The sequence below is a fragment of the Leopardus geoffroyi genome, chromosome E3 (assembly GCF_018350155.1).
Source record: "Leopardus geoffroyi isolate Oge1 chromosome E3, O.geoffroyi_Oge1_pat1.0, whole genome shotgun sequence".
Taxonomy (NCBI): domain Eukaryota; kingdom Metazoa; phylum Chordata; class Mammalia; order Carnivora; family Felidae; genus Leopardus; species Leopardus geoffroyi.
The window spans coordinates 29,663,114-29,949,168 of NC_059340.1; the positions used below are offsets into that span (position 1 = coordinate 29,663,114).

The window sequence follows — 286,055 nt, forward strand, 5'->3', positions numbered from 1 at the left end:
AGGCACCCCAAACAGGCTCCACATCTAGCATGGAGTCCAACGCAGGGCTCGATCTCACGACCCTGGGATCTTGACCTAAGCCAAAATCAAGGGTTGGACGCTCAACTGACTGAGCCACCCAGGCAGCCCTCGTTTTCTTTTTAGATAAAAAGAAATGTAAGTAGGAGTTTCCATCTTTTCTCTCACACCCCCAGTGAATTTGTTCATTCCTTTAGATTCAGGCACCTCTCTATGAAGACTACTGGCTTAGGAAAAAAAAAAAAGGAAAATGAGGATATAGATGATGTCCTGCCTCCTCCACTTCATCTCTAACTGCAAAATGGGTAGGAGGAAGAACCACACATCCTTTACAACAGCGGGTTTTTAAATGAAAGTGGAATTTTTCAAAAAAAGACTTTATTTTTTATTACTTTTTTAAATGTTTATTTTTTTTTGAGAGAGAGATCGAGAGACAGAGTGCGAGCGTGGAAGGAGAGAGAGAGAGGGAGACACAGAATCTGAAGCAGGCTCCCAGCTCTGAGCCATCAGCACAGAGCCTGTCGCGGGACTTGAACTCACAGACTGCGAGTTCCTGACCTGAGCCGAAGCTGGGACGCTCAACTGACTGAGCCACCCAGGTGTCCCAAAAGACTTTATCTTTTAAAAGCATCTTTAGATTTACAACAAAATTGATAAGAAGGTATAGGATTTCTTGCGTACTTCCTGCCCCGGCACACGAATACTCTCTCCCGTTATCGACATCACTCAATGAGCCTACGCTGGTCCATCATCATCACCCAACATTCCTAGTTCGCTTTAAAGCTCACTCTTGGTGTTGCGCCTTCTGAGTTTGGCCAAAAGCATGATGGACCCAGATTCATCATTATAGCATCATATAGAGTATTTCCACTGCTCTAAAAGTCCTCTGTGCTATACCTGTTCATCTCCCCGAACCCCTGCAACTATGGATCATGTTGTCGTTTTCATAGTTTTGCCTTTTCCGGAATATCATAACGTTGGGATCATATAGAATGTAGCTTTTCCCGGGAGAACTTCTTTTCACTTAGTGACATGCATTTATCAAGTTCTTCCGTATCATTTCTCTTTTTCCTTTTTTTTTTTTAAATATATGTTTTTTTAATGTTTATTTACTTTTGAAGGAGAGAGAGACAGAGTGTCAGAGGGGCAGGGGCAGAGAGAGAGGGAGACAGAATCCCAAGCAGGCTCCACACTGTCAGCACAGAGCCCCAATTGGGGCTCAAACTCAGGCACCGTGAGATCATGACCTCAACCGAAGTCGAGTCCCACGCTTAACCAACTGAACCACCCAGGCGCCCCTCCTCCGTATCTTTCGTGGCTTATAGCTCATTGCATTGTAGCGCTGAATACCATTCCATTGTCTGCATGTACCACAGTTTACGTAGCCCTTCACCTCATAAAGGATATCTCGGTTTGTCTCCAAGTTTTGGTCGTTATGGTTCAAGCTGTGTTCAGTTTTTGCGTGCACACGATCTTTCAGCTCTTTTGGGGGAATCCCAAAGACAGCAATTGCAGATCACGTGGTAAGAGTATATTTGGTTTTGTAAATTGCCAAACTGTCTTCCCACTGAGGCTGCACCATTTCACATTCCTGCTAGCAATGAACGAGAATTCTTGTCACTGCACATCCTTGCCAGCATCTGGTGGTGTCAGTGTTGTAGATTTTGGATATTCTAACAGGTGTGTAGAGATACCCCACTGTTGTTTTATTTTTATTTTTTGTTTTATTTTTCTCGCTGTGGTTTTAATTTGCATTTCCCTGCTATAATAGGGAGCATCTTTTCCTATATTTCTTTGCCCTCTGTATATTTTGTTCGGGGAGGTGTTTGTAAAGCCCTTTGGCCTATTTTTAAACCAGGTTGTTTCCTTTCCCCCCTTCCCCCTTTCTTTTTTATCGTTTTATGATCACTGATAAGAGACTCACAAGAACTTGCAAAAATAGCACAGAAAGTCTCCATATACTTTTCATCCAGTGTATCCCAATCATTACATTGTACATAATTATAATACAATGTGAAAACCAGGAGATTAACACTGAAATGATATGTGTATACGGTTGGATGTTATTTTATCACATGGGTAAATGATTGGCTTCATATTTCTGTTTTTTTAAGTTGTTTATTTATTTTGAGAGAGAGAGTGTGCATATGCAAGCAGAAGGCAGGGAGGAGAGAGAGAGAGAGAGAGAGAGAGAGAGAGAGAGAGAGAGAGAGAGAGAGAGAGAGAATCCCAAGCAGGCCCCATGTTGTCAGTGTGGAGTCCACTGCGAGGCTGAGTCATGATCAAGAGTCAGATGCTTTGGGGGGGCGCCTGGGTGGCTCAGTCGGTTGAGCGACCTACTTGGGCTCAGGTCATGATCTCATGGTTTGTGAGTTCCAGCCCACATCGGGCTCTGTGCTGACAGCTCAGAGATTGGAGCCTGCTTCAGATTCTGTGTCTCCCTCTCTCTCTGCCCCATCCCCACTCATGCTCTATCTCTGTCTTAAAAATAAATAAAACATTAAAAAAATTAAAAAAAATAATTCAGTTGCTGGGATGAAAGGTAAATGCATATGTCTTTATATTTATTAAACAACTTCCTCCTTTTTCCTCCCTTAGCTCCTAGTAACCACGAGAATACGAAGTTTTCTAAAAAATTCAAAACGGAAAACCCCAAACTGATGAATATTTCTATTTTTATGCCTTTGTTTTTGTGTTTTTAGAATAATACCAAGACAACTTTTCAATCTTTTTTTTCAATCTTTTTTTTTTAAATTTTTTTTAACGTTTATTTATTTTTGAGACAGAGAGAGACAGAGTATGAACGGGGGAGGGTCAGAGAGAGAGGGAGACACAGAATCTGAAACAGGCTCCAGGCTCTGAGCCATCAACACAGATGCCTGACGTGGGGCTTGAACTCACGAACCGCGAGATCATGACCTGAGCTGAAGTCGATGCTTAACCGACTGAGCCACCCAGGTGCCCCTCAAGAGACAATCTTTATTGAATTAAAGCTTACGGCTTTGTTTCGATTTTTTCCCCCGTCTGAATCACAAAAATTGAGGTTCTCATAGAAATTTGAAAAATAAAGAGATAAAAATAAGATCCAAGCAACTCCAGCCTCAGAAAATAATCAGAATCTGGGGCGTCTGGGTGGCTCAGTCGGTTGAGCGACCTACTTGGGTTCAGGTTATGATCTCATGGTTTGTGAGTTCAAGCCCCGCATCCGGCTCTGTGCTGACAGCTTGGAGCCTGGAGCCTGCTTGGGATTCTGCGTCTCCCTCTCTCTCTCTGCCCCTCCCCTACTCATGCTCTCTCTCTGAAAAATAAATAAAGAGGAAAAAAATGTTTTTAAAAAGTACATTTATCATGATAAGTTCTGGGGATATATAGGATTGAATTACTATATTGTACACCTGAAATGAATATAACACTGTACGTTAATTATACTGGAATTACAATAAAAAAGATAATCAGTGTTACATTTTGATACCTTTCATTCCTTTTTCCTATCTTTCTTTTCCTTCTTCTTCCAGAGAGCCCATGGATCTATGTGCACTGGGTATGTGCATAAAGGCATGCTTATACATGGCTCTGTCTCAGTTGTATAGTCTATAATTATAAAGGTAGGATTATACTGTAACTTTCTGCTTGTTTAAGTTTTTTTTTGTCTTTTTTTTTTTTTTTTTTTTTTTTTTTTTTTTTAGAGAGAGAGCATGTGAGTGCAGGAGAGGGGCAGAGGGAGAGAAAGAGAAAATCTTAAGCAGGCTCCACACTCAGCAGAGCCCAACTTGGAGCTCAATCCCACGACTCTGGGATCATGATCTGAGCCAAAAAATACCTTTCTAAAGTATTTTTAAGGGCACCTGGGTAGCTTGGTTGGTTAAGTGTCCGACTTCAGCTCAGGTCATGATCTCACGGTTCATGGGTTCGAGCCCCGCGTCAGGCTCTGTACTGACAGCTCAGAGCCTGGAGCCTGCTTTGGATTCTGTGCCTCCCTCTCAGCCCCTACCCCCGTCTCAAAAATAAACAAACATTTAAAAAAATTAAAGTATTCTTAAATGGCCACTAAATGTTCTTCAAAAACATCCTCTATTAATTAGAATGGATGTGTATTCTGGCAGATGAAAATCCCATGAAGTTACTACTATCTTATTGTTGGAAACTTAGGTTGTTTCTAGGTTTTTGCTCTCTGGTCGTGACCAATGTGGTGCCTAAATCTTGTTTAGAGAGTTTGATTTTCTTGGAACTAGCCCCTAGAAATAGCTGGGTCAGAGGATGTGGGAGTCTGAGAATTCACTGTTCTGTTTTCCGGGGTCTCATGGGCTGGAGAAAGCACACAGATCCACAAGCTCCCCTTTAAGTGTAGAGAGTTATGTTAAGTGTAGAGGTCATAGAAGATACCCACTTCTGTCAGACAGAAGAAGAAATCATTTCACTTAGCAAACATTGGTAGAACCTTTCATCAATGGACCGGGATGAAACCTGAAGGCGTGTTTAGACTCAGACCTACACCAGGGCACATCTCATTGGTCCATATAACTCCCCCTTGGGAAGTGAGCCCGTTTCTGACTGCATTCCATTCTGCGATATCCCCTCATCTCTTAGCACATTCAGCTGAGGCACCTTTGCACATGATTTATAATTTTGGTTATTTTTAATGTGTTAATGGAGAAGAGCGTGACTTCAGTATCTTTGGGGATGGACCCGATGCCTCCATTGTTTGACATAATTGTGAACCGATTTTCTGTGCAAACCAGCCTTGCAGATGATGGAGGCTAACTAACCAGTTAAAGTGGTCAAGGTTGGGTACACAAGTTCTGATGCTGAGAACAGGTTTTCCTGACTTCTTAATTATAATGGACCTATTGTGGCAACTTGGCTTTTCCTCTGTTTATATTGACTGGGAAATTCCTTGAAAGCGAAAACATTTCTCCCGGGTTTACATGGGTGACTTAATCTCCCATTGCTCGTGGGAGACCCTGAGAAGAAAATGTTTTTTTACCCCATGTTTTGCAAAGTCTGACACCCATACTCCCTGAGTGGGCAAGCCTGCATAGAACACTTTTTCTGTGTCAGGCAGGCCCCTTCTGGGTGTTCAAGAGAGGCCCAGGCCTTGCCTTGAGGGGCTCACTCCATTGGGGGGGACAGTGAACGCAGAGTGGGGCTCACTGCAGTCGGGGGACAGCGAACGCAGAGTGGGGCAGCTGCACGGCCTGATGTCTCAGGCTTTCATAGAAGGAAGCAGACGGTGACTGAGCACCAGGCCAAAAGGAATTTGAATCTGGACCCTCCTAATTCTTGGTTCTGCGCTTCTCTGATCCTCAGTGTCTGTCTGTGAAATGGGGACACTGGGGGTCTGAGGTTGTGATAAGATCTGGTGCCGGCTGCCCTTAGCACACGACAGGTGATGAGCCATCGTCACCTTTGTTACTGTTACCTTCACCAGAGCTCGGCTGCTGCAGGTGGGGAAGGTGGGGGGTTCCGCTGGCAGAAGTAGTTATGACTCAAAATCAACAGAAATTGCTGACTAATTTGGGTAGGGCTAGCACCAGAGACGAAGGAGAACCAACGAGTGTGAGCGTCGCGATTGTCATCTGTCTCCAGTACCGAAAACCTGCTGCTGTGGTCGACCTTCCCAGGCCTCAAGTCGTCGCCCCTCGCGGCCCTTCTTTGCCCCCGAGCAGATGGGAAGCCCGAGGCCAGAAGGGACCTAGGTGTGGGTTTTGCTCAGACCCGCCTGCAGCCTCGTCCCCCTCCCCCACGACTCCAGCTCGGTCTAGGAATCTAGGGCGGGGGCGGGGGGGGGGTCGCGGAGGGTTGATTCCGAGTCACGTTTCCCGCATTTAAACTGTTTAAGATCATCAGTTCGGTTCCGCCCACCCCGCCCAAGACTTGTGCTCCTTTGGGGCGCCCAGGTGAGCGCCGGGGGCGGGGGGGGGGGGCGGCTGCAGGTGACCACCGTGAGCAGAGCACCTCTGTTGCACGTTTGCTCCTGGACCCGACCCGTGCCCTCTCTCCGTAATTCTCCCCAGTTCCCCGTCCGAGACACCAGGGCCGGATTCTCCCGCCGGCCCGGCGCGCCCACTGCCCACCTGGGGGCCAGGCTGCGGAGGTCCTGGAGCGCCAGCCCCGCCCGCCCGCGTGCCGGGGGCCCCGGGGTGGGGGGGGGGGGGAGGTGGGGGCCGGCTGAGGCCGGGGGCGGGGCCAGGCGGGGCGTCCGGGAGCGGGTGCGCCCGGCCCCGAGGCTAGTCCCGCCGCCGCCGCCGGAGCGGCCCGCACCTGCAGCCGTCCCTCAGTCCGCCGCCTGTGAGCCCGCGCGTAATGCTGCCGCTGCTGCTGCTGCTGCTGGTGCTGGGACCCGGACTCGGGCTCGGCGCGGGTGAGTGAGTGAGGAGGGGGGCCCCCGGAGGACCCGGGAGCCCCGCCGCCCCGTCCCTCTGCAAACCCTCCGACCCATCAGCCTCTCCAGCGTCCCCGGAGCCCTACAGCCCCCAGCGCTCGTTCCTGGCCCCACTGCTGCTTTTGTTAACAAGTTTCCAGGAACTCTGTCCCCCCCCCCTCCCCCCAAGCCCTGCCCCAGGGGCGCCCCCCAGTCACCCGGCCTGGGGTCTGTGAACCGATTCTTCACTCCACCTGTCCCTGAGGTAGGACTCCCTGGGGGACGCCTGGGAGGAGCAGGGGAAGTACACAAGGTGGCTTTCTCGCCTGCCCCTGGCCATCACCTTTGGGGAGGTCTCCTCCGCACCTGACTATTTCTGGGGTGCACAGACACAGCCACTCACAGGAAAATACACAGACGTGCCACAAGCAGGGAGACAGGCGGGCACAGGACACCTTCAGCCTCACACATGCAGACACAGGCAAAGATACCTCGGAGGGAACACACACACACACACACACAAACTCACACATACCAGACAGCCCCACATAGACACACACACACACACACACACTCTCTCTCTGTGTCTCTCTCTCTCAGGCCCACGGGACGCCTGGATAACCTTGGTGCTGTCGTGGGCAGACAGAGCAAACAGACCCCAGAATGACCTGCCTCACCTAAGCTGGCATGGAGGGAGTGTTTTCCTTGGTTCCAAACCCAGTGCTGGGCGTCTTCCCCATGTCTTGGTTCTGTGTAGGGCTGTGCCCAGGACCCTGAGATGCCAGAGTGTGGTCAGGTCAGGGCGGAGGACCTCTAGGGAGCGCTTTTGGGTGTGGGGTTAGGACTGGGGCCCTGTTAGATACGCTGGGACTGGGAGTGTTCCAAGGGGCTTGCTGGATCCAGGGATCAAGGGACTTTTTCTGGAAGCCCACTTCGTGCCAGCGAGATCATCTGGACCTGTCTACAGCAGAGATCCGCCCTCAAAGAGCTCCCAGTCCAGAAGGGCCACTCCCATAGGCAGACAGCAGCCCAGCGTGGTAAGGACCCCTGTGGTCACCTGGGGACCAGGCAGATTATAGAAGGAGGTGACAGGTGAGCTGGGTGAGCATGGGGTGAGGGCATTTGCAGCGAGGGGGTGTATGTGATAGGAAGTTTGACTGGAGGAGAGGGTACTGGTGAGCGTGGTCCATGTGGGGGCGGTGAGACAGGACCGCTCCTACAGGACCTCTGGGTCGTGGTGTGGCCCCCGAGCTTTATCTGGAGGGTGGGGGGAGCCACAAGCAGAGGTGTGGGCAGCTGGGAGCAGCACCTGGCCAGTTCGACAAGAGCAAGGACTGATCACCCAGAGAGGAAGGCGAAATTTTGAACTAAACTCGTTTCTACCTTTTCTTTTTATTTAACTCATCACTCTCCTCCTGCCCCAATAAATGTGGTAATTTTTTTTTTTTCCACTGAGAAAAAACAACAGTGGGTTTAATTTTGGCCGGGACTCTTCACAAAAAGTCAGGGTGGGGCGCCTGGGTGGCTCAGTCGGTTAGGCGTCCGACTCTTGGTTTCGGCTCAGGTCATGATCTCACGGTTTGTGAGTTCGAGCCCTGCACCGGGCTTTGTGCCAACAGTGCAGAGCCTGCTTGGGATCCTCTCTCTCCCTCTTTCTCTGCCTCTCCCCTGCTAGTGCTGTCTCTATCTCTCTCTAAATAAATAAACATTAAAAAAAAGTCAGGGTGATGAAAACTTGTTTCAGATGAAGAGTTGAGATGTTATGGGCGGGTGGAATGCACAAACCCTCTCTGGACCCTCAGTCCCTGAGCAGTGGAGAGCAGACGCCCAGGAGTCAGGCACAACCCGGCGGGGGTTACTGCTCTGGGCCTTGCCAGCCCTGGGAATCTCCTACCCTCAGTCTCCCAATCTGTGAATGGGGTAATGGCTGCCCACAAGACAAGGCCGCTATGCTGTTGACAACAGGAGATGCCTGTAAATTGGGGAGCACAGTGCTCGATGGGAGGTGAGGTTTAAGGGATTGGTTTTGACCAAATGCCAGAGAGCAGACTCGTTGCTTCACCAGAAGGAGGAGGTGCTTTGCGATTCACGGATGCCCAGGTCACAGCGGGTTTGGGGGCCCCTAGCCCCAAGCCGTGGCCCCATTGATGCCCCTCGACTCTGTCACCCTGCCTGGCCTCCTTCCCTTGCTGTTATTGGTGAAGAGGAAGGTGTGGAGGTCATAAGCCTGGGCTGGAGCCCCCGGGTCAGATCAGTTTCCTGTTGACTGTGGGGGTCATCCTTCCTACGCGGCTCTCCTGTTCCTCATCTGTGAAACGCAGGGCTGCGTGTCACAGCTGCATGGGGATCCAGAGAATGGCTGGGCACAGGCTGCAGGGCCTTCCAATGTGGGAGCAAGCCACGCCTGGGCAGTGGAAATAAGGAGATGCAGAGGGCCCAGAGCCAGACTCTGGAGGGGACTGGTGGGGGAGGGGGGGCAGGGGAGACCCAGGGACAGCAAAGCACCTGCAGAGGAGCCCTCCTTGGTGGCAGGGACCCTGTTGAGCTCATCTCTGGTGCCCAGTGCCCGGCACAGGCAACTGGACAGATATTTGATGTGGGACTTGCGATCTGACTTCATCTGGAGTTGACTAGGGCAGGAGATTGGAAATCAGGACATTCCAGGAAGAGGGGCCAGCCCGTGCAAAGGCCCAGTGGTGTGCTCTTTCAGATACGGTGGCTCTGGAACTTGTTTTCTCTTTCATGGCTGCCTTGAAGATAGTAATAACAGAGCTTGTCATGTGCCACGTGTTTTACATGTGTGATGTCATCTCATTCTATGAAGCGAGGTCTCCTTGTCTCCCTGTTTTATAAATGAGAAAACCAAGGCACAGAGAGGTTGAGTACATTGTCCAAGGTCACACAGCTAGGAAGGAGGAGAGGCAGGATTTGAACCCAGTCATCCAAGCCCTTCTTGGACTAGTGCCCTTACTCAAGCCCTGCCTTGCAACCTCTGACCTTTGTTTCCCCCTAGCTTCCTGGAGGTCACATGTGCACCGGCGTGGGCTTCTAGAATTGGCAGGGACCATGAATTGTGTTGGCACCCGCAACCCCCTGTCCTACATAAGCTACGGCTGCTACTGTGGCCTGGGTGGCCATGGCCAGCCCCGGGATGCCATCGACTGGTGAGTGCACGCTCCAGCCTGGGTTTAGAAGGTCCCCCACTCCCTGGGGTAGTTAAGGCCTATGAGGAAATACCCACAACTGAGGTTGCTGTTTGGACTAAGAAGATTCCAGCACATGGTACAGCCTTGCAGGAGGCTCAGGGCCTCCTGGGTAACATGGCCAATGAGGGCACGCCTTGGTGTTGGCTGCCCCCCAGCCTGGCTGTGGGCTGATTACTTTGGTTGAGAAAAAAAAAAAACCCATAAAGTTGATCCCACTTATTATGCACCAGGATCTGTCCTGAGAACCCCTCTCATCCTCACAACAACCCATTTCAGAGATGAGGACACTGAGGCAGGAGAGATGAAGTAACTTGTCTGGGGCCACATACAGGGCAAGGGGTGGGGGCTGGGATCTGAACCCAGGCAGTGTGGCTGGATTTGTGCCCCTAATCACTGCGCTCCGCCACCATGTGAGAAGTGCCTGTTCTGTGCAAGGCTGTGGGTTTAGATCTTTCCAGACTGGCTTTCATTTATCCTGGTCATCCTTGGAGGCGGGCAGGTGGGCCGTCCCCGGAGGCTCAGGGAGGCACAGCCACCCGTCCATTTCCACACAGCTAGTAGGTGGCAGAGCGTAGAATTTGACAGTCTCTTCCCTGGCTTAGAGGATTTGATTGTCAAGGACAGCTTTTCGCTCCTCCCTGCCCTTCCCCGGCTCCTGCTGCCGGCCCTGCCCTCCCGTGCGTGGTTGTCTGCTTTCTCCAAGCCCTCCAAGTGCAGCCCAGGCACTGCCCCCTTTGGGAAGACTTCCCCGAAGGCTGGCTGGGCCTCGCATACCCATTCTGGCCTCTGGCTCCCAGAATCCCCATCCCTTTTCCCCCACTTTCTAGCGCTTCTCACCAAGCACGTGGGGTCTGGTGGCTTGTTCCTCCCCCACCAGCCTGGGGGCTCCTTGAGGGCGGAGCGGAATCTGGCCGACCTCTCCCTGCAGGACCCCACCGAGGGCTCCACAGAGCGACTCCACTGGCGGCTGGAGGGAGACAATACCAGTGAATGAAGGAAGGAAGGACAGGGTTAGGGACATTTGTGGATGTTTCTCAGAATTTCGCAACAGCCAGTTATTATTATTATCATTGAGATCCTCTTATGCAGCAGGCCATGACTGGACACGGGGGACACTGTGCAGAATGGAGCAGAAATGGTCTTGTCCCCATAGAGCTCTGGGGCTCTGGCCATTGAGGAGGACAGAAGCTGATCAGTCTTCTCCGGAAAGTGAGGGTCTCATTGTAAACCATTGTAAACCTGCCCTGAAGGGAAGGACCTAGTTTTATGAGAGGGTGTAACCAGGCCGCTGTTATAGACTGGGGAGGCCAGGGGCTGGATGACATCCTGGGATGGGAGCAGTTCTTGGGCTGAGACCTGAGGGAGGAAGGATGGGCGGGAAGCTGCCCCAGGCAGAGGGCAGGTCACGTGCAAAGTCAGGAGGCACGCGGGGCTTGGCTCACTCCCAGCACAGAGAGGCGGCGGGTGTGGCTGGAGCTCAGAGACACAGAGCGAGACAGGCAGGGGCCAGGGGACCGTGCCAGGGCGCCCCACACTGGGGTCAGCAGAATCATTTCCCAGGGGGTGGATTCTCGGGGACAAAGCTCGGCCCGGAAGATGCTGCTGACCCCCTGCGAGACTTCGCTTACCCGGGAGGATGGCCTAGAGGGCATCCCCACCTCCACCCACCTGCTGGCCTGCCCGTCTGCCACCCACAGGTGCTGTCATCGGCACGACTGCTGCTACACGCGTGCCGAGCAGGCCGGATGCAGCCCTAAGATGGAGCGGTACTCGTGGCAGTGCGTCAATCAGAGCATCGTGTGTGGTGAGTCCCCAGCGCCACCCGCACCCACTTCCGTGAGTGGCCCCGGGCCTCCCGGCTGCAATAGTTCACCCCAGCTTCCAGCGGTCGACACCACCCCCTGGGGGGATTTACTACAAGCGATCTTCAACACGGAGCGCTGACAAAAACAAAGAGGGGCACGCGGGTGGCTCAGTCGGTTAAATGTACAGCTTCCGCCCAGCGCATGATCTCGCGGTTGGTGAGTTCGAGCCCCGCGTGGGGCTCTGGGCTGACCGCTCGGAGCCCGGGGCCTGCTTCAGATTCTGGGTCTCCTTCTCTCTCTGCCCGTCCCCCACTCGTGCTCTGTCTCTCTCTATCAAAAATAAATAAACGTACCAAAAAAAAAAAAAAAACAAAAAACAAACAAACAAAGAAACCTATTTCTTTGTTGTCTGGACCAAAGCTAAAAGAGATATCACCAGGTACCTCCAGCCTCCATGCCCATCCGATGGCGCCTGGGTAAAGAAACCCATGAGGTATTCTTACTGCGGGAGACGGCTGTAGCCAGCGGAGGAACAAACCACAGAATGATAAGTCCAGGAAAGCACCATTTCTGTTTAAAAAAAAAAAAAAAAAGCAGCAGCAGCTTGCAAACTAGTAGCCTACTCGCTTTCCGTGGCTACATGCAGACACTTGCAGAGCTCAGAAAAAGGTATGTAAAGATACACTGCATGACGGGATCAGGCTGGGGGTGGCGGTGGCAGAAGGCAGTTTCACGTTCCTGTAATGTTTCCTTCCCCCCTCCCCCGCAAAGAGAATGTCTTCATGAATTACTTGTGAATCACAGCTTAAAAAGAAAAGGAATAGGGGTACCTGGGTGGCTCAGTTGGTTGAACGTCCGTCTTCGGCTCAGGTCATGATCGCGCAGTTTGTGGGTTCAAGACCCGCGTAGGGCTTTGCACTGACAGCACAGAGCCTGCTTCGGATCCTCTGTCTCTCTCTCTCTCTGCCCCTCCCCTGCGTGTACTCTCTCTCTCTCTCTCTCTCTCTCTCACAAATAAACATTTAAAAAAAAAATGCTTTTTGAAAGAAAAAAGAAAAGGAAAGGCATACACAGCCTGAACTGTTGAAGGGTAAAGTGCCTGATCTCTGCAAATTACCCTGACAGGCATTGAAACAAAACACAATAAAAAGATGGACAGACAGATGGGTGGGTGGACAGACGGAGGGGTAACGGGTGAAACAAAATGTCAATGGTAGACTCTACGAGGTAGGTATGCAGATGTTCTCTGAACAGTTCTTTCAGCTTTTTTCTGGGTTTGAGATTTTCTACAACAAAATGTTAGGAACCAAATGCAAATGAAAGCAAAGAGCTTAGTGAGAGGGGCCCAAGCCTCCCTTTCCTCACCTCCCAGCCCCAGTGGGTGAGTCTCAAGATGCAGGCCAGCTCCACCTTGGTGTGGTTTGATGACCCCCCCTATGCCATAGCTCTGAGACTCTGGCCTCAAATGTCCTGTGCTAGGAGGACCAGAGGCTATGGGTTCTTTCCTTGTGAAACGGGGGTGGGGTGGGTCGGGGAGTAGAACTTGGACTGACTTTGTAGTGTGAGTGCTCATGTCACTGGCCCTTCCTCCCTAAGGCTGAACCCGCGAAACAAGTCCATGTTCTACAGACATCTGCCACTCACCATTTGGGGACCCTGGGAAAACCCTTTCCTCTCTCTGGAGCACTGTGGGCTCCTCTCTCAAAATAGGGATAACAGTATCGCAGTTTGGTGTCCCGTGGGCTACGTTTATCCTGCAAACATCTTGCCTCACCTGCACAATGTTTAGAACAGTTTGAGCCAGTATTTAAAAAATCAGGGCGCCTGGGTGGCTCAGTTGGTTGAGCGTCTGACTTCGGCTCAGCTCATCATCTCACGGTTTGTGGGTTCGAGCCCTGCCTCGGGCTCTGTGCTGACAGCACGGAGCCTGGAGCCTTCTTCGGATTTTGTGTCTCCCTCTCTCTCTCTGCCCCTCCCCTGCCTGTGCTTTTTGTCTCTCTCTCTCAAAAAAAAAAATAAATACACATTAAAAAAAATTTTTTTTTTATTAATAAAGTAGGCTTCACACCCGGCATGGAGCCCAAAGTGGGGCTTGAACTCATTATCCTGAGATCAGGACCTAGGCTAAAATCAAGAGTCGGATGCTTCACTGACTGAGCCACCCAAGTGCCCCCTCTTTTAATTCTCTTGATTTTTCTAACTTTGTAGACGAGAAGTTCTCAGTTCATTGCTACTTTAGCTTTCACATCCCTGGAATATTTGCTGACTTTTTTTTTTTTTAAATGTTTATTTATTTATTTTGAGAGAGAGAGAGAGAAAGAGAGAAATCCCAAGCAGGCTCTGTGCTGCCAGTGCAAAGCCTAACGTGGGACTCAAACCCACGGACCATGAGATCATGACCTGAGCTGAAATCAAGAGTCGGATGCTTAATCACTGAGCCACCCAGGTGCCCTACTTTTTTTTTTTTTTTTTAACAGAACAGGCTTCTGGCTTATATCCAAGAACACCAGTTCATCAATTTAATTCTGGCTTGAAAAAAAATTCTTCCTATCTACCCATCCATTTATCTACTTACTTATCTTTACCTCCAAGCGGCATGCATTTAATGAGGATAATTGTAACAGAATCTATCCTAACCTTACTGTACATTTTATAGGCCTAGCCACTTCTGAAATTAAAAGAACAATAAAACAGCAGTTAAAAATGTTAAGTGTCCCTCAGGGCAATCTTACTGGTTTTTTTTTTTGTTTGTTTGTTTGTTTTTTAAACAAAGCGGTAAGAAAAGAACTGGGGCATTTATTTTTAAGATTACCTTCTGATGGATGGATGGTATTTTCAATTTACAGCTTCCTTTCAATTAAAAAGCGGAATCCATTTTATTTTATTTAAAAAAAATTTTTTAATGTCTATTTTTGAGAGAGACAGAGAAAGAGACAGCATGAGCAGGGGAGAGGCAGAGAGAGTGGGAGACCCAGAATCCCAAGCAGGCTCCAGGCTCAGAGCTGTCAGCACAGAGCCCGACGAAGGGCTCGAACCCACAAACCGTGAGATCATGACCTGAGCCAAAGTTGGATGCTTAACCGACTGAGCCACCCAGGTGCCCCTAGGTTCACCCATGTTGTAGCAGGTAGCTAAAACTCCTTCCTTTTTACGGATGAGTAACACTCTGTTTGTAGGGATCAACCACATTCTGTTTATCCATTCATCTGTTGGTGGACATTGGGTTCTTCACACCTTCTGAGTACTGGGAATAGTGCTACTCTGAACATTCGTGAACAAGTATTTGTTTGAGTGCCTGCTTTTATTTCTTTGGGGTACATCACTGCCAGTGGGATTAACTGGGTCATCTGGTAATTCTCTGTTTTACTTTTCGAGGAGCCACTCACCTTTTCTACAGCAGCCACACCACATCACATTCTCATTCAGCCGTGTCTGAGGGATCCAGTTTTTCCACGGCCTTATCAACGCTTGTTATTTTCCATGGTGTTTTGTTTGTTTGTAGTGGGGGTGATGTGTGTGCCTCAGTGATTCTGGTGTGCATTTCCCTAATGGCTAATGCTGTTGAGTGTCTTTTCATGTGCTTGTTTGGCCGTTTTTATATTTTCTTGGGAGAAATGTCTATTCAAGTCTTTTGCTCATTTTATTCATTCATTCATTCATTCATTCATTCATTCATTCATTCTTAAAGTTTCTCCTTTTAAGTAATCTCTACACACAACATGTGGCTTCAACTCGCAACCCCAAGATGGAGAATTGCGTGCTGTACCAACTGAGCCGCCGGGCTCCCCTTCGCTCATTTTTTTTTTTTTAAACGTGTGCTTTGTTTAAAAGAGTTTTGTTTAAAGTTTGTTGATTTACTTTTAGAGAGAGAGGGATGTAGAGAGAGAGAGACAGAGAGAGAGAGAATCCCAAGGAGGCTCCATGCTTGTCAGCACAGAGCCCAACTCAGGGCTCAAACTCACAAACTTTGAGATCACGACCTGAGTTGAAATCAAGAGTTAGGTGCCTTAAAAAAATTTTTTTTAAGTTTATTTATTTATTTTGAGAGAGAGAGAGAGAGCAGGGGAGGGGCAGAGAGCGTGGGAGAGAGAGAGAATCCTAAGCAGGCTCCGCACTGTCAGCACGGAGCCCAATGTGGGGGTCGAACTCACGAACCGTGAGATCATGAGCTGAGCCAAAACTAAGAGTCGGACACTTAATGGACTGAGCCACCCAGGTGCCCCATCCCCTTTGCTCATTTTTAATTGTGTTGTTTTTATTGTTGAGTTATAGGAGTTTTTTTTTTTTTTTTTTTTTTTTCAACGTTTATTTATTTTTGGGACAGAGAGAGACAGAGCATGAACGGGGGAGGGGCAGAGAGAGAGGGAGACACAGAATCGGAAACAGGCTCCAGGCTCTGAGCGATCAGCCCAGAGCCCGACGCGGGGCTTGAACTCATGGACCGCGAGATCGTGACCTGGCTGAAGTCGGACGCTTAACCGACTGCGCCACCCAGGCGCCCCTAGGAGTTTTTTTATATATTGTTGGTCCTGGATTCTTATCAGATATGTGATTTGCAAATGTTTTCTCCCAGGTTGTAGGTTGTCTTTGCATTTTATCAATAACATCTTGAATGCACAAAAGTTTTAATTTTGATCAAGTTCAGTTTATCTGTTTTGTCTTTGGTTGATCAGGTTTTTGGTGTCCTAAGAATCCACTGCCAGATCCCATGTCATGAAGACTTACCCCTCTTTTCTTCTGATAGTTTTATAATCTGAACTCTTACATTTAGGTCATCGATCCACTTTGAGTTCACGTTTGTACATGGTGTGAGGTAGGGGTCCAACATCATCCTTTTGCCTGTGGGCATCCAGTTGTTCTGGCACCATTTGTTGAAGAGATTCATCTTTCTCCATTAAAGAGTCTTGGGACCCTTGTTGAAAATCACGTGGCCCTAGATGGATACTTCCCTGAACTTCCTTTCCCTTATCTGGAAGATGGGTGTTGTACAGATGAAAAACGGGCTTATAACACGAGAAACAGATCCGATGGGGGTTGTTATTCTCTCTCCTCCCTTCTCCAGCTGTCCTCCTGATCTGAACCTCTCTCTGACCCCTGCCACCTCCACCAGAGAAAATAGAGGCTCTGGCATGACTCTCCTTTAAGCCCGCAGCTTCTGTGCTGCAGGGAGGAAACCGTCAGAGCGGTTACCTGAAGGCTGGTCTTAGATATTCGTGGACTCTCAGCTGTATCTCCCTAGCAGGAATCAGCATTTGGCACAGAGCAAAGCTGAATTAGTATGGAGACATGGTATCAGTTTTTAGGAGCCAAGAGTGCCTCAGACATCCTCTCCTTCAATCCTCTTACTTAGAGTTGGGGAAGCTGAATGAAGGTCAGGGAAAGAAGTGTCTCACCTAATGTGGTGGTCACGTGTCTACTCCCAGGCACATCCCCTGTCCCCCTCCCATTGTGAGCAGAGAGAGGAGGTGAAATAGGGCTTGCCTGGGAAAGCTGTTAAAGATCCCTGCCTTCTCCCTCCGACCTGCATGTTTCCCTTGCCCCTAATCATATGAAAGTGGTGTCTATAAAATATTTATTGGTGTGTCTGCTGGTGGAGCCCATGGCTGTTTACAGACCTGTCCTCCCTGAACCAAACGAAAAGAACCAAAATATCTATTCTGCATTTTTGGGGGGCTAAAAATATTCTCTTATTCTGTTTGGAGATATTCCGAACATAGCTGTTTACCTAATTACAGGTGTTGCCCATTTTCCATTTATGGGCCTGGCTTCAGTATATTAACATTTTTTTAAGCCTGTAATAATATTTACTGGCAGGCCTTTATTTTAAACCTTATCCTTGGGGGGCTGCTTTTCCTTTTAAGTTTTTGTTATTCCTGTTTTTAAAACATGTTTGTTTATTTTGAGGGAGAGAGAGAGAGAGACAGCATGGGCGGGGGCGGGGGGGGCGGTGCAGAGAGAGAGACAGAGAGACAGAATCCCAAGCAGGCTTTGTGTTGTCAGTGCAGAGCCTGGTGCCAGGCTTGGTCCCCCGAACCGTGAAATTATGACTTGAGCTGAAATCAAGAGTCGGACGCTTAACTGGCTGAGCCACATGGGCACTCCCAAGTTTTTGTTATTCTTGGATAACCTGATGCTGTTGCTTTCCTAAGGCCATGGAGCAGTTGAGGCCAAGTCTTACTTTTGAGAGGAACTTTCTTGCTCAGGGAAAAGGGTGATAGCATTAGGCAGGTACAGGCATGGGGTCAGCCGATCCTGGGCTGGAATCCGGGTCCCCCCTCTGCTTAGTGCTGTGACCTTGGACAAGTTACTGAATCCTTTTGAGCTTCTCTTTCCTCAGCTGTAAAATGGGGATAATAAAATTTAGGTGCTGGGCTTGGATGAGAATTGGAAACGGCGTATGGCTTTGCTATTGTTCTCCCAACAGATGGTAAGAATCTGCTCTGTGCCCGGCTTCATGCTAGGCTTTGAGTGGGAAGGAGAAGCAGGAAGCTATAGTCTAAGAGGAGGAGAGGGAAATCGTGTCTGTGCTAATTGCTATTGTAAGTGCTGTGTTGGAAAGTTAAGGCAGGAGAAGTATCATACCTGCTACGAGGTGGATGAACCTTGAAAAAGTCATGCTACAAGAAAGGAGCCAGACGCAAAAGGTCACCTAATGTGTGATTCCACTTATGTGAAAGGTCCAGGATAGGGATAGAGACAGAAAGCAGATTCGTGGTTGGCAGGACAGACTGCTGGGACTCAGGTAAGGGATCATGGGGAGTGACTTCTAAATGGGAGTGACTTCTAAATGGGGTTTCTTCTGGAAGTGATAGAAATGTTTCGGATCTAGATAGAAGTGATGACTGCGCGATGTTGTGAATGAACTAAATTCCACTGACTTGTGCACTGGAAAATGGTAAATATTGTTATGGGAATTTTTGCCTCAATAAAAAATGCAGCAGAGCAGGTGGGGGACACTCTTTTCTTTTTAAATTTTATTGTTTGTTTGTTTGTTTATGAGAGAGTGCAAGCAGGGGAGAGGGGCAGAGGCAGAGAGAGAGACAGACAGACAGACAGGGAGGGAGAGAGAGAGAGAGAATCCCTAGCAGGTTCACCCTCAGTGTGAAGCCAGATGCAGGGCTCAATCCTGTGACCCTGGCATCATGACCCTAGCCAAAACCAAGAGTTGGACATTCAACCGACTGAGCCACCCAAGCGCCCCAGGGATACTCTTTTAGACCCTGGGTGCAATTGTGCAGATAAATACCTTTAATCAAGTCTGCTCACAGCAGGGCCTGGGAAGATGATTTCCAGAGAGTGCCTGCCTTCTGCCTCCTGTCATCCTGTCCCTCCCTCCTGGTGGAGCCAAGCCTTCTGGCTCTCATGCTTCACCTTGTGATGGTCTCCGAGGAACATTTTACTTTAATTTTTTTCTTAAAGGAAGGAAGTTCTTTTTTTTTTAATGTTTTTAAAAAAAAAATGTTTATTTTGTTTTTGATTGAGAGAGAGACAGCATGAACAGGGAAGGGGCAGAGAGAGAGGGAGACACAGAATCCGAAGCAGTCTCCGGGCTCTGAGCTGTCAGCACAGAACCCGATGAGGGCTCACACTCATGAACTGCGAGATCATGATCTGAGCTGAAGTTGAACGCTTAACCGACTGAGCCACCCAGGCGCTCCTAATGTTTTTTTATTTAATTATTTGCTTCAGAGAGAGAGAGAGAGAGAGAGCACAAGTTAGGGTGGGGCAGAGAGAGGAGGACAGAGGATCCAAACAAAGCAGGCTCTGCGCTGACAGCAGGGAGCTCATGTGGGGCTTGAACTCATGAACTGAGAGATGGCGACTGAGCCCTAGGTTGGATGCTCAAACGACTGAGCCCCCCAGGCGCCCCTTCAAGGAACACTTTAAGAACGGATCCTTAAGGAGGTCAGCTGCAGCTTACTGAGTGCCTGCTGTATGCTCTGCATTTTACACGTTGGGTAAAATGACCTGTTGGGTGTTTTCTCACTCTCCCAGAAGCCCTTAGAAGTAGGTATTATTAGTATGCTCATGTTGGCCTGAGGAAACATCTGGAAGGGGTGAAATGATGTGTCTGAAGGCACAGAGCTGCTACATCCGTGGCTGAGCCGGTTAACTCCAAAGCTGGTGCTTCACGGTGCCTCTGGAAGGAAATTTGGAAGGATTTAATGGCGGGTGGGTTTTATATTTACATCTATGTGAAAAACTAAAAGCTAGCACTAAAAGGCCATGGGTGGCATGGTTGGGGGGGATATCCAAAGCTGTTTCAGGCATTATGCTTCTAGATTAGTAAGATACCACTTGAAGATCACCAGATCATTCTAGTCCCGGGTCAGGAATCTCTAGTGGGAGGATCACCAAGGTGGAAGGAGACTTTGGGTGGCTGCCTCTGTGCCAGGCAGGTCCTGGGCTGGCGGGGACAGATGGACACTCCAGAAGGAGCATGTGGAAGTGATGTGGAGAAAGAAGGCAGAGATATGTGGGTGGAGCCAACGTTGACCGAGTGTACGTCCTGTGCCAAGCCCTTCTGGGTGCTTTCCGTGGGAGTTGTCACTCAGGCTTCCCAGGAGCCCTGCCAAGTGGGTAGTGCCCCGGGTTTTCCAGGAGGATTTGGCTCTGAAAGCTTAGGCAAGATCACACAACCAAGAAGTAGCAGAGCAGGTACCCCAGAAAAAGCTCTAGAAAGTGCCCGGGCACCTACCTACTGCTTATCAGAATGGATCCTCAGATGAAGGGGTATGCGAATATATATGTGTGTGTATATATATATATATATATATATATATATATATATTCATATAAAATGTTTTGGGGGAGAGAACAGAGAGGCAGAGAGAGCCTCAAGCAGGCTGCACACCCCAGTGTGGACCCCGACGTGAGGTCGATCTCACGAACTGTGAGATCATGACCTGAGCCGAGATCAAGAGTCGGACGCCTAACCAACTGCTCCCCGAAGCGGTGTAATATTGATGCGGAAGAGAAGCCAAAAGGTCGCAAGGACTTAGAACTTTGCATCTGAAAACGCTTCCCTGGCCACTTCGATTTCCTTTTCTGTAAAATGGGTTGGACGCCACCTCCCTCCGGAAGCTGCCATGACGGAGATCACGCGGTGACTTGTCCCGTGTCGCATAGATGTGACGTATGACGCTTCCCGCCTCCAGCGTCATTGGCTTCCCTAGTGCCTGTTCTCGAGTCTCTGCCACCGCCTGCTCTAACTCAGTCTCCCCACTTCTTCCAGGACCCGCGGAGAACGAATGCCAAGAAATCTTGTGCAGGTGCGACCAGGAGATCGCTAACTGCTTAGCCCAGACTGAGTACAACCTAAAGTACTTACTGTACCCGCGTTTCTTGTGTGACACAGACTCGCCCAGGTGTGACTGACCAACCTGATGTGGAATGTTCTTTTGCACGAGGAAATAAAACTCTTTTTCACTCATCAGCAGCTGCCTTCAGTTCTTGGCAGGAGGGAACGGAGGCCGAGTGTGAAAACTGCAACCCTTGTTTGCTTTCTCTCCCGGAACTTGGGCCGGAGCCTGTGTGGTTTCCAGTTGAAGGTCAAAAGTCCCATGCTTATTTTATACAAACCACAACCATGCTTGTGGCTGTATTGGGTTTGGTGCCATTTTTGAGGCTCGCCCTTTATATGCAAAGGGCTGAACTCGGTCTTCTAACCTGCTCCTGATGGCGGGTGGTCAAACGTGAAGGAACACCCACTGTGTGCCTGGCCTGGCTCTGGGTTTCCGGACGAGGCCGTAAACAAGGTGCTCGCTCTTGGGAAGATCTAGTCTAGGAGTTAGGAGCTTAAGAAAGAATATTCTTTCCCATCCCTCTCTGCCTAATGGTTAAACTTCCTGATTACAGAAGTGGTATATAGTCAGTGTTTACAAAGATAAAGGAAAACAAAGACAAATATAAAGGAGGGGAGAAAAATCACTTGAATTTCCACGATCCAGAAAAACCACTTGCGGCATTTCTGTGTGCTACTGTCATTGTTTTCTGTAATGTTCAAAAATGCAGTTGAAACCATCACATGGGATTTTTCTAAGTTTTTCCCCAGGTCATTAAAAAACCTTTGATAACTTCATTTTTAAAAACGTTTTATTTATGAGAGAGAGAGAGAGAGAGAGAGAGAGAGAGAGAGAGAATCTGAAGCAGGCTCCAGGCTCCAAGCTGTCAGCACAGAGCCCGACGCAGAGCTCGGACCCACAAACTGTGAGATCATGACCTGAGCCAAAGTCAGACGCTCAATCGACTTGAGCCACCCAGGCACCCCCAGAATTTCATTTTAAATAATGGTTACCTACTGTTTTATTGGTTGCCGACTTTGGGGTACTGGTGATATTTCCAGTTTTGATCGATTGTTGACGTGATGAGGATGCTTGTGAATCTTTGCCACACCCCACCACCCATGTTTTGATTGTTCCTTAACCCAGAGTAGGGGCCGAGGGCAGGCGGCCCCAGCACGGGCAACTCTGGCCTGAAGATTATTTTGAGCTGAAGCAACAGAGACCCTGCAGGCTCAACAAGAAACCCCTGCCCCTCCCTTAACTACCTCGAAGCATCTAAATTGGGGTCTGTCCTAGAATAAGGGTTATTACCAGAGATAAATTTTATCTGAATGGCCCATCTGTATGGCAGGGCAAACATCTCATTACCAGACACCAACTCTTATCGCCCCGTGAAAGGCATGCCTTCCCTTTGAAGTCCCACACCCCTACCCCTTTCTCCTTAGTTCAGGATGGACATAAAGGCCTTGTTTGGCCCGTCTTTGGAATATCCATGCCCATCTGGCTCCCCCGTATGTACCAAGTTAAATTTGATTCTGTCTCCTATGAATCTGATTCTTACTCCACCTGGAAGGACCCTGAATGGGATCAGGAATTCTTGCTCCTTGACAGCAGATTTGCAGAAGTGGAGTGTTTGCATCAAAGGGTCTGAATATTTTTGACCAACGCCTCCTTCTGATGTACCCAACCCGCTATGATCGAGCAGGTCTGAGGGAGGAGGTGGCCAGTGGCCCTTTCCCTGACTATACCTGTCTCTGCTCTGGCGATAAGAAGCCAGAGTCCGTCCCAGCCTGCTTGCTCTAGGCCAGTCTTTGCCCCTCCTCCTTCACAGGGCATATGTGGCTATTACACATTCATCTTTGGAGCAGAATGTGGGGAGCAGGTGGGGACGGTGTGAGGCCACAGGGTGCAGGTGGGGGCACTGGACCGGCAGCGTGGCCTGGGCCCAGCTCCACCGATGCCGGCCAGCCTCCACGTGCTCATCTGGACAGGAGAACGGTGACTCGGCCAGGCACCAGACCAGCGATGTCAAATACTGTGTGGTGTCTCCAGACCTGTCGCTGTCCGTGAAACACACAAAGTCAGGCAGCCCTGGGGCCTGATGAGCAAACGCAGGAGGTAAAAAACACTGTCCCTCCTTTCACTTAAGACACCTTGGGGTGGCTCCCTGGTTCCACGTTCACAGCAGGCTGGGGGATTTAAGCGTGACTAGTAGGTTGTGTCAGGCAATGCAGATTTTCTGCACAGTTTCTAAGCAATTTTTTCTCTATATAGAATTAAAAAGATTTTTTTTAAGTTTACTTATTTTGAGAGGGGGCGAGGGAGAAAGAGACAGAGAGTGAGAGGGAATCCCAAGTAGGCTCCACTCTGTCAGCCCACATGGGGCTCAAACTCGAACCGTGGGATCATGACCTGAGCTGAAGTCAGATGCTTAGCCGACCGAGGCACCCAGGCGCCCCTAAAATGTTTTTTAATGTTTATTTGGGGGGGGGGGGGCGAGAGAATCCCAAGCAGGCTCCCTGCTATCAGTGCAGAGCCCCATGCGGGGCTTGAATTCACAACCTACGAGATCACGACCTGAGCCAAAATCAAGAGTCGGACGCTCAACCAACTTGAGCCACCCAGGCGCCCCTACAGAACTTTTATCTATATAAAAATCTTTATTTTACTTTCAAGTGATTTCTTCAAACTTTCAGATGCAAAGTTTGAGTGAAATCTTCAAAGATCAAAGGAGTAACGAGTGGTTCACAGAGTCACAAAACGACACCATGGATGCAAACTTACCTCTGGGGCCAATCTTCAGATGGCTCAAATTCACACTTGATGTTTTCATACCAGAAAGAAATAAGGGCCCTGCCTCATCTTATTCATATTTACAACTACAGCACTTGGTGTAATTATACCTTGCTGTTTTATACATCAGAACAGGACAATAAGAGAATACAGTGTGAGGTCAAAGTACAAAATGTTTCCTTGAACATAAGGACTCTCCTGGATTTTACAGATTAAATTCCTGAAAACCAACCAAATAAACCCCCACACAGTAATTTTAAGTGGCACTGAGGCAGCGCGGCCTGATGAGAATGACCCTCCATTACTGCCTGACTTCGTCCTCGACACCCCCCTGGGAGTTAGGGATCCAAAGTTGCAGTGATTAAATGCAGAGAACACGGACGACAGTCTGACCACCACTCCGTCTCAAACCCTTTTAGAGGCTTCCATCTGAAAAACATACCACCTCTTTAATAATACAGAATCGTCCATCGGATTTGGGCTTTTCCTCCGTATTTTTTATGCGCAACTGTCTGTGCCTATGACAAAATCTTTTCCCGTTTTCCTAAATTTGATTCAGAGGACAGGCCTGGCCCCAGCAAGCCTGGTCTCAGGCTCAGCCATGTGCTGCCAACTCGCCCTGGGAGCCTCTGTCCGTCACTGAGGTCAGGGCAAGCAGGACTGCTGACCCAGCAGCCTTCTGAAGTCGCCGGACTGCATCCTCTGGGGACCCCAAGTCCCTGACAGCCCCGGTGGACGGGGCCTCCCAAGTCCCTGTGAGGAAGGCGGCTGGGGGGGGAGGTGCTGTCACTGTGTCGGCCAAGCTCTGGGATGTCAGTCCCCGCTGCCACGATGCCACAGGCAGAGGGACAGAGGACCTGGTTGTAGCCTCTGACAAAGCAGCACCTTGTTCGCAGGGCAGAGAAACAGGAAGTCCACTCCCCCCGCCCCCTACTCGAGCATCGATGCGCACATGTCGAGGAGGCTGGAAGAATCCTTCAGAGCCTGGGAACTGCCAGTCACAACACCTGGGTTTCCAGCCGTCGGACTTCCTTGACCACAAGATCGATATTAATAATTGGGTTGAAGTACAGGGCCCAGTAAAATAGACAGTTGCAGACAAACTGAGGAATGAGGGGCCAGAACATAGCCACAAAAAGCCCCTGCGTCGATACTTTCCAAAAATGGCTCCACATCCTCTGAGGCACAGTCCTGTAAAAAGAAGAGAAGCCTCTGAGAGGTGGACTCGTGACGGGATCTCTCGTGACGACGCCCAAGTGCTCGGACACTGGGCCTTTATCCTGATGCACAGCCTGGCTGCCTGTGCTGCGCCGACCTTGCTTCCTCTCCCCTGGGGCCTGAGACGCACCTCTGCCTGACCGACCCATCTTCCACCCCCAGGAGGCAGCCCCACACCAGGTGAGGACCCCCCAGCACAGCCCCACCTGCTTCATCGCTGTGTCGCACTTGTATGTATCTCACAGACACGGTTTCTCTGCGAGGCTGGAGGCCGTCAGGGTCCAGACTGTCTTCTCTTTTTGTTTTTTGTTTTAATGTTTATTTATGTTTGAGAGAGAGAAAGAGCACAAGCGGAGGAGGAGCAGAGAGAGAGGGAGACACAGGATCCGAAGCAGGCTCTGGGCTCTGAGCTGTCCGCACAGAGCCTGACACGGGGCTCAAAACCATGAGCCGTGAGACCATGACCCGAGCCGAAGTCAGACGCTTAACTGTCTGAGCCACCTAGGTGCCCCCAGACTGTCTTCTTTACCAAAACATCTGCAGTGCCCAGCAGAGAGCCTGGGACAGAGCGGGGGCTCAACTAACTGTGCATGAATGAACCAATAGGAGATTCTTGTCAGGTTTTTGGAACTATTTTTTTTTTTTTTTAATTTTTTTTTTTTTTCAACGTTTATTTATTTTTGGGACAGAGAGAGACAGAGCATGAAGGGGGGGAGGGGCAGAGAGAGAGGGAGACACAGAATCGGAAACAGGCTCCAGGCTCTGAGCCATCAGCCCAGAGCCTGAGCGGGGCTCGAACCCACGGACCGCGAGATCGTGACCTGGCTGAAGTCGGACGTTTAACCGACTGCGCCACCCAGGCGCCCCAAGTTTTTGGAACTATTTATAGGGCTGTTACTGACTGACGAGGCCAAGAACTCTTGGAGTCATGGGACGTTTAAGGCCGGTGCGATGCTGGTGTGGGGCTGTGTTACTTCTACCTGTCTAGGAGCCACCCCCTTTCTTCTGGAAATGCCTTCTGAGTTTTCCTTCTGGGGGCCTCCTTCCTCATTCTTTGCCATGTGGTCTCGGTGGGGCTGATGAAGCCAGCCCTTGGTTGGGGGGTGAGAACAGGTCCTGAGCCTGGATAAGGAGAGCCTGGCATGACTCTGCACCATGTGGTAGGTCTGGGTGGGCATGTGACCCAGGCTGGGCCAATCAGAGCAAAGGAGCGTGTGCCCCCCCTCCCCTTGCCCGACTGTCAGTGCTATGGGGAAAGAAGTGCCCTCTCTCAGCTGCTCAGATGTATGCCCGGAGTGACCAAGGGCCCCGCATGAAGTCAGCTGAGGCTGAACAACAACACAGCAAAGAGAGGGAGAGGCTGAGTCCTGATGACAGCATTTGGGTCTCTGGATCCAGCCATGTGGGAAGCCTTGACTGGGCATTTCTCTTTTTAAGAGAAGCCAATTTAGGGGCACCTGGGTGGCTCAGTCCGTTAAGCGTCTGACTCTTGGTTTCGGCTCAGGTCCTGACCTCACAGTTCGTGAGTTCAAGCCCCGCATCAGGGTCCATGCTGACAGTGTGGAGCCTGCTTGGGATTCTCTCTCCCTCTCTGCCCCTCCCCTGCTTGTTCTTTCTGTTTCTCAAAAATAAAGAAATAAACTTAAAAAAAAAAAAAAAAAAAAAAAAAAGGAAGGAAAGCCAACCAAGAGGCACTTGCAACCAAGAGTCCCGGCCCAACTCTCTCATTTTATGCATTAATCTAGAGAAGTTATTAGTGTCCCGGCTGACGGCACAGCAGGATTAGAACTCATGCCTACAGAATTCCTCACCAGATCTCCTTCTGCTCTACCCCACCGCCCCTTTCCATAAAGCACCCTCTTCTCCTCACTTACGTATTCCTTCATCAAACCCTTCACGCACACCCCCACCCCCGGGAATGACATGGTATGTTCTTACACGGGGAGAAGATAAATGGAGACACACTTGTCCAAACCCCCTCCCCCCCCACCTCCAGACACGAGGAAATTTTCCCATCTGCTGCTTAAGCCACATCTACGAATCAGAGCAAGGAGTGTTTTCACGTGTGCGTAATCAAGAGGACTCTTCTACTACCTGGGACCCTTTCTCAGAAGTGCTGCTGCTCCTGCCACCTCCAGTGTAAACACACACTTACTTCAGTTCACTTCGTGACCAGATCCTCCAAAAGGAGAATAATTCCAGAACCGAGAGTAACATGGCATTGACGATGAGAAAACGTGATGTCCAGTAATGGACCTCCAGCCAGTCCCAAGCAAATTCAGCAATCAGCTGGTATGGAAGGAAGGAGTATTTGACAAGGAATTCTCTCCATTGCTTCCAGGTGGGCTCTCTTAGATCCTTCAGAATAACATAAAAGTAAGCAAAAGGTGGACACAGAAAATCATTAGGATTGACTCTTATGGATTATACTGCAGTCATCACGGTGAACTTTACATTTACTAAAACACACAGATATCCAACAACATAACATGAAATTTTCCACCCATCGACTCACCTTTTAAGAATCTTATACTGGATAAATGTTACTGAGGAAGCTGAACAGAGATGCTGGTTATGGAATTGTGGAAGCTCAGAAGTAAAAGTAAAAAAACTCTGAAGCCTGAGTTATAAATAATGAGGGTGCAGGGGCGCCAGGGTGGCTCAGTCAGTGGAGCATCCGACTTCAGCTCAGGTCACGATCTCATGGTTCTTGAGTTCGAATCCTGCGTCGGGCTCTGTGCTGACAGCTTGGAGCCTGAAGCCGGCTTCGGATTCTGTGTTTCCCTCTCTCTGCCCCTCCCCCACTCATGCTTCTGTCTCTGTCTCTGTCTCTCTCTCAAAAGTAAATAAACATTAAAAAATAAAATAAAAAAAAAAATAAGTAGTGACGTTGCAATGAATGGAAATTAACCAGTTTTAAAATTTCTTCATCACTGCATGGGTAGCTCAAATGATTTCCTAAATTCAACATCTTTGCTGTGGTAGGATAACAGATCATGGGAAAATTAAGCATACACTTTGAAAAAGTAATTTTGGGGAAAATAAAAAACTCACTACAGTTATTAGCAGATAATAAACCAGAGCATTTAAACAACTCATCGAGGCATCCAGAAGGCTTACGGAAGTGTAGCAGGACTGTGCACTATGGAGCAGATACTAAGTATCCCAAGAAGAAAGTGAGCCTCATGAGCACAGGGGTTGTTGAAGCTTGTGAAAATGGAAAGGTAAGAGGTGGGGTCTCTGTTCTCCCAGTCCAGAGAGGGCAGGTAATAGCAGGAAACTGGGTAATTAGGCAAACACTGTGCCTAAGGGCTAATTAGCAGGCTTTCAACTACATCCAAGGCTCAAGTCAGGCAGATACCTGACTTTAGTATTTTAAAAAGGGTTTTTGGAGATTTAGAAATTCGTAGGTTTTTTTTTTTAAGTTTATTTATTTGAGAGAAAATGTGGTGTGTGCACGTGTGAGCTGGGGAGGGGAAGAAAGAGGGGGAGAGAGAGAATTCCAAGCAGGCTCCATGTGGTCAGTGCAGAGCCCGACACGGGGCTTGATCTCATGAACCGCCAAGATCGTGACCTGAGCTGAAATGAAGAGTTGGATGTGTAACCGAGGGAGCCACTCAGGCACCCCTAGAAATTATTTTAACATTTATGGGTGTGGATCATACACGATGATTCCTACATCCATGTGACTTTTAATTTTAACAGATCAGAGGGACTGCCCCAAGAGCAGCAATGCAAAGGACAATACCCTGCAATGACCAAGCAGACACAGAGACAGCCCTGTGTAAGTGGGACCCACCAACAATTCTGAAGACACAAAAGCCAGCGTGGATACCTATCTCTGCCAGGGGCCTATGGTCAGCTGAGGTGACCACTCCCATCAGTGAGCTGGACAATGGCTTACTTTTCTGAGGCCCCAGGATGGATGCTAACCCTCCCTTGCAGTGGGACAAATGATCATCCTTTGGGGATCCTCTTCGAGACAGACCACCAAGCTGGAAGGTCCATAAGTTTAACCCTCAGGCAATCTGAACCTATTCTATCTTCTTTTGTAACAAAAGCAATGCACGTTTCCCCCCCCCCCCCCCCCCCCCCCCCCCCCGTAAATATTACAAGTCCAGAGGGTAGCCTTCTTGTTACGCAATGCAGGAAATAAAACAGGCTTCTGGGAGTGGGGAAGTTCTGCTTGATTTTCTTTTGGAGGGGTTCTCCTTGCAAAAAACAAATGAAGGCTGGGCGTCGTTGGCTCTTCTGCAACAGCTACAGCCCCGTCTCCAATTCCAGACCGCACTGAGGAGTGCCATTCAAGGCACCGTGCAGACCTACCAGAAGCTTGGTGATGATGTCCTCCCCAGAATTGTCTTCCTGCAGGGGGCAGATGGTGTGGATGAAGGGCAGGAAGGTGTCTGTGTAGTCAAATAGGTAGAGGTATAGCAGACCAAGTCTTGGGGAGCTCTTGAGGGCATACAGCAGGAACAGGGACCTGCCTGGGTTCACCGCCTGCAGAGGACAAGGCGAGCGTGGGGTCACATCACAACCACGGCAGCCAGCTCCCCACCCATGCTCCCTCCACAGTCTCACGCCCTTTGCCTTCAGCTTTTCTGTGTGTGGTTTGCACAGTGAATGAATGGATGAATGAATGGGTGGCAAGAAGAGGCCAAGGAATCAATCTGTTGGGCTCTATTTAATAAAGACCCAATCCTTCTCCATGGCTTTGGTGTGTGCGTGTGGGGGAGGTAGGGGGGTGCTGAGACATACACTCCTCGGCGCTGCTAGTAAAACCCAACTTTTTTGGAAAAGAATTTTGTAAAATGTATCAGAGTCTTCAAAATGTTCAATTTAACCAATGTATTAGTGGGCACCACTTAAAAGGAAGTCAGAAATACAGAAGGCTTTATGCACAAAATGTTTCGTGCTGCACTGTGGGTAAGAGAGAAAAAGTGAAATCTGAGACCTAAGTAATGAAGTTACAGTGGATGTTCAGCACAGAGTTCATGCAGCCCATTGAAAAGCGAATACGGGCATTTTTGGATGATGCTCTTGTTACAGTGTTAGGTGAAAAAAGGATTCCAAGACACGTGGCAATCCGATCTCTCCGGTGTCAGCCCCACACAAACCAGGTCTCTTTCATGACCCTTCCTAGAGCAGCACCTGGCTCACAACAGATATAAAGATTTATGGAATGAATACATAAACAAAAGCACAATTAAACTACGCACAAAAAAATTGTCTAAGAAGAAGACAGAGCAAAATGCAACGTTAACCGTGCCTGGCTCTCAGGTGGGATTATGGGCCATTTATTTTCATTTTCATCACTTTGGTCAATTTTGCTACAAAGAACGTGTATTTATGTTTTTCCTGATTGTAAAAGTAACTTCAGACGATTCTGTTTACTTGGTGCCACTAAGCATCAAATAAAATGGTCAAAAGATATGAATGGCCACTTCACCAAGGAAGATACAATAAAATAAGCACATAACAAGATGCTCAAGAGAAAGAGAAAATGGAACCGGTTTTCCACATTAGCACCGCGTACTTGATTTGATGGGGAGGGGTGGGGAGCAGGACTCACAGAGGGGCAGGAGGTGGCTTTGGGGACAGATGAGTATGTTCGTTAGCTTGATTGTGGTGATGATTTCACAGGTGTGTGCAATATGTCCAAACTTACCAAATTGCTGAATGGAGAAAGATGATGTGGTGTATATACACACCATGGAATATTACTCAGCCTTAAAAAAGAATTAGATTTTGCCATTTGCAACAATATGATGGACCTCCAGGGTATTATGTTAAGTGAAATTAAGTCACACAGAGAAAGACAAATACCAATGATCTCACTCATATGCGGAATTTAAGAAACAAAACAAACAAACGAAGAAAAAAAGAGACAAAAAACCCAGACTCCTAACTGCAGAGAACAAACTAATGGTGACCAGAGGCGGGGGGTGGGGTGGGGGGTGTGTGAAGCAGGATGGGGATTAAAGAGTACACTTATCTTGATGAGTCCCGAGTAATGCACAGAATCGTTGAATCACGATCACTGAAGCTAACTAACATAACAATGTACTTTAATTATACTGGAATTTAAAGAAACTTACCAAATTATACATTTGAAATATGTGTATGTTAACTGCAGCTCAATGAAACTGTTAAAACACATTCAACTTATTTGATGCTATTAATGGCTTACTGTTAAATGTTAAGAAAAGAGTCCTTCTCTTCAGAGATTCACACTCAAGTATTTCAGGGTGAAATAATATGATGCTTGGCTATGCTTTAATATAATCCCATGCATTGCGGGTGTGTGGGGTGTGTAAGAGTGGGTGGAGGGGTGTGTAAAAATAAGAATGGCCACTAGTCAACACTCACTGAAGCTGGACACGTGTATACTCTTCTATTTCTGCATGCACCTGAAATTCTATAGCAAAAAGGTTTTTTAAAAAGGCCCAACCTATGAAATGGCTGATTTCAGGTCTGGGATAGAAAAGGTACAAGAATAACTTGAACATCCTGTCACATAAGGAAAGAAAGTATCTGGATAGCAACACGCAAAAGAATGAAAATGGACCACTTTCTTACACCATACACAAAAATAAATTCAAACTGGACTCAAGACCTAAATGTGAGACCCGAAGCCATAAAAATCCTAGAAGAGAACACCGACAGTAACTTCTCTGACATCAGCCATAGCAACTTTTTCTAGATATGTCTCCTGAGGCACGGGAAACAAAATAAAAAACGAACTATTGGGAGTACATCAAAATAAAAAGCTTCTGCATAGTGAAGGAAACCATCAACAAAACTAAAAGGCAGCCTATAGAATGGAGGAAGATATTTGTAAATGACATATCTGATAAAGGGTTAGTATCCAAAGTGTATAAAAGACTTATAAAACTCAACACCCAGGGGCACATGGGTGGCTCAGTGGGTTAAGTGTCTGACTCTTGATTTCAGCTCAGGTCATGACCTCTCAGTCAGTGGGCCCTGTGCTGCGTGTGGAGCCTGGTTAAGACTCTCTCGCCCCCTCTGCCGCTCCCCCGCTGATGTGCTAGCTCACTGCGAAAACAAACAAAACACAGAAGACAAGAACAAAAACAAAAAAAACCCTCAAAAAACGAACAATCCCATTAAAAACTGGGCAGAAGTCTTGAACAGACATTTTCCAAAGAAGAAATACAGATGGCCAACAGACGCATGAAAAGATGCTCAACATCATTCATCATCAGGAACATGTAAATCAAAACAACAATGAGATACCACCTCACACCTGTCAGAATGGCGAACCCAACAACACAGGGAGCAACAGGTGTTGACAAGGATGTGGAGAAAAAGCAACCGTCTCGCACTGCTGGTGGGAATGCAAACTGGTGCAGCCACTCTGGAAAATAGTATGGAGGTTCCTCAAAAAAAAAAGTTCCTTAAAAACAGAACTACCCAACCTACAATCCAGCAATTGCACTACTAGGTATTTACCCAAAGAATACAAAAATACTAATTTGAAGGGATACCTGCACCCCAATGCTTATAGCAGCATGACCTACAATAGCCAAATTATGGAAACAACCTAAGTGTTCACTGGTTGATGAACGGATAAAGAAGATGTGACGCGTATATACAATGGAATAACACTTAGCTGTAAAAAAGAATGAAATCTTGCCATTTGCAATGACGTAAATTGAACTAGAGAGTGTTATGCTGAACGAACAAGTCAGTCAGAGAAAGACAAAATGCCGTACGATTTCACTCATACTGAAGGAAAAAAACCAACCGAGCAAATGGGGGTAGGGAGAGAGATGCAAACTACAAAACAGACTCTTAACTGCAGAGAACAAACTGATGGTTACGTGTGTGTGTGTGCGCGCGCGTCTGTGTGTGTGTGTGAAATAGGTGACGGGGACTAAGGAGCGTACTTATCATGAGTATCAAGTATTGTATGGAGATGTTGAATCACAAGTATTGTACTCCCGAAACTAATACTACACTGTATGTTAACTGGAATTTAAATAAAAACTTAAAAATAAAAAGTATCAGACTTTTGAGGTCATGTCAAAAGGACTCATGGGCAAGTATATTATACCTCAATTCAAATGTTAAATTTTAAAAATAGACTCAAGGGGTGCCTGGGTGGCTCAGTCAGTTGAGCGTCAACCCCTGATTTCAGCTCAGGTCACAATCTCAGGGTCGTGGGATTGATCCCCACGTGGGATCGAGCCCTGCGTGGGGCTCCACACTGAGTGTGGAGCCTGTCTGGAATTCTCTCTCTCTCTCTCTCTCTCTCTCTCTCCCCCCACCCCCACTCCCCACCCCATCCCCCTACTCTCTCTCTCTCAAAATAAAGCTCAGGGGCATGTGGGTGGCTCAGTCGGTTAAGCATCTGTCTTCGGCTTAGGTCACCATCTCGTGGGGCATGAGTTCGAGCCCTGCACTGGGCTCTCTGCTCTCAGCACAGAGCCTGTTTCAGATCCTCTGTCCCTTTCTCTCTGCCGCTCCCTTGTTGTGCGCTCGCTTGCTCTCTCTCAAAAAACAAACGCTAAAACAATAAATCTTAAAAAAAAAGAACTGAAAATAATTTGAGGAGACTTATACTCCAAAAAGATGGGACAATCTGAGCATCAATTAGGGTAATTACTGAAAGGTATTCAAACATATCAAGAATGTTAAAATCCTTAGTTAATAATGATCCTAAAGAAAGAAACTGGTTACCTATCTAGGTAACAGAGAACCAAATCATTATTATGAAACTGGTAAATAAAGGGAAAGAATCCAGCATTTTTTTTTTTAATTTTTTTTTTTTTCAACGTTTATTTATTTTTGGGACAGAGAGAGACAGAGCATGAATGGGGGAGGGGCAGAGAGAGAGGGAGACACAGAATCGGAAACAGGCTCCAGGCTCTGAGCCATCAGCCCAGAGCCCGACGCGGGGTTCGAACTCACGGACTGCGAGATCGTGACCTGGCTGAAGTCGGACGCTTAACCGACTGCGCCACCCAGGCGCCCCAAGAATCGAGCATTTAACTGACCTTTCTGTATAAACTGTGCTTAGGGTAATCAAAATGGTTGCTGAGTGAAATTTTCCTTTTTTTAAAAATTTAATTTGATTTAATTTTTTTAGACGTACTTAGCTAACACATGAAGAAGTGAGAGAATTACAGAATCACCATTTTGCAGGCAAATGATGAACGATCACGGTGGCTGCTACCATCAGAGAGAGAGAGACAATTAGCCATGCTGAGCCTCCTAATGGGAGAAGATGCCACCAGCTATAAAACAGTCTTGTCAAAATACCTAAACCAATGCAAGCCTCTAGATTTCCCTACTGAATTATGGGATGTAACAGGACACATTACATGTCTGGTGACAGAGGAGCCTGTCAGGGGTACACCGCAGAGGGACAACGAACAAAATTTAAGATGAGGGCAAACTACGGGACAAAATGACCTGGTTTCTTCAACCAATAAATGCAGGGTGACAAAAAAAGGGAAGGAGAATCCAGACAGTAAAAGAGACTTAAGGCACATAATAACCAAATGCAGACCTTGTTTGGAACACGTCAACTAGAAGAAGAAAAGATGTGGTCTATTTGAATACCGACAAGTTACCTGATATCAGAGAATTCAGTTTTGTCTTTAAAAGAGTCTTTACTTTTTAGAGATTCCCAATGAAATACTTACCTATGGGAAAATAAGATATCTTAGATTTTCAAAATAGTCAGGGGCGGGAGGTGGAGGTTATCACTGAAATGAACATGGCCGTAAGTTGTTATAGCTGGTAAGGGTACATGGTAGTTTTGTACTCTTATCCTGTTATTGTGTGTGTTTGAAATTAAAAAAAATATATATGTAACTTAAAAAAATTTTTTTTAATGTTTATTTTTGCGACAGAGAGAGAGAGAGCACGCGTGCGCACATGAGTGGGGGAGGGGCAGAGAGAGAGAGAGACACAGAATCTGAAAAAGACTCCAGGCCATGAGCTGTCAACACAGAGCCCGACGCAGGGCTCGAAGTCAAGAACAGTGAGATCACGACCTGAGCTGAAGTCAGGCGCTTAACCGACTGAGCCACCCAGGTGTCCCCCTCAAAACCCTAACTTCTAAAGATATCTTTGCCTCCTAACTTAGATGAGAAATAGAAATGGGGGTAGTTCTTTATCAAAAGTGTTTGCCAACCTGTTTTTTTTTTTTAAATCAGCCCTTAAGAAATCTGTTAGAAACTTTTTGTTTTTCCCCATAATCCTGCCCCCATGAAATGTTAATACCACAGATATACTATAAATCTGTTTATGTACTGTGGTCTTTTATTTTATTTATTTATTTATTTATTTTTTTTAAATTTTTTTTTCCACGTTTTTATTTATTTTTGGGACAGAGAGACAGAGCATGAACGGGGGAGGGGCAGAGAGAGAGGGAGACACAGAATCGGAAACAGGCTCCAGGCTCTGAGCCATCAGCCCAGAGCCCGACGCGGGGCTCGAACTCACGGACCGCGAGATCGTGACCTGGCTGAAGTCGGACGCTTAACCGACTGCGCCACCCAGGCGCCCCTGTACTGTGGTCTTTTAGAGGGGGCCGCAACTCCTGTATTACGGAAGACTTGTGTATTCCACGCCTATTGTCGCCCTGGGGGCAATCCTGCTCTTGCTGAATATGCAAGCTCTCCCGGAGCACCAGTCCCAGAAATAAAGTCTGCGTGTGTCCAACCACATCATGGTTAGTACAAGAGAAAGGGAGAAGACCAGGTTATGGATTTGTAGGTCTGGCGTCAGGGTGGGTGCTGAGGCGGTGAGTGCTTGGCTATTTCCTATCAGATAAGGAGGAAAACCAACCACCCAGTAAGGTGGTTACCGGGAGGCACTTCAATGGGGAGCGGTCTCTTTACCGTCTAATGAGAACAGGAATTGCACCAGGCACTAGGGTGGAGGAATCTTATCACACACCGCGAGGCCTTTTGGCTAGTTGCCAAATTGTCAAATGGCCACCCTCAGGGAGGGGCTGGTGGCACAGAAGAGCCAAAGGAGCCCACTGATAAGATTCTGCCTGCTTTCACACTGGGTGCGGAATCACGTGCCCATTCGCTCTGGTTTAATGCTAAGATTACTATTAATGTTTTTTAAATAGAGGGTCATCGCTGGATGTGTGCCCCACGAATGTTCTGCCAGACACTAAAAACCTACCAGAGGGCTAATATTGGCTACAAAAAGCCCAGAGTTTACTGCATAAACAAAATGGGTAATTTATGATAAAAGCAGGGATTTTCCAAAATTAAACAAATAACAGCGATAACACAAAAAACAACAAACCTTCTACCTGAGGACCTCCAAGCCCATTCATCAAAATTTCTGAAACTAATGTTTTTTTTGGTTTTAAGATAATACGTGTACATAGTAAACACAATGTTTTCCAAATGGCACAGAAATGTGTTAAGTGACACATAAAATTCTCTCTTCCATCCAAGTCTCAATCCGTAGAGGAAAATACTGTAACAGTCTGCGTATCCTTCCAGACACATTCTGTGCATATGACAACATACAGATACGTACACGTGTGGATTTTCCAATGTGCTTTTCCCTACTTTCAGTTAACAATACAACGTGGGCATCGGTCCTTATTAGCACACCAGCGTCACCACCTTCTGCAGTGGATCCACGGTTGGGTGGGCCCAATTTATGGAACCTGTCCCATGACAGGCACTTCGCTTGGTTTCTTTGTGCTGCTGTTACCAACCACGCTGCAGTGAACGTCTTGTTTAATGACGTTTTGGGGCTCAAAGTTCAGCTCTCACTGCAACTGTCACTCTGTGAAGTCATTTACCGAGGAGGAGATGGGCACACAAGGCCCCGGGTGCCTGCTGGTGTCCCACAGCTAGCGTGTCCTGGAGAAGCCCAGCGAGCAGCCCAGGCAGTCAGGCGCCTAGCCCTGCTCTTCACCTTGACCGCCCCCCCCACCCCCCACCATGCCGCCTGTGTTCCAGGTGCAAAGAAGTGAAACGGCAGATCACAGGGCAGGTGCAGTTTGAATTTGAACACTTATTGACAAACTGCTCTCCAAGGAGACTGCGCCAATTTAGGACCCACCACACCCACGAGTGTCTTTTTCTTCGTATCGTAATGCTCTCATCCTTGACAGTAACATGGGTGAAAACGATGCCATCTGGTTGTTTCAGTTTACACGTCTTTAATTATGAGTGAGCGTTTTCTCCCATGAACTTATTGGTTATATGTAATTACTTTTCTCCATGCAAATGCAGAAATTTGCCATGTCAGCACATTCCAGGTATCTTATAATTAAAAAAATATTCATTTTATAGCACAGCATTTGCTAAATCTTCGTGAAGGAGAAATCAGCTGGTGCAGTCAGAGCGAAGAATAATTTATCAATACCTCATAAAGCTGAAGATGCCTATTACCTGTGAACTACTAATCCCCTGCTTCAGTATATAACCATAAAGCATAAGAACTCCCCAAGAATTTCCACAGTGGCACTGTTTCTAAGGGCAACAACCTCCATGTGCATGGACAGGAAAATGCACGAACTAAGATACGCTCAACAGAGAAAATGCGTGAACTGGAGCCAGAGAGGTCAAAGCTCAAAGCTACTTGCAGAAGGACACGCTCAGTTCATGCCTCTCACGTTCAGGCTGAGGGCTCCTAGCGCCTGCGTGTACAGACCCGTAGTCCAAGGAGGGAAATGCGCCCAGTAAGGGCGCCTGGCTCAGCTGCGGGAGCATGGTTCCGCTAGAGAGGGTGGGGAGCCGGGGGCTTCAGTTGTGTCTCCGATGTTTTCCAAAGCAGCGGGCATCGAGATGACGGACGGGCCGTTCTCTCTACTTTTTTCAATTAAAAATAAATAAACAAAGAGCTCACCTTATATTCCCAGAGGTTCTGGGGGGGCTTCACCCCCAGTGCTTTGACACGCTCCAGTTCCAGGAGGATGGCTCTTCTGTGGCTGCTGTTTTCTATGTTATATGGCACCCTTGAAAATTCTTCCTCTGTCAGAGTTAAAAGCAACCTGTGGGGGGAGGGGAGCAGATTTCTTGTGAGATTATACACCAGAAGCCAACTCTTCACACCCAGGGTTCCATCCTATCAACACAAATACTTCGGGCTTCCAGTAAGGCAAGATACTTGGTATATGAAGTAACAGTAATAACAGCAAACTACTGAATGCTTGTTAATTGTTAGTGACTCTCTGAAAGTACTTCCACAAACCGTCACCAATCCACTTAACAATTCTGCAGAGTAGGTGGAATTATGAGCATTACGTGCATGACAAAATGGTTTGGAGGAATAGAGGGGCTCGGCTGAGGCACACCCTGGTCTGTTTTGCTCCTAACTTCTGATCTTTCAGCTAAGCAGCTGAGTTCTCCCAGGGTACTCTGTTTTGCAAAGAAAAATGTAGTATATGTTTTACATAGAATATAATATTCTATATAAAATTATATATATTTCTTTAACATACAGAAAAAAATTGGAAAGAAATCCAATAAAATGTGATGACTCGAATAGGAGCTGTTCTGGGGTGGGGGAGGGGGTGTGCCTGAGTGGCTCAGTCGGCCAAATGTCCGACTCTTGGTTTTGGCTCAGGGCACAATCTCACATTTCATGAGTTCAGGCCCGGCGTCGGGCTCTGTGCTGATGGTGCAGAGACTGCCTGGGATTCTCCCTCTCTCCCCCTCTCTCTGTCTGTCTCCCGATCACGCTGTCTCTAAATAAAGAAGTAAATAAATAGAAAAAAAAAAAGTAGCTGTTTTGGGGTCGTCATTTAATAAAAATATTTGTAGATCCCTTATCTGGTCCCTTCCATTGGAAAATATGACTCCGCCTCCACAAGAGCCAATTGTTAAAACCACCCCTGTGCACCAGCAAGCGGAGACCCAGCAGGCACACAACCACTGGGGGAGGGATGTAAACTGATGTCCTCTCGTGGGTGATTTGGAAACATTGATCAAAGTTATAAAGACTTATTTCCTTTGACGTGGAAATTCCAGTTCTAGGAATCCATCTTCTGGAAGGAAGGCAATGAGGCAAAGATGTATCAGCCAGGTAGACAACAAAAATGTTTTTAACCACAATTCGGGGGAGGCGCCAATTCTTACAAAAAGTAGACAACTCAACTGGGAGCGTGTGGCTTTCCCAAAGGAGAGTTAAGAGTTGAAAGTTCAGTTCGGGGGGAAAATGTGACTGGGGTGTGAGGTGGGCAGGCAGGGGCCTGGATGGTGCGTCTGAAACAAGCAGATTAGCAGGAGTGGCTGTTCTCAGCACTGCGTGGCACACTATACTCTCCCTACACAGTCCCTCCAAGGAAGGAAAGAGCCCAAGAAAGATGGTCAGTGTTCTGGAAGGGGGCATGGGGACATGCTGATGGGCAGAGGCAGGCCTGCCCATTGCCTGGCAATCCCATCCTGGAATTCCTTGTATCAGGGCATTTGCTACAACATTGCTTGGAATTGTCTGGGACAGGAAAAAGGAAACAGCCCAGACGTGCCTTGGTGAGATCAACTAAAGAGACTCTAGTACATATACATATGTACGTACATATGTATATGTATATGTACCTATAATCACAGATCTGTTTAATGAAGTTGTATTTCTAGTTTAAACAAATAATATACACTTATGTGTATCTCTGTATAAACGTGGAAGAAAATCCAGAAAGATGTCCAGAAACATGCTAACAGTGGTTTTCTCTTAAGAGTAGAATTATGAGGGTATTTCACTTTCATACCCTACAGTTCTATTTTAATTTTTTTTTTTTTTCAACGTTTTTATTTTTACTTTTGGGGCAGAGAGAGACAGAGCATGAACGGGGGAGGGGCAGAGAGAGAGGGAGACACAGAATCGGAAACAGGCTCCAGGCTCTGAGCCATCAGCCCAGAGCCCGACGCGGGGCTCGAACTCACGGACCGCGAGATCGTGACCTGGCCGAAGTCGGACGCCCAACCGACTGCGCCACCCAGGCGCCCCTACAGTTCTATTTTAAAATGACTAAAAAATACATGGTTCTTTTCTAATTCAGAAGCAACACACAAAATGCCAGTCACATAAAATGGTTCGGCTGCCCTGGGGAGCGGTGTGACAGCTCCTCAAGGAGGGAAACACAGAAGTTGACTTCAGGCCCCAGCAACGGCACTCGGGCAGACATGCACGGGCCCTCGGAAGCAGAGGGTTACACAAAAACCCACATGCAAGGGATCAGAACAGCTCTGTTCGTGAAAGCCCCCAAACGGAGCAACCTGAACGACTGAAGGATGGGTACTCAAGTGCAGCGTAGCCACAAGTGGGAGTACTGCTCAGCCATAAAGATGAAGGAAGCATGAGGGGTGTCTGGGTGGCTCAGTCAGTTAAGTGTCTGACTTTGACTCAGGTCATGATCCTGAGGTTTGTGGGTTTGAGCCCCACGTCAGGCTCTGTGCTGATAGCTCAGAGCCCGGAGTCTGCTTCGGATTCTGTGTCTCCTTCTCTCTCTGTCCCTCTCTCGCTCGGTCTCTCTCTCTCTTTCTGTCTCAAAAATAATTAAACACTAAAAAAAAAAAAAAAAAAGACGAAGGAAGCACTGACCCACGTGACAACCTGGGATAAACCTTGAAAATGCTCTGCAAGGTGAAAAAGCCAGACGCTAAAGGATTCTGTTTACAGGGATTACTCTAACAGGCAAATCCACAGAGCCAGAAAGGAGAATGGTGGTCGCCTGGGGATGAGGGAGGGGGCATGAGGACCAAAGCGGGGAGGGTAAGAGCTTTCTTTTTGGGGTGATGAAAATGTCCTAACACTAGACTGTGGTGATGGCTGCACATGTCTGTGGATACGTTAAACAACATGGATTGGACACTTTCAATGGGTGAATTTCATAGTATGTGGGTTATGACTCAGTAAAGCAGCTTACAAAAAGGTCAATGACACGTCAGAAGAGCCAGCGTCTCACCTTCCATTCACTCTTTCAGATAAAAACCGGTCTCTGTAGAGAGAGGCCCAAGGGCCCAGCTGCTCCAGCCAGAGGACCACTTCTTCTGCTGTCCATTTGGCCACAGCCTTGTGGACCAGGAGGTCGTGCTCAGATTCCCTGCTGCTCCAGTGATACACGAGGAGGACCACCTGGGAACAAGGGACAGAGGCCTTAAGACACAGAAAAGTCAGAGAAGCCAGCTTCTCACGAGTGTGGGGCAGGGAAGGGAAGGCTGAGCTTGACGGGAATGACGCCGAGTCGGTACAAGGAACCACTGGCACCGAGAGTTGCGGAGGAGAACTCCAGGTGGGCCCCTGTCTCTGCTGGTTGTGGGGCTGTGAGGGAACAGAGATGGGAACAGGACTCGGCGTAGAACATCTGGGAGCGCAGCACCCTGGGCCCCAACATCCTGGCCAGCATAACTGCCTCATGTGCCTTTTCTACTGGAAAATTTGTAACCTTTAAATTTGTGTAGCATGGGGCGCCCGGGTGTTAAGTTAAGTGTCTGACTTCAGCTCAGGCCATGATCTCGTGGCCCATGGGTTCAAGCCCCATATCAGGCTCTGTGCTGACAGCTCAGAGTCTGGAGCCTGCTTCAGTCTGTGTGTGTGTTTGTGTGTGTGTGTGTGTGTGTGTGTGTGTGTGTGTGTGTGTACGCGCGCGCGTGTGTTTGTGTGTCTCTTTCTCTCTCAGAAATAAACATTAAAATAATAATAATAATAATAAATTTTCGTACCAGGGAACCGAGAATAAAACAGTCTCCGTGTGAGATGTTAGTAAAGGGCTATGCTCAAGACTCAACCACCCAGGTAGACACGGTCTCGGATTCCAGTTCTCACACCTTCCTGCATCTGTTCCCTCACCTCTAAAATGGGAATAACTGGGGCACCTGGCTGGCTCAGTCGGTAGAACATGCGACTCTTGATCTCGGGGTTGTGAGTTCAAGCCCCACGCTGTGGATGGAGCTTACATTAAAACCAAAATAATAGAAATGAACAAATGGGATGGGAATAATCACGGTGGCTATTGCAGGGGTGAGGAAGGGGATGAATGAAACGAAGCTAAGAAGAACTGGGCCCTGAATATTGCACTGCCTACTTGAGTACACAGCTTCCCTGAAGAATCATCCGACCCAGCGGATGTCAAATGCGTGCAGTGAATGACCACATACAGGTAAGCCATCAATTTCCACAGAAGTGATGTCAGTGAAAACTGGGAGTGGGTCAGGGGGCAGAGAAACACAGCGGTACACTTACTGCCACACCAGTTAAAGCGGTGAGCACTCCGGAAAAGAATCCCCCACCTCTCTGTGCATTCACTCGGCCTGTGTTGGTAGCTAAAGGAGCCTGATCATTCCCGTATTTGTGAAAGGCTGCAAGACTCTGGATTATGTCATTATTCTGCTGAATGTCCTCAAATCGCATTCTAATGGCATCAGGAAATAATTTTTCAATGGCATCCCTATGAAGAATAGGAAAAAAAAATCACACGACAGTTGTTTGACTAAATATACTTAGGATGTTTAGAGGCTAAAATAAAACTAACAGTCAATATTTAACAACATACAGGCACTTTAGAACAATGGTCAAGACTATGGCCCGGTTGGTAACACCAAAAAGGACTGGAAACAACCGATGTGTCCACTGTTAGAGAAACAGTCAAATTATGGTCTATTCACACAATGGAATGTTACAAAGTTTTAAAAATGAATTTACTGGATATCATTTGTATCGAGATGGATAAATTTAAGACATACATATTGCTGAGCGGAAATAATAAACGATGGGGTCGCCAGGGCGGCTCAGTCGCTTGAGCGCTCGGGTTTCGGCTCAGGCCATGATCTCACGGTTCGTGGGTTCGAGCCCCACGTCAGGCTCTGTGCTGACAGCTAGGAGCCTGGAGCCTGAAGCCTGCTTCGGATTCTCTGTCTCTCTCTCTGCCTCTCCCCCGCATGCACTCTGTCTCTCAAAAATAAATAAACATTAAAAAAAATTAAAAAACAAAACAAAACTGTGGAGCCTTATAGACAGTACACCACTGATGTGAGGAAATACTTGCATTTCCTGCTCGCACACATAGGTACAAAAGTATCGTTAAAATTCTGAAGGAAATCACAACAGAGGCATGACTGAAATGACTCTGGGGAAAAGGAAGGACGTGGTGTAAGATGGGGAGGGGGAGGGCAAAGGGATCTTTATCAGTAAGCACTCTCATTTTTTAAAAAGAATATAAACAGATGAAGGTTATCTATGTATTGCTGATGTCATTCAACATTAATTCCAGAAAACAAGTGGAGCTGTCTTCGTTTTCAATTACACATAATCAGAGAACCTTCCTTCAATTTAAGATCAATCTGCAGGTACCCCAGGCTGAGAGGTGAGAGCAAAGCGCTTGTCAATGTATCTCCCATGAAAAAGAGAATGTTAGGTTAATGTTTTCAGGGAACTTTCTGGTACTCTGTTGGTATCAGGAAGGCAACAGAAGAAAAGCAAGGATTTTAGGCTCGAAGACGTGACAGGTGCAATATACACGCAAGCAGAAAGGAACCCTCTCTCTGAAAGGTCTTGCCATTTGTTGTGTGAAGCTATACACGGGAGACCATCTCTACTGATGTGAAAACTGGAACAGTTTATCAAAGATTATGAAAATCAGCAGCACACCGATTCGTACAGAGTCGTGCGGTGACGCCATTTTCTCTATGAGACCTAGGGTGTTCTCGGCGGATACAAATCGATAAAAAGTGTTACAGGACAAAGCATTACAAGCAATGGTCTGATAACCAGAATTTGTTTTTTCCTTTATGATAAACGAACACAAACAAATCACGGTCACCTGTGAGGAAGGAAGTCTGGCTTTGCAGGTCCTTGAGCCCCCTGACTCCCAGGCCAGCAGATCTAGAATGACCGTGGGGGTCGGCCCTGCGCCTCTGGCCTTCTCAAACATGGCTGCTCCCATGAAGACAAAGCATAGCGCGCAAGCCGTATGGGCTACCGATATGGACCGAGCGTTACCTGAGGAGAATATTGACTTTGGGGAAACCTTCCCATTTTTCTCTGCATTCTGGACACTCTGTTTTCTTCGAAGAGGCCCACCATAAAGCTAGGCAGTGCCGGCAGAAGCTATGCCCACAGTTCAAGGTGGTGGGGTTAATCAGGATGTCGTAACAGCAGTGGCATGAAAATTCACTAACAGAAATCTGAGGGGTGGTGCTCTTGAGAGGGTCACCTTCCTCATGGGTCATCTTGTTCAGATCGTTCTGTGCAGGCCCCTCCATCTCTTAGAAAATCCTGGGGTTCACAAGCACAGAAAATTTCAGACTTAGGAAACTGCTCCAAAGCATCATTAAATCTAGGAAAAAAAAAAAAAAAAAAAGAAAAGGCAACAGAATTAGGACAAGGGTTTGAGATTACTGCCGTTCTGTTAAAGCTGGTTTTTATACATGTTTTTCTTTACATTTTGTTTACTTTGAGAGGGAGTGAGAGCATGAGTGGGGGAGGGGCAGAGAGCAAGAGGGAGAGAGAGAGTCCCAAGCAGGCTCCTCGCAGAGCACAGTCATGGGGCTTGATCCCATGTCCATGAGATCATGACCTGAGCTGAAACCAAGAGTCAGATGCTTAACTGACTGAGCCACCCAGGTGGCCCCATTAAAGCTCATTTTTAAATGTGATCAATTTGACTTCTGAAAATTTGCATTCCAGAAACCAAATAAACCTACTGAATTTCTTTCTGCCCTGTCATACTTCTGAAAATTAGCTGAAGCAAAATAATGCAGTGGAAAGTTCAGGGGACTTGGTGACAGTGGGGAATGCTAGATCCTTCTCTTTCACTAACTTACTTGGAAAATGTCATTCCTCTGGCCTCAGTGTTCTTAATTACATTTCTAAAGTCCTTTCTTGTGTATGATTTTACATAAACCAACTTCTTGGTGGAGGGGGGTGGGTCCCTGGGAGGCTCAGCCAGTTGGGTGTCCAAGTCTTGATTTCAGCTCAGGTCATGATCTCACGGTTTATGAGATGCAGCCCCACATTGGGGTCTGCATTGGCAGCATGGAGCCTGCTTGGGATTCTCTCTCTCCTCTCTTTTTCTCTGTCCCCCTCCCCCAATTGTGTACTCTCTCTCAAAATAAATAAAGAAATAAACATTAAAAAAAAAAAAACACAGCTTCTTGGGCCAGTTAAATGTCTGAAGTTGGCAATAACAGATGTACTTCATGTAAATAATGCATTTTTTTTAATCCAAATGTTTTCCCAGTAGGTAATTATTTATGTTTATTTCATAAACATGTGATTTGAGAGGCTCCCACAGGTACAGTACCAAGAAGTGAGTGAAGCCTTATTTTGTGAGGTGCCCTGTGCCAGGTCAACTCCCTAGAGGCTCAACATACCCTTTCCTCCCAACTCAACCCGGACACACATCATGCCCTCTGGATCTGGCCAGTCGGGTGCCACAGAAACATGCCAATGTCGCTAATAAGCAAATGGCAAAGGACCATCTTCTCGTTCTCATCCGGGTCTTAGGAGACTGTTTCATTGAGAGGCAGGATGGTGCAGGACACCATGGAGTTAGAGTCGCTTGCTCTGTGACTGCACAAGTTACTTGAGCTCTCTGAGCCCTGTGTTCTCAACTGTGAAATGGTAGTTAACAGTATAAAAACCGCCAAGGTTTCTTGTGAGGATCAGAGAGGTTGAAAGTAAAGTGGCAGGGACAGTGTATGGTGTAAACAGGGGTTAATGCAATGACTATTCACACTACTCCTGGTATTAAGACAGTGGAGGCCCTGGTGAGTAAGGGTTTCTCCATCTCGCTACTGTGAAGAGAAAGGAAGTAGTAAATCACTCTCCACCACCCACAGCGATCATGTAGAGAAGGGCTCTTGTTTTTGCAGTAGGGCTGCCTGCGTTCTTACTAAATCTCTGCCATTCGCTAGCTGTAGGGTCTGGACTTCTTGGGAGTCTCAGCTTCCTCGTGTTTAAGTGTGCGTGTGTGTGTGTATGTGTGTGCGTGCGTAAGAATAGCATTTACCCCCACTGGGAGGTTTAAGAATTGAACAGGAGAATGCAAGTGAAGTATCTGATCCTACAGAGCCTGACATGTGGTAAGTAAACCATACAGGGTAGCAATTTGCCTGATTTTCAAATACAGTCATGAGAATCTTATCTTTTATTGAGTGACATATTATGCTTATAGAATACCATATTTTACTTATTTATTTATGAATGTTTATTTATTTTGAAAGAGAGAGAGCGTGCGAATGTGTAAGCAGGAGAGGGGCAGAGAGAGGGAGAGGGAGAGAATCCCTGACGGTGTGGAGCCTGGGGCTTTATCTCATGAACTGTGAGATCATGACGAGAGCTGAAGTCAAGAGTCAGACACTCAACAGACTGAGCCACCCAGGCACCCTTAGACTACCATAGCCTAAATAAGCAAATCTGTAGGGGCACCTGGGTGGCTCGGTCGGTTAAGCCTCCAACTCTCGGTTTTGGCTACGTCACAATCTCAGGCTTTGTGGGTTCAAGTCTTGGGTGTTGCTCTGGACTGATGGAGCCTGCTTGGGATTCTGTCTCTCTGTCTCTGCTCCTCCCTCACTTGCTCTTCCTCTCAAAAATAAATAAGTATTAAAATAAACAAGCACATCTATAAACAAAGACAGAAGAAAATACAATGAAGTATTTGTAGTGGGTCTGGGTATGCTGGGTGAGGGAGGGTCGTGATTATTTTGGCTTTCTGTATATACCAAATTGTTTTTAATAAAAATGTATATTATAATAATTACAAAAACACATATAAAATTGTAAAAAATATACTGTATTCCCTTTGACACAACACTAGTGGGGGATTTTAAACTCCAACAATAAACACAGCTAAATTTTAAACTCAGTGTTAAAGTGGAATAAAGGTCCTCATCAGTACTAAAAAGACAATTAGGTAAAGATAAATATAAAATTAAAGGATTAAATACAAAATATAAAATTTTTAAATATAATAATTACATTCATACTGTTATTCACAATAATAAATTATAGTAAAGAGGGGGACCACCTTCTGTATAAGCCTAAATTGTTGTTTTTGGGGCACTTGGCTGGCTCAGTTGGTGGAGCATGCTACTATTTAAAAAAAAAATTTTTTTTTAATGTTTATTCATTCTTTTTTTTTTTTTTTTTTTAATTTTTTTTTTTCAGCGTTTATTTATTTTTGGGACAGAGAGAGACAGAGCATGAACGGGGGAGGGGCAGAGAGAGAGGGAGACACAGAATCGGAAACAGGCTCCAGGCTCCGAGCCATCAGCCCAGAGCCTGACGCGGGGCTCGAACTCACGGACCGCGAGATCGTGACCTGGCTGAAGTCGGACGCTTAACCGACTGCGCCACCCAGGCGCCCCGTTTATTCATTCTTAAAAAAAAATTTTTTTTTAATGTTTATTTATTTTTGAGACAGAGGGAGACAGAACATGAGTTGGGGAGGGGCATAAAGAGAGGGAGACACAGAATCAGAAACAGGCTCCGGGCTCTGAGCTGTCAGCACAGAGCCCGATGCAGGGCTCGAACCCATGAACCGTGAGATGATGACCCGAGCCGAAGTTGGACGCTTAACCGACTGAGCCACCCAGGCGCCCCATGTTTACTCATTCTTGAGAGAAGACATAGCATAAGTGAGGGAGGGGCAGAGAGAGAGGGAGACACAGAATCCCAAGCAGGCTCTAGGCTCTGAGCTGTCAGCACACAGCCCGATGCAGGGCTCGAACCCATGAATCATGAGATCATGACCTGAGTCGAAGTCAGACGCACAACGGACTGAGCCCCCAGGCACCCTGGAGCACGCTACTCGTCATCTCAGGGTTGTGAGCCTGAGCCCCACGATGGGTGCCGAGATTACTTAAAAATAAAATGTGGCGGGGCGCCTGGGTGGCTCAGTCAGTTAAGCGTCCGACTTCAGCTCAGGTCACGTTCTCGCGGTCCGTGAGTTCGAGCCCCGCGACAGGCTCTGGGCGGATAGCTCAGAGCCTGGAGCCTGCTTCCGATTCTGTGTCTCCCTCTCTCTCTGCCCCTCCCCCATTCATGCTCTGTCTCTCTCTGTCTCAAAAATAAATAAAGGTTAAAAAAATTAAAAAAAAAAAAATCAGGGGGACGGGATGCCTGGGTGGCTCAGTGGGTTTCAGCTGAGGTCATGATCTCACAGTTCGTGAGCTCAAGCCCCGTGTCAGGCTCTGTGCTGACAGTGCCGAGCCTGCCTGGGATTCTCCCTCTCTCTGCCCCTCCCCTGCTTGGGCTCTCTCTCTCAAAATAAATAAACTTAAATAATAAAAATAAAAAATAAATAAAAATAAAATTTGAGGTGCCTGGGTGGCTCAGTCAGTTAAGCGTCTGACTCGATTTTAGTTCAGATCATGACCTCATGGTTTGTGAGTTCGAGCCCCACATCAGGCTCCAACTGTCAGTGTGGAGAGTGTACTCTTTTTCTCTCTCAAAATAAACTAAAAAAAAAAAACAATTTTTTTTAATCTTAAAAAAAAAGCTGTTCTTTTTGGAAGAAAGAGTTCAAATAAATATTCTTAATGACAAACTCTAAATCATTTCTGATCATCATATTTACTTATTAGTTGTATGTTTAGTAACACTAAAAAAATTCCTAAATGCTTTCCTATAGGCAGTCCCTTCACATTGCTAAGTGGGAGATCTTATGCAGATTTTTAGAAAAAGGAATCATTTGCATAAGGTAGTTCCTTTATCTGGCTAATATTGATTAAACAACTGCCACGAGGGGGCCATTATCCCAGGAAATAAATAACTGAAACACTGCTATTAACTGAGCTGGGCACTGGGCTTGCCTTCTAGGTACATTCAGGATCTCATCAGGATTCAGTGTCAGAGGAAAGATCCCAAGTGAAGGAGGGGCAGGGGAGGGGTCAGGAAAGATGGGCCGGACTCAGTGCCTTCGTGGGGAGCAGTGAGTGACCCAGAGCTACCGGTCTGATATGGGGTCGTGTGTGCCTAGGTAATGAGAGGTGGGCCAATGGGAGCAGAGAAAGGTTTCAGAGGCAATGGGATCAGCAAAGCGGTGCCAGAGAATGATAAATCTCCTCAGGAAGGAGGGACGGCCTAGGACATCCTAGAAGTAAAATGTTTCATCACTTCTGGGACTGAGGGGATAAAGAGGGAAAACAGCACAAGAATGACAAGTTATAAAGAAAGGGATCGATGCTATCTGAGGGCTGTTAAAGAAATAACTTACAGGCTCTGGGAACGAGAGAGAAGAAAGACCAAAGAAGCTGGCCAGGTGTCAGAGCTGGGGAGGAAGAGAGGTACCCTTCAGCAAGCCTCAGAGGGAAGGTTAAGTTGAATTTTAGAAAAGGTGAGTTCGAGGTGATGACACGACTCCCAAGTAGGATGTCTAGTGAGCAGCTGGAGGGACCAAACTGCAGCTGGGAGTTAAGAATGAGGCCATTGTACGCACTTGCGAGTAATCTGCAGAGAAATGACAACTTTGTACTGAAATTAGTTTCTCACCAATTAGCCTTTTAAAACTAGAAGGTACCAGTTGTTCCCAGCTTACCGGATCTGAAAGTTTATTTCTCCTGAAAGAAAACAAACCACACGCTGACATCTAAAATGTACTTTTGGGGCGCGTGGGTGGCTCAGTTGGAGCGTCCGACTCTTGACTTCGGCTCAGGTCCTGATCTTGTGGTTCACGAGTTTGAGCAGAGCCTGCTTAGGATTCTGTCTGTCTGTCTCTGCCCCTCCCCTGCTTGCTCTCTCTGTCTCTCACAATAAATTAAAAACTGAAGGGGCGCCTGGGTGGCGCAGTCGGTTAAGCGTCCGACTTCAGCCAGGTCACGATCTCGCGGTCCGTGAGTTCGGGCCCCGCGTCGGGCTCTGGGCTGATGGCTCAGAGCCTGGAGCCTGTTTCCGATTCTGTGTCTCCCTCTCTCTCTGCCCCTCTCCCCCATTCGTGCTCTGTCTCTCTCTGTCCCCCCAAAAAATAAATAAACGTTGAAAAAAAAATTAAAAACTGAAAAAAATAAATCAATAAAACATGTTTTTTAAAATTAAAAAAAAAATTTTAATGTTTATTTTTGAGATAGAGAGAGCACAAGCAGGGGAGGGGAAGAGAGACGGAGACGGAATCCGAAGCAGGATCCAGGCTCCGAGCGGTCAGCACAGTGCCCGACGCGAGGCTCGAACTCACAAGCAGTGAGATCATGACCTGAGCCGCAGTTGGGCGCTCAACCAACTGAGCCACCCAGGTGACCCTAAAGCATATTATTAAGTCGTATTTTGAGAAGCTGAGGTGGTCACTACCTTTGTCTTATGATTGTCTTTAACAAACTAGAAACGGCATGGACTTGGATTACATCTTGGGAATTTTGCTAGTTTCAGCTTCCCCTAAATCCAAAATGTGAAAGCGAACAGAGAAAAGAGTCCACATCTTAACCAGATTCAGTTGATCTTTTCTGCTATTTCTGTCTGCATTTGGGTCACTTCCCTGAGGGAAAACAGCACTTTCAGGGGAAGAAAGTGCTCTTCAGGGATAAAACACAGTTCAAACCCTGAACTTCCAAGGTGTGGGTCAACACACCCTCCCGCACTGGCAATGACTGAAGGCCTCTTGGGAGCACAGCGTTCCCAAGGATGTTTACAGATGTTCTGTATAAACTTGGCCCATGGCAGCAGCAGTGAGAGGCTCTGCTGGCTCTGAGTTCCTGTACAAGTAAGCACACATGAGAACATCCCTGTAGCCTGCTGCCCGCCCCCCCCCGCCCCCTCCCGGTCTGGAAGGCCTCAGAGAGGACGCTGGGGGGGTGGGGGGAACGTAGGTAGGACTGGGGGAGGAGATTCATTCCCTTTTCCAACTCCTGTGCCTGGTCCACACGGATACACTGTGGTTTGTGTTTAAGCATCACGGGAAATGACAAGTGTTAATTATCTAGCTCAAAGCTAAAGGGGAAGAATGCCTGAGTTTGGAAAAGTCTGCAAGACTGCAAACAGAGACAGGATTAAAACGACAGGTTGAACACCGCAGCATTGAAGAGTATAGTAAACCTCTGGGGACTGAGCCACTCTGAAGAGCTGTGGTTTCTGGATAAAAACTTGGGTCTTTAACTGATGTCTATAAGGCACGTCAAGAGGTCTGTGCACGCAAAGAAATTATAAGCCAAGCTTGCGGTTGTCCTTATGAGAATGTAATATGAACTCTTGCCTAAAGGAAGTCGATAGGTTTTACTTAATTTTTTAAAGTCCTATTTAAGTAATCTCTACACCCAACGTGGGGCTTGAACTTACAACCCTGAGATCAAGAGTCGCATACTCCTCTAAGCCAGCCTGGCACCCTGGGAAATCTATAGTTTTTATTAGGCTCTCAAGGAGGACCAAGACCAAAATAAGGTTAAAAACTGTTTATCCACTAGGATAAAGATTTTTAAAATGTTCGCCATCCCACTGGTCCTGGAGCGGTCACGATGAACCCAGGTGAGCCTTTCCACAGTGACGTAGCATCACCGTCATGCACTCCCACCCTCTGGGTCCTGGAACAGTCTCAACACCAGTAGTCACCACTCCACTGTGGTGACATCTGGCCTTCAGGCAGGCTTTCACATGCTGTTTCTCTTTCTCCCTCTCTCCCTTTCTCTTGAATTAGGTGCCGGCCTTTAAAAAAAAATCTGATTTCAGGGGCACCTGGCTGGCTCAATTGGTTAAGCGTCTGACTTTGGCTCAGGTCATGATTTCACGGTTCATGAGTTCGAGCCCCGCATCAGGCTCGGCGCTGACAGCACGGGCCTGCTTGGATCCTCATGATCTCCCCCCCCTCTCTCTCTCTGCCCCTCCCTGGCTCTCCCTCCCACTCTCTCTCAAAAATAAACAAACAGGGGTGGCTCCGTCAGTTGAGCACCCGACTCCGGCTCAGGTCATGATCTCGTGGTTTGTGAGTTTGAGCCCCACGTCGGGCTCTGTGCTGACGCCTCGGAGCCTGGAGCCTGCTTCGGATTCTGTGTCTCCCCATCTCTCGGCCCCTCCCCTGCTCATGCTCTATCTCTGTCTCTCAATAATAAATAAATGTTAAAAAAATTAAAAAAAAATTTTTTTTAATGTTTATTTCTGAAACAGAGAGAGACAGAGCATGAGTGGGGGAGGGGCAGAGAGAGAGGGAGACACAGAATCCGAAGCAGGCTCCAGGCTCCCAGTTGTCAGCACAGAGCCTGATGTGGGGCTCGAACTCACAAACTGTGAGATCATGACCTGAGCCGAAGTCAGTCGCTCAACCGACTGAGCCACCCAGGCACCCCTAAAAATTTAAAAAAAAAAATAAACATTAAAAACTTTTTTTAAAAAGGAAAGGATACATGCACCTTTATAAAAAAAAATTTTTTTTTAATTCAAAAAAAATCTGATTTCACATAAAAATGCAGACTCTTGGTTTCTCCTGAAAAAAATCCGATCAAGCAAGACTGGGATTGGATATGGAGTGACAAGAATCATCGCAAGCTGCGTAACTCAGCAGCTGCACTCTTCAGGGAGGGCCTATCTGCTCTGGTTTGCAAGTCCTCATCCACTTGTGTTCCTCCCCAACCTTGGGGGTATTTGCATTTTCGTGACCCCTCCGTAGGTGAGGTCGGCAGAGTCTACTGATGAGCTTATGATGTTTCTGGGTTAACTGGTCTTAGGCTGGTAAGCTTTGGGAGTTCTATCAGCTGAGAGTCTCCCTGTCTCTGGATTTGCTGGCAGGCTGTTTATCATCATTGCTGAGAAAATGATTGCCTCTGAGGTCTTTCACCAAGTTTTCTGAACTATTGCTTCTATTCTGTTACAGACCCTGAGGTCAGACACCCCTATTCGGCAGACTCTGTGTGTGAAAGGCTGTGGGTGAATCGGAGGGCAAGTCTAAAGACTCTAGGTTGGCTTTTTTTCTCATCATTTCCCCAGAGACCTAGGTCAAAATGAATGAAGAGTTTGTGGGCTCTTCTGTGAACCACATATTTAGTGTACAGGCGTTTAAAATGCCTGTTTTAACATTTTGGAGGTATTTACTTCCGGGTTCTGAGAAACTGTAATTACACCACATTTTTTTTCCTTCTGTTTACTTGTATCATATAACAATGATGTATACTTCTCAGTTTTAAAGTCAGATGACACGTTCTGAGTCCCCTCCCTTCACTACTTATGAGCCATGAGACTGTGGGCGAATTACTCCCTCTCTCCGAGTCTCACATGCGCATATATAAGGCATGGGGTTCCCACTCCGACCTCACAGGGCTGTAGTGAGCATTAAGGAGACGCGTGTGAGCACCAGCACAAAGGGAGTATTCAGTAACTGTGGTCTCTTCTTCCACATCACACTTCCCAAACCGTCCAAGTGAGGAATCCCAAAAGCTGTTCGCATGCTCAGGCCATATAATCAACAACTTATTCTGACATCTCATCAATGTAACTTTTAAATGTTTATTTTTTTGGAGACAGAGAGAGAGGGAGAGAGGGAGAGATCGGGAGTGGGGGAGGGGCAGAGAGACAGGGAGACAAAGAATCCCAAGCAGGCTTCCCACAGTCAGCGCAGAGCCCTTTGCGGGGCTCGAACCCACGAACCGTGAGATCATGACGGGAGCTGAAACCAAGAGGCAGATGCTTAACCGACTGAGCCACCTAGGTGCCCCTCAGCAATGTAACTTTTAGAAACACCTGGAGAAATATTATTTCCTGAGGAAAACGCCATCTCTAAAATTTCAGGGTCAAGAAATGGCATAAAGTCTTAGAAAACACGACATGAACCAACTGGGTCATTGAGCTTTTCTAAAATGTTCACGGGTCAGCTGTTGGCACAACTGACAGGAAACAATTATTACAGCGTCACGACTTGGGCAACTGCAAGAGCTCTAGCACTGGAACCTTTTCCGTGTTTCCGCAAGAAACACCTAACTGACATGGTACAGTTATCTGAAAAATCTAGGAAGGAAACAAAAGGACTGGAATACCATATCCCAGCTATTCTGTGTGATTAAAGAACTGGCAATAAATGTGGCCATTTGCTCCCTCGGAAGGAAAACTGTTTGATTTGGTCAAGTACCGATCTGTAGAATCATCTAGAGGAAGTGGTGGAAGGAGGTGGTGTCACTGCCATTAACTGATTCTTTAGTCACCCCGAGGTCAATTAATACAGTAATTGTCATTGAGTTCAAAGAAGAATGCATTCATAATGAGTTTATTTATTTATTTTTTTAATTATTTATTTTTTTTAACGTTTATTTATTTTTGGGACAGAGAGAGACAGAGCATGAACGGGGGAGGGGCAGAGAGAGAGGGAGACACAGAATCAGAAGTAGGCTCCAGGCTCCGAGCCATCCGCTCAGAGCCTGACGCGGGGCTCAAACTCACGGACCGTGAGATCGTGACCTGAGCCGAAGTTCGGATGCCCAACCGACTGAGCCACCCAGGCGCCCCTCATAATGAGTTTAAATGGAGGATTTTTATACCTCAGCTTATAAAGACTGCATGCAATGAATCACTAAATACTACTCCTGAAACCAAAGCTATGCTACATATTAACAGACTTGAATTTAAATAAATGAAATAAAGATGTCACGTAGTGATAGTTAACTCTTTAGAAGTCATAATCTTCAAACTACTCTGTTCAGTGACATATAATTATGGTTCTACCTTTTTGTTCAACAAGACGTTTATTGTGACAATAATACATACCTAATGTTTTAGGAGTAATCTTTCGGAGGACTAATTTATTGGGATTCTAACCTGAAAAGAGGATCTCAATCACTACTTAGCAAAGATGTTTCCCTGCAAGAATAAAAAGATTTTGCCTTTATATCGTCTTTTAACTAGGTCATTTACTTCTCTTCATTACATATTACCTGACAGCAAAGAAGAATGACAATCACTAGCATCTACTGAGAGCTTATCATGTGAAAGATGATCCTATGAGATAATTATTGCTCTCATCTCCACTTTACAGATGAGAAAATGGAGGCCTAGTTAATAGAGGACAGAGCCAGGTTTTAAAGCATGGTCTGACTTCTGGGGCACCTGGGTGGCTCAGTCGGTTGAGCATCCGACTTCAGGTCAGGTCATGATCTCACAGTTCGTTGAGTTCGAGCCCCGCGTCGGGTTCTGTGCTGACAGCTCAGAGCCTGGAGCCTGCTTCGGATTTTATGTCTCCCTCTCTCTCTGCCCCTCCCCTGCTCATGCTCTGTCTCTCTCTCTCTCTCTGTCAAAAATAATTAAACATTAAAAAAAAATTAAAAAAAAATTTAAACCATGGTCTGACTTAAAGCCTGACCTCATAGCACTACATTATTCCAATAAGGTAACCAATACGTTATTGGTTCAAAGGACTAATTGGCCCCTCTATCCTGCTACTACAAAAGCTGAGAAATCCAAACTGCAGAAAATAAACCAGGAAGGGACAACACCACTGCATTTCGGAACATGAACTCTGGCTCAATGAGCATGGTGTTGCGTGAGACAAGCAGACGCAGTCACAAGAGAAACTGGGGTGAAGGGTGCTGGGTGGCTCGGTTGAGCATTAAAAACTCTTGATTTCTTTTTTTTTTTTTTTTTTTTTTTTTAAATTTTTTTTTTCAACGTTTATTTATTTTTGGGACAGAGAGAGACAGAGCATGAACGGGGGAGGGGCAGAGAGAGAGGGAGACACAGAATCGGAAACAGGCTCCAGGCTCTGAGCCATCAGCCCAGAGCCTGACGCGGGGCTCGAACTCCCAGACCGCGAGATCGTGACCTGGCTGAAGTCGGACGCTCAACCGACTGCGCCACCCAGGCGCCCCAAAACTCTTGATTTCTTGATTTCAGCTCAGGTCACAATCCCAGGGTGGTGGGATCGAGCCCTGCGTCTGACTCTGTGCTGACCGTGGAGTCTGCTTAAAATTCTATCTCTCTCTCCCCACCCCACCCCACCATTCTCCCTCTCCCCCACTAGCACTCTCTAAAAGTTAACAGAAAGAAGGAAAGAAAGAAAGAAAGAAATAGGGATGTGAGGGGTGCCTGGCTGGCTCAGTTGGAACAGTGTATGACTCTTGATCCTGGGGTGGTGAGTTCGAGCCCTATGTTGGGCATAGAGATTCCTTGCATAAACTGAAAAAAAAAAAAAAAAAAAAAAAAAAAAAAGAAAGAAAGGAAGAAAGAAAGAAATAGTGGTGAGAGTAGTTGGGAACTCCCTTATTTCTGGCACCCCAGGTCTACTTCTGGGGACACCACTATAAACACAAGTAGAATACTACAGACATTTTAAATGTCCAAAGAGTGAACACACATTTCTAGCGACTATGAAATGAAATGTGCCCAAATGCAAGCAAGGCAAAGGCCATACATGGCAAAAATAAGAGAATATTGTGTACACCTCTTGTAGGTGGCAGAAAGTGGCTTTCATGAACACAACAGAAGCACTTCCAGGCTCTTCCCATAAAAAATCTTGTCCAAAAATATTTTCTTTCTGGACGGAGTCAGACATTACTAGGGCAAAGGTAGCTAGCTAGCGCACTGGCTGACGTGCTGCCTGAACTTTGAGACCCCGTGATTCACTGCTCGTGAGGGATGTTGGGCAAGACAAGAGAACACTGAGAAGAGTGTCCTGGCTCTCCCTAGAGACTCTTCTTTTGTTTACGTTATGTGGTGTATATTCAGCGACCTATCCTGTATTAAATGCTGTAGATGTCCAATAACTTGGGATAAAAAAAAAAAAAAACTGATTAGAAACCATACTTTAATTATTGGTTTGAGTAGTCTCTCCTTCTCCAATCAAATTCTGAGCTTCTTGAGATGAGGAACCAAGCCACAGAATTCTATCATCGTATTTGAAGTAGCTGGCAAAAGGATGGGTTCTGGATACTTGTAGATGAAAATCAAATCAGCATATATCTGACTCCCTATCACAGTAATTTCTTAGAACCTCTGACATAATCATCTGAGTTTTGTGAAGCTGAAATGAAAAAGGATATCTGACACAGAGGCTCAAGAATGTACATTTTATTTTATTTTATTTCATTTTATTTTATTATTTCTAAGTAAGTTCCATGCCCAGCATGGAGCCCAACGCAGGGCTTGAATTCATGACCCTGAGGTCAAGACCTGAGCCAAGATCAAGAGTCAGATGCTTGGGGTGCCTGGGTGGCTTAAGTAGTTAAGTGTTTGATTCCAGCTCAGGTCATGATCTCAAAGTTTCATGGGTTCAAGCCCCGTGTCAGGTTCTGTGTGGACAGCTCAGAGCCTGGAGCCTGCTTTGGATTCTGTGTCTCCCTCTCTCTCTGCCCCTCCCTTGCTTGGGCTCTCTCTCAAAAATAAATAAATAAAAAAACCCAAAAAACAAAAAACAAGAGTTGGATGCTTAACCGAAGGAGCCACCCAGGTCCCCCAGAAGTGTACATTTTAAACAAGCCCCTTAGGAGATTCTTAATGCGCACAGAAGTTTGGGAACTAGAGAGTTGTTACATACAAATAAATAAACACGTGTGTGCCTAAATATATGTTTCAGACAAGGTATAGGTAAGGTGTGAACAAAATAAAGTTTAAACAACATTTTCAAGCTCATTTCCTCTACTCTCCAATCTCTCCTCTCTCCAGTGCCTGAATCATCCTGCTGTAGCAAAATTCTGATCAAACATTTCCTTTGCTCAAAACCGTCTTGACCGTGAGAAATTAAAACCCATAGTTGTAAGCTTGTCATTTAAGAATCTTTATGGTCCACAAATCAACAGAACTTTTTAATGAGGTCTTTTGTTTTTGTTTTAAGTAGGTTACATGCCCAATGTGGGGCTTTAACTCATGGCCCTGAGATTAAGAGTCGCATGCACTACAGCTTGAGCCAGCCAGGTACCCCAACACAACTTTTTAAACAAGAGCACATCATAAAAAAACAAAACAAAACAAAAAACAAGATCACAAAGTCTGGAGCCAGAATGATCGATTTCAAATCCCAGCTCACCAATCACTAGTGTGATCTCAGGCAAATCACTTAATCTGTGTGCCTCAGTTTCCTCATCTGTAAAACTGGGATATTAATACTACCTTACTGATGGGGTTGTTGATAGGATTAAATGAGTTAATAATATACACACCGCACTCAGAATAGTGGCCAGCACATTAGTGCAAAGTAAATGTTAGTTATTACTATTATTACAATTATCCCCTACTACTCATCTACTCACACACTACACTTTGGTCCCATCTATTAATTCCTGCTCCTTGGGCATTTTTCTGTCACATTGTTTCCTTCATCTGTAACCCAGCTATGCACCATCCCTGGGTCAAAAGTGTTCAATTGACAAGACCCGAATCACCTGCCACTACAAAGTCTTTAATGGCTAATTCCACTCACACCGAAATTAATCCTTCCTGCCTCTGTGCATTACTGTAACTTTTATTTGTCTGTTTCCTCATCTCCTAGACGGCTATTTCCCCTGAGAGGCTTGTATACTTAAAACGTTATCTTCCCAGGAATGGAGACCTGGGTGTCAAACAGGTCACATTTATTCTCCCTAAGTCTCATATTTCTCATTCATAAGTTCAGGATAATAATATCCACTCTGAAGGAGGTTTAAAATAACAAACTCTATCCATAGGTAGTCAAAGAAGAGTACTGAATAGTGATAGAATGGTTAATAGCTGCCCTTACTGATGTCAGCTACGTTACTGGCGTCAGTGCCAAGCACTGGAGGAGACAGTTTTTCCATCTCGTTTATGGAAACAGGCAGGGAAACGCAGAACACACCATACACCCAGACAGGCTGTTTACAAAACAGCCGGGACAAAAACAAACCAAACTACCTAACTCGCACGTGCGCTCTGCGCCGGCTCTGGGGCGTGTCCGGAGGACAGAGCAAACCTCTTTTCTATTGGCCTTTCAGAGGGTGACATCAAGACCACCCCCAAAGGACCGACCAATGGGCTTTAGCGGGGAGGACCCAACGGCGACAGCTGAGGGCATGACAGTGTCTAACACCTCTCCACCAAAGTTGGGGGGCTGTCTCCTGCCCCGCCAGAGAGCCTCGGCTAGACACAGCCTGATCTTCATTTACCCCTCTTTATATTTTCTTTTAACGAGAACTTTTTGTACAAGTTCCCATTAGAAGCCGTGAGCATGGAATCATAACAGCTGTGTTCTAGCCTAACCCTAGTGCGACTCTGGGGTTTCACTTTCCCTTTTGTGCGCGTCCGTTACCCTGTTTTATAACGGGAGCAATCGTTCCGCGTTAGGGCAGGAACTGCTTCTCCAATCAGACCCGTAGCTCAGTCTAGCACGAACCTGATCAACCCTGGACGCGCAACCAACGGCTGCGGCAGGGGCTCCTGGGGGGCAGGCGTCCCTTCGTTCCACTCCAAAATGTGAGGAAGCGATGCCTCCTCCCTCCCGCCCTGGGGAGGTCTTGGAGCGGTAGGCTCTGACCCTGACCCCTGAGGGGACGCAGGCAAGTCCCGGCGATCCGCCCTGTCGACGTAGGGCTCTCGGGAAAGGACGGGGAAGTTGGCCACGCGAGGGTCCGGGCCCGGTGGCCGAGACCGCGGATGCTTAGGACTCGGGCCTGGGCGAGGAAAGCCCCGCGCACCTGCTTCTCTAACCCGTCCCCCCACAGCCGTCCTCAATACGCCGCCCCGAAATGCAGCCCGGGCCTCCCTTTACCCTTTCCCGCCACGCTGGGGCTTACCACTCTGTTCCTTCCGGGCCCACCCGGCCGCCGCCCGCCTCCCGGACCCCCACGGAAGCAGAGGAAGAGGTGGCCACTTCACTTCCGGAAGTAACCGAAGACTTACTGGGGAGAAGAGTGCCCCGGCCCACGACCATAGAGGAGAAGCCGCACTCTTCTCCCAGCCCTCTCAACCCCGCGACCTCCCCGCTGCCTAGAGCGGCCACTCCCCGGCCGAGGATTTCGGCGCATGCGTGCCACCGCCGGTCCCGCCCGTTCCTCTCTAGAAATAAACTCGGGGCCACGGTGGCGTTACACCCAGAGGGTGAGGCGGTTGTCTGCTTCAGGTTCTCTTGGGAGGTTGTCTCTGTCTGGAGGAAACAGCTTTACCCAGAACTTAAATAAGACCGCACTGTACTCTCCACAAAGATTTTTTTTGCAGAAAATCCCAGGACTTTGGCGGAAGTTCTCTTTGTAGTGTTAAGAACGGGAATTAAAGTGACTTTATGAACGTTTTTTTCTTCCATTGTCTCGGGGCGTTGAGAATTCATGCTGGGTATTTTTAAACCACTGGCCTGGAGTTTGTTAAACTGATCATTTAGAGTGACATTTTTTTTTCTAACATAACAGATTGGCAAGGAATTAAAAGCCTGGTCCTATGCTAGGGCAGGCAGTGTGTGAACTCATTTTCTGGAGGGTAGTTTGTGTCAGTGTCAGTGTGTATGTGTGTGTGATACGACATAAAATTTACCATTTTAACCATTTTTAAGTGTACAGTTTAGTGGCATTCAGTACTTTCACGTAGTTGTACATCTATCATCAGCATCCATCTCCAGGACTTTTTCACGTTAGCAAACTGGAAATCCATGCTCATTAAACATTTCCAACCCGCACTTTCTCTCCAGCCTCTGGGAACCACCTTTCGACCTTATGTCTTGTCAATGTGACTTCGCTAGGTACTTCACGTGAGTGGCATCATACTGTATTTGCCTTTTTGTGACTGGTTTATTTCACTTAGCATAATATCCTTAAGGTTTATCTACCTTGTAACGTGTCAGAATGTCCTTCCTTTGTAAGGCTTGATAACATTCCATTCTAAGTATATACAACTTTTTGTTTATCTGTTAACGGACACTGGGTTGTTTCCACCCTTCGGCTATTGTGAATAGTGCTACTAAGAACATGTATGTGCAAATACCTATTCAAGCCTCTGCTTTGAATATTCTTAGGTGCATGCGCAAAAGTGGAATTGCCGCATTACATGATAATTCTATGTAAAAAATTTTTCAAAATCTCCATACTGTTTTCCACAGCGGCCACACCATTTTAGCTTGCCACCAACAGCACACAAGGGTTTCAGTTTCTCAGTGAAGGGATGTGAAAGGATTGGAAAAAAAGAAAGCTAGCTCTTTCTGCCCACAGGTCCTGTCCCAGTGCTTTAATAGAACCACGCTTTTTTTGCGTCAAAAAAAGGGGAGGGGATGGGAAAGGATATCTCATTACTGTTTTGATTTGTGTTAGTGATGCTGAACATCTTTTCATGTGCTTACTGGTGATTTGTACATCTTTGGGGAAATGTTTATTGAAGACCTTTGACTATTTTTTAATCAGGTTCCTTTTTGTCATTGAATTGTAGGAGTCCTTTATGTATTGTGGATATTAGTCCCTTATCAGATATACAGTTTGCAAATATTTTCTCCCGTTACATGGGTTGCGTTTTCACTTTGATGATAGTATCCTTTCCTGCACAAGTGTCATAAATTTTGATGTCTGATTCATCTATTCTTTTGCTGCCTGTGCTTTGGGTATCATATTTAAATAATAAAATCATTGCCGAATACAATGTGAGGAGGCTTTTGCTTTATGTTTTCTTCTAAGAGTCTTATAGTTTCACCTCTTACATTTAGGTGTTTCATCTATTTTGAGTTAATTTTTTAAAATGTTTATTTATTTCTTTAGAGAGAGAGCGAGCATGTGTGAGCAGGGGAGGGGCAGAGAGAGAGGGAGAGAGACCCAAGCAGGCTCCCCTCTCTCAGTGCAGAGCCCAATGTGGGGCTCAGTCCCACAAACCTTGAGATCATGACCTGAGCTGAAATCAAGTCAGACACCTAACCAACTGAGCCACCCAGGTGCCCATATTTTGAGTTAATTTTTATTTTATATATAAATTTTATTTGGTATAAAGTAAGGATCCAACTTCATTCTCTCCCATGTGGACATCCAGTGTTCCCAACACTATTACTGGCAAGACTGTTCTTTTCCCACCGAGTGATTTCAGCACACTTGTAAATCATATGTCCTTAAATGCAAGGGTTTATTTGGGGGAGGGTCTCTATTTCATTGGTTTCTAGGTTTTTCTTTATGCCAATACCACACTGTTCTGACTACTGTAGCTTTGTAGCAAGTTTTGATATTTATTTATTTAAATTACTTAAATTTTATTTAAATTACTTAAAATTGCTTATTTAAAATTATTTAAATTTCTTAAAATTTAAATTTAAGTGCCATATATGTTTAGTACTTTCTGTATTTGACTTTTTTTCTTTTTTTTAAGTAGACTTCACACCCAGTGTGGAGCCTAAAGCAGGGCTTGAGCTCATGACCGTGAGATGAAGACCTGAGCTGAGATCAAGAGTCTGACACTTAGCTGACTGAACCACCCAGGCACCCCCTGTATTGCACTTTTTGAGCCGAAACAAAAAAAAAAGCAGAGAAATATTTCAAGCCTGAGGTTCGACTACTTATCATATTTTTCTCCTTCCCATTTCCCTGAACTCTAGAATTCACATTTACTCTCTGCTGTTCACATTAAGATAGTTGACATAATTACCTATATGTAAATTTCCACTGAATGAGGCAAGGGAAATGAATTTGTTGAGGGAATTGGTGGGGGAAAATATGGCCAGACTCTTATGTGTTCTTTAGAATATTTAATACTGCATTTTGGTGGAGAAATGGTCATCTTTTTTTTTTTTTTTTTTTTCAAAAAACAGAACGGATTTTGTACTCAATAAATGTCAAAGTAAGGTGTGAACGCAAGGGAATTGTGGCAAGGCACAACTCTAATCCTGTCTTACATTGACGCAGCACTCTACACTTCACAGACATCATCACCTATCCTCAACCCTATTTAGTGGATGAGAAGATCGAGGTTTAGGAATGATGAATACGTTCCGAACCTAATTAATGGCAAAGGTAGCCTTTGAAAGCTGGTCTTCTAACCAACTACATAGTCGGCTTTTGTGAAAGATGAAAGTGAATTCATTCACTTAGCTATGTTTATCGAGCATCTACTGTGTATCGACACCGTTGTAGGCTCTGGGGATCCAGAGTATACTCCAAACCAACCAAACCAAGACTTCATCTATTTTGTTCTCCAGTCCCAGTGGCTAGTGCAGTAGGTCTCAGCTTTGTATTCTCTTCACCTCTCTTAGGTAACCCTCCCTCCAGTTATCCCCCCCCCCCCATTATTTTTATTGCAGCACCGGGCTCTCCCTCTTCATAGCGCTGATTGTGTTTCCAAGTGGCAAGTTTGATACCTGCCTGACTTTCCCCCTTTTCCCCCAAGTTAAGCTCCAAAGGGGCAAAGATTTTGTCTCCTCTGTTCAACACTGTATCCCCACCCGTTTGAGAGCGCCTGGCGCATAATATCGCCAGGAAATATTTGTTCACCAATTGGGCGTCAAGACATGATTATTTCTTAATCTGAACTTGCTGTCCCACGTCTGGCCTCGCAAGTTAGCCCACGTCTTGGCGATTTCCATAGCCACGCCCCTTCTCCAGCCCTGAAGTAGTGAAAAGAGCCCAGGCTGGCCCCGCCCCCGCCGCTGACGCAGACACACGTGACGCGCGCCGGCGCGCGCTGTTTCCGGAAGTCGCCGCCGCGGTCTCCGCCGCTTCTGCCTTCGCTGCTGCTGCGGTCCCAGCGGAACTTTTCGTGTAGAACGGCCGAGGCGGGCCCAGGCGGGGCCGGGGTTCCGGCCACTCTGCAGAATGGAGATAATCAGGAGCAGTGCGTGTCGCGCCGTGCATCACCCCGAGACTCAAGGCCCCCTCACCCGGCCTGCTAGGCCCAGACCAGCGCCGGTGTGCTTGGCGGGGCCTGGGGCTGAAGCATCCCCTCAGGGGTTTGCCTCCCCTGAAGTCTGTGAGCTTTAGGGGGTCTTGTCCCTGCCTTGTCCTGCCTTGTCCTGCCCGGGCGTCCCCCAGGGCTGTGTGCCTCTGTGGCCCGTGCACCCTCGGGGCTGGTCTTCCTCCGGCCCGCGCACCCACTGGGGACTTGATCCCTCCCACCATGCACCCCTCGGGGACTTGATACTCTGTCTTGTTTATCCCTCTAGGACTTGTCCTCCTCCCGCCTGAGGCCTCAGGATCTTCCCAGCCCTTCCCTTTCCCATTAGGAGCTCTTGGGCAGGAAGCCCGGCCACCGGTTCTGAGCCTCTTCTCGGTTTCTCCGCAGATTTTAAGAGTAATCTTCAAAAAGTGTACCAGGCCATAGAGGAGGCCGACTTCTTCGCCATCGATGGGGAGTTTTCAGGTATCCCTCGCTTGCAAGCTGGGGGCTAGCGATGCATAGCCAAGGCTCCTCGTGACCCTCTGACTCCCCGACCCCCTCCCCCCCCCCCCCCCACTGCTACCTGCCGGCCCCTCCTGTTTGTGGCCTTGGGCGTTGGTTATACGAGTCTCAACGATTTCTCTTAAGCGTTTCAGTGGCATGGGAGACGTGCACTGGGTTTGTGAGGGTTACAGATAGAGATTATGGTTTTGGTGCAGCTTAAAACTGACATGCACGTGGTAGGGTAAAGGTCAGGCTTTTTTGTGCGTATGATAAAATATACATCACTAAAATTTACTGTTTTATTTTTTCTAAAGATTTTATTATTTTTTAAGTAATCTCTGTACTCAGGGTGAGACTCGAACTTACAACCCCGGAGATAGTCACAGGCTCCACCAAGTGAGCCAGCCAGGTTCCCCTAAAATCTTACTATTTTAACCATCTTTAAGTGGTTTTACAGTTCAGTGGCATTAAGCACATTCACATTGTCTTGCACCCATCTCCAAAACTTTTCCATTTTATCAAACTGGTATTCTGCTAATTGGACAGTAACTCCATTTTTCCCTCCCCACTGCCTCTGGCAGCCATTATTTCTGTCTTCTATGAATTTGACTGTTCTAGGCACTTCCTGTAAGTGGAATCATCCGATATTTTTCCTTTATGACTGACTTTAGCGTCAGGCTCTTGGAGGTAATGAAGGTTTTCCTTTATGCATTAATGGAAGTGTTCATTGCCTACCTCCGCATGGGTGTATATGTGTGTGTAATGCTTTACCAACACTTACAGGTGCAAAGTTTTTTTCTCCCCCTTTGGATGAAAGACTAATTTCTGAGTTTTTGAAGTCAATGTGAACAACTGCTATAGATAGCCACTTTTGCTAGCAGATTTTATATGTTAAAAACACTTCAGACCTTTCTACAGGAAATATGTTCCTTACCTTTAAGCATGAAGCGTTTAGCTGGAGTCAGTTCACTGAGAAGCTGCGTTTTCACCAGAAATAAGTTTTCTCTTTGACCTTCAAAATTCCTTTGTCGTGTATAGATCTTTCTCCAAACTGTTAACCAAGACTTGTACTCTAGCAATAATATACGTCATGATTCCTTGATGTCTGATTATGCTTTAATCCTTTTGAAAGCAGAAAACTTAATTAATTATAGAGATTGCTTTCTTAAGTCATTACTGTGTTTTGAAACCTATTTTAGACCCTGGAACTGGGTCTAAATTGAAGCATTTACATCTCTGAATTCGTTATTACAGAGTTCAGCTTGGTGGCCAGTGAAATTAATACTAATTTTGAAAAAGTAAAGTAAGGAGTGCTTTCAAGTAATCTTAATTCATAAGAAAATAAAATTACACAGCCTTTGAATAGTTGACCTTTTTATATTGTGTTTAAATTTTTTATTTATTAAAATTAGGAATCAGTGATGGACCTTCAGTCACTGCATTAACAAATGGTTTTGACACTCCAGAAGAAAGGTATCAGAAGCTTAAAAAAGTAAGTGAAAATCTTTTCTCCCCCCACGTTGGTCTTCCTTATGTTGAATCGTAAAGAAACGTTGTCATAAACTTGCACGTTAACTTCTCTACCCCAGCTGTGATATGATATTTTAGTGATGTTAAAAAACAACAGCAAAAATAATTGTTTGCTGGAAAACATTTGGGGAAGGTTTAGTATTTCCATTGTTAATTTGATTGATAGGAAATATGATGGGGTGATAGTAATCATTTGCAGATCGGCCTACTGTGATGCTCTGGTTGGTGGATAGGTGGTTAATCAGGAAAAATATTAAGAAGCCTTTATAACTTAACGCTTCTGACACAAAAGGTGTAGCCTGTTGTAATCGGAAGTATTCTGCTAAAAGTCCAATTGAGTAGTTAGAAACCCCACCTGACTGAGTGTACTCTTGTCACATTGAATATACAGCACTGATTTGACAGGTGTTTTGTTTCTCTTTTCCAGCATTCCATGGACTTTTTGCTGTTTCAGTTTGGCCTTTGCACTTTTAAGTATGACTACACAGATTCAAAGTAGGTTGTTTTAACAAGCAGTGGATTTCTTTTCTCGTGCTATAATGTAGCCCACTAAGTCCCCTTTTATCTTATTTCCCCCAGGTATATAACGAAGTCATTTAACTTCTATGTTTTCCCGAAACCCTTCAATAGATCCTCGCCAGATGTCAAGTTTGTTTGTCAGGTTGGTAGCAGAATTGATTTTCTTCTGTTATGAATTGTTGATGAGGCAGTAACGTGGAATCAGAATTCTTTTTTTTTTTTTTTTTTTTTTTTTAAATTTTTTTTTTTTCCAACGTTTATTTATTTTTGGGACAGAGAGAGACAGAGCATGAACGGGGGAGGGGCAGAGAGAGAGGGAGACACAGAATCGGAAACAGGCTCCAGGCTCTGAGCCATCAGCCCAGAGCCTGACGCGGGGCTCGAACTCACGGACCGTGAGATCGTGACCTGGCTGAAGTCGGACGCTTAACCCACTGCGCCACCCAGGCGCCCCAGAATTCTTTTTTAAAATTCGGTTCTACTACTACCTTTGGGCTTTCGGCAAGCCATTCCGCCTCTCTGACTTGTAGTTTTAGGGTTGTGAATGAACAACACTGCTGTCTTCCTCTTTGCTTCAGAATCAAGGGATAAGAGCAAGAAACAGGCAGATGGAAACCAGAACACGAGGTGTATTGTGAGCAAAGCTGACTTTGGGAACATGGCTTTGTTGGGGACTTTTAATGTCTGGCCCCTGATTTGAACCCATAGATCTGGTCCTTCAGGCTTCTTCCCACCCCTTTATCTTTGTTTCCATCTCTAAGGGTGGAGCTTTATTTTCCAGAGGAATAAGTATGTGTGTATCTCGTTTAAAAAGAGAGAACCCAATTGGGATGAGCACTGGGTGTTGTATGTAAGCCAGTTTGATAATAAATTGTATTAAAAAAATAATAAATAAAAAGAGAGAACCCAGAAGGGGCTACACTGCATACATATGCTTATTTCTTTTTCCCAAGTTTCCCAGTTAGGAAAAAGAGTCCACGGTTTGCCCCTGAGGAGGAGAGGGCATACTTTCTGAGCCAAGGTAAGGATACAGGGAGGTTTCCCTTTAGAACATCACCTTTAGAATTGGAACCCATCTGTTTGACACTAAATATCAGTTTCCTCTTCCTGTATTCTTTTTTTTTTTTTTTATAAATTTTTTTTTTAATTTTTTTTTCAACGTTTATTTTATTTTTGGGACAGAGAGAGACAGAGCATGAACGGGGGAGGGGCAGAGAGAGAGGCAGACAAAGAATCGGAAACAGGCTCCAGGCTCTGAGCCATCAGCCCAGAGCCTGACGCGGGGCTTGAACTCACGGACCGCGAGATCGTGACCTGGCTGAAGTCGGACGCTTAACCGACTGCGCCACCCAGGCGCCCCTCCTCTTCCTGTATTCTTAATAATCTGTGATAGTGATAAGGAGGGTGTAAAAAAGCTGTGTAGTATATGGAAATGTGATTAGGGCTGAGGGTCGATCTTGTTTTCCCTTCCAATCTTGTGTCCTCGCTTCTCTCCGGGTGGCATCATTAGTTCATTGAGTCTTGCCATCCTTCCCTTCTCCTCCACGTAAGTAGGAACACAGCTGGGAAAGCCTGGGGGGTAGGCTTCTGAGTGACTGAGCCGTACCAGATTCTTTGTGTACTATGGCAAGAGAGAAACAAGTGAAATAATGAGTTATTCATATGTCTGGGGCTGAAGAGAAAAGGTGAAGGCAGTTTTGGTCTTGTAACCTGGCTTCTCAAATTACCAAGTAGGCCTTTATTCAGCAATTGGTTGATAACTACTTAACAATTCCCTTAGTAGGGGATACTAATGAGACAGTATTTATAGATTCTAAAGTTTTCCAGCGGTACCAGGAGAAGACAGAAATGTAAGTGGGTTCTATGGCTTTAGCCGGGAGTCAGTCAGGCAAAAGTGGACATTGGCCATGAGACACCTTTGGATGATGCTTTGTTCTAAAATGCCACCACAAGTACAGTTATTCTAGGAGACCCACTAGAAGTGGATCAGAAGAATCTACCTGTTGTACAAAGCTATTCTGTGGCTACACCTGGAATATTTAATGCAATCTAGTTGCTAGCCACTCCCTAAAAAAATACGATAGATTTGAACAGGCTAGAGACCCCTGTCTAAAATGGACAATGGGATAAGCATGTTAACAGTGTTTTAGTCTGAAAAAGCAAAGGCAGAGAAAAGATTTACACTCAGTATGAACTTGTTAATTGTTTGGCTGGAGTGAATGATAGTATTTTTGGGGCGTCTGGGTGGCTCAGTCAGTTAAGTGTCCGACTTCGGCTCAAGTCATGATCTCATGGTTCGTGGGTTCGAGCCCTGTGTGGGGCTCTGTGCTCACAGCTCGGAGCCTGGAGCCTGTTTCAGATTCTGTGTCTCCCTCTCTCTGTCTGCCCCTCCCCTGCTCATTCTCTCTCTCTCTCTCTCTCTCTCTCTCAAAAATAAACAAACATTAAGGGGCACCTGGGTGGCTCAGTTGGTTAAGCGGCCGACTTCAGCTCAGGTCATGATCTCGCGGTCTGTGAGGGCTGTGAGTTCAAGCCCCGCGTCAGGCTCTGTGCTGACAGCTCAGAGCCTGGAGCCTGTTTCAGATTCTGTGTCTCCCTCTCTCTGACCCTCCCCCGTTCATGCTCTGTCTCTCTCTGTCTCAAAAATAAATAAATGTTATAAAAAAAAATTTATAAAAACAAAACAAAAACAAACATTAAAAAAATTTTTAAGTGAACAATAATATTTTTGAATTTTCTTTTTTTTGGTTCTCAATCTAGGGTGGTTTCTGTTTTGTTTAAAATTCTTTAAAAGAATTTTTTTTTAATGTTTATTTTTGAGAGAGAGAGAGAGTGAGCAGGGGAGGGGCAGAGAGAGAGACACACACACAGAATGGGAAGCAGGCTCCAGGCTCTGAGCTGTGAGCACAGAGCCCTACACAGGACTTGAACTCACGAACTGCAAGATCATGACCTGAGCTAAAGTTGGATGCTTAACCGACCGAACCACCCAGGAGCCCCTGTTTTGTTTAAAATTCTAAGACTGCAGCACTTGCGTCTTACAAGGAAGTTAGCTTCTTGACTCACAGAGCAGGGTGAAAATTGTGTCTGGTCAAAAACCACTCTTGGAGGGCAGCTGGGTTCACGAGTTCGAGCCCAGCGTCAGGCTCTGCACTGACAGCTCAGAGCCTGGAGCCTGCTTTGGATTCTGGGTCTCCCGCTCTCTTTGCCCCTTCCCTGCTCACACTCTGTCTCTCTGTCTCTCTTTCCCTCTCAAAAATAAACAAAACACTAAAACAAATTTAAAAATTAAAAACAAAACAAAATATGAGATCATGACCTGAGAGCCAAAATCAAGAGTCAGACGTTCAATCCACTGAGACACCCAGGCACCCCCATGTTTCACTTTCAATATGGTATTCAATAAATTACATGACATACTTAATGCCATATTATAAAATGCTTTGTGTTAAATGATTTTGCCCGATAGCAAGCTGACGTAAGTGTTCTGAGCACGCGTAAGATAGGCTAGGCTAAGCTGCGATGTTCAGTGGGTCAGGTATACTAAAAGCAGTTTCAACTTAACACTATTTTCGACTTAGAGTGGGTTTATTGGGGCATGCACCATCGTAAGTGGAAGAAGTTCTGTGTATGTATACATGTATGTAAAAGCTAGAAAAAAGGAGTGAGATGGGGAAGGAGGTGGCACGTAGAAGAGGGTATTAAAAAAAGAAACTCGTTTCTTACTCTAGAGTCAGGAGGAGTGTTTTCATATGTCACAGTCGTTCACGTATTATTGTCAGTGAATTCAACATTTGATGTTCAGCTAGAAAAATGGAGAGAAAGAGATGAAAACAATGTGAATGCCTAAATATAGATGGTTGCCAGAGGGGAAGGAGGTAGGTGGATGGGCAAAGTGGGTGAAGGGGAGTGGAAGGTACAGGCTTCTGGTCATGGAATGAGCAAGTCATGGCAACAAAAGGTACAGCATAGGGAACACAGTCAGTGATGTTGTAATACTTTTGGAGGGTGACACGTGGTAGCTACCCTTGTGAGCACAGCATGACATACATACAGAGATAGTGAATCGCTATGTTGTACATCCGAAACTAGTGTGATATTATATATCAGCGGTACTCAAAAAATTTTTGAAATAACGTAAATACCTGCCATCCCACAGGATGGGTACCTTCCCTGGGAGTGTGTGTGGTTCTCAGTCTGCCCGTTCTTCCATATCCTGCCCAGTGTGTGAGCATCTCCCTGTGTGTACAGACGCTTATTTTGCAAGGAGCACCTTCAGTTGCTTTGTTTCCAAACTCTATCTGCTTTAACAGTGATAAGAGCTTTCCAAGAGTGACTTTTTAAAAAAAAATTTTTATATTTATTTATTTTTGAGAGAGAAAGAGAGAGACAGAGAGCAAGCAGGGGAGGGGCAGAGAGAGAGGGAGACACAGAATCCGAAGCAGGCTCCAGGCTCTGAGCTGTCTGCACAGAGCCCGATGCAGGGCTCGAACCCACAAACTGCGAGATCATGACCTGAGCCGACGTCAAGACGCTTTATCGACCCCCATGATCTCATGGTTTTGTGAGATTGAGCCCCGTATCGGGTTCTGCACTAACAGTGCAGATTCTCTCTCCCTCTCCCACTGCCCCTTCCCTGCTTGTACTCTGTCTCTTCTCTCAAGATAAAAATAAATAAACATTAAAAAAAGAAAGTGAAACACAGAATGGTTGTAAGTGCTGGTGTTTGCATGGCTGACCGAGAGCTGCGGCTGGTGCCGCTGTCCAGCATCGTGAGAGAGTCTTGTACTGTGTATCACTAGTCTGGAAAGGTCCAAATTCAAAACTCAAAGTATAGTTTCTACTGAATGCACCACCATGAGGTGGAAAAATCCTGAGTTGAACCATTGTTAAGTCAGGGACCATCTGTATCTGTGTGTCTACACACATGTATGTAACTTTAGTTCTTTTCTTTAATATACACAGAAATCTGATACTCATACTTTAAATAACTTGCATTTTCCACTGAACACAGTTTGTACATATTTCACAGCGTGGATGTGGGTAATTTATTTAATTTGAATTTAAAAGTTTCCAAAGGTTCTCTATTTTAAATAATGTTAGAGTCAACATTCATGTGCAGTGTATCTTTGTGTATATGTAGGAATTAAAAAAAAATTTTTTTTAATGTTTATTTATTTTTGAAAAAAATTTTTTTTTTCAACGTTTATTTTTTATTTTTGGGACAGAGAGAGACAAAGCATGAACGGGGGAGGGGCAGAGAGAGAGGGAGACACAGAATCGGAAACAGGCTCCAGGCTCTGAGCCATCAGCCCAGAGCCTGACGCGGGGCTCAAACTCACGGACCGTGAGATCGTGACCTGGCTGAAGTCGGATGCTTAACCGACTGCGCCACCCAGGCGCCCCAAATGTTTATTTATTTTTGAAACAGAGAGCACGAGCAGGGGAGAGGCAGAGAGAGAGGGAGACACAGAATCTGAAGGAGGCTCTGAGCTGTCAGCACAGAGCCAGACGTGGGACTCGAACCCACGAACTGCAAGATCATGACCTTAGCTGAAGTCGGACGCTTAACAGACTGAGCCACTCAGGTCCCCCCCCCCTCCTTTTTTAAGTAAGCTCTACATCTAATGAGGGGCTCAAACTCATGACCCCGAGATCAGGAGTCGCACGCGTGCTCCACTGACTGAGCCAGCCAGGTGCCTCCTGTATGTAGGAATATTTTTATAGGATAGATTAATTAGAAGGGAAATTGCTGAATCATAAGGCATATGCATTGAAAATTTTGATGGAGGCTTGAGATTGTCATCCCAAATAACTGTGCTTATTTTTTGAATCCTGAAAATGATACATTTAGGATAAATCAAAATTAGTGGATACTAAGCACAAGTATATTGTGTAGGTTCAATGGATTTTTTTTTTTAATTATGGTAAGAAATACGTAACATAAAATTCACCATTTTAAGTAATTCTAAGTTCAGTGGCATTAAGTACATTTCTCTTGTGTAACCTGAAAGGTGGTATTTGAGTGGAAAATACAGAGCTTCAAAAAGGGATAGATGAAATTTTTGTTTTACATTTATTTATTTTCGAGAGACAGAGACAGAGCACAAGTAGGGGAGGGGCAGAGAGAGAGGGAGACACAGAATCTGAAGCAGGCTCCAGACTCCAGACTGTCAGCACAGAGCCCAACGCAGGGCTCGAACTCATAAACTGTGAAATCATGACCGAGCAGAAGTTGGGTGCTTAACCAACTGAGCCACCCAGGTGCCCCGGAAAAGAGAAGCAGTTTTAACTGGATATTTATTTTATTTATTTTTTTTTAAAGTTTACTTAGTTATTGTGAGAGAGGAAGTGAGCATTCGTACCACGTGGGAACGGGGGAGGGGCAGAGAGAGAGAGGGAGAGAGAAGGAATCCCAAGTAGGCTGTGCTCACATCACGGAGCCCCATGCAGGAGAGACCCCAACAACAAGGGGATCATGACCTGAGCTGAGATCAAGAGTCGGATGTTCAGTGACTGAGCCACCCAGGCGCCCCTGACTGGATATTTAAAGGAAAGGAGGTTAGGGTGTTTTGGAGTCTAGTGAAAGGAGGACAGAAATGCCTTTCCGTAATCCATCTTTCAGCTCCTCTGTTAGTGGGGGAATGTTTTGTGGGCAGAACTGCAAATACTGAGGCATGGTAGACAGAAAGGAGGCTTGTGGCCCAAGCCAGAAGACATTGGATCTTGGTTCAGAACAAGATAAAAAGAGAAGATGTGGAGGGAAAAGTTGCTTGTTCTAAACCACAGAGAAGCTGAGATGGTGAAAATAACGTGCATGTACCCAAGTGTGTGTGCGTGTGTGTGTGTGTGTGTGTGTGTGTGTTTGCGTATGTTTGTGTGTGTGCACATTTATGTGTGTGTGTGTGTATGGTAGGGGGTTAAGATTGCCATTTACATCTCATCACTTTTTAAGAAGAATCTGTTGTTGATAAAGATAAATACAGTGTTTACTTCTTAGCATAAGGCTTACAAAATGAGTCAAGGAAAAATTGGAAGAAATAAAAAATGAAGACAGGATTCCTACAGTATGAATAGAACACAGAAATTTGTGCTAAAGAAAGTCTCTGCGCTTCCTAGCAGCTAAGACAGGGGAAACACACAGTCGCTTCTGTGGTCCACAGGATCAGCACAAACCAGGGCTCGGAAGTAGAGCTTTGCTCAGGCTAGAGACCTCAGGACGTGTGCCTTTCATTATCGTATGGAAATCACGTATGTAGAAACCCTTGTCTTCAGCTGTAGCTTAGCGTGAACACCGTCACGAGTGTAATGGGGCCGACACAGTGTCCCTCATCTGGGCTGATGGTGTCCTGTCACAGTACAGGTCAGGAAAGGTAGTTCTGTGAGGAACCAGATTAAAATGGCCCAGGCGTGTCGCCCTCTCGTGTTCTGATGAGATATTAGAGTAGCTGCGGTCCTTTTTGTGGCTCTTCCGTTAGATCGAGTCCAGAGCTTTGTGGTGTTTGCCATTCTTGTGTACCATGTGTGGTAGTATCTTTAATATTTTCACTGAAATTTACTTCTGTATTGTTGCTCACTGCATATTTGAGATGTGTTGGTTTAATAGGTCGTTACCAAGAACTTTTCTCTATTTTAATCTCAAGTGTGAAGAATAAGTTATTAGAATCTACCTTGAGGTGGATATTGATGTGTTAGGATTTCTACATGTGAGCTACTTTAAACTTGAACTGAGTGTGGGGGGGGGGTGGGTCAGATAATATCAATACATTTTTTTTCTTTTTATAGTTTCCTACTCAGTACAGCGATCAGGAGTTTTCCGCTTCTTGGAAGGCTGTGATGTTTACCCAGTATATTTTTCTTAAATATTGTGAAACAAAGGATATTGTTTGTAAGCCATAAAGGAGAACAGCCCACCTAGTTTAAGTGAATGGATTATATGGCAGCCTTGGAGTAGAAATCTTAATTTTCTGACCTTTGACCGGCTCCTTCGTTGCCTGGCTGCCTTTGTTTACTTGTCTGAGTTATCTGTCTGTGTCTGTTCACGTATCTGCCACCAACATCACCAAAATGTATGTTCTGTTCACTCTTGTTTCAGAGCTCAAGCATTGACTTTCTAGCAAGCCAAGGATTTGATTTTAATAAAGTTTTTCGCAATGGTAAGATTACATCTGACCTCTCCTTAGTGCTTGTAAATTTGGGTTTGATTGAGAATGACCTTTCTGTGCCTGCTGTCTGAGACAGAATCTCAGGGTCCTGCCATACCATGTGTAGCCTTAGAGTTGTAGAAAACTCTTTTATCGTGCCTTTGAAAACCTTTAGCCTCGTCAGGCACGAACGGGGAGAGTAGACAGTACTTCATTTTGCCCTAATGAGGCCGTGCCAACTCCTCATTTTATTTTATTTAAAAAAAATTTTTTTTAGTTTATTTTTTTATTTTTAAAGTTTATTTTTGAGAGAGAGAGAGAGAGAGAGAGAGACCGAGTGCAAGTGTGGGGTGGAGGCAGAGACAGAGGGAAGCACAGAATCGGAAGCAGGCTCCAGGCTCGTGAGCTGTCAGCACAGAGCCCGACGCGGGGCTCGAACTCACGAACCGTGAGATCATGACCTGAGCCAAAGTCGGATTCTTAACTGACTGAGCCACCCAGGCACCCCTGTTTATTTTTTTGAGAGACAGAGAGAGTGAGCAGGGGAGAGACAGACAGGGAGAGAGAGAATCCCAAGCAGGCTCTGCCCTGGCAGCCTGGAGCCTGATGCAGGGCTTGAACCCATGAACCACGAGATCATTACCTGAGCCTAAGTCAGACGCCCCAGCAACCGAGACACCCCAGTGCCCGATTCCCAATTTGATTGAGTGGAATTTATTCTCCTGCTGGTGTTGTGACTCAAGTGGCCTAACAGACCCTCTGTGGAGAGCACAGTTTCCCCCATTTTCTTCCAGTGAGACAGGTGTTAGAGGACTTAAGAAAGGACCTGCGTTCTAGTAAATGCTGTAATGAAAAACTCCCTCTTCCAAGTGATGCTTGTTTATTATTCAGAGAGAGTTGCTTAGTTCCTCACACACAGCGCAGTCATGACAGCTCACCGTGTCGTGTGACAGATGGGCGAACGTGCTTAGGAAAGGGACTGCGTCTTATACATTTCATGTTCCCAGGGCATAGCCCAAGTCGTCTTCTGTGTCAGGGAGGTGACCCTAATACTCGATGAGTGAATATTGGCCGTGAAAGTCCCGACCGGAGTTTTTCCCTTCCTTTTGTTCCTGAAAAGTGTTTAGGAAAGCCTCTGGTTTTCCCAGCAGTTTTCAGCACCTGCTGCTGTAAGGTCAGTAACTTTTACCTAATCTCATAAATTGTATTTTTTTCCATAGTGAACGCCCAATTATTGAGTGAGTTAAGGAGGGAGATTTTTTGTAATACAAGTGTTGGAACACATATTCAAAAACTTATCTTCCCCTCACCAGGATCTCCTTGTGAGCCCTTCAGAACCCACACCATAGTGTTTTTTAGTTGACTCAGTGGTGCTGCACCTTCACTTTTTTTTTTTTTTTTGTTTATTTTTGAGACAGAGAGAGTGAGCATGAGTGGGGCAAGGGCAGAGAGAGGGGACAGGGGATCTGAAGCGGGCTCTGCACTGACAACAGAGAGCCCAAGGCGGGGCTTGAACTCACCAACAGTGAGATCATGACCTGAGCCGCAGTCGGATGCTTAACTGATTTAGCCACCTAGGTGCCCCTTAACTTTTATCGATTTTTTAAAATGTGTATTTAATTTTGAGAGAGAGAGAGAGCATGAGCGGGGGAGGAGCAGAAAGAGAGGGAGACACATACTTGAAGCAGGCTTCAGGCTCTGACTTGTCAGCACAGAGCCCAACTTGGGGCTCGAACTCATAAACCAGGAGATCATGACCTGAGCCGATGTTGGATGCTTAACTGACTGAACCACCCAGACACCCCAATGTTTTTGACTTTTTGGAAAAAAAAAAAAAAAAAAAAGATTTTGGAGCCCAAAACGCTTAATGCAGTGAGTGAACCAGCTGGGCAGCACAGTTTGGGTATTCTAAAAATTTTTTTCCCTTTGGCTCAAACTTGACTCTGAAAGCTGTTATCAAATACAAGTTCCAAATGTAGTTAGAGCGCTCTATTGGAATAAGTGCAAAAATCTGTTGAAGGAACTGCTTTAACCAGTCTCCTGTGGATGTATAATTTCCAGCCTGATGGTTTTATTTTCATAAAAGGAGAGAAACAGCCAAGTTGGAATGTGTGCCTCATTCTCCTTGTTTTATAGTCAGACCTCGGAGTATTTTCGTCACAACTGAATCGGGACTCCCAGGACATCTGTCATTGCCAGACTCTTAGCCCCACACTGTGGCTGATACTCTCTCAATCTGTTCTCGACCGTCCCTTCTCTTCCTTACCAGTTTTTTGCACTCGGGCTCTGCAAATCCAGACCCTTTTCTTCTGGCCGTCTTCTCAGAAGTGCCTTTCACTTCCTTGCGTGAAAGGGAATCAGCTGACTCTTGCTTCACTTCCCCTGCACCCTCTGGAGCATAGGTGGTTTTACCTCTCTCTCTCTCTCTCTCTCTCTCTCTCTCTCTCTCTCTCTCTCTCTCTCCAGGCAGGCATCGGTGGGTGTCCTTGTTCTACCATGCCATGTGACAGCCACGTGGATTCCCTCTTCCCAGGAGCCACGGGATGTGTCACGGGCTCTACGGCCCCTCTTTTTGCTGATTTCATGGGTGTGGCATTCACGACAGCCTTGGCTTCGGCTTTCTGTCTTCTCTCCATTCCTAACTCTCTCCTCATTATGGGCGACATCACCACCCACAGGGATGACCAGCAAATGCCCTGTCCTGTCTGTTTCTCGACCAGTTGCTCAGAGGTCTTTGCTTCCAGCTCCCCTTAGCCATCTCTGCCCTTGGGAGCACCGTGGGTCTCATCACCAGTAACTGAACGCACCTCCAGCCTTTCTTTCTGTGACAGCACTACCTCTTGTCCTTCTCAAGTACTCAGTCTCATCACTGGTGGTGTTACCTTTTTTTTTTTTTTTTAATTGTGGAAAAATGCCATAGGATTTACCATCTTAACCATTTTTAAGTATTCAGTTCAGTGCTAGTAAGTACATTAACGTCGTGCAACTGATGGTGTTATTAATGTTGATCGCCTTTTCTGTCAATTAGTTTTAGCATTCACCGATGATTCTTGCATGGAATGATTAGTATTACTGATAAATGGTGATTTTTCTAATTCTATCATCAAAAAAGTTCATTACTGTCCCATGGCTTTTAATGCCACCCGTATTCTGATGATACCTAAATTTATATCTCATTACCTTTCTCCTGAGCATTAGTCTTATATCCACAGCCCTTAATTCATAGACACCCTTAGCTGATTTATGTATTCAGATGGTAGGGTTTGATTTTCATGTCTTGGGCCCCAAAGCTATTCTTTGCCCGGGGTTCCCTACCTCTATAAGTACACCTGCCGTCTTCCCAGCTGCTTACACCTAACACCAAGGTAGCGTTTTCGATTCTCCTCTTCCCTTTATCCCTCCCTTCCAGTATATCAGCAGGTTATATCTCTCCTATCTCTGTATTCATCTTCTCTGTCTCTAGTCTAAGCTGGGTCACAAACCAAGACCCACAGCCCATTTTGCAAATAAAGTCCTATTGTAAATAAAGCCATGCCCATTCATTTACCCGTCATGTGTGGCCATTTTCATGTTACAAGAGCAGAGTTGATTGGTTTCAACAGAGATTCCCCATGTGGCCCACAAGCCTAAAACATATACTTTACGCTTTAAGAGAAAGGTTACTGACCTCTGATGTAAGCAGTTATCTCTTGCCTGGATAATTGCTTTTAACTGGCTTCTCTACTTCAATCTTCATGGGAGTCGAAATGATCTCTTTAAAAAACAAACAGATAATGTAATTGTCTTGCTTAAAACCTTCTAATGGCATTCTGTTGCTCTTCGAATAAAACAAGTTCTTTTTCTTCAATTTAAAAAATAAAAAAAAAAATTTTTTTTTTTTATCATTTTAATTTATTTTTGAGAGACAGAGAGAGACCGAGCGTGAGTGGGAGAGGGGCAGAGAGAGAGAGGGAGACACAGAATCCAAAGCAGGCTCCAGGTTCTGAGCTGATAGCACAGAGCTTGATGCGGGGCTCAGACTCCCCAACCACGAGGTCACGACTCGAGCCGAAGTCACACGCTCAACAGACTGAGCCACCCAGGCGCCCCTTTAATTTTTTTTAATGTTTATTTATTTTTGAGAGAGAAAGAGAGTGAACAGGGGAGGAGAAAGGGAGACTGAGACAGAGTCCAAAGCAGTCTCCAGGCTCTGAGTTGTCAGCACAGAGCCCTGTGTGGGGCTCAAACTCACAAAACCGTGAGATCATAACCTGAGCCAGAGTCTGACGCTTAACTGACTGAGCCACCCAGGCACTCCCAGTGCCCCTGAATAAAACAAATTCATATCACGATCTGTAAAGGCCTGCACAGTCTCACACCACCATCTCCATGCTGACATTGTGCCATTCTCCTGTTCCCTGTGTTCCGGTCACGCCAGCTTCCTTGCTGTTTCTGGAGCTGTCCACACCATTCCATCCTCTGGGCGTTGATCGTTTTTCCCCAGCCTGAAATACTCTTCTCCTGGCTCCTTGCTGGCCTGACTCCTTCTCACCCTTTCGGTCTTTGCTCTCAGTGGCCTCTGATCCTCCTGTCGAAAGTCCTTCCCTTCACTATGGAGCAGAAGGTGTCTGCTTTGTTCCCTGTTAGATCCCTTGGGCCCACTGCAGTACCTGGCCCGGTGTAAGTGCCAAAGAAACATTTGTTGAAAGAAGAATGCATGGTGTAGAAGCAAAGACCAGTGTATGTCAAAATCATTTGTCTTTTCTGTTGATTTTTTTGGGATATAGTTAAATATGGTAAGTCTTGCCTGAACATTTTAGATTCACTGGTTTGCTAAAAAAAAAAAAAAAAAAAAAAAACACCCAACTTTTTATGTTGAAATTTTTATGTTTAGTTACCTCTGCTAATGCATTCTTTTTCAAATTACACTTAGGAATTCCCTATTTAAATCAGGAAGAAGAAAGACAGTTAAGGGAGCAGTATGATGAAAAACGCCTACAGTCCAATGGTGCAGGAACTCTGTCTTACGTATCTCCCAACGCGTCAAAATGTCCTGTGACGATTCCTGAGGATCAGAAGAAGTTTATTGACCAAGTGGTGTAAGTTCCCGGACTAGAAGAACGCATCACGCAGATATGTTGGGGCAGGACTGACGTCTGTATCTCAGGCTTGTGCGGCACGAGCACTGCACACACGGGTGTGATATCGTGAATGGCAGGATTCCACTGGGTCATGTCTGAATTTGTACAATCACAGCACATTGTAAAATAGAATTCTGTGTGCTGTACTTAGACTTGTAGCGTGTCACCCGGAAGAGACTATCTCAGTAAGTGGGCAGACCTCCCAGTTGGATCGAGTAGGCATGGATCAAGATAGGCACTGTCCAGTTTCCCCGAAGGCAGAGGAATGAAACAGGCCTATCCAAGTACTTACAACATATCCACATTTTTTAAAATTAAAAAATAAGTTTATTTATTTATTTTGAGACAGAGAACCTGGTTAGGGAAGGGGCAGAGAGAGAGGGAGAAAGAATCCCAGACAGCCTGTGGGCCAATAGCAAACTGTGAGATCGTGACCGGAGCCAGAATCAAGAGTCGGATCCTTAACTGACTGAGCCATCCAGAGCCCCTCGTTTTGTTTCTTTGAATGAAGTTTCTGACAAGTACGCATGCCTTTGGAGGAGTGTCTGGTTTCACTGGGTTTTCAGTATAACTGCCTTACGAGGAAAGTAAAAATTAATCACTTGATTTTATTGGAGTATAGTTGACATGTTGTTAACGTTAGTTTCAGGCGTACAAGGTAGTGATTTGACGGGTTTATATATTATGCTGTGTTCGCCCCGAGTGTAGCTACCATCTGTCCCATTACATCACTGTTATACCATCATTGATGGTATTCTTTTTGTTCTCTTTTTATTGCTGCGACTTACTCATTCCATAAGTGGAGGTCTGTATCTCCCTCTCCCCTTGACCCGTTTTGCTCAACCCTCCACCCTCCTCCCCTAGAAAAGTAAAAATTTAAGTTCCTTGTATCAATGAATCCTTGAGAAGTTGTCACGAACTCATGAATAACGACAATGAAAAGAATACGTCCAAATAAAGTATTTTTCTTTAAGGGTAACCAGGTATAACTCTAAGTATAACTTACAACTTATAACCTGATTGGGTAGAGTTACATTGTCCTGGGTTCTTATATTTAAATTGCTTTGGAGTATGATTAATCTGTTGGCTGGTCGCTTCATTCCTGAAAGGTACTGATGGCGATGTTTTCATTTTAACTCCTCAGAGAGAAAATTGAAGATTTATTACAAAGTGAAGAAAACAAGAACTTGGATTTAGAGCCATGTACTGGGTAAGTTGCCCTAAATATTTTCACATGTTCTTTTTTTGGAGAGTGGATGATTTCTGGCATGTGCTCTATTTTGGGTTTTTAAACCCACATTCATAAACGGCCTTTTTATTATAGGTATGTTCCCAAGATGTAAGCCCTAACTTTAGCATTAACACATTGGGGACACTGGTATATTGCGACACTGAGTGAACAGTTTGTCCTGTCCTGGAGGGGAGAAACCCCTTGTTGCATCTTTGACTTTACGTTATGCTCCAGCTATGCTCTAGCGTGGCATAGCTAGCTACTTGAGCCTCGAGGGGTGCTTAATACACAAAGGCTTCAAAGAAAAGAATTTGCCGTCGGGCTATGTCTATCCTTTTAATTTCTCTCTGCAGTAGAAAACATCAGTGTTTCAAAGAGTCAGTGGCTCAGATAATTTGTGCCTAGCTTCACAAAAGTGTTTCAGTGTGTGTGTCTACTTTAAACTCCTTGTACAGCCGCAGGCAGTAACACTGGGGTTGGAGAAGAACTTCTCCCTCTTCGACCCATGCGATACAATAATATTAAAGAACATTCTGATGAGGACAGATGGTAGGAGATCCTGCCACTCAAACATCCTGCCGGGTTTTGTTTCTGTGAGACCTGTCGCTTCTCGTGGAGTCGCTTTGAAAAATTAAATGTCTTTCCTAACCAGTGCTTGATCAGTTAGGATTTTCTTTTAATGAGCCCCAATCAGTACCTTCTCTTTTGTTTTTATAGGTTCCAAAGAAAACTAATTTATCAGACTTTGAGCTGGAAGTAAGTGTTTATGTTCTATGTGAGAGCTCTGTGAGGGACCCAGGATTGAAAACTAAGTATTATGTCTTAGCTCTCCTTTCACTTCTGGGATTCTTGGTGATCTGACCATACCATGTTCTTGGGCAGTGCTGTGTTGAACTTCCCCTTACTTCTTAAGTTCCTTGAATACCCACTGATTTTCTTTGTTGTTATTTCGTAGCGGATGCTTTTAAACGTTTTAAATTTCCTTTCAGTTGTCACTTTGGCGATAGGTTCATTAAGTTCCGGATGTATAGTGTTTTGTTCTTTGAAGGTTAAATGATAAAGATTGGGTTTTAAGATCTAGGAAATAACTCAGATGAATGCTCTTTCTCAGGCAGGGGTTAGACCATGGGTACGTTTTAGGCGGTCTGTGAACCCCCTGAAATAATATCCAAAATTGTGTGCCTGTATTTCTCCGGCGCTGTATCCGTTTGTTTCACTGTATTTTTGAGCAGACCTCTAACCCCAAATTGAATATCGTTGTCGAGCAGGGGGAAGTTTGCATTCGACTTTATTTGGGCCTCTTGTTCTTCCATTAGAATCTACCAGTGATGTATGTACCTGGAGTTTACTTTGAACAAAACTGGAGAAGGGCCACTGTCCTCTGACTAGGCTCCTGGCCTGTCATGTTGTCCTTTCAGTGGACTCCATGGGGGTTCCAGATCCCTCTCTTTGGCTAATGCACGCGCTGGTGCCAGACTATAGTAGAGTTACTCTTCTCAAACCTCTGTGTATGCCCCATACCATTTAAAACAACCTTCACAATTTCACTTAGGAAGTAAACGTTATTGCATTTGGGAGCAAGATGCCTGTGTCCTAAAACGTTAATTTGAAATCAGATACGCTCTGCATTTTTTTTTTTTTTTTTTTTTTTTAGTTTTTATTTTTTTTAATGTTTATTTTTGAGAGAGAAAGAAAGAGCACGAGTGGGAAAGGGACAGAGAGAGAGGGAGACAGAGGATCCAAAGGAGGCTCTGTGCTGACAGCAGAGAGCCTGACGCGGGTCTTGAACTCACGTCAACCATGAGATGATGATCTGCATCGAAATCAAGTCGGACACCCAACTGGCTGAGCCACCTAGGCGCCCCTACACTCCTGCATTCTTAAAGCAGACATAGGGAAACATTCAGTAGCTGAAATATTATGGAATAGGTTTACTATAAAGTCTTTGTTGTAGTAGTATTTATTTTATATTTAATAAAACTTCTTAACATAGCTGTCAAGTTGCTTTTTAAAACACCTAGGGTTTTAGCTGTCATTGGCTCATCTAGTGATGTCCTCTTGTCTCTCTCTTCTTTAGGTATCCCAAAGGCATTCACGTTGAGACTTTAGAAACTGAAAAGGTAACCCCAAGAACTGTCCAGGGCCAAACACATACAATGATACAATGACGTGCTGAGAGTCAGAATTGACTCCTGGCTCTGCTTCCTGTGAGCTGGGTGACCTTGGGCAAGTCACTTCACTTCTCTAAGCCTCGTCTTCCTCCTTTGTACCCTGGAGATGAGCATGGGGATGGTGATCTGTGCCTGTTTTGATCACAGCTGTTTTGTGGTGATCAAGCAGGTCAACAGATACAACATGATTTGTAAACTTGAAAGTATGTACATGTTACTTTGTTAGTACGTTAGTATGTGTTCTTGTTACGGCAGAAAGCTGTAGTGGCCTGCATGAAAAACTGGCTTCCTGTTACGTGGGCACGGGAAATGAAATTCTAGAATCTGGGGCATAAGCATGAGCATTGCGAATACATTCAGGCATGTGTTCCCAAGGTGCGCTGATGGAACCGTGATGGGTAATGGGAGGCTGAGGGTGGGTTCCTTTAGCAAAATTTTAGAATTTTAGAATTTTGTTGTTGGTCTTTTTTTTTTTTCCACTCTCTATTGTTGCTCTTGAGTCAGATGTCAAATGAGAGATGAAGTAAATTAAAAAAAAAATCTTGCTTGAAGATAAATCTCAAACTTTGACATAGAATGTGGTGTGCTTACTTGATTCAAAACGGAATATAGGAGAAAGAAGGGACTAGTTTTCTGACAAGTTACCTGGAAATCCAGGATATGTTTCTAATGTCAATGAAATGAGATAGAGACATTTTATTTTTCATTGAAAAAAAAATTTAAATTGTAGTTAACATATGTGCAATATTGGTTTCAGGAGTAGGATTCAGTGATTTATCACTTACATACAACACCCAGCGCTCATCATGACAGGTGCCCTCAGTCCCCATCCCTCATCTAGCCCAACCCCCACCCACCTCCCAGAATCAACCCTGTTTGTTCTCTTTCGTTCAGTCTCTTGTGATTTGCTTCCCTCTCTCCCCGCAACTTTTCCCCCCTTCCCCTATGTTCATCTGTTTTGTTTCTTAAATTCCACATCTGAATGAAATCATATGGTATCTATCTTTGTCTGATGCAGTTATTCAGCTTAGCATAATACGCTCTAGCTCCATCCACGTCATTGCAAATGGCAAGATTTCATTCTTTTTGATGGCCGAGTAATAGTCCGTCGGTGTGTATTCACACACACACACACACACACACACACTTGCGCGTGCACACATGCCTATACACACTACATCTTTCTCCATTCATCGGTATGGATATTTGGGTTTGGGTTCTCTCCATAGTTTGGCTATTGTTGATAACACTGCTGTAAACAGTGGGGTGCCTGTGCCCCTTCGAATCAGCATTTTTGTGTCCTTTGGGTATCTAATAGTGCAATTGCTGGATTGTTGGGTAGTTCTATTTTTAGAAGTAACTCCATACCCTTCTCCAGAGTGGCTGCACCAGTTTGCATTCCCACTAACAGTGCAAGAGGGTTCCCTTTTCTCCACTTCTGCGCCAACACTGGGTTTTGTGTTGTTAATTTTAGCTCTTCTGAAAGGTGTGAGGTGGTATCTCAGTGTGGTTTTGATTTGTATCCCTGATGATGAGTGAGGTTGAGCATTTTTTCATGTGTCTGTTAGCCATCTGGATGTCTTTGGAGAAGTGTCTATTCGTGTCTTCTGCCCATTTCGTCACTGAGTTATTTTTTTTTTGGGTATTGAGTTTGATAAATTCTTTATAGATTTTGGATACTAACGCTTTATCACATATGTCATTTGCAGGTGTCTTCTCCCATTCCGTTGGTTGCCTTTTAGTTTTATAGATTGTGTCTTTCGCCAGGCAGAAGTTTTTTATTTTGATCAAGTCCCAATAGTTCGTTTTTGCTTTTGTTTCCCTGGCCTCTGATGATGTGTCTATTAAGAAGCTTCTTCAGGGAGCCTGGGTGGCTCAGTTGGTTGGGCATCTGACTTTGGCCTAGGTCATGATCTCACGGTTCGTGGGTTTGAGTCCCGCATTGGGTTCTGTGCTGACAGCTCGGAGCCTGGAGCCTGCTTCCGATTCTGTGTCTTCCTCTCTCTCTCTCTCTGCCGTTCCCCTGCTCACACTCTGTCAGTCTCTGTCTCGAAAAACAAATAAACATTAAAAAAATTAAAAAAAAAAAAAGTTGCTTCAGCCAAGGTCAAAGAGGTTGCTGCCTGTGTTAGAAATTTTATTTTAAAACTGACTATTTAGAAATTCATGTTCAAGAAAAAAAAATAAAAAAAAAAAAAAAAAAAAGAAATTCATGTTCACATGCAGTGTGACTTCTTAGTGTTAGTCGTGGAAAGTGTCTTATTCTCATGGTCTATTGATACTTCTTTATTTTTTTTTTTAAATTTTTATTTCAACGTTTATTTATTTTTGGGACAGAGAGAGACAGAGCATGAATGGGGGAGGGGCAGAGAGAGAGGGAGACACGGAATCGGAAACAGGCTCCAGGCTCTGAGCCAGAGCCTGATGCGGGGCTCGAACTCACGGACCGCGAGATCGTGACCTGGCTGAAGTCGGACGCTTAACCGACTGCGCCACCCAGGCGCCCCTATTGATACTTCTTTAAAAAAAAATTTTTTTTAATTAAGTTTATTTATTTTGAGAGAGAGAGAGAGAGCACAGTAGGGGAGGGGCAGAGAGAGGGAGAGACAGAATCCCAAGCAGGCTCCACACCATCAGCGCAGAGCCCGATGCGGGGCCTGAACCCATGAACTACGAGATCATGACCTGGGCCGAGATCAGGAGTCGGACGCTCAACTGACTATGCCACCCAGGCGCCCCTCATAGTCTACTGATACTTCTGATGTCGGTGGGGGTGAGTTAATAAACTGCAGGAGGATGTCATTTCGGCGCAGAGGCAGAATCTTGGTTTGTAATGCATCAACTCAGTTGTCGGCGGCGTTTCAAAATGCTTTCAGGGTATTTAGCCCATGAAAGGCTGTGTGGTGATAAAACATATAACTTCAAATGGTAGCAGTATCTGAATTGCTTGCCATCCGGTTGCTTGCAGAAAGTTGTACGTCTGGCTTATGTCTTTCAGAAGGAACGATACATCGTCATCAGCAAAGTAGATGAAGAGGAACGTAAAAGGAGGGAGCAGCAGAAACACGCTAAAGAACAGGTAGTGGAGTCATGGTCCCGTCGTTTGGGTGAGAAACAGCATCTAAGTACTGATTTAGTCCTTTCGTTGTGTTTGCAGATCACGTGTCACATTCCAGTGTAATGAATAGTTTCCTGTAACGGTAGAATTGAACTGGCAGAAAAACCTAGAACGGAATGAGAGCAACTTAACGGTGAAAAGTGTAGACATAGCCACCATCAGGAGTCTGACATGGTGGTTTACCACCGTTCCCCTTTGTGAATCTGTCTTGAGGGAAGTGTTCTTGGTCTGCATTCAGATTGTGTGGCACGGAACCTCATGCCCGTTAACTGTTACTGCTGTGTTGAGCCTCGGCCACGGTTGCTGTTTTCCTAAAACGAAGGGTAGTACGTGTGATTTGACAGGTTAGGATGGCTTGGTTGGATCTGCGTCATTAGCAGCCTCCTCCTGGTTGCTGTTATGTACTGTGGAGTAAGTCACCTGGCCAAGAGGTGTCGGTGGGCGAGAACAGAACAGTGAGTGAGTAGCAGTTGAGGTGGAACCTGGAAGCGCTTAGAAGGTCGAATCGGTGGAATTTGGGATGGGTTGTGGGTGGCGAAAGTGGAAGGGGAGAGAAGAACGATAGGCCAGAGATTGGAGCTGCTGAGACGGATGGCAGGTGGGGTGGCCTGGAGTGATAGGTGGGTGGAGGAGGCCAGGAGGTGACCCAGGGGTGAGTAGGGGCCACACCTGACCGATTGAACCAGTAAAGATGCAAAAAGCCACTGTTGGATTTAGGCAGCTTATTATATAAAGAAGGAGGATCAGCCAGTGGTGCCACCTACATCTGGTCCCTGTCCCACACACCAGAAAGACGACACTGAAATCAAAGGGGCCAGGGGACTGCGGCGTGAGTTGTGGCTACCCGTTACCGAATAGTCAATTCTAGACCACAGCTAAGTGCTTTTCTGTGCCGTAGCTCCATTCTGCAAGGGAGGGTGGGGCAGAAAACCCACATGCCTCATCAGAACCTGAGAAGTGGTGAGAAACCCATATGACAGCCTCCTGGGAGAGAGAGGGAGGCGGGTGGGAGATGGCCGCGTAGCAGCTCCTCACAAGCCCCTGCCTCCCACCCACCAGCTCCCCCTGGGGTGTTCCAACAGGAGATTGGTCCTGACTCAGGCCTTGGCCTGTGTGTCTTCAGTGGATATGTGCAAGGGTGAGTGTCCTGTAGGCAGGCTTATCATTCTGGAGCGCAGGAGAAAAGGTGAGGTGAGGGCTAGGTGTGGCTGTCGCAGGCGGAGAGACTGGGCCTGGGTTGGAGCACCTCCCATGTGCTGAAGAATGAGAGTAAGATGGTCTGGGGTGGGTTCCTGAAAGATCTAGCATTTAAATGTTAGGCAGAAGTAGAAACATGTGCCCAGAGAGTATTGTGGCCAGCAGCCCAGGAAAGAGAATGTTCAAAGAAGGGGATGTAGGCGTGGAGGAGTAAGGATAAGGACTGAGATGTGGCCGTTGGCTTAGCCTTGGGAGGAGTTCTTTTTTTTTTTTTTAAAGTGTTGCAGTAAAAGTTTAGTAACAGTTTTGAGAGATAGAATTCCAAATACCTGTTATAGTTTGCCAGAGGACAGAGGAGAAAGAGACAGAAATCTTGAGACCCAAGGGAACTGGGATATTTAGCTGGGACCCCATCCCAGCACTCCCCACCACAGGAATTCATGCACTTGACGAGAAGGACCTCTGGTCACAAGGAAGAATCAAAACTTTGGTATAGGAATTAGGGTCAGATTATTCACCATTTATAACATATTCCCCATATGTTCAAGCGTTATGGTAGGTACAGAGGGTATAAGAATAAATGATTCCTGGCTTTCCTGTCTAAGAGCTAACAGTCTGTCTGGGAGGAAGCCATCAAAATGTCATTAAAAATCTGCATAGCGATGTGAAGTTTCTAAAAAACGGTCTTAAAAGTTAAAAAAAAGTTTTAATTGTGGCAAAATACACATAAAATTTACTACCCTATTTCTTTTTTTACATTAAGAATTTTTTTTATGTTTTATTTTTTATATTTGAAAGAGAGAGAGAAAGAGAGAGAGATGGAGTGCGAGCAGGGGAGGGGCAGAGAGAGAGGGAGACACAGAATCTGAACCAGGCTCCAGGCTCTGAGCTGTCAGCACAACCTGATGCGGGGCTCAGACTCACGGACCACGAGATCATGACCTGAGCCGAAGTCGGACGCTTAACCCACTGAGCCACCCAGGTGCCCCTAAACATTTATTTATTTTTGAGACAGACAGAGAGAGAGAGAGAGCGCGAGAGCGAGTGAGCAGGGGAGGGGCAGAGAGAGGGGGACAGAGGATTAAAAAGCAGGCTCTTTGCTGGCAGCAGAGAGCCTGAGGCGGGGCTCAAACTCACAGACTCAAACAGTGAGATCATGACCAGAGTGGAAGTCAGACACTTATCTGACTGAGCCCCCCAGGCGCCCCTATCCTATCTCTAAGTGTACATACAGTTCTGTGGTAGTAAGTATGTTCACCTTATTGTCTAGCCGTCACTGCCATCTGTCCTCGTAACTGTTTTCGTCCTGCAAAACTGAAACTCTGTCCCCATTAAACACTGGCTCCCTGTCTACCCGCTGCCCCAGCCCCTGCCACCCACCATTCTACTTTCTGTCTCTAGGAGTTTGACTACTCCTGGTACCTTCTCTGAGTGGAGTCCTACAGTGTTTGTCTTTTTGTGATTGGCTTATTTCACTTAGCGTGATGTCCCCCGGGTTCATCCATGTTGTAGCAGGGATCAATATTCCCTTCCTTTTTAAGCTGAATAATAGTCCATTGTCTGTATATGGCACATTTTCTTTACTCATGCATCATGGATACTGGGTTGCTTCCACCTTTTTGATCTTTGTGAAATAACTCTGCTGTGATCAAGGGTGTGCAAATATCTCTTGGAGTTCCTGCTTTCAGTTCCTTTGGGTATATACCCAGAAATGAAATTGCTGGAGCATATGGAAATTCTTTATTTAATTAAAAATATTTTTTAAAAACATTTCTTTATTTTTGAGAGGGAGAGAGACAGAGTGCAAGCAAGACAGGGACACACAGAATTCGAAGCAGGCTCTAGGCTCCAAGCCGGCAGCACAGAGCCCGACATGGGGCTTGAACTCACGGATCTCGAGATGACGGCCTGAGCTGAAGTCGGACGCTTAGCCGACTGAGCCACCCAGGCGCCTCTATATATTTAATTTTTTGAGGAACCACCATACTGTTTTCCGTAGTGACTGTGCCACTTTCAGTTTCCACCAACAGGGCACGAGTGTTACGGTTTTCTCCACATCCCGGCCAACACTCATTAGCTTTGGGAGTTGTTGAAAGAGAGGAGCAGCTTCAGTGAGGGAGAGGCCAGAGAGCAGAGGGCTGCAGGTAGCTGGCAGTGAAGCTGGAGCTAGTGAGCGAGGGAAGACTTGAGTTATGTAGCCATGATGAGAGCAGACGGGGCTGCGGCTGCTCGCAAGATAGAGAAATTTACCCATTTACCCACCACCGGGAAGAAAGGAGGGACGAAACCGAATGGGGATGGGTCTCAGAATGTTGTACTATAAACATTGTGTAAAAAATGCATTTGACGAAAAAGCCGGGAGAATTTGGAGAATGCTTGATGGGATCCGTCAACTGCTGGATAGGTTTCCTCAGAATTTAATGCAGTGTTGAATTTGGTCAGCAGGTGGCAGCTGAGAAAAGTTTGTGGGTTTTTTTTTTTTTTTTATGTTTGTTTATTTTTTGAGAGAGAGAGACAAAGTGTGAGTGGGGAGGGGCAGAGAGAGACACACACTCACACACACAGAATCCGAAGCAGGCTCCAGGCTCTGAGCTGTCAGCACAGAGCCCGATGTGGGGCTACAACCCACAAGCTGTGAGATCATGACCTGAGTCAGATGCTTAACTGAGCCACCCAGGCACCCTGAAAAGTTTGTGTTTTTAAGACTGCTTGCTAGCCATAGAAATTTCAGCAAACGTTGTGCAGTGATGGGTAAACCCTAGGCACTGTTAGTACAGTAACTAATAAATAATTTGCTCCTTGCTAGTTCCATGTTCTAAAACAGAAGAGTGGTCTATACATTGATCATTTAAGATGCAGTTGTTTAGGATGATGGAGACAGAATATGGGAAACTAAAGCTGTCTAACTCGATGTAACATTTCAGTGCTTTTTGGGGGCTAGGTTTTAACCTGTCCAACTAAGGAATATATGTACGTCAATAGTTTCCTTGGTTTGTTTCTCTAAATTAGGAAGAACTGAATGACGCTGTGGGATTTTCTAGAGTTATTCATGCCATTGCCAATTCGGTAAGTGAACCAGGGTCTATCTATTTTCCTTCCTTCCCTCCCTCTTTCTTTCTTTCTTTCTTTCTTTCTTTCTTTCTTTCTTTCTTTCTTTCTTTCAAGTTTATTTTGAGACAGAGAGAGACCGTGCGTCAGAAAGAGGGAGGGAGAGAGAATCCCAAGCGGGCTCTACACTGTCAGCATGGAGCCCATTGTGGGGCTTGAACTCATGAAATGTGAGATCACAACCTGAACTGAAACCAAGAGTTGTACCTTTGACTCAGCCACCCAGGAGCCCTTTTCCTCTTCTTCTTCTTTTTTTTTTTTTTTATTTATTTTGAGAGAGAGGGAGCGAGAGTGGTGGGTGGGGAGGGGTGGGGGCAGGCAGAGAGATTATCACAGGCAGGCTCTGTGCTGTCAGCATGGAGCCTGATGTTGGGCTTAAACTCACAAATCATGACCTGAGCTGAAGTCCGACGCTCCACTGACTCAGCCACCCAGGCACCCCCAGGCTTTTTCTTTTTAACTAGATTTCTTAATATAATATCTAAGGTGAGATGCTTAGTTATGATTGTGGATTAGCCATTTGGTCACGTGTAGAATGTTTACCTGGTATGGAGGGAGACTGGTTATAATGCACCGGGTGGGACATTGTAATTGTTGATTGGATCCACACCATTTTTCGGAAGGTTTTCTCGTAGGGGCGCCTGGTTCCTCAGTGAGTAGAGCGTTCAGCTCTTGATCTTGGGGTTGGGAGTTCGAGGCCCATGTTGGGTGTAGAGATTACTTTAAAAAATTGAAAAGAAAAGGTTTTCTTGTAAAATGCATAGGATTATACTACAATGTCTTTATATGGCTGCGTGAAACTAACATTTATTATTCTCAAAACTAGTAAGAAGTGGAATAAGAAAGGACAGAGTGTGGGGAGAAATAATCAGGTTTCTGACTGAGGGCGTTTTTGTTCCTTAATTAGAAGAATCTAGAGGACAAAAATAATGGAGTTCTTTATAACTGTAACTGAATCTTCTATCTTGATAGCTTTGATGACATTTGATGAGTTTTCAAAATGTGTTGACCATTTGTGTATATATGCTAGAGGGTTCCATGATAGGTATGGTAGACATTTTTGCTTGTTTCCTAAGTTCCTTTGGCAAAGAGGCCTCCACATCTTGCACAGATAAACTGGGTCATGCTGCTGGTGGTTTTGCGGATTGTATATCCGAGTCAGGCAGCTTGCTGGGTTGCTAAATAGCCTGGAGTCTAAGACTTTCTGTTCCTTGAGTGTCGGCCATGGAGAAGGAATTGTACCCCCTAGAGACGGAATCATCTTGTCCCTTAGATGCTCAGCTTTGTATCAAGGACACTTTAAGGCTGTAGAGATCCCCCCAGAGTTCCGTGGTTGTCCCACCACCAGGTGTGGGCTTGTCAGATCAGGTCTTGAGGGCAGGCCTGCCACTGTCCTCGACTGGGGACAGACAGCAGTGACAGAGCCCTGAGCTCACTGGGAGCTGTTGGTCTGAAGTGAGTGAGGTAGTCAGAGTGGAATAGAAAGCCAGATGAGTCTGGAGAGAAACAAGGTGAGAGTCTGTTCAGAAGTGGCTAGGATAACAGGTATCCAGAGGAGCAAAGAGGGTCTTCTGGTCACATTTGCTTCCATTATACACCCTCAGCCTGCGGACTTCAGTCAAGTAGTTAATTTGACTGAGGCTGGCCTGTACAGACGTGGGGCGTCAGTTGGCTTTGAGCTCTGGTAGCCATCCTGAGAGTGTTTGTTTTCCTGGTTCATATTCAGATGCCTTCGCTGGCTGTGTGTTTGTTGGTTTTCCCTCCCTGTTGTCTTGTCTCCTACAGAATAATTCATAGCATGTCGATGACCGTTGGTAGTTAACGTCACAAAGCCTACTACTGAAGAAAATTCCTATTTCTTAGCAATCCAGACATTTAATATTTCTGAGCCACGTCCCTTAAAAACAGAGTCGGGCTATGTAAGGCCAGTGAACACTGAACACTCTTAAATATTTATATGACACCACATTCTCTCCCTGGCACTGTTCGTAGTAAATATGTATTTTCTATAGTTTAAGAAACTATAGACAAGTTGCAAAAATAGTAGAGTTTCCGTAGATCCCTCGCCCAGCTACCGTTACACTGATGCCTCATATAACCACGGGGTTATCAGAACCAGGAAATTAACGCTGGTACAGTATTATGAACCGGACTCTCGAGCTTATTTGAACTTCATCACTCTCCCCACTGACTCCGTTTTCCATTCACAATTCTTTCCAGGATCCTACGTCGCATTGAATTGTCCTTTCCCTTTAGTCTTCAGCCCTCTGAGCAGTCTCTTTTTGTCTTTTGTAATTCGATGTGCTTAAAGAATGCTGATTGTAATTTTGTCAGATATCCCTCAGTTTGGGTTTGCCTGATCTTTTCTCACGATTGGATTGAGGATGTACAGTTTTGGCAAGAATCCCACGGAAATGATAGTTTGTGATGTTGACCTTGATCACCTGGTTGAGCTGGTATCTGCTGGAATTGTGTACTGTGACATTATCATTTGTCCCTCTGTGGCTAATAAATTCCGGGGGGATACTTTGAGACTATGAAAATGCTGCTTTTTCTCAACCTCTTGCCCACTAAAACAGCATGTCGGTGGATTTTTCTGCAGCCATTATTGCTTTGGTGTTTTAATGGAGAGTTTATATTTTCTTCTTTCTTTCTACCCTTGTTCTTGGAATTCTTCTGTAAGGAAGCGATGTCCCTTATTTCATGTTTATGTATTCATTTAAATAACGTTTAAAGAAGCACACACTTCGAGGAATTTATGTTATTCTACAGATTGTAATCTGATATTTTTATTGTTTACTTTGTTGCTCAAAATGTATCACTTTTGGCCATTGGCGCTTCTTCAGCTTGGCTCCTGTGTCCTTTGAACAGGCCCCCATCCTTCTTGGAGCACCTCCTTACTCTCTGGCATCACAGAATGTTCGGACTCCTATTGTGTTTTCCCTGCCTTAGTCCTAGAACCGTAAGGTCTCCACGGAGGCCTGGTTCCTTTTATTGGATAATGGTGTTTAGAAACCAGATCTGGCAGTAGGTTCCTACCGTGGTAGTTACTGCTGTGGCCGAAAGGAGAGCTTGTCTGTTGGATTTGGAAGATTTTGTATGGAATTATTTATTTCAGAGAATTGTGGTTAGCCCTATGAGTCAAGGAGTGTCACTCTGGAGGTGCACTGGGACCCGGTCAAAAGCTCCATGGTAATGACCAGATGCTTTATGTTAAAAATGGTGCCACCTGGCTAGCTGAATGTAGGTCAGTGTTCTATTTTGATAGTTAAATTTTTATCATGATGGAGTAATTGATTGAACACCTATTGTAGTTCAGTTGGTTGAAAAGCAAAGCAGCAAATGGCACTGGAAATGCGCATGAATTTTGACATAGATGTGAAGGAAATGGAAATTCATCCTGTTTAATAGAACTCAAGTTTATTTATTTTTTTTACCTTTCAGCGTTCTTGTGAATGTTTCTTTTAAAAATAAATGAGTTGTTTTAAAGAACACACTCCTAGAATAGATGTTTGGAATCTGTTGACAAATTATTGACAGGTCAAGGTAGTTAGCATTTTCAGTTACTTTTTTGAGCTCTTCAATAAACATTTTACTACTTCTGATTCTTGAAGGTGGCAAGATGAATAAAAAGCAGAGAAAAACATCAATGAAATCAAAGTCATTGGTGCTTTTACTTTGCATTCTGGATCTAATACGCTGGAATTAAAGAGGAAGAAAGCCGGGCCCAACTTATTTATCCACATATAAGGTTTTTTTGTTTTTTTTTTTTTCATGTCAAAAAGTAAGTTTAGGACAAAGTCCTCATAGAATCTGAACCGCACATTTCCGTCTCAAGCGCCAATATAATTTTGTGCCAAGAAGTCTTTTTCCTGACCTTGACTTTCTGTAGGGAAAACTCGTCATTGGACACAATATGCTCTTGGATGTCATGCACACGGTTCATCAATTCTACTGCCCTCTGCCTGCGGTAAGTGACTCAGCCTGGGTCCAAATTTTTTTTTAATGTTTATTTATTTTTGAGGGAGAGAGAGAGAGAGCGAGTGAGCACACGGGAGGGGCAGAGAGAGAGAGGGAGACACAGAATCCCAAGCACGCTCCAGGCTTCGAGCTGTCAGCACAGAGCCTGATGCAGGGCTCAAACTCACAATCTACAGGATCGTGACATGAGCCGAAGTCGGACGCTCAACGGAGTGAGTCCCCCAGGTGTCCCAAGCTGTGTTAAAACTTCATGATTCCTTGCCATGGCAACGACGTTGGCGGAGCTAGAGAGTATCATGCTAAGTGGAATAAGTCAGAGAAAGACAAACACTGTATGATTTCATTCATGTGGAATATAAGAAACAAAACTTACGAGCAAAGGAGAAAAAAAGAGAGAGAGAGGCAAACCAAGAAACAGGCTCTTGACTGTAGAGAACACGTTGATGGTCACGAGAGGGGAGGCGGGTGGGGGATGGGCTAGGTCGGGAGGGGGAGGAAGGAGTGCACTTGTTGGGATGAGCTCTGGGTGACGTGTGGAAGTAGGGAATTACTATGTCGTCCGACTGAAACTAATATTACACCGTGTGTTAACTAACTGGAATTTAAATGAAAACTTAAAAAAAGAAGAGAAAGAAATTCCCAGTTCTTATTACTATGACAGTGTTCTCTACATGAGAGCTGTTTCCTTGTAGGCACCATGTTCCCAGGGAGAGAGTCTCATGTGCTTAGTCGTACATTTTTGAAGAGATGTACTTATAAGCCGTTATCGGGAATCTTTAGTCATCCGCCATTGCCAGAGCAAAGTTGGACCTTTGTTCCGTCTTGATGCCAGTGGTTTGCTCAGTTAGCGCTGGCTGGGGCTTCTTTGGCCACGGCTGTGGTCTCCCAGTTCACTGCTGCTACCTTTAGCTGTAATGGGGCCTTTGAAGGCCAGTTGTGCTGCGGGTCAGCCGAGCTGGATCAGGTCCTACAAAATTCACGATTCCCTCTTGTGGGGCTGCCTCCCTTAGATTCTCTGTCAACCTTGCTGTTTTTGCTCCTGGAGCCAAGTTGTCTCAGTGCACCAGGGCACAGGCTTCTTGGGCCCTGCAGGAAAGGAGGTTCTCTTCTGTCTCTTCCTCCTCTGCTCCCAACTGTGCACGTGGCCTCATCTTGCTTACCTCCCATTGCTCGTCCTCCCCTCTCCTTTATTGGCTCTCCCTACTTTCCACCTTCGGGGATCTCACCCACACTCATGCCGTCAGCTGAAGACAGTGCCATCTTTATGTCCAGCCGTAATCTTTCCCCGGATGCAGGTGCACAGTTCCCGCCGACTCTACACGACTCCATCCGGATAGCCTTCAGACCTGGAGGTGTTTGTAATTTATAGGTCTCAGATGAGATGTGTAGCTTACACTGCCTTTCTTCCCTTCTCACCCTCTCCCAACCAGTTATCTCTCCTTATTCCTTTACTATAAATTATAAATGATACCCTCTCACCAGTACTGTTTTTTGACATTAGTTGGGCCTCTTCCTGGTCACTTACAGAATCCTGACCACTTGTCTCCGTGCCGTCTCTCACATTTGGACCCCTTCGTTTTAACTGCAAGTAGCCTTCTCATCTGGAGCCTAGCAGACCCCAGGCAGGCTTCCTTGTCTTTCAGCTCATCCTTTAAAACAAAGTTTGGCAAACTTTTTCTATAAACGGCCAGATAGTAAGATATTTTAGGCTTTGCAGGGTGTACGGTCCATATCACAGCTCTCAGCACTGCCATTATAGCCCGAAAATGGCCATAGAATGGATAAACAAATGGGTGTGGCTTTGCTCGAGTAAAACTTTGTTTAAAAAATAGGTAATGGGCCAGATTTGGCCTGTAGGCCATGGTTTGCCAATCCCTGCTTTCAGCTGCCACCACATTAATCTTTTATGACTTCTGGACTGGAAGAGCTCCTTCAGAGCTCAGTGTCGCTTATACATAGGCAAAGCCTGAGTTATTTCATGTTTCTTATGAGACGTTATTCCATCGCCGTCTTGATTGCTTTCTTTGGAAAAGTCTAGCAAAGCCCAGCTGAGAATACAGTGGATCTGCTGCTCCCCTTGTCCTATTTCTGTACCCTCAGGACTGTCAGGGTTTTTAGGACAACTGTATCACCCTCTGGGACTCAAAGTTTTCGTAGTGGTGAGTCTCAAAACAAATAGGACCGGTGTGAATTTGCAGTGTATAATCTAAACAGCTAATGTTTATTGCAGATCAGCCACTTCTGTTGGCCAAGTACAGCAGCTCCTCTCGTGATTTTTTTGACCTTTAAACCAGTGAAGTGATTGGTAAGGAAAGAGGAAAGTGTATTACATCCTGCGTCTGAACGCCAAATAGAGCTTGGCACAGAGGAGGCATTGAATGTTAACAATTGAGCTATCTTCCGACTGTGCTAGTTTTATAATCTTCTGATATATGGCTCTGTTCACATCACTGACCCTGCTCAAAAGTCTGAACCTAATCCCACATTCTTTGCTTTTCTATACAGCTGATTCTTTGTAGCCTGGCGTATCCAGCTTCTCTGTGATCTGGCCCAGCTGTCCTGTGCCTTCTAGTCACTTGTTGGTTTCCTTTCGGCCAGCAGGCTCGGCTCATTTGTTTCTGGGAACTGCTTTGTGTTTCAGCCTGTCCGTGGTTTGGTCTACCATTTCCTCCACTTTGGATTTTCTCCACGTTTGCTGTATGCAGCTTTCCCTGTCTTACCAAGGTCCAGCAAACGCCTCTTCCGTGAAGTTTTCCATGCCCGCTTGCCTTGCCCAAGAGGTGATCTTTCCTTTCTCTGAACTCTCACAGAACTGTGTACCTCTTGTGCCTACAGTTTTTGTTGACAGCTCTCCCCCTTTCTTCTAGGTGATCGGCTCCTCCGGAGAAGGGGTTTACGGGTCCAAATGCCTAGTATAGCACATTGTCCACGCGCTTAATAAATGTCACCTTGAATGAAACTATTGTAGTTCTGAATCCAGTTCTAGTAGAAAGGGCATGTGATTTGCCGCAGAGTCGGACATGAGTTAGGAGACTTGGCTTCATCCCTTGCTTTATTACTAAGGCGACCTTAGTAAGTAATTGAACTTTGTGTTCTGTCCGTCAGAAGGAGAAAATGGTTTTCTTCCAGCTAGTTTTGGAAGAAGCATTGAGAATAAATGCGAAAACATATTTAAAATGGGAGAACTTTTGCATGCACTAGTACCACATTTTGCATTTAAAAGTGTTCTGAAGAATCCATGTTTTGGAGCTGCCTTTTAGGGGAGAGTCTCTTCTGAAGAATCTTCTTGGTACTTACGCATGACCTTTTAGAAGGCATTGGTCCAGAGCTCTGTTATATATGCTAGCCCTGGAAGGAGCCAGAATTCTAATTTTTTCTTGCTTTTGAGGCTCTGTGATGGCATTGAGGGGTGACAGCAGTCATTGTATTTTTGTTTGGCTTCAGCACTGAAACCACTTGTTCACGTATTGTCTGTTAATTTAACGACAGCCACTGAAAAGCTGGTAAATATTCCAAACTAGCTAAATACAGTGTGTATTTATAGGCTTGGAAAGCTAATTGGAAGTGGCAGTTTGCTATGAAGCATAAATAATGCTGAAGAGAAGTGTAGTTACAAAGGGTCAGGAGTATGACGATTCAGCCTAGCGTGGCAATTATGTATGTAAATGAGTTCATTCAAAATTGGAGTCGTCTCCTTTCAGCTTTAGACTTCCTGATCCAAACAAACCGGGAAATAAATTGTCTAATTTAGGCACTTGCTACTGGTGCTTCTTTAGCAATTTTCTGAGTAGTTAAAGCATGCATCTTGCATATTGGAAGGTCTGTGCTTTAATGGCCTTTTTAACTAGCATTTCAGAGGCGTTCTCAGTAACGGTATAGCCTAGTTTACACAATGCCCATTTCCTATATAAACCATTCTATTTAAATAACCATGCTAGTCTCGCTGTTAGGATGGATTTGTTGAATAGAGCTATTACTAAAAGCTTTCTTTGTGTAATAGAAACCTTTCCCCATCCTGTTTCAGCCATAAGATACTGGAGTTTGTCTATTTTGGTTATGCAAAGGTTTTATTTCAGATCATAGGATCCCAGTCAGTGAGGAGATTGTGAAGATTTTCAGAAAGTAATTATTAACTGGAAATGAATCTGGCCGTTGAGTTTAAAGGGCCCGCGTGAGTATCACAGTTTGAAGAGAGAGCTGTGAAGCTTGAAATGTTCATGTATGTTTGCAGTATTGTGAGTGTGTTTAGTAAAACCGCAGCAAGTCATCGTCCGTGTTTTGTTGTTGTTTTTTAGGACTTAAATGAGTTTAAGGAGATGACAACATGTGTTTTCCCCAGGTAAGCTTTCTTCAAGGATTCTTTTTGTCTTTCATTCAAAATAGTGCTCCTACTATCTGTGATACAAACAGGTAATAAATAGTAATAATAGTAATTACCCGATCATGGTTACGATCCAGTTGATACAAGCTGGGAAATGTTTTAACAGGTCCAGCTGTGATGGTTTGATTTTATAATCGATGGTTTGTTTTATTCCATTAAAAATCAAAATTTGAACTCAGAGTGAAAATAGACGGCAATTTATTTCTTCTTGTCCCACACCCTGTGGAGACTTCTTGTCCTCCACCTGGTGGAGACTTCTTGGATTGGCTCTTGTCTCTCTGATACGTTGAACCTGCCTTGTCCTTGTCAGGTGTCCAGTTGAGAGTATTCTGTAGTTTGTCAAGAACTTTCTGGCTAGAGATTTTTTCCCTCAACTCTGAGTTTACCTGTTAGTGTCACAGGTCCCGTGTCAGCCACGTGGAGCCTCCAAAGCGAGGGTCTGTGTGTGAGGACAAGTCTGAAGAGGGACGGGCATGGTAGCAGAGCCGTCATTCTTCTCTCTGGGCTAATTCTGTCCTTCACATTTATGTCAAAAGAAACAGCGTTTTCATATTAGTGTCTCTCTCCTTTTTTTTCTCTTTTTTCCTTATTCTAATCTCTGAAACCAAATTCTAACAAATAACAAGAATACCATGAAACTAACAAATGCAGATTTTTCCTTCCACGAGTTTATTTTGTACAAATCTGGGTAGGACAGCAGTTGGTAATGGTGTTGGGGGGCGGGGGGTGGGTGTTAGACCTGCAACCATGTTTGAACCATGTAAAAACTTGGGAAGATCTTTGCTTTCTCCTTGAGACTGACATAGCCCACACCCTCTCGGGGTCCAAGCATATCTAGAGCTGTGCTCTGAGTGTGGTGGAGTCCCGTAGTCTCGTGATGAAGAGGGGTTGAGAGGACGGAGTCCCAGTCTGATGTGGAGATGCCGGCCCTATGTCAAAATGGCTCACGTGTTTAATTCTCCTGTCGGCTTTTAGGACAGTAGGCTTTTCATTTGAGTAACATACGTTTTGGACCGTTTGCCTTATTGAAAATTCTTTTTTTTTTAGACTCTTGGATACAAAATTGATGGCCAGCACACAACCTTTTAAGGTATTTTTAAAATTTGAGCTATCACTGATAAGCTATGTTTTGATGTGTTTCGAATTGCCACTAGGAGCTTGAAATTCCGGTCTATTTAAATATCATTTCCTTTCTTTTTTATATATATATATATATATATATATATATATTTTTTTTTTTTTTTAACATTTATTTATTTTTGAGACACAGAGAGACAAAGCACAAGCAGGGGAGGGACAGAGAGAGAGAGAGAGAGAGAGAGAGAGAGAGAGGGAGACACAGAATCTGAAGCAGGCTCCAGGCTCTGAGCTGTCAGCACAGAACCTGATGTGTGGCTTGAACCCAGGAGCCCTGAGATCATGACTTGAGCTGACGTTGGACACCGAATGAGCTACCCAGGCTCCCCTAAATATCATTTTCAAATATACCCAAAAAAGAAAAAAAAATTGGAAAAAAACTAGAAATAAATATATCAAAATGTGAATAATGGTTGTCTTTGGGTGGTGGAATTATTTTTTTCTCCTATATTCTTTTTGAATATAAACGTTTTTATTTTTTTTTAATTTTTAAATTTTTTTTTTTAACGTTTATTTATTTTTGAGACAGAGAGAGACAGAGCATGAACGGGGGAGGGTCAGAGAGAGGGAGACCCAGAATCGGAAGCAGGCTCCAGGCTCCGAGCTGTCAGCACAGAGCCCGACGCGGGGCTCGAACTCACGGACCGCAAGATCATGACCTGAGCCGAAGTCGGCCGCTTAACCTACTGAGCCACCCAGGCGCCCCTGAATATAAACGTTTTCAATGTTAAAATATATAATGTGTTTTTTTGAGGGAGTGCGCTTGGCTGGCTCAGTCAGTAGAGCATGTGATTCTTGTTCTTGGGGTTGTGAGTTCAAGCCTCATGTTGGGCATAGAGCCTACTAAAAATGTGTGTGCGTGTGTGTATGTGTATAATGCATTTTTTAATAGGTTACACATGCACACACTTCATTATTTTGCTGATTTTGTGTATTTTGGTTCTATTTTCTAATCAGGAAAATTCAGGTGAAAGTCTAGTTGTCTGCTGTTTTGTGAAGTGACTTTATATAACTGAGCAAAATGAATGCCAGAACTGTATAGGTTTCTGGCCCAAGTTCTGTAGGTATTTAACATGACTTAAAAACTTTTCATGTGGTGATACTTACCAAGCATGGTGAAAATGACACTTGGCTGTCTTTCACATTGAATGAATGATGACTCTTGTGTTTCTTCAGAGAACACAAGGGGGCAGTACTAGATACTGGGTTTTTTCTGTTTTTTTTTTTTTTTTTTTTTTGTTTGTTTGTTTTTTGTTTCTTTGTTTTTTTTTTTGGGTTCTGACATTCAGTGAATCTCTGCTGTAAGTTGTACTGAGATGATTTAAGCTCATACATAATTCTCTGCTTTTCTGGTTTGTAGGATATCATTAACAACACATCTCTTGCAGAACTGGAAAAGCGGTTAAAAGAGACACCTTTCAACCCTCCTAAAGTTGGTAAGAATATAAAGTGATCCTGATAGTGCCCAAGGCCCTTGTGATCATTACTGACGTATATCACACAAGGAAGGAGAAGTTGCTCTGGAAACCAGCCGTGCACATTTGTGGATCTTGGCTGAGTTGCCTTGCTCCTGCCCTGTGTTGACTTACGCTTTCTGAACAAAGCTGGTCTCATAATCCTACATCTATTTTAGGTTAATCAGTCAGGTAGCCATGCATTGAGAAGTTTAGCAATTAAAGCTTCAGGGCTTTTATTTCTTAATGCTTGGAATTCTCCCAAAACTTGATGTATCTATCTTTTCTATGGGGCATTGTTTAAGCAGAGACAAAGAGTTGGTGCTTAATTGCCAGGGGTCGAATGGAAACACACTTTTTATCTCAGGAAAGCCCAAGAACTGGGGGTCTAGGAAGGAGGGTCTCCACCTTTGCCTCCCGTCATTGGTGGCCAAGCTATGGAAGGGCAGCAGTGAGGAACACCAGAAGTAGGGAGGAATGTTTCTCAGGGCAGAGATGTTTTACCATGTCTGGTCATGGCCCCTACCCAGGTAGGGCCCTACCAAGCCACGTGTTCCTTCCTTGGTTCCCATTTGCCTCATTTTGCTGCTGATACCATAATTGGCATTCCATTAGCTGTAGTCTGCAAACTTCTGAAGACATTGATAATTGGACTAATGCTTCAGAAATTGACAATGGAAGGTACTAAAGCAGCCAAGATTACAGCCATTTGTTTCCCTTTCTGGGTAATAGTCCAAAAAAGGAATTAAGAAAAGGAGGGAGGGTGAGGGAGGAAAGCCTAGACCTTTTTGTCTAACACTATGATGGAAATCATTGATTTTGGAAATAAATGTGTGTTTCAGTTGATGGTAGAGTAGAGCCTCTTACCTACTTGGCGTCATGTTAACAGATTTTTTTAAAGCTTAATGTCTAATATTTAATACAGAGGTTAAAAAATTCTTGCTTAAAGACCCTTATGTTGACTTAAGAACATTCACAGTCTAGGGGCGCCTGGGTGGCTCAGTCTGTTAAGCCTCGGACTTTGGCTCAGGTCACGATCTCTCTTTTAAGAAAGAAAGAAAAAAAAGAACAGTCACAGTCTTTTTGTTGTTAATTTCCATTCATGCTTTTGGTTTTGTTGCAACATTTTGATACTCATTTCCAGAATGGTGCTAGGAAATATTTATGAGTGATAGTTGTTTTTTTGTTTGTTTTTGTTTTTTTTTTAAAGAGTTAGAGTTTTACCCTATTCTTTCTGTGTAATATTCTGGGACGTGGCAGAGAATTTACTCTAAAGCAGGTTACTCTTCCCAGACACTGCACTCAGCATCTGTGCGTTGATCAATGTGACGTAAGAATCACGTAAAGCGGTCTCTCCTAAGAAGTGGCCCCGTATTTGATGGGCAGCATTTTTCTTTAATGTTGTTTAATGTTTTATTTATTTTTGAGAGAGAGTGAGAGATACAGAGCGTGAGCAGGGAGGGGAGGGTCAGAGAGAGAGGGAGACACAGAATCCGAAGCAGGCTCCAGGCTCCGAACTGTCCGCACAGAGCCCGATGTGGGGCTCGAACTCACGAACCGTGAGATCATGACCTGAGCCAAAGTCGGGACGCTTAACTGACTGAGCCACCCAAGCGCCCCTCCATGGGCAGCATGATCGCACGTTCTGATCTAGTTTGGGAGTTAGTTGTACCTTCATCTTTAGATCCATACGTTTGGAAATGTGGCAGAGGGCAGTGCTGATCATTGGCAGAGTTGCCAATGTCGAGTGGTGTCTTTTGCCTTCTGGGAGGGTTACCTGGGGTATTGATGGATGACAGTTACCAAGCATTTACCATGTGCCAGGCACGATGTGAGAGCTTTACTGACATTAGGTCGTTTGATCCTCACAAAAGCCTAACGAGGGAGGTTTTCATCTCCATCCTGCCAAAGTGGAGGCCCCGAGGTGAGGCGACTTGCCTAAGATCACATAGCAAATAAATGGTGGAGCCAGGATTTAAACTCAGACGGTGGGACCCACAAATCCATGCTCTTGGTCATGACTGAGATACCGATTACGTCTCTCTGTCATCAGGGAAGAAGTTCCTCGTGACCTCAGAAAGCGGGCAGAAGACAGGTCATTGTCATAGAGCAAGTTATACATGATCGTAAATAGCACCCGCCCGTGTGCAGTCGGGAGGCCTGTGGCTGGGTCTCTGATGATGTAACTGAGGCATTTCTCTAGTCGACCCAAGCTCTCATGTTCAGTGACCCCTTTTTCTCATATTGCAAGGTCTTGTGTGGAGAGAATGAAGAAGTAGATAGCCTTTTCCTGCTTGTCCGGGATATTTATACAGCACATACCAGTGCAATTTGGATGTGGTAGGGTAGCGTGCCTACTAGTCTTCATGATGTGTGATGTCCTTGGGAAAACCCTTTGTTCTTTTTTCTCTTTAGAAAGTGCAGAAGGGTTTCCAAGTTACGACACAGCTACTGAGCAACTCCACGAGGCAGGCTATGACGCTTACATCACAGGGCTGTGCTTCCTCTCCATGGCGAACTACCTAGGTACTCACTAGACCTGTCTCCTCCAAACACACCACGGTCGGGGGCGGATCTTGCCTGTCTGCGCTTTACGTGGGGCCCACTTTCCCAGGTAGAAGTGGGGAGGGGGTTGGAGGTCAGAGTGGGAGGGCTTTGCGGTAGGGCGTGGAGAGTGCACGAGGAAGACCCGTTGACACTTAACTGGTGTGGCGCCTGGGGCTTGGCCCTTACGAGTGCCTCTGACCCTTCTGAATGGGAGAGTTGATTGACATAGGCTGTCGTCTGAACTTTCAGGCTCTGTCTCCTTGACCGTGTGTAACACTCTGCTTTTTTTCTTCATTAGGTTCTTTTCTTAGCCCTCCAAAAATTCACGTGTCTGCCAGATCAAAACTCATTGAACCTTTTTTTAACAAGTAAGTAAGCAGAGCCCCAGTGGCCACGTTTTCTCACTGATGTCAGGGTGATTGGGAGCTCTTGTGCATTTTTACATAAAGGATTTCTCATCTCTAGTGACTCACGTGTTTTTTTGAAAACAGAAATTGACCTTCTGGGAAATAATTTATTAAATACATTGGCTTAAAAAGAAAGAAAGAAAACACTGCCAAAAGTAGTGTGTCTCTTCCAAGACGAAGAACTGGTGGTTTTGGCATTTGAATTGCCTTTAAGGGAGACTCTGAGAGAGAGAGAGAGAGGGAGAGAGGGAGAGCGTGTGTGTGTGTGTGTGTGTGTGTGTGTGTGTGTGTGTATGTATACACAGTTGGACCTAACACTGCTAACATACTTTACACATGAGGTTATTATTTATACTTGCATTATTATCTCATTAAAATTCTTTCTAAGGAGATGTTGGTTACACAAATGGCTTTTAAGATAATCTATGGAGAAGTCTTGATTGTCATTTCATCCTGAGCCTTCATCTGCGTGGATTCAATGAAGTAAAAAGCTTGCTCGTGTACTTACAGTTGGAAGAAGTCTATGTGATTTAGGGAGACGTCAAAGTTCAGAGCATTTTCAAAGACTCTCGAGATGATGACTTCAAAGTGTGGCTTGTGCTTTCTTGGCATCGTTGAGACTAAAGTTATGGATGTGACCCTCAGGCCGGCCACAGTTGGGCTCTGTGCCAGAGCCCTAAGCCTTCTTTACCCCTGCTTTCTTAACAGAATTTGTTCTAGGAGATTCTGGGTGAGCCAGAAAGAATGAGGCAGCCCACATCGGTCATTCCCACTGGGAGAAACAACTGTTTGAGCGTTGGGTTGGTTACATCATTTCCTTACATTATACACAACACTTTACAATTCTTTCAGTGAGAACACCATCTCCTTTGGATGTCTATATAAATGCTAGTATCGCAGTGCTTGTACTTAAGTGACATGCTGCAGAGACAGATGTTAATTGCAAACATCTGGATTCCTACAGGTTTGGAATTTGTGTAGTCTGAGTTAGTAAATTTTATCACACTGTGGCTTCTTATTTTTAAATCTTCTTTTATCTGGAAGTTCAGAGGTAAATGTGTTTGATTTTTTTTTTTTTAAATTTTGAGAACGAGGATGGTGGGGGGAGGGACGAGGGGGAAAGAGAATCTTAAGCAGGCGCCACACTCAGCGTGGAGCCCAGCACAGGGTTCACTGCCGTGACTGTGAGATCATGACCTGAGCCGAAATCACGAGTCAGATGCTCAACCGACTGAGCCACCCAGGTGGCCTTCTACTGTGTTTGACTGTCAAAACGTCTTTCAGAGAGGAATGGGAAGCAATGTAGTATATATTGAAAATCAAGTTGAAATTTTTAATTAAGTTTTTAATTTTAATTCCAGTATAGTTAACATACAGTGTCATGTTGGTTTCAGGTGTATACTATAGTGATTCAGCAATTCTATACATTATTCAGTGTGCATCATGCTAATGTACAGAGTTTAATTTCTTTTTTTATGGAAAATTATTTCTGCTAACAGTTGACCCCTTGCTGTCTATCCAGTTCCTTATGGGAAAAACAATATTCTTAGCTCTTAACTTTTATTTTGGGGGTTGTGTTTATCTTTGTAAATCTTTGAAAGGGCAGCTTAAGTCATAGACCATGGAGTGTGCAGGTGACCTTAAATATTGTTTGGGTCATGGCCATTCCTTGCATTTTTATGTGCAGGATGTTAAGTTCATTGTTCAATGATATTTTTCAACTGGGACATGTTTACTCATTTTTTTAATATAATTTTAAAAATCAGTGTATTTTTTATTTTTTATTAAAATAAATTTTTTTGAACGTTTATTTATTTTTGAGACAGAGAGAGACAGAGCATGAATGGGGGAGGGTCAGAGAGAGAGGGAGACACAGAATCCGAAGCAGGTCCTGGGCTCTGAGCTGTCAGCACAGAGCCCGACGCGGGTATTTTTAATTTTTAAATGTTTGTTTTGAGAGAGAGAGAGCCTGCGTAAGGGTGGGGAAAGAGCAGAGAGAGAGAGGGGGAGAGAGAATTATAAGCAGCTCCACACTGTCAGGTGTCAGCACAGAACCCCATGCAGGGCTTGATCTCACCAACCGTGAGGTCATGACCTGAGCCAAAATTAAGGCACCCCCGTATTTACTCATTTTTAAATATTTAAAACAATGATCCTGCTTCTCCACTAACATCAAGTCCTTATAAAATCAGGTGATGGATACAAATTGGGTTTGATAATAGGCTGCATCTAGTTTATCAGTAATCTGTGTGACCGACATGAAGAGCAATCAAAATTAGCTTTAAGAAATTTAACAAAGACTTGATATATTTCTAGATGAATTTGTTATTGCTGATAATATGCAAGGCTATTACTCAAGAGAACTGGACAATTTCATTAAAATTTTTTTTACGTGTATGTGTTTATTTTGAGAGAGAGAGAGAGCGAGAGTGTGTGTGTACGCACGAGCGTGAGTGGGGGAGGAGCAGAGAGAGAGGGAGACACAGAACCCGAAGCAGGCTCCAGGCGTTGAGCTGTCAGCCCAGAGCCTGACTTGGGGCTTGAACTCACGAACCACAAGATCATGACCTGAGCCGAAGTTGGTCACTTAACTGACTGAGCCACCTAGATGCCCCAAGGACAGTTTCAGTTTAAATTTGGAATGTTCATTTATATTTTTTTCCTGAAACCTCGCTGCATAGCGAAAATGGTTGAGGATTCAGGAATCCTCCTGTGATATTGCACTGAAAATTCTTGATTTTTTGCTCCATTTCCCCCCCCCCCCCCCCATCTGTAAAGGAAGAATATTTTCTTCGTCTTTGAAGCAAAAAAAGTCCAGCAGGATTTGAAATGCAAAATAGGAACTATTTTTATTGTGTATTGGAATAGCATGGTCAAGTACAGTCATCCATTTTTCTTTGAAAAATAATTGGTATGCGACGTTGTGTTAGTTTCAGGTGTACAAAGTAGTGACGTTATATTTACATACATTATGAAATGCGGTCATCCCTTCTCAACCCATTTAGAAAGTGGGAAAAGCACTTGCTTCTTTGAACATCTCTTTCTGTGTTAATGACCTCATTCTTAACTTCCATGCATGTTTGATTTATGACATTAACCTTGATTTTGCCATTTTTTTCAAGATACCCTTGTAGAGAAACATCCAGAAATGGCCATCAACATTCCCTCAAGTGGTTGATTTTAGAAAAATCTGTAAATTTTTCTGAGAGTTTATTTGTTTGGCACCAGGCTTTTCTCAGCGTGAGCTTAACTAAATATTGCACAGTCCTAACATAAATTTGGATGGAAATCTAACTGCCTACATATGCAGAGAACGTTTTGTTCCTCTCTTGCCAGATTTATGTTTAAAAAGTAAACCTTGAGGGGGAAATAAACTGCACCTATTTCTGCATTATTCGGAATTAGCATTTGGCTACATTAGTTATGCCTTCTTGGGAAGTTTTTATTGAGAGCTATCGGGAGCTCCCTGAGACAGCTGGCATTGGAGAGGTCTGCAGAGACGGAATGAAGCGTGAGGTGCTTTCTGAGCCATATTTGTCTGGAAGATCGTCCTGTGAGGATTTTGCATGCTGCCATTTTGTCTCTTTCATGGTCCCGGGCACCTCCTACATTTCTCCTTCCTTTGTTGGAAACCGAAGGAAAGTCCTAAAGGAGTAGAGCAGTGGCAGTCCGCATCAGACCACTGCTGACGATTGGCTGTGTGGAGTGTGCCCTTCGTTTATGTCGTAGGCTCTCTGGGCAGGAAGTGATTCACCTCCTTTTAGAACCTTGGTCAGTTTTGATCAATGCGTGGAAAACCAAACTTCGAGAAGATCCTTTGGTCAAATCCTTTTAGGCTGGAAAGAGCTAAAAATACTCTCTGCTTTCACTTCTTTTCATACCACAGAAGGCACAAAATCAGGCTTTTGCCTTAGGTTTTGTTAATAGTCATCTGTGTCTGCAAGGCACGTTGAACTCTCGCTCGATAACCTTTTCTGAAGGTTTTTGGGAAGGTTGTTTTCTATTGACCTCATTTCTTAGAAGGAGGAAGGAAATGAGCAAATCTTTTATTTTGGCTAATCTCTGCAAGTAAGGGAATTAAAAAGGAAGACTTGCCTGCAGTTTGCTGTAGAGGATGGCCGTCTTGTTCTTGACACAAGTGTCCTGAGTAGGAACAGGATTCCTCTAGAAATCTAGACCTTCCTGGGATGACATTGCTGGATTTTGTCCCTACACTCGAGGTGAGGACAAGCCAGAAGAAGGAGTGATAGGCTCTTGGGCAAATTGTTTCCTCCCCTGTAAATTGGGGATAAAACTATTCATCTCCCATAGAAGTTACCAAGATTGCATGAGGTGTTAAAGTTCATTGCCCAATATTTATTATCTTCCTTTCTCGAAGCGTAAGAGAATTTAGCACGCTGGGGGATCTGAAAAGGAGATGCGGTGGTGGATGTGTTTTGGGTTAATGGTTTCATGATAAAGAAGAAGGTTGGTTATCACGTGGATATAAAATTAGAGCACATGGAAAGTGTTCACTCTTTTTTTTTTTTGAATGTTTATTCACTTTTGAGAGCGAGACAGTGGGAGTGGGGAAGGGGCGGAGAGAGAGGGAGACAGAGAATCTGAAGCGGGCTCCGGGCTCTGAGCTGGCAGCACGGAGCCCGACGCGGGGCTCGAACTCCTAAACCGTGAGGTCATGACCTGAGAAAGTCGGACACTTAACCGACCGAGCCACCCGGGTGCCCCAGGAAAGTGTTCACTCTTGCTTGTACCCACCTTTTAGTGTTTGCCTGTGAGAAATCAGGTGGTGAGGAAGTGTTTCAGATTGGTCCATGGCGGAAGCAAGTTTGCTTTGGTTTGGAGCATTTATATTAAAGTTCTATAGTCAGATGAATACAGCAGTTTTTGCAAAAGGTTGTGTAGGTACCAATCAACGTGATTAGCGTAGAGGGGGAGGGGTCATTATGATGCCTGAAATAAAACACACCGTGTTTTTTCCCATTTCCTCTGTGGAAAGCAATCACGTGCTCGCCGCAAGTTGGTTTTTTTCCTTTTGTTTAAAACCTCTATTCATTGTTTTATTTTATTCTACTTATTTATTTAATTTTATTTCTTTAATTTACATCCAAATTAGTTAGCATATAGTGCAATCACGATTTCAGGAGTTTAAGATTCCTTAATGATTCCTTTAAGACTCCTTGAGATTCCTTAATGCCCCTTACTCATTTAGCCCATCCCCCCTCCCACAGCCCCTCTAGTAACCCTCTGTTTATTCTCCATATTTGAGTCTCTTATGTTTCTCCCCCTTCCTGTTTTTATATTATTTTTGCTTCCCTTCCCTTGTGTTCATCTGTTCTGTGTCTTAAAGTCCTCACATGAGTGAAGTCATATGATATTTGTCTTTCTCTAATTTCGCTTAGCGTAATATCCTCTAGTTCATCCACATAGTTGCAAATGACAAGATTCCATTCTTTCTGATTGCCGAGTAATACTCCATTGTGTGTGTGTGTATGTATGTATGTATATCTATATATCTATATCTATATCTGTATCTATATCTATATATCTATATCTTTATCTACATCTGTATCTATATCTATATATCTATATCTATATATCTTTAAAAAATTTTTTTTAATGTTTATTTATTTTTGAGAGAGACAGAGATAGAAGGTGAGTGGGTTAGGGGCAGGGAGAGAGGGAGACACAGAATCCGAAGCAGGTTCCAGGCTCCAAGCTGTCAGCACAGAGCCCGATGTGGGGCTCAAACTCAGGAGCTATGAGATCATGACCTGAGCTAAAGTCGGACGCTTAGCTGTCTGAGCCACCCAGGCACCCCACATCTTCTTCTTTTTTTAAAAAAAAAATTTTTTTTTTTTTTTTAACATTTATTTATTTTTGAGACAGAGAGAGACAGAGCATGAACAGGGGAGGAGGGTCAGAGAGAGGGAGGCACAGAATCTGAAACAGGCTCCAGGCTCTGAGCAGTCAGCACAGAGCCCGACGCGGGGCTCGAACTCATGGACCGCGAGATCACTACCTGAGCCGAAGTCGGACTGAGCTTAACCGACTGAGCCTCCCAGGCGCCCCCACATCTTCTTTATCCATTCATCCATTGATGGACATTTGGGATCTTTCCATACTTTGGCTATTGTTGACAGTGCTGCTATAAACATTGGGGTGCACGTCCCCCTTTGAAACAGCATCCCTGTATCCCTTGGATAAATAGCTAATAGTGCAATTGCTGGGTTGTAGGATAGTTCTATTTTTAATTTTTTGAGGAGGCTTCGTACTCTTTTCCAGAGCGGCTGCACCAGCTTGCATTCCCACCAACAATGCAAAAGAGATCCTCTTTCTCCCGCATCCTCACCAATATCTGTTGTTGCCTGAGTTGTTGATGTGAGCCCTTCTGACGGGTGTGAGGTGGTATCTCATTGTGGTTTTGATTTGTATTTCACTGGTGATGAGTGATATTAAGCATCTTTTCATGTGTCAGTTGGCCATCTGGATGTCTTTTTTGGAGAAGTGTCTATTCATGTCTCTTGCCCATTTCTTCACTGGATTCTTTGTTTTTTGGGTGTTGAGTTTGAGAAGTTCTCCATAGATTTTGGATAGTAACCCTTTATCTGATATGTCGTTTGCAAATATCTTCTCCCACTCCGTCGGTTGCCTTTTAGTTTTGCTGATTGTTTCCTTCACTGTGTAGAAGCTTTTTATTTTGATGAGGTCCCAATAGTTCATTTTGGCTTTTGTTTCCCTTGCCTCCAGAGACGTGTTGAGTAAGAAGTTTCTGTGGCTGAGGTCAAAGAGGTTTTTGCCTGCTTTCTTCTTGAGGATATTGATGGCTTCCTGTCTTTCGTTTAGGTCTTTTATCCATTTTGAGTTTTTGTGTCTGGTGGAAGAAAGTGGTCCAGGTTCATTCTTCTGCATGTCGCTGTCCAGTTTTCCCAGCACCACTTGCTGAAGAGACAGTCTTTATTCCATGGGATATTCTTTCCTGCTTTGTCAAAGATGAGTTGGCCATACGTTTGTGGGCCCATTTCTGGGTTCTCTATTCTGTCCCACTGATCTGAGTGTCTGTTTTGTGCCATCGTTTTTTCCCTTGTAATATATGCGTGTGCATCACTTAACATCAGAGAGATTCAGAACTGAAGGACTGTAGGAAAACAAAATATGTCCTTTCTGTCCAGCCCTTTCACTGACAATGGGGAGAGCCACGCTCATTTGCCCCATTTGCTAGCAACTGCCATTCGTACGGAGCAGCGTGGAGTGCTGGATCACTCGTGAGTTGTCCGTGGGCACAAGTGTTTAGAAGTGCAGACCCTGCTTGTCTCTCAAGAGTGCTACCCAATCACCTGCCAGGTGATTGCTTATCCTCTTCCTGGTGGTCCCTCCCTCATACAGAAGGTGCTGGAATAACAGGAGGACGAGTCTGCTCTGTTCTGATTCCCTGTGTTGGCTCTCAGTTTTTAGCATCCTGGCTGATGGGTCATATGTGTCTTTACTGACTGTTCAGGTCGAGTATAAATTAAGTCTGTCGTTAGAAGTGTTACAGTGATTTCCCCCACCATGAGAGTTCCGATGTCCCAACATAAGTGAGAGTTACAACACAGTTTGTACCATTGGTAAGGCATGGCTGGGGCTGTCACAACAGTCCGCATAATTGGTTCCATTTGCTTCTCAAATTGTAAAAGACTTGTTTAACTCCTCCAGTAGAATTGTTTCATTTTGGGATATCGGGTGGTAGCACAGTGCACTTGTGGTCTGTGTGGTCAGGTACCTGGGTTTGAATTTGAATCCCAGTCCCATTTCTTAAACCTGTGCCACCTTGGGCAAGTTACTTACCCTCTCTGTGCCTCAGCTTCCTCATCTGTCAATGGAGAACGTTCCTGCTCATTTAATAGGCCTGTAGTGAGCTTAGAATGAGAGAATGTGTGTAAAATGGACAGTGGCTGGCAAATCGTGGCGCCCGGTCAGCCTGGGGCTGCTACGCTGCCGTGGGGACATTTATACCTGGAGGATGTGCTTCTCTGACCAGCTGCCAGGAGCACACGTAGGGCTGTTTGACTTTCATAGAAGACACCCTACGATCATCCCTCCTGTGCCGCCCACACCCTGAAAGTGCGGTTCTCTATTCACTTACGAGCGTTGATCAGCAAAGGGAAGGCGGGGAGGAAAGGCTGCCTGTAACTGAGTGGTGTCCAGGGAGAGGACATGAATGTGTTTTCTTCTTTTCCTTATTGCTTTTGTCCTTTGAGGCCTGTGGTTGTTTCTTAGCCTTTGTGCTGTGTAGCATTTCCAGGTGTGGATTTTTACTGGGAGAAGAGAGGAAAGAGATAGCATTTACTTAGTGACCTGTGGGAAGCTGTTTCTTTTTATTTTTTTTTAACAGCTTTATTGGGATGTAAATTCACACACCATATAATCCACCCATTTAAAGTGTCCGATCCAGGGCGCCTGGGTAGCTCAGTCGGTTAAACATCTGACTTCGGCTCAGGTCATGATCTTGCAGTTCATAGGTTCAAGCCCTGCATCAGGCTCTTTGCTCACAGCTCAGACCCTGGAGCCTGCTTTGGATTTTGTGTCTCCCCCTTTCTCTGCCCCTCCCCTGCTCATGCTCTCTCTCTTCCTCTCTCAAAAATAAATAAATGTTAAAAAAAAGTAAATAAATCATACAATCCACTGGTTTTTGGTATATGACATTATTACTTCTTTTAAATTATGGTAAAATACGTGTAACATCCAATTTGCTGTTTTAAACACACATTTTTAAGTGTACAATTCAGTGGCATTAAGGACATTCACAGTTTGGTGCAACCATCATCCTATATTTTCAGAGCTTTTTCCTCACCCCAAATAGCAACTCTGTAACCATTAAGCAATAACTCCTCACCCCTGCCTCCCCTCAGCTCCTGGGACCTTCTTCTGATTTACTTTTTTGTCTTTATAAATTTTGTCCTTTTCGTGAGCTGTTCCTTTTTGAGCACCTCATTGCTTCAGTGAGATTTTAATCTGTTAGAACAGATTACACTTTGCAAACACCTGGGGCATCTTTCTTTCCCATTTGTTTGCTGTCCTCTGTTTTGGTCACTTCTTAGACACACGCGCCTCGAGATAGGTGGATGCGACGTTGTGCGAGTACCTCGGCCGAGGGTTGCTTGTTGGCAGGTCTGCGGAAGCTTGAGGAGCGGAGCAGAGGCCTCAGGCTGGGCCATCCCGCCACGCTGCTGGGACAGTCATCCTTTGCGCCGCTGGGCTTCTGCGTCTGGGAAACGGGGTTAATAAACTTCCTCCTGATCGGGTCGACCTGTGGCTGCACCGCGGCATCGGCGAGGCCGCTTAGCGCGGCGTGTGGTCTGTCGTGGGCGCACAGAGTGCGGTTGTCGCTGTGACTTTGACCGAAGTGAACCTCCAAGAAGGGAACGTGATTCTCGTTTTTCCTGATAGCAGGGGCAGTGGTAGATAAAGCAAGCAGGCTGTGTGTGCGTCGCTGAGTTGTCTTGGGGCCGAGGTGCACGATGCCCATGAAAACCTTTCTCTAGACAGCAGCCCGGGATCTGCTCAGAGAGCGCCGCCTAACTGTCTTCGCGTCAGAGTGAAAAAGGTTTTGCCGCGAGGTTGGGTCGTGAATGGGAACCGGAGACTCTGCCCGTGTGCCGGTCACGCTCGTGCGTGTGGAGACTTAAGAGGCCGGCGAGGCAGGCAAGTGAAGCACACGGTGTCCTCCGTTCGTCCGCCACCGGGAGCGGCTGTGCCGTGTGCGCGTCTCTTGCCCCAGCAGCCTCCGGTGATGCCAGGGCCGAGGAGGTCAGGGAGGTGGGACCGAGGCAGGCCGTGGCAGTGGTGATCGTAGGACCCTTCGTGTCCAGTGGGCTGGCTTCCCCAAAAACATGTAGCGGTTGTCCTTTAATTGTGTATTTGCGGTGCTGGCATGAAGGGGTCATGTCCTCTGCCCCTCACCTTCTTCCAAAACTGGATTTTGCACCAGGGACAGGGAGTACAGTCCACCACTCATTCTGAACTGAGTAGAAGGGGACTGTGGTGCTACTTTGGAGGTGACCTTTTCGTCATGAAGAGCCAAGCAGTAGGAGTCCAGGGGGTGCCCGGGTGGCTCAGGGGGTTAAGCGTCTGACTCTGGCTCGGGTCATGATCTCACGGTTCATGAGTTCGAGCCCCACGTCGGGCTTCACGCTGACAGTTCAGAGCCTGCTTCATTCTTGCTCTCTGCCCTCTCTCTGCCCCTCGCCTGCTCATGCTTTCTCTCTCTCTCAAAATACATAAATAAACTTAAAAAAAATGGAGTCTGGGGGGCGCCTGGCTGGTTCAGTCGGAAGAGCATGTGATGCTTGATCTTAGGGTCATGAGTTTGAGGCCCATGTTAGGTATAGAGATTACTTAAATAAATAAAAGAAAAAAACTTAAAAAAAGAGTCCATTTTCAACTTCTCCAATTTGTGCAAATCTTGGAGTCTGGCACCATGAGGAGTAAAATCGCATCACTGCAAATGCTTAGAGCAACCTCCCAGATTCCAGAAGGATTAGAGCCGGTTTCTCCCTAGCTTCCAGAATGTGTTTTACTCTAGTACACAGGATGTATTTTATCCTCACATACCTTAACCAAAGCCCTTTGTTTATTAATTTTTTAATTTATAAAAAATGTTTATTGGGGCGCCTGGGTGGCGCAGTCGGTTAAGCGTCCGACTTCAGCCAGGTCACGATCTCGCGGTCCGTGAGTTCGAGCCCCGCGTCAGGCTCTGGGCTGATGGCTCAGAGCCTGGAGCCTGTTTCCAATTCTGTGTCTCCCTCTCTCGCTGCCCCTCCCCCGTTCATGCTCTGTCTCTCTCTGTCCCAAAAATGAATAAACGTTGAAAAAAAAAAAAAATTTAAAATAAAAAAAAAAATGTTTATTTATTTTGAGAGAGAGAGAGCACACATGCACAAGCGAGAGAAGGGGCGGGGGGGGGAGGAGGAGAGAGAATCCCAAGGAGACTACGTGTTGTCAGTGCAGAGCCCAACTTGGGGCTCGATCCCATGAACCGGGAAATTATAACCTGAGCTGAAATCGGGAGTTGGACGCTTAACCGACTGAGCCCCCCAGATGCCCCCAAAGCCCTTTGTTTAAACCCGAGTCATGTTTGCTTCACTTTTGGTTCCCCGAGTTACTAGGATAGAAAGAATCTCCAAGAATTGACTTGGTTTGATCACCCCAGAAATTCTTAAGTACGTTGGTTTTCAGGAAGGTAGAAAACCGCTGAGTCTCAGGCACATTAAATTCTTCTCAGGCCTTTAGTCTGGCTTAAGACGGGGACCCTGTGGTTGTTTCCATGACTTCTTCAGGGAAGAGAGGGGTCGCCTCAAGTTAGTATCTCCTTGTCTAATTTTGACCTTGCTGTCTTGATTGCCGGAGATCAGCTGAGATGTGTCTGCGGCTTTATCAAAAGGCTGCTTTTGAAGAAAACGTAAGGGGCACACCGCACACACCTCTTCTTGTGTTGTCAGCCCCGCGGGCCCTACGGCGGCTGTGCACCTGCTGGGCCGTGCCAACCTTGTGTTGGCTCTCCTTACTTTAAACTACATTTCCCCCTGGCTTAATAACTTGTTTATCCTTATGATAAACATATCACCTGTAGAGGTAAAAAAAATCAACCAACCCCCAGGTAGGTATGTAAGCAGCTCCCTCTTCCACAGAAGGGTATTGTATTAGTTTTCCTGTTGCTGCTGTAACAAATCACAGCAAGCTTTGTGGCTTTAGACAAGAGGAATTTATTCCTTATTCCCTTCTGGTCTGGAGGCCAGAAGTTTGAAATTGAGCTGTCGGCAGGGCTGCATTTCCTCCAGAGGCTCTGGGGAAGGATACGTCCCTTGCCTGTTCTAGCTTTCGGTGGCTGCTGGCAGTCCTTGGCTTCTGGGCACATCTCTCCGCTCTCTGCCTCCATGGTTACATTGTGGCTTCCTGTGTGTGTGTGTGTGTGTGTGTGTGTTCTCCCTTTGCCTCTCTTGCAGAAGGACACTTGGGCTGGCATTTAGGGCCCACTTGGGTAATAATCCAGGATAATGTTCTCAAGAGGCTTAACAGTGATTAATTACATCTGTTGGGACCCTTTTTCCATATAAGGCAACATTGACGGGTACCGGGATTAGAGTGTGTGTCTTTTTTGGAGACCACCATTCAGCTCACTATAGGCTGTTAGTAGTAAAATCAGCATTCTTAGGTATTCCTCGCCTTGCTTTGGCGAGGAAAAACCAGGTGGTAGTTATTTTTAAGACTATGTAACATTTCATTCATACAATTCGCGGGTCACCAGTGTACCTAATATCTGATAGTGGCTACCCCAAAATCTTCTCCGTTGAACACTTTCCACTCTTCGGTGAGTTCCCTACATCATTTATTCACATTCGCTCTAATTGCTTCCAGCAATGCTCAGAGGTAAATAATAATGTCCCCACTTTAAGTTCTTAATTAAAAAAAATTTTTTTTAACGTTTATTCATTTTTGAGAGACAGAGTGTGAGTAGGGGAGGGGCAGAGAGAGACGGAGACACAGAATCCGAGGCAGGCTCCAGGCTCTGAGCTGTCAGCACAGAGCCTGATGTGGGTGGGGCTCGAACTCATGGACCACGAGATCAGAACCCAAGCTGAAGTCGGACGCTTCACTGGCTGAACCTCCAGGCGCCCCTTGAGTTCTTACTTTTAAGTAATCTTTCCACCCAAAGTGGGACTCAAACTCACAACAACACCAAGATTAAGAGTCACATGCTGTACTGACAACCAGCCAGGTGCTCCAATCATGTCCCCATTTTATTTTTTTAATTTATTTAGAGAGAGCTCACAAATGGGGGAAGGGTGGAGACAGAGAGAGAGGAAGAGAGAGAATCTTAAGCAGGCCCCACACCCAACATGGAGCCCAATGCTTACAACCCTAAGATCATGACCTGAGCCAAAATCACGAGTCGGATGTTCAACTGAAGGCCCCCCAGGCCCCCCTGTCATGTCTGCATTTTAAGGCTAAGACTGTCTGCCAAGGGTCTCAGAAATGGCAGAGTCGGGGATGACCCAGGTCTGTTCTCGCCCAAGAATGGTTTCTTCCTCCACAGCACGCGGTTTCTAAAGAGTCAGTTCTATGGTGGTTTGCTCATTTTTGTAAGAGACGGTGCCAGTATCTTTGAAGGGTTTCCTTTTCTCTTGGGGTTTGGCCTGAGCAGTGATCATAAACATGTTGACTTTGACCCCTGGGTTCTGCGGGACTAGTTTCCTGTGACATTTTACAGTCCGCCCTTCCATAGGCCGCACGCATGACTTCTTTGTATAATGCTTAGTTTAACGTTTTTATGTGATGCCATTTGATACGGTTCATTTGATGGGGACTGTTCACATGAGCTGCTGCTCTCACCCCCCTTCCTTGTTTCTAGTGTTGTATCTGTTTAAGAAAGGCCATGAGTTGGCTTCAGGACAGATGTCGGGTAACGCTCTATTTGTCAAAACATCAAGTGACTATAGATGGAGAATTGGGTGCCTCCCGCCCGAGTGAAATTAAAATAACTGATGCCACAGCCAGTCCCTTCCAGCCCGCGGATGTCTTCGTATTTTACACGAGAGCTTTAGCGAGCAAAATAAATGAGCTTGTTTTGTGAGAGATGTCTGCATGCTTCCTACCCTGGATGATGAGATTAGTTTTTTATGGCACATAAATATGTATAATGATGAGCCCTTGCATACAGGGTTCTATGAAGTGCTTTTCCCGCTGTGCCCTGAAGGAAATACCGAGACCGTTTGCAAGTACAGGAGAGCTGGCCGCCGTTAAAGGTTGCAGTTTTCCTTTGGAAGGCTCAGGACGTGGGGCGAGCCTCAAATTAATTCACCACTCACATTGTGTAGAGATTAGATTTTACTCCACATCTCTGTATCCCAGTCTTCAGTGGTGTGAGGGAAATGCAGTTTTACTTGGAAAGCTCTTTTCTGAGACAAAGCTTCTTAGGAACAGAAACGCAGTCTGGAAGAAAGCACTTGAGCGAACGCAAATGTTTAACTCATCGAATGAAATCCTGCGTTTCTAGGAAGAAGAGCAAGGCGTTCGGGGGCTGAAGGTTTTTCTTTTTGTTGGGGTGGCGGGGGGTGGGGGCAGGGATCAGATGAGCACTGTTGTACTTTATTCAGACATGCCATAACATTAGAGATCCTTCCAGATCATTCAGACCTGGGTGTTATGTGTACAACTCTGACGTTACAGGAGGCAGACTCTCGTATTCAGGCGCCTATAGGTCTCCCAGGCTGGGATGTGCCGGTTCGAGAGTTTTCCTGAGGGCGATCACCGCGCGTGGGGGCATCGGTGCCTGGGAAACCTGGGAAGCCTGGGAAGCCCGAGGCCCAGGCAGCCCACGGTAGCAGTTCTTCCTGCATTGCAAACAGGGGAAGATTGCCCTTTTCTTTTCTTTGAAGATTATATTATTTATTTTGAGAGAGAGAGTGTGTGTGCGAGTGGGAGAGGGGCAGAGAGAGAGAGAGAGAGAATCCCGAGCATGCTCTGCACAGAGCCTGACGCCGGGCCCAGAACCCACAAACCATGAGATCATGACCTGAGCAGAAACCGAGAGTCAGACGCTTAACCAGCTGCGCCACCCAGGAGCCCCAGAAGGTTGTCCTTTTCGTCTGTTGACAGCCTGGCTTTCCTTGCGGCCTGTCCTTCCCATTGCCTCGAAATTTCAGCCTCCCCGCAGCTCTTGCTCAAACGGCAGCCTCATTATGTGCCTGGGCTTGGTTATAATTTAATCGGCCATTAGAGCATTACCAAAAAAATGTTTCTGGGACCTTGTGTCTGAAGCTCTTGCTTCACCTGGGGCTTGGGTAGTGACTGAGGACTAAAAACGTGACTCGTCCCTGTTTGTTCCTGCTGGGGCTCCAGCCTCAGCATTTCACATCGAGGCTTTGGAAACCGCTCAGGTTACAAGCCACATGTGAGAGGGGTACCCAGCAGAGGCGGGTGGGCATTACTGTAGAGCTGGTAGTGAGAAGCTTTGGGCCTGAGTCCTGTCTCTGCTCCCGTGGCGGCCAAAGGGAAGCCAGTGAACTTGGAAGAACCTTCCTCCTTCCTGGTCTGATGAGACTGGTACTTACCTGCCTGTCCTGCAGACACCAGATGAGATAGGGTAAACGTACACCAATACATTTTGTCTTTCTGGCCAGGCACTTTGTGCTTCATGTTTTTTTGTCTCATTGAAACACAAAATACCCACTCATAATTCCACCAGCCAAAAAAAAAAAAAAAAAATCCCCTCACTTTAAAGCATGTCTCAGCAGTGTGTTTTCTGTGTCTGTTTCATTTACTAGTTGAGATCAGTATGATTCATTTACTGATTGAGATGGTACTCATTTTATAATTTTGTAACTTAAAAAAATACAGTAATGAATTTCCAAAAGATATTCAAGCCAGTGGCCAGCATCACGTAGATGGCTTTCAGTGGTTCGTCAGGTGGATGTATCATGGCCCTCTTACAACCTAACCTTTGTGTTTGGGCCTCTTGTCAGTCACCATGTCCCCTGCACTGTGATGGGCATGACTGTTTTTTGCCAGTTGCTTTTTTTTTTTTTTTGAGAGAGATGGAGTGTGAGTGGGGGAAGGGCAGAAAGAGAGGGTGACACAGAATCCGAAGAAGGCTCCAGGCCCCGAGCTGTCAGCACAGAGCCCGATGTGGGGCTCAGACCCATAAACCATGCCATCATGACCTGAGCCAAAGTCGGACGCTTAACCCACTGAGCCACCCAGGCACCCCCCTGCCAAGTTGCTTCTTAAAGTGGCCATCAACACACCGCTCTGATTTGCTTTCTTTCTCTACCTTTGGATTTAGCCCTGGAAAGCATGTTACTGTGGGAGCAGAATTAAATATTTTCTTTCATTTCCAAATAGAATCATTGATCTTATACATAGTTGTGGTTATGCAGAATTTCAAAGAACTGTAATGATCTTTTCAGTTCCCCGAGATTTGAGCCTCTTGTGAATAGCGTTCCTGAATCACCTTTGGGACTTCTTGCGTGCATTTTTGAATATCACTTTTGCCCTCTTTGTTCGTTCTTTCTTTCTTTCTTTCTTTCTTTCTTTCTTTCTTTCTTTCTTTCTTTCTTTCTTTCTTTCTTTCTAATATTTATTTATTTTATTTCTGAGGTGGGGGGGTGGGCAGGGAGAGAAGGGGAGACACAGAATCCAAAGCAGGCTCCAGGCTCTGAGCTGTCAGCACAGAGCCCGATGCTGGGCTTGAACTCATAAACCCATGAGATCATGACCTGAGCTGAAGTTGGACACACAACCGACTGGGCCACCCAGGTGCCCCTGCCCAGGTCTTTGTTTTCTTTAGCAAGAATTTAAAAAAAAATTTTTTTTAACGTTGATTTTTGAGAGATAGACAATGAGCAGGGGAGGGACAGAGAGAGAGGGAGATACAGAATCTGAAGCAAGTTCCAGGCTCTGAGCTGTTAGCACAGAAACAAGTTCCAGGCTCTGAGCTGTTGTTAGCACAGGGCCTGATGTGGGGCTTGAACCCACGAACCCTGAGATTATGACCTGAGCCGAAGTCAGATACTTAACTGACTGAGCCATGCAGGCGCCCCTGCTGTCTTTGTTTTCTTGAGCTTAGCTGCACAAAATGGGTTAACACTGGCATCAGCTTGGCAATCCATTTTTATTCACCAGACAACTAGGGAATGATGGTTCAGAGAAGCCATAGTCCAAGGCAAGCTGTCGTGTCATCAAAGAATAACCTTTAATCTAAGTGTACTTCTTTGAGCAGCCCAGTGTGCTTTGTGGTTGCCAGAGTCAGAGTCTGACACTTGCTGGTGAGGTCAGAGAATTTCGATAAGGTTAGAGGTGTCTGATTCCGTGTGTCGGGCATGTTACTCATGCCAGGTGTTGGCCAATCTTCGGTGCCGCGTTAGTGCTGAAGTTTAACGCGTGATGCTAGAGGTGTTCATCTGTAGCCAATTCACAGAACCGGGGGGACTTTTGCCTTAAGTTGGCAAGAGAGTCATATTAGTGATCTTTTTGCGCCTTTCTAAAAAATGAGAACCACAGTTGTCAGCAATAATGTCCCCGCAGTTTAGCTCTTGCAGAGAAGCTAGTTGCTGGTCACAGTTGACCTCCTGGTCTCAGGGAGTGGTGGAAGACTTATGTCATTGCTTCCTTGGTTTTTGTTTTGGTAGTTTTGTGTTTTTCTAAGCCAGACTCATTTAATGTACACACGTTATTAAGACTGATGCTTTTTTGGAGCCGTTGGCACAGCTTCTTGGTCCTTCTTATGCTGGTTGATTACTGAATCATTAATGGCAATTAGCACGAGATTGAACATGCTCTTTTCCTGTTCTCTCAATTTGGTGGTTCTCAGTCTGTAGAGTTTCTGAGTCGGTAGGTCTTCAGTAGGGCCCGGGGATTTGCCTTTCTAACAGGTCCCCAGGTGGTACTGATACAGATGGTCTGGGGAACCCCATTTTGATAAGAACTCAAGGTTCTGGGCTGCTAAGAAGTTTTATACCTGGAATGAGCTTCTTCAGTGACTAGCAAGCCTCCTCATGTAGTCTAGGTCCCAATGTCATACTGCCCTGGGCTGGAAAGGATATGGGCAGATGGCTTTTTGTGAGTGCTATGCAGCATATGGGAGACTTTAGAGATAAAAACATTGTGCACAGTAGCCCATTAAAGAGGCTGAGCTGAAGTTACCTCGTCTGATGAGCAAAAGACCTTGGAATTTGCTGTGCTTTACTGTTGGATCTTTCCAGACGTGTTTGAAAGCCGAGATAAACAGCATCATGAATCACTGGAGAACACTAAAAATCTGACAGACGCCCACAAGGGTAAACTTTGTTTCGCGGCATCTAGAATGTGAACTTGAGTTTACGGTTTCTTAGAATAGAATCTTGGTATAAAATTGGCGATTGTACCAAATAGGAGTTTTAATTTTAACCTTTGATGGAGTTAGTAGCGTCAGCCCTTTTAGAGGGTAGGTGCTAAAATAATATTTCATCAGAAAGCTTGCAGGGATGTGGCAGGACTTCTGCCCTGTCATGTCTGTACTCAATTACAGCCATCTTGAATCTTCTCGAAAATAGAAATACCATGTTGTGCAAGTGTTGGTCCAAATGTCTTTGACACCCGCAGATTCTGAAGGCCTTCGGCAAGAGCATTGTTCAGCACAGTTCACGGCCAAGGAACACTCCTGAGCGTATTTACCGGCGTTTCTGCCTGCCCAGTGCGTTGTCTTGTGTGTTAGAATGAACACTGTCAAGCAGATGACCCCTGTGTGAAGTCTTTGGTCACATCGTTTCAGGCCTTTTGACAGCCAGTTTGTATGAGGCAAGCATACCATCAAATGTTGTAATTTTTTACTTCAAAAGGGCAGGGATGTGACCAGAGTGGTGGCTTGCAGACAGCCTGGCACACAGAGGTGGGGGGGCCACCGGGGAGTTGACTTTGGTTCAGTTCCACCAACGCTCAGCTACACTTTTAGGGTCGGTTTCCCAATGACACAGCTTTCTCCAGAGTTGCAGTTGGCCAAGTCACACGCGCACTTGGTTTGCGTGTTCTTCCAGGGTTTAGGGCTATTCGTTTCTCTCTAAAGCCCAGACACGGAGGCATCGGGGAAGAGTGAGAAGCGCTATTAATAATTTATTTGAAAGGGGTTTCTATTTAGTGAAAGCGTTGAGCAACCAAACAAGATAGTGTGGAATTAACTAACTTAAAAAAAAAAAAAATCTTTGTGGAGTCTTTTTGCCAAGAACAGATTTTTATTTATTTCAGTCAGAGGAAATATGAGAGAACAAATAGCCTGTATGTTGGGTGACAAAAGATACCTTTCAAAAAAGGGTTTGAAACACTTAGATGGTGAGAGGGATTGGGGAAGTCTCCTTTTTAAGTATAATTCTTGTTGCAGTTCATAGCACCGTTGATTTTCTCAGTGTGTTAGTGAGGTCGCATGATTTTAGAAACAAAATGATACTTTAAAAAAGAAATCAAGCAATTTCAGACTCAGACATGTGATTTTACTTTATATTCCTCTCTCCACGACGGGTAAGATGGGGCACAAGATTGATCTAAGTGGCATTTTCAGTCAGGTGTCTCTGGCAGTCTCTAGTTATTTCCCCTGGGCCTCCCAGTTCTGCTAGCCTTTAGTTTATTTTTTAAGTTTGAAAAGTAATAGTGGGGGCACCTGGGTCGCTCAGTCAGTTAAGCGTCTGACCTCGGCTCAGGTCGCGGTCTCACCATTGGTGGGTTTGAGCCCCGCGTCGGGCTCTGTACTGACAGCTCAGAGCCTGGAGCCTGCTTCGGATTCTGTGTCTCCCCCTGTCTCTGCCCTTCCCCTACTCATGCCCTCACTCTCTCAAAAATAAATAAACATTAAGCAAAAAATTTTCATTGTTAATTTGGATCATTTAATGCTGTTAGAGAAGATGAGCTATTATTTACTGACAGCCCAGTGTATTATTGAACCTTAAGGTCACTTTTGATTTTTGAGGTGTTTGTGTAGCAATGAACATGTTGATTCAAGCTTTTATTCTTCTGTTGAAATTAGAGTAAACATTTTAAATTATTTTTATGGTGCTTGCTATGTTGCATTAACTTTTAAATTAAGGTTTTTTTTTTTTTTTTTAATTTGGTTTTTAGAATCGGGGACTATCTCTAAATTTACTAAATGGAAAATTGAAAACTTTATGAAGCATAAAAATATTGAGCCTTCTCACCCAGGAGTAACTTCATAGGTTCTGGTCGGCAGTAGTAGTAATAGCTGCCGTCAGTGACAGACTCCTTTGTGACGGGTGCTCTGTGCGATAGTGTCTTCTGGGGTCCCAGGTAGTGTTGATTGAATTGGGTAAAAGGCTCCCAAGGGCGCCTGGGGGGCTCAGTTGGTTAAGTGTCTGTCTTTGGCTGAGGTCATGATCTCATGGTTTGTGAGTTCAAGCCCCGCATCAGGCTCCATGCTGACAGTGCAGAGACTGCTTGGGATTCCCTCTCTCTCTCTGTCTCTGTCTCTCTCTCTGCCCCTCCCCTGCTCACATTCTCTCTCTTTCTCTCTCAAAATAAATAAGTAAAAACTAAAAAAACCAAAACCAAAAACGGCCCCCAGAACCAGAATAGTATATGCTTGAGCCTAAATTAGTGAACTAAAAATAAAATTGGTTTCTTAGCCATAGGATTTGGATTATTAAATTGTAGGCCAGGCAACAAGTTCTTAAACCACAGAGTGCCATGGCTTTGTTTTTTCTGGCATTAACCAAACAGTGTTATTTATACTGATGGTTCCATTTGTAAACTAGATCATGCCCTGCTTGGCGTTTGAATGCCTGAATAATATGCCTTAATTGTGGGTCAGTGAAGCCAAACTAATTGCTTGTTGGGCTCTTGGATTGCCTTTTTAATTTGCTGTATAATGCAGTCTCCACCAGAAACATACCATGTATTGTCGTCTAAGCAAAGCTTATTAAAATCATCTTACAAACAACGGAATGCCTGATATTTTGTCCATAATCTTGCAAATAAAAAAATTAAATGCATTACAGAGAGTTGTAAGTTACAAATATACTTTTTTGAGTGCCTTTGTATCTGTTTCGGAAAGTATACATAAAATGCCTGTTCTATGTTTTATATCAATGTGATTGCTTTCTTTACCACGGATTGTTTCGCTTTGTGCTTTTAATATGTTTTAAATGACAGTAATGGCATGAGCTTCTAAGATGGTCACTTATTTCAGACTGTGCAATTCACCCAATAAGATTGGTATTGGTATTCATCCAGTGACTTTCCGTTTCAGTAAAAAAAAAAAGAAAAGACATGTTTGCTGTCATTCTCAGTTCTCCAAACACCAGTCATAGGAGTTCCCTTTATAATTTGTAGGGACAGTTGTTCAGAAGTCGGTAAGATCGTTAGCATTCTCCGATACTTGTTTTCTCTCAGTTTCTCTCAACTAACAAGCAGACCTGCAGAGGACTTTCTTTTGACTCTCTGGTCACTAATTTCGTCCATGTAGCTAATATTTATTGAACAGCTGCTGAATGCCAGGAACTGTTGTAGGTGGAGGGATGCCACAGGTTGGTGGTTGGTTGTTTTTTTTTTTTTTTTTTCTATTTATGATAAATATTTAGTCCTAGAGAAAAATCTTTGAGGTGAATTGTAAGAGCTTTTTAAAATGATTTTAGAAATGGAGTAATATATTTAAGAAGTGTCTACTTAAGAATTTAATAGATGCCTATGTCAGGTTTTCAGTAGGAATTAGCCCATTACCTGTTTTTCTTTTCTTTTTGTAGGTTATTTCTTATGAGAGTCATGGATATCCCCTATCTCAACTTGGAAGGACCAGACTGTAAGTGAATTTGTATTTTCTCTTTGCATCTGCACATGTAAGTGTGTGGTCTGGAAGGGATAACAGGAAAAGTACGACTGAAGAAAGAGCTTTATTTACTTAAAAATAGGCAGTGATTTTGTGGTGGATATGAATACTATGCTTAACGTAATGGTACCCTTGGGTCTTGATTAACTCATCTCTTGAGTTACATTTTCCAGTTTATGCATGAGTTGAATGTTGAAAAATGTATATCTTCTCTTCATTATTTCGTTTTCACTCAGAACTCTAAATTCATCATTTTCCATAAGCGCACATGATAAATTTTGAGATGTGTTAGCTGTGTTACTAACCATAAGTTCTCTATTTTCCAGTTACTTGAGTATGTATATTTTTTGGTTGGGTAGGGTTTTTTTGGTTTTTTTTTCATTTTCCTTTTTCATTGAAAACCTTGGAAGTCCAGTCCTTTAGGGAGATGGTTACTGCTGCTTCAGATTAGTTTTCTACTTCGTCCTCCTCACCTTCCCACTTTCCTTTTCCATTGCTTCCTTTTTTTTTTTTTTTTAATTTTTTAACATTTATTTATTTTTGAGAGACACAGAGAGAGACAAAGCGCTAGCAGGGGAGGGGCAGAGACAGAGGGAGACACAGAATCTGAAGCAGGTTCCAGGCTCCGAGGTGTCAGCACAGAGCCCAATGTGGGGCTCGAACTCACGAACTGCAAGATGATGACCTGAGCTGAAGCCGGCCACTTAACCAACTGAGCCCCCCAGGCACCCCTCCATTGCTCTCTTTCTAACCTTGGTTTATGGGCCTCAATCCCTGCCTTTGGATATAGATGTGGGAGAACTGTAACTGACGGTAACAGTCCTTGCGGTGATGATCAGAGGACATAGGTGTTGCATTCCATATCACAATTCTGTTTCGGTGTACTCTTGTCACAAGAATTCTGCCACCTCAGTGCCCTCATTCCCGGTTTATAGCCACGAGTAGCCAGAGCGGTTCAGTCCTAGGACTACCTCTGCTTAAACTCAGCCCATTGAATGTGGACGGTGCGTTACCTACACATGCAGACAACTAGATTAAAAGGAGAAAGTTAAACACTTAGTGAAATATCTTGAACAGAGTAGCCTTTTATTTTTCCCCTTTAAATAATTTTCATGGGAATTTCATGAGTTCCTGTGGTCTGAATAGAATTGTCAGGATTCAGATTGTTGTGGGTTCAACAAAGTATCAGAGCCCGAGTCGAGGGTGAGATGGCAGAGTGCTGCCATTCCAAAGAATACTTTTAGGAGTTGTTTGGTAATCATGAGTCCTTCACAGCAATTCCTCAAGTTAGCTTGGAGGCAGTTCCTTTAAAGAACCACTGGTATATCATTCACTTTTCAGCTGTCAACCTTTTATCCAAAACTTGTCTCCTAGTGCAACCAAAACGTGATCATGTTCTCCATGTGACATTCCCCAAAGAATGGAAAACCAGCGACCTTTACCAGCTTTTTAGTGCCTTTGGTAAGTAAATCACAAGTACATATGTACTTTTAGGATTTTGCTATGTTTTTGGTCTGTGCAGGTGGCCACAGGTATATGACAGCTTCAGCTCGGACGTGAAAGAGTACTGCTCTGCAAGAGTTTAGTCGCACTCATGGAGTATTTCAGGGTTTGATATATTGCTATTTTTGTGCTAATGTGACCTGAGGAACTTTTAATAGCGCCCCACAATAGAGTGCTATTATTAATCCACGGAAAGCAGGATACTATTACTGTGACTGCCCTTAGTGCTGACCATGGAAAATAAATCTAGGCAGAGGATAAATCATGTTTAAGATTAAATTCAGAGAGAACGTCTATTTCGTAAGGGCAAGTCACGGCTTGACACTGAATAGTCCAAGCACATGAACACAGATGTTTAAGAGGACCGAGATAGGAGTTATGAGGGCGGTAGGGCACCGTTTTATCAGGTCAGGTGATAGGTGGAATCGAACAGTCTTCCGATGAGGGTTTATAATGACCCTTCTGGAGTCTTCAGCAGTTCCTCTTTAACCAGCGAAATATTTAAACTGTTCTCCTTTGAAATTTTAGGTAAAGGCAGCACGAAATCTGAATGGCCAATACTAAGACTGTCCGTTAATGTTTATGTACCTTTTCACCGGGCTAATATCCTCTAAAATGTAGCCATTTAAAGAATATCTGAAGAGTTTATTAAAAGATGGTAAAGTGTTTATATTTTAACATTTCGTGTAAAAAGCAGGTACAAAGTAGGATTCCTATATAACTTTTTTTGTTAACACTTTGTATAGAAACCAGACTGAAAGGAAGCTTCATGCTATTACCACTGACTGTTTTGAGTTTTTTTATTTTTTATTTTTTTAGAGAAAGTGCGAGCAGGAGCAGGGAGGGGCAGAGGGAGAGAAAGAATCTTTTTTTTTTTTTTTTTTTTTTTTTTGAGAGAGAGAGGGCACAAGTGAGCAAGGGGCAGAGAGAGAGAGAATCCCATGAGGGACAGAGACAGAGAGAGAGAGAAAGTCAGGGCTCATGTTTCTTGCCCCAAGCAGGGATCGAGCTTACCCAAAACGGGGCTCATGGAGAGAGAGAGGATCTTAAGGAGGCTCCACGCTTAGAGTGGGGGTCCGACACAGGGCTCGATCCCACGACCCTGGGACATGACCTGGGTTGAAATCGAGAGTCAGACGCTCACCTGACTGAGCGACCCAGGCGCCCCTTCTCTGACTGTGAGATAGGCTTCTTTATGCTTTTCTGTATTTCCTAAAATAAGCATATATGTATTAGATTTTTTTATTTAAAAAAAAATTTTTTTTTTTCAACGTTTATTTTTGGGACAGAGAGAGACAGAGCATGAACGGGGGAGGGGCAGAGAGAGAGGGAGACACAGAATCGGAAACAGGCTCCAGGCTCTGAGCCATCAGCCCAGAGCCCGACGCGGGGCTCGAACTCACGGACCGCGAGATTGTGACCTGGCTGAAGTCGGATGCTTAACCGACTGCGCCACCCAGGCGCCCCTATATGTATTAGATTTTATAAGCAAAACACTTTACAGACTTAACTTTTAGAAACGTAAGCGAAACAAGGTATGTTTCCCAGTCTTTGCAGCCATCTCAATGACGTCTGAAATTCTGGTCTTGCTTGTTAATTTATTTATTTATTTATTTATTTATTTATTTATTTATTTATTTATTTATTTATTTTTTCAACGTTTATTTATTTTTGGGACAGAGAGAGACAGAGCATGAACGGGGGAGGGGCAGAGAGAGAGGGAGACACAGAATCGGAAACAGGCTCCAGGCTCTGAGCCATCAGCCCAGAGCCCGACGCGGGGCTCGAACTCCCAGACCGCGAGATCGTGACCTGGCTGAAGTCGGACGCTTAACTGACTGCGCCACCCAGGCGCCCCTTGCTTGTTAATTTAAATACAGATCTGGAAATGCAATTGAATTTCATGGCTAATTTGTTTTGAGAGCTTTTGATGTTGTTGCCGTTCTTTCTCGAATTGCGAAGTGCTTACCCTATTTAGTCAACCTTTAATTGGGTAAATTAAGTAGAAGGCTCAGGGGAGAATTTTGTTTTCTTTTTTTTTTTTAACATTTTTTTAAAAGCGTATTTATGTATTTGAGAGAGAGAGAGCACAAGCAGGGGAAGGACAGAGAGAAAGGGAGAGAGAGAATCCCAGGCAGGCTCCACGCTGTCAGTGCAGAGCCCAATGCGGGGCTTGAACCCATCAACCCTGAGATTATGACCTGAGCTGAAATCAAGAGTTGGACGCTCAACCAACCGAGCCACCCAGGTGCCCCTCAATTTTTTCTTTTTAAGTTTATTTATTTTGAGAGAGCGAAAAAGCCTGGGTGGGAGGGGGCAGAGAGAAGGTGAGAGAGAATCCCAAGCAGGTTTTGCACTGCCATCTTGGAGTCTGATGTGGGGCTGGAACCCATGAACTGTGACATCATGACCTGAGCCTAAATCAGACACTTAACTTGACTGAGCCATCCAAGCGCCCCCGTTTTCGTTTTACTTAAAAAACAGATGAGTTGTGTGATACTGGACAGATAATCTCTCTGTGTGTCTGTGTCCTCACCGGAGATGCTGATGATGCCACTTACTGTATTCAGCATTTCACGAGGACTAAATGAGCTAATTCGTGGAAGGCATTTAGCATAGTTTGTGGCCTACAGCGACTAAATAAATGTTGACTATTATTATTTATCTAAAACACACACAGTAGAGAAGGGACTTTAGTCATTGAGGAAGTCATTATGGTACCTTGCTGTGCAACAGGAAGTGAGTTTTTGTCCTATGACAATGAGTTTGCAAGCATTTGTAGCCTTTGAAAATTTCAGCAGGAATTAAAAACATTTTTTTTCACTACTAAATTCCGGTGATGTTTACCCAGTTTTAATCATTCCAGTCTTGTGTGTCTTTTGGAGGAGAGCGGTAGCAGAATAATTAGGCCTCTGCTTCCCCTTCAGTTTTCTCGAGCTTCTGCCCCACCACGCCTGTCCTTCCTTCTCCCCAGCGCCCTCGTGCCTTCTGTCTGTCTGCAGGTGGTTAGCCTTTCTGGAAGGTCTGTCTCTCTTCATGTGAACATCACTTGGTTTCGCTAGACTGCTTTCTGCCCCTCTCGGTTTTTTCTTGCCTCCGTTAGTCTGTCTTGGTTTCCTCTCTCTGACACCTTCTTTTCTTTGGTCCTCGTCTACCTGCTACCTGTTTGCTTTACCTGGCCTTGAGATCAACGTTGAGTTTTTCTCACTTCTTGCTACTTGGATTCCTTTTGTGTTTTCCAGTTGTAATTTTCAAAGCTTATGCCTCTCCTGAAATGCTTAATGCAGTAAGTGCCATCGTCAGCATCTGATGAGGACAGAGATGCAGAGAGATTATCTGTCCAGTATCACACCAGTCATTTGTTTTTTTTAATTAAAATGAAAACAGGGGCGCCTGGGTGGCTCAGGCGGTTAAGCGTCCGACTTCGGCTCAGGTCATGATCTCACCACGGTCTGTGGGTTCGACTCCCACATTGGGCTCTGTGCTGACAGCTCAGAACCTGGAGCCTGCTTCAGATTCCGTGTCTCCCTCTCTCTCTCTGCCCCTCCCCTGCTCATTCTCTCTCTCTCTCTAAAATAAATAAATATTAAAAAGGAAAACTAGGGGAAAATTTTTAAAAAATTAACACATTCTGAAATATATATCAGACATGCAAATGAAGTCTGGTAGTGATCTGAAGGGTCACATGTTCCCTTTACTTTTATTTCGCTATTACAGGTAACATTCAGATATCCTGGATTGATGACACATCAGCGTTTGTCTCTCTCAGCCAGCCCGAACAAGTACAGATTGGTGAGTGCTTGGGGTAGAGGTTTTGTATATGAATGAAAATGCAAGCTTGCCCTCTTTATGCGGTGGCTCCAGTCCTCTGATTCACAAGCATTGCTGCCTGGTTTGTTTAGAGCTGTGTCTAAAATAAAGGTGGTAATCAGTCAGTATCACGTGTAGATTGCCTCCTTTCTGTTCCCCTCGCGTTGCACTTTTTTTAAAACGAGTTGCAGATTGGCTTTGAGAATTAAAAGTAGCAAATTGAGCAGAATGGGGAGCATCAAAAAGTGATACCTGTATCCATTGTTCGTCTCTGTACTTTTTCCATTTATTTATGTTTTTGTCATCTATTCATTTCATTAAACTTGTCTCGAATACTTGTTTTACAAACACACTGGAAGATGTTTTATTTGCTTTCAAAATAGAACGGTAAAAGATGGAACACCACATCTCTCACCGGATCCTAAATAATTTTGCTATTAACCATCTGAAAATGTATTTCCTTAGGATTGAAAGTTATTGATAAAATATGTGTTGTTAAACAGCTGCTTCCTCAAATAGATTTCAAGTTTCCCTGGTGCTTAATAATGTAAGCGGTGTGGAATTTTAAAGTGTTCTGTCTTTTTTTTTTTTAATGTTTATTTATTTACTTTGAGAGAGAGAGTGCTTGTGTGAGTGGCAGAGGGGCAGAGGGAGAGAGAGAGAGAATCTTAGGCAGGTTCCATGCTCAGCAGCACAGAGCCTGACGCGGGGCTCGATCCCACGACCGTGAGATCATGACCTGAGCTGAAATCGAGTCTGACTCTCAACCACCTGAGCCACCCAAGCTCCCCTAAAGTGATATGTCTAATTAAACTTTTGTTTATTTAACAAGGTACCACATACTGAAACTATATAATTCTGATAAGGTAACTAAATGAGTAACTATATATGAAAACTTCCACAAGTACACCCATTCAGATCAGAGTATTTTGGTGTTTCTTCTTAATTATATGACCACTGCAGGAATATAGGTTACATTGCAGTGAAGAGCTTAGGCTCTGGAATCACACTGCTGCCCTACCTGTAGTTGTATGACCTTGGGCAAGTTCTTTAACCTTGACAAGCTTCTGCTTATCTCTGTAAAGTGAGGATGACAGTATGAATTTATTGGGGTTATTGTGAAGATTACAGGAGATCAGGAGATGATGTACATGAAGCTTGGCACAGCTTTGAACGTGTATGACGATTACTTGGTAGTGGCTTTCAGTATGAAATGTCCTTCAGGAGCATGTGACACCGAGAATAGTGTTGGATACAGGGTGTGAATGATGTTGCTTGTTAAATGTTTTGGTATTTGCTTATTTCTGTGATACATTCTCCTGCGATCCTTAGAAAGGCCATTGAGATGGCCCCCAGAGGGATTGATTATTAGAGAGGCAAAGATAACTTCGGGGAGGGGAAAGGGACTCTGAGATCGAGAGTGTAACAAGACTTTCATGCGGCTGCAAGGACACAGAACTAGAACTTTTGGCTGGAAGTCTAGCCACACCTCCTTGGCCCAGCATCACCCTTCACCTCCCTCACAGCGCATACTTGTGTGACACTGAAGCCACACGGTGGGGTAGAGGAGATGCAGACTGCCCCGGGGCCTACCCTCGCCCCACCGCTCCTCGGCTGTGTGTCTTTGGGCAGGTTATGTGAACTCTCCAAGCCATGGGCTCCTCATCTGAGAGGTGGATTCGGTGACGGGTACTTTGTGAAGCGAGGTCATGGACATTAGTGGGGGGCCTGGCACTCCACCAGCGGTGCTTGACAAATGCTAGGTGATTATTCACATATCTGCTTGGCCTCCCTTGCTGCGAACAGTAAAAATGAGAGTGTGCGAACGTGCCGTGAGATGTGTAAAGCACCAGCTGGTGGTATTTGCTTGCACACACGAGCAGACTCCTCGTTTATGTGTGTGCGGTGTCACAGCGTCTTGTGACGTTCCTGTGGTACCATGTTTGATGTCTAGTAATGCTTGCTCCCTTACTTACGATCGCAATATGCCTCCAACGGTAGCTTTCGAGCTCAGTATTTCATTCAGCGATACCTGAAATCTGGGAACTGCATTTCAGAATCACGTTGCTCCAGAGGCACATCATTTGATTGGTTTTGTGTGTTGCTTCCCTGAGGGCAGTATTGAGTCTGCCTCATTCCCCACTGACTCCTTCTCCAGTGCCCGGAACGCACCGTGGCATGAGTAGAAACGTGTGTTTGAGTGAGTAACATGGGGAAGAGGCCAAGATGAAATTGTGACCTTTTTACCTTTTTCCTCCTACCTGAAGTAGGTGACTATTGTGTCTCAAGAGATGCAGCTTTACTAGTAAAGACTCCGTTTCCATTGTAGGCTCTTACACAGAGGACAACACCTAACAGAAATACCTGGCCATTTGCACATGCTGTGCCTATGACCATAAGTTTCTTTGCCACAAGCCACCTCTTTACCATCCTTTTCCTCCAGAGCTTGGCTATGTCCCATTTCCTGCCTCATGTCGGCTTAAACATCCATTTCTCTGGATGTCTCCTTCTCTGGGCCCCATTTCTGTGCAGCCTGGCATCCTTCATGGATATACCTTGTTTGATGATCTTCCCTGGTGAACTGTAAACTCTTTGAGATCAGGAACCAGACCTCTTGCTCACCGTGGTGTTTTTAGTGCTGAGAGTAAATGTTTATTGAGCTGGGTAAATGATAGTCAAAGTATCATGACTTGGAAATGCGTTTTTGCTGGGGCACCTGGGTGGCTCAGTCGGTTAAGCATCTGACTTCAGCTCAGGTCATGATCTCACAGCTCGTGAGTTTGAGCCCCGTGTGGGGCTCTGTGCTGACAGCTCGGAGCCTGGAGCCTGCTTCGGATTCTTTGTCTCCCTCTCTCTCTGCCCCTCCCCTGCTTGTATTCTGTCTCTTTCTCTCAAAAATAAATAAAAAAACATTTAAAAAATTTTTTTAAAAATGCCTTTTTGCATGGGATGGATATTTATAATGTCTCTGGTCTTTTGCCGTGATGTCTAAAATTATGCAGTTTCATTGAAAGTGTAAAAATCTGTTTTTTATCGTAGTAATTCTGATGATGAGAGAGACCTAGGATAGCTAATGTGCTGCAAATCCTATTAGTGTTAACTTAAACAAATTACTTATTCATTTCAGCGGAAACAAAGGGCCTGTTAGATCAATAATGTAACATTGGAAAAATCATTAAATGCCTATTTATATAGCAGCTTGTAATGGCTTCTTTGGCTCTGTTACAAACTAATTTTTGATTTACATTTAAGAAATGGCTTCTAAACTGACACCTGTCTTTTGATAATACTAAGTCTAACCGAGATTAAAAAAAAAAAACCAAAACATTTTCAATATCTTGAATATGAAAGTTCTCTTTTTCTAGGGAACGTTGTTATACTAATAATTAAAATCTTTCTGAGTGCCATTTGGTTTGATTCCTGATTGTTTTGTTTGTTTGCAAAACATCAAGGTGAGGGTCTTTGTGGCTTTGGGGTGTTCAGGTGGTGATAGCCCATTCAAGCCATACATTGAGCATTGTTCCCCGGTAGCTCTTGAGGTAAGGTAGTTCGTGACCATGGAGAATGTCACTTAATGTCACTGTTGGGGAATTTTCCTCAAAGAACTGGAGTGAGAAATCACCTTTCATTGTAACTTCTGAATTGCTCATTCATATTTAAGATTCTTATATTCCTGGGGCACCTGGGTGGCTCAGTTGGTTAAACATCCAGCTCTGGGTTTCAGCTCAGGTTATGATCTCATGGTTCGTGGGATTGAGCCCCGCCTCAGGCTCCGTGCTGATAGCTTGGAGCCTGCTTGGGATTCTCTCTCCCTCTCTCTCTCTGCCTCTCTCCTGTGTTCTCTCGCTCAAAATAAATAAATAAAAATAAACTTGCAAAAAAACCAAGATTTTTATATACCTAATGTAGTTTTGTTAGGGAGGGGCCCAGCAATATTTCAAAAGTTCAGAGAACCTTCTAGTCATACCCTCAGTGTTTAGACATTGAGTATTTTTGTCTTGAGTGTCCTAAATGCATCATACATTTTCATAGTAATAGCTTGAGAAAAAAAACTTTTTCACTTATGTTGAAAGCTGGAAATTGTAGCATACTGCCAGAAATATTTAAAAAGCAGAAATTGATAAAGGCACTTTAGAAGAGGTAGAAATCTGACAATTATTTTGTAAAGCCAGCAGGTAGTTGTATAAATTTCTGATACGCTGCCTTAGGAGCTCGTTCAGGACAGTTTGTTGGGATGGAGGGAGAAACTTGCTTCACTTCGCTTTAGAGTATGAGCATGTTTATATTAAGTTGTACTTTTAAACGCACAGCTTTTATTTGCGCAGAACAGGCAAATCTTTGAGTTGTGGATATGACCCGAGGCGATTAGTCAGCATTGTTTTGCTAAAGGGTGCTTATAACTTTAATTTTTTTTTTTTTTCAACGTTTATTTATTTTTGGGACAGAGAGAGACAGAGCATGAACGGGGGAGGGGCAGAGAGAGAGGGAGACACAGAATCGGAAACAGGCTCCAGGCTCTGAGCCATCAGCCCAGAGCCCGACGCGGGGCTCGAACTCCCGGACCGCAAGATCGTGACCTGGCTGAAGTCGGACGCTTAACCGACTGCGCCACCCAGGCGCCCCAAGGGTGCTTATAACTTTAAAATTTACCTGTGCTTTTTGTTTTCCTTTTAATGCCTGCAGAGTCTGTAGTGATAATGCCTTGCTTCATATGTGATATTAGTGATGTGTGTTCTTATTTTTCCTTGATCATGCTTGGTGGGGGTTACTAATTTCGACGGTCTTTTCAAAGAACCAGCTTTTGTTTTAATTCATTTTCTGTATTGTTTGTTATTGCCTATTTACTGGGTTTCTGCCCTTTTTTTTCTTCCCTTTTTCCTTCCTTTTATTTGCTTAGGGTTTACTTTGCCCTTCTTTTTCCCACTTCCTGAAGTAGAGCCCTATGTGATTGATTTTTATTTTATTTTATTTTATTTATTTTATTTTATTTTATTTTATTTTATTTTATTTTATTTATGTTATATTTTATTTTTTGGGGGGGTTAAAAAAGGTGATTTTATTAAAGCACAGGAACAGGACCCGTGGGCAGAAAGAGCTGCCTTCTGTGATTGATTTTAAAACGTTCTTCTACACTGGTTCACCCCTGGCTTCCTAAAGGTCGCCCCTGGGTCAGTATAGCTCAGTGGTCAGCCAGGGAGTGGTCATGTGTGTGCTTAAACACCTTGAGCCGGTGAGGCTTCTACCTTTTGCCAGCTGGGTTGGGGAAGACATGCGACGTGTAAGCAGTTTGCACGTCTGCCCCGTTTCTTACTCTCAGCTGTACCTTCTTACTTTCTGTGTGGGTGTGCAAGCCCTCACAGCCAGCTAGCACTGTGGATGTAGCCGAGACTCTTTCCTAGCCATTGACTTTGACCTTTTTTGTTTCCAATATAAACATTGCAAGCCACAAATTATTCTCTAAGCACTGCTTTAGGTGCCTCCCACAAATTACGTGTTGTAATCCCATTATTATTAAATTAGATGCATTTTCTAATTTCTCCTTTGACCCTGGATTGTTTAGAAGCATATTGCTTCATTTCCAAGTGTTTAGAAATTTTCCTTGAACTCTTGACGCTAATTCCCAATTTAATTCTGTTGTGATTAGAGGTTTCACTATGATTTCAGTCTTCTAAAGTTTACCGAAACTTGCTTTATGGCCTAACGCAAGGTCTACCTTGCTGAACATACTGTGTGCCCCGGAAAAGAATGTGAGTTCTGCAGTATATGGTTTGGTGTATAAAGGTTACTGGTGCTTAGATATTCAATGTCTTTACCAGTGTTTTATTTAATCTATTAATTTTTGAGAGAGGGTGTTAATAAAATCTCCTGTGATTATGGAATTGTCTATTTCCTTTTAATCGTGTCAGCTTTAAGACTGTGTTATTAGGTGCATACACATTTTTTTAAGTGTTATTTATTTTTGAGAGAGAGAGAGAGACAGAGAGAGCAAGTGAGGGAGGGGCGGAGAGGGAGTGGGGGGCACAGAATCTGAAGCAGGCTCCAGGCTTTGAGCTGTCAGCACAGAGCCCAAAGGCGCCGCCCAGGCGCCTCAGTGCTTTTGTCATTTTAAAATTTGTTCTTTGTTCCCTCTACTTTTGTTCCTTTGTTTCTCCCTCTCCTGTCCTCTTTTGGGTTATTTGAAGTTTTTAAAGAATACCATTTTAATTTCTCTCTTGCCTTTCTAATGCTCACTTTACATTATTTTTTAGTGGTTGCTTTAGATATTTTAACATCTGTTCATAACTTTTCAGTGTAATTAGAGTTCATATTATACTACTTCACACATGATGTAGAAAGCTTACATTCCATATAGGTTCATTTATTGCAGTCCCCATTGGTTTTCAAGCTATATTTGGTGTATGTATAATATTTGCATGCATTATAAATCCTACAAAGTTGTGTTATAATTTTGCTTTAAACAGTCATATCTATTTTAAGATATTAAAAGGGTGGATTCTTTTCTCTTTACCCAGATACTTACCAATTCAGATGTCTTCATTCATTCCTGAAGATCCAAGTTTCTTTAGAGTATCATGTCGCTTCAGTGTAAGGAACTTCCATCAGTATTTCATATAATGCTGCTGTTGTGGCAGCTGATCCTCTTAGTTTTCCTTTATATGAGAATATCTGTATTTTGTCTTCATCCATGTAGGTTATTTTAGCTGGGTATGGAATTCTGGGTTTCTCTTTTAGCATTTTAAAGATGTTGTTCCACTGTCTCCTGGTCTCCAACGGTTTCTGAGGAGAAGTGTACAATAATTGCATCATTGTTGCCATATAGAAATATAGATATTCAAGATTATCTCTTTATCCTTGGTTTCAGCAGTTTGACTATGATGTATTTAGGAATGGCTTTGTTTGTAATTATCCCATTGGGTGTTGACTGAGCTGCTTGAATCTATAAATGTATGTCTTTCACCAGATTTAAGAAGTTTTTAGACATTATTCACATATTTTTTTCCTGTTCTGTATTCTCTTGTATCTCCTCCTTGGGGCTCCAATTACCTATATGCTAGAGGCTTTTTGATGTTGTTCCAGTAGTTCATTTTTTTTCCTACCTTTCTTTTCTCTTCTTCTTGTTGGGTATTTCTGTTGATCTACAAGCTCACTGGCCTTTCCTTCAGTTCTCATTTTTCTACTGTTAAGCCCATCCAGTGAATTTTACTTTGTGTATTATATTTTCCTGTTCTGTTATTTCCATTCAGTTTATTTTTATCTTTCCTTTTTCTCTGTTGAGGTTTCCTGTCTTCATTTATTTTGAGCCTCTGTTCCTTTACCTCACTGAACATAATTAGAATAGCTTATTTAAAGTCTTTGTCTAATAATTCTAGCATCTGCATCACTTATGTGTTGGTACCTGTTGATCACGGTTCCCTTGAGATGGGTCATGTATTCTTGGCTCTTCACATGCTAAGTAATTTGGGATTGTTTTCCTGGACATTGTGAATATTCTTTTCTGGAGACCCTGCATTCACTTAGATCCCTCAGAAGAGTGTTGATATTTTGTTTTAGTTCTAGCAAGCATTTAGTTTAATTAAACTCAGACTACAAACTCATGTCTATGGCAGGTCTGTGGCTCAGATCTCAGCTCAGACTGCTTTCAGTCTGCCACATGCGAGGTTAAGTAAGGGTTGGAGCACCTGGCTCAGTTGGTAGAGCATACAACTCTTGTTCTCAGGGGCGTAAGTTCTAGCCCCATGTTGGGTGTAGGGATTACTTAAAAATAAAATCTTAAAAAGGTTAAGTAAGCATCATGCAGACACATGGGCTGAGGCTATACACCAAATTTGGAGTTCCCACTTTCTGGTTTCTTCTGTTCTGGAATTCCTTTGTCACTGGTTGCCTCCTGCTTCTGGTTCCTCTTACCAGGAAGACATAGGATTCTTCTTTCAGAGTTTTAGTTGCCCTATACCCTTTTAGCTGCAATTTCCCTTGAGGGCATAGTCTTTCTCTGTCTCTCTCTCTCTCTCTGTCTCTCTCTGTCTCTCTCTCTCTCTCTCACACACACACACACATACACACACACACACACACACACACACCCAGGAAATTCACTTTGTGCCATCTGGCTTCCCCCAATTTTTGACTCCTTTGCAAAATCTACCTGTTTCTGTTTATATTCCAGAGCCCTCAGATACTTGGGGTTGTTTTTGTTTTTTCACTTTTTCTCAGATCAGCAGAAAAGTTGATTTGTCAGAAGCGTATTTCTCCAGTACTGGAGGCAGAATACCTTTATTTGTGCTTTTATTTTATTTTATTTTATTTTTTTTAATTTTTTTTTTCAAAGTTTATTTATTTTTGAGACAGAGAGAGACAGAGCATGAATGGGGGAGGGGCAGAGAGAGAGGGAGACACAGAATCGGAAACAGGCTCCAGGCTCTGAGCCATCAGCCCAGAGCCTGACGCGGGGCTCGAACTCACGGACCGCGAGATCGTGACCTGGCTGAAGTCGGACGCTTAACCGACTGCGCCACCCAGGCGCTCCTTTATTTGTGCTTTTAAATTGTGTACTATATGATTTCGATGGAACACTTCCTGCCATATTATTATATCGTGCTTAACTACCTCTTTCTGTTTGTTAAATAACATTTATTAAAAAAAATTTTTTTTAATGTTTTATTTATTTTTAAGAGAGAGAGACACAGGGCTTGAGTGGGGATGGGGCAGAGAAAGAGGGAGACACAGAATCTGAAGCACGCTCCAGCTCAGAGCTGTCAGCACAGAGCCCGACACGGGGCTCAAACTCACGAACTGTGAGATCATGACATGAGCCGAAGCTGGACACTCAGCTGAGCCACCCAGGCGCTCCATGTTAAATAACATTTTAAAATCTCATGTTAATGCATTTAAAAACAAAAAACGAAAAACAACAGACAACCTGAGACTTAGCTCCTTTAACCAATTAAAAGTGACTTAAATTCAGTTCCTTTTGGGTAGGCATGTATGCCAATAGACAAAATCAAAGGATTTGATATCTTTGCTTCTTTCTATTTGTTGCCTTTTTCATCGTTGGCTAGTGTGTTATTGTGTATTTACTCTTGTCAAAGAGGAAATGTGCAGAACATTCAAGAAAGAACCAAAAAAAAAAAAAATGTTTTTCCTTTCATGTTAATTTTCCTAATCTTAAACTCTGTGTAGTGTTACTTTACAACAGTTATCTTGAATTATAAATATAGCAATAGATAAATGAGTTCAGCTGTGACATGACTTTCTAATGGTTCTATTAAATAAGCTCGTTTTAGAGGGAGGCCCTAATAAATTACTTGTGTGTTTAAATGATACATGAGTTTCATGCCATAAGTACTGCATCCGAGAAACAATGCATTTGTTTTTATACAGGCGAAGTTTTTGTAGTAGTGACTTATTGGTAAAGGAAAATCATTATTAGTGAGATAGCGTGAATGTCTTGTTTTGTGTATGTATATCTTCTGTTGAAAACTTCTTAAAGCAATTGACTTTTTTTTTTAACTCCTCTAAATCACTTAATCTGCAGAAAGTACTGTGGAAATTTTTAATAATATTTATTAAGAGCCTTGTTTTCCTAATTCTCCCATGTGTTTAATCTTGAGAATTAGCAGTGTTGCACATCTGTCCTATGAGATCTGTATCAGGCAGGTTTATTTAAGAGAGTAGCGATAACTTGAAATCTCCCTAATTAGTATTCTTTAGGGCATTAGCTGGTATGAGAATAGGGCAGAAAGCTTCCTGACTGCCAGATAAGGCTTCCCAAGTTCTTAACATAATTACCCGCTTTAAAGCAGCAATAAGAAAATGAGTTCTGTGGCAGTGAGAATGTAACCAGGAGAAAGAAATGCAGTGTTAGAGCTCTGGAGGCTGAATCTTCATGTTCTGTTAAATTGTTTCTGGTCCATAGCAAAGCATGGGATTTGATTTTTGTGTTCTCAAGCCCATGTTGTCTGGATCTAAGAATGTTGGCTTTCTGTTACACTATCAGAGTATTTAGTGGATCTGTCATATTTAATTGTAGTATCACTTGTAACAAACTGCTTTTGTTGTGCTCTCTTGCCCCCAGTTTTAGAAGTAAATGAAATTCATTGTTGGAAATGTGAAAAATACTTGAAAATATGAAGAAGAAAATTCGACCATGGTCTCACAACCTAGTCATAAATACTAGTATTATTTTGATAAGTATTTCTTTTTAGTTATTGTATTTTGTAGAGATGAGTATTTTCATGACTTTTAAAAATCAATTGGGATCTGACTTCAGATGCATTTTTGAGTCTGCTTTTTAGTTAATATTAGGTCATGAGCGTTTCTCGTGCTGTCACACGGTTTTCTGGGAGTGTTTTCTTTTTCGGATGCATTACATTTCACGTAACTTATTTATCTATGTCCCTTTTGGATGACAAGTGTTTACTATTTTAAATTCTTTAATTTATTTTTTATTTTTTTATTTAAAAAAAAATTTTTTTTTTCAACGTTTATTTATTTTTGGGACAGAGAGAGACAGAGCATGAACGGGGGAGGGGCAGAGAGAGAGGGAGACACAGAATCGGAAACAGGCTCCAGGCTCTGAGCCATCAGCCCAGAGCCCGACGCGGGGCTCGAACTCCCGGACCGCAAGATCGTGACCTGGCTGAAGTCGGACGCTTAACCGACTGCGCCACCCAGGCGCCCCTAAATTCTTTAATTTAAAGAGTGTCTTTATTAGTGCCTTAGTCTATCTTTCATTTCAAAACATTTTTTTTCAAGTTTATTTATTTTGAAAGAGAGAGAGAGAGAGAACAAGCCGGGGGTAGACAGAGAGAAGGAGGGACAGATTCCCAAGCAGGCTCCGTGCCATCAGCGCAGGGCCTGACGGGGCTCAGACTCACAATTTTATTTTATTTTTTATTTATTTTTAAAAAAAAATTTTTTTTTTCAACGTTTATTTATTTTTGGGACAGAGAGAGACAGAGCATGAACGGGGGAGGGGCAGAGAGAGAGGGAGACACAGAATCGGAAACAGGCTCCAGGCTCTGAGCCATCAGCCCAGAGCCCGACGCGGGGCTCGAACTCACGGACCGCGAGATCGTGACCTGGCTGAAGTCGGACGCTTAACCGACTGCGCCACCCAGGCGCCCCACAATTTTATTTTTTTATTTTTATTTTTTTTTCAACGTTTATTTATTTTTGGGACAGAGAGAGAGATAGAGCATGAACGGGGGAGGGGCAGAGAGAGAGGGAGACACAGAATCAGAAACAGGCTCCAGGCTCTGAGCCATCAGCCCAGAGCCCGACGCGGGGCTCGAACTCACGGACCGCGAGATCGTGACCTGGCTGAAGTCGGACGCTTAACCGACTGCGCCACCCAGGCGCCCCTAAATTCTTTAATTTAAAGAGTGTCTTTATTAGTGCCTTAGTCTATCTTTCATTTCAAAACATTTTTTTTCAAGTTTATTTATTTTGAAAGAGAGAGAGAGAGAGAACAAGCCGGGGGTAGACAGAGAGAAGGAGGGACAGATTCCCAAGCAGGCTCCGTGCCATCAGCGCAGGGCCTGACGGGGCTCAGACTCACAATTTTATTTTATTTTTTATTTATTTTTAAAAAAAAAATTTTTTTTTTCAACGTTTATTTATTTTTGGGACAGAGAGAGACAGAGCATGAACGGGGGAGGGGCAGAGAGAGAGGGAGACACAGAATCGGAAACAGGCTCCAGGCTCTGAGCCATCAGCCCAGAGCCCGACGCGGGGCTCGAACTCACGGACCGCGAGATCGTGACCTGGCTGAAGTCGGACGCTTAACCGACTGCGCCACCCAGGCGCCCCACAATTTTATTTTTAAAATAAATTCTGGAGATGCAAAAATCATTAGATTCAAATGAAAACGAAAAAAAAATCTAAAAACAGCTCATTTTTTTCTTAGTAAACGGTGATGATTTATTGTTATTAATAGTGACATTTTAAACTACCAGAGAACTCAAAAAATTGTCTAGTGTCCCTCTCTTTATTAACAAAGATAATTGCAGTAATATTTGGGATTTACCTTTCACTTGTGTATATGGTATTTAAGTGTATATTTCATCTAAAGTAATGTATGCTTTGCGTATTGTTTCACAGTTTGTTCTTTTAACAGTTTTCTTTGTTGGACATTTAAGCAATTCTAGGCCTCTTGACTCCTATTCCAAAATAAGCTTTTATTTATTCTTCTGATTGAGCTTTAGAATCCTTTTGTTAGGGTCAAACAGCCCATTGGTATTTTTCGCTGACATCTTAACCCATTAATTATATTGACATCTTTATTTGGACATACTGAATCTGTATGACTAAGGATATGATGTGTCCCTTTATACACTCAGATAATTCTTTGTATCCTTGAATGGAGTTGTATGTTTCATTGTTATTTTTATCGTACATACTATTTAAGGTTATGCAGAATACTAAATCGTGCCTGATTTAGTGCCGTGTCGCTCTTAGTACATTTTTGGAATGTTGGTGGTAGTAGGACGTTTAAAGCTGTGAGGCCGATCTGTCTGAATGCTTTCAGGCCCCTGATAGACAAACTTTGAGGACTCAGTGTGAACGTTGTGTCTGAGTGTTGTTCCTGAGGCTTCCAGTGCCAGTAGGTGTTGTGTTTTTGCCATCAGAAATAGCAAACTGCTGATGAAGTAGGTTAGCTGTGTCCGTCTTTACGCGTTTACGTTGTTCTCTCATCCGTGATTCCACATTTTACAACCTGATTATTTTTAAAAATGAAATAAATCTGGTTTTAGCAAATCTGAAATGGTATACGTGAAATAATTTGGGGGCACATCAATGGCTAATTCAAAATACTATTTTGTTACTAAAAATGTCACCAGCGAGTCACTTGGGGTGATGGAATTACAGGTAGTTTTACTTTATTGTGTGTTGTGGTTTTTCTTTTTTTTCATTTTCTGACTTTTCTAGAGTGAACAGGTTTTACCTATGTGTTAAAATATTGAAATTTAAGACTGAAACATTACTTGCCTTTATATACGTGCAGGAGCACAGCAAAGGAAAACATTTTGCTTTTGAAACAGACGGCTGGCAGAATAGTTCCTTCATACGGTTTGACTGTAGTTATTTTATGTGTCTGTTTTCTAATCCTGAAATTTATGGAATTAGTTTCTCTGGATTTTCCTCCTTCAGTTTCTTGGCTTAAATCTGCTATTCTGAAAGGATGAATATGAAACATTTTTGATACATGATATTTGTTGATAATATTTTCACTGTTGAGTGTTTTTACAACCTGTCTTTTCTTGTTTGTCCTGGAAAGAAGCCCAAATATCACTTTAGTAGCAGGCTAAACGTCACTTCATTATGTTTAGCAAAAATGCCAGAAAATGCTAGACAACTGAAGTGTTAAGTAACTTATAATTGATGGTGGTGATGGCCCCTAACACTTCAGACCATGGCTTTGCCTTAACTTCCATACCCCACTTCAATATATCTAGGTATTACTGTTTTTCAAGTTGTATGATTATAAGAAGCAAACATTGCTTAAAATAACTGTTTAGTAACAAGGCTTTATATTAACACTGTCCAGTTAGAAGGAATGGCCTTTGTCCTTTCTACATGTTAATTGGAGAAATGTGGGGTACTGTTTTTTTTTTTAAGTTTACATATTTATTTTTGAGAGAGAGGGAGGGGGAGAGAGAGGGACACTGTGAGTGGGGGAGGGGCAGAGAGGGAGAGAATTCCAAGCAGCCTCCGTGCTGTCAGCCGTGAGTCAACTAGGGGCTCAATCCCAGGAACCACAAGATCATGACCTGAGCTGAAATCAAGAGTTGGGATGCTTAACCCACTGAGCTAGCCAGGTGCCCCTTGGTTTGTTTTCTAATTGCATCAAAGGCAGGGAGCAACCTGCTGTAGTATTAGGAAAAGGGAGCCTAGAAAAGGCAACACATTAAAATAAAACTTTCAAACTGAGTTTTTTCCCCCACATGCATCCTTTATTACCATGTAGTTAACAAGAGAAGGGAAATAAGTTATGACAGCATATTATATAGCAAAAAGAAATATGAGCCACTTATAGGAGATCTGCTGATTTTGGTAATTGTTTATTTTTAATGATTTAAAATAATTATTTAATAATTTAAAATCATTAAAAATTTAATAATTTTTTTTTTAAATTTTTTTTTTTCCCAACGTTTATTTATTTTTGGGACAGAGAGAGACAGAGCATGAACAGGGGAGGGGCAGAGAGAGAGGGAGACACAGAATCGGAAACAGGCTCCAGGCTCTGCGCCATCAGCCCAGAGCCTGACGCGGGGCTCGAACTCACGGACCGCGAGATCGTGACCTGGCTGAAGTCGGACGCTTAACCGACTGCGCCACCCAGGCGCCCCAAAAATTTAATAATTTTTAATAATTAATTGTTTAGTGTTATTTATAGTAACAACGTAGAAGAGAATAATTATGAAGGTATGTTGCACAGTTTTTAATAACATGGTTTTCTTCTGAAATCTGCAGTGTTCATCTTTGCATAAATATTTGCCGGTCTACTCTTGAAGAACGGAGGGACTAAATTTAGATGGGAATAGATATGAAATAATAGTCTCTGCACTCAAGGAACTCATGGCCTAATGATGCAGATGGGTATCTAGGCAGCTAGAGCGTCCACACGCGCTCAGTGCCGTGATGAGAGAGAACCTGCCCCGCCTGGCGTGGAGTTGCAGACGGGGGGGGGGGAGGGGCGGGGGGGGGGGGAACAGGGAAGGCTTCCTGGAGCAGGTGACGCCTTTGGCCTTTGCTCACCCCGGCAGGTAACCTGGTACAGGAAGGCTCAGAAAGCTTTGCTGGAGAGCACGACCGGCACATCCTTTGGCGGGACTGGAGCAGAGGGTCCATGTGGTGGATTGGCTGGAGAGGAAGTTAGAAGGTAGAAACACAGAAGTTTGTGTGTTTGAATTTTACCCTTTGTGCAAATCTTGCAGTAAGGTTGGTTCAGTGTTTTGCTTTGTTTTGTTTTAATTCAATCAAGTTTTAAAAATAAAATACTATGTCTGACTAGTTTTCTTTTAGAAGCCGGGGCTTTTGAGAGAATTTCCAGGTGTTGAGTGCCAAGTTTGTCGACCAAACAGGGAGCCGCCTTTGGAAAGCCTCATTGTTGTCGGAGTTGGCTCCCCCGTCCCCACGGCACTCCTCCATATGTGTATGGTGGCGTTGTGGTACCGAGTCAGAAATAGACGGACATATTCGAGCAAGTTCTATTTATTTTTAAAAGTCTAGAAGCGTGGTTTTTGCATTTACTCTAGTTCATAGCCCTCTCTGAGAGACTGAGGCCAAATTGAATTTATCTGGGAAGCTGCCACCTCTATAAATGCTGCACAGAGTAATAAATGGGCCATTGGCTTCCAAGAATTGGTGACAGTGCACTTCGGTTCCCAATTTAGAGTTCATGAAAATTATCCCTTGACAAACAAGATTATAAAAAAAAGAAATTCCACTTGATGGATCCATCTTTTGATAAACTGTTAAATGTCATTTACAGAAGCATTTCTGGGGCGAGTCAGGGTGGGGAGTAAATGACCGAATGAAGGAATGCCGGTGGCAGGTGTTTTGTGTTCAGGGCAGGGGCGGTGTCTGAGCCAAATCTTGTCGCGCTCGCTTTGTCTCAGTAGACTAGGGTGGGAACCAGCTGTGGTTGTTCATTTACATCCTTGGAATCTGGGAAGGTGCTGGGCGCTGAGCTGGGGAGGCTTTGAGGAGAGGCCTGGGTGTGGTCCTTGAGAGGGCTGCCTCTGGGTTAGCGGAGAAGAGGGAGGTGTGTGCAAGCACAAGAGGGCCCAATGAAAGTGGATGTTGGCAGCAGCATTTATCAGACGCTGCTTCACACTCTCTCTGTGGGTTGTGAAATCATTTTAGTGAGCATGACCAGCTTTTTAAAAAAAATGTTTAGGGGCGCCTGGGTGGCTCAGTCGGTGAGCATCTGACTTCGGCTCAGGTCATGATCTTGCAGTACGAGAGTTCGAGCCCCACGTCGGGCTCTGTGCTGACAACTCAGAGCCTGGAGCCTGTTTCAGATTCTGTGTTTCCCTGTCTCTCTGAACCTTCCCCATTCATGCTCTCTCTCTCTGTCTCAAAAATCAATAAAGGTTAAAAAAATATTTTTTAAAAATGTTTATTTGTTTAGAGAGATCGAACGTGCACATGTGTGTGCGCGCAAGTCAGGGAGGGGCAGAGAGAGAAGAGAGAGAGAATACCGACAGGCTCCATGCTTTCATCACAGAGCCTGGACTCAGGGCTCAATCTCCTGAACCGTGAGATCACGACCTGAGCCGAAATCAAGAGTTGGATGCTCAACCGACTGAGCCACCCTAGCACCCATGAGCAGCATTTTTATAAAAGGAAGGATTTAGGAAATTTCAGAGTGAGTCCCATATAATAAAGGTAGGCTTGCTTTTTTTTTTAATTATTAGTTTTTTAAAATTTACATCCAAATTAGTTAGCCTACAGTGCAACAATGATTTCAGGAGTAGATTTCCCTAATGCCCCCTACCCATTTAGCCCATCCCCTCTCTCACAACCCCTCCCATAACCCTCAGTTTGTTCTCCATTTTTATGAGTCTCTTCTGTTTTGTCCCCCTCCCTGTTTTTACATTATTTTTGCTTCCCTTCCCTTATGTTCATCTGTTTTGTCTCTTAAAGTCCCCTATGAGTGAAGTCATATGGTTTTTGTCTTTCTCTAACTGACTAATTTCACTTAACATAATACCCTCCAGGTCCATCCACGTAGTTGCAAATGGCAAGATTTCATTCTTTTTGATTGCCGAGTAATACTCCATTGTGTATATATACCACATCTTCTTTATCCATTCATCCATCGATGGACATTTTGGCTCTTCCCATACTTTGGCTATTGTGGATAGTGCTGCTATAAACATCGGGGTGCGTGTGTCCCTTCGAAACAGCACACCTGTATCCCGTGGATAAATGCCTAGTAGTGCAATTGCTGGGTTGTAGGGTAGTTCTATGTTTAGTTTTTTGAGGAAGCTCCATACTGTTTTCCAGAGTGGCTGCACCAGCTTGCATTCCCAAGGCTCGCTTTTTTTCATGTAACCTTTTTAGGTATAAATCTGTACATGCAGATATATGTGTATGTGTACCAGGTTGTAATAAAACAATATCATTGCAGGTTTGGTCCCCAAGGTTTGAGCTCACATGCTTTAGGAGACTGCCATGCATGCAGAGCATGATAGCTGGTGTTAGTAGTGGGGGAGGAAGTGAGGGTAACGGACAAAGATCTTGATCCTCGGGTGCTTCCTGTCTCTAGACCAGTCTGGCGCCAGAGGTTCGTGTGGACAGCACCTAGGAGGCACGTTCATTCCTTGATGTCGCATCTCCAAGGGCCAGGAGGAGACCTTTATGCTTGTCACCAGGAAAGGGAGATTACGGTTAAACATCTGACCCTGTTGTCTGTCCCCCTTGTTCGGGCCTTCCTGTGGAAGGAGGACGGATGTCATTACCTGATTATCTCACAGCCAAGGGCCTTTTTGGCCGGGAGGTAGGGGTGCTGCATTGAAGAAGGCAGGCCTGGAAGCCAGCTGTTGGGGTCCCTTGTGGCAGCACAGACTAGGAAGCAGTGGGGATTGTAGACGCTCCTTGCAGCCGTCCGGTCTCTTCACGGATGGGGTCTCCTGGGCTGGTTCTTTTTGGCGGTGGTAGCAGCTGTGTAGTAGGAGGCCCCGTTTACCTCAGCCCCAAGATCCATCTCCAACACCACCTCCTGAGGAGTCCTCGACTTTGGGGGACACAGAAGCAAGGCTGAGTCACATCTTCCATCTTTCTCTCGACTTGTGAGGACCCCTGAGACAGGGTGATGCTCCCCACCTGCCATCCAGCACCAGAGGGAGGTGTGGTCGGAAAGGGCCAGATTCTGACGGCCTGGGTAGCGGTGGCTGGCCCCGTCACATTTCGGTGTGGCATGTGAGCCACGGGAAAGGCTTTCTGCACACCCAGCAGGGTATGGGTGTGACCCTGGGGACATGGTGAGGAATCTCTTTCACGGGGCATGACAGGTTCTGCAGTGTGGGAGGGCTGAGAGGCTGGGCGGGGCTCTAAAGTTTCCAGAAGTGGAATGACAACCAGTAGGGACCCCTGGTTCAAATTGTGTCTGTTCAGGGGCGCCTGGGTGGCTCAGTTGAACGTCTGACTCTTTATTTCAGCTCAGGTCATGATCTCACGGTAGTGAGATTGAGCCCTGCATCGGCCCGAGCTGGGTGTGGAGCCTGCTTAAGGGTGTTCTCTCTCTCTCTCTCTCTCTCTCTCTCCCTCTCCCTCTCCCCCTACCCCTCCCCCCAAACAAAAAAAATAATTTTTTTTTTCTGTCCATGATTGGCCTCTTAGGGTGTTTACTTACCACTGACATGGTTCAGATTTTGTGAAAGCTTCATTTTCTAGTTTGCCTCCCCTCTGGGTCAATTACCAAACTGTTGAAGGGCTGTTTAACTCCACAGCCGACTTTGTGTCTTAGTTACGTTTCACCAACCAGAAGATGGTGCTGGCGTGCTGGCAAGCCAGTCCTCCGTTCCCTCTTGAAGGGAACCTTGTCAGCCGAATGCTTATTCATGCTAAGTAATGCAGACAGATTTAGCAGGCTGTGTGCGCCGTGTACCCCTCACGCAGTGTGTCGCCGGATAGGCAACAAGGAACATTCGAGGGATCAAACCTTCAGGACCTGGGGCTATAGAAAGCTGACACAGGGGCCCTGGTTTTAAGGTGCTCGCTCAGGGCCACCTTTGCACTTGGGGTAAAGTGACACTGTTAGAGTCAGAGTGAAAACATCCTTTAGGTGCTGTGTGCGTTTGTAAACTGACGCCCGTACTCACAGAGGACACGGGGAGACGGCAGAAAGAGGCAGACCGCCCCAAATGGGTAGGCAGCAGGTTCAATAAGGGAACTTACCAGGCTTGTCATGGGCGCCATAAGACAAATAGATCTCTGCTCCTGCCAGCCAGAATCTTCCAAGTTTATGGAGAGGCCTTAACGGGGTTCAGTCACGTATACTGCCCAGATGGTTGCAACACCACCTTGTGGTCTCAAGGCTGTGTCCTTGGAACAGCTCCCACTGTGGGAACGGTAGGCGGGCAAGGACAGGGGAGGGGGTGAGGATCCTCCGAGGGCCCGGAGCCAGCCTGTGGGTCAGCCGGGGATCACGCCCTCACCATCATCTCCCGTAGCATGCATTTGACCTGCGTGCAGTCTTCCATGATTTGGTTTGAAGATTTCTGAATAGAGACAAGAACAGTTTCCATAGACGGAAAACATTTTTTCCTGTTCTCTTTTTGGAAAAGATCTGAGTACTTAGAGGAAGACTCATGAATTAACTTGTAAGAGATACTGTGCGCGGTTCAGGGCTTAATTAAACCCTGAACTAGCGTTCAGCTTGAAATACCTGAGCCATCTCTCGATTTATTTTAACCTCTTGAAAGAAACCCAGATGGGATGATGGACTTGGGAGTAAAGTTGTGTGATCTCGGGTGCCCGATTGCACCCCTCTGAGCCTGCAGCTGCGACCTGACGTTGGAAAGATCCACCACTCAGGGCTGGGAAACATTGACGGAGGTCTTAAAGGTAATGTTCTCAACACAGTGCCTGGCACCGGCTGCTTGGTCAGTGTCCACTTCTTCCCCCCATGTCACCCCTTTCAGAAGGGACATCGGATTAATTCAGACATTAAATAATATTCAAACACGAAAAATCAGAAATTCAGACATTAAAATAAGCTCTTGGCGTTTGCTCAGCTTGCAGGATGATGTGGCCTTCAGGTGAGGCCACGTGTGTTGCTGTAAGGGACTTCCAGTTAGAAGCTTCTCCTGCCTGTACCTTTTGAACAGAAGGCCCGAACTGTTGCCACAGTGGTTTTTAGTTGTCTTTCCTTTTCTCTTCCGTGGCTTCCGACAGCCGGACTGCCATTCTAATGAATCCCTTATCCTTGTAATGAGGGCTCTCCCCCCGAACCTTCTCGGTGGGTCCACCTGACAGTTCCCGGCTCAGCTGTCCGTGATGGAGGGTGGCTCTCCAGCAGATTCCTCAGTAACAGGAGGGTTCTGCAGACACAGAGAATTCTGTAAGATTACTCTGAGATCTGCCTATGGATTTATCCTCAGACTTGGTTTGGGTAGCTGGTCTGGGGACGGTCTCCAAAGTACAGTTAGTCCTCATTCTGCACAGATTCTGTGTTTGCGAGTTCACCTACTCGTTAAAATTTTTTTGCAACCTCAAAATCAGCACTCTCGGAGTTTCTGCGGTCACTCACTGACTTGCGCAGAGTGCTGAAAATTCTAGTCGCCCAACGCACGCGCTCCCCAGTGGAGGTTGAACAAGGAGACACTCTGCCTTCCCGTTGCAGCCCTCAGACTGTAAACGAGTGTCCTCGCACAGTCTGTTTAGCGCCACGTTTTCTACATCTTTGTGCTTCTTGCCGGTTGGTCTTGCTCTCTGAAATGCCCCCCTCCCCCCGGCACAGTGTGCAAATGCTGTCAAGTGTTCTTGAGCCCGAGAAGCCTGGGATGTGTCTTCTGGAGCACATATGGGTGTCAGACGCGCTTCGTCCAGGCACGAGTCGTCGTGCTGTTGTTAGCAAGTTCAGTATTAATGAACCAACAATGTATATCAAGTAAGGTGTCTTGGAACAGAAGCACGCATAAATCAGGAGTGCGTGTTGATTGGTTTACAGAGATGGGACTAAAGCCGCGAAGGAACCTAACCCTGGTTTTCCGTGGGAGCAGTGGGTCACAGACCGCCGTTTGTTCCCTTCTGCCTTCCTTTCTCCTCCAGGGGGTTTGGCCCAGAGCCCTTAGGGAAAAGGATTTCTGGGCCACCTGCTTTTTATTTGTTTTACAAGGTCAGGTACCTATTCATAAGAGCATCCTGGCCCTTACTTGACAGGAGCACTGGGTTGTCTCCGTGACGCAGTGTCGCAAGTTGAGTCGCATACTCACTGGCTGTGTCATAGAGCATTAGGTGGATGGAGACATAGGGTCTTTCTTTGGTGAGACGAGAATGTCGAGCCATATTCTCAGTTTATTCCAACTTTGGTCACTTTTTAGAAATTGTAGTCCCTATAGCTAAAGGATCGAGATTAAATTTATTTGTGTATTGAACATCTGTGCTTTTATTTATTTATTTTGGTTTTATTTATTTATTTTGGGAGAGTGAGAGAGGGAGAGTGAAAGAAGGGCAGAGAGAGAAGGAGAGAGAATCCCAAGCAGGCTCCACGCTCTCAGCGCAGAGCCTGACGTGGGGTTCAAACTCATGAACCTGTGAGATCATGACCTGAGCTGAAATCAAGAGTTGGAGGCTTAACCAACTGAGCCACCCCGGAGCCCCAAATATCTGTTCTGTGCTTTTTATTCTGTGCCTTGAATTTGACTGTAGTCAAAGATGATGTTGTCTTTTTCTCTCGATACCTCCTGTCTCCAGATCAGTCCTCCGATGGACTTCTACCTTAACTGTTTCCATCGTGGGGTGAGGTTTGGCAGAAGCACGGCTACGTGGTTTGCCTTGCCGGCCCTTTCATTTCAGGCTCATTTTAACTGGTGAGAAAATTTCAACCCTTGAGGGAAGAAAGGGCTGAGATGGGAGAACAGTATAACCTAGTGGAGGACTCCGTTAGTTCTTTCAGCAGGTAGCTGGGAAAGGCACGAGTAGCAAATTTGGTTGAATTCACAGGAAGAATACCCAACGTCGCGCTCTGTGTTCTGCCTTCCCACCTCTGCACATGTGCCGCACGGACCTCCCCCTGTGGAGCCCACAGTGAAGGAAAGTGCCGTGTTTACTCTGTCAAGCAAATCAAATCCTTGGATTCACTGCGCAGCTCTGACCTGTCCTTTGGCCCGCAGGACCCCTTTCCAGGTGGGCGATAATGAGGAGAGGCAGCAGGGAATGTGGTGGACGTGCCCAGCTGGGCTGTCCTGTGCCCCCGTGACCCTGGCCCGCTGCCACCTTCACTCATCCACCCGGGAACCTGTTCCACAGACACGGCCTCACTGACTTCCATGGGAGTGGGGTGTCTGCGCACCCTGCCTCCGTCTGGGAACGACGGGGTGCCCTGCCTTGCTGTCTTGGACGGGTTGCCCCTTTGGTGACCGCTGCATCGACGGGACCATTATCAGTATTAACTACTGACACTGACAAGCCTTGGCCAACTTCAAGCCAGGCTTCCTACATTTTCCAGACACATCCCTATCTTTCAGATGGGAGGGCGTCCTCTGTTTCATTTCTTGGCAGAGAATGGCCTGTATCCATTGGTGCGTTTCCTTCCTCATCTGTAGTTAAGAGTGGCATAGGAACCTAATCTGGTTGTTTTCCCCAGAGGTCTCCAAACTGAAATTCTGTGACAAGATTATCTGTAAGTATTCTGGATCACGTCAGACAGGCAGAAACAAGGAAATACTTCAAGACCCCCGTGTGTTGGTTTTTAAAAAACTTAGGAGTAGTAGTATTTGTTCTGGAAAATATCTAGCTTAGACTGTTTTAAAATCTGTCATCGTTTAAATCCTCCTTTTTGTCCTTCCTCATGAAGTTAGACCTTTCTTCCTTGCTATTACATATACTGGGTTGGGCTGTATTTGAAACGATGTGCAACTGCAGTATCTAGTAATAGAAAGATTTGGTGGATCTGAATGAGGAAAGATACACACCATAACCGTAGGCCAGGGTCTGAATGGCACCACCGATGACTATATTTTGTTGATGTTCACTCCTTGGAGAAATTTTTACAACCAGTCAATAATCAGTTTTAATATTGCTTCAGAGACATTTTAAGGGAAAAATGTGTGCGAAATTACATAAAAGTGGAGAGAAAGTGTTTTCAGGAAAGCATTTTAAGTAACTTTAAAGACTTTCCTCTAAATTTTCATTGGATTTCTCATTTGAATACAGGGAACTTTTCCCCTGCCATGCTTGCTAGCATTTGGAAAAGTGATTATGTCAGAGCTTGATCTTCGGCTTCTTATCTTGATAAATCGAATCCTCTTAACGCTGCCATCTAGCAGCCTCGGTGAGAAGCTGCCCCTAGGAGTAAAGATCTTTTTTCATAATTCATGTTTGGACAGGAAGGTGCACCTGGTAATGAATCTTGATTATCTCAACTGCCGGTGACGGACCGGGGTATGATAATATACTGGTTTGCCTTCAGGCCTCGGCTTTTCTTTGAGAGCTTACTGATAAGGAAAAACAAAACAAAAGAATCCATAGGTAGTTGTCCTGGGGAAACAACAGCTCCTGAAATGTTTTAGGCGTTTTAGACTGAGGAAGAAAGAGAATTTAAATAAAGCTCACAGGTTAGAACCAGCTACTTGATTCGTCTCTGGGCTCCCCTGAACGACTTAGTCCTTTGTTGTCTCCTTGATCCTTCATGGCTCCCAGGAGACACTGGGGTCAGGCAGGTTTTATTTTGCTCATGTGGTTAGCTGCTCTGTCTTTGATATTGTGTCATAATCATTCCTTGTACTATATGAACGTATAGCCTTTCCTGTGGTCGTACAGGAAGTCTACGTATATACAATATTCGTGTTAAGTTAGCTGGAGGACAGACTGTTCTGTGCTCAGAGAAATGGGGCAGAAAGTGAGGATTGTTCCAGTTTGTACCCCAGTCCTCACCGCAGAGTTCCTGGCTCTATTCACATCATGTTACAGACTGTGGTTGAGACGGTCTTGGGTAGTAGGGGCTCCTGGGTGGCTCAGTTGATTGAGCGTCTTGCTCTTGATTTCCGCTCAGGTCATGATTCCAGGGTTGTGGAATGGAGCCCCGAGTCGGGCTCCGCACTGAGCGGGGAGCCTGCTTAAGATTCTCTCTCTCTCTCTCTCTCTCTCTCTCTCTCTCTCTGCCTCCCTCTGCCCTTCTCCTCCACTAGTGCCTCTAAAAAAAAAGATAGTCTAGGGACATCTGGGTGGCTCAGTCGGTTATACATCCGACTCTTGATCTTAGCTCACGTCATGATCTCATGGTTCGTGGGATCGAGCCGAGTTAGGCTCTGTGCTGACAGTGTGGAGCCTGCTTGGGATTCTCTCTCCTTCTCTGCCCCTCTTCTGTGCACACTCTCTCTCTCTCAAGAATAAATCAATAAAAAGAAAAAGATAGTCTATGGTATTGGTTGAATCTTGCTTTATGACCAGGTTCATTTTTATACAAATTCCAAGTGTGTTTGGAAAGAAAGTATAGTTTTCTAACTGTGGATTGTAGGGTTCCATATGTCCGGCAGATCCAGCTTGTTAAATATGTAGTTTTAACGTCTTATTTATTTGCGAATTACTTTTGTTTGTTTGATCTATAAATCTATAATTGGGATTTTTTTTTTAACTCCTACAGTGCTTTTGACATGGTTGGTTTTCCCTCATAATTCTGTCCGTTTTTGCTTTGGATAGTTGAATGTTGTCCTTCTAATTAGTGATTTGTTGTCTCATGGTTTGGACCTGAACCCAATTTTGTCTGATATAACTTGTTGCCAGTAAGTTGTTGCTTTCTTAAGCTAGTATTTGCCACAGATGTCTTTGTACATCTTCTTACTTCCAGCCTTTCTGCGTAGCTCCAGGCGTGCGTATATGTCTTTGGTGAGTTGCATCTAGATGCAGATTTGCATCTCTTCAGTCTGAGAATGTGTTTTATTTATTTTAATTTTTAACTTTTTTGTTTTTTAATTTTTTTTTTAATGTTTAATTTTGACAGAGAGAGGGAGAGACAGGTAGAGTATGAGCAGGTGAGGGGTAGAAAGAGGGACACACAGAATCCGAAGCAGGCTCCAGGCTCTGAGCTCTCCACACAGATTCTGATGCGGGGCTCAAACCTACGAACTGTGAGATCATGACCTGAGCCAAAGTCGGACACCCAGGCGCCCCCAACTTTATTTTTTTTAATGTTTATTATTTTTGAGAGAGAGAGTGCGCGTGTGCGTGGAAGGGGCAGAGAGAAAGAGAGAGAGAGAGAGAGAGAGAGAGAGAGAGAGAGGGAGGGAGAGGGAGGATCCTAAGCAGGCTCCCACTGTTGTGTCAGCTCTTCATTTGGAGAGCTCGAACCCACGAACCGTGAGCTCATGACCTAAGTTGAAACCAAGAGTCGGATGCTCAACCGACGGAGCCGCCCAGGTGCCCCAAGAATGTTTGTCTTTTAAATGGTGAATCTGGTCGGGATGCCTAGGTGGCTTGGTCAGTTAAATATCTGACTTCGGCTCAGGTCATGATCTCACAGTTGGTGAGTTCGAGCCCCGTGTTGGGCTCGGCACTGACAGCCTGGAGCCTGCTTCAGATTCTGGGTCTCCCTCTCTTTCTCTCTCTCTGGCCCCTCCCCAGCTTGTGCGCGCGCGCGTTCTCTCTCTCTCAGCAATAAATCAGTAAACTTAAAAAAATTATAAATGGTGAACTTGGTCAATTTATCTTTACTGTTTACCATGCTTGTTTCTTTTTTCGTCACACCCACTTGTGGAGGAGGCTCGAGGTGTGATTTCTTCTCTCTTCCCAGCTGCAGCCTTCGTCGGGGACAGATTTGGTTGGCCCTTCTCCGGGCCAGTTGGCTGGTCTCTGTGAGAGGGCAGCGCTTCTGTGTGCCCGGCTTGATGCGGGGCCCTCGGGTCAGCTTCCCGCCCACGCACGCCTGCACCCGGGTCTGGATCTATGTGTGGCTGCTGGTGTTGGGGCCTCTCCCCAGTTCTGGTCCTCCTCTCAGGACCGCCTCTGCTGCTTCTCTTCTGAACTCCTGGCTTTATGTTCTCTTCTTGGTGACACCTAAGGGTTTCCTTTTCTTTCTTTTTAGCTCCGCTGGACGTTTGGAGGGGGGAACGTGGTGCTAGTTTGCTTTCCCTGCCATTCCTGTGTGTTTCTGGTGGGAGGAGACGCTGCATCGTGTGTTAGCTCCCTCGGCCTCCTCGATGGCACCTCCCTCTCTTTGCTTCTTCACGTGGTATAAGTGACGGCTGTGGCTGTGGGTCTTCCTGTGGTGGTGGTTCGGGCTTTTTTGCTTTTACCTGCTGAACTGCTTTTACCTTTGACTTGGCCCCCTGGTGATATTTAACAGAGATTCCGAGTGGAAAATAGCCGTATTTGTCTGTTGGCGTGCACGGATGTTCAGTGGCTCCGCGTGTTCATTTACTGATGCGTGACTCTGTCCAGATTTTACCACGCGTCGGATGTTTGCCCTGCTGGAGGATCAAGGGTGGCTGGGACCTGCGGCCGTTGAATTTTTTGGCAACCCTGGTTTGCTTTCAGAAAACTGCCATAAAAGCTTGAGTTTGGGGATGTGTTGGCTCCATTTATTGCTTGAACTTCTAATGCCCACGAGAGTGAATGTTCCAGGGGAGCCAGATTGTGGCTTAAGCCAAAGATGTCTTAGCTGATGCCTAGGCCTCGTCTGGATTATTCTGGAAAAAAAAGATTAGAGGAACTTGGTCCGTTGCATGTCAAGTGCTCTATTTTCCTTTAACATGTGAAAAAGAAAAGAGAATGCTTTGGTTTGCCAGAGTGTGTTGTTATAACAGCTCTTGGAAGAGCTGAAAAGCAGCGGAAGCGAAAATGCCATTCTGACAAATCTTTTACCTTAGTTAATTAAGCTCTTTGGGGAAGTAGACTGGAAAACCGAAGGGTAACGCATTGCAGCATAATTACCATAGAGGCCAGTACGATGGAGAGTCTTGGGCCACAGAAAATTCTTGTAGGCTCTTTGAGGGGCATGAGGAGGGGAGGGCAGAGACTCCCGTGGTCTGGTTGTCTGCTTGGGTGAACTGTTTTTTGTTGTTGTTCTTGTTGTTGTTATTTTAATGTTTATTTTTGAGAGACAGAGACAGAGCATGAGTGGGGGAGGGCCAGAAAGAGAGGGAGACACAGAATCCAAAGCAGGCTCCAGGCTCTGAGCTGTCAGCCCAGAGCCCGACGCGGGGCTCGAACTCACAAACCACGAGATCATGACCTGAGCTGAAGTCAGACACGTAACCAACTGAGCCACCCAGGCGCCCCTGGGTAAACTTTTTATTGTAGATAACTTTTAAAGATAGCCAGAAAAGACAGAACAGTGTCATAATGAATCCTTCTAGGACTCACCCCTTCCCCCTTCCTCCCTACCATGGCCAATCCTGTTTGATCTCCACCAACCCTCACTCTCTCCCTTTTTGTGTTACTTTGAAACATGTTCTAGATACCACATCATATTCACTGGTAAAAAAAAATACTCCACTGTGTCTATCTTAAAGACAATTTTTTTTTTTTTTGCAACATAGCCACGATATTATTATTGCTCTTAACACATAAGTTCTTAATACCATCAAATATTCATTTACTGTTAAAATAAGTTCTTAATACCATCAAATATTCATTTGCTGTTAAAGTTTCCAATTATCTCACAAATATGACTTTTTGTTTTTCTGTTTGAGTCAAGATCCATGTAAGGGCCACACATTGCCATTGTTGAAATGTCTCTTAGGTTTCTTAACCTGTAGGTCCCTCTCAGAGTCTCTTCCTCTCATTTATTGAGGAGACAGGGTCACTTGTCTGCAGTTTCCCGCAGTCCTGATTTGACTGATCGTATCCCCTTGTGTTGTTCTACGTATTCTTCTGTCCTCCTCTTTAACCTAGATCCATTATTTCATTAGCAGTTGCTATATGGCAGCTATTGTAAATCTCGCATTGCTTTTCCTGTATTCGTTGGGCTACATCTATATAGAGAAACTCTCACTTCCCTCCTGTGTGGCTTGCAGTTGGGATAGGAAAAGCAGAATATATATTTGATTCTTTCCTTTTGTTTACTGCTTGTTGAAAAAGTGAGTTGCTTTACTAGAATTCTCCATTGGTGACCAGTCAGTTACTTACTTTGTTTTACTGTCCTTATGAACTCATGGACGTATGACATCTAAATATCTTCAGTGTGATGCAGTCATTTACAGTTTGACACTTACTAGTGATCTAGTGCAAGTGAGAGCCTCTCTAGGTTGGCTGAGTCCTTTTGACTTGCCCTGTGATATGACAAGACATTCCTAGGCTCATTTTGTACATTTTCTGCCCCCTGCCTGCAGTCAGCACTTCTCCAAGAAGCTCTGGTTACTTTTCATTAAAATACTGTTTCAAGACCACAACCTGAGTGTTAGAGTTAGCTAACCAGTACTCGGTTGGTCGTAGTTTCTGAGCCTTTAATAGACAGAGCTAAGAAAATTTATTTTCTCTTTGTTTCTCTCTCTTTCAGGTAAAAATACATCTTGAGTTCAAACTAGTATTCCTTATTCAGCATCAAGACTACAGTTTTTTTTATTTAACCTCTCTGTGTCCTACATATATATCTTCTTTATCCTATACGAAGAATCCTGGTTCTTAATGATACCAGAAATGGTATAAATAGAATAGCATATAATTATTCATTTGCATTATCTGAAAATACATACCCAGCAGTCTCAGAATAACAAAACCAATGCATTCACCAACAGTATGACAATTGAGAATAGTTTAATATTTTTTTGCATTCCTTTTTAGCTTAGAGTATCTCCCTTGATGGAAGCCCAATCTGATAGCTGTTTTAAAGCCTCCTCAGTTCTGTCATTATTTTATATTACATACGTATGTGCACAAGTCTTTTATACAGATAGTCTTTCTCTATATGGTCTGTTTTATTTATTCTCTTCTTCTTTAATTAGTATGTTTTTTGGTTATTTTCCTGTCTTTTTTTGTTTTTAGAGCAACCTCACATTTTTATTCTGAGGGCTGCATATTCTAATGCCAGTAAATAATTCCTTGGCCACCCCTTGTTTTATCATCTGTTAGTACCCTTTGTGTGCATGCTGATTGTTAATATGCCTTCAGCTGAAGCAGATCACATGACAATTTTAGATTCAAGGGAGAAGTAAGTTTACTCTTGATGAAAAGAGTAGGAAAGCCACATTGCAAAGGGTGTACCATAAAAATAAGGCAGAATTTTTGGCCATTTTATAATCTGCCACAACTAACACTATGTAATATTTTTATCTGGTCTACTTTTTGTCATTGTCTGTTGGTTTCCCACGGTGAGCAGTATTGAAATTTAGCCCGTAATCTTTCATTTTCCCTGCCTTCCCTCTCCCGGGTATCTGATTCGAAGAAATACCCTTTTACTCACCATTGTTAACTGTAGGGAGGGCACCCCTCTCCTTCTGCTTTTCTTGTATACCCTCCCTTGTTTTCTTTTTCTTTTTTATTTTCTTTTATTTTTATTTTTAACGTTTATTTATTTTTGAGACAGAGAGAGACAGAGCATGAACGGGGGAGGGGCAGAGAGAGAGGGAGACACAGAATCGGAAGCAGGCTCCAGGCTCTGGGCCATCAGCCCAGAGCCCGACGTGGGGCGCGAACCCACGGACCGCGAGATCGTGACCTGGCTGAAGTCGGACGCTTAACTGACTGAGCCACCCAGGCGCCCCTCTTGTTTTCTTTTTAAATAACTATACTGTACCTGCATTGTCAGAGCAAATGGCCCTTACACACCACACTCTCTCCCTCACAGCGATCATTTGCTCTTAGTTGGACAGGTGAATATGTAGTGCTCCCTTTTAGTTCCTCCGATGACGCTTCTTCAGTTTGGCTTTCTGAAACTTCTTCTCTAGTTTTTAGGAAGTCGTGGGAAAAATGCTCCCAGAATTCTGGCATGTTGGTTTGAAAGCCAGTTTAGTTAGATATATATTTTTATTTAGAAGAGTTCAAATATTCTTTCCTTGAGTATTTTGAATATGGTATTCCATTTCCTTCTGACTTATAACGCTTCTCTCGGAGTGTTAGGGCAATTTGATTTTTTTTTTTTCTCTTCTAAATGACTTCTTTTTTTTTAAGTTTATTCGTTTGTTATTTCTGAGAGAGAGAGAGAGAGCGCACAAGCAAGGGAGGGGCAGAGAGAGAGGGAGACACAGAATCCAAAGCAGGTTCCAGGCTCTGAGCTGTCAGCACAGAGCCCGATGTGGGGCTCGAACTCACGAATCTCGAGATCATGACGTGACCTGAAGTCAGACGCTTACCTGACTGAGCCACCCAGGCGCCCCGCCCTCAGTGTGTCTTTTCGTTGTGCAGGAAATAACCGTGTCTTTTTTTTGTTGGTAGTTACTTCAGCCAAGTTGTCTTGAGTTAGCATTGTCAGCATTGTTCTGTTCCGTTGCTTTTGTCTTTGTCTGTGCAAACACAAACCCACTTGGGCCTTCTTTTACCTGTCTTCTGTGTCACTTTCTTGCATGTCATTTTGAATCTCTTCATTCCTTTTGGTTTAAAACGTGTCTTCCTTCTCTTTTCTCTCCTAAGACACGTTGCACGTACTCACCTTTGTATTCCGATTTCGTCATCTATAAAAGTATTTCTTTTGTGTCTCATTCTTTCTTGAGTTCTGTTCTCTTAAGCGCCGTCACCTCCTTTCTGAGTTTTTCTCCTTGTGATTTTGTCCTCGTGCATTAGATCATGGTCTTAAATTCTTTCAGTTCCTTTCAAAATATTAGGTTCAGTTTTCATCTCTTTTGCAGGCATGTCTGACTGGCCTGCTCTCACTCGCTATAGGGATAATTTTTCCACTGCTTCTTTATAATAACTTCCCATGGGATTTGAGCACAGTCCTCTTCTGTTACTCATTTTGGCTGTACTCTCTTTTTCTTTTTACTACTAAAACCCCTGAAGAAACATTAAATTGGCAATAAAATATGTTCTTGTACACATACTTGAGCTCACTTGTCAGTCCAGTGATCTAACGGCAGTGAAGCGTACCTGAGAATTCACTTCCTGAGGTGAGTTACAGCCATTTCATGTTTATGTTGGGGACATTGTTTAAAAATGAAGTGAGGGGCGCCTGGGTGGCTCAGTCGGTTAAGCATTCTACTTCAGCTCGGGTCATGATCTCACCGTCTGTGGGTTCGAGCCCCGCGTTGGGCTCTGTGCTGACAGCTCGGAGCCTGGAGCCTGCTTCGGACTCTTTCTCTCTCTCTCTCTCTCTCTCTGCCCTTCTCCCACTCATGCTCTGTCTGTCTCTCCCCCTCAGAGATAAGTAAACATTAAAAAATTAAAAACCACAAAATATGAAAACAGGACGCGAGCATCTCCCGAGTCCACGGGTCCAAGTTATGCGTGAAATGCTTATGTCTGAACAGTGAGAGTCAACAGCAAGTACGTATTTTAGAATTTGACCAACACAATGACATGGGCAAATTTGGTTCAAGGGGAGAGTAAGGAACGGACAAGTGTTGCTTTGGGCCTCCTGTAAAGACGTATGTTCCCTGGACCACGTGACGTGTTGTTACCGACAGAGGGGTTCTGTGATGAAAACTTTGCTTCACCTCTACAGCTGTGATCACGAATAGTTTCACTTCACATGGCTCCTCTGTGCCGTCTCCTTTGTACAGAACGTCATTATCGAGTGCCCACTATATGCCAGCTTGTTCCAGTCTTACTCCTGCGGTGGGCCTTTCCACTGGCTCCTTCTTCCACTTGGAATGATCTTTCCCCCAGAAATTTGGTGACTCACACTCTCACCTCAGCTCCTGTGAATCAGTGCTCAAAAATTCTTCGTGGTGCTTTGCCTTGCCTCACTCCACTGAAAAGTCACTCTTCCATCCCCGCCCGCTTCCTTGCCTTATTGTTCTCCAAAGCAATGTGACTGTTTGGTTTTCCATTTTGCCAGCACCGCCCCACCTGCCCCATGTCTGTTTCCCCTTATCAGAACCTAAGGTCCAGGAAAGATCCCTGGATCCTAGAACAGTACCGGATCGACCCTCGGCACGCAGAGATTTATTGAATGAGTGCATGCATGCTGGGCCCTCACCTCCGTGCTAAGGATACAGTGCTGAGAGCAACAGTTGCCCCCACCCTCATGGAATTTTGGGGGCTAGTGGGAGAGGGGACTTAAATTAGTCCAAGTGGGGAAAGTGCTGTATGAGAGGGCAGAGCAGGGATGCAGAGCTAGTCCGGGGCAGTTGGGGTGGGCTTCTCCAAGGGAGAATTTTGAGCTATAAAGTGAAGGAACAGTGGCGTATGAGCTTTGTGACCATGGTGGGGAGTGTTCCAGAAAGACGGAGCACCTTTCTCAAAGACTCAGTGGCCAGCGGGAGTAAGGCTGACCTGTTCAGTTCAAGGAATTGGAAGAAGGCCAGTGCAGCTGGAGCCCCGGCGGGGAGCTGGAGAGAGGTGAGCGGGAGAGAGGTGAGCAGGCAGCTGGGTGCAGCCGCCCGCCCAACAGACCCTTTAGGCCCAGCCCTCGACTAGCTCTCGGTGAACTTCCGGAAAGCTATACCAGTCACAGTCACGTCGCTTGGGTCAGAACCTAGACAGTATGGTCTATCACAAGATGTATAGTAAACACAGGATTTTACAGGACATCCAGCATGGCATTAGAATGATTAACAATGGAATCCATTCTTCATGGCCCACAAATGGTTCCCTCATAGCGATTTTGAGAGCCCTCGGATAAAATGAACTTATGTACAGTAAATGGTTCATGTTTGCATTATGTGTTAGCAAGGTTACGGTACTGTGATGTTTTTGTTCTTACTAGTACACTTATTTGCTGAATTTTGGCAAGTATTATTTTAAGTGCTTCTGGAAGAGAAGCATTTATTTTAAGTTGTAAGATTAAAAAAAGAAGGGGGGGAGGAAACCTTTAAAATCTACTAGATGGTTGCTTTCAGTGCTAGTCTCCCTCGGAAAGGTCAAGTTTTATAGATCCATATGGATGAAAAAAAGTATCCAAGGCATTAGGGCAGAATGGACAGGCCTGTGTGACTTCTGGGTCCTGGCTCTTAATGGCTGTGCGACGTTGGCCAGTTACTTGTGCAGTCTTTCTGAGCCGAGGCTTCCTCCTGTTTAAGACAGAGCTGAAATCCTACTTTGCCCACCCACCTACAGCAAGTCAGGGAGCCTCCCCTCCACGGAATCAGGAGCTTCCCCTCCTGGGAATGGAGCCCCATTCCCAGTAGTTGCTTTGTCACAGGCCCCGGAGGCTGGGTGACGATGAGTGAGAGGCTGACTAGCGCCACATTCAGCCCGGGCCTGGCCCTTCGGAAGCGCCCAGCTAAGTGCTAGTAGCTCTTACGTAGGGAACGGAAGACAAAGTTATGTGTCTTACTGGGTTTTGTACACAATTAATGGCTTTTAAATTTATGCCTTCCAAAAGGAGAAAATAAAATCACTTATTTTTAGACCCTGGAGGTTTTTTTTAGAATTACTTTTGGATGCATTTAACCCTTTGGGTCCATGGGTCTCAACTTGAATCTGTTAAATGTAGTAACTGCAGAGGCATACGGGAGCCAAGAGATCTCAATCTTAACTTTGTCTTGATTTCAGTGCGTTGATTCAAGCTTATGTTATGTGTGATGTGTTTATCAGCTACCCTCTCTGACTAATGTTGTAATCATCTCTTGCTTGAATGCATCCCAAGAAATTTTTTTTTTTTTTAACGAACCATCAAATAGGATGTGGCTTGGGGTTTTCTCAGCAATGGGAATATACATGTGTTAATATGTCTAGACTCTCTTTCCCCTTTCTTTGTGATCAGCAGAATTCATTTCCAAGCAGGGTGTTAGGGATATAGACTGTGTCCCTAGAACGAGCCAAGCTATCTCATCCTTGACCTTTAAAAGATAACAGGACCTTGGACTTTCCGCCCTGCCCTGTGTTAGCTCATGGAGATAAGCAAGGTCTGTGCTTTATAGTCTGAGCTGGCAGTGAATTAAAAAAAATTTTTTTTATGTATAAGGGAAGACCATTGTACAACTTAAAGAAATATTTGTATAGATTGTAGATAAAATAAGAGTAAGAATTTGTGATCTGATTTTTGTGTGTTCTTGGGACTTTGAAATGGAAAATGATCCAGAAAGTACCTTTATTGTACAGCCTCATGATTGGGTGGCGTTCAGAACTTTGGAAATTGGTGAACGTATTTTTTTTGCTTTGTGATTCCGTTCTTTTCTACCTTTTCTGCTCTTTGTGTGGGTTTATTTTCTTCTCTTGTCTTTCCTCCTTCCTGGTTTATCCTAACAGAAGAGCAAGCTTGGCTGGATGATAAGCATTGTCTGCATAGCTAAGTCAAAACACCATGTCACAAAGGGGGTGGTAGGTACATGGTCTGATGCCCTGTGCTTCCACTGTGTGCAGTCCCAGGGCTCCAAATGCAGGGACCTCCCATGGTCTTTGGAAAAGCAGAATGGTAGATTAAGGAACTAAGTCCGGCTGTCGGTTTGGGCTTCCTTCTTTGTCATTGTCACTAAGCAGTTATTTCCTTGCCTAGATCATCCTTTTTCCTCTTCAAATCATACAGATTAATCTCTCTTCTTGTGCTTTAAAAAAATGAGTGTTTAGGGCCTCCTGGGTGGCTCAGTTAAGCATCTGACTCTTGATCTCGGCTCAGGTCATGATCTCACAGTTCCTGAGTTCAAGCCCTGCATCAGGTTCTGTGCTGATGTCATGGACCATCACCACCACCACCCCCCCCCCGCCCCCCACCGCCAATTATATGCTTGCTTGTTCGCTCTGTCTCAAAATTATTAAATAAACTTTTTAAAAAAGTGAATTTTTATAAATCCCTGTATCATTTGTTGTTCTACACAGGGACTTAATTATCCCTAAGTAGATAGTTTTCCCAGCCTTCATTTTTTTCTAGAATTTGTAAGAATGATAGAGAAACACAGTACTGGTTAAATTAGCTATTATAATATGTATTAGGAGTTGCCCTGGATGGCAGTTTATAGTTTTAGGAGAATATCTCTTTTTCTGCAATTCTTGTTGAAATTTGTTTCCTGAAACTCATTATTACCCCCACGGTTTGGAAATGGCCCTGACCTTTTCTTTTCCTCACAAAAGAACAAATCCCCAGCCCTCTGCTGTTGTATTTCCCCTCCAGGGAAGAGTCTTAGGCAGCAGACAAGCTTGAAAGTGCCCCGTGGCAATACTGAGTAGGTTAAATTAGTAACCGTTGGATTTCTGGGAATCTTCTCTGAATACAAGTGTTTCTGCCAGCTGTTTCTGCCACTGTTTTGTTGGGATGTTTTTGTTTGTTTATTGGCTCTGGATAAGGAGTTAGAACTTTCTACTGAAAGAAAATTTAGGACCATGGTAGCACGATGGGTTGTCTGCCTCCACTCTGGAGAGTTGTGAAGCCCATTTCTTAGGGACCAGGAGGAACAAGGGCACTTAACCATATCCTTCCCTACTAATGAAAGTTGCTACCCAAGTGTTTATTCCTTCAAGACTAGAAAAATATATATAATCTGCCCCACCTCCCGCAAGGGTTAGAAAATGCACTTTTTCTTTTTTTTTTTTCAAAAAATTTTTAATGTTTTATTTTTGAGAGAGAGAGACAGTGCCCACGGGGGAGGGGCAGAGAGAGAGAGGCAGACGCAGAATCCGAAGTAGGCTCCAGGTTCCGAGCTGTCAGCACAGAGCCTGACTCGGGGCTCAAATCCACAAACTGCAAGACCGTGATCTGAGCCGAAGTGGGACGCTTAACCGACTGAGCCACCCAGGGGCCCCAGAAACGCACCTTTTATTGTGAAAGGAATTTCTGCCTGGAACACTAGATTCTGTCGGCTTCTGTTTGTTTGTTTGTTTTACTTCAGCTATGCAAGTCTCTAATTTGCTTTGATACATTTTTACCCTAACACAGTGTTTCAGTTAATATCACAAATAAAAATGCTTTTCAGGTGCTCTTAGATATTGTGATCTTTGATCAAGTGCTAGAGCTTAATATTTGTGAGTTTTAAATCATAACACAAATGATCAGAGTTTACAATTTGATATTCATTTGATAGCTCTTACGTGATAGGCAGGGTTAAGGGTTTAAACATTTCGTCCCCCAAGTATTCCTTCCCATGAAAGTGGATTGGTAGTTACACTGCTTTACCATCTGTGACATTTCAGAATAATCTCTTCTAGCTGCAGAGAAACTTACTAACCAATCATGCAATACATCATATTTTTTGGATAGAGTCTTCTCTTCCCCTTCTGGCCACCCCCAGTTCAGTAACTGTTGAGTGCATACTGTTTGTTCTTTCTGTGGGGAAGCAGCACGGCCAGTGTAATGACGACATTCTCACGACGGAGGCTGGAGTCAGAGTACCCGTCTGTGCGGTGGTGTCCTTGTCTGCATGGACAAGGGGGCCGACCGGGGAAGTCAGACAAGCAGGTTGACACAGTGTTGTTTACTCTGGCAGCTTGTAGCCTCCTGGGAAAGGTTCCCTTCTCAGTAGAGGGGGCTTTCTTGGGAGATTCGTCTCAGTACGCACAGTCCACTACGTGGTTTATTTTATGGCAAACTTTACATATGATTTCAGAATAATTCTTATTTTTTAGTCATTCAGCTTATTCGGAAATTTTACCTCCGGGATCCTCATAATGATTTTATTATTCTCAGAATACTGTACCTCTAAGAGTAATTTTTAAATTCTATCAAATGGTAGAAATTGTCAAGTTAAGATGTTGATTTGCATACGTTCCAAAATGATAGAGAGGCGCCCGGGTGGCTCAGTCAGTTGAGCGTCCAGTTCTTGATTTCGGCTCAGGTCATGATCTCGTGGTCATGGGATCGAGCCCCGCCTCAGGTTCCGTGCTGGGATGGAGTCTGCTTGGGATTCCCTCCCTTTTTCTCTCTCTCTCTCTCCCTCCCCCTCTGCCCCTTTCCCCCACCCGCATGTACACTCTCTCTCTCTCTCTCTCAAATAAAAAGATAAATTTTAAAAAAGAAATGATAGAGGGATTTCCATTTACTTTGTGATCTCTTAAGCCAGTGAGTGAGTAGTCATAAATGAAATGAATTGTGGAATTTTGGTTGTGTCTCGATTAGGATTTTTGAGGTTGAGCTATAGCCAAACACCGAATTAATTAAATAAAATATTGAGACTGCATTTATTTCGGTGTTGGCTGGCATTAAATCAATCCTTTTGAGTATCTAGCATTTCAGCATATTAATAATAATTTGTGTAAACTTACTCATAACTCATAGCCTTCCTCTGTAATTTTCAGAAACTTTGCTATACCGCGGCCAGATAAAAAGTTTTCTTTTTAAATAGAGCTCTCTCCTAGTCATTACAGAGGACAGCACTGTAGGAACATGAGCCTGTATTCCCTGCACCCAGTTTTCAGGTCATCAGACAAGGTAACTACAGTAACAAAAATTTCACTGTGTTTCAAGTCTAAGAATGCCAATTTTTTTTGTCTTTTATTTTTATTTTTATTTTTATTTTTTTTTCAACGTTTTTATTTATTTTTTTTGGGACAGAGAGAGGCAGAGCATGAACAGGGGAGGGGCAGAGAGAGAGGGAGACACAGAATCGGAAACAGGCTCCAGGCTCTGAGCCATCAGCCCAGAGCCTGACGCGGGGCTCGAACTCACGGACCGCGAGACCGTGACCTGGCTGAAGTCGGACACTCAACCGACTGCGCCACCCAGGCGCCCCTGTCTTTTATTTTTAAAAGATACTTTAAAAAATTTTTCTTTAATGTTTACTTTTGACAGAGAAAGAGACGGTGGGGGGGGGTGGAGGGAGAACGAGCAGAGGAGGGGCAGAGGGAGAGGGAGACACAGAATCTGAGGCAGGCTCCAGGCTCTGAGCTGTCAGCGCAGAGCCCGACACGGGGCTGGAACTCACAAACTGCAAGATCGTGACCTGAGCGGAAGTCAGATGCTTAACGGACTGAGCCACCCAGGCAACCCTATTTACTTATTTATCTTTAAAGATGATTTATTCATTTTGAGAGAGACAGAGACACTGCGAGCAGGGGTGGGGCAGAGAGAGAGGGAGAGAGAGAATCTCAAGCAGCCTTTTTACTAATGTGGGGCTCGAACCCAGGAACCGTGAGATCATGACCTGAGCTGAAACTAAGAGTCAGACACTTAACCGACTGAGTCACTCAGATGCCCCTAAAAATACTTTAAAAAAAAAATCGGAATACATGCTCATTATAAAATTTCTTTAATGTTTTACTTTTGAAAAAGAGAGAGAGAGAGACGGAATGAGCAGTGGAGGGACAGAGAGAGGGAGACACAGGCTCTCCTGAAGCAGGCTCCAGGCTCTGAGCTGTCAGCACAAAGCCCGACACGCTCCCTGAACCCATGAACTGTGAGATCATGACCTGAGCGGAAGTCGGAAGCTTAACCTACTGACCCTCCCAGGTGCCCTGAATACGTGCTCATTGTAGAAAATCAAGTAGAGACACACAACACACCAACAGAATTAAAAAACAAAATCACCTAGAAATAATCGTGATGACATTCAGGCATATTTTCTTGCTGTATTTTGCCTCTTTATCTTATGTGGGTAGAATCATACCATACACAGAGCTTGAGGTTTTGTTTTTTTTCAATAACAGTTGTGAGAAGTTTTCTCAAGTTATTTTAACTCTGTGAAAACTGGCTGCATTCGTTAAATCAGTCTGGGTCGATATACCATGATTTACCCAACAATATTATTATGGAGTTTTTAAGCTGTGTTTCATTTGTAGTGTTATCAATAACACTGTCAGACCTCTTTGGGCACAAGAATGTTATATGAAAGAAGAAATTCCATGTGCAAAAATCCAAGTCTCTGGAGTGTCACTTGGTCTCTGTCTATGGCACGATTTTTGGTTTCATAAAAGGCTTACAAATCAGAATTTATCATATTGCCAGTTTGTCCCGTGCAAAGGTGTTATGTCGGTTTATAATCCATCCAGTGTTAGGTTTTTTTTTTTTTTGTTTGTTTGTTTTTCAAAACATTATCAGCACTTCTTTGATTGCTGAGGAAAGATGTATTTTCTTTCTCTGTTTTCCTTGCAGTTGGACTTGATGCATTTTATTTTGTTTAGTTTTTGCTATTTTCCCCAACTTTATACTTTGAAAAGTTTCAGACCTGTAGATAAGATAGCAACTTTGTCGTATCTGCTTTATCTCCTCCTTAGTCTCCAGGCACATACATGTGCACACACACATATACACGTACATTCGTAACAAAATAGCGTATATCAATGTGTGTGTGTGTGTGTGTATTTTTCTTTGTAGGAAATGCATGATCTTGGTATGATCTAATGTTTAGGTCCCAGTTAATGCCTATTAGAGTTTTTTATTATTTTGAAACAAGAACCAGTCATCACGTATTTAGTCCTCATGGCTCTTCAGTGTTCCTTATTCTAGAACAGTTCCCCAGCACGTTTTTGTTTTTCACAGCGTTGACATTCTTGAGGAGTTCAGCCCAGTGGTCATTTTGCTCTGTGTGCTTTGTCCGTCCCATGATAAGATTCCAAGTAAGAGCTTGTGGCGCAAGTCTTACCTAGGCGATGTGTTCTCAGCGACAGTGTGTTCCATTATTACTGATGTTGCAGTAGATGAGTTCGTTAGGTGGTGACTTCTCTCTCCCCTGTAGCTTTCCCCCTTTGTGATTAATAAGCACTCCACAGATAAGACTCGTGCAAGGATGTCATCTGTTCACTGTACTTGTTCCAGCAGCCCTGGAGTTACTTTGACAGTTTAATTGGTTCTTCTTATTTAGAGAATTGTGTGCTTTTCTTACTGATTTGTAAGTATACTTATGTTATGATTGTGATTTATTTTTAATACTCAGCGAACCATCGGTTATTAGATATTAGATGCTGTTATCAAATTTTCCTAACAACTCTGTGGAACACAGGTATGATTTCCCCCCTTCATTTCACAGAAGAAATGGATGCTTAAGGAGATTAATTCTGGGTTTTGTGTTTGCAAATATTTACCCCCGTTTGTCATGTACTTCCTCACATAGGTCTATTTGACTACACCACACCTTTGCATTTTTCCATAGTAACAGCTATTAATTTATTTTTTCATAGTTTCTACCTTTGGCATCTTCTTTAGAAGCATGAAGTATTTAATCCAATAGGAACGAGTTTTGCTCAAATGACACTTGTTGGTAAATATTTAGGGTTGCCAGATTTTGCTTAAAATAAGTGTGTCCCAGATATTGTATACAATGTACTAATACTAAAAAATGATCTGTTGCTTATTTGAAATTCAGCTGTAACTGGGCATTCAGTATTTTTATTTGCCTCCTCATCAGGAAGCCTTTCTCTATGTCATTTAAAACTGTAAAGCCATCTCAGCACTTCCTGCTTTTCCTTTTTTCCAAAGCACGACTCATCTATAGTGTATTTTCAAGTTTTTGTTTAGTGTCTCTATTTTTTTTTTTTTTTTTTTTTTTTTACATTTATTCACCTTTGAGAGACAGAGAGAGACAGAGAGAGACAGAGTGTGAGCAGGGGAGGGGCAGAGAGAGAAGGACACACAGAATCTAAAGCAGGCCCCAGGCTGTGAGCTGTCAGCACAGAGCCCGACACAGGCCTCGAGCCCAGGAACCATGAGATCATGACCTGAGCCCAAGTTGGATGCTTAACCGACTGAGCTACCCATGCACGCTTCTTCTTTTTTTTTTTTCTTTTTTTTTTTTTAAGTAGGCTTCATATCCAGCACAGAGTTCAATGCGGGGCTTGAACTCATGACTCTGAGATCAAGTCCTTAGCTAACTAAGATCAGGAGTCAGACTGTTAACTAACTGAGCCACCCAGGTGCCCCTAGTGTCTGTATTCTTCTATTGGAATGCAAAATCCATGAAGGCAGGACTTTTTTTTTTTTTTAATTGAAGTTTAACATACATAGAGAGAAGTGCATGTATTGGGGCACCTGGGTGGCTCAGTCAGTTAAGCGTCTGACTCTTGGTTTTGGCTCAGCTCGTGATCTTATGGTTTCGTGAGTTCATGCTCCATGTCCGGCTCTGCACTTGGCAGCACGGAGCCTGCTTGGGATTCTCTCCCTCTCTTTCTCTTTCTCTTTCTCTCTCTCTCTCTCTCTGTCTCCGTCTCTGTCTCTCTCTGTGCCCTCCCCCACTCATGCTCTCTCAAAATAAAAAAAATTTTTTTAAAAAGTGCATGTATCATAAATGTACTTCTCAAAGAATTATCTCAAAGTGAACATACCCATCTAACCACCATCCAGAAGGGCAGAGATTTTTATTCTAAATGTATTTTCAGTGCCGAAAATAGTGCCTCATGTATAGTGGGTGATCAGCACGTATTTGCTTGGGTGCATCAGTATTGTAACCTGTGGGCTAGGCATCCAAGTTACTTTTGTCCAAATAACTAGCCAGAGAACTTACTGATTATTTATTGTTTGGCTATTATCCCTTTGAAAGGCATAACTTTTAGTGAATATGACTAGCACATTACTTAGCTTTTACCCTACTGTTGAACATTTAGGAGGTTTATTTATGTTTCTCTTTTTAAGTTTTATTTATTTATTTTGAGAGCAAGAGAGAGCACGACTAGGGGAAGAACAGAGAGCGAGAATCCCAAGTAGGCTCCGCACTATCAGCACAGAGCCCATTGTGGGGCTCAGACTCACAAACTGTGAAATCATGACCTGAGCTGAAACCAAGAGTTAGAGCCTTAACTGAGGAGCCACCCAGGTGCCCCTATTTATGTTTTTTTAAATGTATGTATATACATTTTCACCTCCAAACGTCTCTGTGCATAAAAAATCAGTTCTCATCTTAGGTTGTTTTCATGGACTGGTTTCCTAAAAGAAGAATCACGAGGTCAAAGGATATGAGCTTCTTTAAGCCCCTTCTCACGTAGATAGAACATTCACTGACAGTCTGTGGACTGTCTGCTGCAGAAGGCACACAGAGAGGACTGACGGGATGGGACTGTGTCCCCTGCATCCGAGAACAGCTAGGGTAGGTGGCTAGTGCGTGGCAGCTTCCTTGCTTTGGTCGCTAGAGTGACCGAATGCCTTGTCTGGGAATGCCACTTTCTCGCATTACATAGGCTGCAAGACTTTGGTCCAGTCAGTTGGCAGATTTCAGTTTTCTCCTCTTACACAATGTGGGGAGCAGAGGGTAGCGTCAGCGGTGTGGACCATGCCGGATGTGGTCTCAGCAAGTGTCAGCGGCTCCTTCGGTGCACGTGGCCCCCGCTGCTCAAAGTTCCCCCAGGCCCTGGTCCGTACCATTCAGACGAGCTAGCTGACTGATGCAAGGGGACCCCTTCACCCAGGCCAAGAAATAGTTGTCCGGTCAGTGAGGGATGGGGTGTGAGCTTGCAGGACAGGATGCCCACCTTCCCTTGTGCCCCCACCTCCGTGGGTCAGAATCCCTTTTGGACAGATTTATTTGAACTTTGAGACCGTACCCTCATAGCATGGGCTGCCCCTGCCTTTCCTAGCTGGTCCACGATACATCCATTTCTGGCACCTTTGCTGGAAAAGTAGATATTGCATTACCCATTACCCTTTTCTCATACCAGTCAGCTCTTTCCAGGACTGCTTCTAACTATAGAGAACTCCTCTAACAGCTCCATGAATGTCGTTTGTGAATCTAGAGTACAAATTGTCCTGTGTAAGCTACTCTCTATGTATATTATATCCGCCTCCTGGCTGCCAAGAGAAAGTGGGGGTTCCTTCTTCCTTCTTATATTCTCACTCTAGCAGAAAAGAGAATTGGTCATTCATTCAGCCAATATTTATTCCCAAGGGCCTCTGGGAGAACGTCATTCTTAAAACCCTGAACTTCCACTAAATACCCCTAACACCAAAGGAGAGCCGGTAGGAACGCTCAAGGGCATTGGGGGCGAGGAGTGGGGGAGTGGAAGGAGAGATAGAGGAAGGAGTTGGCATTTCTGTGCAGTCTCGTGTTTTATTTAAACCCTTCTCACAAATTTAAAAAATTCCACTCTATAATACACCTTTTATTTTAATGTTAAAATGTTTTAAATTACCAGATTAATTATTCAGCTTTTCCTTCCTGATCTCCAGTAAAATCCATGCTCCGGGAAAGTTCAGATGTGGTTATTCAGTGGCTTGTAGTAAGTCTGCAGGCACGGGGCTGTTCGGAAGCAGAGAGGTAACGGTATGAGATATTCTCTCCCAGAGAAACGTCACTGGTGATATAGGATGACTGAAACACGTTCCTTGTCTTCCGAGAACTGGCCTGGGCGTGTGTGGTTAGAGGACAGGCACAAGGCGTGGATTGTGTAGTCACTAGTTTTCCAACCACAGTTGCTTCATAACATTTTTAAGCTTGAGTGAATTCAGCCATTCAAACTTACTCATTTGGGGGAGGTGTTTTTTTTTTTTTTTTTTTTTTTTTTTGCAGCAATACTGGTTTTGCTGGTCGCTCCACCCAGTGAAAGGATGCATCCAAGTGAGTCGGAGATGAAATGGGAAATACGGATCTGCTTCTGCCATGTGAATATCAGTTCTCCCCTTCTGCCCGTAGCGAGCTGCCTAGAGTGTGGTCAGCCGCGTGGTCCTCACGTGCGCCCTGTCTTCCGCCTCTGGTGTGGGAGGGAAGAGGAAACGCGGTGTACGTTCTGACCTTGCGGGGAGGAACAGCCACGTGGGGTGCCAATGTGGCACCTTCCAAGGGCATTTTCTCTTCTTTTTTAAGTTTTATTTATTTATGTTGAGAGGGACAGAGATGGCGTGAATAGGGGAGGGGAGGAGAGAGAGAGAGAGAGAGGAAGTGGAAGAAAGAAAGAAAGAATGAGAATATCTCAAGCAGGCGCCACACTGTCAGCTCGGAGTCCGACGCAGGGCTTGAACTCATGAAACCATGAGGTCATCACCTGAGCCAGAACCTAGACTGGGCCGCTTAACTGACTGAGCCACCCAGGTGCCCCCAAAGGGCAAACGTTTTCAAGGGTAACTTTGACGCAGTCTTCCTCTTTAGCCTCCCTGCACACGTGCACACTCTTGCAACTCCGCAGCGCTGGTCGCCCGCCCCGAACTGAATGCAGAAACACCTCGACTCAAAGATAAGACAACAGTTGTCCGGGGAGGCTCAAGTGCTGGTAGCCACTCAGTCCAGCGGTAACTGCCCAAGCCCAGAAGGCACATCCTCCCACTGGGCCTGTGTGCACGCGGTCTTAGGAAAGTCTTTCAAACCGTGAGGCGATCACACCGTTTTCCTCCCTTAAATAACCCACACAGCATTGAGTCCAGGCTTCCAGGGAACCGGGGACAGGCTCTGCCCGAGCTCTCTCTTTGGCAACTGCGGTGCCTGCCGGCCGTGCTCTGCCTGGAGTTGGAGAAAGAACATGCCCCCTGATCGGCAAGGCCGCCGCCTTCAGGTAGCTCCTCCTGGCGGTTCACCCCCGCCCCCGCCCCCCACGTTTGTGGGGAGAGAACGCGCAGGGGGAGCTGCGGAGCGCCCGGGATGCAGCCTTCCGGCCAGCCCTCTCCAGCCCTCGGACTCCGCCGCCCGCCGCTGTGAGAAAATGTGGACGTGGGGCGGTGGGGATTTCTTTCCTCCCTCCCGTACCCAGAAGCCCTGCGTCAGCGCCTGCCGACCGCTCCGGGAGGAGTAGCCGATAAACTTGGCTCTGCGGGCCGGCCTCTTTAGTGTTCATGCCTCCGCCTGCGCTTTGACATTTGCTGTCTTTTCCGTTCTTGTTTGCGTGTCATGTAGTTGGACGCTCAACTATCTCAGCCACCCCGGCACCCCTAAATGTTTTTAGCAGCTGGACGGTTTGACTCCCACATCGAGTCCTGAGGGGAGTTAGCTCCCGAAAACACGCCCTTTTGTGTAGAGGAGTCGGCATTACTTTGTTTTTCTTTTTTTAAATTTTTTTTAAAAATTTTTTTTCAATGTTTATTTATTTTTGAGACAGAGAGAGACAGAGCATGAACAGGGGAGGGGCAGAGATAGAAGGAGACACAGAATCTGAAACAAGCTGCAGGCTCTGAGCGGTCAGCACAGAGCCCGACGTGGGGCTTGAACTCCCGGACCGTGAGATCATGACCTGAGCCGAAGTCCCGAAGTCGGACGCTTAACCGACCAAGCCACCCAGGCGCCCCTCTTTTTTAAATTTAATTATCGTTTAATTTACATCCAGCGTTACTTCATTTGTGAATCAGGCCCATGGCCGGTCTCCCTGAGCGGCTGCCGCGTAGCAGCAGTCTGTGGCCAGGCGCATCCTTCCTGCGGATTTGGTTTTGGCGACGCCACTGTGGCCTTTGGAGCCAGCCTGGCTCGTCCTTGTCCTGCGGTTGAAGGCCTCTGACGGCTGCCCCATCCTGGCACAGGGCGCTGCCTGTGAGCTTGCTGAGAAAATGTGCTTTGTGGAGCTCTGCCTCTGGGTCCCAGGGACGTCGCTGTCGCACACTCCCGTCTTCCTCCGTTACGGTCATAGCACGGTGCCATTGCAAAGGCAGCGTGAGCACGTCTAGTCACTACACAAACATGCTGGAGCTGTCAGGCCTTAAATCGAGACGGCTGGTGTCAGAGGCCCTAGATGCAGGGCCTCAGAGGTATGATTCAAAGGACGGTACCGTTTTTGTAGGGAGAAGTAAACGTAGAGTACTTTTAAAAATCCACGGACGCCACATGATCAAACACTCTGTGTTCTGGATCGATACGAGATTTTCAGAAGCCATTGTCCAGCTTCCCAGTTTGTGTCGGCTGTTTTGACGTTGTGGGAAACCCTTGGGTCGTTGGGAATTTTAAGAGAAAAATGTTACAGAACATTCCAAAATACGTCACAGTGTAGTGATGTCATGACGCTTGCCACTCTATTGTTGTTTTTCATGTAAACGGCTTTGTTATTTATGTACGTAGGTAGTTATTTTAATTGCTTTTTTCTTTTCTGCATGTAAATGTTTTTAATTAATTAATTAACTAATTAATTTTCATTAGAGAAAGAACACGAGCAGGGATAAGAGTCACAGGGAGAAGGAGAGGGAGAGAGAGGGAGGGAGGGAGGGAGGGAGAGAGAGAGAGAGAGAGAGAGAGAGAGAGAGAGAGAATCTTAAGCAGATTCCATGCCCAGCACACAGGTGGATCTCAGGACCACGAGATCATGACCTGAGCCAAAATTGAGAGTCAGACGCTCAACTGTCTCAGCCACCCCGGCACCCCTAAATGTTTTTAAGTGTGACACTTGGTTGCATTATCTAACCAGTCGGATTTGGCATTGAATGTCCAAATAGACAAAAATATCTACATTACTTTCTTCTTAGGATGTAGAAGACAAAATGAGTATTTAGAACAACTTAAGAGATATTAACAACTCGAAGCAGGAAAGCTTAACTTAAAAAAAAAAATCAGAGCGCCTGGGTGGCTCAGTCGGTTGAACGTCCGACTTCAGCTCAGGTCCTGATCTTGTGGTTCACAAATTTGAGCCCCACATCCGGCTCTGTGCTAACAACTCAGAGCCTGGAGTCTGCTTCGGGTTCTGTGTCTCCCTCTCTCTCTGTGCCTCCCCTCCTCGCATTCTGTCTCTCTCTCTCTCTCAAAAATAGTTGAAAACATTAAAAAAAAGTTTTTAAATCTACCTCGGGGCGCCTGGATGGCTCAGTCGCTTAAGTGTCTGACTCTTGGTTTCAGCTCAGTTCATGATCTCATGGCTCGTGGGTTCAAGTCCCGCATTAGGCTCTGTGCTGACAGTGCAGTGTGGAACTCTCTTGGGATCCTCTCTCTCCCTCTCTCTCCCTCTCTTTCTGTTCCTCCCCCACTTGCGCTGTCTCTGTCTCTCTCAAAATAAATAAATAAAACTTCAAAAAAAACCCCCAAACCTTCCTTTTTCTCCTGCTGGCAGAGAGGCTCGTAGGTTCTTCAAATGTTCAGGAGCAGAGAAGCGCTCGTTCTCTGATTTTCTGGGAGGCGCCGCCTTCTGAAAGCACTTACCACATGGGAAAAGCTGTTCTCCTGGCTCTCCCCACCCACTTCCCCTTCTTGTCCCTCTGTCCCTCTGTCCCTCTCTTCCTCTCTCTCTTTCCTTCTCCCGCTCGCTCTCCTGTGTATACATATGTTTGACTGGAGAGAAATGTCACTGAGTCGGCCTCAGCAGCTTTTGACAGCCTAACGTGCCCTCGTCAGAGCCCAACACTGCCTGTCGGGCTGACCACGGATTGCTGGCACCGGGAGCCTACCATCACAGGGACACAGACTTACTTAGCAAATAAAGAGGTGACCAGTCTCCCTCAGATTGTGAAGTCCCTAGAGAAGTGATTTGGTAACATGAAAGGAGAAAAATGATGCAGGCGCAGAATGAACGCGTTAAGTGCCGAGTGGGGAGGGGCTTGGAAATTGAAATAGTTCTCATCCAGTTTCCTGCTGCCCCTTTGGCGTGTTTGGGCATCCTTAGCGTTTTAATGTGTCCCCTACACATTGGACCCACCCGTGAAATACATTAGTCTTTGGGCACATCTCAGCAAAGCAGAGTAAACTTGATGTGGAAAATGAGACTTCACTTTGTAATTCTTTGTTTGCCCTTTGGAGAAGTGTGTGATTTCTTTTTGGATACTTCTCTTCTGAGGCCAAGCATTGCCAGTTACAACAAATGCATTTCATTGTGTCAAGGCAACCTGTATCTGAAGAGCAGATTTCATTCCTTTTGTTATGAACTGATTACCTCCCCACAAAGGGTGGGCCCCGGGCCAGCCAGGAGGGCTCCGTGAAGGCGCGGAGGTGGCTGGCCACAGTGTTAGGTGAGGTTGTTTTGGCATTTTTCCGAACCTTTCTGGTGGTGACAGATCCTACGTGGGGTGTCCCGGAGACGCTGAGGAGGCGGGTGCATTTCAGAATGTTCTGTAGGCACATCGCAGGCGTAGAGGAGATGAAAGGTAGAGCTCAAGAGAGCGTTCGCATTCACATGGTGGCCTCGTGGTGCCATCATGAGAGCGCCGAGTGGGGCCAGACTGGCGGCATGACAGGAAACAGTTAACGGGACCCACACGCAGAACTGTCAGGGTTTATGTGGAATCCTTTCCTTATTGGGAAAGGCTTCTGGTGGCTGACACCCTCCCTCCCAGGGGTGATGACTCACCTTGCAGGTGAGATGGCTTGGCCCTGCCTGGCCGATAAGGGCCTGTCATTCTTGTCTCTCCAGGGCTCTCCTTCCCTCCCCGGTTCACTTGGTTAATGAATAAGCTGAGTCATGAGGTGTAAGTAAATAAATGCCTTTATCCAATGAAAACCACATCAAAACATCTAGCAGAGACATTTAATGAAGGTGTAAATATTACAGCCCAGCATCCCGTATCTGGTTGGCTTATAAACAAACAGACTTTAAGCTTTTCACTCCTGAAACCTTTAAATCTGAAAATGGAGCTGCCCTGTCAGGCTTTTTGCAGACAGGGCTTTGGGAAGTAGAGGGAAGATGGGACGCTCATGCTTTATCGCAACGGCACTGACATTGTGGCAGATTTAATGCTTCATAAACAGCGCAAGAAGCCGCCACAAGTATTGTCCTGGCGTGTGTGGTGTGCGTTGATACTGGGCGCATATCTGGATCTGGCATCCGAAGTGTTAGCGAGAGCTAGTCCGGATTAGAGAACCCACTTAAGTCAGACTGCGGGCCCAGCCGCTGCCTCCAGCCGGCACGCAGTTCAGTTACAGGCACGCTCTGGTCGGTGAATAGGTTGTGTCCTAAAAGTTCCTTTGTTGACTAACCTTTGAGAACACAAAGCTCATTGTCGCACAGAAATGCCGTTTTGAATGGTGGGCGTCAGTGAGCCGTGGGGTGTCTCAGACTTCGGATCAGGGCCCATTTGTGGGCCAGGAAATCAATGCTGGTCGACAGCAGTATGAAAAAAGAAGGTAGAAAGAAACAGAGCAGAAGACATCAGAGTGGGTTGCGTGTCGTCAAGGTGGGTGTTGTTTGGCGATGCTGTCACAGCTTAAAACTTACCGCGCACTGCTGCCTTTGGAGCCCCAAGGACTCTGATGCAGGGGCGTTGTGCCCGCAGTGACTTAAGTCTGTCCATTTCCACTGTCTAACACTGTGACATCAGGCAAGTGACTCGTCTGGGGCTCTGTCTTGTCATGTTCACAATAGGGCACTTCTGTGGAGGTAGGGTTACAGACGGAGTGTGTGTTAAGATTAATATATTAAGATCCTACAGAATATAGGGTAACATACCGGGGGTGGGAGCTAATATCACACTTTGTGCACGGTAACCGTTCCGTAAGCCATGATGATTTTTTACTTGTGCTCCTTTGTGATGTATATGGCCAGACCTTAAAGACACTGTTAGAAAATGGTGTAACTGAGGCATGTACTATTTATATTTAGTCTTCCCCGGAGTAGAATTTATTCAGTGGTCTTGACGTTTAGGGTCTGATGTTTCAAATCTGCTGTGCTGCAGAATCTCGGAGATCTTTGATTTTACCTTAAATTATTCCTGTGTAGTTGAGACATCAGTCTTGATCTTCTCCCAGGGAGGATGAAGAATGGTGTCAATTACTTAGGTCTTTCAGCTGTCAGGTTGACCGAGACTAGTAAGTATGGGATTCTTCCCAAGTCCTATTTTAAGTTGTGTGTCTTAAATAAAAGGGTGGGGGGCATTCTTTCTCTCTCTCTCTCTCTCTCTCTCTCTCTCCCCGCCCCCACTCTCCCTCAAAGTAACTCTCACTTTTAAACTCTGTTGGAAGTTGGTCCACTCCTGTGTGACTCCATCGTGAAATCCCTTCTTCCTGTCTGGTCTCCACGCCTCAACACCACTTGTAAGGAGCTGTGTCGGCACTTGAGACCTGCTTTTGTTCGTTTGTTTGTGTGGCTAAGGTTTAGAGCCGCTGCTTTGTGGACGGCCGTGAGGGGTAGGTTAAAACAGTCGTAGAAGCATGGCATCAAAGTCAGGGGCGTCTTTCAAAATAGAGTTTACTGCCCAGCTCGTGGGGTTGTTTTGAAGAGAAGGTGCAGGGGCGCGTCGGTAAGTCCGCACAGATGGCCGCTGTCTCAGGCCGGATCCTCATCTCGTCAGCAGCTGGCCCCACGGCTGTTCTCCCGTTCTCTCGATCTGCACCCCGGTGCTCTCAGGAAGACCCAGTCCCTCACCCACGGAACAGCCAACTTCCGGGTGCTGCCTCCCACCCCTGGATTCCTAAAGCTCTGCGCCACACCTCCCTTCTCTCAGAAGCAGATCCCATCGTGTGCCTGGGGCCCCGTGTCCTCTCCGGGGCCCTGTGCTACGCCTTGTCCCTGTGTCCACCCGTTGACTTCTTCCCAACAGCGTGGAAACCTGCTGAATCCCTTCTGTCTTTTCAAAAGACTCGCAAGATCCCAGTTCGCCTTTGCTCCTGATGATGGCTTTCCTTCTGCAAAGTCAAGTGCCCTGCATGTGTCGCCCCGTGTCCCCCCTCACTCGGCTGTCGGTGGACCCCGCGCACCACTCAGTCACTCTGGCAAATGTCCCTGTGACCTCCGTGCCATAAAGCCACCAGGCTCTCCCCTCCTCTGGCCTTGGCCGCTCCGTCCCCTGTCCTGTTCCTTCTTGGATTCCACAGAGCCGTGCTCTCTAGGTTAGTCCCACTCCTCCTTGGCCTGTGGCTTCCCGGGCGCCCATGCCTGCGCTTCCCCACGTGTATGATGAGGAAGTGTTGGCGTTCCTTGGAGTTCTGTTATGACTTCTTTTCTTACTTCGGGCTGTCTCCATTCCTCTTGTTCTTGCCCCATCAGGGGCAGCGGTCTTGTAGAAACACACATCAGATCACATCCCTCCCCCTGACTAAACACCCCGTGGTGACTCCCCCTGCATGCAGCGTGGCCTCAGGCCGTTGCACTGTGCCCCTCGCTCTAGCTTTAGCGTGGGCTCCTCTCCGCCCCCTCCTCCGTGTCCGCCATGATGGTCTTCTACCTCCTCGGCCAAGGCTGTGCTTCCTCACTCAGAGATCGGTCACTTCATGTTCCTTCTGCCCGGAACACAGTTCCCACCCCCAAGTAGCCTCCCAACATTCCAGTCTCAGGAAAGAGCCCAGTGTCTTTTCCTTAGGGAACCGTCCCCGCATCCTGGGCCTGGCCAGCTCCCCGTGGGGCCCCCAGAGCGCCTCTCCATTTCCATCCCTCCGCACACGTGTGGCGCTCTGTTCACAGTCTGTGTCCCGGCGAACACAGGGCCTGTGTCTCTGACCCACCCTCACAGCCCCGGTCGCTGAGGCTTAGAGGATGGCATGTTTGTTCCTGAATGAATGGATAGATGGATGAATGAACAAATGAGAATTTAATACATCAGTGTCTGTATTCATAAACTAATGGATGCACGAAGAAGTGACCGAGTGAGAACTAAGTACATTTGTTTGTAAAGCGTTAACATAGTTCTTGTGGACAGTAAATACTCAGTAAATGGGAGCTTTATTTATTTCTCGATGACTTTTCAGCTAGGAACTACAAAAAGAAAAAGAACAAACGCAACACCGGCTGGTTAATGGAAGCAGTGTTCCTTAGTGACCTCGTTCATTGGATGCTAAGGCGCTTGGCGTAGGCCTAGGCCTCGGGGGCTTAGAGCCCAACTAGCACCTTTGCCCTCAAAGTCTACCTTTAGCCAGTTGGTGTTGGTCCTCCCCTCTCCTTCCCTCCTGCCCCTCATGTGAACATCCTCATGCCTGGATTCTTGCCTACCTGGCGTTTGCTACCAATCTGTTCCCTTCCTGTCCTCCTCTAGATTGTGGGCCTCTTCAGGGCGGAGAGTGTCCCATTTCTCCTGCCACACCCCGGTGCCCAGCGCATCATGCGGCGCCCGTGTTTGTGAATGAATGATTGAGGTGAATGTCTGTAAAGCTGACTGTGGTGTTGTCAGCAGAGTTAGTGAAAACTATTGGATTTGTTTTGGCCTCAGTACGGTTTTGAAAAATATACTTACAGACTTCTGGATTTTACACTTGTCGAGTACGGTTGGTATACCGGTCCCCCCGTTTTCCATTTGGTTTCCATGCTTTTGCACGGGAAAGCTTTTGCTAGATGGCATCCGTGTTCTAAACCACGGCGTGTCCCGTGAGCTAGTGCGGACTCGGGGATGTCAGGCTACGCTCGCCTCGGGCACACCAAGGTGTGGTGAGTTACAGCTCGCTGATTCCGTGTCAGCTGTAGAACGTCCATATGGGCCGCGGCGCCATTCTCTTTGTCCGAACTACATGTTTTGTGATTTAACAGCAGTAGCCTCCCTAACGAGGCACCTACTGTGTGCCAGGCCCTGTGCTAAAAGCTTTGCATGCACAGTGTCCACTCTTCTAGCCGCTTCCTAAAGTAAGTAGGGAAGCCCATTTTATGGGTAAAGAAAAGAAGCCAGGGAGCACGTTAAGATTCAGGCAGGATTTGAACCCAGGCCTCTGTGGCCTCAGAACCTATGGTTTTGCCGCTCCGTTGCCTTCCTTTTAAATAAGTCGGGGGGGGGGGTGCGCCTGGGTGGCTCAGTCGGTTAAGCAGCCGACTTCGGCTCAGGTCATGATCTCAACAGTCCATGAGTTCGAGCCCCGCGTCGGGCTCTGTGCTGACAGCTCAGAGTCTGGAGCCTGTTTCAGATTCTGTGTCTCCCTCTCTCTGACCCTCCCCCGTTCATGCTCTGTCTCTCTCTGTCTCAAAAATAAATAAACGTTAAAAAAAAAATTAAATGAGTCAGAGGGGTTTTAAGGTTTTAAGTCAATGTCATCCCATCTACATGCCAGCCTTTCCGCACTTTGCAGAGTGGGTTTTCCTTGCCACTTCTTCGGCCTTAATTAGAGAGCTGGGAGGTGACATGAGGTGTGGGAGCAGCGGGCAGAGTGAGTGCCCGTCTGTCTTTAATGGAGGGGGTGATGTGGAGAGAACACGGTCACGGGCACGGCCTGCAGGTGGCAGAGCCAGGGTCACACGCACTTCCTTTTCTCAGCCTTGTCAGCACGCAGGGGTGCCGCCTGCCCTGGCGGTGAGGAGCCCTGAGCGGGCTCGGTAGCGCTCAGCTCTCCCTCCGCCTTCACATTTGTGTAGCCTGGTCCCGGCCGCCTTCTCTTACTGGCTCCTCCTGTGTGTCAGCCGCTCCGTGGGGGACCTCGGGGAAGCGGAGATGACAGCATCACGTCCCCTCTGCCTCTTCCCTCGTTATTTCTGTGCGTCTTCTTCCACGGGCCTTGAGGGCTTTCGTTTCCACCCTTTTATTAATTAATTATTACTATTTTTTAACGTAATTTTTTGTGAAGTCACCTAACACTGTGTACAGTGTGTTCTTGGTTTCGGGGGTAGATTCCCAGGATTCATCACTTAATACAACACCCAGTGCTCATCCCAACAAGTGCCCTCCTCAGTGCCCATCAGCCATTTCCCTCTCTCCCCTGAACCCTCAGTTTGTTCTCTGTATTGAAGAGTCTCTTATGTTTGCCTCCCCCACTCTGTGTGTAACTATTTTTCCCCCTTCCCCTCTCCCATGGTCTTCTGCTCAGTTTCTCCAGTTCCACAAACGAGTAGTGAAAACATATGGTATCTTTCTCTGCCTGACTTATTCCACTTAGCATAATACCCTCCAGTTCCATCCACGTTGCTGCAAATGGCAGGATTTCATTCTTTCTCATTGCCAAGTGGCATTCCATTGTGTATATAAACCACATCTTCTTTATCCATTCATCAGTTGATGGGCATTTAGCTCTTTCCATAATTTGGCTGTTGTTGAGAGTGCTGCTATAAACATTGGGGTACAAGTGCCCCTATGCATCAGCACTCCTGTATCCCTTGAGTAAATCCCTAGTAGTACATTTGCTGGGTCGTTGGGTAGTTCTATTTTTAGTTTTTTTGAGGAACTTCCATGCTGTTTTCCAGAGCGGCCGCACCAGTTTGCATTCCCACCAACAGTGCTAGAGGGTTCCCCTTTCTCTACACCGCCAGCATCTGTAGTTTCTTGAGTTGTTGATTTTAGCCACTGTGACTGGTGTGAGGTGGTATCTCAGTGTGGTTTTGATTTCTATTTCCCTGACGAGGAGTGACATTGAGCATCTTTTCATGTGCCTGTTGGCCATCTGGATGTCTTCTTCGGAAAAGTGTCTATTCATGTCTCCTGCCCATTTCTTCACTGGATTATTTATTTTTCGGGTGTTGAGTTTGGTGAGCTCTTTATAGATTTTGGATACTAACCCTTTATCTTATATGTCATTTGCAAATATTTTTATCCATTCCATCAGTTGCCTTTCAGTTTTGTTTAGATTGTTTCCTTTGCAGTGCAGAAGCTTTTTATCTTGATGAGGTTCCAATAGTTCATTTTTGCTTTTAATTCCCTTGCCTTCAGAGACGTGTCAAGCAAGAAATTGCTGCCGCTGAGGTCAAAGGTGTTATTGTCTGTTTTCTTCTCTAGGGTTTTGATGGTTTCCTGTCTCACATTTAGGTCTTTGATCCATTTTGAGTTTATTTTTGTGTAGGGTGTAAGAACGTGGTCCAGGTTCATTCTTCTGCATGTCTCTGTCTAGTTTTCCCAGCACCATTTGCTAAAGAGACTGTCTTTTTTCCATTGGATATTCTTTCCTGCTTTGTCAAAGATTAGTTGGCCATACGTTTGTGGGTCCATTTCTGGGTTCCCTATTCTGTTCCATTGATCTGAGTGTCCATTTTTATGCCAATACCATACTGTCGTGATAATTACAGCTTTGTAATACAGCTTGAAGTCCAGGATTGTGATGCCTCCTGCTTTGGTTTTCTTTTTCAGTGTTACTTTGGCTATTCAAGGTCTCACTCTTTTAGCCGCAGCGCTTTGAAAAAATAATTTGGCCCAGTCGCCAGAGCATGCAACTCTTGATCTCGGGTCGTGAGTTTGAGCCCCACTTTGAGTATAGAGATTCCTTTAAAAAATAAAATAAAATCCTTAAAAGATAATACCGTCTGTTGGAGAAGTGCCCACTGCATGGAAGGAAGAACAAGGAGCCAGGAATTGTGGGTCTTGAGTCCTCACCCGGTGACTAAGGCTTCCCCAGTCTCAGCTGTCAGCGGTGCTCATGCCTTGCTTTCCCAGTGTCGCTGTGAGGTTCAGGCGGGGTGACGTGCACCGATTGTCACTGCCCCGGGAAGCCCGTCTTGAGAGCCGGAGCCAGAGCCCTGCTTGCAATCCAGGGCTCTCGTACACCAGCTCGGGCTTCAGCATGGACTTCTTAACCGAAGAGGTTCTGCATTTTCCCTCTTGGATGGACACAAGCTGCCAACAGATATAAAAGCTGTGCTTCTTCCCCGCCCCTCTCCTGCCACAGTTTTAGATTCACCTCCTGTCAAAGAACCGTGGTGGAACTCAGTTGCTAAAAACATGGCCAGGGCACAGGCCCTGCCCTCAGAGAGCACCCGGGCCTGTCGGGTAAGAGTGAGGAAAGAGCGGGCATCGAGGCCGGCAGCCGGCCACGCGAGAGTGCTGCTGACGGCCTGGACGGCACCCTAGCACGCTGGCACTTTCTCAGCAAGACTCGAGAAGGGCCTGGCTCTGGAGGGGAAGGAGGGACAGCAGAGGGTAAACCAGAGGCAGCCGCTGTCCAGGCTGGCCGGCTCACCGCCGTGACCTGTTCAGACAGCAGCGCACCTGTGTTCGGTCCCCCATTCCTGCCCTGGCCTCGGGCTGGGCCTGCTCTCTCTGATCGATGGAGGGGATGTCCACGCACAAACACAGGAAGATATTCAGAGTGACCGTTAGGGTTGAGTGTTGGTGTTTTGTTTTGAACTCCTTTCTCTAAAGACTTTAAAGTTTGGGTTCCAGTAGAATCCAAGAGAACAGCTGCCATGCTCTGTCTGGTAAACGGGGAGAGGTGGTCAAGCTGTTGTAAACCCAACCTGGTCAAAATCAGGTGGAACGTGAGAAAACTCGTGTTTACCGCGTTCATATTTAGATAAACGAGCAAACACAAAACAACATTTGGCGTCACCCTGGTGTGGGGTGACGACCCAAAATGACAGCACCGTGGTGCAGGGCCCTGAGCTGCGGTCGTGGGAGGAGGAGGGAGAGGACGTCTTCCAGTGTCTGACGTAGGCAGGCATGACGGTTAAAGCACACGCTGACGCCCAGGGAGTCGGGCTGCGTCTGCAGAGCGTCTTCGGCTGGTGGGTGAACGTACCGGCTTATCAGGCTTCTCTGTCAGGTACACAGAACTGTTGTGGAGAGACAGACTCTGATTCTCTTGAAAGACAGAGGTAGATGCCTGCATTAACCCTGAATGACCCCATCTGGGACCCTTGCAACACCCATGGTGTCATGAAAAGAATGTAGGCTTTGGTTTGGATCCTAGCCCGAGCACTTCAGGTCCTTGGGCTAGTCCCTTGGTCTGAGCCTCACATTCTTCACCTGTGTAGTCAAGATAATGCTCACAGGATTCCCCATGCCTGGCGGAGGGAGCATCCAGTAAATTTCTCCTTCCCGGAGCGATTAGACTAGTAAGAATGAAGCGTGAGACATTGAGAACTTAATGTCCGCTGTGGATGGTCGTTGCAGATGCCACACGCGGGGCTGATGGTACACCTCACCGACCTCAGCCATCAGGTGGCCAGGTGGCACTGATGTGCCTGGCTTCCTGAGGAAGTTTGGAGATGTGGCACCGCTGTGTCACCGAGGACATTGAACCTGAAGAGACTCTTACCTTGTCTTTGAGACACCTTCCAACTTGGAGCATCTGTCCTAGAAACGGCCCTTAGTACTTGGACAGGGTAAACTACAGAAAACCTGAAGAATTTGTTTGTTTCAGATGTAAGGAACATCTGTGAAACTGCCACTCAACTAGGGGCCTAAACTGCTAATAAATTACATCTTTCTGTTGTTCCTCCCGGTCCCATCCTTCTGGTTCCCTGCCGGGGGCGACCGCTCTCCTGAAAGCTGTGTTGATCATTTTCTTGCTTTTTTGTTCTCTGTCTCTCTGACTGTCTCTGTCTTTGTTTCTGTCTCTCTCTCACTCACTCTCACACACACACACACACACACACACACACACACACCCGTACACCTCCTGGGATATATTTTTTGTTTGTTTGATTTTTGTTTTAGAACGCAATAAAAAGGGTGTCATTCTGCAAATGAACTTCTAGGACTTGAATTTTTCATTCACTATTACATCCCTAAGATCCATCCATTTTATTTATTATATGTTGTTGTAGTTCATTTGTGTTTACTGATACATAGTATTGCATTGTGGGAATATACCACAATTTGCCCATTCACCTGCTGATGGACATTTGGATTACGCCTTCCTTCCTTCCTTCCTTCCTTCCTTCCTTCCTTCCTTCCTTCCTTCCTTCCTTCCTTCCTCTTTCCCTCGCTGCCCCCCAGCTGTTAATAACCAGTGTGTTCTTTAAAAAAAAGAATTCTTGTATTTACCTTGTAATACGTAGTATTTTATATTTAGGAGTGGAATTGTTGGGTCATAGGGTATGTGCATCATGGTCCACTTCAAATGAGAATGCTAAATTGTCTTCCATAGCGGTGGTACCAGTGGAGATCCTATTGCTCCACATCTTCCTCATCATTGCTCTTAGTCTTTTCTGTTTTTGCCAACAAAACAGGCACAAAGTGAGATCTTACTGTGCTCATAATTGACTTTGCCTAAGCTTGAGCATCTCTTTATACGATTATTGGCTTTCTGTGCTTCCTTTTCTGTGAAAGGACTGTGCATGCTTTTCATGTCTTTTGCCCATTTTTGTGTTGGGTGTTTTCTTTCTGATTTGTAGGTGTTTTTATGTATTCTGGTGCGAAACCTTCACCAGTTCCACGCATTACCAACATCTTCTCCCGGTTTGTGGATTGGCTTTGCTCTCTAAAGTGTCTGCTGATGGACAGGTTTTTATTTAATGTAGTCCTACTAACTGACCTATTTTAATGCTTAATGTTATTTGTGTCTTCATAAATTCTTTCCTACTTCAAGCTCAGAAAAGATATGCACTTATATTTTCTTTTCAAGTTTTCAAAGTTTGCTTTTGACATTTCATTTCTTCACCCATCTGGAGTTGATTTCTCAGCGTGATGTGACTAAGAATCCAGTTTCGTTTTTTTTTCCTATGGATAAACAATTTTTCCAACTTTTCCTTTCCCACATTTTCTGTCATGCTGTCTCTGTCAAAAATCAAAGTTTCAAAGATGCATCAGTCTGTTTCTAGGCTCTTCTGTACTCTTGGTCAGTTTGTTGATCTCTGTACCATTTATACACCATCTTAGTTACTTTGGCTTAAAGGAAGCTTTTATAGCTAGCAAGGCAAGTCCCCCTTCCTTATTCTTCTTCAGAAATGTCTGGGCCATTGTTGGCCCATTTGTTCTTCTGTTTAACTTTTGGAATCAACCTTTCCAATTCCACAGAATAATTGGGGTATAATTTTTGTAGAGTAAAAATACCCTCTTTGTTGCGCAGCTCTGTGTTTCAGCAAGTGCATATGGCCCTGTAACCACCACCGCAATCAAGATAAAAGACTGTTCCATCGCCCCCCAAAATTCCCTCATCCCCTTTGTACTTCACCTTCTCCCCCAGTCCCTGACTAACCCTGTTCTTTTTTCTATTGATATTTGTTTTTAATTTCATTTTTAATTTTTTTGATCTTTTATTAAAATGTGGAATTAAGTCTATAGATCAAGTTAGGAAGGAATCTATATCTTAAGTCACCTGATCCATAATCTTAACATATCTACCAACTTAGTTGGAGAGGCTTTGCGTGACAGTAATAGAAAGTTCTTAAATTTTTAGGGAAAAATCTAAAACATTCTTTAAAACCCCTAGTAAAGGAAGCATTTTAGAAGACAACCATCAATCTAAATAACCACATAAGTACATACAAATATATGGCAGACACATGGTGGTATCACCTAAAAAAGTCATGTTTTGGTTCCACACCAGCTTTGTCACTTGCCTACAAGACCTTAGGCCAGCAGCCTGGCTTCCCTGATGTCAGTCTCTGTCCCTGGGTGGTGACTAGAGCATCCCTTCCCTGCGGGGCCCCCGTGAAGATGAAATGCTGTAATGCGTGCCGGGTGTCAGGAGATGAGCGGCCCTGGCCCGGGGAAGCTGTGGTGGGGGGGGGGGGGCTGAGGGGGGATGCCCTGGCTCCCCTCCAAGGAGGCGGGGAGGGCCGTCGGCATGCGCGCTTCCCCAGAGGCTCTAACCAAGTGGCACCACCAAAAGGTGGCCTTGAATCATTTCCCTGACAAATTTGGAAAAGGTTAGTATTACCGCGCGGCTCGCTACATGCTGCTGCTGACAGGCGAGCTGGAACCACTGGAGGACACAGCTGACAGCCAATTCATTTTGCTGATTCATCCGTTCGAGGAGGGGTGGCTGTGAGCCAGAGCTTGGCTTCCACATGAAAGGCCGCGAGCTCTGGAGCTGCTGGGACGTGAAGGAATGCTGGTAAATGACTGCCATGTGAAGGCCAGCGGTGAAAAGTGGCTTGTTATTTGTTTCCCCTTTTAAGTGATCCCCATTCCACATGTTCTCGGGTGAATTCCCCACCGTGGTCAGGGGCTTGTTTGTAACATTTGTCCGTGGGGCTGCGCGCTGGATTATTGGAAACGACCAGATACTGTTAAATAGATCATCTTGGCTCCTTTATGACCCTATCATCACCTTTGCTTTCATGGGGAATATTGACTCAAGTCTACTCTTTTACTTGGGAGTCCAAACGAAACTCGAGAGAGGAATCATTGCAGATGTCATCCCTTTGGGGCATGCTCGCAAAATAAACCTGCTGGAAGAAGGAATGGAACTTAAGACAAGGAAATTCAGGAGCTGCTCATTGGCTGACCATCAGGACCGAACAGTGATGATAGGATCTTTGGGTTCTCATCATAGATTACGCTGAAAGCTTAACCCGTGTCAGTAAGGTGGTCTTACGCTTCCAGTGAAATCCCCTCCACGTGACGTTTGCATGTGACAGGATAAGCTTCAGAGAGTGGAAATTGTGTCTCGTTCTCCCGAACATCTGACACGGTCCCCGGGACAGCGAGCAGTGGCCAGGTGGGAAGCATGGGTGGTTGATGTGTATTGGATGTATAAATGGTCGGGTGGTTAAGTGAGCGGAGAAAGTCAGAAATGCAGTCCACTGAAAGCAGCAGACAGAAGTAGCTGTCCCAAGGAGTAAGATTTTCAAGAAAGGATCCCGTTTTCTGTGGTTCTGTGCCCAGAGTGACTTTGGCCGGTAGTGCGTCTCCAAAACTGGACGCTTCTTCTGTTTATCTTCTTGTGAGTGAGTCAGGGCACGCCGCCTTGAGCACACATCTCAGCAACTCACTCTCCTTCTCTGGGAGACTCGTTGTAATAGGGAAGTTCTGTAATACTCTGAGGGTCCTCCCTCCCACCTTTTTTCCTCTTTAACTCTAGAGTGATTATTTGAAAAGTTACAGCAAACTTCTTAGTAAAAATACGTGTTTTTCTTCAAGAGTGGAGTTGGTTTTTTTTTTTTTTTCCTTTCTTTCTTGTTTTGTTATGTTTTGCTCCTCAGATGGCTAAGCATTTAGGGCATGACATTTTGTAAACCACTGCTGTGCTTAGAAGTTTTAGGCAAATCTGGCCCACTTAGAGCGAAGGTGAGAAGCGTTAGGTGTCAGATATGTGGAGCCTCTGCCTCTCATACAGTTGTCTTTCCCTCTGACTTAAGGTCCCCGATGTCCTGGAGTCCCCTGTCTGGTTCTGATGTGCTCATGGGCTGTGCGTGCTTGTCACTGCCGTGCATTTGTTTGTGTGTTATTTAGTGAGAACTACTCCGCACCCAGGACGTTGCCAGGAGTGGGGACACGGACCCTCTTGTAGACATCATGGTGCTTTTGCAGCTGTCCAGGTAGAAGGTCTGCCCTTAACGGCCCCTGCCGGCATGGCCAGGCTCTCGCCGTCTCACCGCCACTGTGGGCAGTCACTGTTGGTGGTGACCGTGGGCTCGGAGAGTCTATGCGCAAGCTGCAGAAGCCAGAACCAGCAAAATGGCCACCCGGCCACCAACAGGTCTTCCCCGGGTCGTCGGTCCCATGCTCCCAGAGCGTTCTGTCCACCAGCCTCTGAAGAGCAGGCAGCGAAGACTGTAAGAAAACTGACCTGGCCTTAGTGAAATGTCAGCACTAAGGAGGGAATGAGCTCCAGCTTCCAAGTGCTCCCGCCAGCCAGAGGCACATTGCAGAGAATTAGCAGTCTTTCGGTGTGGAAGGAGGAGAGGCGTGCTTGTGGGGATATCTTGAATTTGCACAGTTGAAAGCAACGTGCAGAGTGACAAGAAGGGCCTTGGCCTTCGGGACCAGGCAGCCTGGTGTTGCTTCCCAGCACTGCCACCAGCCCGCCGTGTGGCCTGTGGCAGCCACCCAACGTCTGTGCCTCGCTTGCGAATGTGTTGTGAGGTTTAGACATCTTGTATGGAAGGCACTGGGCACAGACATAGGGTAGACCTTCCATATCGGACACGGTGGTCTTGGCTCTGCCGTCAATATTGCTTTCATTTTCATTTTCACTTTCTAACAAGGAGGAGTTTACAGTTTTCCCTTAGTGGGTTTTTTTTTTTCTCCCATTTTCTTACTCTGAAAATGAGTAATTTTCTTTTTTAAACATTATTATTTTTTTTTTTTTAATTTTTTTTTTCAACGTTTATTTTTGGGACAGAGAGAGACAGAGCATGAACGGGGAGGGGCAGAGAGAGAGGGAGACACAGAATCGGAAACAGGCTCCAGGCTCTGAGCCATCAGCCCAGAGCCCGACGCGGGGCTCGAACTCACGGACCGCGAGATCGTGACCTGGCTGAAGTCGGACGCTTAACCGACTGCGCCACCCAGGCGCCCCAAAATGAGTAATTTTCAAGCCAGTAATGTTACCTGCAAATGCACTTTACTTATCTCATAATGGTTCTTTATAGTTTACAGAGCACTTGCACAGCATCGCAAAGATTGGGGTATGATGGCTCTCTTTTCTCCCAATGAGAAAACAGATTTGAAGAGCCTGTGGGACATTCCCGAGGCCACCTGGCTTCTAAATGGCACAGCTGGGGTCAGAACTCAGACCTGAATCCCTGGTTTCTTTTACTACCTCTGGCCACCTTTTGAAAGTGACATCTCCAGGGCAAGGCCAGACATTTTTACATGGATTTTTTTTATTTTCCTCGTAGCCGTCAATACCAGCAAATACGCGGAAAGCTATCGGATCCAGACCTATGCTGACTATGTGGGAAAAAAACACGAGGAGAAGCAGATCAAGAGAAAGTGGACAGAAGATAGTTGGAAGGAAGTTGAGAGAAAGCGGTTAAACACTCAGTGCATATCCTACGCTCTGCAGAATCACTATCACCACGCCAATAGGTAAGAGTTCTCGGTGCTTGATTTAAACGGGCAGAGTTGTTCTAGCAACGGCTTTTCTTGTTCTCACAGGACTAGAAGTCATAATTCTGACTTGTGAGAAAGAGTGTTTTCTAACTCTCCACGTCATACCAGAAGTTATTGCCACCTTCATTCCTTCCGCGCCGTGTAGACCCAACTCCTGTGCTTAACACTCACACGGCCCCACTGAGGCAGACCGGATACGTGTTCTTCCCAGTTGAGAGTGCGGCAGCTGGGGCTCTCTGACCTGCCCGCTAGTCCAGTGAGAGAACCAGGATCAGAGCTGAACCCCTTCCGCGTTCAGTCTATGCCCCCTTCCTCCCCCCGGTCCACCGTCGTGCCCCTGCCTGAGTGTCTGGCCTCCTTGCAGATCCCATGGAGACACTGAACCACATCCCTGCTGTAGAAAGAGAACTTGACTTACTACCCCTCATGACCCATAACCCTTCCTTCAGAAGATATAGGCTGGTCACATGCTGTCTCTTAGTAGAAGGACAAAATACAGGTGTAGAAAACCAGGAGGGAAAGTTCATTACAGAAAACGATGAAGATTAGAAAAGTGTGAACTTAAAGAAGAAAGTATGAGCCATAATCCCACCACCCAGAAACAATCACTGTTAATATCTTGGATTGCCCCCCATGTCTTTTTTCTTTTTGTTTCTTTCTTTTTTATTTTTTAAGAGTGTGTGCGAGCAAGGGGGAGGGGCAGAGAGAGAGAGAGAGAGAAAGCATGCAAGTGGGGCTGAGGGGCAGAGGGAGAGAGGGAGAGAATCTTAAGCAGCCTCCATGCCCAGTGCGGAGCCCAAAGCTGGGCTCGATCCCACAATCTTGGGATCATAACCCGACCTGAAATTGAGAGCCAGATGCTCAACCAACTGGGCCACCCAGGCCCCCTGATCCTTCATGCATTTTAAGTGGTTGTTTAGAGATTTTAAAAATTGAGATATAATTAATATATAATAAAATGCACAGGTCTAAGATGTTTATTTCAGAGTTTTTTTTTTTTAAGGAAAAGATTTTTTTTTTTTTTTTTAAGTTTATTTCTTTTTGAGAGAGACAGAAAGAGCACAAGCAAGGGTGGGACAGAGAGAGGGAGAGAGGGAACATCCCAAAATGGCTCCATGCTGTCAGCACAGGGTGTGACCTGGGGCCCGGTCCCATGAACCGTGAGATCATGACCTGAGCCAAAACCGAGAGTCGAATGCTTAACCGACTAAGCCACCCAGGTGCCCCCTTCCTTTTTTTTTTTTTGTTTTTTTAAAACAGTTAATACTTTTAAAGAAAATAAGGGTCTAAAACATGATAAAAATGGCATATGTATACTCACAAAATTTCAGGCCTTCCTAGTTAAAGGTACAGTTAAGATTGTGGGGGCCCTTATGGTCGAGAGGAAGGACCCCCGCAGCTGCGTGCCTCACTTCTCTCAGCCTTAGCGAGTGGACTCTGAGACCCTGGGAGCGCTGTCACCACCGCCGAGCTTCTCCCGGGGGCTGTTAGCAGTGCTGATAGAAATGGACATTAGTTTCTCCAGCTGCTTGCATTGGTAAGGCACATGCTTCTTTTCTTTCCGGTGAGAGATTCAGTGTCCAGAATATTCAAGAAGTTTAGGTTGATAACTGGACAAAACTAGGGCTGAGATTCTGAGAAACTGGACCGGACATAAATTTGCTTGAGGGAGAGATTTGGTTGGGCGGCATGAAATCTGAATAAATAAATACAGGTTAGCACGGTGTCTGAAGAATCCTTCTTTACAGTCGATACTTAAACACTTAAAATCTCCCTAATAGGTATTTAGTCCCCATAAATAAACACTGATGCTTGAAAGATTCCTGAAAGGCAGGTGCTGTTACCATTCTCATTTTATCAAGAATGTTCTGTAATTAGAGCAAGAGGTTTTCCAAAGCCACTTTGTCCTCAAAGCCACTTTGTCCTCAAAGCCACCTTGCCCTTTCGAGATTTGGGTTGGTCTTATCTACAGATTATTTGCAATTTGGCATTTTTCACCTGTTGGGAAAAACCCTTTGGCTCGTCTCTTCTTTCTAGTCTTTTCTGTCTGTGAGACTCCACTGTGGCCTTCCTTGACAATGTAGTAGCTCCTGGGAATTCCTGCTTATGTAAGAAACGCTAAAGCATACATCAGAGTTACGGTTTTCAGATTCCACATGATTGTCGTCAAAAGTTAGGGCTTTCTCCAAGTGACCAAATGAGCTTATTACAGTAGGGAAAAGGAGGGGCTGCCCTTTAGAGACCAAGAATTCTGATTAACCTGACTGTATTCCAGGACCCATTGCTTTGTCAGACTGCTGCTTGCACATTTACTTATAAATGTGGGACAGGTGTTTTCTCTGTTCCTACTGAAAAATGCCCTGGAGACAGCAGGAGCCATGGAGGGGCGAGGCCATGGAGGGGCGAGGCGGCTGACTCCCCAGGCAGCTAGCAGACAAGGGTTCTAGTTCAGGCTCTGCCAGTACCTTGGAAATGACATCGTTCGCTCTTCCCTTTAGTAAATACCCTTCCAGAGCCCAGTATCTGCCTCTGTCTTCTCATCTTAAAAGAGGCATTTTGTTAAAGTCCATTTGGCTCTTAAATTCCAGATGTATTTACTATGTACAATGCGAGGAAGAAATGGATGCACGCTTTGGAGACCCTTTGACTTTCTCCTCAGGGAGCAAGTAGTTTCTTCTCAACCTGTGAATGAGAGTGCTGAAAATGCCCCAGGTTGGAGAAGTTTTAGATAAGGAGCATATAATAAAGACCAGAATGGGTGAACCAGTGTCACAAGCAGACCTACGAATGCCTTTTACTACAACGAAATCGTAAACGACCGTGCACCAAATGCAGAAAAGATCCTTGACCATTTCAGTGGGCACTGCCTTTTAACCTCCTCCCTGCCGCCTGTACCTACTCTAGAATTTCTCAGAAGCTCTTCTCCCTGTGATTCAGGATGATCAGAAACCACTAGCCCGTGGTGCATCCGACTGGGTCTCAGCCCTTTTTGTCCTCTGTGTCTTGGTCCTTTGCTTACATGTTCATTGCCTTCCCGCTTCTGTGACTTAGAGGGGTGGCCTCTCGCCTTCAGGCCCCCCGCACCCCTCCCACTGTCTCAGAATGTCTCTGTAGCCGAGCGCCACCCATTTTACCCTGGTGGCAGCTCACTCTCAGAGACTGGGGAGTGCATTTGCAAGCTCCTTGTTGACCATCTCTTGCTTCTTTTTTCTTGCCCTGGCTCCATTGGTCCACGGCAGAGATCTTCCTTCAGCTTCTTCTTCTTCTTTTTTTTTTTTAAAAAAAAAAAAAAAAAAAATGGAAGTAGGGGCACCTGCGTGGCTTAGTAGGTTAAGCATCCAACTTCGGCTCAGGTCATGATCTCGCGGTTCGTGGGTTCGAACCCCGCGCCAAGGTCTGTGCTGGCAGCTCGGAGCCTGGAGCGTGCTTCGGATTCTCTGTCTCCCTCCCTCTCTCTCTCTGCTCCTCCCCCACTCATGCTCCATCTCTCTCTCAAAAAAAGAAACATTAAAAAAAAATAGAAGTGTAGTTGCCATATGATATTATATTAGTCTCAGGTGTACAATACAGTGATTCAGTACGTGACTGTATCCATGACTCAGTGCCCATCATGATAAGTGTAGTCACCATACAGCATTATTACAGTGCTGTTATCTGTATTCCCTTCGCTGTGCCTTACACCCCCGTGACTGGTTTGTAACTAGAAGATCGCACCCCTTAATCCCTTTCCCCTATTTCGCCCATTCCCCCCCCACCCCACCCCCACACCCCTCTGGCAACCACTAGTTCCTTCCATTCAGCTTTAACTGCTGCTGCTTCTCCTGGAGGAGATGCCGTTGTTTTCCTTCTTGTCTGCTTCTGGGTTCTGTACTTTAGGAACAGACTTGACGTGCAAATGACGTTTCCCCAGTTTGCATGTTCCCTTGGATAGACCTTACACTTCCTGAAAGGGCTCCTGAAGTTTTCTCGGCTAGCCACCTCGCAACCCTTCCTGTATTTGGGAAGGCCGGGTGTCGGCAGATTCAGTGTCGAGCCTGTGGGTTGGGTACGTTTGAGCAGAGAAGATGTTTCCCGTGACACTTTTTAAACCATTGAAATGATAAACGCACATAATCTTTAAAGATTTGCCTAGGACAGGAGTATATAAAATGCAAGAGGGGAGAATCGTTGCTCCTTCCTCCCCGCCTCTTCTTCCCAGTGCCTGCTACTCTTCCATTTTCTTTCTTTCTCTTTTTTTACTTTATTTCTTTATTTTGAGAGAGAGAAAGAGAGAGAGAGAGAGAGCCAGCGTGGGGGACGGGCATAGAGAGGGAGACAAAGAGAATCCCAAGCAGGCTTTGTACTGTCACCACTGAGCCTGACGCAGGGCTCGCATTCACGAACTGCAAGATCGTGACCTGAGCTCAGATCAAGAGTTGGACGCTTCACCGACAGAGCCATCCAGGTGCCCCTTTTCCCTTTTCTTTCGGTGGTTTCCGCTCTACCTCTCTTACCGACTTTGACCAATATACCTTGGTCAGTTCTATAAAAGACAAATTTAGCGCGTGCATATTACCTTCCATCTCTCTGTTTCTCTTGTCCCCAGCGTTCGTTACATTATTTATACTGTTCACTACTTTTTTGTGTCTCTACTTTTGTGCTCTTTTGAGAAGTGGATTTTAAGAGATGGCAACAGGCATACGTCCTGTTTATATTATGATTATGTAAATGCAATTCTCTGAAGGAAAAATGTTGCAGCAGGGCCCACGGGGAAGAAAGTGTATTGCTGTGTCATAAAACTTTGCTGTCCAACCAAGAATCTTCTAAATATCCCAGGCTTTTTTGTGTAGGTCTTTTTGAGAGAAGCAATTTCCTTTTGCTTGAGTGATTTTCATTTTTTTTTTTTTTTTGCGTATATAGCGTATGGTTAGTAAACCCTATGAAAATGTGTCTGTTTCACCTTCATAATTGATAATGTTGCTGGATAGAGAATTCTAGATCATAAAATTTTATCCTCTCAGAACTATAAATACATTGCTCTTCCCCCTGTAATCAATAATCTGCTTTCCTGTTTTCCTTCAAGGCGGGTGCCACGTTTTCTGTGTCTTTTCATCTCTCGCACTTACCCTAGAGTCTGACCCAGAGTTACATTCGCAGACGTTTTGTGAATTAATGGATGAATAAGTACTGGAGTGTCCGTTTCCTCAATGTGGGCTCTGGGCTAGGTCATGTTTTCGCTCTTGTGATGCTCACAAGAAGCATCATGAGGGAGGTGAGGTCTGTCCCCCTCTCCCAGAGGCTCAGGGAAATTAAACAGCTCTTGGCAAAGATGTGGGTTTGATACCAGGATTATCTACAGAGCCCTGTTCTTTCCACCATGTCCCTCCCCGCCCCCCTACATCTTCCCAGATCTGGTAGATCCAGTCCTGTCCTCAAGGGAAGAAAGGACTCAAATGATTGCCTCTAGGTACATGCCACATAGGGGACAATTGTCTTGACTGTAGTCCCCACACCAGCAAAGAAAACATCTTAAGAGCTTGTATCTTTTCATTTAAAAGCAATATCCTGGGAAGCAGAAGAGAGGCCCTTTTCGATTTCTGCTTAGAAGAATCCCAAAGCTTTCATTACAGAAAAATTTCAAACATAAACAAAAGTAGTAAAAATAATATAAGAAAGTCTTAGCGTGCTATCACAGACTGTCAACAGTTAGTGTGTGGACGGTCCTATTTTAATTAATACTCTTTCTCTCCTTCTCCCTTCTGGTCATTTTGAAACAAATCACAGACTGTTGTTTCAGCCATAGGCCTATGTAAGCATGTATCTAAAAGATAGGCAGTCACTTAAAAACAGAACTACATTGCTAGTAACAACAAGAAAATTAACAATGACTCCCAAATATCAGAGAGCCGGTGTTCAAATTTCCTGCTCACTGATTATTTTATTTTTATTTTTTTAACTTTTAATTTTTAAATTAAAAAAAATGTTTTATATTTATTTTTGAGAGACAGAGAGATACTGAGCATGAGCAGGGAAGGGGCATAAAGAGAGGGAGACACAGACATCGAAGCAGGCTCTAGGCTCTGAGCTGTCAGCACAGAGCCGGAAGTGGGGCTCAAACTCATGAGTTGTGAGATCATGACCTGAGCCGAAGTCAGACACTTAACCGACTGAGCCACCCAAGTGCCCTACAGATTTTTTTTTAACAATTGTTTTTTTTGAGCTCTAGTTTCCAAATAATTTGTGTATTACATTTGGATGATATGCCTCATCTTCTCTCAATTTAGAATCCCCTCTGTGGATTCTCCCCCAAACCCCAGTGTGCTTAAGAAGGTAGGTTGTTAGCTCTGTAGAATTTCCCACATTCTGGTATATTCTTTTAAGTTTAACACATCCCCTGACTACTGTATTTGAAATGAACTGGTAGTGAGATTTACAAACTTGATCAGATTCAGGACTGAACTCATGGCAAGAATATTTCATAGGTGGTGATGTATTTTTCCTATAACACCACATTGGGTGGCACCAACTGTCTACTTGTCTGTCTTTTTGTGATAAGATTGATCAGGTGGCTTCAGATGTTGCCCTCCTGGTCCATCCAGTGTAAAGTTCCCTATCAGCTTTTTACCTGATGGTTTTACTGACCATTAATGATCAAAGGCTACATTCATTATTTCATTAAGGATGCAAATGGTAATATTCTAGTTTACTTCATTTCTTATCCCAAATGCTCTTACTAAAGTAAAAAATTTCTGGGGTGCATAGGTGGCTTAGTCCATTAAGCATCTGACTCTTGATTTCGGCTCAGGTCATGATCTCAGGGTTGTGGGATCGAGCCCCTGCATCGGGCTCCGTGCTGCTCATGGAGCCTGCTTAAGATTCTCTCTCCCTCTGCCCCTCCCCTGCTCACTCACTCACTCTCTCTCTCTCAAAATAAAAAAATTTCTTCTCATCATCTCTTTGGTTACCTGGAGATACAGTTCATATAGGAAAAGCAGAATAAATTGTTTAATCTCTGCCCCCCCCCCAAAACACCTTGTAAAAACCAGTTTTCAGGATAATTATTTGGTTTCCTATCACCTTCTAACAGTGGGCAATGAGATTTTGTTTTGTTTGTTTGAATCATGAGGTTTCTAAAATACATATGTTTCATGTATTTTAGTGCATTACAGTTGCTGTTTTTTTTCTTAATGTTTATTTAATTTTGAGACAGAGAAAGAGAAAGTGAGCATGTAAGCAGGGGAGAGGCAGAAAGAGAGGAAGACAGAGAATCCCAAGCAGGCTTCTCGCTGTCAGCACCAGCCTGATGCGGGGCTCGAACTCAGGAACTGTGATATGACCTGAGCTGAAATCAAAAGTCAGAGGCTTAACCGACTGAGCCACCCAGATGCCCCACTGTTGCTGTTCTTTTCGATGCTCTAATTGTCTTCTTTCTGAGCACTGGAAACAATTTTGAGTTGTCTCTTGAGTCTTCTGGTACAATCCCAGTAGCCTTTAATAGCCTCTTTCACTGCTAGTATTTTTTATCCCAGGATCTTCTGTGTATTTCCTACCTTATGTTTAGAATCAGCCATTTCTCCAAGGGGCCTGTTCCTTTCGATGGAAAATGGTATTTAGAAACCGTAATCTGGGTTCTCAGGGTGTTTATTGATATTGGATTCATTGTTGTTTATAGCCGTTTTGAATTAAAAGGGCTAACAAGGAAGTCTTCCTTCTTTCTTTCCTTTTTCTTTTTAAAATTATTTTATACTGTTATTTCCAATTCCAGTTAGACTCCAGGACTTCTTTAACTTTTTAAGATTTTGTTTCTTTTTTCTTTTTTACATTTTATTTAAATCAAAGTTAGTTAACATAGAATGTAATAATGGTTTCAGGAGTTTGTTGTTGTTGTTGTTGTTGTTTTTCTTATGTTGACCGTTATGGTTCTCAGTGATATTAAAGTAGTTTTTTTATTTGCTTTATACTACTATATATAATAATTTCAGAATAACTACAACAGTACCATTACAAGTAATATAATTACTGAAAATAATTTTTTTGCAGTAATTTTTTCCCCCTAGAGTGTATCTGACCAGAGATGAACAAACCACCTTATTTTAAAGTCACTTGAGATAATTCCTTTGTGTGGTTAATCTGCCAACTCAATAAACATTTATGTTTGTTTAATTTCTAACTTTAGGGATTGCCTTTTTTCAAATCAGTTTTGCCTTATAAGTATGCAGAACATTTATGTGATTCCAGAGTCAGATCTCCTCAGCTCTTCTCCCTGCCTTCCCTGGCTGGTTTTCTCCCTCCCTCGTGGCGACCAGTTTTGTTAGTTTCTGGTATATTCTTCTACTTTACAAATGTATTAAGCAACTTCATATATAAACCCTCACCTTCTGCTAGGTAGATGGGAATGGACCGTATGGACTTTTCTCTACCTTCCGTTCTTTATTTAGCCATGTGTCTTGGAGGTCCCTGTTACTCTGCTTTAGGTGAAATGAGATTCTTTGCACTGCAGATGGCTTTAGTGTTCTTGAGCCTCCATAACAGAACATCCCACACAGCTAAGTCTGGTGTGTGTTCCTAGTTCATGGGATCAACCTCATGGTGAAATTCATGAAGATTGTATGTCAGATGGTTTGTGAAAAATGAATCCATGACCTGTGCTCCTTTTGAGAGGCATCATTCTTCATTTCCCTTTTCTCACCTTCCCATCTCACTCTGTCCCATCAGTGTGAAGGTGTAAAACTCACCGACACCCTGCCTGCTTTTGGAATATCTTTGGACCTAAGTGAAAAGCAAGAAAATGTTCATATATATTTGTTTTTTAAGCAGATTCTTCATTCCAGGCACTGTGCTAGATGCTTTACATCTTTTAAAAAAAATCTGTTTAACAACTCAGTGAAACCCTTGGTGATATTTTTAATTTATGTATGAGAAAGTTGAGCCTCAGAGAAGCTGAATAATTTAGCTGAAGTGACACACAATTCTTACTTACAGTGCATTACGTTGCCTCTTAGGAACATAGCACATCTACACCTGTGAGCCTGCATGTTTGAGAGAGATATGGTCTCATTTTAATAAATTATGTTTTCTTAAGAAAACAAAACAAAACAAAACAAAAAAACCTGTGTTGGGGCACCTGGGTGGCGCAGTCGGTTAAGTGTCCGACTTCAGCCAGGTCACGATCTCGCGGTCCGTGAGTTCGAGCCCCGCGTCGGGCTCTGGGCTGATGGCTCAGAGCCTGGAGCCTGTTTCCGATTCTGTGTCTCCCTCTCTCTCTGCCCCTCCCCTGTTCATGCTCTGTCTCTCTCTCTCCCAAAAATAAATAAAAACGTTGAAAAAAAAAAATTAAAAAAAAAAAAAAACCTGTGTTAAACCCTAAGTCCGAAACCTCTGAATTTCAACCTTACTTCTTTGGGGAGTGGATTTAGATGTCTAGTCCTATGCATCATCAATGTAAAATTGTTAGCTTAAAAATAATTTTTCTTAATTTTTTTTTTTTTTTTTTTTTTTGAGAGAGAGCGAGAGAGCATGCGATCATAGGCAGGGGAGAGGGAGAGAGAGAATCCCAGCAGCTCCATACTATGTGTGGCTCAAACTCACAAACTGTGAAATCATGACCTGAGCTGAAATCAAGAGCCAGTCGCTTGGGTCGCCCGGGTGGCTCAGTTGGTTAAACCTCCAACTTCAGCTCAGATCATGATCTCATGGTTCATGGGTTTGAGCCCCTTGTCAGGCTCTGTGCTGACAGCTTGGAGCCTGGAGCCTGCTTTGGATTGTGTGTGTGTGTGTGTGTGTGTGTGTGTGTGTGTGTGTGTGTATGTGTATGTCTCTGCCCCTGCCCAACTTGCGCACATGCGCACAAGTACACACTCTGTCTTTCTCTCTCAAGAAAGAAGAGTCAGACGCTTAACGGACTGAACCACTCACATGCCCCAGTTTTTAAAAAATTTTAAGAGAAACAGGAATGACCTGTACAAGCCAATAAATATCAAAAATCCTGAAGTGTCATCCCCTGGTATGTTCAACACTTAGTAGAATCCAGTCTTGGGCTTCGTTGGGTTGAGGGGTTGATTTTAAGTAGAGGAACTACAGTGAGGCCAGAGGAACATGACTTGGCGGTGAGAAAGGACAGACACGCATGGTGTGTTCAGCCTGGGACAGCCACTGGAGGGAAGGGCAGGAGGTACCATGGTTAAGATCCTGAGATGCCTACGAGAAGAGCAGTGATTTCTCTGTCCTCACCCAGGGCTGAGGAAGAACCTGGGGGAGACTCAGGTGGCATTATTAGTGTGTGTCCTGCTTGCCTCCTAAGAAAACTCAGAGAGGGGACATGCCTTGTTCCAGATCCTGGAGCTGGCGCTGCCATAGACGGAGCTCTTTCTGCTGCCTTCCCCTCCTCTCTGCTGATTTTGGCCAGGCCTAATTGTCTTCTGCGGGCTGTGCTGCTTTCAGACTGCAAAGCTGGTGGAGACCTTTAACATCTGTTCTGAATGATTTTTTTGTAATAACTGAGGAAAAATGACCACGGCCCTCCACTCAGCCTTCCCGCTTCTTCCTTTCCACATCTGAGCAGTTGGAAGAAAGGATCAGTCTGGTCTCAAGGGGGTTTTTTAAGATATTGGAATTAAACACGGAGCATAAAACTAGAGTCTGGTTAATATAAAACACAGAGTTTTAAAGTACGTAGTTACTAATAAAATGGAATGATTCACCATGCAAATTGAGTTTACCACAGAATGTCCCTAAGACATAAAACCTAGGAGGGGCAACTGGGTGGCTCATTCAGTTAAGGGTCCAACTCAGTTTCGGCTCAGGTCATGATCTCACCATTCGTGAGTTTGAGCCCCGTGTCGGGCTGTCTGCTGAAAGTGCAGAGCCTGCTTGGGATTTGCTCTCCCTCTCTGCCCCTCCCCCACTCAAAATAAATAAATAAACTTAAAAAAAAAAAACATAAAACCTGAGAGATTTTAAAACAGGATGTAGGAGCAACTCTTAAGAAATATCCCTTGTCCCATCCACTGGCCGGCATCAGGGAGAAAGGAACTGATTTAGCTCGTCTCTCTCCTTCAACTTCTCTTGGGCCAGTAGATCAGGACACCACTGCTTTCTCTCGGAGGAGATACGTCCGTAGGATTCCTGAGAATCATATAAAAAGAGGCACAAGGAGATTGGATAAACAGAATGTGGTTGATGCATACAGTGGAATATTAGCTTCACAGAGGAGGGGGAGTCTGACATGTGCCGCAGCATGGGTGAACCTTGAAGACCTAGCGTTCAGTGCAGGAAGTCCGTCTCGCAAAGACACACACTGTACGATTCCCCTCCGACGAGATACCTGGAGTTGTCGCGTTCATGGGCGTGAGGTGGAATAGTGGCCACCATGGTGGGGGCACGGGGGTCAGAAGGAGTGAGTAGCTGGGCGTTAGCGGGTGTAGAATTTCTGTTATGCAAGACGGAAAGAGTGTTAAGAGGTCAGTTGCGCGGCATTGCGGGCATACCTAACGGTACCGGCCTGCACGTTTCAAACGATTGAGGTGGTAAATTTTGTTATGTGTATTTTATTTTATTTTATTTTATTTTATCATTTTTTAATGTTTTATTTATTTTTGAGACAGAGAGACAGAGCATGAGCAGGGGAGGGGCAGAGAGAGAGGGAGACACAGAATCCGAAGCAGGCTCCAGGCTCTGAGCTGTCAGCACAGAGCCTGACTCGGGGCTCGAGCTCACAGACTGTGACGTTGTGACTTGAGCCGAAGTCGGATGCTTAACCGACTGAGCCACCCAGGTGCCCCATGTTATGTGTATTTTAGAGCCTTTCTTTCTCGCGGTACCTGGGGAAGGGAGGGCACTGATGACAGACCTAGAATACTTTAAAAATTTGAATAGAAAATTATGAATTTGATAGAAAAAGAGGGGATGAAGTCGTCTTTTTCAGTTACTGCTCATCTGTTTTAGACTTTATTTAAATGTGTTTGTAGATGAAAAATTGTCAAGATAAGACGAGAAGCTGTTGAATTTGGTTGGAATACGCTGCTGAGATCTGGCCTTTCTTTTCTCGTCTGTTGTATGGGCTGTCGTGTGGCTGGCACCCAGATGGGTTGATTTGTAGATGAAGGTCTCCCGTAACAGATCTAGAGTACGAAGCGTCAACGCTGCAAAAACTGACAAAAGCAAAAAATGGAAAAGGCTTCTTTTCCTTCACAGTTGAAAGCAGAATGTCCTGTCAAGATTTTATGTTAAAGAACACGGAAGCTCAGTTGAACAGCATCTTGCGCTCACACGACTTCTGATGACTGGAAATGTGTTCATGTCTCATAATGGCTGTGGTGTTTGAGAATTGGTGTTTTCTTTCCATATGCTTGGTGTTATTTATTTGATCAACCATAATTAAAAGTAATTACCTGTGTTTCTAATAATGTGTTACATTCCTCATACTTATCTTCATGTAAGAGTATAATTTTTTTTACATTTAAGTTTATTTTGAGAGAAAGAGAGAGAGACCATGAGTGGGGGGGGGGCAGAGAGAGAGGGGGAGAGAGAATCCCAAGCAGGCTCCCCACTGTCAGCACAATGCAGGGCTCTAACTCCCCAACCCTGAGATCATGACCTGAACCGAAACCAAGAGTCGGATGCTTCCTCAACTGAGCCATCCCCGATTATAATTTTTTTTAATGGTGCTAACAATTGAAATTGCCCTCGGCAGGCTTAGATAGGGCAGGGAGGTACTTGTTTTTATATGTCTGTTAACTAAAGAAAAACACATTTCCTCTTTCATTTCCGCAGATCGGTGCAGTTAGGATTATTTCTGTATTTCTTGTAGTACTTATAGCTGAAATAAAATATGAAATGTGTACATTGTGTAGATGAATTTCGAAGTGTAGACATTTTTCACTTTTTTCTGGCAGTCCTTTTTTTTGACACTGTATGCTTTTAAAAAATTCTGGGGGCGCCTGGGTGGCTCAGTCAGTTGAGCGACCGACTTCAGCTCAGGTCTTGATCTCACAGTTTGTGAGTTCGGACCCCGCATCGGGCTCTGTGCTGACGGCTCAGAGCCCGGAGCCCGCTTCGGATTCTGTGTTTCCCTCTCTCTCGCTGCCCCTCCCCCGCTCGCGCTCTGTCTCTCTCTGCCTCTCAAAAATAAAGAAAACTAATAAAAAGAAATTTTTTTTTTCAATTCTGCTAGTCCATCCTAAGTCAGCAGAAGCAACAGGAGGTCTGTGTTCATTTGGCGAAGGTCAGCTGTGAGGCCCAGCTATGGCTGCTGTGGCCCGGCACCACCTTGGTCTTTGTGCTCGTAGGCGCTTCCGGGTGTAAATGCCGTCCACAGATTTGAGGGGCTCCGCTTTGTCCGTTCAAGGATCCCTGAAGCACAGATTCCGTTTCGCTCAGTTGCGCTGCTGGTAGTGCAGACACGTGGATGCTTGCCAGATGGGAGCGTTCACAGCCTCCCTTTTGTGCCCCTTTTCCCAAATGCAAAAGAACTAAAATTTGCTGTGTATTTTCGTATCTTCAGTCCCAAAGTAGAACTAATCGTAGAGTCTAAGTGATGGCTAAATGGATGTTTTCTGTGCGTTTCTTGAAACTTTTCTGTGCATGTGAAGTTTTCATACTGCTGGGGAAAAAAACGGAACCGTGTCTTGTGGAAGCCTCGTGTACATTTCCAACAGGGTAGGGCATTTGGGGAGGTTCTTGACGATCTGCAGGTTCCACGCACCCATGAGTCAACAGGTGGCAGTTGGCCAGTCGCTTCACGCCCGCCGGGGAGGCTGCTTGACACCTTCCCTCCTCCCCCCTGCGGCCTGTACGACCTGCGCAGGCTGCTTGCGACTCCTTTCCGCTCCCCCTTCTCTCTGTCTCTGTCTCTCCTCCTTTCCTGATGGGTTGCGAGGGTTTGGACCCCGGCTCTGAAGACTCACATCAGCATCATCTCCAAAAACATGCCCACCCATGCCCACCACACGACAGGGAGGGGACAGCGAAGGGACAGCGAAGGCACCGTCGTCCAGGTGTCTGCCACGTGCCAGGCACTGTAGCTTGGGCTCTTGTATTTCTTTTTCTTCCTTCGTCCTCGTCATAGCCTATTCCTTAACTGAAGAGACTGAGACTCACCAAAGTACGGGAATTTGTCCGGAGTCCCCAAACCAGTAAATGACGGAACCCAGATCCGGGCCCTCATCGCTCTCATCCCAGATCCCATTTGTGCTCTTGCCAGAGTGTCTGCCCCCTCCTCATACACCCTTTTGTGATCCTTCTCTGCTGCCAGAAATGCCTTCTGAGATGCCGTCCAGGCCACCTGGGATCCTCGGGAATTCTCCGCCTTGGGGAAAAGCTACTGTTTATTTATACTGCGTTCCAGGACCTAACGTATGCCTGGTGGTCACTCAAAGAAAGGTTTAAGTAACTGAACGAACAAGAGAATTCATAACACCCTGGGAACATACCTTCTTACCTAGCGTCGTATTGGGGAAAGGTCCTGAAGACTACTTTTTCCCTTTTTTCTTTTTTTGAGGGAGAACGTGCATGCCTGTATGTGCAGGGGTAGGAGGGGGAGGGGCAGCTGGAGAGGGAAAGCGAGTCTTAAGCACACTCCTTGCCCGGCACGGAGCCCAATGAGGGGCTCGATCTCACCACCATGAATCACGATCTGGGCCAAAATCAAGAATCGGCCACTTACCTGACTGAGCCACCCAGACGCCCCTGCTTTTTCCTTTTTGAAAAATATAGATCATACTAGGAATGCTTTCTTTGCTAAAAACAAGGCTGAAAGGAATGACATTCTTTTATAATTATACCATAATCCACTTTATTTTATCGTCTTGTTGTTTAGACTGAAAGAGCCGTATGAAGGTGGGTGTAGATTGACTGGATCCTTGGAATATCAGCTCTGCAGAAGATTGTTCATGTGTGCCTTATCATAATGTTTTAAGGGAACATAAAAGGCAGCTAATCTCATGCTACAGAAATCAGTGTTCAGGCCACCATTTTCTGAGTATCACATCAGTTGTCCTCGATTTGGTAAAAGAATCAGGGAATTCTTGGGAACGACCATGAGGTCGTCATCTTAGATGAATGGTTGTAAATTCTTGGAAGGGATTTGATTCTAGCGTGCTGCAGTCACAAATTACTCCAGAAGGGTCTTCAAAAAACCAAACCAGGATGCAAGAAGCGTGTGGTTTCCTGATGTCAGAACAGCTTCTGGGAGGTCCTCTGTTCCGAAGGAGCAGAGATGATGTTGTCTTGTCCTGGTAAAGCCATTATACCCTGTTGATTCATCAAGTCAGATCGGTAGTGCTAATGAAGTCATCACAGCATTAATTTGATTAAATATGTGATGTGAATGTCCGTTCAGAATGGCGGAATTGATGGCTGTAGTGAAACTACTAGACTTTAGAGTGGCATTTTCCATGTGGTCAGTAGCTCTCGCTCTCTCTCTCTCTCTCTCTCTCTTTTTTTTACTATCTTTCGTCGCCAGTGTCTCCCTCTCCGTTAGTTGAGACCATTTTGGCTGCAGTAAGCATGAGTCCCCATCCAGGGAGGAAGAGTTGGATCCTTCATGAATATGATATCCCACCTACCTATGTTCTTCTTCATCATTTGTGGAACAGTGTTCTTCCAAATTTGAGCCTGATGCTCACTTGACATGGGTTTTTTTTCCTTCTCAGGTTGGATTTGGTGGGTTTATAAGAAAAACTGGGGCACTGGGGTGGCTCTTTCAGTTAAGCGTCCAACTCTTGGTTTCTGCTCAGGTATGATTTCATGATTTGTGAGCTCAAGCCCCACATCCACACAGAGCCTGCTTGCGATTCTCTCTTTCCCTCTCTCTCTTCCCCTCCCCTGCTCTCTCTCTCAAGATAAATAAACTTTAAAAAAGTCAAGAGAAAAAACACCAGTTTCCAAGGAGATGGGATGGATGTCTTAAAAAATATATAGGATTAAGATCCTGATGCTTTGAATTTCATTGTTGTTTGGGTAACTGGTTTTAATTTTTTTCTTAAGAGTTGTTTCTACTTGCAAATGCTCATAACTATGCAATCCTGTGTTACCACACTAATTCTGACGGATGGAAGTGTAGACTGAAGACTAGTCTACATTGTAGGACATTTGCGAAGAAATGAGATAGATTCTTTGAAGGACTCGGTCGCACTTGTAACTGTGTGAGCAAAAGTTTTACTTGATCACGCTGTACGCTCGTGGAGCCGGAAGATGCTTGAAGGTGATCTCGTCTGCTCTCCCTGGAGTTAGAGAGCAGAACTGGAGGCTCTGAAAAGCGGTGTCTTATTCGAAGTCTCAAAGGCAGTGGGTGTAGGAGAGCTGAGCATGCCCGTTTAACATGGACAAGTAAGGACCTACTACTGGTATGAAGGTTTTTCACGACGCCAAGTGCATCTTTGGGAAGTCCTTGGCTTTTTTTTCTTTCCGAATGTTTTCAGCGAAATACACGAACATTGTTTTTTAAAGCCAAGTAATAGAAAAATTTTATAATTAAAAGCAGCTGTCCCTGATGCCCTCCTCCTTTCCCTGAGGGCCAACCACTCTCCACTCTTTTCTTTTGATACTTACTTTTTTCAAGTAATGCAGTTATTGCTGTGTCTTAGTTTTTCTGTTTATCCCTTGACTTAGAAAAATGGTAGCCTTGTCCAGTCATTTTTATGGTCCTAATAGTATGTGGAAAGACTGCCCATAGTGGTTAAAGTTTTCCCGCCTCCCTGCATTGTCTGTTTCCTCAGAGTTGATTCTCTTTATGCTGGTCTGCTCTGGGTTTTGACTCTTGTGTTGAAGATTTTCTTCAAATATCTGACTTCTTTGGTTTCTTTAAGAATAAACTGAAAAGAGATAAGAAGCTGTGGGTGTGGAGGCTAATGCCATTGGTGTCTTTTCTCTGTGGAGCGATGAGGTGAGAAGCTGCTTTGCAATTACATGTATTTTCCCCGAGGCTTCCGATTTTCTTTACAGCTTGTCCTTTTTGTGATCTGCTTAAGCAACCCTTGCCCAAACCAGAGTCAGGAAGACTTTCTTATTTTTTTTTTTCTGTAAATTTTACAGTTTTTGGTTTTATGTTTAGGTACGCGATCTATTTCGAGTTGATTTTTCTGTGTGGTGTAAGACACGGGCACAAGTTCGTTTTTTGCACATAGGTGTCCATTTGTCTTGGCAACACTGCCCTATGTTGAATTACTTTGATTTCTTTGTCAAAAGGTGTCTATATGTCTATCCTTTTACCAGCACCACACTGTCTTGATTACGACAGGTTTACAGGGAGTCTTAAAATCAGATAGTAAATCCTTCATCCTTGTTCTTCACTTTTCCACATAAAGTTTAGGGTCATTTTGTTGACTTCTCCTAAAAGCCTGCTAGGTGGGGTGCCTGGGTGGCTCGTTTAGTTGAGCATCCCAACTCTTGACTTCGGCTCGGGTCACGATCTCATAGTTGGGGAGTTCGAGCCCCACGTCGGGCTCTGCACTGGACACTGTGGAGCCTGCTTGGGATGCTCTCTCTCCCTCTCTCTCTCTGCCTCTCCCCCACTTGCGAGCACGCGTGCTCGCTCTCTCTCTCTCTCTCTCTCTCTCTCCCTCTCTCAAAAAATAAACTTAAAAAAAGCCTGCTAGAACTCTGATTGGGGTTATGTTGCATCTATAGATCATTTTAGAGAGAATTCACATCTTAACTGTATTAAGCCTTCCAACTCATGAACGTGGTATATCTTTTCACCTGTTGAGGTTTTCTTAGATTTTTCTCATCAGTTTATTATAGTTTTCACCATACAGATTTTACATATGCTTTATTACAGTTGTCCCTAAGTATTTTGCTTTTTGATGCTATTGTAAGTCATGTATTTTCAAGTTCTGATTCCATTCATTCATTTATAATATAAAGAAATACAGTTGATTTGTATATCTTGACCATGTATTGTTGCACCTCACTAAATTCACTTATTAGTTCTAATAACTTTTTATAGAGTATTTGATATTTTCTGTTTAGACAACCATATCTGTAAGTAAAGGCAACTGTATTTTTCCCTGCCCAATGGGCCATATACATTTTTCTTTAAAAAAAATTTTTTTTAATGTTTTTATTTATTTTTGAAGGAGAGACAGAGCGTGAGCAGGGGAGGAGCAGAGAGAGAGAGAGAGAGAGAGGGAGACATAGAATTTGAAGCAAGCTCCAGGCTCTAAGCTGTCAGCATAGAGCCTGATGTGGGGCTCGAACTCACAAACTGTGAGATCATGACCTGAGCTGAAGTCAGATACTTAATCGACTGAGTCACCCAGGCGCCCCTAAATTTTTCTTTTTTTAAAAAATTTTTTTAACGTTTTGTTTTAGTTTTTGGAGAGACAGAACAGAGCGTGAGCAGGGAAGGGGCAGAGAGAGAGGGAGACACAGAATCTGAAGCAGGCTCCAGGCTCAACGCTGTCAGCACAGAGACCGACACAGGGCTCGAACTCACCAACTGCAAGATCATGACTTGAGCCAGACAGAGTTAGACACTCAACCGACTGAGCCACCCAGGCGCCCCATATATAAATTTTATCTCTTTCTCTTGTCTTATTGCACTGGCTAGGGCCTCTAGCACACTGTTAAGTAGAAATAGTGACAGCCAGCCTTGGCGTCTTATCCCTGACCTTAGGACAAAAGCATTCAACATTGTGGCATTAGCTGTAAGGATTCAGGTATTTTTAGATGTTGATTTTCTGATTTGTACCTCGGGGGAAGTGAGCCTGACTGTTGGTGCTCTGAGTACTGATCGGCAGGAGGGAGCTGGGGGCCTCCCTTCTCAGGATGTGGGGGATGCGCCTTCCCTGTTCATCGCTCCTTATTGTCCTACTCAATCCCACTCTGCACTTCTGGGCTTAGTGCCTCTGGGAGAAAGCAAACCCCCGTCCCACTCCTCTTGGCCTGGGGGTATGCTGGTCCCCGGCTTCCCTGGGACAGGGGCGGGGATCCTAGGACGGCCTTTCCCGTCTTGTCACCTCCTTGTTTTAGGAATCTGGTGCCTCTTATTTGCTGAGACTTTGCAGGGCTCTGTTGAGAGTGAATCAGCTTTTTGTACAACACTTAGATTTCTGTTTCCTCCTCTGTGCAAAGTTCTTTGGCACTCTTCTTTCTCCTTGTCGTCTCCAAAGAGTGTCTCCAAAGTGAGCTGACATCCTGTCCTCTGATGCTGCCTCTCCTGTTCTCTGTGCCTTGGTCAAGTTATTTATATCTCTCTACAGATAAATATGTGTGTCCAACTGGTCGTGTTTAACTTCCTGGAAATTTTTAAAAAGCTGTTTATTTTCTGCAATAGTTGGACTTTTGGTATAGGGGGAGTTGTTTTGATTTGCTCACATTACTGATTTGATTAGTAAATCCATTCATCAGAGACAAAAGTAAACTTTAGTGCGAAAGTAAATTTCATCCCAGCCTCTGAAAATTTCACGTGTTTGTTCTGAATTTGGCTTCAACTAATTATGTGTTGAGTATAAACTCCTTATCTAGGAATTATTATTAATTTCTCTGTGCATCATCAGTTAATTTTTTCTGTGTTGAATTAAAGTGAGTTAGCAGTACGGGATTATTCAGCCAAGTTCAAACCACGTTGAATGCCATTGATTCTTTGCGACCAGAACCAATTTTTCACTTATTTAGGCCAATCTCCTATTTAACTATGAACTTGATACCTAGGACTGAGCCACATACTCACACAATATATTCATATATTCTCTTTCTTTTCCCTGCTTCCCCCATATGAGGGGGGAATAATGCTTCTCTCATTTCTTAAGAGATATCCCTTAATCCTGGGTAGCTAGCATACAGACATACCTTATTTGATTTTAATTTTGCTTTTCAAACTCAAATTCTTTGTTAGAAATAAGAGTCACAGTTCATCAGCTGTGTCCAAGGGATTGCCTTCTGAATGGAGCGTAGCCTAGTAAACATCCTCCCCTGGCCACCCAGATCATGCCCACAAACACAGAGACACTCATGCTCGTGGAATTTGAATTCAGCATGAGAATTTGTGAGAACAATAAAAATGCATTTTCTAGCTCCCACTTCCGCAGATTTTTCCAGTTCATTTTGCTTTGTGAGGTAGTTTGCTCAGAGGGAGATTAGATTCCTTCTTTCCGTTAGGTATATCTCATAGAGAATGTGTTTTTATCCAGACAGATAGGGAAAGTTGACTATATAGTGGAATGTAAACCATGTTAGCATCATATATAATTGGGGATGAAATGAGCAATTTGTTGTTTGTCACTCGCCTTCTTGCTCTTAGAGGGGAAGTATTCACTTCATTTATTCCATCCCTTCAGCAAACCTTGACTGCAGAGGGCTGACTGATGGCCCCGACCCAGGTCCTGAGAGGCCCCTGGCCATCAAGGATTGTGAGAACCTGTTCTCACGGAACTTACATGGTAGTGGCAGAGAGAGAGAATAAACAAGCAAAGAAGTAAATGCAAAGCCCGGACAGAGATGAGTCTTCAGAGGAAAACAAAACAGGGGCAGGGGCCTCTCGGGCTCTGCAGGGTGTCCAGGGAAACTTTTCAGAGGGCCTCTTTTTTCACGTGGACCTACAGAAGGGGCACTAGCGCTGGGAACTTGGGACGGGGCAGGGCGGTTGGGTAGTGAAGCAGTTCGAAGGCCTTCTCGGACTAGGAGGACCATCTCAGATCTACCTAACCGGCTGCCCAACCAGGGGGAAGTCACTTACTCTGAAGGTGAGGTTTCTCGCCTGTAATAGGGGAGTGAAAACACACATCCAGCTTAAAATGTTCATCTCCAAGTATCAAACGAGAGAATTTTGTAAACTGGGTAGCCCTTTAAAACGAAAAATGGCTATTTTATCCAGCAGCATGAACCTCCCAGCCAACTGAAGGACTTATCCTCTGTCTTTAAGACTTACTATAAAGCTACAGATACAATAACAGTGTGGTGCTGGCATATGGAACGACGAATAGATGATGAAACAGAATAGAGTGTCCAGAAACACAACCACACATTTATGGTCTGTTGAGTTCCAGCAGCGTTTCCATGCAGGAATCTCTTCCTGACATTTCTAGGGACTTTTTTTTTTAATTTAAATTTAAATTTAATTTTAGAGAGAGAGTGTGCACAAGTGGGGGAGAGGGACAGAGGAGAGAGGGGGATAGAGGGAGACAGAGGGAGAGGGAGAGAATCTTAAGCAGTCTCCATGCTTAGCACAGAGCCCGATGTGGGGTTCAATCCCATGACTAGAGGATCATGACCTAAGCTGAAATAAAGAGTTGGATGTTCAACCGACTGAGCTAACCAGGCACCCCTCTAGGGACATTTTATGTTACTCCAAGTTGTGAGAAAAATCAGTCAACTAATCAGGATAAAGGAAGAAAATCTGTGGGCCTTAAAGTTTAATGATCAACATAGGTATTACTAGTTCAAAGGAATCCACTCACATGAAGTTGAAAGCAAGAGTGGAATCAGTGTCAAAGGTTAAGGTCAGCATTTCAGAGACCAGCACAGGAGCGTACGGAGCAGAAGGGGCCACGGTCACATCCGTCATTCCCATTCGTCACTGCCACCATGTTGTAAGTGTATGGTCGTAGCCTTGGCTGTTGCTAACAGTGAGTCATTTTGATAAATAAAAACATATTAATGAGTTTACTCACATCAGTACACTTTATAAAAATCCTGCAAATCTTGTTCCAAGAAATAATAAGTTTTGGAAGCAGTCTTTAAATTGGCAGTTCTGAAACATGTTTCTCTGTAATAGCTCTATTGACCTTGCCAGGATACCCAAATGTTATGTCATCTTAATGGAATCCAGTGGCGTTCTAGTGTTTGAATATTTGCTGTAAGGCTACAGTTCTTTGTAATTACCTTTATGGAAGAAATGCAAAGGCAAGATGTAAATAGCATCGTGGAATACTTTGATGTGCAATCAGCTCATCCCAAATCTGAATTAGGCCAAGCAATATCAAAACCAAAATCAAGGCAAGCAGACAAAATGTTTTCATCCCTCAAAGAGGAAATGAGCTTACATGAAGCAATATGTAATCTTAACACCCAGCTTGTATTTGCTTTGGACACACTCAGAACAATCTGACCAACTTCAGCACAACATGAAAGAAACTTTTCTGCATCTGGATTATTTGTCATAAGACAAATAGTAGCAATTAGTAGTTATGTATTTTAAAATCTTATTTAAGAATAACTTTTAAATATTAAATATTTGTGACATTTTTTAGTTAAAAAATTTTTTTAATGTTTATTTACTTTTGAGAGAGAGAGAGAGAGAGAGAGAGAGAGCGTGAATGGGGGATGGGTAGAGAGAGAGGGAGACACAGAATCTGAAGCAGGCTCCAGGCTCAGAGCTGTCAGCACAGAGCCCGATGCGGGGTTCAAACCCGTGGACTATGAGATCATGACCTGAGCTGAAGTCGGATGCTTAACTGACTGAGCCACCCAGGCGCTCCATTTTTTAGTCTTTAAATGATGTTTATTGGGCATCCATTCAGTGCTAGTGTTTTATCCTTTTAATGTTTTCTGTTACCAAATATCTATATCAGGTAGAGATTATTTTTACATGTTATGGAAATACATAATTTTGTTACACTATATAGTTTGTAATCATAATAACCATACATTTATTATTATATCTTATTTTACTGAACTGACCCCTGAAACTTTAAATATAACCCTGTCACAGAAAGGTGATTCATTATTTACGATTATAACTATTATTTAAAAACATGTAGTAAAGTGCTATGAAAAGTATAGAATAATTTATTATTCAGGAATTCTGACTTCTTGTTCTCAAACTCTCAAGATTAATAACTGTCAGGAAGTTGGAAAAATTTGACATTCCTGACAAAGGTGCTGATAATCCAGGAGGCAGAGTTAGGTTTGTCAACAAATAGTTGTGAAACAATTGTGTAGTGGTATGCAAAAATTGAACTTCTCTTAAATCACACCATATACATGGTTAACTTGAAATGCTCATAGACCTAAATTTAAGAATTAAAACTATAACACTTCTAGAAGAAAAGATGGAAAAAGTATTAGTGACCTTGTGCTATTAGTCTGAATTGTGGCACCTGCACCCCCAAGTTCATGTGTTGAATCCCTAACTCCCAATGTGATGGTATTAGAAGATGGGGCCTTTGGAAGGTGGTTAAAGTTAGATAGGGTCATGAGGGTGGATCCTCATGGTGGAATTAGTGCCCTTGTAAGAAGAGGAAGATGGAGAGAGCTGGCTCTGTCTTCCCAACAACAAAACACTGCCAAAAGAAAGAAGATCTTCATAAATGAAAAGATACCCCATGTTCATGGATTGAAAACTTGATGTTGTCAAGATGTCAGTACCAGCCAGACTGATCTATGGATTCAGTGCAATCCCTATCAAAATCCCAATGACATTTTTTGCAGACATAGAAAAGTCCATCCTAAAATTTATATATATTCTCAAGGAATCCCAAGTAGCCAAAACAATCTTGAAAAAGAAGGACAAATTTGGAGGACTAACACTTTCTGATTTTAAGACTTACTGCACAACTACAATAACCAAAACAGTGTGGTATGGGCCTGAAGACAGACACAGAGACCAATGGAATAGAATAGAGAGCCCAGAAATAAATCTTCCCATATACAGTCAAATCATTTTTGATGTAATAATGCCAAGACCATTTTGTGCAGAAAGGACAGACTTTTCGGTAAGTGGTGTTGGGTAAACTGGATATCCAAATGCAAAGAATGAAGTTGGACCCTTAGCTTACACCATACACAGAATGAACTCCTATCTCCGATAATGGATCAATATCTAGCATTTACAGGGAACTAAAACTCAACAGAAACCAACCTGATTCAAAAACAGGCAAAGATCTTGCATAGATGTATCTCTAAAGAAGATATACAAATGGCCGATAAGCTCATGAAAAGATTCTCACCATCACTAATCATTAGGGAAATGTAAATGGAAACCACAGTGAGATACCACCTTATACCCATTAGGATCACTACCGTAAAAAACAAACAAACAAACAAACAAACAAACAAACAAACAAACACAACAAACCAGAAAAGAACAAGTGTTAAAGAAGATGTGGAGAATTTGGAGCCTTATGCACTGTTTGTGGGAATGTTGCTGTGAAAACAGTATGATGGTTCCTTCAAAACTAAAAACAAACTTAACTGTATGATCCAACAATTCCATGTCTTGGTATATGCCCAAAGGAATTGAAAGCAAGGTCTTTGTACACCCTGGTTCAAATTAGTATTTTTCACAGCTAAAATACGGAAGCATCCCAGGTGTCCATTGACAAATGAATGGATAAGCACACATTGGAATAGTATTCACCCTTAAAAGGAAAAGATGTTCTAACACCAGCTACAACGTGGATGAACGTTGCGTGACATCGTGCTAAGTGAAATAAGCCAGTCACAGAAGGACAAATACTACACGATTCCACTTATATGAGATACCTGTTAGAGTAGTCAAAATCAAAGGGGCAGAAAGAATGGTGGTTGCCAGGGGTTGGGAAGAAGGGAGAACAGGGAGTGACTGTTTCATGGGTACAGAGTTTCAGTTTTGCAAACTGAGAATACGGGAAATGGATGGTGATGGTGGTTTCACAACATTACAAATGTACTTAATAGCACTGAACTATACACTTAAAGTGGTTAACATGGTGAATTTAATGTTATGTGTATTTTACCATGACTTAAAAAAAAAAATCCAGAAAAGCCTTTCCACAAGTGTTCACGGTATTATTATTTATAACAGCGAAATGTAGGAGGCAGCCCAAATGTCCGTCAGCTGGCACACGAATTGTGGTATGGCCATACTGTGAAATAACGCTCAGTAATAGAAGGAATAAAATGCCAGTGCTTGCAGCCGCATGGCTGGTTCTCAGGGTATTGTGTTAAGTGAAAGAGTCAAACACAAAAGACCAAAGACTGTGTGATTTCACATATACCAACTTCTAGAAAAGGCGAAACTATAGGGATTGCAGGCAGATGAGAGAATTCGGGGCAGAGTGGCCCAAGGAATCTTTTTAGAGAAAGGGAACTCTTCTCTTTTTGTTGTCTTTGTCCTTACATAGTTGTACACACAGTTCCAAAAATTAACCAAACTGTACCCCTAAAACGAGTGAATTTCATTGCATGTAAATAATAGCACAGTTACCGACCTCAGGAATTTAACATTGATATAATATTTTAATATACTGTTCATATCCAAGTTGTATTATTTGATCTAGCATTGTCTGTATCACTTTCCCCCGTCCGTTAGAAGACCTAGTCTGTGAGAATGTCTAACATTTACTTTTCGGTGGCTCTCTGGTCTCTTTTATGACAGTGACACTGTTGAGGAACACCAGCACCTCCCCTCAGCACCCTTTTTCAGTAAAATGGTTTTCATTTGGGTCTGTCTGATGTTTCATCATGGTTACATTTCTGTCACACAGTCCTGACCGGACTAGTACATAAGTGATGCTGTGCCTTTGTGACGGTATCACTGTGTTGGGAGACACTTTCAGACCATGAAGATATCCTCCTCTTCATCAAAACATCTCCCCAGATTGGGCGCCTAGGTGGCTCAGTTGGTTAAGCGTCTCACTCTTAGTTTCAGCTCAGGTCACGATTGGGGTTTGTGAGTTTGAGCCCCGCGTTGCGCTCTGTGCAGACAGCGTGAAGCCTGCTTGGGTTGGGATCCTCTCCCTCTCTCCACTGCGCGCGCTCTCTCTCTCTCTCTCAAAATAAACTTAAAAAAATAATGATTAAAAAAAATCTCCTCAGATGTAGCAGCTACCGATGATATTTGCCTCAACCATCCTTCGTGTGATGGTTGCAGAAGGGTCACCTGGGAACTGCATTTGTCTTCCGCCATTACCATTTCATAGTTACTACTCAGCTAGAAGAGCTCTCCCTTCTCCCTCCCCCCTACCCTGTATTATGTATTCTCTAAACCCATGGATTTCTATGTTTTCAACAGTTTAGAATTTGTTATTGACTTTTAATTATTTTGGTGCTTAAATATCTGGCCAGTGAAAACCCTCTCCACCTGGTCCTTAGGTCCCGTGACATACACGCCTCATCATCTCTTGAGCAGTTTCCTCCTTTGTGGTAACATTGTGGGACGTTCCAGGCTCATTCTGTGCCTTCTTTAGGCCACCTGTGGAATGGGCCAGTTCTTCAAGAAGCCCTGGTTTTTTTTTTCAGGTTATGGTATTAGAAGTTAAGATATGGACACTAGATGTGCTCCTTGCTCCTAGGCCCTTTCAGGGGATAGCACACGGATATACACACGTGCACACCCACATAGTGGTGCGCACACACGCACGTGTGTGGATGCACACATGTACACATGCTTGTCTTAAAAACCGTTCCACTCCATCCCCATGGGGCTCTTCCTTGTCTTCCCCCATTCTAGTATTTTTATGTCTGGCTTCCAGCAACATCAGCTCATTCAGATTCACTCAGTGCCGTAACACATCTAAGTATTTTCGGAATGGTTTCACTCACTGAACAGCAGAAGATGCAAAACTCCTTAAGGGTTCTTCCCCACACCCCACTCCAGATGGGGAGTACTGGGTTCATAAGTTGCGTTTTTTCACCTTCCTTACTAGAAATCCTTCCCTATCAGTTCTCTGAGATCTTCATTGTTTCTTACAACTGCTCCGAACTTCATTGATTATGTGTACACAGTTTACGTAACCAATTTCCCATGCTTAGACATTTTGGCCGTATTTCCTAATTACAAATAAAGCTGCAGTGGGGCACCTGGGTGGCTCAGTTGGTTAAGCGCCTGACTTCAGCTCAGGTCATGATCTCAGGGTTCAAGGGTTTGAGCCCCACGTCGGGCTCTGTGCCGACAGCTCGGAGCCTAGAGCCTGCTTCAGATTCTGTGTCTCCCTCTTTCTCTGCCCCTCCCCTGCTCACATTCTGTCTCTTCTCTCAAAAATAAGTAAACATTTGTAGAAAGTTAAAAAAAAAAACCCAAACAAACCGTAAGCTGCAATGAATCCCCTGTGCCTACATATTTTTGCAATGTTGGAGGTGTGCCTTCCAGATTCCTAGAAGTGGGATTGTGGGCTCAAAGAGTAAATGAATACATAGTTTTGTTAGATGTTGCCACCTTTCCCTCCATAACAGTGAATTCATAGTTTTGCCCATTTTTCTGTAGGATTTTTTATCCTTTTTTCTCTTCAGTTTGTGGGTTATTTGTATGTCAGGGACATTAACCTTTCATCTGTGATGTATGTCACAGATATTTTTTCTTGGTTCCTCATTTGCCTTTTGATTTTGCTTATCTCATTTATTGCCATGCAAAGGTTTTTATGAGGTCAAACTTATACATTTTTTATTGCATCTGAATTGTGAGTCATAGTGAGAAAGCCTTTTTGTACACCCAGAATTCACCCATGTTTTGTTGTGGTACTAGAGAGTTTCTTTTTCTTTTTCTTTTTTTTTTTTAACTTAGAGAGCAAGCAGGGGAGAGAGAGGGAGAGGGAGAGGGAGAGAGGGAGAGAGAATCAAGCAGGCCCCATGCTCAGTGCAGAACCTGATGCGGGGCTTGATCCCACGATCCTGGGATTGTGACCTCGGCCAAAATCAAGAGTCGGACACTCAGAGCGCCTGGGTGGCTCAGTCACTTAAGCTTCCGACTTCAGCTCAGGTCATGATCTCACGGTTTATGAGTTCGAGCCCTGTATCAGGCTCTGTGCTGACAGCCAAGAACCTGGAGCCTGCTTCAGATTCTGTGTCTCCCCCTCTCTCTCCTCCTTCCCTGTTCATACTCTGTCTCTCTCTTTCTCTCAAAAATAACATAAAAAAAAAAAAAAAAAGAGTTGGACTCTCAACCAACTGAGCCACCCAGGCGCCCCTAGATAATTTCATTTTTTACACTTAGATATCTGATCCATTTGGTGTTTATTCTTTTGTACCAAGTGAAGAATGGGTCTGATGCATCCTTTTTCAGCTGTTCCAACCCTGGAAAAGTGTTGAAATGTTCATCTTTGGCCCAGTAGTTTGAGATACTACCTTTATCATACTCTAGATTTCTATTATGCAGTTGGGGCTCTTTCTAGACTTTGTATTTCTCAAAGTCCCAGCTGAGTTTTCATTAAACATTTATGTCTCAGGGGCTACCAGGTTCCAGGATTTACAGTACAGAGGAATTTTTTGGCCCCTTCCCCTTTTGTGGTAGAAAAGCAGGTCCTTACTGTTTTTTAACACTTTTTGAATTTTCTGAATGTTCAGAAACCGGCCAAAATTATTTTTGTCTTTAAGAGAACTTTTTGTTTATTTATTTTTGAGAGAGAGAGAAAGAGAAAGAGCGAGTGAGCAGGGGAGGGGCAGAGAGAGAGAGAGGGAGACACAGAGTCCAAAGCAGGCTCTAGGCTCTGGACTGTTAGCACAGAGCCCAACGCAGGGCCTGAACTCATGAACTGCAAGATTATGACCTGAGCTGAAGTTGGACGCTTAACCTAAGACCGAGTCACCCATGTGCCCCTTTAAGAAAACTTTTAAAAGATATTATCAGGGTTTTTTTTAAGTTCATTTACTTTGGGGTGCCTGGGTGGCTCAGTCAGTTGAGCGTCCAACTTTGACTCAGGTCATGGTCTCGCGGTTCGTGGGTTCGAGCCCCACGTCAGGCTTTGAGCTGACAGCTCAGAGCCTGGAGCCTGCTTCGGATTCTGTGTCTCCCTCTCTCTCTCTCCCCCTCCCCTGCTCATGCTCTATCTCTCTCTGTCTCCCAAAAATAAATAAATGTTAAAAAAAACTTTTTTAAGTTCATTTATTTTGAGAGAGAGAGAGGGAGAGAGCAGGAGCAAGGGAGGGGCAGAGAGAAAGAGAGAGAATCTCAAGTAGGCTCCATGTTGTCAGCACAGAGCCCCACACGGGGTGTGAACTCACAAACCATGAGATCATGACCTGAGCCGAAATCAGGAGTCCGTCACTTAACTGACTGAGCCACCCAGGCGCCCCAAGGTATTATCTATCGGTTTTTAAACCGTAAACTTCAGCATGAATTTTTAATAACCTCCCAAAATATTACCACTGGTATACCCCCTTAATATCCCTTCCATAAAAGAGGTGTTTCAGAAAAGTGCATGTAACGTATGTGAAAAAGAGGACACGTGTGAAAAAGGGGCCAGCTTGTCTTTCGAGGCCGTGTGCTCTGAGCTCTGTTCTGCCTCGTGTGGCCTCTAAGAACCACCAGGGAAGCAGTTTATTCCTCTCCTTCACGTGAGCGAACGAGTATAAAGTACAGAGCAGCTGTGAGTGCAGGAGTAACATGGAAGAACTGGAATGATCGACTGGCCAGTGTTGTTTTTGTATGCAGCGTTTTAAGTATTCACTTCCTAGAAAAGGCTTGAATAGGGGTATGTACGCATTTGCTCTCTGCCTTCCCGCCCCCTCCCTGTTCCCGAATGGCCTCCCTCAAGTGGAATGAGTTGATTCTTAAATGTTTCTCATAACTTGGGGGCTCTAATAAAAAAAAGATCTATTTATAAGACCCATTTAGAGGAGACAGGACTCACATCGGCTATGCGGTCTCTGTTTTTATCAAGTTATATTTCAGGGAACATATTTTCTCAAGGAGAAATCAGGACATGTAATTTGATTTAATTCAACATGTCACATCCTATAAAGCTTTAAAGAGAAGCCAGGTTTAATTATAAATTTGACAAGTCACTGCTTTGGAATAGAAGAGAATTCTGTGAAGGTGGGCTCTGCCCTGTAAGTGTATTCAGATGACGAGCAACGTGACAGCTGACACACTCAAGAAGTGCCCTGTTGTCCCGCATGTCCGTGAGGCAGTCATGAAGGGAACAGGGCTGTCTTCCAATGTGGCGCCACGACGACTCTTATCTTGTTATCTCAGCTCTACTCTTCAGTTCTGCTCTTCTCCTACCAGGAGCTTTCTTTAAAAAATGTTGTCCTCTGAAGCACTCAGAGCAGCTTAGATTTGTACGCATAGGGACACAAGCGTAACGTAGAACGTGCTCCTGGATAACCTTGACTTGTCATGGGGAAACCTTTGGATTTCAGTTCACATTAAGGTCTTTAACTCGTACTTGTAGGTGGCAGCCACCCATGTCGTTGACTGCTAGTGAAGTGGTAATGGACTTAAGAGTATTAAGACACGTTATAGGCTCGTCTTCCTGATAGTCTCCACACCTTTCATGTCGTCCCTCTGTGTGCCTTTCAGTCTTACCTCGACCAGCACGGTACGAAAGAGAAATCTGAGCCCCAGCCCCGCAGAAGCTGACTTGGAGACCAGAATATCAGGGGAGATTTCCGACACTGAGCTGGAGCAGACAGAGTCCTGTGCAGAATCCCTCTCCGAGGGAAGGAAAAAGGCCAAGAAATTAAAAAGGATGAAGAAGGAGCTTTCACCAGCAGGTTTGTATAAGGTCTTACTCACGTTCTGGAGGTGTGTACTCTTTAACGCTCTAGAAACTCATATTTTGGGGGAGAAATGATAGCAGGGCTTCGGTCGGTGGCAAAACCCGTGTGCAGCAGTCTCCCCTTGTCCACGATTCGCTTCCCGGGACTTCAGTGACCCGCGGTCCACCAAGGTCCAGAAGCACATGATCCTTGTCAGAAGGTCAGATGTATCATCCGAAGGTCCACGGTCGCCTAATGCTAGGTCACGGTGCCTACGTCACTCAGCTCACGTCCGTCTCGTCACGAGGGCATTTTATTGTCTCACGTCCTCACAAGAAGGGTGAATATAAGCTATTTTATTTTATTTTATTATTTTTTTTAAATGTTTTTAATGTTTATTTATTTTTGAGACAGAGAGAGACAAAGCATGAACAGGGGAGAGTCAGAGAGAGGGAGACAAAGAATCGGAAACAGGCTCCAGGTTCTGAGCTTTCAGCACAGAGCCCGACTCGGGGCTCGAACTCATGGACCGTGACATCGTGACCTGAGCCGAAGTCGGCCGCTCAACCAACTGAGCCACCCAGGCGCCCCTGAATAAGCTATTTTAAGAGAGAGACCACTTCACAGAACTTTCATCATAGTACATTGTTCTAACTGTTCTCATTTGCTATTAGCCATTGTCGATCTCTTCCCGTGCCTCGTTTATAAATTAAACTTTATCCCGCATGTGTATGTGCAGGAAATCACGTGGTACCTAGAGAGGTTTCAGGCTTCCTCTGGGGGGTTTGGAATGTGTCCCCCGCAGATGAGGGGGGCTGCTGTAGTTTTCCATGGGACCAGCTGCTTTTAGGATCCATTTAATTTAATTTGAGGAATCCCTAAAAAGCCCTGTCTTTTGATAGAGGAAGGCTTGGCAGGGGCCTTCTTAGTTAAAGATGGTTAGTCCATTTTGGTAATCCTCTCTCTCTCCTCCATGGTTTAGAGGTTTTGCTGATGTGTGTAAGTAGCCTCAGTATTTTAAATGTGCATTTCAATTTGCACGGAGGCCTACTCCTACACATGTTATTTTCAGCGGCAGAATTTTCACCGTTCCCAGCAAAACGCCAGGCAGCCTGGATTTCTCTCATAAGCAGAATTACATAAGGAGCAGAGGAAACCGGAGGCCAACCCATGTTGAGAGCCTAGTATGTGCTAGGTGCTGTGGCAGGAGCACCAGGCCTGCCCGAAGCCGAATGCCACATTCTCTCCACCACCCGGATGCTTGGGGGGGGGGGGGGTTCGTGACCTAACCCAGCCTTCCGTGCACAGACCCTCTACGGCGCCAGACCGTGACGTGAGGGACGGGCTTGCTGTCCGCGGGGCCAGTTCCCTGCCCGGGAGATCCAGCCATCACCTACCGGGTCCACCAGCTGTCACAGGGATGACAGTTACGGCCCCTGCTGACCCCTGCTTGCTAAGGGTCCAGCCTGGCATCTCATGCCCGGCAGAAGTGCTTGGCTCTAGTGTTCTGAGGTAGTCACCATGGTCCATTTTACAGTTCAGAGAACAGAGGACTTAAAGTTCAACGTGACTTGCCCAAGGTCACGGAGCCCTTAAGTCTGCCCTGCAGGAAAGCCAGGGCTTACAAGCACAGTTGCATATTTTCTGCTCCGGATGGGAGGGCAGGAGGGCCGCTGACCGAGCCCCCCGTGGTTCCTCCTCTGTCTCGGATCACCGCAGTCTCTGGGCAGCAGAACCTACCGTCAAATCAAAGGAAAAGTGGTAAAGCCCTGGAACTTGGTTCATACGCAAGCTAAAGAGTTCATCGTGTTTCAAATCAGTTCCTTCTTTTACATGTGGCCTGATCTGACCACAGAGAGTTTTCTGAATCTCCTTGATAATAATGAAATCAAAGAAGCAGCAGAAATGTTGCATATGTTTTTATACATTATGCTGAGGTTTAACTTCAACTAAAAACTGAACTCCTGTTTGAAGCCCAGATTGTTTATTTTTTAAAATGTTTTTTAACATTTATTTTTTGAGAGACAGAGCATGAGCGGGGCAAGGGCAGAGAGAGAGGGAGTTGCAGATTCCAAAGCAGGCTCCAGGCTCTGAGCTGTCAGCATGGAGCCGGACGCAGGGCTCGAACTCATGACCTGAGCCAGAGTCAGGTGCCCAACCGACTGAGCCATCCAGGTGCCCCATCAGATTGTGTATTTTAGCTGCCTCCTTGAATCCCGGGTTCTCCTTGACTTGCCAACCTTCCCTTCCCTAAATTGAGTTTTGGAGAAGTTTTTAATCTGTACCATACTTCGTCCTCGCCTGTGATACCTTCTTACCACTGGCACATTGTCCTTGCTCGGCGAATGTTCATATTAAATGTTGGCATGACTTTCAGAGATCACGAGCAGCATGCCGCGGGGCAGGGTCCCCTCTTGTATTCTTTTCCTTCTGACCTCATTCTCTTCTGAATTTTCAGCTTATCTGTTACTTCTCAGGGACAGGATGACAGGTGGTCTCCCCCCCTTCTGTCTCAGCATAATCTTAAACGTATTAACATTAGAATACCTAACAATAGACCACATGAATAGATTAGCTCCTTTTTATAACTTTAATCTTGCGAAGTGAAAACTTTCTACAAGCTATTTGGGGTCTCGAATGTGTAATGCCGTCATTAAAATAGGTTTTTATTCTCCTCCCATTGACAGTAAATCTGTCACTGCCTCAAAATTGGGGCTAAAAAAGAAAAAAAAGTGATAAATTTTGTATTTCTTCACCAGTCCCACTAAAAGAGAAAAACATCTTGACAGCTTTTAATTGAACCAGAGACCTGGAGATAATTGGGCTTTCTGGAGCAGCATTCACCGAGTGAGACCTTCCAGCAGCGCAAAGCTGGGAGTTTAATGGGTCATTCTTAGCTGCTTTGTGGTAAGCATATAGTGCTAATGTTGTCAGCAGGATGTGGGTCGGGATATCAGGCTCTGAACCTGTGGAGTCAACGGACTTCGGAGTTCAGTGACTTTCACGAGGTCCTGTATCAAGGGAGAATACAAAAGTCTGACCCCACGAAGGGTCTGTGTTAAGCTCTGAAGGGTTCAGAGGATTCCAGGAGCTGTGAAGGTTGAGGGGTGTGCGGCCACCGGGTCGGACACTTTGGTGCAGCCTGGGGAGGTCTGTCTTGTCCAGGCAGCTCCCAGCTCTCCTCCTGGCGAGAGTCTCTTGACAGGACCTCAGGTGATACACGAAGGTGTGTTGGGTGCCCAGCACTGTCAGCAAAGGCACAAAAAGTGTAAAAGACAGCGTTTCATCTGTTAGGGAGCTTGCTGTTTTCCAAGGAGGAAGTTGCAAAAAGTAGGACCATAGAATATTGTCTATAGTAGCAGTCCTGGGACAATTGGTGCTCAGTAAATCCCACACAAAATTGTCTTCTGTCTCAGTTACACATTTTAATATCTAAGATACACAGGAGTTCACTAGACCCCTTTCCAGCTAACAAAATGACTTAAATTGCAAAAGGAATGACTTTATTTATCACGTACCAAGCATTGTGCCAGGAGCATCCTTTACTGTCTGTTCCGTATAAGAAGCTTAAAAAGTATAGGTGTCATTATTTCCAATTTCTAGAGAGGAAACAGGCTCAAAGAATTACAAACTTGCAAAGCAAAATATAGCTGGTATTGGGGGCTGTGGGGAGGGCTCACACATTGGACCACTCTGCAGTATGTGAAATCTACCCAAATGTTTTAGTTATTTTGAGAGAGAGAGAGAGAGAGAGGAGAGAGAGAGAGAGAGAGAGAGAGAGAGAGAGAGAGAGAGAGAATGAGCATGAGTAGGGGGAAGGGCAGAGAAAGAGAATCCCAAGCAGGCTCCACGCTGTCAGTGCAGGGCCTGACGCAGGCCTTGAACTCACGAACCGTGAGATCATGACCTGAGCCAAAATCAAGAGTTGGACGCTTTACCGACTTAGCCACCCGGGCGCCCCAAAATCTTACACATAATGTAGGTCCCTCCTTTCAGATTTTTAATGATTAGCGTAGATTGGTAGTGTTATCTACTTTTCCTTGGGAGAATTCCAGGTACATTCTCCATTGGCACATAAAGGAACCCAGTTCTGCGTGTCGTCTATGCTGGAATAAAGTATCCCTGGGAAATGTTCTCCGGGCAGTGCTTAATGGATGCGTTTCTATAGCACACTTGTTTCTATAGGACACTTGTGAATAGTGTCCCCCACTGTCCTGATGCTGACAAGACTGGCTGTCCTCAAAATACTGATGGACCAGTACCCAGGGGTTCTCTCGGGTCCTGTGGGCGCACGGAGGAGTGCCCAGAGACACTCTCCCTGGTGATCCTTTTCGTCATATAATAGGCCGCTACAAGTCTTTTTCTTCCTTACGTTTATTTCTTAAAATTATTTTTAATGTTTTATTTTTTTTTGAGAGAGAGAGAAAGGGACAGAGTGAACGTGGGAGGAGCAGAGACACAGGGAGACCTAGAATCTGAAGCAGGCTCCAGGCTCTGGGCTCTCAGAACAGAGCCCCACTCGGGTCTTGAACTCACGAGCTGTGAGATCATGACCTGAGCCGAAGTCGGACGCTCAACCGACTGAGCCACCCAGACACCCCATTTCCTCCTTACATTTAAAACACAACACATTAGACCTTTAAATGTTTACCAAGAACCAGCAGTTTCACTGGGGTCTTGACTAATCTGTCGAACCTTTCATGCTTAGACCCATAAGGTTACAGCATGGAAAATGGAGAATCTACTTAGATGTCACTCAGTCTGCCTCTGCTGAGCACTCAGTCCAGGCTCAGGAGGTCCAGCCAAGGAGCTTTTTAATTCCTCAATGGACATGTGGTTGACGGCCTCCGTGTGACCCATGAGGTGTGTGCTGCTCAGTCCCCATTCCTCATGGCAGCCCGCCAGGGCTCCCCGTAAGCCACTCGGGAACCCTGCCTTCTCGGGGGTGGGAAACCGCCCCCTCACCAGGCACTTTGGAACGTTTCCCGGTTAAAAATGTTTGTGTAACACCCCAAAGGATCTTTCTGTATACAGAATTCCACTCTGCAGAAAATGATATGATGGCACTTTTCCAGGGGACCATGTAGTTTTTTAGATTCTGTTCTGGATTCACCTGAGGGAAGAAATCTCTTACCTCTCAGAATTTCTCCCTGTCAGCTCTGTCAGGAGAAAGGTACACAAGCACCAACGGTCACCTGCTGTGTTGACCACTTTTCATTTTCTGTTGTGGTCTTGTTAGTAAAAATCATGTGCTCACTACGAAAATCTGTAAAATGAAGAAAAACGGAAAGAAAATGAAGCCCCGTGGTTGCCTGATACTCTGTTCATAAGTGTTTTTAGTCTGCCTGGGATTTTTATACGTAGTTGGTTGGCATCATGCTTCTTAGGCAATTTAGCATCCAGTGTTTTTCCCCATTTAAAAAACTCTCAGTCAAATCATTTTAATTAATAGCATACTTTATTTTTACATTTTTTGGCTTTTTTTTTTTTTTTTTTTTTTTTTGAGAGAGAGAGAGGCACACACAGGGGAGAGGTAGAGGGAGAGAGGGGGAATCTTAAGCAGTCTTCAACGTGGAGCCTGACATGGGGCTTGATCTCACAACCGTGAGATCATGACCTGAGCTGAAATCAAGAGTCGGATGCTTAACTGATTGAGCTACCGGGGCGCCCCAGTTTTCTTTTTAGCTTTCTTTTTAAATGTTAATTTATTTATTTTGAGAGAGAGAGTGTGTGTTTCAGCGCACAGGCAGGGGAGGGGCAGAGAGGGAGGGAGAGAGAGAGCATCCCAGTCAGACCCCACACTGTCAGCACAGAGCCTGACATGGGTTTGATCTCATGAACCTTGAGTTCGTGACCTGAGCCAAAATCAAGAGTCGGACGCTCAACTGACTGGGCCACTCGGATGCCCCAGTTTTGTTGGATCTTGAAGCAACATTCCTAAGGGTCAGCTTTATTAAAATACAATTTGTGAATAAACTGAGGGTTAATGGGGGGTGGGAGGGAGGGGAAAGTGGGTGATGGGCATTGAGGAGGGCACCTGTTGGGATGAGTGCTGGGTGTTGTATGGAGACCAATTTGACAATAAATTTCATATTAAAAAAAAGATACAATTTATGTACAGTAAGTCCTCACTTCTAGGTGCACAATTTGAGGAATTTTAACACATGTGTACAGCCATCATTGTGATCAAGAGAGAGAATGGTTTTATCATTCCAGAAGATTCCCTCATGCCTCCATCCCTCCGCCCACCCCTAGATCCTGGCCCTGATTTGCCTCTTTCTCAACCAAATGCATTTGAGATACATTCATGCTATCACATCTACCAGTGGTTCCTTACTCCTTGCTGCTGAGTAGTGTTCTTTTTATGGACGTATCCCTGTCAATCCATTTTGCCAGTTGGCGTGTAGGTTGTTACCACTTTTAAGCAAGTAAAAAAAATGCTGTAACCATTTGCGAACAGGTTTTTGTTGTTTGAACTAAGTTTTCATTTCTTTTTTTTTTTTTTTTTTTTTTTTTTTTAAATTTTTTTTTTCAACGTTTATTTTATTTTTGGGACAGAGAGAGACACAGCATGAACGGGGGAAGGGCAGAGAGAGAGGGAGACACAGAATCGGAAACAGGCTCCAGGCTCTGAGCCATCAGCCCAGAGCCCGATGCGGGGCTCGAACTCACGGACCGCGAGATCGTGACCTGGCTGAAGTCGGCCGCTTAACCGACTGCGCCACCCAGGCGCCCCAAACTAAGTTTTCATTTCTTTTGGGTAAATACCTAAGAGTGGAATTGCTGGGTCAGGTAGTAAGTGCAGTGTTTTACTTTATAAGACACTGGCATGGCCTTTTCCAAAGTGGCTGCACCATCGTGCATTCCCGCTGTCAGCGTGTGAGGGCTCCAGTGGCTCTGCACGGTCACCAGTATTGGGATTGTCCTTTGTAGCCCATTTTAGTGGGTCTGTAGTGGTATCTCGTTATGGCTTTGACCTGAATTTCCTCTAATGACTAATGATGCTACACATGTCTCTGTGCGGTTATTTACCATCCAGATCTCTTCTTGGGTGGAATGTCTTTTGAGATCTTTTGCCCATTTTTTCATGGGCTTGTTTGTTTTCTTCTCATTGAGTTTTGAGAGTTCTTTGTATATTCTGGATCCAAGTCCTCTTGGGTTTTGCTCATTCTTCCAGACTCTGCTTTTCTTTTCATCTTCTTAATGTTATCTTCCAAACAGTAGTTTTCAGTTTTACTGAAGTCCATTGTATCATGTCTGTTTCCTCGCATTATGCTTTTGGTGTCACAACTAAGAAGTCTTTGCCTGACTCTACATTACAAGGATTTTCTCCTGTGTTTTCTTCTAGAGGTTTTATGGTTTTAGGTTTTAAATTTAGATGTACAACCCATTTTGAGTTAATTTTCGTGTATGATGCAGGGTACGCATTGAGATCCATTCTAGCAGGAGGCAGATGTCCTGAAATACTCATTTAAAACGAATCGTTCCAGAGTAATTCTCTGCGCCAGTAAAACAGGCCTGTGAAAATGAGCTCCCCCAAACACTGACCCCAGCTCCTTATCCACTAGCTTTCAGACTCATCCCTCAGTCTACAGTGCTCCCTTTCCAGAAAGTGCTGGAAAGAACACCATCAGTGACCTCCAGCCCCCTCTGGTCTAGGTCTCCTTCAGATGGTTCTTAAAGTTCTGGTTCCTCTGGACACATCATTGTTGCTCAGCAGCTGTACGTTTTAGGCATTGGAAACTAGGCCCTTCTTGACTGGAGGCTGTTGGCTTCCTGGGCAACGACCACGTTCAGTGTCGGGCCAACTTACTGATAAGAAGAAGGGACCTGACATGCATTAAACATGTTCATGTGTCAGCAACTCTGCCGTATCACAGCAGGCCAGTGTGGCATGAAAGTAGTCTTCAGTCCTGCTGATAGGTGAGGCTGTGAGAGTTGTTCAGAGCCATACAGCTAGTCACATGGCCAAGCCAGGCTGGCCTCATCCAGAGCTCCTGCTAATTCCGTTCCTCCTCACCAGCTCTTGGGCGAGTCGCTTCCTGTGTGTCTGCCGGCCTGCAGCCACGCCCACACCCAGTCCCATCCAGCCAGCAGCAGGTGCTCTTGTAAGGATGACTTATACTTTCAGCCATTTAGCCGTTTTATTTGTTTTCCTCGCAGCTAGTTTTAATTTACTTCAGTCCCCCACATTGGACAGTGTGGCTCTTGCCTTTAAAATGGCTCATTGGCGGGGTGCCTGGGTGGCTCAGTCGGTTGGGCGTCCAACTTCGGCTCAGGTCATGATCTCACGGTTCGTGAGTTTGAGCCCCCCATCGGGCTCTGTGCTGACAGCTCAGATCCTGGAGCCCGCTTCGGATTCTGTGTCTCCCTGTCTCTCTGCCCCTCCCTGACTCATGCTCTGTCTGTCTCTCAAAGAATTAAACATTAAAAAAAATTAAAAAGAAATCTTTAAAATGGCTCTTTGGCTGCTGTAATATTTCTTTTGGCATGTGAATCATACAGATGCCCTCATCGATGTTTCTTTTCCTCCTTCCAGTTAGGCATTGTATAAATGCATGATTGAGAAGGTCAGGCTGGCCAGGTCTCATCACAGTCCGTCTGCAGTATTTCCTTGTTCTGGGGAGGGGAGCCTCTCTGCGTTTCCTTCTCTGATCAACCTGGATCCCCAGAACATCTCCTGTCCCTCATCACTGCTCACCGGAGGGGCCTCACGGTCTTTACTGTGAGTTTCCCTGCCAGCCCTGCCTGAACCCCGGGGCCACCCCGCCGGTCTGTCCCACTTTCCATCGCAGACACGCTCTTCCCTGACTTGATTCCCCTTCTCTCAGCCCTGGGCACTCCTGGTTCAGGCCCAGCCCAGCTGTGCCGCTGCTGTTCAGGGAGTGTCCTGAGTGAAGAAGAGCCTCCAGCTGCCTGGTGAAACTGTTCGGAACTGGAGAGGACCTTCAGGGCTTAGCCAGTGTTGCCACACTCTGAAAAGGCTGCCTTTTGGGGTCTCTCTGAACCCCTATAGGTCAGCTTCTCTCCTCTGCAAAGCCGCCAGCCCCTCGGGTTTCTCATTTGGGTGCCGGTACGGCCCAGCACCGAGGAGCCTGGTGTCCTGGGATGCGACAGGGCTCTGCATGCCATGGGAGGAGCCAGTCCCATCTCAGCCGCTCTCTGGCAGTGAGACTGGTCATCTAACTTAGCCTCTCTGAGCCTGCTCTTGCATCTATAAAATGGGGATATTGGTACCACCATGCTGGGCTTTTATGAAGATTAAATGAATGGAGGGGTGCCTGGCTGGCTCAGTAGAGCATGTGACTCTTGAATTGGGGCTGTGAGATACAGCCCCATGTTGGGTGTAAACCTTGCTTAAAAAAAAAAAAAAGGAGGGGCACCTGGGTGGCTTAGTCTGTTGGGCAGCTGACTTCAGCTCAGGTCATGATCTCATAGTTCAGGAGTTCGAGCCCCACATTGGGCTTATTGCTGCCAGCACAGAGCTCACTTCAGATCCTTCCTCTCCCTCTCTTTTTCTGCCCCTCCCCTGCTTACAAACCTCTCTCTCTCTCTCTCAAAATAAATAAACATTAAAAAAAAAAAAGGATTAAATGAACCGAGTGCCGAGTGTGGTGGCAAAGGATACAGTACGTGCTCCCGGAGAGATATGTGAGCGTCCTTGCTTTAACCCCCGTGAAGTTAACAGAGGCGTCCGTCCAGGGAGGCGCGTCCCTAATCCTACGTGCGAAGTTTCTGTGGGGTCGCCGCCGTCTGCTGGGCACTGCCGTCCGTGGGCAGGGCCTGTCTGTGAACCATCTCTGCCCAGCCCAGCCCCGTCTGCCTCGGCCTTTGCGGCTGGCAGTGGGCACTGTGCTCCCAGCCGGTCGCTTTGTCCCCCAGGTGCTGCTGTCCCTCCTCTTGTTCACCTTGTTTTGTCCTTCCCCCCCCCCCCCAGGAGGCCTCCCGGGCAGCCCTGCCAAGCTCTTCGAGGTTCCCGACACGTGGTAACTGAGACCCGAAGGAAAACAAATCGCTGGTGCCGTGGCTGAGGAGGACCCAGCTGGCACATTCAGAAGCCATACTGTATTTAATTTCATGAAATGTGGTATGGGAGGGGTTTGAAGCCAAGTCTGTGTCCTGGCAAAAACCCAGTTTCTTTTATCTGTGTGGCTGTGTTTCTTTTCTTCCTTTTTAATGTAAACTGTCTGCTGACACTCAGCACGGTTGTAGGCCATCTTGAATGTGCACATTATTAACCAGTTGATGATTTGTTGCTCACGTGAAACCCCTTTTCCAGTGTCATGAATTTTAACGCGTTTAAGAACCTACCTGGTGGGGATCGTCGGCTGTGAAATAAGCGAAGAGCCGACATTCTTGGGCGCCGGGATCGTGAGTTTTGGGGTTTGAAGTCTTTACTGCTTCGAGAGGTTTCTTTTCATGTTCTCGTGTGCAGATTTGGGGGCCTCCGCAGCACGCGGTTACAGTCTCCCCCGTGGAGAGACCCCTCGCGTCTGCCCACTTCCCGCCATAGCTGCCTGAAAATACTAAGCACTCCAGCTTGTTTTTCCAGTAGGAAAATGTCTCACGCCGTCCACCCATAAAGACGCTTACCATATGCCTTGGCCTTTGGGGCATTTTTATTTGGAGTCCTTCTTCCTAACTTGTGAGTTTCTCAAGGCGAACTGGATGAGTACAAAAAGTTCACTTCTGTTTTTACACGTAGTGCTGTGTTCCCTTTTCCGTACCTTAGCCTGCTCGCCGTCTCTGTTCGGGAGTGTGTCCGGGGGTAAGGTGGCATGTGTGTGTACACGTGCGTGTGTGTGTGCGTGTGTGTGTGAAATCACAGATTACAACGTGTACCAGCCCTCTCTCTGTTGAAACAGATCACAGCAGCGACAGGATTTCATGGATCTACTTCCGTAGGTCTGTTTCATGTAGATCATTGTTAGATATTTAACATTTTTTTTGTATCATGGAAAATAAAAATGAAAAATGTATTTCCAAGAGATGAAAATTAAAGAAATTTTCCTAGGATTCTGGTTTTCTCCTGTTTCTTTTTGGTAAGCGAATGACGTATTTGATCTTTACATAGATGTATTTCTCTCTAAAGATCACCCCTAAAAAGCTCTGGTAAGTCAGGAAGCCTGGTGTTCGTGGATTTTTTTTTTTTCTTTTTTTTAACCTCCAACTCCTTATACTTGCGTTAACGAGTCAGATGCCCGTTGCTGGAGCCGAGCCCCGTGGAGAATGGCTATGTAGGAGGGTCCAGGTGTCCTGCATGGCAGGTGGAGCCCTCTGCCATCAGTGGTGCTGTGTGAATTCGGATCAGTGAGACACTCTCCCCGGTTGAGAGCCTCTTAGCGCTTCCCCTCCCTCCCCCACCCCGCCTTACCCAAGAGTTTGTGCGGAGTTACAAACCCAAACTTGTCTGGGAGGAGCTCCCACCCCTTCTAGAGCTTCGTCCCTGCTCACAGCCCAGCGGGGTGGTGCACAGGGAGGTGCAGATAAAGGCTGATGTCTACAGGAGGCTTATGGGGCACTGCCAGGGCTGTGCCGGGTCTCAGAAACTGACAGGTAGGAACAGGTAGTGCCTGATACTTTCTAACATAGTAAACAAGAGGGAAAACCAACCACAGACTGTGATTGGCGCACGTGGGAGAAGTACGTGTGGCCTGAGGAACACATTTGCGTGGCACCCTGAGCCTGGTTCTCCCTGCTCAGAAAGCTTTACACACACACACACACACACACACACACACACACACACACACACGGCTGCTCTGACTCCAGAGGAGGGCTCGGGGAGGGGGCATGCTGGAAGGGGCCTGTGCTCTGGAACCTTCTAGAGCTGGACTTGCACCCCAGCTCCAGCCGTGGGTTCTCGGACACATTGCCCTCTCCCCACCTCTGTTTCCTCAGTGATAAAATCAGGGCGATAAACCTGCCTCTCAGGGTGGTTGCCAGGACTAAAGGAAATCACGTAAAAGGCCCAGCATACACAAGTGCGCGGTAAATGGCAGTTAGATTTGAGGATGACGCTTTTGAGACCCTGTGTCGTCGTCTGTCAACTGGAGCTGAGTCACCGGGGATTTGGCTCAGGATTAAATACATGGCGGAGCCCTCATCCGTGCTCAAACCCCTATTTTCTTCCCAACTGGACCCCGTCACTTGGAACACTTGTCCTGGGTTGGCCCTCAACCCACTCCACACACACAGGCTTTCTCGATGTCTCTTGGGGCATCAAACCCTAGGGTGGTGCTCTGGCTTTCGAGGCGGAGGCCCAGGGCCATATGATGATAATGTATCTGTGTTTCTGGCTTTTGTTACGTGTGGAGCCAAAGCTGCAGGTGGGTGTGGAAGTGGGGACCTCCGTTTTTCCCTGCAGACAGTTCTGTGGTCCTTTGATTTCAGAGCTGGGGTGGAGACTGAATGCTGCGCTCTTGTCCTTGTCTATAGTTTTGAATTCACTCAGTACCTCCCCCCCCCACCCCCGCCCTGCCACATTCTGTTGTCAAAAATTTCAAACATGCAGAGAAGTTGAAAGAATTATTCAGTGAACACCCATTTACTCATGTACCTCCTAGATGGTACAGCTACTATTTTGCTATCTTTGCATTGTTACATAACCAGCTATGCCTTCTTCCATCGGTTCATCCTAGTTTTTGTTGTTGTTGTTTGTTTATTTTGAGAGAGAGAGAGAGAGCAAGGGAGGGGCAAAGAAGGGAGGGAGAGAGATAGAGACAGAGAGAGAGAATCCCAAGCAGTCTCCATGCCATCCGCACAGAGCCCCACACAGGGTGAAACTCACAAACCGTGAGGTCATGACCTGAGCCAGAATTAAGAGTCAGACACTCAGCCAACTGAGCCACTCAAGTGCCCCAATTCAGCCTAGGTTTTGATGTATTTTGAAGGAAGTCATAAACTTGGGTGCACGCCCCCTACCAGATACTTCAGCATGCTTCTCATTAGCCAGAGTTTAATATTTGTTGATGATGGGGGAGTCAGTGGGGATAAAACTTACAGTGAAATGCTCAAATCTTTTTAAAAAAATTTTTTTAATTAACATTTTTTTGAGAGAGACAGAGCACAAGCAGGGGAGGTGCAGAGAGAGGGAGACACAGAATCGGAAGCAGGCTCCAGGCTCTGAGCTCTCAGCACAGAGCCCGACGCGTGACTCAAACCCATGAACCGTGAGATCATGACCTGAGCCGAAGTCGGTCGTCCAACTGACTGAGCCACCCAGGCGCCCCCGAAATGCTCACATCTTAAGTGTACCAATTAAGAAGTTCTAGCAAATGCAACCATAACTACCAAGATACAGACATCCCCATCACCCCCAGGATATTCTCTTCTGCCTCTTCCCAGTCAACCCCAACACCGCTGCCACCCCCCAGAGGCACCCACCAGCCTGCTTTTTTTTCCACTACAGAGTAGTTTGACCTTTTCTGGAACTTCATGGGAATAGAATCATGAAGGGTGTGCTCTCCAGTGAGGCCTCTTTCAGCATGATGTTTTTGAGTCTCATTCATGCCATTGCTTGTGTCAGGAGTTCCTTTTTGTGGCTGAGTCTGTTTTTTAGAGAATTTTTTCAATGTTTATTTATTGCTGAGAAAGAACAGAGGAGGAGCAGAGAGAGAGAGGGGGACACAGAATCTGAAGCAAGCTCCAGGCTCTTAGCTGTCAGCACAGAGCCCAATGTGGGGCTCGAACTCCTGAACCACGAGATCATGACCTGAGTCGAAGTCGGACGCCTAACCAACTGAGCACCCCAGAAGCCCCATGCTTTTAACTGATGGACGCTATGACTGTTCCCGGTTTGGGGCTTCTAGGAATAAAGCTGCTGGGAACATTCTAGAAACTCCCAGGTCTTTCTCCAAAGTGGTCGTAGCATTTACATCCTCACCCACAATGTATGAGTGTTCCAGTAGCTTTCGTCTTTGGCAACACTTGATGTTGTCAGTCTTCAGCCATCCTGGCAGATACATCGCACATCTCATTGCAGTTTTCCTTTGCATTTCCGTGATGATGGCTGATGATGTGTTTATTGGGCATTTGTATGTGTTCCTCTGTGAAGTATCTGTTCAGTCCTCTTGCCTGTATTTTATCGGGTTGTGTCTCTGTTAGTAAGTTGTAGATGCTCATTATATATTATGGACATCAGTCCTTTGTCTGATAATTATTGTGTAAATGTTTAGTTCCAGTTTATAGCTTGTTTCTTTTCCTTCTTTTTCTTCCAGCCTTACTGAGAGACAGTTGATACACAACATTGTGTAAGTTTAAATTTCTTTTAATGTTTATTTACTTTTGAGAGCAAGAGAGACAGTGTGAGTGGGCGAGGGGCAGAGAGAGAGGGAGACACAGAATCTGAAGCAGGCTCCAGGCTCTAAGCTGTCAGCACAGAGCCTGACGCGGGGCTTGAACTCACGAACTGCAAGATCATGACCTGAGCCAAAGTCAGAGGCTTAATCGACTGAGCCACCCAGGTGCCCCAACATTGTGTAAGTTTAATGTGTTCAGCGTGTTGACCCAATACATTCCTACACTGCAAATAATAACCACCATAGTGCTAGCCAACATGATCCCATGATCACCTTTTTTTTTTTTTTTTTTTTTAATTGGTGGTGAGAACATTCAGGATCAACCTCCCAGAAGCCTGTTTATTTTCTTAACAGTATCTTTCACAGGGCAGAAGCTTCTGATTTTAATGAAATCTATTTCGTACATTTTTCTTCCTTCCTTCCTGGGACCCATCTGTGGGGATATCATGCCATATCTCAGCCCTTTCTCAGAAACCCCCAGGTTGTAAAGGTATCCTTTCATGTTTCTTCTGGAAGCTTTAGGGTTCCAGGGTTTACGATTACGTGTCCGATCTGTGTTGCGTTCATTCTGTGTGTACGGCCTGAGGCGGGAGTTGAGGTCCCTTTGTTTGCATGTGGATATCTGGTTATTCCAGCCCCATTTGTAAAGAACACTCTTCCAATTGGATTGCTTTGGTGCCTTGCACAAAAATCTTGCGACCTACTAACAAAGGTGGGTCTTAGCATGTGTGCCTTTATCTGTTTTTTTTTTATTAATTTATTTCACATTTATTGATTTATTTAGAGAGAGTGTGAGTGGGGGAAGGGCAGAGAGAGAAGCCCAAGCAGGCCTCCGCACTGTCAACGGAGTGCCCCACGCAGGGCCCAAACCCTCAAGCAGTGAGATCGTGACCTGAGCTGAAATCAAGAGTCGGACGCTCAACTGACTGAGCCACCCGGGTGCCCCATCCTGTGTGCTTTTAAAGTGCACTGTCACTCTGGCCAGTCAGCAGCACAGAGAGGCTCTCATGCGTTTCTGCGTGTGCATTTCCCACTCTGACATCTTAGGGCCGTTCACTTGACGCGGAGAGGAAAATGCTGTGATCCTTGGTTCCTGCTGACGCCAGGCCACTCTCTCCTGACCTGGGAAACCAGTGAGTGTTAAAAATAGTCCAGTCTTTTTGGATGTTTTTTTGTTTTGTTTTGTTTTGAATCTCCTGACTTAAGTTTCATGACTTCGACTGAAATCTTTTTTTCCCCCCAAATGATTCATGGGGTAAATTGATGCGTCCGATTTTGTCGAGGAGGGGAAATGGAATACCTGGAGGCCAGTTCGTGTTTCCCCTGGTTGTGAGCCACCCTGGCCTGCAAGTTGTCTGGTCCCTGGTGAGAGCAGTTCAGTCTGTCTTCTGCCGCTTGCCCGTCTCCGTCTCGGGCCCCCCTCGGTCTCAGTCAGGCCATGGCCCTGAACTTGAGTAAAAGCTCTTGGTGTGGCTGTCCCTGCTGAAAACATTCCACGAAAGCTGAGAGGGTTAGACAATTTAAAACTGAAATGTGTTAGACAAGACAACTCTGTCATAAAAGAAAGGACAATCAGAAAGAGTCCCCCACTAGGGGCGCCTGGGGTGCTCAGTCAGTTGAGCGTCTGGCTTGAGCTCAGGTCACGATCTCGCAGTTCGTGGTTGGAACCTCGAGTCAGGCTCTGTGCTGATAGCTCAGAGCCTGGAGCCTGCTTTGGATTCTGTGTGTGTCTCTCTTTCTGCCCCTCCTCTGCTCACACTCTATGTGTCTCTCTGAAAATAAATAAATAAAACATTTAAAAAAGAATAATAAACTAGAAAGACACCCCCCGTTTTTTTCTTTTTTCTTTTTCTTCTTTCTTCTTTTTCTTTTTGAGGAAGGGAATGTGTTTCAGAAAAGAGATAGAACCCTTATGCCTGCTTCTTTTAAATGAGAACATAGGGAAATACTAGAACAGAGAGCTTGGAGCCAGAGAACCTCGCCTGTGTGTGTGATGCGTGTACACGTGGGAACCCTGTGCGGAGGAAGCCAGTGTACCCAGACCTGTCTCGTGGGATCCATCTGTGGGGATGTAACTGCACATTTCTGAGACCAGCCGGAGGACCAGGCGCCTGCCTCTTGACGCTTGCCTGCTCCAGCACAAGGACGGTGGAGACAGCAACCCTCCGTTCCGCCTCCCCAGCAGGTGGAATCTTCATTACTGGCAAATGGCCAGGCCTCCAAAAAACACTGACTGAAGGGGGTTCCCTCCCTCTTCCTACAGTGACGAGGAAAGTAAACTGTGTTCATATCTCCTCCCCTCTGTGCACTGCGGCCCGGTCGGCCTAGCCTCTTGATTCTCAACACCCAGAATCTGGGCACCCGGCGTCATTCCTTGGACTCAGGAAGGGCTGATCTTACCCGGAAGCTTGCCCTTCATTTGTTGAAGGGGGCTCTGTGCCTACAAGCCACCTTGATGAATGATCGTGGTCCGGGAGTGTAGCCTTGTGCCGCTTTTGGAGGCTGTATCTAAGTCGGGGAGGTGGAGAGTCCTTGGGTGTTTTCATTTTACAACCCCCATCATTACTCCATGGCGCAGCTGAATCCCTCTTCTGTGGAGTGCGAATCGGGCGCGCCCCACCTTATGGAGCCTCAGAGCCCTCATTGTCTCCCCTTTCCCATCTGCCCACTGCCTCTTAAACTTGGAAGCCCTTCCACGGACACCCCGGCTTGAGAAACCGCATGGTCAAGGCAGCATGTTGTGAGGCCCAGCATCTGCAGTCGGGGATTGTCCAGATCTGAGCTCACGGCCAGGACCAGGACGCCAGCTCAAGTTCAGTCTCCTGTCCCTCCAGCCGGACCCCCGCCACCCCCTCCCAGATAATAGGTCTTTGTCCACTTGGCTGCCGTCATTCACTTACACTGGGAAAAACCCAAGAGTCTCCTCTTTGAAAACACATAACCCCTGTGCTCTGGAACTTTCCATTTCACAGTAAACTCCTCCTCCAGTCTTCAATCCTTGCTTTTTGAAAGTAAAATTTCTTGGGGCACCTGGGTGGCTCCGTCAGTTGAGCATCCAACTCTTGGTCTCGGCTCAGGTCATGATGTCACGGTTCGTGGGTTCGAGCCCCGCATCAGGCTCTGTGCTGACAGCTCAGAGCCTGGAGCCTGCTTCCGATTCTGTGTCTCCCTCTCTCTGCCCCTCCACCGCTTGTGTGTGGTTCTCTCTCTCTCTCTGTGTCTCCCTCTCTCTCAAGAATGAATAAGCATTTAAAAAAAGAAAGTAAAATTTCTTGTCTACCCTACTGTGTGTTTTTCTGTAATCATACTGGGGAATGCATATAGAAACATACTCTATTCTAAATGCTTTGTGATTTTTTGACATGTAGATATCTTACGCCCCACTGAAGATAAAACCGAGGCCCCGGGCAGTTAGGTAACTTGCCCTGGAGGTCACGGCCAGTGGCAGAGCCGGAATTCAAACCCCAGTGATGCCCATGTACCTAATCAAGACTTGTCACTGCCTTATGTCCACATGAGGGGTATCACGTGAAACAGGAATAAAGAAGTGACAGCAGTATACGTCCTGAGGGAATCGGGGCCGCCGGCTCGTGGGGGCACGTCCCGTGTGCGGCTGGAGTCCGTGCACTGGGCTGTGGCCAAGTTCCCCCTCTCTTCACACCCCCGCCCCACCCTGTCCATCCCAGACCTGCCACCTCCTCCTCCAAGCTACAGGTGATGATAAGGCTTTGTCTGCGTCTTAGACAATTCCTTAAGGGACAGCTTCCCAGAGGAGGATTTACAGCATCAGGAAGCAGAGGCATCATAAAGGCTCTGGACATGCATGGCCAAATCGATCTCCGTTTTAGGATCCCACCAGAAGCCTCCACACTCTGAGCAGCAAGGTGTGGGAAAGGCCCACCTGCCCAGTGAGCCAGCCAGCCAGTCATTTCACCTACGAAGCCCTGGGGGGGATCCAGAGCTGGAAGGCACACCCTGGTCTTTGAAGCTTGTGTGTTCCCAGCAGCTGTGTCAGCATCACCTGAGAACTTGCTAGAAATGCAAATTCTTGGACCTCACTCCCAGTCCTACTGAGTCACAAACTCCAGGGGCGGGGCCCAGCTGTCTGGAAACAAGCCCTCTGGGTATTTCCAGTGTTTGCTCAGGTCTGGGAGCCACCGGTCTTGGGAAAGCTGCAAGGGTAATGCACACGCTTTATAAACCGACTCCGTGAGGGCCGGGAGCAAATCCAAGGGCAAGGTCACTTCCATCTCCAGCTCACGGTCAACATCATCACCTTAGCTGGTTCGCATCTTTAGGTGGATAATTAGAACCATGTGGAAAATGTTACTCTTTCATGTTAAGGATCTAGCTCTTCTAGGCAATTGTTATTTGTACTTAAGAGGTGTATTATGTGCCAGGCACATTATTATTATTATTTATTATTATTGTTATTATTCCCTCCGGAAGGGAAAAGGAGGGCTTACAGCAGTTTAGCAACAGCCTAACGTCACACAGCTTGTACGTGGCAGAACTCAAATTGGAACCCCGTCTGTCTGCCAGAAACTGTGCCCTTCATGGCCACACCACTTGAGAGAAGGAGTTGAGATCCTTCCATAACGCGGGCGCCTTTCAAATGATTGGGTTTGTTGCTGTTCTGAAATCTTCCGAAGCTGTGTAGTAGCTTTCCCCCCGATTCCTGTAGCCTCGTACTTGGACAAACCCAAGCTGCTCTTGGACCCACCTAACTCTTGCCTGGTTGACCATCCCTAGCAGGTTAGCGAGGCGATCTTTTGTTTCCCTCCACGTGTTTCGTTTTGACTCCTAAGGATTTCTTCCAGAGTTTCCGGACTGCCGACATCCCTTGGTAGGTGAGCGTCTCAGCTGTAGATCACTTGAGTTCTGTGACACTTTATGCAATGAGCTCTCAAGTCCTGTGTCAAGGGACAGGCGGGGGCCAGAGTCACTCGGGAGCGCAGGGGTCTGAGGGGACGCTGAGAGTGGGCACATGTGTTTTGTCTGTTATCACCTGCCCTGGGCGGGAGGGGGCGGGGCGGGCAGAGAGCCTACAGTTTGGGATCCACACTGGCCCTCTGGCTTCCCCTGGGGCTTGGTGGCCCAACTTCCAGGGAGTGGCAGTGGGGGATACCAGAGGCCAGACCGAAGAGCCTGAAGGCTTGCCACCACCCCAGAGGCATCCCCGCGGAGGGTCTCAAGAGGGCCTGCCATCAAAACAGAAGAGACTGCAAATATTCCCTTTTGGAGCCACGGAAGGGAAGCCAAATGAAATGTGAAGAGGTGTCTGAAAGCCGAGAGGAAACCAGGAAGCCCTTCCAGAAGTTCTATTTGTGGGAAGAAACTTTGGCACGGGGCAGCCGGCCCTGCTGCAAAAATAGACCGAGATGCCGAGAAATGGCTCCATTCTGGAAGCAAATGTCCCTCTGCGCGGAGCTTGAGCGGGGCCTTTGGAAGGCTCGGCCCCGCTCCTCTGCCTCCCTCTGGACCCCAGCACTGAGGAGCGAGAGCGAGAAAAGCCAAACATTCAAAAGCAGTCTTGCCTGTCACCAGGGCTCCACCGTCACCAGTGGGGCCAGTGGAAACACAGGGCAAAAAGGAAGGTTTCAAGTCAGCGCCTGGAAACCCAGCAGGTCTGCGGGCCCGGCTCCCCTTTGCCATGTTCGTTCTCGGCTCTGCCCCCCCACGGGTGACACGGCTAAGAAAACAGGGGACGGTGCGCAGCAGGAGAAAGTGTGGCTAGACAGAAAACGCGGACTTCTAGAGATCGAGGGCAGTGCCCCTCAGCAAGGTGTCCTTTAACACACCAGCCTGACAGCCCAGCGGGGGTTGAGATGTGGCTGTGAAAGAAGGAAAGGTGGCAGGACGGACTCCTGAGGTCCATCGTGACTCCGGAAGGCTGCTCTCGCCCTCTCTCTGTTCCGTGCTCATCTGGCACTGTCTTAGGAGAGCGACCCTGGCCTGTCCGCAGCAGCGAGGGAGCGGCAGTGACCGCTGTCAGGGTCGGCCGACCTCCTGCCACCGCAGTGGGGCCAAGCCCGAGAGCCATCTGGGTGGTCCTCTGCCCTGGACTCCCGGCCACGCTACGTGCAGGGTCACGACAGAGTCATGTTCCTTGGAAAGGAGCATTTTAGTTTATGGCCCAAGTAGTTTGGAGGGGGAAAAAAAAACACCACATAAATGGGTGCAGACCCCAGGTCACCTTGCGGAGAACTGGGACACATCGAGCAAATCTGACCCGCTTGCCCCTTCCTGCAGGAGCTGGATGGGGTCTCTAACTTTGCTCCTTGTGGCCAAGAACTGTCAACGCCGCTGTGGCTCTCTGAGGAGTTGCGGTAGGAGTTGAAAAGGTCCAATGTCATCTGGAATTAGCAGCCCGGCTCACAGGCAGCTCTTCTGTCTTCAGAGGGCATGAGGGCAGCTGTTGGGAGGCTTAGGTGGGGACTGGAGTGGGGGTTCCCTCTCTGCCGACGGAGAAAGCGCGTGTTCAGGGGGGACCGTCCTGTGGGGAGAATGGAGGGGTCTGCCCCCCAGGAACACCCCAGCTGGTGGTTAAGATCTCCCTGCAAACACAAGCAGGTGGGAAGGATGAGGGGAGACTCTCAGGAAGACAGAAAGCAGGGAAGAGGGAGAGAGGGAGGCGAGGGGGAGGGAGCCCGCTGCCCAGTTCAGGAGTGGCAGTGCCTTGAGAGCAAGCATCTGCAACAAGCTGGGGCAGTAGGGCACTTGGGTTTGCACAAAGCTGCATCTACGTATTTGCAATGTTGGACTGACGCAGAAATGGATTGTTTTTTGTTTTTTGTTTTTTTTCTGGAAGCATCCCATTTCTTTGAACTCTCATGTGCTTCTGGCAGGACCTGCCTTTCACAGCCCCCCTCCCTGCAAGCAGGGCCCAGGAGGTGGGCACACGCCCCGGGCCCAGCGGGTCAGAGTGCCCCCGTCTCCCCGGGAGGGGCCAGTCACTCCCTGGGCAGTTTGGGGCGCTGCGCTGGAAGAAGGTGACCCGAGGCTGCTGGGCAACCATTTCTCTGGTCGCGTGGAGAACCCACCCGCCATAGTCGAGGAGGCCACCCGCTTTGGGAATGAATATAGACGGCATCCCCGGGGGCCTGGATCCGTGTTTTCCCACTACTGGATCCCTCCACCCCGTCCCTTCCAGTGACGTCCATCAGTGTGTCACCTCCCTCTTCCCGCTTATCTCAATTTGAGTCACATTTCTGTCCCTTGCCACCATAGAAGCCCCGACCGTGAGAGGGAATATTTCGGCACAGGGGGGGCCTGCAGTCTGTGAAAACAGCTCGCCAGTATATAGACCGGCTGTAGACTAATGCACAGAGTCAAACGGGTGTGTATAGCTTAGCTTGAGAAAGTCCAGGCTTTTCAAGCCCTTGAGAAACTGTCACTGACCTACAGCAAATCCCTCTTCCCCATTCATCCAGGAAGCTTCGTTAACGGGGTGAGTGCATGGAAGGAGAAGAAAGTCCTTACCCACAAAGAGGCCACGCAGACCTCTGGTTGATGGAAGGCTGCTGTCTCTGGCAGGTTCTGGGGTTTGAAATGGAGTTCACTGCTTGGGGGATGCCCCGTCTCAGCGAGAACCTGCCCTCCTACTCTGGAGGGGTCTGACGAGGCTCTTCTCCAGAGGGGACAGCCTTGTGCCTTGGAGCGTGTAAGTCGGTCTCTGCTCCGAGAGGGCGTTATTGCATATGGCCCGTAGCCTCCAGCACTGGCTTCAAACACAGACCATCTGTTGTCCAGACTTCTTGCTCTATCCAGCCTTTTCTGAAGCTGGGAACATTTCCCAAACCAACAACTGTCCGGTCCGCAGTGTTCCTTGCTGAGTGTCCCCACAGGAGAGATGGGGGACACGACAAATAAAGCCAGCCATCTTTGCTTCCCACCCTAGCAAAGGGACCGCTTTGCCAGGCTGCAATCATAGACCACTTCTGTCTTCCGCTTGCCTTCACGTGGTATAAACCGTCTAGAAGATGGGGCAGGAACTTCAGATGATATCCCCCCACAGATCCCTAGAAGCATTGGGAGAAGGATACATTTTGTCATGAGACAAATTAGAAGTCAGGACCAGGCTATGGGGGCACCTGGCAGTTTAGTCGTTGGAGCTTGTGATTCTTCATCTCAGAATTGTGACTTCAAGCCCCATGTTGGGCATGGAGCCTCCTTAAAAAAAAAAAAAAAAAAGACCAAGTTCAACTACTTGCTTGCTTTGGACCTTGGATAAGTTTTGTGAACCTCAATTTTCTGCTCTGTACAATGGAGATAAGAATGCAGTAGGGCTGGAGACTGGTTCAGCTGTGAGCAACAGGGGTCTGCATATGGTGGCTTGAAACACTCGTAAAAGACATCCAAGGGTGATTGTTGCCAGGCTGTGGAGAGAGGGTGAATGGGGAGTTAGTGTCCAGTGGGTACGGAGGTTCAGATTTACGAGATGAGAAGTGTGCTGGGGGAGGATGGCAGGGGTGGTTGCACAGCTGTGTGAATGTACTTAGTACCCCTGCATTGTAGGCTTAAATATGGCTACGATGGGACATACTTTGTTATGTGTATTTTAACTCAAAATATAAAATCACAATTAAAAAAATTTAATTCAGAAAAAGGATATAAGGGCTCCCGGCTGGCTCAGTTGGTGGAGCATGCGACTCTTGATCTCAGGGTCATGGGTTCAAGCCCCACACTGGGCGTGAAGCCTACTTAAAAAAACAAAAAAACAAAAACCAAAAAGGATATTTGCAAAAAACAAAGAAAAGACTTCCAAGGCAGGCAGTCAAGGCTTGTAGGATAGATCTGTGAAATCATGGACCCGGGCTCCTTCAGTCTTCCAGCGCTAGTTTCATTCTAAAGGTCTACTCATGGTCCAAGGTGGCTGCTAGAACTCCAGCCATTACATTCCAATCTGTAAGAATGAGGAGGTACATTCTGACTCACCTTTTAAAGAAGTTTTTATATATTCTTAAATTTTTATTTTTGAGAGAGAGAGAGAGAGAGAGTGTGTGTGTGTGTGTGTGTGTGTGTGTGTGTGTGTGTGTGTGAAAGGGGGAGAGACAGAGAGAGGGGAAACAGAGGATCCAAAGTAGGCTCTGCGTTGACAGCAGCAAGCCCGATGCATGGCTCGAACTCATGAATTGTCAGATCATGACGTGAGCCAGAGTCGTACCTGCACCCGACTGAGCCATCCAGGCACCCATGACTCACCTTTTTAGAAGCCGTCCCCGAAGTCCACCATAAAACTTCCATTTACGTTCCATTGGCTACTAGTGAGTCACGTGGTCATGTCTGGCTGCAAGAGAGTCTGGGGGAAAGGTAATTGTGGGAGGTAGCCTCTAAATTGGCCCCAACAATCCCTGCCTCCTGCTGTTCACTCCCTTGTGCAATTCCCTCACCTTGAGTGTGGGCAAGACCTAGTAGCTTCCTTCTAATCAATAGAATCTGGCAAAAATGTGGTAATCACTTCTGAGATTAGGTTACAAAAAGATGGCGGCTTCTATATTGGGTGCCCTCTCTTGCTCTGAGGAAAGCCAGCTGACATGTGAGCTGCCCTATGGAGAGATCCATGTGGCAAGGGACTGGTGTCTCTGGCAACACGAGTGAGCCTGGAAGGACATCCAGGCTGTCCTTCCACAGCCCTGGTGGGCCATCTTGACTGCAATTTCATTTGTTTTTTATTTTTTTAAGTTTATCGATATATTTTGAGAGAGACGGAGACAGCACAAACGGGGAGGGGGCAGAGAGAGAGGGAGAGAGAAAATTCCAAGCAGGCTCCACATTGCCAGCACCGAGCCCGGCACAGGCTCAAACTCATGAACCGTGAGATCGTGACCTGAGCCGAAACCAAGAGTTGGATGCCTAACCGACTGAGCCACCCAGGCGCCCCTGCAATTTTTTGAGACACCTGACCAGAAAGCTCACAACACTGACCCACAGAAACAAAACATGTTGTTTTCAGCTGCTAAATTTTGGGCTCTTTTGTTACACGCGACAACCAACTAATACACTTTCCCAAGTGAACACATTCCCAGGGTTCTGTGAGTAAGGAGGAAGGGAAGATGGGCCCGGGAAGCAGCCAGTAGTCACTCCCGCCCCTGCCTGCCTGTTGTAAGGATGAAATGAGGGAAGTCTATAGAGTGCCCACCTACGGTCTACCTGCACCCAGAAAGGGCACAGACCGAGGTGATTCGTGAAGGGCCACCGTCCAGACTCTACTTCCCAGGCTTCTTGCCAAACTCCCCCAGGAGATGCCGTTGTGCTATGACTTTTATTCCTTTCTCCCTTCCTCCCTCTCCCTTCCACAGCTCACACCCCCACCGACTCCACCAAATCCAGCCCGGAGAGTGACTACTCCTGCAAAACCAAAGGTCCCCAAGCCGGCTGTTGGGCTCACAAAACGGTGAGACTTCAGAGGAAAGGGGGCTTAATCCAGCCCCCCTCTTACGCTCTGAACCCCTCTGGAGTGATATCCTTGCCTTCTGCTCTACCTTCTCTCTGCACTGCTCTTGCTGAGGCAGAGCCCAGGGTTTGGAGCACTTGTAAAGTTCCCTGGTTTTGTCTTTGTCTGTGTCTGTCTTTGTCTGTCTTTGTCTTTGTCTTTTTTGTTTCCTTTTCCTTTTTCTTTTCCTTTTTCTCTTTTAAAGAAATTGCATTAGTTGAGCCCAATTTTCTCTCCCCAAGAGGAGTTGAAGTCAGGTTTATGGGATGTGAGGAGGTTTTTGAGTGAATAAGCTTCGTATTTTCTCCTGGTTTCCCTTTGAGCTTTTGAGGACTTTTCCTCTTACCTGACCAGAAAGACCTAAGGTCTGTACAGTGTCTTGAGAGTCTATTCTCCATGTGTATAACTGGGAGAAAAATCTAGAGAATGCTCCCCTGGGTTCCACAGTAATGTGTGCACCTAACTAAGGCAAGAATTGAGTCTCCCCTTGTATTATAACCTTCAAGGATGTAGGGATTTTTTTTTTTTTTTCACTGTGGAAGAAGGTGGACTCCCAAATCATTTCACATACAATGAAAATCTCAGTTGTTCAGAATGGGTTGATAACGACCAAGGCCTTTCAGTGAAAACAAATATTCCAGGGAGAAACAAACAAACAAACAAACAAAGGACAAGTCCCAAGACTTTAATGATGAAAGATAAAATATGCCAATATTCCGGCTTGTTATTTTCATTAGTGAACTAGGATATACAAGAACTTACAGAAGAATGCTGTGTTAACACGCTTTCTTGAATTTGAAAAATTGACTTAAATACGTTTTTAGCATGACGTCGCAAACGCTACCAGAGGTTCCTGCAGAGGAACTCTACCAGAATGAATGCTGTAAGAGCAGAGAACTGTCTACTCATGTCTCCACGAACACCTGATTTGAGAAGTCCGGCGTGCCCTGGGGAGGTAAGGCATGGAGAGGCCAAGCGCTCTGACTTTAGGAAATTGTCACAACAAAATGACGCGTGGAGTGGTTTAACACCCTCTCCTCTGGGAAGGGAGAGCAGACTGAGCCGCGTGAGTGGGTGTGTGCGCACACACGCATGTGCCCAGGGGGGCTTTGCGCGGGAGAGGAGGAAATTAACACTTCTGCTCTGATAAAGAACAGGAGCGTTTATAAAGCAGCAGGGAGGTGGGTATGTGCCTAGTTTGAGTCCTGGCGATGAGTAATTGATGGTCTTCAGCTTAGCGACAGAGTTATAGACCGGTACCCAGGTGATTGCTTTTCTCCACACCGAGCTCTGCCATTATATTCTCTATTAGGAATTTGATACACTGGAAAGACAGAGTGAGTTGGCTGTTGGCTAACAATGGGCCTCTTGTGTCAACCATAGGAAACATTACCTTGCGTTTTTGTGACCCTGGCGTCAGTATTTAGCCAGCGGCAACTTCCTAGCCCTCACCTTTTCAGACCCCGGGGGGTGGCCTTGTAACCCCAGAGCTAAAGCTGTGGGTACAAAAGTCACTGGTCACAGGGTGTCCGGGTGGGGACCCCGTGTGCATCAGGATTCATTTGGGATGGTTTCCCTCTCTCAGCCTGGTTTCCCCCACCCCATGCTCTGCGTGCACCCGCTTGTCACTGTCGTGGGTGGTCGTGTGTTTGCAGCGAAGCAGGACTGTTCTCTCTTATGTTTCATCGTGGGAGCCAGCCTCAACTGGAAGGCAGCGGGGGTCTGGGTGCATGGCTGTCTTGGGCTGGACAGGGAATCCAGTGAGGAGAGAACATGGTGGCCTCACCTTGTTTGTGGGGTGGGTCCCAGAATCTTCTGCGTGAAGCTGGTGCAAAAACTGAGCCCTGAAGAGGTTTCTAAGGGAAGCACCAGCTTGGGAGGAAACAGGTAGCCACTGGCCATGGTTTCTAAAAACAGTGGCGCAGCAAGGCAGTAATGACAAGGTTAGGCTCTCCGTCAGGTCAGTGGCCCAAGGAGGGGCCGTTTCAGGGACTCACCGATGCATCTTTACTTTTTCCTCCTTAAAGATTTGGAAGAAAACTTGATTTTTTTTCCCCCCTGTCTAATATTCAGCACTTTAAGAGACTTTTGTCCCAGGAGGATGTCCAGGTGTTTTAGGACTTCTCACCTGAGGCTTGGAAAGTGCCAGACAGGGTCATAACAGTGATAATAAGGACAGGCATTTATGTGGCCGTGCTGTGAGTCAGAGATTGCTCTAAGTGCTTTGTGTGTGTTTAACAGCTGACCCCTGGCTCAGAAGAGGCAGATAGAGGGGCTAGAGGCTGGTGGGGGTTAGCAGTCAGTAGCCTTCTTGCTGGGATCTGCCATCATTAGTTAGATGAATGAATTTCACTCCACAAACATCACACTCCTTTTTTTTTTTTTTAACTTGTATATATATATAAATTCAAGTCAGTTAATATACAGTGTAGTCTTGACTTCAGGGGTAGAACCCAGTGACTCATCTCTTACATGTGACACCCAGCGCTTATCCCAAGTGCCCTCCTCAATGCCCATCACCCATTCAGCCCATTCCCCCTACCCCACCTTCCATCAACCCTCAGTTTGTCCTCTGTATTTAAGAGTCTCTTATGGTTTGCCACCCTCTCTGTTTTTCTTATTTTTCCTTCCCTTCCCCTACATTCATCTGTTGAGTTTCTCAAATTCTACATATGAGTGAAATCGTGATATCTCTTTCTCTGACTTATTATCCCTGTTTTTTTGCAAATGGCAAGATTACATCCTTTTTCATTACCAAGTAATACTCCGTTGTATATATACATTGTATAGTCTTTATCCAGTCATCAGTCGATGAACATTTGGGCTCTTTCCATAATTTGGCTACTGTTGATAGCACTGCTATGAGCATTGGGGTGTGTGTGTCCCTTTGAAACAGCATTTTTGTATCATTTGGATAAATAGCTAGTAGTGCAATTGCTGGGTCGTAGGGCGGTTCTATTTTTAGTTTTTTGAGGAACCTCCATACTGTTTTCCAGAGTGGCCGCCCCAGTTTGCATTCCCACCAACAATGCAAAAGAGATCCTCTCTCTCCGCATCCTCGCCAACATCTGTTGTTGCCTGAGTTGTTAATGTGAGCCATTCTGCCAGGCGGTATCTCATTGTGGCTTTGATTTGCATTTCCCCGATGGTGAGTGACGTTGAGCATCCTTTCATGTGTCTGTTGGCCATCTGGATGTCTTCTTTGGAGAAGTGTCTGTTCATGTCTTCTGCCCATTTCTTCACCGGATTATTTGGTTTTTGGGTGTTGAGTTTGGTGAGTTCTTTATAGAGTTGGACTTTGGTTTACTTTGGATACTAACCCTTAATCAGATATGTCATTTGCAAATATCTTCTCCCATTCCATTGGTTGCCTTTTAGTTTTGTTGACTGTTTCCTTTGCCGTGCAAGGAATAGTTTTTACCTTCATGAGGTCCCAGTCGTTCATTTTTGCTTTTATTTCCCTTGCCTCCAGGGACGTGTCTAGTTAAATGTTGCTGCAGCTGAAGTTAAATGTTGTTGCCTGTTTTCTCCTCTAGGATTTTGATGGCTTCCTGTCTCACATTTAGGCCTTTCATCCATTTTGAATTTACTCTTGTGTAGGGTGTAAGAAAGTGGTCCAGTTTCATTTTCCTCTATGTCACTACCAAATTTTCCCAGCACAATTTGCTAAAGAGACTGTCTTTTTTCCAGTGGATATTCTCTCCTGCTTCGTTGAACATTAGTTGGCCACACAGTTGTAGGTCCGTGTCTGGGTTTTCTATTCTGTTCCATCGATCTCTGTGGTTGTGTTTGTGCCGGTGCCATACTGTCTTGATCACTACAGCTTTATAATAATAACTTGAAGTCTGGGATTGTGATGCCTCAAGCTTTGGTTTTCTTTTTCAACATTGCTTTGGCTATTTGGGGTCTTTTCTGGTTCCATACCAATTTTACAAATGTTTGTTCTAGCCCTGTGAAAAACACTGGTGTTATTTTGGTAGAGATCGCATTGAATGTGTATATTGCTTTGAGTAGTATAGACATTTTAAGAATATTTGTTATTCCAGTCTATGTGCATGGGATGTTTTTCCGGGTTTTTTGGGTCTTCTTCAGGTTCTTTCATAAGCTTTCTACAGTGTTCAACGTACAGACTCTCAAACTCTCAGCTATTCGCAGCTGACATGATACTCTACGTGGAAAACACAAAAGACTCCCCTGAAAAACTGCTAGAGCTGATGTATCAATTCAGCAAAGTCAGAGGATATAAATCAATGTACAGAAACCGGTCACATTTCTATGCACCAATAATGAAGCAGCAGACCGAAAAATCAAGGGATCCGTCCCATTTACAATTGCACCCCAAACCATAAGATACCTAGGAAGAAACCTAACATCACAATCCTTTTAAAAACACTTGTTTATTCGAAAAATTTTCCAGCTCTATCGCAATAGAATTGACATATAACATTGTGTCAGTTTGAGGAATACAAAGTGTTGATTTGATATACTTACATGTTGCAAAATGATTACCACCATATCTTAGCTAACCGCCCCCCCCCCCGCATGGCATCCCGTGGTGTCACTTAATCACCTGTTCTTTTTCGTGGTGAGAACATTTAAGATCTACTGTCTTAAATACTTTAAAGGGGTGGGGGGGCTGAGTCGGTTAAGCTACGAACTTCAGCTCAGGTCGTGATCTCACAGTTCGTGGGTTCCAGCCCCAAGCTGGGCTCTCTGCTGTCAGCACAGATCCCGCTTCTGATCCTCTCCCCCACCCCACCCTGCCCTTCCCCAGCTCGTACTCTCTGTCTCTCCAAAATAAATAAAAACAAAAACAAAAACACCTGAAAAACAAACACTTTTAATCATTCGATACAGTGTTAATAACTATAGTCATCATGCTATCCATTAGATCCCCAGAACTTATTTATCAAGATTTTTTAAATTTTTCATGTTTTTAAAGAGAAGAGCATGAGTGGGGAGAGGGTCAGAGGAAGAGAGAGAATCTCAAGCAGGCTCCATACTTAGCTCAGAGCTTGACACAGGGCTCGATCCCATGACTCCGGGATCATGACCTGAGCCAAAATCAAGATTCAGACGCTTAACCAACTGAGCCACTCAGGTGCCCCTTATTGTGGTTTGGATTTGCATTTCTCTGATGATCCGTCGTGTTGAGCATCTGTATGTTTTCTGTGGGAAAATGTCTATTCAGTTCCTCTGCCCATTAAAAAAATTTTTTTTTTAATGTTTATTTATTTTTGAGAGAGAGACAGAGACAGAGGGTGAGCAGGGAAGGCGCAGAGAGAGACAGAGACACAGAATCCGAAGCAGGCTCCAGGCTCTGAGCTGTCAGCACGGAGCCCGACATTGGGCTCGAACCCACAAACAGTGAGATCACGACCTGAGCTGAAGCGGGATGCTCAACCGACTGAGCCACCCAGGCGCCTCTCCTCTGCCCATTTTTAAATTTTTGAAAAAAAAATTTAACATTTATTTATTTTTTTGGGGACAGAGAGAGACAGAGCATGAACGGGGGAGGGGCAGAGAGAGAGGGAGACACAGAATCTGAAACAGGCTCCAGGCTCCGAGCCATCAGCCTAGAGCCTGACGCGGGGCTCGAACTCACGGACCGCGAGATCGTGACCTGGCTGAAGTCGGACGCTTAACCGACTGCGCCACCCAGGCGCCCCTCCTCTGCCCATTTTTTTTTAAAACTTTTTTTTTTTTTTTTCAACGTTTATTTATTTTTGGGACAGAGAGAGACAGAGCATGAACGGGGGAGGGGCAGAGAGAGAGAGAGACACAGAATCGGAAACAGGCTCCAGGCTCTGAGCCATCAGCCCAGAGCCCGACGCGGGGCTCGAACTCACGGACCGCGAGATCGTGACCTGGCTGAAGTCGGACGCTTAACCGACTGCGCCACCCAGGCGCCCCATCCTCTGCCCATTTTTAAACACGGATTGTTTTCTACTGAGTTGTAGGAGCTCTTTATATAGTTTGGATATTAACCTCTTATCAGATGTATTATTTGCAAATATTCTCTCCCATCTCTGGTTGCCTTATCTTTTTGTGGATGGTTTCTTTGGCTCTGCAGAAGCTTTCTAGTCTGATGGAGTCCCGCTCGGTAATTTTTGCTTTTCTTGCTTGTGCTTTTGGTGGAATGTCCCAAAACTCATTGCCAAGACCATTGTCCAGGAGCATTTTTCTCTGTGTTTTCCTCTGGGAGCTTTATGGTTTCAGTTCTTATCTTTAAGTCTTGAATCCATTTTGAGTTCATTTTTGTGAGTGGTGTGTAATAGAATCTGTTGATGGCTTTGGGTGGCGTTGACGGCTTTTGGGTGGACAGGATGTCCGTCTTTAACTCCTCTCAGTCAAGGGGAATGTGTTTTGAGTCACTATCTGTTTATTGGTACCGGGGCTCCCGCCCTCGCTCCTTACATTGGGGAGAGAGTCTCAGGACCGTATGGAGTCAGAACACGCATGGAAAGGCCTTCTCGTCTCTAATCCACACTGCCAGCCCGTGTTCTGACTCTAAGTGCCCGGAGCCCTCCAAGGTGGTTGCTCCACTACTCCTGAGCCAAGGGTGGGGACCAGGCCCCTTCCCAGCAGCCAGAAAGAACGTTCGTAGTCTTGAGAGCCCTCACTCTACCCTCTGTCTCCCCACAGGGGCCTCTGCCAAGCCCCAGGCTCCTCCCTAGTCTTGGGGAACTGTTCCCAGCCCCCTCTTTAGCATGTCCACTTGAATGCCCCTACCCCACTCCATCCCTCTGTGGTCTGGGACCATGCTTGAACTCCTCTTTTTGATTCTTACCTTCCTGGGTAGGCCTGGGGACTGAAATGCTCAAAGTGGCCTTGTCCCTTGACACTGTAATTGTTCCTTGTCTTCCACTAAGCAGGGACCAAACTTTGTCTAGCCCAGCACCTGCTACAATACAGGTGTCAGGACAATAACCTTGGGAAAGTTGCCCAGCCCCCTCCGGACCTCAGTTTCCATGTCAATACGTTGGTTCAAGGTGCTTTTGCACCGTATCCCAGTTCTCTCCCACAGTGCAGGCGTAGATGGAGCTTCAGGAGCAGCTGGATCCAGGCCCTCAAACGGGGTATCAGGAATCCTTTGTACTGACTCTAGTTTTCTCCGGGGTGGTTTCACACAAATGCAGGTTCTGTCGTCATAGCAGCAAGATGGCTGCCAACTTGTCAGCTTCCCTAGGGTAAGTCGTAACAGAAGCCCAGGTCGAGTGTCCTTGGTGCTGATGGGGTCATCTCTCCAGGCCTGAGCCAATTCCTGTGTCACATGGGATGCACTGCTTTGATTGGCCAGGCCACACCTGAACTAGGCGTGGTATTCTCTACCCAAACCTCTTGAACCGAGAGCGGAGAAGGGGCAAGTTCTCCAAAGAAAATTCGGCCTTGATGCCACAAAGAGGAGAAAAGATGCCACTGCATCATCCATCACCATCAGCCCCCACCCTGGCCACTGGCACGCCTTGACCGACAGCGCCTTCTTCCTCCTGCCCAGGTTCCTCCACTGCCACGGCACAGACCAAGGCGGTGGATGGGGCCCAGCCCCTGACCCACCGTCCAGGCCTGGTGCAGGTGCATCCCCTGTCCGGGGTGGGGGCGGAGCAGGGGTCTCTACAGGACTGAAGAGCATCCCTCAAATTCATGTCTACCTGGCACTTGTGAATGTGACCCAGAAAGAAGGCCTTGGCAGATGTAATCTGGTTCAGAGGAGGTCACACTGGATTAGGATGGGCCCTAAATCCAATGACCGGTGTCTTTATAAGAAGAGGAAAATTGGGACACAGACACGCACAGGGAGAAATGCCAGCTGACGACAGAGAGGGGACCGATGCCTCCATAAGCCAAGGAAGACCAAGGGCTTTTGCATCCACCAGGAGCTGGACGAGGCCAGAAGAATTCTTCCCTAGAGTCTATAGAGGGAGCACAGTCTTGCCAGCACTTTGACTTCAGACTTGTAGCCTCCAAGGTTGTGAGAGCATAAGCCACCAGTCCGTCTGTGACACTTTGTTACTGCAGCCCTGGGAGTCCAACGTAGGGGCTTTCCTGAGCCACGGACTTCTTGTCCCGTCCCCTAGAGACTTTGAGTGGGACCCTGGGCCCCTTTCCGGGAGAAGAAATTCTCAGCCGACGAAAGGCTTTAGCAGAAAAGGCCACATTATGTTTGCAGCTGGGGCCACTTCAAAGGAGAGGCCGTATGGCATCTCTCTTGGGACATCATCCTCACTGCACCCCCCGACCAGCCCTCCCCGGCTTGTTCAAGCTCACAGAGAAGTCTCTGCTTCTTTGTGAGAAGGCCTTGGGCAGCTAGGGCCTAGGGTGACCAGCTCATCCCCGTGTGCCCAGGACTGTCCCTTTTTAGCATTGAAAGCTCTGCATCCTCGGAACCCCTTGGTTCTGGGCAAGCCAGAAAGGACGGCCCCCCTCACTAGGGCTGGGGTTTGTTACGGCTCCTTGGGAGCAGGTTGACAGGCTCGAATACTTTGTGTCCCATATGCCCATAGGCATTTTTTGAGCCTTTATCATGTGCCGATTTGTACCCGGTGCCTTATGAACTATCCAGTCTTCATAACACACCCATGAAGCAGGTGCCACATTGCCCCCACTTTATAAGCCGAGGCTCCAGGAGGTGAGCTGTGTAGACAGCAGGGCATATGCTCCGGCCATGTCGGCGGGGCTCAGGCGGCTTCCTCACTCTGTGCCCTCGTCCCTGCGTTGGATTTGCCTTGGAGGGGGCGCTTGTGGGGAGGGCTGACTCCCAGACGCTTTCCCCACCTACCGGATCGGTGTCTCCTGCCCACGAGGGTAGCACGTTCCTTGCTTGGCCCCTGTGTGTGACACCACGTGAGCCTCATGAGGGGCATCGCCAAGCAGTGAGAGGCAAGGACCCGGGAAGCTCACCGCTTGGGTTTGCATTCCATGCCGATCATGTGGCCTTGGGCACGCCACCGCTCTGTGTTTAAGAGATGGGGGCAAGGGGCTGCATGGGTTATGGCTCTGGTGTTGGCATTATTGTTGAGGGGTTGTAAGGTGCAAGGTGCTGACCTCAGTTTCTGGAGTCAGATGGAGCAGGAAGAAAATGGCAGTGACCCCCCAGGGCAGTTTACCCTGAATTGGAGCCTCCCACCTGTAAAATGGGGATAAGGCAGCATGTCTTCCTGGCGCTCCGGGCCAAGCACCCAGCAAACATTGCTCTGATTGACACAGGGGCTCAGGCCAAGTCTGTGAGTCGTTTCAACTGTGGGCAAACCTCCTGGAGTTGTTTTCCTTCTGATCCCAAGGTAGGCTGAATCCTCTGTGGTCACCATCTTGAAATTACTGTTACTTTTTTTTTTTTTTTAATGTTTATTTATTTATTTTGAGAGACAGAGGGGAAGGGGGGCAAGGAGAGAGGAGGAGAGCACAGAGACTGATGGTGGGGAGGGGCTCGAACCCACGAACCGCGAGATCATGACCTGAGCCAAAATCGAGAGTCGGACGCTCAACCGACCGAGCCACCCAGGCGCCCCTTCCTGTTGCTTTTTCAACAAGATGGCCTGAATTTTCATTTGCACTGGGCCCCACAGATTTCATAGCCAATCCTGCCTTTGACAGATATCTACAGACCACTGAAGGTGTGTGAAGCTGTGTGGCAGGTCCCGGGGATATACTGGTAGACGTAGGCTCTGTCCTCATGGAGTTGACACTGGAGGAAGGCTGCAGTGGGTTGAACAGTGGCCCACTATGCACACTCACATCCCAGACCCGGGCAGCTGTGAACGCAGCCTTATTTGGAAATAGGATCTTTGCAGAAATCTAGATGAGGTCATTCTGGATTTAGGATGGGCCCTACGTCCACTGACGGCTGCTCACAGAAGAGAGCGGATCTGAGGCAGACACAGACACAGAGGAGAAGCACAGAGGGAAGGAGACAGAGGTCGGGACTGGGGTGATGTGTCTACAAGCTAACGAATGGCTGCTAACCATCAACGGCTGGGAGAGTCGTGGGATGGATTCTCGCCGGCAGCCTCCAGGGGGCGCCAGCCCCGCCGACTCCTTCCTCCCGGACTTTTGGCCTCCAGAACTGTGAGGGAGAAATTCCTACTGTTTGAGGCCCCCAAGATTGTGGTTGTTTGCTACGGCAACGCTAGAAAACTGATGTGAGAACAGACAGACGTTGATGAAATCATCACGTGCGAAAATGTGAAATTGCTAGTGTGACAGGGGACGCGTGAGGTGCCTGTGCTGGGGAAGGGTTCTCTGGGACTTGAAGTCTGAGAAGCAACTGATTAATGGGGGCAGGAAGAGCATTCCAGGCTGCGGGAACGGCATGGGCAAAGGGCCTGGGGTGGGAGTTCACAGTCTGTAAAATCGAGAGGAGACACCTGGCATCATTCAGGCTGATGTGTTCCCTTGGCCCCAGAGAGCTTTAAAAAGACACCAAACGGGAAAGCTGTCACCGCTTGTGGCAATGGCAGCAACTTGGCACCTGAGGCTTCCACCCCACCCATTCCACATGTTTATGGTACCGGACTGACCCCCGAAGGGAATCTGTTTACCAGGCCCTGACCTGCTGCAGCGTTTACCAGCGTCCTCTGACCCGGGGGAGCTGCTTCCTGGTTGCCCAGGCCGGAAGTGCCTGCGTGTTTGCTGTTCCCACCCACCAAAGGAGAGGGTTGTCGGCTTCCTCCACCTGGCTCGAGGCCTGGCTCCAGGTGTGGCTGCGTGAAGGACCCCAGACCTGCTGTTTCCGGGAGCAGAACGTGGCGGGAGCCAGCACGCAGTCTTGTGGTGCTGGCTGCAGGGGAGGGAGCCCCCCGGGCTGCCGGGAAGGACACAGACGGGGCCAGAGTGAGGCCAGCGGTACGTCCTGGGACACCCCCTCTTTGCGCCCTTTATCCCGTCAATAAATCCAGACAAAATACTCTCATCAGCGTCTCCTCTGCAAGCCTGGCTACAAGAACGATCGCCTCGGTCAAGTAGCTGTGGGTGCGGATGAGAGGGTTGCACTTTCATTCATCAGAGACGTTTTCAGCAGCTGTTAGGTGCTCGGCGAACAAACACGAGACAGACATCTGTGCTCTCCTGGAGCCGACATTCCAGATCAGGGATCTGCCGACGACGGCCAGCAGGCCAGATCTGGCCAGTCGTCTGGCTTTGCGTGGATCAGCAGCAAAGAATGGCTTCGGCATTTTTATTTACTGATTTATTTTAATTTTTTTTTCAACGTTTATTTATTTTTGGGACAGAGAGAGACAGAGCATGAACAGGGGAGGGGCAGAGAGAGAGGGAGACACAGAATCAGAAACAGGCTCCAGGCTCTGAGCTCTCAGCCCAGAGCCTGACGCGGGGCTCGAACTGACGGACCGCGAGATCGTGACCTGGCTGAAGTCGGACGCTTAACCGACTGCGCCACCCAGGCGCCCCATTAACTTTTAAATATTTATTGATCTGGCGGGGAGCACAGTGGGGGAGGGCCAGAAAGAGGGGGACAGAGGGATCCAAAGGGGGCTCTGCACTGACAGGCTGACAGCAGAGAGCCCGGGGTGGGGCTCAAACTCACCGAGAGTTCAGACCATGACCTGAACCGAAGTCGGATGCTCAGCTGCTTGTTGACAAGTATCCAGGTGAAGCTGATCCTGTGGCCCAGAGGCCACACTTCTTGGACCACAACCTGCAATTTAACAAGATCCCCAGGGATCTCGTATGCCCTTAATTCGTTTGTTTGTTTGTTTATCTACCTACTTTGAGAGAGAGAGAGAGAGAGAGAGAGAGAGAGAGAGAGTGAGCGAGCAGGGGACGGGGCAGAGAGAGAACCACAAGCAGGTTCTTCGTTATCAGCACAGAGCCCGATGAGGGACTGCAGCTCAGGGGTCTTAAGATCATGACCTGAGCTGAAATCAAGAGTTGGACGCTCAGCCACCTGAGCCCCCCGGGTGCCCCTCTTGTGTGCCCTTTCAAGTGGGAAGTATATTATCTGCTGAGGTGCCTGTGACTCCTCTAATTTCTGGCACCTGTGAATATGTTAATGTACCTGGTCAGAGGGGCATTGCCGATGTGATTAAGGAACTTGAGATAAGGATGTGCTCCTGGATTATCCCCTGGGCCCGTGATGCCATCATGGGGGTCTTTCGAGGAGGAGGCAGGAGGATCAGAGGAGAGAGAGGAGATGTGCAGACAGAGCCAGGGGCTGGGAGAATGCGTTTTTGAAAATGGAGCAAGACCTTGCTGCAAGCCACGCCATGCCGGAGCTTCTAGAAGCTGGCAAGACATGGAAGTAGCTTCTCCCTTGGAGCCCCCCAGAGGAGCACAGCCCTGCCCACGCCTTGGTTGGAGACTCCTGAACCTTCAACACTGTAAGAGAATACATTTGTCTTCTTTTAAGTGGTTGAGCTTGTGCTAACTGTTACAACAGTAGTAACACACGAGTATGGCCGCCATGATGCCGTGATCATCGCGGTTCCTCCCCCTGCTGTCTCCCCGCTGAGTTGCTCCCGGCGTTACCAAACCCCAGTCTCCTGCTCTGTAGAATGGAGACAATGATTTTTTCCTTCCTCGGGCAGTTTGGGGCTTAAGGGAGATGATGTATGTGAAGTGGTCGATGACCTTGCCTGAAGAGGCAGTGGCCAAGGCCAGGCTCTGGGTGACCTTGGGCCAGCTGTCTAACCTCTCTGTACCTGACTTTCCCCACCTCCATGTTGGGGGCCATTATGGCGCCTGCCTCCCGAGATGGTTGTGCAGCGGAATGAGCTCCTTGAGCATAACCCTGGGCCCTGGGCCGCGCTTGAGGAGAACGCAGCTGTGTTGGTGGCCAAACTGAGGAACGCGGACCCAGATCTGTGCCCTGGGTGCCCCCCCTCCCCCCCGGAGGTGTCCTGATTCAGGCCCTGAATGGCGGCCACGGCCTCTAGCTGGAGCAGACACTTCTGTTCCCTCCGTTGCCCTGAGCTGCCCTTCGTTCTCCACTGTGGCTGCTGTAGACTGACCCTGGGGCTTCTGCCTCTCAGGGCCAGGGGCTCAGGCGGGCTCACCGAGGAGGAGGAAGGGGCCATGGAGCCAGGGAGGGGCCCAGGGCTCCCGAATCTGGATGCACGGTCTCGCCTGTGCTGAGGCCCCGGCCTCCTCGGGGCCTCGCTGGGAGTCGGCAGTCTGAGGCCTGCCCATGGTGCACGACTGACCAGGCTGGTGTGGGCCGGCTTTGCTGCTCGGAGTCCTGGGTTTGGTTGCTTCGGAGCGTTTGACTGGGTTGCAACTGTTGCATCTCCGAAGGGGTTCCTTACAGGCAAGGACCGGTTAGATTCAGCACTTGAGCCCGGCACCCAGCCCAGGGCCTGCACGCGGGAAATATTTCTGCACCGTGGGACTGAGAGACCCCTGTGCAGACAAGAAGGGCACTCCTATTAGTGGATGCTTCCAGCTCCCGGGAAATGCTGGGTGACCAGGCATCCCCAGGAATCTGGGCGTCACCGGAGGGGCCTTCCAGAGCCGAGGGTTGGAGGCGGCGTTTCCCGAGTGCCTAGTGCGTGCCAGCATGAAGTCCAGACCCCTCGACTACCCCAGGAGGGGCACCCTCATTTCGCTGGGAGAGCACACCAGGCGGGTCTGGGGTCTGGGCCAGGTGGAGGGTGGCTGCCTGGCTGAGCCCTGGGAGGTGGTCCTAGGAAATGAGGACCATTGAAGGCTTTGCACTTTTACTCTTTTTTTTTTTTTATTTTATTTGTTAAATAGTATTTTTTTAAGTTTATTTATTTCGAGGGGGAGAGAGAGTGCATGTACCCGCGTGAGAGCGCGGGGAGGGGCAGAAAGAGAGAGGGAGAGAGAGAATCCCAAGCAGGCTCCACACTCAGGGCAGAGCCTGATGCGGGGCTCAAACTCACGAACAGCGAGATCATGACCTGAGCCATAATCGCGAGTCAGACACCTAACGAACTGAGCCACCCTGGCACCCCCCGCATCTTTGCTCTTTAAACATATTTTTTGTTTTGCTACTTTCTCCCCCAACATGTTGTTAGGAAAATTTTCAAACCACAACACGGACTCATGAGCATTTTCCTACACTCGGTTTCTCTCCTGTCCTTCCATTCTTGTCTCATGCATCTATCCATCCTATTTTGGTGCATTGTTTTTCCTTCTTGTGTGGGAGATTTTAGCCAGTCCCAAACAGGGAGGAGGCCGCAGTGAGCTCCCCCCCCCCCCCGCCCAACCCCCATCATCAACATCTTCCCCTTTCTCTTTCCTCCCTCTTCCCTGCCCCCATTTCCAATCCCCCTGGAGGCTTGTAAGCAAATCCCAGACATTATATGCTTTCACTTGTAAATTTTTCACATAAAGGTTCACGGTCAAATCCTCTTTGGTTATCTCCAGGTAACTGGGCTCCCAGGGCCTGGCAAGAGTGGGCAGGTTGGCTGAGCCTCAGCTGGGAAGAAGAAATGGAGGGGCACCTGGCTGGTTCAGTCGGTGGAGTGTGGGACTCTTGATGGTGGGGTTGTGAGTCTGAGTCCCATGTTGGGTGGAGAGATTAGTTTAAAAACATAAAATCTTAGGGGCTCCTGGGTGGCTCTGTCAGTTAAGCATCCGATTTCAGCTCGGGTCATGATCTCACGGTTCCTGAGTTCGGCCCCGCATTGGGCTCTGTGCTGACAGCTGAGAGCCTGGAGCCTGCTTCGGATTCTGCGTCTCCCTCTCTCTCTGACCTCCGCTCGTCACATGCTCGCTCGCTCTCTCTCTCTCTCAAAAATAAACATAAAAAAAAGAGAGAAATATTTAAGAACATAAAATCTTAAAAACAAAAAAAAGAAGAACAAATAAAATGGGGATATCTAGGCAGAGCAGGGCAGGCTGTGACTGCCCCACCCTGAGGGACCGCCTTCTGCACCTGTCCTGCCAGCCCAGCCGTTGACCCCTGGACACAGGGCATGGTGCAGGTTAAATGTGGTGGGGGGTGGGGTGGGGAACAAGAAGACTCCCATTCAGTCACTGTACCAGGGGCATGGGGGGAAGGCAGGTGCCTTCTAGGTCTCAGTATTATTAGTAAGGTGTGTGTGTGTGTGTGTGTAAATCACATAAAAACTAACCATTTGAAAGTGAGCAATTCCATGGCATTTAGTGAATTCATAATGTGCAACCACCACCTCTGTCAAGTTCCAAGACCTTTCATCACCTCCCCCCACCAGAAAACCCTGTGCCCACTAAGCGATCCCTCCTCTTTCCAGCGTACCCCCCCCCCCAACACCTGCCACTGCTAACCTACTTGCCGTCTCTCTGGATTTATTTTTCTTGGGTATTTCATGCAAATGGAATCATGCAACATGGGTTTACTTGTGTCTGGCTTCTTTCACTTTGTATCATGATTTCCAGGTTCATCTGTGTCGTAGTGTAGGTCAGTATCCAATACCCAGGGGGCAACCCTTTGCACATCTCCTTGGGCAAATTGTTCTTCGTGTTCTTCCGGGGAAACTCCCAGAAGAGGGGTTGCTGGGGCACAGACGTGCCTGCCTCTCCTGCCCTCCTCAATGTATCAGTTGACACTGAAAGGGTCGTTTCCGACTCGGAGGCCAATACTTGGTGCCGGCCGCAGAGTAACGGGAGGGGAGGTAATGAAGCGGTCAGGAAGCTTCTGCACAAATCTCAGTTCTCACCAGTGGGGGAACCAAATGCCCTGCTTTGCCCAGGACCACCCTGGTTTTAGCACTAGAATTCCTATGTCCCGGGAAATCTTAGTCCCAGCAAAACAAGAGTCGTCACTTGCCCCAGAAAGTTCCTGCGGCCCCTGAACTTGGACTTTGGGGCTGAGAGAGGGAGAGTAGCCCTGGGTGGGAGCCAGGGAGCTCCCTTTTTGCAACAGGTGGAAATGGTGCTGGCCGCAGTTATGTGCTGCCCATGCTGGAATCCTCTAGTGGAGATGTTTTGCACCCAGGTCCAGCTCATCCCGTCCCTGTGCTGACCTGCCTGGTCGGGGCCTGGCAGCTGATATTGGTGTCTCGGGGACAGGGGCTCCCACCCACTCACCCCTTCCTGCTGTCACCCAGCTCACGGAGCTTTTGGGAGACAGGCAACACGGTTTCTTGTTATATTCTGTGTCCATTCTGGTATGTCCCCTGCCTCTCCACCTGTACCTTAAATACCCCTCCCTCAGGACCTCCTTCCACGGGCAAAGTTGGCATCACTCGTGGGGCAGCTGTTACAGAATCAGAGGCTGGACCATCTAGAGAACTGGGGATGGGCCAGGCTCCTGCTGGAGGGTCCCTTGGTGACATCCCAGTGGAGAAGTAGAGGTGGGGTTAATGGGAGAGGCTGACTGCTTTGATCTGTCCCTTCCATCTGTCCTTCTGTCCAGGACATATTGTTTCCCTGGTTCCACTGCTCTGAGACAGGCTCCCCGAAGATAAGGTAGGAGGACTGGGCGATGTCTCTGCATCTGGGGGTCAGGCAGGTGTGGGATGTGTGTGTCACCTGTTGGCCCCCCATCACAAAACCCCCAAATCAGGCTTGGGAGAAGGGGAGGTGGAGGATTTGGGGGGCCAGCTGCTCTGTCAGGTTGCATGTCCCATCTTTGGAGTCGGGGCAGTGTTGGGACAAGGGCTGTGTCCTACTGTTCCCCACCCTCTCCCTCGTGCTTGTCCGGGGCTGGTCACGCTGTACGTGCTCAGCAGATGATTTCTGGGCAGAGGGATAGAATGAATGGTGGGGTGCCTAGGGGGCTCAGTCACTTAGGCGTCCCACTCTTGGTTTTGGCTCAGGTCATGACCTCACAGTTTCATGAGTTCGAGCCCCGTGTTAGGCTCTGCACTGACTGCACAGAGCCTGCTTGGGATTCTCTCTCTCTCCCTCTCTCTCTGCCCCTTCCCTACTCACACTGTCTCTGTCTCTTTCAAAATAAACAAACTGTAGGGGTGTCTGGGTTAATTCAGCCGGTTAAGCATCTGACTTCGGCTCAGGTCATGATCTCCTGGTTTGTGGGTTCAAGTCCCATATCAGGCTCCCTGCTGCCAGCTCAGAGCCTGGAACCTGCTTCAGATTCTGTGTCTCCCTGTCTCTCTGCCCCTCCCCTGCTCATGCTCTGTCTCTCTCTGTCTCAAAAATAAATAAACATTAAAAAAAAAAAAACTAAAAAAAAAATTCATGGTGATTAGGGGCCCCTGGGTGGCTCAGTCGGTTAAGCATCTGACTTCGGCTCAGGTCATGATCTCCCGGTTTGTGGGTTCAAGCCCCACATCGGGATCTGTGCTGACAGTTCAGAGCCTGGAGCCTCCTTCGGATTCTGTGTCTCCCTGTCTATCTGCCCCTCCCCCACTCACACCCTGTGTATCTGCGTCCCTGAAAAATGAATAAACGTTGAAAAGATTTTCTTAATGTAAAAAAAAAAAACTAATAAAAGAGAAGAAGAATGAACGGTACTAACTCATCATGTGACCTGGGGAAAGTCGCTTCTCCTCTCTGGTCTCAGTTTCCTCCTCTGTAGGATGGGCCGGGGAGTCCCCAAGGCTCCTCAAGGCTACCCCTCCAGGCCCGGCCCGTTTCTGGTCTTGGGCCATGCTCTCCTGTGGAATAGTTTGTGCCTGTGGAGGGCCACCTGGGTCAGCCCTGTGCTCCAGGGAAAGACCCTCTCCTGGGAGGGGAGGGGCTTGTGGATGGTGTAGGCCCCATTCAAAAACCCTTCACCTGCTCCCCAGGATGGTTGGCGTAATCCAAAATCCTGCCCGCGGCCCGGCCCCAGCCCTGAGGAACCCCCAGCACTTCCTGCAGTCATGTCGTGCCTCAGTTTCTCCGCGGTGCCGCTCACCTGGCCGGTGCCCACCCCCCCTGCCCATTCATCCTCTGACTGTGCCCCGTTCAAGTCAGGCCTCTGCCCAGGTATTGGCTTCTCACGGCCCTTCCCTGAGTCGCGTCTGAGGTAGACCTCTTGCCCTGGCTCCCCAGCCAAGCGCCTCCCTCTTCTTCTGGGACTGTCAACCTCCACTAGCCCGCCCTGAATCTCCTCATTAGAGGATTAGATTCTCTTAGCACCTAGGAAGTGACAAGGGTTTCCAGGGCTCCGGGGCAGGAACCAGGGGAGAGACCAATATATACTTTCTCTTATCTTGCAGCATTATTTATTCATTTTCTGTTGGGGGCAGGCTTGGGTCTGTCTTGTTTCCCACTGTAGCCTTATGTGTGACACAGAATCGATGCTCAGTAAGGATCTGTTGAATGAGCACCTCAATTAGGAGGATGCTACTGCCCCTCCCCGCCTGCCACGTTTCCACATTTCTAACTTGCTGAAGGCTTTTTGTTTTTGGTCCCGGGCACTGTGCAAAGCCCTCTGAGGGAAGTACCCCTGATCCTTACACTTCACAGCTATGGCAGCCGAGGCTCAGAGAGGTGAGGTGACAGGTCCCAGGTCACATGGCATTGAGCCAGGAGGCCAGGATCTGATTGAAGTTGCTCCCACATGAGACCCACACTCCACGTCTCCGCCCAGGCGTCCTGAGGTGGGTCCCCGTCCCGGCCCCTGCTCTCTACCCTGCCCTCTGCAGAAGTACGGGCTGGAGAATTCCAAGAGGCCCCAGATTCCCCACCTGGACAGTGGCCTGGCTCAGGATAGCTCTGCCTCCCAGGCTCCGGGTTATGTTCCGCTATTCCTCACTGCTGCCCAAATTAGTTCCACGTTCAGCCCAGGGCCTGCGGTTTTCACTTGTTTTCTGTAACCGGAGCTTTCCCAGCGCTTGGCACTGAGATCCGGGACTCGGTGTCGGCTCAGGTTCCTGATTTCCTTGGATGCTGAAATGATGTCAAATGATTTCATTGGCAGAGAAAAGTCTGGCTGGGGGTCATCGGGCGGGTCACTTCCCCTCCCCATAATCAGGTATCGGCAGCGCCAGCTTTTCTCATCCCATCCTGGCAACACGGGATGAAACGTGAGCTCAGAGAGGTTGGGTGGTTTGCCTTTGTCACACAGCAAATGAGTGGTAGCACAGAATGTGAACCCAGGACCCAAGGTATTCCTCCCAGATGCTAGACAGAGCCTGACCTTGGGGCCCCAGAGTGTCGAAAACCCAGGTCTTGCCTGCAAACGGCTCAAAAGTCAAGCAGAAAAAGACCAGATTGAGTGCAAACAGTGATCAAAGCGGTGCCCGCCAACATGAGACAATATGTATTTTTAGACAGAGAGTGAGTCAGTCCACGGTGATTCACAGGCTTGGCCGGGCTTGCAGGGCAGCCCCAGGCCACCGAGGGCAGGGCAGGAGATGAGCCACACCAGGGGACAGGCCGGCCGAGAAGGAGGTGAGGGCCGCACTGGGTGGGGGCCCCCTCCTTATTTCCCATTGTTCTATCAAGGGTTAGATAAACTTGCTGGATACTGACTTGTCTGGAAGATGTGATTTTGAATAGGTGCTTGGAAATGGCCCACGTTAACAGAGCTAGAAAGTGATGTTATTAGCAGCTTCCTGTCACGTCCGAAGCATCCACCCTGGGCTGGACACCGCACCAGGTGCTGGAAAGATAGCAGACGACAGCACTAACCAAGCCCTAACCTCCTGTGCCTTCGGAAATGCTGAAACAGGGGCGGGCGTGCTGTATCCATAAAGGGCCACGTAGTGAATACTTCAGGCTCTTGGAGCCATCTGGTCTCTAAAGGAGGGACTCAACTCGGCTGTTGCCGCAGGAAAGCAGCCACGGGCATTATGTAAATGAACCGTGTTCCAATAAAACTTTACTTATAAACACAGGACGTGGGCCAGGTTGGTCTTGGTGGCTGCAGCTTGCTGACCCCTGTTCTCAAAGATGCCCTCACCGCCCACGTGCACCCCCGCCTCTTCCTCGGCTGTCCCCGTCCCCCACCGTGACTCCTCAAACCACCTCCTCCCAGGCGGCTTGCTAATCCTGCAGGCGAGAGCTGGTCTAACCCTCTACTTCCAGCGAAAAGCTGTTCTTGTTCGGCCTCACAAGCCCCCTGCACACAGGCATTTATAGACCATATTGGACTGTGGCCTCCCGAGGCTCCAGCATCCACATATCCCTCTGTCCAGCACGGTGCTTGGGACATAGTAGGGGAGGGACAAGCCTTTCTGGGCTGTGCCCAGCCCCATCTGTTGTCTTCACTTTAGTTAGAAACAGGCAAAGATAAAAGGGGTCGGGGGAGCTCTGTGACAGACTCAGGTCCCCTCTAGTCTTCCTCTCTGTCCTCCAAGGGGCCTTGGCGTCCCCGGTGTCCCTTCCCCACGCTGTGTTTGCACTGGGAGCGTGTGATGAGAGCAAAAACGCTGGGTGTTGTGGGTCCGTGGCACTGAGCCTCCGCCTCCCCATCTGTGAAATGGATGGCGTTAAGGCCTGCTCCTGTCCCTGAGCTCGCTCAGAGGGGCACACGAATCACTGTGTTACTTGGCCTCTCAGATGCAAGGCGAAGTGTCCTGAGTATGCGTCTCCACCCTTGAGAGAGGTGAAGGTAACTCCGCTTTTATAGACTTTAAAGGCGTTAAAGAGCTAGCCTGAGGTCAGAGCCAGCCGGGGGAGAGCAGGGTTCAGACTCGGTCTCCTTGGGCCTTCCTTAACCCTTGGCCACCCTCCATGAGTCAGCCATACGTGACTGGCCACCCACGAGGCTCCCTTTGCAGCCACCTGCTTCTCCACCAATAGGCAGCTGCCCCCTAGCCCTCATCGCCACCTGTTCAGGGACAGGCTGGGAAACAAGGCTCCGCACCACTTCGTGGGTGTGCCAAGATGGAGGCAGCATCACGGTTGAGCAGCCATGGGGAACCCCAGCCCTAAAGGTTCCAGATGCCTGGGCTCTGGGGGAGGGGCCGCAGAATGGGCGTCTTCAGAGGCAGGTTTGAATCCCACATCTGAGGACAGCTAGCCCTGTGACCTTGGAGAGGGGTTGCATTCTCCCAAGCCCGTCCTTCTCCTCTGCATAATCGGAATGGTAAATCATACACAGTGGGTTCTCGTTATTCACGGTATTTATATTCTACAGATTTACTGCAAACGCGGGATTAGCAAATCCCAAGCCATTGCTCTTAGGGGTTGTACAGGCTTAGCTCACGGTTTTATCGACTGACTGGTGTGTAAACTGGTTTTGTGTGTGTGTGTGTGTGTGGTTGGAGACCCCCTAGTCACCTTAGTTAATACACGTTGTTGATTGATGGACATTGAAGTCACAGCCAGCAGCCCTGTAACTTGTGTCTGAATGAACTTGACCTAATGTGTGGTTTCTCTGTGAGGCTTATCCGAACCTGCTGGTACTTGGGGACACTAAGCAGCACTTCGGTGCTACGCTCGGGGGCCATGTAAAGTATTGAAATTGCCGGGGCGCCAGGGTGGCTCAGTCGTTTGAGCGTCTGACTTCAGCTTGGGTCGTGATCTCACGGTTCGTGAGTTCAAGCCCTGCCCTGGGCTGTCTGCTGTCGGCATAGAACCTGCCTGGGTCCTCCGTCTCCCTCTCTCTGCCCCTCCCCTGCTCACACTCTCTTTCTCTCTCTCTGTCTCAAAAATAAACATTAAAAAAAAAAGTTTTAAAATATTGAAATTGCCAACCAAACAGCACAAAAAAATGCCACCCAAAACCCCCCATGGGGCACTAAACAGATCTCGACAGGACGTTTGCTGACAGGATGAGAGCTGAGACAAGAAGGCAGAGGGTGTGGTTTTGTTCAGCGTCAGCTGGCCACGTGCGCGTTTCTTGCCATTCGGCACATGTCTGTGAATGACCGCAAGAGCCCCATGAATATCGTTGCTGGGGTTGTAAATAAATTCTCGCGAGTAGGCAGTTTTACACGCACAACGTCTGCTACTAAGTAATGAGGACTGATTGCATGTGTGTCCGTATATGTCCACAGATCTGGAGGTAGACTCCTCACGTGTGTGTGTGTGTGTGTGCGCGCGTGTTTACTCCATGCCTCTTAGAAAGAGGCCTTAGGAGCCCTACCGTGGTCAGTCACTGGTCACAATCGGCCTGTGGAAAGCCGACCTGTTCTTTCCACATCTGCAAACCTCTCACGTTGTTGAGAACTTGCTTTATGCCCTTCGCAGGCCTTACCCCCTTTCATCCTCAAGCAGCCCTGTGAGTTGGGTGCTATTGCTGTCAGCATGTTACAGATCGGTGCAGAGAGGTTGAGCAAATTCCCTGTGGTCGCAGAGCCAGAGGATGCAAACTTGGGCAGCCAGACCCCACGCACACACTGTCCCTCGCCCAGGGCTGACTTCAAGTGGTGGTCATAACAGCCGCCATGTTCTGACCAGGGGTTGGACCGAGGCCTCTCTAGATGCCAGGTGTACCGTACTGTGGGAGATGAATACATTATTATCCTCAGGAACAAAATTTCATTTTCCTATGCTCGAGGGTCATTTTAAGCAGCAGAGTCACCAACAAAACACCACAGAAATGTGAAAAGCGTGGCACTGCATAGACCACAGAAAGGACTTTTGCTTACAGTCGGAGAGCTGTAACAAGAAGGCAGAGTGCTGCCTCATTCAACCTCAGCTAGGAACACGCGTGTCTGATGGATGACTCAGCTTTTGTTAAGATTTCTTAAAAAAAAAAATTTTTTTTTAATGTTTCTTTGATTTTGAGAGAGAGAGAGCACGAGTGGGGGAGGGACAGAGAGAGACAGACGCAGAATTCGAAGCAGGCTCCAGGCTCCGAGCTGTCGGCACAGAGCCTGACCCGGGGCTCGAACCCACAGACCACGAGATCATAACCTGGGCTGAAGTTGGACACGTAAGCGACTGAGCCACCCAGGCATCCCATTGACTCATTTTTGTACAACTCCGTGCGTGTCCAAGAATGACTGAAGTACCATATTGATTTGGGGGTTACAAATAAATTTCAGTGAGCAGCTAAATTTGCAAAGACCGAATCTGTGAGTGAGGAGGCTCAGTGTGGACACAGGGATTTTTATTTACTGAATATATTACAGTTCGTTATGGCTACTATTCTTTCTGATGTTCAAAAGCCCCATTTGGGTTCTTCTTGTCGTCGATAGCTTTCTCGCTTTTTGACCTAAGATATCCTAAGCTCAGCTGGGATCCACCATTTCTCCCAAGAGCCTTAGTCCTCAGTGAAGAAGAATTTAATTATTTAGGGAGAGCATGAGTGGGGGAGAGGGACAGAGGGAGAGAGAGAAAGAATCTTAAGCAGACGCCATGCTCCGTTTAGAGTCCGACACAGGGCTTGATCCCACGACCTATGACCTGAGCTGAAATCGAGAGTTGGACATTGACTGAGCCGTCCAGGCACCCCCTCCCCCCACCCCGTCCCTTTACAATGTGTCTCTTTAATGGACTATTGGTCATCGTTTCTAGGTGAAGTAGGAACTCACTTTGTTCAGTTTCCAAACTGGTTGATGGCATGATCAACCCTTTGCCGGCTATTTGGAGAGGCCACCTCCCTGCAGACTAGATTCTGAGTCTCTTTCTGGGCTCTGTTCTCGTCTGTGGAAGTGTCGATTCACGTTGTTACGGGTCCTGCCCACTCTTTGTCACACAGTCTCTAAATTCCCCCCTGGCCTACAGAATCCGGATACTGGACCCACCTCGTGAGGGTCTAGTTCAAATCAAATCATAGGCCCGAGCCGTTCAGATGATGTATTGAGGTGACACGATTTTCTAGGATGAAAAGAGAGGAGAGGTGAGGCAGGTTCCCCCAGGCCATCAAGGGTGATTGCTGTGGACTTGGAGCTGAGTTTTAGTAACTGGATACAATGATCTGGGCAAAACGGGGGGAAGGGCAGTTGGGAAAGTGTCAAAGCAAGGAGGCCTCAGAGGATGGGGTGAGCGTGAGGCGGTGTCCCCCGTGCCAGGTGCTGGAAAGCCACTGAAGGCTTGACAACAGCAGAGTGGCCTGGTGGGTCTGGTTTGGTAAGACGGATCCAGGGCGGGGAAGTAGCTGCTTAAGAGGGGGTAGTGAAGGCCTATCTGACAGGTGCCCCCATTTTTCCCGGATCCCTTCGGGCTCTTCGACTCAGAGCCAAGGACAAGTCTGGTGGTCTGGTGGTCCAGAGGTCTGTCCCTCCCCTCCTGCTCCTGGGATGGGTTCACCCCATCTCCAGGTGCTTCCGGCGCTGGGGGAGCACACGGGAGCACAGTCCAGCCCCTGGGTACCCCTGCTACTCCTCCTTGTAAGAGCCCCGCAGGTGCCCTGGGCAGGGACAGGACTCGGGGGAGGGTGAGCGCAAGGAGGGGACTGGCCTCAGGCCCCTGAGGGGGAGTGGACAGGAGAGGTGGGGGCTCCCAGGTCCACAGGGGAGTGGAGAGGGGTGAGAGACCCCCAGGGGGTGGAGGCAGGGGCCCCTGGGACTCGCCATGGTGGCTCAGCAGAGAACATCCCCACCCTCCCACCCCCATGGCCTGGGGTGAGTGGCCCTTTCCCCTCCCCCAGCCTGGGACAGGGGCCCCTCCCATCTGCGGGACCTGGGATCCCACAGCTGCCCTGCCCTGTGTCCTGCCTGCTCTGTGACCTTGGCCGGATGAGCCCCCTCACCCCTCGGAGCCTCTCTCAGTCTCTGTAAAATGAGGGAATTATTTGACACGCCTGAGCCGTCACCCACCTTCTCTGCACCGTCAGGGGATCTGTCTACACCCGTCCCTCCTGCCCCTTCAGCTTGCCAGAAATGAAGGATCCTGGGCTACTTGAGGGATTAGAGTAGAGGCGGGGTACCTGCCTTCAACCGAGAGACACCCACCCTTCCTGTGTCCCCAGTGCTTCCCCCCCCCCACCCCACTCAGGGGAATCACACACACCCCAGCAGGCTCCAGTGCCTGTGGGCAGATCTCTCCTTCTCCCCCTGCCTCAGTTTGCTCGTCTTTAGGGACAGAGTTGGACCCAGTGGCCTTGAACATCCTTTGATCCTTTGGAATCTGAACTCCAGAGAGAGGGACAGAGAGAGAATCGTGAACAGCACGGAGCCCAGTGCGGGGCTCGATCTCACGTACCACCGTGACATCATGACCTGAGCGAAAATCAAGAGTTAGATGCTCAACTGACTGAGCCACCCAGGCACCCCGGGATTTTTTTTTTTTAAGACAATTTACTCGGATATAAGTCACATAGCATCCATTTTCGTCGCTTAAAGTAAAATTCATTGGTTCTTTGTGTGTTCACAGATAGGTGCAACCTATCACTATAATCAGAACATTTTCAACAGCTCCGTGAAAACAAACAACTAACTCGGTACCGGCTTAGCTATCACCCTCCTGCCCACTCCCCACCCGCCCACACAGCACAGCTTGGCTGGAGACAACCACTCACGTACTCGCTGTCTCACAGATTCCCCTATTTGGACTTTGATGTGAATCATGGAATCGGGGAACATGTGACCTTGTCTGTCCGGCTTCTGCGACGTCGTGTAAGGTTTTCAGGACACGTGCCTCCCCACGAGTTGAAACTGCCTGCTTTTTTGTGGCTGGAGGACAGTCCGTGCGTGGCTGTGTGGTTTTGTCGATCCGGTCATCTGCTGATGGACACGCAGCCCCTGGGAATAATGCTGCCGTGGACTTTTGTGCACAAGGTTTTGTGTGCACAGAAGCCTTCTCAGGTGTATTCCGGAAGCGGGATTGGGAGGTCACAGGGCACCTCCATGTGTAACTGTCCCAGGAAGCGCCAGACTGCCTTACACGGCGGCTGCACCATTTTACACGAGGGGCCAGTTGTCCGTGGGGGGGGGGGGGGAGCAAAAAGCAAAAAGTAAAAAGCATCCCCTCTACCCGTCCCACCGCTGGGCCCTGCCATGCACCAGCTCCTACATCAGGAGGAGACCCAGTGAAGAGACGAGGATCCCAGAAAGTTCTGTGTCCATCACCTTATTCCTTGCAGTGGCCCATCAGGTGGGCACTGTTACCTTATTATGGCCGTTTGAGGGCTAAAAAAGCGAGGGTCTGAGAGGTGACCAAATTTGCTGGGTGTCAAACCAGCTCATAGTGGCCACGCTGGCCTTTGAATGGCCATGCCTCCTACCCCTGAGCTAGTGGGGGCTGGGATGCCGCTCTGCCCTGTGGCATTTCAGGGGTGAGGGGCTCTCGTCTGCTCAGGGAGCCTGGGGGTGGGGGTTGAATGTGGCTGATGCCAGCCGTGGGGGAGAAAGGGCTAAGGGGGGGTGGGGGGCCTGATGCCAGCGGTCCTGTTCCCAATGCACTGATTACCCAAGCGGTCGGGCTCCTTCCCTGCCTTGGCAGCCCTGGGGGCCTCATCCGCTGGTGGCCCTGGAGGAGGTGGGGTGGCTGCCACAGCAGGGAGGTCCCCTCCTCCTGCTTTACAGATGGGTAAGCACGGGAAGGCTGCTGGCGGCCTCATGCAGGGTCTGGCTGGGCGGCCTGGGGGAGGGCGCGGTCTTCATATACCTCTGGAAGGCCGCCTGCTTCTTTTTGTTCTTTTAAATTTTTTTATGTTTATTTTTGAGAGAGAGAGAGACAGTGTGAGCAGAGGAGGGGCAGAGAGAGAGAGGGAGACACAGAATCTGAACCTGCTCCAGGCTCTGAGCTGTCAGCACAGAGGCCGACGCGGGGCTCGAACTCACACACCGTGAGATCGTGACCGGAACGCCCACCCCTCTGAGCCACCCAGGTGCTCCCAGGAGGCCTTCTTTTTTTAACAAGCTTGAGTGAAATCTACTTTATACGTCATAAAACGTGCCTCCCTCCGTGTTTGTAAATTCACAGAGCCGTGCGACCATCACCACGATGCAGTTGTGCGACTTTCACCCCCTGCCCCCCAAGTCCTGGTGCCCGTTTGCAGTCCTTCCTGTGGTTGGGCAGCATCTTTTCATGTGCTCAGTGGACTTTTTTTTTTTATATACCTTTTTTGGAGAAACGGCTCTTTAGATATTTTGCTCATTTTTCGTCGGGTTATTTGCCATCCTGTTTCTGAGGGGTTAGGGTGCTTTATATATTCTGGATACAAGTTGAAGGAAGGCATCTGTGGTCTGTTTCCAGTGCAGGCCCAGGCCGGAGGGTGGTGAGATCCCACAGTTAAGACTCTGCCTGGACCACCGGGCCAGCTGTTTGTGGAGCCTGAGGTCTGAGCCGGCTTGGCTGGGGAGGGCCTGGGGGGAAGCTCAGGGCCCTGGGGTGCCTCCGGGCCCCAGCTGGCCTGGGATTGCAGTCAGAGTGGAGAGGCCTGTTCTTCTGACATCTGCCTGGGAGGGTCGGGATACTCTGGCCCTTGACCCCTGACCCTTCTCCCTTGCAGTGAGGGAGTCTCCTGAACCCTGGTCTTGGCTACCTTAGGGCCTCCAAGCCTGACTTATTAGACCCCTGACTTGGACCCCAGCTCCTTCCAGAGGGCCTCAAAGTGGCCTTTGGGGTTCATGCCCCCCTACAGAACCCCAGGCTGGGGGCCACCAGCTTCCAGAACATTCTTTCCTCCTTTCTCCTCCTACCCCACCTCTTACCCCCAAGCATTAGAGCTGCTGGCTTTGAAGATAGCAGTGTGAGCCCAGAGGCAACCAGACTCTGTTTTGTTCACCCAGCACAGGCTCAGGGACTGGGTCTGTCCCCCAAGGGCCGATGAGGATTTCTCACCCAGCCCAGCCCTGGGGGCCCACACCCTCTCCTTGCTGGACTAGAATCCTAATGGAATTGTACCACCCCACTGTGGGATTTGCCATCATAATTCTTCTATTCCTAAAAGGAACAGAATCTCATGGGAAGGAGACCAGGACAGGTCTCCTTCTAGGTCTGGTGTCCCTCTCTGGGAGCTGCGGGCAACCTCAGGCTGGTGGCCCGCCTCCCTGTTCCTGTCCCACACTCTTTGGGTGTCACAGCACCATCCCGCTCTGTGTTTCCTGACCCATAAAGTTTAGGTTAAATACACATTAATCACTAGGAGTCACTGCCCTCCTGACGCCATACCCACCCATGCAAGGTGAGGGACATTTACAAAAGGTAGTGCAGTGGCTCAGGCTATCCCCCGAGGAGCAGAATTACCTGGGTTTGAGTGCAACTTGATTTACAGTTACCAAGTGACTCTGAACTCATTTCTTTTCCTGTCCTTGCTTTCTTGCGAACATACAAAGAGGTAACATAATTAAAGCATTAGCGTGATGCCTGGTCCTACAATGCTCAGTGAAGGAAAGTGAGCACCCCACCAGGCAATGGTGGAGGAGACCCAGCAAAGCCCTGCCCTCTGAGCCTTCCTCCTGGCTTCCTTTGTGCACTGGCTGCCACCTTCCTCTATGGATAGGAGGTAGCAGCCACAGCAAGAAGGCTTGCTTCCTGTTCGGTGTCCTGGCTAAGCAGAGTCCTAAGCAGCGTTGCTAGATAAAATACACGACACTCAGTTATTCAGATAAAAAAATGAGTAAGTTTTTAGCATAAATATGTCACATGCAATCTTTGGGATATACTTACACTAAAGTGGGCTATACTTTGGGATATACTTATACTGAAAAAAATTTATTGAACTGAGATTCAAATTTAATTGGGTGTCTTGTATTGTTATTTGTTAAATGTAGTCCTGATTGCAGGCCCTACCCTCCACCCCTGAGCCTTGTGTCAGCCCCAGACTGACTGATTTAGGTCTGGGCCGCTATGTGTAGGACTGGGATTGGTTTAAGCCAGTCAGGGTTCACTTTGGGCTTGTGGGTGATGTGGGGTCCACGTCTTCCACCAGGCTGAAGGGGGTGCTGGGGAAATCACCCCAGGTCCCCACAATTAGGATGGTGCTGGTTAGTGTGTGTCCCTTCCCTTGCCCACCCAGAGAGACTTTGTCTAGAATGAAAAATCCACAAACCCAGGCAGTGTTTGAATTTCAGTCCCTTCTTGTCTCTGCTTCGACGGGAGTCTTGTCTGTTTCACAGATGGAGAGACTGAGGCAGGGACCCCTGGAAGGGAGTGGCCATAGTGGTATCCTGCCAGCAAGAGACCACTGAACATTACTGAGCAGTGCCTGCTGGCCTCTCTTACCCTGTTAGCATCGGGAATTTTTCCAGGGCTGGGATGGTTCTGTCCATGCCCCTCAGCTATGAGGTGCAAACACCTCCCCCTTTGGTGTCGGAATGGAAGGGGCATTACTAGTCATTGTTGTCCCTTACTGAGGGCTCAGGATAGGCTGGCAGCCATCCTGGGAGCTTTAGGGAGGTCAGATCCCCTTGGGAGGCCGATACCTGCTTGTAGTCATGGCCCAGACGAGGGGGAAGGATGGGCTACAGTCACATGCAGACTTAGCCACAGCCTGGGGCTCATACTCGGCCCCTGGCTCCTAATGCAGGTGGAATTCTTCTCATCACCTCACTGCCAGCTGGACTCACATTTCAAGGTCTCTGCCCGGGGAAGACATGGGGGCACTCTGGATTATAACCCTGCATCTCATGCCTGCTGCACAGAGGGCCAAAAGAATGTGCCAGAACTCCCACCGTTTTTAAGTTTATTTATTTTGAGAGAGAGAGTTGAGAGAGAGCAAGAGCGTGGGTGCCAGCACAGGGGAAGGGCAGAGAGAGAGGGAGAGAGAATCCCAAGCAGGCTCCTCACTGTCAGCGCAGAGCCTGAGGCAGGGGTTGATCCCACGACCATGAGATCATGACGTGAGCCGAAATCAAGAGTCACTTGCTTAACCAACTGAGCCACCCAGGTGCTCCCCTCATGTTTTTTTTGTTTTTTTTTTTTTTTTTAAGCCTAGAAAGGGGACCTCTTGGGTCTGGGGGTTGAGAAAGGAGTGACTAAGACCCTTTCCCAGAAGTTAGAATGGAACACTTGTACTCCTGATGAATGTATGATGGTCTTAGGGTACAGTGGTGAGCCATGCTTTATTCTTACAGTTACATGTTGTCCTTAAAGCCACGAGGGCGGGTGTAAGTGGCCCCTTGGACTGGGAGTTCACCAGGTAGTGATAGAACATTTCCATCTCAAGTGCATAACGGTTGTATTTTTTAAGGGCCCCTCTTGTAAAGGGGATTAGGTAAGTGACTGTGGGGATAACACACACCAATGCAGCGACCTGAAGGGGCCGGGGAGACACTGATGAAGTTTGGCAAATGCGATCTTGGTGGAAGCAGCTGGAAACAAAAGCCCATAGCCTCCTCTACCTTGGGCTTCCTGCTGCGGCCACAGCCAAGTTCTGCTGCCTGGGTTGGAAAGAGTGACTCCCAGCTGGCTTGCCTCGGAGGTCAGGGTGACCGTGAGCCGGGCCCTGGGCCCGCCACGCAGCCACACCCACCCAGCTTGGCCAGTAGCTCCCGTGGCCCTCGTGTGGGTGCGGGGCCCGGGGCTCCCCATCCCTGGGCCCCGCAGAGCAGACTCCCCCTGCCGACATCTGGGGAGCCCCTCAGGGTATGCATCAGCTCCCCTTGGGGTCTCCCCAGCGCTTGCACGGGCCTCGGCCTCGTGTCTCCTTGGCAGGACCCCAACGGCCAGGGGGCGCAAGCCGTTAAGCATTTGACCCCCGACCAACTGGTGTGTCTAAAGTAGGATAAAGTTTGGACCGCCGGGGTCCCAGCTCTGTGGCTCCTCGCCGTGTCTCTCCGAGGCCTCCTGCGGCTTAAACCACAAAATAGGAGGGTACTTCTGGCAGGGCTCGGCATACAGTAAGTGTCAGATAAGTGCGTGTTTGGAGGTTGCTGGACCCTCAACCCGCGGGTCTTCCTTCATTCATCATTCACACCCGTTTGGGAGTGTCTCTAGACATCAGGCATTTGCCTTTGGGTGTGGAGCAGAGAGCCAGGTGCTACCCTCGGGGGACAGGCAGGGGACAGGATGGTGTTTCCAGCCACCCTCCGCTCTGCCTTTGCTGGGGCCCGTGCTGAACGTGGGTGATGGAACGAGGCGTCTAGGAGACGGAGGGATGGGACAGAGGCCCTTTGGATCGAGGGCTGTCTTAGAGGAGGGTCAACCCTGGCCTGGTGATGGCTCAGCCGTCTTTGTCCTTCACTCTGAGGGTTGAGGTGCATACTACAGGGGATGGGTCCCCAGATAAAGGCCAGGAAGAAGTGGGGGGCTCCCTGAGGCCCATCCCATGGGTTTGGTGTCGGCCAAGAGGCAACTCTTGGGGATTCATGAAGACCTGGCGTGCCACCCCCTGTCCTTCTGTCTTGGGAGTGTCTTCTTGATATTGAACATGCCCTTGACCCCTTCCAAGTATCAGGAGCATGGCCAAGCGGTGCAGATGTATGGACTGCTGAATGGGATCCCCCTTTAGAGGTGCTGTGATAGAAGTGACCCTGGGTACACAGGGGTTAGTTCTACCGGGGGGCGGGGGGTAAAGAGGAGCTGGGGAAAGTTTCAGGAGGGAAATGTCCACAAAGCAGCTGGGACAAGGCAGAGAAGGTGTTCCAGGAGGAGAGCGTAGCCAGTGCAAAGGCCCTGGGGTATGAAAGAGCCACGACATCAGCTCAGTTGCATGGCCTGAAGCCCCTCACACTGTTGTTGTTTTACAGATGGGGTAGGTTTGGGGTCAGCTGAGAGATGGGCCGGCTGCCCTTCTGGGGCACGAGGCACCACGTATCTCCCCGATCCCAGCCCAAGTCAGAGGATCGCTGGTTTCTACAGAAAATGCCTCCACAGCATTGTTGTGTGAGGTCTAAAGAGGAGAAGACTGAACCTGAGGTGGGAGCTGGGCCAGAAGGGCAGCTCCTCCCCGGGCCTGGGGGCAAAGGCCATGTCCCCTAGAGGCTGGGCCCATGAGCAGATCTGTCCATGTGCCAGGCCCCGCTGATTCACTGCCTGTGCATGTGGATGAAAACATTCCAGCAGGTTCTCCTCTGGGGCCACCCCGGCAGGGCCACAGGAAGTGGCTCCCCGGCCTGGGGCTGGGCCCGAAGCTGAGCTTTCTTGGCAGGCATTCCAGCTGATTCCTCCTGTCCCTACTTGAGCTTCCCCATGACAGCCCAAGGGGCAGACTGGGGAGTGGGGGTGGGGGGGCTCATCTTCAGCCTCCCGAGCCAGCCTCAGATTCCTCATCTGAAAAATAAGGATAATGCCACCTGCTGCCTGAGCCTCTTACAAGAGGTCATGCTGGCCTGGCATTCGCAGAGCTGGTCTGTGCTTCAAACTACGTATTCGTCCTCTGCGGAAGGAAGGGCCTGGAAAGTGGGGTCACAGCCTCGAGCCACCAAGATGCTGCCTGGGGCCAGGCACAGGGCGCCCAGGAGAAGACAGCACAGACATGTCCTTGTAGGGGGCAAGGGTGCCGAGGGGGTACCTACTTTAGACACGATACTTTCTTGCGTCTGAGATGTAGTTGTTTTCCCTCCGATGTGAATAATTTCCAAGATCTGAATGTCTTCCAAATAGCAAGCCTGTTGAAGAGGCCTTGACATAACGTGTTTATTGTCGCTCACTGACGGCTGGTTGCTTGCGGGGCCCTGGGGAGGCAGCAGGAAGGAGATCGATGAAGGCCCTGGCTCTGTGGCGTTCACATCCACCCGGGGAGACCAGGGAAAGGAACGCATTAACAAGGTGATGTCAGGGAGCCGTGGGTTCCAGAAGGAAATAAAGCAATGCAGTGATATTGGCCTGATTGGGTGGCTTGAAGCCAGTGAAGGGGTCACTTTACAAGGGAGTATGGTTGGGGACGGCCGGCAGATGAGTGTTCTCCCACCCACACACACCCACAGCCTCAAGCCGTCTCTAGATCTGCTGGGAAAGCATTCCAGGCACAGAGAGTGGTGTGTGCAAAGGTCCTGAGGCAGGATGGAGTTTGACACATTCAGGGGCTGAAAGATTAGTGAGGCTGTTAGAGAGTGAAATGAGGGAGGGGGTAACATTCAGAGAGGTTGCCAGGGGCCACGTCATGTTGGATGTTAGGGATGAGGTGGGATTTGAACCAGTATATGTACATTTTTGGTCTCCTTAGATGCTTTTACCAGATCAGCAGTGGGTTAGGGAGGAAAGCAGTTAATTGAATCCTGTGTGCTGCATGACTTTAAGAGGCTCTGGGGGGCCCCAGGGAATGGGGTCCCCTCACCCCAGGGAGTTCAGGGATGCTTTTCTGTGAGATGAAACTCCAAGGGCGAGGGGTAGTGGAGGAAGCTGGGAACCACTGTCTGTGTCCGAACTGCAGCTCCTCTAGGATTCCCTGAGGGCAGGAGAAGGAGGAGAGGGGCCTGGGGAGGCGGCCAGAGGCTGGTCCACCAGGGTTCCCTCTGTCTGAGGCCGAGGGGCGGAGCCGGCTACAGTCCAGCTTCGCGTGGCTTGTCCAGCCCCTAGATTCTATATATATTTTTGGAATTGTGGCGTTTATAAATCAGGATTAAAAAATAATCCAGGTGTCTGACTTGCTGGGACAACAGAAAACTCTGGCAGCCCTGGGCCCACATTCCTGCATGACAAGCACCGGCTGGAGCCGAGTGACTGCTGCCCAGCGTTGGGGGCCTGGGAGCCCCCTTGTTCACAGCCCCCACCACGCCTGTCGTCTCCCACCTGCCTCCTGCACTCCTGGGTCCCTGGCCTCTCCCTGAGGGCCTGTGAGTCTGTGGTTCCAGCTGGGGGCAATGAGAGGCCTCGTTAGGGAGCGCCATGGAGACTGGGGGATGGCTTGGGGGGGACAAAGTGTGCCAGGAGCCCGAGGTGTCATGGTCTCCCCACCCGCGGGAGCTGACAAGCCTTGACCGCAGGCAGTGGGTGTGGGATGGAAGGATGGCTCACTCTAGCCTCTGGCCCAGACCGGTCTTTCTGGATTTCTCACGATGACAGCCCAGGGCTTTGTCACCTTCTCCCCGTTGCCCTCCATCCCTGTCCCATCACGTCCTTCCAGCTGACCTCTGATCCCGCAAGGAACCTCTTCAAGTCTGGATCAGACCCTCCAGAAATTGCCCCATAAAGCTAGCCAGGAGGTGGTCATCGGCGATAAGTGAAGGCTTTCGGCCCCACCCCGAGGCTCCCCCCTGGGTGCGGAGCCTTGGTTCGGGGTGCCTGGCTGGTGGGAGGGCCTCTGCAGGGTCCCCAGGGCTCTGCTTGCATTTGCCCCGTGCCTGTGTGCACCTTCAGTCAGGAACCACTGACCAAGGTTCTCGGTGACTCAGCACCCCGTGCTGACAGTGCCTGTGGAAACCAGAGTTCCTCAGGGCTTTTCAGAAGGAGACCCTAGATAGAAGTTTCCGGCCCAGGAGGGGGCAGAGCCGTGGGGCTTCCCCTGCGTGTGCGGGTCTCACCGAGCACAGACGGTCTTGTCCCTGTGGGCTTCAGGCTGGAGATATCGCTTCTAGCTGCTTCTAGCCATTTGTCTCTTCCCCACACACCAGCCATTCATTTTTGTGTGGTATGGCCTTCTTTTCCTCTCTGCGGGGAAGAAACGCTTCAGGAGGGAAGGAAAGTCATGGATGGCTGTGGACGTGTTAGGAGAACTGGCCACAGCTCAAAGTCCCTGGATAGTACTGGCCCCATTGCGCAGAGGGGGAAATAAAGGCTTGATGGCACAGTGATGAGGGAGGGGGGCATTGTTTCTGAGCTTGGCAGCCGGGAGGCCTGCCCTTCGCCTTCAAGCCCCTGCTGCAGCCCTCTGGCTCCTCTGTGACGGGTGATGTCGAGAAGGCCAGTCACTGGGGTGGCCGGGCTGGGGGCTCCCTCCCAGCTCCCCTCACCCCATTTGCCAAATCTGACTGGCTCTTTCTGGCAGGAGTTGTGGTCTTTGGCCTGGACTAGCCAGGCCCCTCCAGTCCCCACCTTCCCAGCTATGGCTAAGCGTGGGCAGGTGTTCAAATGGGAACAGAGAGACATTTTTCCATCTCCTTCCCAACACGGGCTTCAGCTGTGTGCACATGCTTTAAAACTTAAAATCACCCTCACACCTGGGGGGCTCAGTTGGTTAAGGGTCCGACTGCTGCTCAGGTCATGATCTTGCGGTTCGTGAGTTCGAGCCCCGCGTCGGGCTCTGTGCCGACAGCTCGGGGCCTGGAGCCGGCTTCGGATTCTGTGTCTCCCTCTCTCTCTCTGCCCTGCTGCCACTTGCCTGCACTCTTTCTCTCCCTCAAAAAAAAAAAAAAAAAAAAATTAAAAAATTAAAAAAAAAAAGAGAGAAAACTTAAAATCACCTTCAAAATAACGTTTTCTGAGGGCCTTAAACTTGGTGCTTTACCTGCACATTTGAATCACAGCTCTTCAAGCTAATGCGTCCGTGACCTTGGGCAAGTTTCTTAAGCTCTCTGTGCCTTGCTTTCTCATTTGGCAGATGGGGGTGGTGGTGGTGGTCTAATCTTGAAGGATCTGGTACGCACAGAGTCCTCAGTGCAGGGCCTGGCACCACGTGCGTTCAGGGCATGGCTGTGGCCACCTCACTCAGCCTCTGCAGCAATCCTGTGACATTCATTCATGCCTCCCCTGGACCCATTTTATAGTTGAGGAAACTGAGGTTCAGAGCAAGAAGTGACCCCCCCCCCCAAGGTCAAGACATCATTGTAAAATCTCTTGAAGTAATAATGCCCTTGAGGAGATGAGGTGGGGTGGACAGTCACGGCCACCCCCGTCCCCCAGGCACACTGAGAGACCAGATGCCCCTCCCCAGCAATGACCAGCCCCTCCCCCACCCGAAGCCTCCCTTGCCTAGGAGCCAACTCCCCCCAGGTCTCCAGACTCTGCGGCCACCTGGGGACACTGCGTGGATCTGACCTCTTCTCGGGACTCTTCTCTTCCTAACACCCCCCCACCCCCGCCATTAGGAGCCATCTCCCACCCCCCATCACTCACCCTCTAACCCCAGTTCCCAGAAAGTTCTCTCTCTCTCTCCTGGAGCTCAAAACAGCCCTGTGGACCCCTTTTGGCCTGGCCCTGCCCTGCAGATGGCCCGACAGACGTGTGACCCGGCGTGGCCGGATTCCACAGCGGTGGTTAAGCGTTATTTATTTCCTTTGATGCGCGCGTATACACGCACAGCCGCCTGGCAGGAAGCCCGGCTGCGGGCGGACAGTCAGGGCGCTGGGCTCCCGCGCGTGCGCGTGGCTGTCCGGGCGGACGCGGACCCGCCCTTGCATATCAGCGTGTTTAATTTAACGTCTTTACTTTGGAAAATTTCGAACATGCACGGAAGTCGGGAAGACCAGACGGTGATTCCGGCATCCCCGCCCCGCCGCGTCACCCCTGGCAAGGTTTAGCAGTCTTGCTTCATCACCTCCTCATGGGCTCCCTCTCCTGCTTTTTCCCCATTTGGCTGGAGTATTTGAACGCAAACGGCAGACATCGGAGCATGCGTGTCATTTACAAAAAAAAAATTTTTTTTTTTAATTTGAGTTATGAAATAATTTTAGAGCCGCAGGGTATTGAGAAGATAAAGCCACATGGTGCTGTGTTCCACCCTTCACCCGGTTTCCCCCAATGGTTACACCGCACGTAATTATGCTACAATACCTAAACCCCGAACGAGATTAGGAAGGTGTGTATGTGCCTGTGGTTCCATGGCATTCTGTCACGTGTGTGGCTTCACTTTGCCACCACCACAGTAGAGAACAGAACTCCTGAATCACTGTGAAGATCTCCTACACCCACCACCCTGTCCCCCCATCCGCGAGTCGCGGGCAACCACTGATCTGGACTCATCTGTATAGTTTTGTCGTTTGGGAAGGTTATATAAATGGAATTACATCGCACTTTCCCCTGGAGACTGGCCTTTTTCTCCCCCGCACACAGCGTAATGCCCCTGAAAGCCATGAGTTGTCTTGCTTTTTTTTTTTTAATTGTTACTTTTTTAATGTTTATTTAATTTTGAGAGAGAGAGAGAAACAGAGACAGAGACAGAGCATGAGCAGGGGAGGGGCAGAGAGAGAAAGGGAGACACAGAATCCAAAGCAGGCTCCAGGCTCTGAGCCGTCAGGACAGAGTCCGACCCGGGGCTCGAACTCGTGAACCGCAACATCATGACCTGAGCCGAAGCCGGACACGTAACCGACCGAGCCACCCAGGCTCCCCTGAGTTGTCCTGCCTTTTAAGGCTGGGTAGCAATCCACCAAATGGACGAACCCCAGTCTGCTTAACGGGCCACCTCTCGAGGGGCGTCCAGGCTGCTTCCGGTTCCTGGCCACCGTGAGTAAAGCCGCTACAGATGTTTGTGTGGATGGAAGTTGTCGTTTCTCTGGGGTAAATGCCCACTCAGGAGTGGGGCTGCATAAATGTCTACATCGGCGTTCAGTATTTAAGAAGCAGACAAGCTCTTTTCCAGAGTGACTGTACAGGCTTAGCTTTTGGAAGAAATGCTTTTGTAAACAGGAGCTCCGCGGGGCTGGCCCGGGGCGTCCTCAGCAGCCTATTTGCGCCCCACATCCACTGAACACCTCCTGTGTCCCGGGCTCCCCGTGAGGTCCCTTTCCCACAGGCGATGTGCAGCCCCGCTTTCCAGAAGAGCGTTCTCAAGCTCAGAGACAGCTTGCCTGAGGCCACAGCCAGCAAGTGGGGAGCACCAGGGTTCAAATCCAGCCCCATCCGGGCCACAGCCTGTGAGGTTGACACCCACCCTTGCTGGGTTGCAGAACGTGGTACTGAATGTTTGGGGGAGCAGGGAGCAGACCGGAGAAGGGGAGGACGTGGTGGGGGAGCACAGACCTGGTGATAGGAGGGGAGACGGGGCCTGCCCAAGGCCCGGCTTCTCTCTCCTTGCTGGGCTGACTTTTGTAGTACCCCCTCCCTCCCTCCATCACAGGTGGAGCTGGTCCTGTGTTGTTAGCCGGGTCTCCTTGGCCCCAGGAGGTGACCTTGCCTTCCCTGGCACCTTGGTCCCTGCACGGGTGGGCTCCCCACCAGCCCCATCTACACCCTGGAACTTCCTGTCCTCCCCTGTGAGCCTGAGGAGCTGTGGGTAACGCACAGAAAACCTGTCCTCTGCTCATCATTCTTCCCTGCCGCAACTTCTGAGCCTCTATCCTCTTTGCTGTGTCTGATGTCGTGAAGATGCCCTTGGCGGTGAGAATAGCAATACCTACTGTTCACTGGATGCTGTGGCTGGTGCTCGGATATATGACTTCATGTGATCGCCATGGCCATCCTGTAGGCAGCCCCGATTACTGCCACTTTAGAGATAGGCGTTCAGAGGCTCACCCAGTTCACAAATGGTCCGGGTGACCCTGGAGGCACCCTAGAGATGAAGTTTCTGCCTGGCCCGAGGTGTTCCAGGCTGGCCCTTCTCTCCAGCCAGCCACTCCTTACCTCACACCTTGCCTTCCCAGCCGTGTGAGCCCAGGTGGGTGACTTGGGCTCTCTGAACCTTCTTGTCACCTCCCAGCAGGGGAATCAGGCTTTCCCAACCTGGCCTGACCATCAACAGACTGACAACCTGAAAAACACCCAGTGGTCAGAAGGCAGACAGGGGCACTGGCAGGTGAGGGCCCTGTACCCCGGGCGTTGGTCCCAGTACTGGCTGTGACCCTGGGCAGGTCACTTTAGCTCAGGGCCCTGTCACATAGCAAAGATGATTCTTTGGACAGGATTTGCTGAGTTGACTCCTATGACAGCTCTCTGTGAACCATGGTGCCCTATGTAAATACGAAGATGTTCTGTTCTATCGAACCGCAAGTTTGGACCTCTGTAGTTTCCTTTCTGAGCCTGCTTCTCTTTCACGGCCCCAGGTTTTGTTTTTTTAAGGTCGGGTTGGATAAGTGTATTTCTGATTAATTCCCGTTGTCTGTGTGGCGGGCAGCGGGGGGAGGGGGGGCGGGGCACAGAATGCAGTCCTCTTTGTGCTTGGTTTGGTTCAGTG

General features: G+C 46.5%; 3 protein-coding genes across 15 annotated transcripts; 2 read left to right on the top strand and 1 right to left on the bottom strand.

Annotated features, from left to right (window-relative positions):
- The first annotated feature begins 6,243 nt into the window (after nucleotides 1-6,243).
- On the top strand, nucleotides 6,244-20,826 carry LOC123588732 (group 10 secretory phospholipase A2-like). The gene is made up of 4 exons (XM_045459896.1): nucleotides 6,244-6,379; nucleotides 9,393-9,543; nucleotides 11,283-11,389; nucleotides 20,626-20,826. Exons 1-4 carry the CDS (start codon nucleotides 6,322-6,324, stop codon nucleotides 20,766-20,768), a joined length of 459 nt encoding a protein of 152 aa, XP_045315852.1. The 5' UTR covers nucleotides 6,244-6,321; the 3' UTR covers nucleotides 20,769-20,826.
- Nucleotides 20,827-23,309: 2,483 nt separating this feature from the next.
- Nucleotides 23,310-59,498, bottom strand: BFAR (bifunctional apoptosis regulator). Of its 10 annotated transcripts, none has more exons than XM_045459892.1 (9): nucleotides 59,381-59,396; nucleotides 45,370-45,429; nucleotides 43,634-43,970; nucleotides 41,879-42,083; nucleotides 40,602-40,771; nucleotides 37,544-37,688; nucleotides 29,012-29,185; nucleotides 26,841-27,043; nucleotides 23,310-24,658 (listed from the first exon to the last, which is right to left on the bottom strand). In XM_045459892.1, the coding sequence occupies exons 3-9, from the start codon at nucleotides 43,894-43,896 to the stop codon at nucleotides 24,466-24,468; spliced, it is 1,353 nt and encodes a 450-aa protein (XP_045315848.1). In that variant the 5' UTR covers nucleotides 43,897-43,970; nucleotides 45,370-45,429; nucleotides 59,381-59,396; the 3' UTR covers nucleotides 23,310-24,465. The 10 variants fall into 10 exon arrangements, with proteins under 10 accessions (XP_045315848.1, XP_045315842.1, XP_045315846.1 ...); XM_045459886.1 differs by lacking the exons at nucleotides 45,370-45,429; nucleotides 59,381-59,396 and adding exons at nucleotides 58,875-59,073; nucleotides 59,275-59,349; XM_045459890.1 differs by lacking the exon at nucleotides 59,381-59,396 and adding an exon at nucleotides 59,275-59,333.
- Nucleotides 59,499-63,090: 3,592 nt separating this feature from the next.
- On the top strand, nucleotides 63,091-233,776 carry PARN (poly(A)-specific ribonuclease). Of its 4 annotated transcripts, XR_006708312.1 has the most exons (25): nucleotides 63,091-63,265; nucleotides 63,713-63,790; nucleotides 65,224-65,303; nucleotides 65,769-65,836; nucleotides 65,921-66,002; nucleotides 73,956-74,016; nucleotides 78,917-79,082; nucleotides 80,269-80,334; nucleotides 81,073-81,111; nucleotides 82,433-82,475; nucleotides 85,525-85,605; nucleotides 89,851-89,907; nucleotides 93,842-93,919; nucleotides 98,226-98,269; nucleotides 99,359-99,401; nucleotides 100,809-100,884; nucleotides 103,318-103,428; nucleotides 103,748-103,817; nucleotides 125,114-125,169; nucleotides 126,571-126,657; nucleotides 130,417-130,491; nucleotides 192,235-192,424; nucleotides 222,582-222,775; nucleotides 223,175-225,667; nucleotides 232,698-233,776. XR_006708312.1 is itself a non-coding variant. In XM_045461467.1 (24 exons), the coding sequence occupies exons 1-24, from the start codon at nucleotides 63,247-63,249 to the stop codon at nucleotides 232,748-232,750; spliced, it is 1,917 nt and encodes a 638-aa protein (XP_045317423.1). In that variant the 5' UTR covers nucleotides 63,091-63,246; the 3' UTR covers nucleotides 232,751-233,776. The 4 variants fall into 4 exon arrangements, 3 of the variants coding, with proteins under 3 accessions (XP_045317423.1, XP_045317424.1, XP_045317425.1); XM_045461467.1 differs by lacking the exon at nucleotides 223,175-225,667; XM_045461468.1 differs by lacking the exons at nucleotides 93,842-93,919; nucleotides 223,175-225,667 and having other exon boundaries at nucleotides 63,101-63,265.
- The last annotated feature ends 52,279 nt before the right edge of the window (nucleotides 233,777-286,055 follow it).

What these genes read in the sequence shown, in the direction of transcription:
- LOC123588732 (XM_045459896.1), top strand. Translation starts at nt 6,322, where the DNA reads ATGCTGCCGCTGCTGCTGCTGCTGCTGGTGCTGGGACCCGGACTCGGG. An exon ending in CGGACTCGGGCTCGGCGCGG is followed by an intron (nt 6,380 to 9,392) that starts GTGAGTGAGTGA and finishes GTTTCCCCCTAG; the next exon opens with CTTCCTGGAGGTCACATGTG. An exon ending in CCCCGGGATGCCATCGACTG is followed by an intron (nt 9,544 to 11,282) that starts GTGAGTGCACGC and finishes TGCCACCCACAG; the next exon opens with GTGCTGTCATCGGCACGACT.
- BFAR (XM_045459889.1), bottom strand. Translation starts at nt 43,896, where the DNA reads ATGGAGGGGCCTGCACAGAACGATCTGAACAAGATGACCCATGAGGAA. An exon ending in CCGCTTTAACTGGTGTGGCA is followed by an intron (nt 40,772 to 41,878) that starts GTAAGTGTACCG and finishes CCTTGTTCCCAG; the next exon opens with GTGGTCCTCCTCGTGTATCA. An exon ending in TCTGAAAGAGTGAATGGAAG is followed by an intron (nt 37,689 to 40,601) that starts GTGAGACGCTGG and finishes CTCCCCCCACAG; the next exon opens with GTTGCTTTTAACTCTGACAG.
- PARN (XM_045461467.1), top strand. An exon ending in TATGACTACACAGATTCAAA is followed by an intron (nt 65,837 to 65,920) that starts GTAGGTTGTTTT and finishes TATTTCCCCCAG; the next exon opens with GTATATAACGAAGTCATTTA. An exon ending in AGACTTTAGAAACTGAAAAG is followed by an intron (nt 82,476 to 85,524) that starts GTAACCCCAAGA and finishes TATGTCTTTCAG; the next exon opens with AAGGAACGATACATCGTCAT.